General features: G+C 42.0%; 2 protein-coding genes across 2 annotated transcripts; both read left to right on the top strand.

The window, feature by feature from the left end:
- The first annotated feature begins 58,175 nt into the window (after positions 1-58,175).
- Positions 58,176-260,141, top strand: LOC139691829 (proton-coupled amino acid transporter-like protein pathetic). The gene is made up of 10 exons (XM_071589723.1): positions 58,176-60,751; positions 237,940-238,025; positions 238,685-238,837; positions 240,439-240,589; positions 243,632-243,753; positions 243,876-243,960; positions 248,627-248,902; positions 249,150-249,328; positions 256,145-256,311; positions 257,699-260,141. The coding sequence occupies exons 1-10, from the start codon at positions 60,677-60,679 to the stop codon at positions 258,061-258,063; spliced, it is 1,659 nt and encodes a 552-aa protein (XP_071445824.1). The 5' UTR covers positions 58,176-60,676; the 3' UTR covers positions 258,064-260,141.
- A 5,306-nt stretch (positions 260,142-265,447) lies between these two features.
- LOC139692091 (mitochondrial S-adenosylmethionine carrier protein) lies at positions 265,448-271,920 on the top strand. The gene is made up of 6 exons (XM_071590123.1): positions 265,448-265,637; positions 265,719-265,875; positions 266,574-266,683; positions 266,930-267,212; positions 267,321-267,453; positions 271,797-271,920. The coding sequence occupies exons 1-6, from the start codon at positions 265,599-265,601 to the stop codon at positions 271,906-271,908; spliced, it is 834 nt and encodes a 277-aa protein (XP_071446224.1). The 5' UTR covers positions 265,448-265,598; the 3' UTR covers positions 271,909-271,920.
- Positions 271,921-288,358: the final 16,438 nt, after the last annotated feature.

Below are 288,358 nucleotides of genomic sequence, written 5' to 3'. Positions count from 1 at the left end.
CCTGGGAAACCATAACCGGCACAGGGAAAGGAACTGGTCCCCCTACCCTGATGTGTGAATTTCACACGCCGTATAGGGCTTAGTACTGGGTGATCTCTACCATCACCTACTAAACCGACCTGCGGGTTGATTACTGTGTTTATGGTTTATATATATATATATATATATATATATATATATATATATATATATATATATATATATATATATATATATATTGCAGTTCATATAATCGTTGTCCATTTCTCCTTTGGTGGGTGAAACAGCTCTTTAACGACCGTCCACGAAGTTCAGCGTAAATTACGTTTCCTCGAGAGCTCGAGTGGCTAGAGCATCGGCCCCGCAAGTCACAAGATCCGTGGTTCAAGGAAATATTTTTGCACTTCTGATCTGCTCGATTCAGCCTTTAAAACCTCTCCTCTGTTTGTCTTTTATTTGTGTTCCTATCCCCTTTTCCTTACATGTATATCCATGTGAATGAATATATAGATATATACGCATAGTTTTCCCCTGCGCCTCCCCCCCTCGCCCATAGATTCATCAAATTAACACGTAAGACTCGACCTTCCACCCTATATATGTATATATATATATGTATATATATGTATATATATTTGTGTATATATATATATATATATATATATATATATATATATATATATATATATATATATATATATATATATATATATATATGTATATATAAGTGATGGTGTCACGTTAAAAACACTATTGAGGAAGGCACCGGGAAACCACCTCAATTATCATTCCCAAGATTTACATGATGGACTATACAGATATTTTGAGTCCTGGACACTACGGGGCTCGGCCCAATCGGCCGTGTGTCGTGCCCGGCAGCGGGGGAGGCAAGGCTTCCGCGGTCGTCATCCCACGAAACCCTTGCAAGGGAAAACCAGCAGCAGCAGGACAGAAGACGCAGGAGAAGAAGACCAAATTAGTTAGAGTAGGAACGTGGAATGTTAGGACAATGATGAGGACGGGGAAATTGGAGAATGTTAAGCGAGAGATGGAAAGGGGAAATATAGATATTTTAGGTCTATGCGAGGTGAGATGGAAAGATAGCGGGGATTACTGGAGTGATAAGTATAGAATAATATACAGCGGTGGGGACGAGAGCCAACGAGGGGTTGCCATAGTATTAAATGAAGAGGTAGGAAGAAGCGTAGTCAACATAGAGCAGGTAACGGATAGAATACTACTATTGGAGATAAAAGCAGAACCGACGAACTTAGTTATTATTCAGGTATACATGCCACCGAGCAACCATAAGGAAGAAGAGGTCGATAGGATATACGATCAGTTAGAGGACATGATCGCGTGTATCCCTGCAGGGAAACATTTGATAGTGATGAGGGATTGGAATGCGACGTTAGGCGAAGGAAGAGATGGTGATGAGGTGGGGGACTACGGTTTAGGCACGAGGAATGACCGCGGGGAGAAAGCAGTTGAGTTCTGCAGAAGACAGGGGTTAGTCATCACCAACACTTGGTTTAGACACCACAAAAGACGCAGGTATACATGAAAAATGCCAGGTGACTCAGGAAGATATCAGCGAGATTATATCATGGTTAGACACAGGTTTAGGAACAGTGTGATAAATTCCCACAGCTTCCCGGGAGCGGATGCGGACTCAGACCACAATTTAGTTGTTATGAAATGTAGCGTACGTTTCAAAAAGATAAGGCAGGGGCGGCGAGTTAGAAAATGGAATGTAGAAGCATTAAATGGGTTGAAAAGGAAGGAATACAAACAGGCGGTAGAGAAAATCATGGAGGATGGTAAAGGGCTTAGTACTATCGAAGAAAAATGGGAAATGATCAAGAAAGGGTTGTCTAAAGCCGCAAAAGACACTATTGGAACCGTTAACGCTAAAAGGACTAGGAAACCATGGATCACGGATGAGATGATTACAAAGATGGATGAGCGGCGAAAATGGAAGAATATAAATACAGAATTAGGCAAAATGAAGTACAAAGAATTGAACAATAAATTGAGGCGGGCAACAAATAAAGCAAAAGGAGCATGGTGGAAGACGCAGTGCGAGGATATGGAAAGTCTGCAGAGAAAAGGTGAAATCGGTGCGCTGTACAGCAAAGTTAAATCGTTATCGGGAAGTAAGAAAGGAAGAGCTATGCTAACAGTTAGAGATAAGGCGGGTAAGGTAATAGTTGACGCAGGAAAGATCCAAGGAAGATGGAAAGAATATATAGGAGAACTGTATAGTAAAGAACTCAGACCAACAAAGTTAGACATTGAAAAAGAAAATGACGTAGAGGAAGACAGCTTAGGTCCAGGCATACCAGACAATGAGATAGAAAGGGCATTAAGGGAGATGAAACTAAATAAGGCCGTGGGGGTAGATAACATTCCCGTGGAACTTTTAAAATGCTTAGGAAAATGTGGGAGGAAGAGGCTATATGGGCTGATCCGTAGTATTTATGAGGAAGGAATCTGGCCGGAAGACTTTGTGAGATCAGTTTTAGTTCCTATTTCGAAAAAGTTAAAGGCCACGTCATGTGAGGACTATAGGACAATTAGTTTGATATCCCACGCAGCTAAAGTTGTTCTCAGGATCATAAACAAAAGGATAGAGAGTAGGGCAAATGATTACTTAGGGGATGATCAGTTTGGGTTTAGGAAGGGGAGAGGTACGCGTGATGCCATTGCAGTAATGAGATTATTAATCGAGAGGAATATAGAACACAACCAGGAGGTATTTGCCTGTTTCGTAGATTTCGAAAAAGCGTTTGATAGAGTGAATTGGGAAAAACTAATGAGTATATTGCAGAAAATTGGAATAGATTGGAGGGAAAGGAGGCTAATCCGCAACCTGTACATGTTTCAGACTGCTCAGGTGCGGGTGGGAAGCGGGGAGTCGGGATGGGCAGTGTTAGGAAGGGGGTAAGGCAGGGTTGCCCATTATCACCGTTGCTGTTCAACCTATATGCAGAGGAAATGATCAAAGAGGCATGGGAAGAACTCGAGGTAGGAATGAAAGTGGGCGGGGAATTCGTAAAAGCTGCTCCAATGTTTTGGATACGCTAAAAAGTTTATCATAACGATTTCCAAATCTAACTCCTCTACGCTGTACGCGATCCAATTCTGCAATCAATTCAACTTCGTGAGAATCCCATTTATAATAGCAGCAGATTCTATGTGAATGAATCTAACCGGGGATAGCTAACATTTCTCTTTGACCTTTTAATCATATTCACCCAGTACTCTTCTCATAAATCCTAATTTTTAGTCGGCTTGTTCACTGAAGTGTCTTTCTAAAGAGTGGGAGAAACAAAGGGGGTCATACTCGTATAATGTGATCAAATCGTATCGTTTCTACTTTTCATACATCCTCTTTACTCGAACTTTTCGCGCAATAGTTCATCTATTTCCACGGATGAATCGCAGGTCGTTCCGCCCACATATAGAGCCTATTTTTTCAAGGCGCCTCGTATTCTGAGTGAAACTTCTGGACGATGGATCAATAGCGCGAGTTTTGGCGAGGGAGTCTCCCCCTCATGGTGACAGACTGACTCAACACCCTGAGAGGGTAGGGAGTCCCGGACAACGGGTTCCTCGGTGTGATTTTATTTGTGCTCGGTAGGCGATGCAATGGCACCCCCAAGATAATTACTCGCACTCTTACGGACAAATAAGTCCATATTGCTCCTAAACGGGGACTTGCTCGATATGATCTTTGCTGTATTTGGGTCGCAAATGAGATTTCATTTTTCGGCTACACAACATTATTTTATTCATTTAAATTCTGATTGTTGGTTTAAAACCGGCTATAATTGGCACATTCTGCAGAAACCATGTAAAAATGTATGTTCTATGCAAAAAAGCAAAAATTTTATATTGGCACAGGTGTGTTTCAACTTTTTCTCTGGATGCAGCAGAAGTAAATATATATGGCCGTAGGTTATACGCTCCGTTCCTAAATACGTGAATGCGCCTTAGGGAAACAGAACACAGGGTACCTAGTATTTCCGCAACACATGTCAAGGGTCATTGTTGATGTCAAATCGAATAGAAGTAACGTAAAATTTTGGAGGTGTTTCACATTCAGGGATAAATGAAGACTTTCCGTTTCTGCTCAAGATGCGGACACGGATCGCATCGATACATGGACCCTGAGGATTATTATCCCGAAATTGAGAAGGAGAATGGAAGATGACATATTTACCCCCACCCGTGGCTGCCTCTTTCTCTCATTCGGTCAGTGAAAGAAAGAAATACATGATTTGTGTGAAAGGTATCGGGAAAAGTTTTCGAGCAAAATAGATTTATTTCAGATATTACTAAACTGCCTCCGAATTCTTCAAAGTACATCCCTTGGGCGTCTACACAGTTTCACCAGCGGATTTTCCACGACTCGAAGGCTCCCTGGTAAGCAGATACCGGATGGTCCTTAAGTGTACGCGTGCAAGCTTCTTTGACGGCACTTAGGGTCTCACGTTAGTACACCTTAAGGAAGGATTTCCCTTTTGGGAATAGAAAATAGTCTGCTGGTGCCAAGTCGGGACTGTAACGGAGTTGGGGAATCTTTGCAATGACGTTGCAGAAGGTCTTCGCAATCAGACAGACGCTCGACTCTGCTCTGGGTCGTCCGTCGGAAGAGCTTCATGACGAGTTTAGCGCGGATCTTTCGCATCGCCAAATTTTCATTGATTGGCATGCACTGTCATCTTATCTATACCAATACTATCTGCGATCGAGCGTACACTTAACCAACGGTCTGAATACAGCACTTCACGCGCACATTAGGAAACAATTGTCGCCGATAATTTTTACACAAACCTTGTACTAGACCCGAGAGATCGAGGGGACGCAGTTCTGCTGGAGGAAGGGAAACTCGGCGTGATGAGCCCCGAGGAGAGGAACGAATGTGCCGTCCTGGTGCAAGCGTCTCGACCCGCCGGGGGGGGGAGCACGACGGACCCCGGACGGTTTCGGCGGCGCCAGCCATTTATCGGAGCATCGGACAACCGTTTAAGCAAACCCTTGGCCGTCCGAGGATGTGGGCGCGATGTTTGATCGCCAATAAAGAAAGAAATATGGGGGGAAGGGTGATGCGAAGCGGGGGATTTGGCCGTCGTGAGGCGACGAGTGGCACTGGAGGCGGGGGTAGGCATCGGCGCCCTTGGTCATTCGCATTCTTGGTCGAAACGACTCAGGCGCGCTTTGCATCGCTTCTTTGATTAAAGCCTCTCGTCGAGCACACATAAAAAAATGAATATCGGACACCTTTCGGGCACACCGAAAGGAAGAAGGAGAAAACTCAAGGTCGTCGAGATTACTTATTTCTACCGCACGACGGGATAATCAATCAAATGTGAAACAGTTACGACTGTCGAGTTGAAATCGGACCACTTTTTGGTGCTCGGTGGATGTGGTTGGGAGACGGCAAACTACTCCAAACCCGTATCTCATTTCCGTGTGGCCCGCGCACGCATTGCACCTCACATACAACAGGCTAAGCCCTCGGCCCAAGCGCCTTCGGAACGCTCTGCTGTCGTTAATACGTAGGTCGCAGAACTATTTGGAATACGACTCTGAGCACGCCGCCTTCTCTCCGTTATGCGTCGAATGATTTCATGGCCACGACATTGGCACCTATCTCTCGTATTTTTCGTCACGATGTCTCTGCAACACCACAAGTGTTTTTAGTCTGGGTGTTCTTGACATTTCAAAGGTGTTTTGATTTACACGAACGCTATATTAGAATGAAAGCAAAACGGAGCTGCATTCAATGGGAAGTAAGTCCTTTTTATTGGAAACTCTACTAGTTCTGAATCGCTCTCAGATCAAGGATTTGAATTTGCAAATTTTCAAACTTCCACGGTCAACCGCGTGCATAACAATAATAAAATGCCACCAACCGTTTTGGGAAGGCAGGAGCCCTTTAGTCTCTCATTGAATTGGGTCTTAATAAATGACACAGTCTCAGGCATAACATGGTGGAAATCCTTCATGATGAAAGATGTTACGCTGTAACGTAACCTCGGTCTGTTATAAAAAAAGGAAATTGTCTTTCTTTCATCACGAATTGGGTCTTGGACATCACACTTTGAATTCACCGAAGGAGCAGAGCATCTAACTTGCGTTCGTCAACTTTTTTTTTTCCATGACAACTGATGAAAGCGACGATGTATGTCAATCTGTTCAGTTGCTTATTCTGATTATACAATTATTGACAATTTTGAATAAGTGAAGAATTTGCAACATTGAAGAGTTAAAAAGACAATGCAGCCGGAGAAAATATCTTTATTTTTCATTGTATTGGAAAAAGTTGATAGATAAGAACTGAAATGGTAAAATCTTATTTATGTGACTAAAAAAATACGCAAAATGTGGCGACCATTAACGCTGGTTCGATTGAACATGTCAACCACCGTTTTCGATGGTGGTAATTCGGGGAAAATAGAGTTGCAATGTTTAATTCATCATCGGTAATTATGATTGTATGAAATTCCCGGTTTTAAGTAGGTTATACTTCGATTGCCGTATCCACGGTGGCGGTTAATCGGCGCAAATGAATCGAAGTGTATTTTTGAACTCAGATCGAAGTAGACATGCCCCTGAAAGAAAGTCAGGAACACATATGAGAAATGTCTGATTCCGATTTGTTGTGGAAGCTTTGAAGAATTTTCAACTGACTAAGCTGAAGGTCTCACAACAAAATGATACTCTACGATCATATATTTCCTGGTCAATTGGAATTTTTCAAAAAACAGATTTCCAGAAAACAAAAATATTCCGTTTTGCATTTCCCATGCCCTGTGATTACCTATTTGCGCTGAAAAAAATTCTACAACATTTACTTTTTAAGCCTACCTCTAAGCTGACAAATTTATATTGCCAAAAAATGAAGAAAACATGTTTATTGATTTGTACAGGTATACACTCGTTTGTATGTATACACTCGAAAAAATCTTTGCTTTGTTTTCAATTCCGTTGGTGCTGCTGGTGATGCAAGAATGAAAAACACGATTAATTAGACTTGCAAGCTCATATTGCACTAATAACACTGACTCAGAATGCAAGTTTATGTAGCGTCTACTTGGCTACCGATATTTTTTAACAGAAGTATTAAGAATATTAGAGGAAAATGATTTCAATGTTCTTTATTATTTATGAACAAAACCACTCCAGAATCAAGTACTCGTATACTGAATCAAAAATCCGCACAATTTTGACAGATAATCATTCGAAAGACCATTCAAATAATGGTTTTTCAAACTTGGAGCAATAATTTATAGGCCTACAATGAAAGCTTAGCAGAGGTTGTGGCAATAAGATTAAGGGTAGAAGAGATAGTTTTAAGATGCCATTTTTCCCACGAACGATAAGGAATCAGAATAACTGAATCCGACCGAATTTTTGGGGGGCTATTATTTTTCTTTTTTTTGTCGTTACAAGTGCGCCATTATGCGGTTAGTATTTCATCAAACCTTAGTTTATATTGAGAAGACCTGCCCCCCCCCCCTCCCCCTTCCGCGATATTTGAATTGCACACGCCGTCGGGCTTTGTCAACTCTACCGACATCTAACAAACTGACCCCTTCAGATTGACAACTGTTTTATGGTTATCTTTTACCTAAGTTTATTTTCATTCTTATTAGTAGCATCACCTTACACTTCGCTAAGTTGCCTATGAATTTTAATTGGCTTGTGGTTTTTTGACAGTAAAACCTAATCACAGATCGCACTTCATAACTCGCGGGATATTTTATTGCGGCACACATTTTAACAATACGTAATGAACAAAGTAGTGGAACCGCAGTCTGCACACTTACACAGAAGGAAGCCTCCTGAGCGCCGGAACATTTTGACGCCAAGATGGTGGCTCTAGTCTCACCCAACGTCACGCTAGGCCGAAACGTACACGCAAGTTACTTTTTTGACTGACCTCGTACATTCGTTCCTTGGACCAAAATACGTCGCTTTAAATAGTCCCAACCTAAACACTGCCATCTATTCCCCTGCACTCATGAAATCCGTCAGATTTTAAAGAAATGTAACCCTATAATTAAAATAAAAGAGCGCACATTACTTCCTCCTCGTAGCATGCTCCTTTGTCTCCTTCAAACGCCCTGCAAATGTTCGCCACACCCTGATATCCACAAGGCCCCTCAATCCCCCGTACACGCTGCACCTGCCCAAGGTGTTAACGCTGCCCCCACTTCCGCTCCGCACTTTCTTCCTCCAAAAAATCTCAAAGGCCACTTGCTGAGCGGAAAATAAAACAAAACTGTAATTCATGATTTGCATAAAAAGTATCGGGAAAAGCTTCAGGAAAAATAAATTTATTTCAGATATGTCTACCATATCTCAAAATCTTCGAAGTACGAGTAGGAAATAGTCTGCTGGTGCCATGTCGGGCCTGTAAGGGGGTAGGGGAATCGTCGCGATGCCGTTGCAGGAGGTCTTTGCAAGCAGACACTCGACTCTGCTCTTGGTCGTCCCTCTAAAGACCCTTGGGACGAGTTTAGCGCAGATCTTTCGCAACGCCAAATGTTTAGCGATAATGATGTGCAATGTCATCTTATCAATGCCAATACGACCTGCGATTATGCGCACACTTAACCGACGGTCAGAATTCAGCACTTCACGCACACGTCAGGAAAAAATGGTTACCGATACTTTTCATAAACACTTTGTAGACGTTCTCCAGAAACAGCAGACAGTATTGAGTTTGAGAACCCGAGACATGGTACAAGTTTGGCTACAAAGAGCTTTTAAAGGACCCGGTCTATGCTGAGCACACTAATAATCCTTTGCGTCTCCACCAAGCCCTCCAGGGACTCCGCATTGATTGTCGCGAGGCAACTGATAACTTTTCGCGTTGGATTTCGTGGAACCAACCGGACACAATCACATTTCACGTGCAATGTTTCGGCTAACATCGTGTAAACTGCACTTAATATTTCACAGAGGGCTCCGAAAGTCATTCTACTACCTTCTCTCACGTCGGCATCGGCGATGCAAATGTTGACTCACGTCGGAGTGGTGACTGGAGCTCCGGGTCCACCTCCCCTTTAAATTCATCGTCTCCCCTCTTTAAACATTTAAAACCATATTCCAGCTGGGTACTTCAGGGAAAAACTGGCTCTCCATAAGCATACTGCAACATTATAAATAGGCCTCAGCTGAAATTTGTTCAGGTGAGAGCAAAATTTTAATGCTATTTCGCGTGTTACTTCCGCCGTTGTCGTGGGCTGGCTGAGTGATGTTTTTCAACTCGCAACGGATGCCGATGGCGCAATTGGACTGGAGTCAACGGGATGAAACTTGTCAAACACCCACATTACATTTACATTATAACACAGAATTAAGTTTCGCTTAATGAATAAACTATGCGAATTAAGACTCAATCATTGCTCCTGGTTGCACATACCTGCATCATTGGTCACCTCGAGGCTTATTGATTGACTTGTCCCCTCGCGAGATGTCGAGGGACCGAGCGGCGGATATGCCACAGATATATCCACTGCTTGGTTTATTCTCATTCCAGCTTTCATTGAAGTAAAATCACATCCCCCTCGAATTGCTTGGATCTTCTTTTAGCGAAATCAATGGAAATTGCAGCAAAGACTCATTTATAATATATTTTCTGTTAATTTCAAAATTCTAAATTAATATTTATGATAGTCCACTGTAATATATTTTCGAAAGCGATCTGAATACGGACACTCCAGTAGGCACATATTTTTCTGATTCGATTCTGAGAATACATCGAATTACATATAATATGGAAACCTTTAAATGGAAACTGGACTTCATAGCTTAAAATAGAGTAACTTATCTTTAGTGTAATATAGAGTCGTAAATATTTCGCGACCTTCTTACCCTTTAATTCTTGGTAAAGTATTTCCTGAGAATCGCAGGAACCGTGGAAGGACGTGCTCTTCTACTCCAAACCGATTATAAAAGTGTCCCTAGTTTCGTCAAGGATCTTCAGCTAAGAAGAGACGTTCACTTGCGTTTAATGTCACAATGGACAGAAACCAAGGAGTTTTATTGGAAAAAGGATAATAAGCGAATAGTTACTGGATTAGTCAATGATCCCAAACAGGTTTTCGATCGACTTTTTGTTAGTTTTTCCACACGTTCTATGTTAATGTTTCGCCCAGGAGAGGTCGTGAGTGAGGGTAACGCATCAGTGATTCTGATCCCTTATCGTTCGTGGAAAAAAATCACATCTTAAATCTATCTGCTCTACACTTAATCTCTCGAATTTTATTGAAATGATCTCGCCTACCGTTAGTACGATGGGGGTAATAATACATTTTCAACATCACTGCTAAAGCGACCTTCTTCCAATTTACGCAAAAGATTTAATCTGTAATTTAACCTTCTCTCCGTAAGTGGCTCCCAGCCTTGCTCCTCTAATTACTTTGATACGCTACTAAGTTTATCATAACAACGTTTTACAAATCTAACTCCTCTACGCTGCACGCGATCCAATTCGGCAATCAATGTAACTTCATGAGGATCCCATAATATTCTAGCGGCATATTCTAAATCAGGCCATAACCAGCAAAAGATAATATTTATCTTTAACCATTTCATCTCATTTCCCCAACATTATTCTAATAAATCATAATTTTTATTAGCTTGTCTACATTCCTCTGAAATGCTTCACCTAGAAGAGGTCGTGAATGGGGGTAACGCCTAAGTATTTAATTGAGTCAACACATTTCATTTCGTCGCTTGTGATGCAGTAGGCGTTCGGGAGGGCATTGCTCTCTTTCCAAAAGCTTATCCCTACGCACTCTTTTAAGTTTAATTCTAATTTGCCAAGTATCACCTTTAAAAACCTCTGCTACAGCTGCTGTGTAATCGAGATTACGAATATCTCTGTAAACCACTGTATAGTCGGCAAATAAGCTTATCTTACTAATGAGCACGGGGTCTAGCTTTGTTAGTAGTTCACTATGAGGTACTTTTTCGACTGCTTTCTTAAAATCTAGAAAAATCGCGTCCACTGGAACATTGCTCTCTCCCGAACTAAGGATATAATGAGGATACCGTAAGGGTGTCATTTTTCCACGAACGGTAGGAGATCAGAATAATGTTGCCCAAACGCTCAAGGGGAGAAAAGTATTTCGTGTAATAGGTGGTCTAGCGTGTAATCAGCCCCTGACAAACACCTTAGGGTACTTCGAGAGGTAGGCGGACTTGCATGGTACTCTAAAATGTAATCCTCTACTCATAAACAATTAAAAATATCTGATAAGGTTCTGCACTGATAATAGGATTCATCGGATTTCGAAGATAACCACTACCACCAAGAATTCAGAACAAGCATAGGGTGTGGATAGTGACTGCATGCTTGGTCTCAAGTTTCTTAATTTCTTAACGCGCGTTTCAGCACGCTTACCATCAACGTCACACCCAGCATCTATTTATACGTATACAAACGGAGCAAACTGGAAGTATGTTTATTAGATAAGCTCTGATGTAAAGCATCACAGTCATCCAGACGGTGGCTCCAAACTTGCCAACCGTTGCAGTCCTCGACTGTCGTCCTCAAGCGCCAATCCTCCGCTAATTCTGGCGCGCGCCCCCGATCGCGCACATGAAACCGGCTGTTGTCGCTGCTGTTGTCGGGCGCGATGTCGTCGAGCGCAGCGGCGGCGACTGCGAGGGAGTCGCAGCCCGCGCTGCTGCCATTTAAATTTGGCCGCGGCTGGTTCTTGGGGGGGGGGGCGGGGTCGGGAGAAGAGGAGGGGGTTACAATCGAATAAAGAACGACGGGGCGCGAGTATTTCTCTCCCCGGGGCGGGACTTGAGCGCTTCGGAGGGGCCTTCGCCCCGTGGCGAAGTGAAGACAGGCGCGTCCCCGGAGGAGGCCACCCCCGCCCTTACCCTTCGCCTCCGACAAATCTGAACTTGAGCCCTGTTAGCCGGCACTCGTCACGTGCGCTCAACGTGACCTCAGGCAGAAAGATCTATTTTTATGTGGACGACAACGGCCATCGAGTCCGCGGCGGCGTCGCCCCTCGGTGGCCCCGTGAAAGAGGGCTGTCCCCGTCCGTGGGCGCGCTTGGCTCTCTCTCTTCTCCTGTCGCAAGCGAGGCTTCTGGATGACATGTATTCTCCATGCCCCACTAATCTCCATACCCTGCGTCGAATTCAATGGAACCCCCCGAAAATTAAATTACAGAATTGATGCCATAAACAAATCACTATCTTAATGGATACCTTGCTGCTTTCATTGCTGGCGGTGAACGTCCTCGACTGATAAACCGAAGGCCGCGGGTTCCATTCTCGCCTGGGTTGGTTTTCCTCCACCTTGATTTTTTTTTCATTTTACACTTATTCGTACAGTACCCTGAAAGCCACCGCTAAGGTGTGTGGCAGGGGGTGAACACACACCAGACTAATTTTGACCCGAATATGACCCTACCGCGGTCGGACAGTGTTATTCTGGTCCCTCATCGTTGATCTCTATAATTTTATTGACATGACGTCTCTTGTCGTAGTTCGATGGCGGCAATAAAAACATTTTCAACATCATTGCTAAAGAGGCATGCTTCCAATTCATGTAAGAGATTTAATCTGTAATTGGACCTTCGCTCCGTGGGTGATTCCCAGCCCAGCTCCCCTGAAAATTTTGAACCCTTACTCAATTTTTTTGCTATTTATTTTTTTCTGATAGTCTTTGCTGTTATTTTTACGTTTGAAAAAAGCTGTAGTAAATGCCGAAAAGGATGTTATTGGATTAATGCTAGGTAAATAAATCATCTCGGCATGCCCGAAGCTCGCCATACATTCAGATCACTCAGCTCGCTTGAAAGCGATTCGCTGAATATTCGGAGACAGGCAGTTCACCCTTTGATCTGCGCCATAGTATGCCAATGTATTTTATGTTCTTTGTGTATGCCGATTTTTGAAGCAACAAAAAGGCTTCGAGTAACGTGCGGTGTGGTGCTTGAGTTGATTCAGAACGAATCACTTAAAATTAGGCCTTTTTGAATATCTTCCCTATTTCCTCCAAAGAAAGTTAAACACCCTTTCGAGCCTTAAGTGTGTACCCCCTACCACTCACCTCAGTGGTATCCTGCAGGGCACTTAGAAATACATAATTTAAAAACGCAATTCTCATTTTAATTTCCTTACGGTTTTGTCCATTATTTCATAAATGACTTACGAAATACTATATCTTATGGCTTTCAAATGAAATGCTCAACGTCGCTTTCTATTTCTTGAGAAATTCCCCATCGCCTTCTTACGATTGAATCTTATTCAATGCTTATCACACTCTAAATCAATCACTTATCACACATCAAATCAATGCTCTCAGCGTTAATTACAATCTTTTGGCCGACTGGCTAACTCCAGTGTGATTATCCACGCATCCGAGGTCATATCTGCTTCACACTGAGATGTGTGGCTGAAGAAACGAAGTTCTGAGAGGGATATGCCAATGCATTTAAATAATATGGCAATTCTCGAGGTGCCTTCCCTATATTATTTATGGCGGAGTAGTTTTATTTTCGGATTATTTTTAACGGTTCCCAAAATAACAACTGAAATATGCCACGAAATCAAGGTCGGCCTCCATAAGGCTGATCCCATCATTTACACTGATGTAACCATTTGCGACTCAGATAATTCATTTGTTTCCTGAGCTGCAAATAAATAATTTTTAAAATGCAAATATTAAGCAAGTCTCTTATACGATCAAATTTCTTCCGAAGACCACGACATTTTGTGAACTTTTTCAGCCCCTAGTGTAAACCTTCCTCTGATCGCTCGAATATAATAACTTGTGCCTTTGAAATTCACGGAAAATGAAATTGAAAGCTGCACGTTTTGGTACAGGCAATCTCATTGTCTATCCCACCTTGTATATAGATATTCGTCTTTATTTTGGGGCGAGATTGATATTATGGAGTGTCTTCTACCACCTAACCCCTCGTCACACATTTACAATATTAAACTTACAGACAAATTTCACAAATTATACATAAATAGCAATAAAATTAATGCGTACAATATCTTATGATTAGTATTGCCTAGTTTATAGGCAACACAATACATTAGTTGCCTATAAACTAGGCAATTAATAACTATAACACAATGTATACAACATACAAGCATACAATACAAACACATACTATACATACACATATCAACACAGGCAAACAATATTGTACAACAATATTCCTCGTTATATTTACAAACGCCAATGCGAAAGAAAAAGATTTATACTGTTTTAACCGAATAATTTTACTGATAGGGTATATGGGAAAGACTTTCATTCCTACCGCGTCATTTCCATGCAAAAATCTTTAAGTACTCACATTTGTTTAATTGTACTTGTGCATTGCGGAGTGATCGATATAAATTTGATACAAAAGTTTTTCAAAAACAAAAAAATCATACGCCTCCAGTCTCCTTTCCCCGACTGATTAAATAACACCGCATGACAATTTGATTTTCCTCTCATAATGAAAGCCTACAGCAATATGTGCGACTCCCACACACTCCTTTCCAATGTTCTCCGGAGGTCGGGCCTAATTATACCCGCCGTTACACCCACTCCCTCCGACGAACTTCCCTCAACTTGAAGAGTATCCAATTTTTCCGTGACCCAAAATATTTCTCCTCTTCTCCCGGACAACAGAGACCATTGTCTAAATACTGTATTCCCTCTTTTCCCCTTAGAGTTCGAATATGATCGAAAGCGATTAACATCTATCACATTAATTCTTGAAATGTAAGTGTTGAATTTTATAGTTTGTTTCAAACAGTTTAAAGACTGAGGGGAAAGAGAATAGAATATTACTAAAAAATCAAATTTCAAGGAGTCAACAAGAATGAAGATGTCATCAATAGCGTTCATACCGTCATTTTCGGCTCCTTGTGTGCATTGTTGCCAAGTGTATCGAAGGTTTTGTTAAAGACGCGAGCCCCTCCCCACTTAAACTCCTTGCTAACGGCAACACCGAGTTCCCAATCCCTCTGTCCGAGTGATGCAGAATCCCTTCCGTCCCTTCGGGCAATGGATGCACTCGCAGATCTATAAAAGAGTTAATTACAGAGTTATTTGGAATGGCTAATACTTTAAATAGGAAACATACCGAGAAATGCCCATCAAGAGCCATTGCGCATTGGAATTCATACGAATGAATGGAACCATCCAATTCTGCAGATAAGAAAATTCGTTTTTCGAATTTAATAAGAAAAGTATTCTGAAACTTAAGGTATTATTAACATCAGGGAATTAGATCTCGGAATATTTATCTATTCTTTCTCCCGTTAGTTGGCTTTTGGGGACGATTCCCGACGCTACGAGAGTGGTCCCATAAGTACCCGGCCTGACCTAAAGATGGCGGCAGTTGTTTCCAAAATATCACTGTATTAGAAGGTATGTAATCTATAAAGCAAATCTTCAACTTTCAAGGCGCTGCATTGTTTAGGAATTGTTTGGCAGCCATCAATATTGAACGTTTTCAGTGAATTTGTGAAAATAGAGAAAATTGGTCATCGTTATGTGATACAATACTTTTAAAGCTGAACTGGATTCTACTCTGGGTGAGTCTGCTCCTTCGCTTATAATAGTAAAATATTGGGTAGCAGAGTTAAAACGAGGCCGTATGAGCTATCAAGACGAGCATCGCATTGGTCGACCAAATGAGGTGACGACTCCAGAAACGGTGAGGAAAATCCACAAAGTAATACTGGATGATGGTCGACTGAAAGTGGGCGGGCTAGCAGGCATGGTAGGCATTTAAAAAAGTGCGGTACATCGCATATTAACTGTAATTTTGGGCATGAGAAAGCTGAGTGCAAAATGGGTGCCGCGTTTGCTCACACTCGAGCAAAACCAGTGTCGTGAAGATGTTTCAATTGAGTGTTTAGCAAAGTTTCACAGCAACAAAGCAGAATTTTGCGCCACTTCATAACCATAGATGAAACATGGGTCCATTACTTCACACCCGAGGAAAGAGAACAATCAAAACAATGGATTTATAAGGGAAAACCGCCTCCAAAAAAGGCAAAGACAGTTTCATCTGCCGACAAGGTCATGGCATCGGTTTTTTGGGATGCGCGTGGGATAATTTTCATTGACTATCTTGAAAAAGGTAAAACTATCAACGGCGAGTATTATGGCTCGGTGAAAAAAGATTTTCCAACTTTTTTTTGAAGAAGTGATATTGGTAGTTAATGGCTATTTTGAGGAGCAAGACAGTTATTATAAAAAGGGTATCGAACTTATTGAACATCGCTGGAAAAGTGTGCAAAGCTGAAAGGAGATTATGTTGAAAAATAAATACATTTTTTCCAAAATATGTGTGTTTTCTTTGTTGGGTCATGTACTTCTTATACCACCCTAGTAATTGGCCTTTAAGGTGGTTATTGAAGATTTAAATGCGTAATTAATTGACTAGAATATCCTAATTTTACATAAAAATATGAAACACATTTTAGTTTATTTCTAGTTGAAACACATTTTAGCTGCAGACCGCCAATGTATATTTTATATCATCAATCGCAAAAGGGATGGAAAATGACTTGAAGGATGGGTTGAGGAAGAGAAGACGGACATGATGAAGATCTATTCTACGTGATACAAAGATGGCCAAATCGAAGAAAGAAATACTATTCCAAAGCTAAATTTCGATTCATCGCCTATACTTAACCACTAAGTATGAAGCATATTGTATCTTTGGATTATGGAAAGGCTCTTGAAAAGCGTTGAATGGGATAAATAAACGTAGAAAATTACATTTTCATTGCTCCACAAACTGCTACCAGGACTTGAACACTTTGCCTTACATTGCTATGAGAGCAACCTAATAAATAACGTTCATACAATTTCTAGCAGCATAGCTTTTCTTATCTTCCTCATTATGATGCTCCATCACATATTAATCCCCATTGGATGCAATGCACTTCTCCCACCATTCCTTCCAGTCTACAAAGACATACTAGAAATCATTTTGTTGCCAGGTCCTGCAAGGTCGCCTCAGCAGTGTTCAAGACAGCTACTGTCAACGAAAGAAAGTGTTTCTACTGAGTTGTTACTTCACAGAAAAGAACAGGAAAAAGTACGGAAAATAGAAAGATTGTGGAATACACTAGACAAGGATTTTCGTAAGATATTCATGCGATGTGTGACCGTCCTAATTTTGTTTAATTACTCAACCAGCCCCTATATTTTGCAAGATGCTTTGACGAATTTAGAACCTCATATAAGGAAGAAGATGAATTATGTTGAAAATATCTTATAAATAGGTGATTTTATTCTGAAAATGATTGAAGAAATAGAGTGCCTGAAAATGAAATTGACTGAACTATCTTTTTAGTCCAGGCACCACGAGTAGGGCACCGTACCGAGTACACGCAAAGGACACCCTTTTGCTCTGGGGTTTAGGAAACTAACTCTTTCAGGTGGATAAACAATGAACGATGGTAAGCAAAAGGATGAACGGAAAGAAACGGGAACTAGAGTATTCAAGATTGCAAGGAATCCCTAACTGGTGAAATGACGAAATATGGAGATAAAGAATAAATTATGCAGACCACTGAACGCGTTACTCTGTTGCCAGGATCCGGAAGTAGGTGGAACATCTACAAAGCCGCCCATGTCCTCACCCAGATAAACCCTATCAAGGCAAACAAAGACTTATCATTGGGGCAGGGAATGATCGCACATCACTAATTTCAGGCGAAACAGGAGAGGGTAAACACGCTATTTCCCAGATATGACGCAACATCCTAGGAGCATGTGACACAATATTTCGCTGAAATGGTAACTAAATCTCGGAAGATCACAGAAATATTCACTGCGGAAAAAGCAAACAGAGTCCAAACGGGGTTTCATTAATAGAGTAAATTCCGTTTAGACCCTAAGTGTGAAATCGTAGTATACAGAATTATTATTATCTGAAGTCTACCGGTTAAGGTAGGTTTGCGATAGACACAAGTTACGAAACGGTACTGCGACGATTCCCTTGTCTCTCTTAATAAAAAACAATCCGACATCCAGCATTACAATACCACCTTATTCAATTCCGTATACGTACTTCCTCCCACCCTTCATGCTATCCAACATTCCTATCCTATTCCTGCGTTTTCCTCGTTTGCCTAACATTCTCCCCTCTATCACAGTCTTCAACATCCCATCGCCAATCAAAACGCTCTGCATCCAAGTTTCCTGACTCCTTATGATTTCTCCCAACAATACCCTCTCCTCGTCCACCATACCCAGCACCTTCCTCATTTGTTGTCCATTCGGTCCACTTCACCTTCTACATCCTCCACCCCGGCATTTCAAAAGCCTCCAATCTACGTCTATCATCCTGATTCAAAGACCAACGTTCCCATGCCGTACATAACTACGCCCCATTTCAAAGTTTTGACGAGCCTTTTCTAAACATCCTTAATCAAAGTTCGTGTCATCAACTTCCTCCCCCTTGTGAAAACCTCTTGGCCTAGTGCAATTCTAAGATTTCTCTGAGAATTTTTTTAGATAAATAACAGAATATTGATGATTAAGATCAGTGTAAAGCATAATAATTTATATTTTATGCAAATCTAATTCTTCATCTTTAACAGTTAAGATGATGAATTTGAAAGTATGCATGAAAGGATTGACAAAGTCTTAAAAAAATGAAAAAGAGCGGCAACTTAATTGTATTGGAGGACATAATCACGTTGTTTAGCCGTAATAAATATAAATAAGTAACGAATGGACGGTTTTGAGTTATAACAAACGAAAACAAGTAACAAAAGATTCCTAGAATTTTTTATTTACATGGATTCGTTAACATAAATAAATTTTATATTGTCCCTTATAGAAGATATGGAATAATCAAAGATTGCTACAAAGACGGAAGACTTCCTGAATAATTTTAAAGGAGTGTGCCTATCGCGATACCAAAGAAGACGAGACAAAGAAATGTGAGGAACACCAAACCTTGGGTCTAGTGTCACTTGCATCCAAAAGTACGAGGGCTATTCGAAAAGTAAGGCCCCCTATTTTTTTCATGAAAAATCAAATTTATTCTTATCTTTGGTTACATCGTAGAAAAGGCTGAGCATTTAGCTATTTTTCTATATATTCGCCTTGACGATCAATCACTTTTTGCATCCTTGTAAGCAGCTTTTTAATACCGGCGTCGTACCTTTCTCCCGCCGCGTCACTAAGCCAACTGACGACTGCTTCTTGCACTTCCTCGTCTGACATGAATTTCTGTCCTCCAAAGTGTTTTTTGAGGGCGGGAAACAAGAGGTAGTCGCTGGGGGCAACGTCCGGGTTGTAAGGAGGGTGGTCGATGATATCCCAGCCGAATTCACTAAGTAGGGTGGTTGTTTGATGTGACACATGTGGACGTGCATTGTCATGATGCAAACACACTCCTTTGGTGAGACACCTTGTTGTAACCGAGGACCTACGACACAATATTCTGGACGGAGAAGTAGCCCCTCTCTTCATTAAGGCCTTCCCTTATCTCATGAAGGGTAATTCTCCGGTTATTGCGCACCATCTCGTCAATTGGACCCACCGTTGATTCCGACAAACTCGGCCGCCCCGACCGCTGCTCATCGTGGACGTTTTCCCGGTCATCAAAAAACTCCCTGCACCACTTCCGCAAGTTTTTGATATCCATACACTTCTCACCGTACACTTCCTTTACCTGGCGATGAATTTATATCGGAGAAGCAGTCGTCAGTTGGCTTAGTGACGCGGCAGGACAAAGATACGACGCCGGTATTAAAAAGCTACTTACAAGGATGCAAAAAGTGATTCATAGTCAAGGTGACTATGTAGAAAAATAGCTAAATGTTCAGCCTTTCCTACGAGGTACGCAAAGTTAAGAATACATTTGATTTTTCATGAAAAAAAATAGGAGACCTAACTTTTCGAATCGCCCTCGTACTTACGCGAATAATTAGTGGAAGTACGGAAAGGAAAATTGAAGATAACCTATCGAAAAACCAATAAGGCTTTAGAAAGAACAGAGAAACCAGTGAAGCCATACTCTGTCTGAGAATCCCGATAGAGAAAACAATACATGTGAACAAGCAACTGTATGTGGCATTCGTAGACTTGAAGAAAGCCTTCGACAGTGAGGAATGGAACAAGATGTTTGGACTGCTGGAAAAACTCAGAATAGATTACAACGACAGAAGAATAATCTATCAGCTATACAAGAAGCAGGTAGCCACAATGTGAATGAGAAATGGAAGCCATATAGAGGCTAAAATTAACAAAGGAGTTAGACAAGGCTGCAGCCTCTCACCTGCATTGTTCAACATGTATCTGGAGGAGGCAATGAGAGAAGCACAAGGCATTGGATTAAATGGCATTAGGATCAACAGAGAAGAGATAAACATGCTACGCCTCGCCGACGATCTTGCAATGATAGCGGAAAACCAGGAGGGTCTTCAAAGGTCACTAAACGTATTGGATCAAGTTTTACAAAAATACAACATGAACATAAACAAGACGAAGACTAAAATCCTAGTATGTGAAAGAGAGAAGCGGAATACAGTAGCCACACTGAAAGGACAAAAATTCGAGTAAGTGGATTCCTTCACCTATCGCGGAGGTACCATCACATGAGACGGAAGAAGTACTACAGACGTCAAGCGAAGAATAGCTCAAGTTAAGAGAGTATTCACAATGAAAAGACAACTACTGTGTTCAAAGAAGATAAAACTACAGACGAGGAAACAATAGATGAAAATATTCGTATGGAGCGTGGCACTCTATGGATCACAAGCACGGACCATCGGGAAAGTAATTCTGAAAAGACTAGAGGCCTCCGAAACCTGGTGCTGAAGGAGGGTGCTTAAGATCAAATGGACGGATTAAATAAGAAATGAGGAAGTATACAGAAGAATAGACGTAGAACGGCTCTTATGAAACACCATAGAGAAAAGAAGAATCAGATGGATTGGCCACACCCTGAGGCACAATGGATTCGCGAAGAATATAATAGAAGGAAAAATAGAGGGAAAGGTCCCAAGACGAAGGCCAAGGGATAATACATGGGACAAAGAAGAAAGCACATTGCAAAAAATACCAGGGAGTAAGCCAATTAGCATCAGATAGGGTAGGATAAAGAACTGCAGTCAACCAATCTTAGGAACGACCAATGATGATAGAAGGTATAACATGGAAAAATCACCAGAGAGAGTCATAACATTTCAAATTGACTTCATACTGATAAAACAAAGGCGTGAAACCAAGTCAGATTAAGTTACAATTTTCTGGGATTAGATATACAGGGTCTGTCCCAAGAATAAGTAGAATAAATTTGGGAAAAACGTTACTGCAGGTCAAAGTACTTAAATTATTCCAAATACATTAGCACACTTGTGCATTGGCACACCAATGGCTAGCGCCTTATATTGACAAGTCACATGTTATGGCTAAGTTAAAAGTTCATCCAAATAAATTCTGAAGGTCAAGGCCAGAAATAATGGTGTTTTGAAAACCTCGAAGGTGAAGATATAGTTTACATATTCAAGGATGAATCAAATAAATAAAAGGGCAAAAACTATTGTTGTAAAAAAATCAAATCAGTAGTATAGTAACATATTAGGAAAAAAATAGTCTTGCGTGACGCAATAATTACTTCGCCTCTTAGATGAACGAAATAAACTTATGAAGAAATATTTTGGAAAGAACAAAATGACTTTACTTAATAAAGGATAAATTCATGGCTGAAAAACATATGAGTACGCTAAGAATGGAGGGAGGGTTTAGACCAGAGGCAGCGTATCTACCTGTGGAGCCGAAGGTCGCTGGTTACATTCCCGTGACCGACGAAAATTTTTAGCTAAGAAATTTTTCAATGGTTTTTCGCAACTAGACAACCACACATTAACAGAAAAAACACAAAAATTTTATTTCGGAACGAGAAAAATGGACCCCTACCCTCTACCCATGGTGAAAGGCAGCAGTTTCCAGCTGCGGGCGAGAGTGAAGTTCACGATATCGGCCGCAGTACTACGACGTGGAAGGCAACGAGAAATTCCCACATTATTCTCCCTAGAATATGCAGCCTTTCGTTCAAATGCGGAGAGGATGCTTGCAGTAAACCAATCCTAGGATTGAAATGCTGATAATGATGATACCACAAATGAGCCAAGGAATTGAGTAGGATCTAGATGCTGTAAACCTTGGCGGAGCGTACTCAGCGATAAAGCCCCTCATTTCACACCTTAGAATTAAGAGCAATATTGTTAGGGGCTAAATCGGAACACACTTGTTACGCTGGAAGAGGGCGTACAAGGGCATGTTGATGCATCGGAGAAAAGTACGGAGAAAATGAAATAGAACTAGTTGTCAAGATAAGAGTGCCCAGTTAATGAAAACGATATATTACGACATACATACTAAAATGCAAAAGGGCCAACGGTGCAGACAATACTCGTATTTCTAGTGAAATGTTGAAAAAGTTAGGAAATAGGGCAAAGGGTCAAATTTACAGCCTTATCTCAGAATTTTATATCAGAGGAAATATACCGATTGACTGCATAAAAAGCAAAATTATCACATATCCTAAATAGGCAAATGAAAGATACTGTTCCACCTACAGGTTTACATAACTCGATTGTCTCACAGGTTGAAAATTCTGTTCAATATCGTTAAAAAAGGTTTAGAGTGAAAACAGATCAATACATTGACGGAGATTAGTTCGGAATTAGTGAGGGCAGGAGAGCGAGGGAAGAAATTGCAGCACTTAGACAAATACCAGGAAGAAGATGGGAGGAGCGAAGGAATTATGCATCGTATTGATCTAGAGAAAGCCTTTGACAGGTTAGATTGGGAAATACCGTTTCAGCAAATGGAGAAAATACAGGTAGATTGGAGAGAGAGAAAGAGAGAAGGCACAAAAAAGAAGCAAAAATAAGGTAGGGTTGCCCTCTTTCACCCTAATTCTTCAACATGTTCGAACAAAATACCACAAAATGGATGACAAACAAATGCGGAAAAAAATTAAATGAACGGCAAACACATCCAAAGCATCCAATAATGGCCATAGATACGTAAACGAAGCTGTGAAATAATTGTTAACATCAGAATTGAAGGCCCAAAGATAAAATGAGCGGAGGAGGTTTGCTACGTAAGTAGAAAAACATACGTAGCAAAATTTGTACGTAGAAAAATTTGAACTTAGCAAAATTTATGCGTAGCAAAATTTGCACGCAGCAAAACTGCGCGAAGAAAAATTTGTACGCACGTCAAATAACAAGTGAAAAGAAAAGTCTGATCAATATTAAAAGAAGAATAGCCCAGTTAAACCAAGCCGATCAAAAAAAGGAAACTACTGACGCCGAACCACGTCTCCATATGAGTCCCAGGAAGCCGCTCGTAAAAATATTGATATGGAGCGCTCTACCTCGCGAGACACGGACGCAGCGGAAGTAAGCAAAAAGATGAAATGCTAGAAAGATGATGAAAGTGGGATTTAAATAATGAGAAAAATAATGAAAACCAATTGTACCCAAAGAAAACCTAATGAGCACGTATATGAAGGAAGTAAGGAAAAGCAAAACCCTATCAAACGCATTGAAAGCAAGGAAAACAGATCTTATTGGCTATTTAACAAGACACAAGGATATGCATAATTTAGCATTTGAATAACAATAAGCAACACTTTTGGAGGAATATTTTCGGGTAAAAGAGATCGAGATCGGTCATGCTACGGGATATTAAGCAACGGATGAATATCGGATCATTTCATGAAATGGAGGGAGGTAGCGAGAGATAGAGAAAAAATGTGGTAGCAAAATAATTAATAAAATGTACCACGAATTCTTACCGATATACTCGGGTACGAGTATCATGTGCACACATATATACGCTTTAACCAAATTAGCTAGCAAACAAACATTAAATAATGTTCGGCGGGTAAGATCATTCAAATTCACTACGATAACATTATTTCTAGCGGGGTTTCTAATGGAGAATGACGTTGAAGTGGGAAGTGACGTGGGGTGGGATGAGTGAGGATCAAGAGGAGGTATATGAAGATGAACTCATTCGCTCGCTGGAGAATTGATTCCTCGGTACGGCGGTCGGGTGGGGCGGGAGGTCGGTCGGGGACAATTATGGATGCTGGCGGCACTTTCGCTGCGACTGAGAGGGATGAAGAGAAGACGAGTGATCACCAGGGGAGTGGTGCGGAATGGCGGGTTCTTTGTGAGGGACGGAAGGCGTCTAAGGCGAAGGATGAAAGGGAAAGGAGAGGGAAAAAGAGTAAGTGGCACAAATCGATGGCAAGGTCATCTTGTTGACGGATGTTTCGATGGCAAGGCCATCTTCATCGGGCAAATAATGATCACCGAACGACAGCACGGCTGATCGCGGGGAAGCAAGGGGACAATGGGGAAGGTGGGGCTGGGAGGGGAGGAAGGGGTGGTTTAAATCCCTGAGGATGATCGAAAGGGGGGGCAAATAATGGTCCCCGGGTCTGAATGTAATCAATTTTCGAATTTCCCGATAAAAATGCATTCGTAGGGCTGAAGGAGATGGTTGGGGGGACATTTGGAAGATATACGAGGACTTCAAAAAGTATCACGACTTTTGTTTTTTTTCAAAAATTATTTATTTATTCATGAATATATTTTTTGCCCCATCCAAAGTAATCCCCATTAGATATTATAAACTTGTGCCAACGTTTTTTCCAATCCTCGAAGCACTTCAAAAAATCATTTTTTGTGATCTTGTTCAGCTCCTCCTTCGATGCAGTCTTTATCTCGTCAATCGTAGCGTAGCGTCGTCCTTTCATCGACCTCTTCAATTTCGGGAACAAGAAAAAGTCACTGGGGGCCAGGTTTGGGGGATATGGTGGCTGCGGCATCATTGGTGTGTTGTTTTTGACCAAAACTTCGCTCACGTAACCCGCAAAAATTCAAAATACGCGATACTTTTTGAACAGACCTCGTATCATCGGCATTAGTCATTATTAAGGTCTACATGTCGAACTGTTACCGTAGGGAGCAAGAGATAATCAGACTATAAGATCAAATACAGGAAATAATTAGAGGTGGTCCTGGGAGGAAATATTTGTTAGTGATGGGGGATTGAAACACGTCGGTGGGCGAAAGAACAAATGGTAACGAGGTACATTATTACAGTTTAGGACCAAGAAATGCCTGGGGGGAGAAATCAAATGATGTCTCCCGTATAACTGCCGAGGACTTCCAAGGGTGCTCTAAACAATGGAAAAGAGGATGGAATAAGCGCATAGCAATAAACGGAGAGTGCTTACTTTGAAGGGGACAAAATCGATGTAGACCAAATTTGGCAAAACAAAGTTTTTTATGGACTCGCGTTTTTATGGAACGCGTATTTATTGGACAGACCTCGTATGCCTCGAGCTAATTAACTGACATTCGGTCATAGTTTTTTTTTTGGAATTTAACAAAAATGTACACGGTCGTGAGTCATTAGAAAAGTTGAGATCCAGTTTCCATTTCACGTATTGATTCCAAAGGAGGAGGAATAGGCAAATTATCCCCAACATGTACATATCTCAGATTGCTTAGCTGCGAGTGGCGGGATTCGGAAGAGGAGCAAAGCAAGTTTGTCCATTATCTCCTGGGCGGTCCAATAAATATTTGTAGCAAATGGTAAAAGATGCATGGGGAGAATTGAAAATGGGAGAGATAGTCGATTGGAAATTAATATTATCAGTTAGGTTGGCGAATGGTCAAGCGTTAGCTGTTCGGTCAAATAAGGGGTTAGAAATCCTTTGCTAAGTGCATTAAAGGCGTGTGATAGGCATGCGATAAGTAAATATGTAAACAAAAACAAGGTCATGGGGTTTTCAGAAAAGAAGAAAGCTAACGTAAACGTTAAAATAGGAGAGAAAAAACTACATCTGTTGGAACAGTTTAACTATCTTGGCAGTGTCCTGGACCAAAATGGTCGAAGTAGTAGGGACGTAAGAAGAAGAATTGCATTAGATTGAGGAGCTTTCCACGAGGAGGAGGAAACTGATAACAGGGGCGCAAAGTAAGGATGCTACAAAAGGGCTAGTTAAAATTTGATATAGAGGGTGGTTATGTACGGCACAGAAACGAGGTCATTGAAGCAGGATGATATGCGCAAATTGGAGGCTTTTGAGGTAATTTTCTGTCGCCTAATATCGACACATATTCATAGCACAGAATCACACTCGTGCTGAAACTCATTCAAGTGACAGACAGCAATACTGTTCATTCTCCCCTCGCCGGTTAGCATCGCATTGTCGCATTGGCGCTCTTAGAAACGGCTGCCGCTCCTCTTACCCACTCGGCGGTGAGGACCCCTTTCCGGGGCGGGCGCTGAACACATCCGCGGGGAATCGGAGGGAAGGGTGGACCCGAATGCGGAGGCGGGGGTAGTCAGGGACATCGGCCGCTGTGGGAATCCGCAAAAGGTGCGGCCCCCGAAGGGAAAGGCTGACGTCAGCGGCAGGATGCGTCGCCGATTATGTAATTTCATTCGCACCCTTTACCGCCGGATCCCCGCTCACAACACCGGGGACGAACCTACGGCCCCGCCCCGGGTGTGAGTCCTGCCCACTTCACTTACCCCTTCCCCTACACCCCGTCACCACCGACACTTTCGCCGCGGTGACATGGGCGTGACGATGAACTGAAATATCACCTAGTTTGTATTTGTGTGCATGTGCATATATATATATATATATATATATATATATATATATATATATATATATATATATATATATATATAATATATATATATATATAAAATATATATATATATATAAAATATATATATATTATATATATTATATATATATATATATATATATATATATATATTATATATATATATATATATATATATATATATATATATATATATATATATGCACTCACGAGAGTAATATAACCTTTGGACGGCACATTGGAACACAAAAATATACAAGGACCCTTACATTTCAGAAAGTTTAAACTTTCGGCCTTTTCTGAGGCCTTCTTCAGGTCAGACTCTGACCTCTGGTCAGGTATATTATATTATCAGGTTCCCTCGTCACATTTTTGCATTTTAGCAATAGCAAAAAGACGCAGGGGGCGATATCTGGCGAATAACGATGATAATTGAGGATGGTAATTGAATTTTTAGCCAGAAACTGGCAAACAATTATTGCTGAATGTGCAGGTGCCATGTCATGGTGAAGGATCCATCCATCGCCTTGAGTCAAATTTGGTCGTTCACGACGCACACGACCTCTCAAACGCTTGAGAACTGTAGGATGGAACTCAGTATTTACTGTTTGTTCTTCGGGAAGAAATTCATGATGAACAACACCGACATGAAAGAAAACCAGGAGCATGAGGTTCATTTTCGATCGGCTTTTTCTTGATTTTTATGTTTCATTTAATCCACTTAAAAACGGATGTTTTCTTTAGAGCATTATCACCGTAAACAGCTTCAGTAATTTCTTGATAACTTTTACCGCACTTCGCCAAACACTTGATGTTGGTTCGTTGCTCCGCGATTTCTTCAATTTCCATTTCCGACAACCATTAAAAAAAAGGACAACAGAATCTATCATAACGCACCATACGCACAGCTCGACGATCCGCTAAGCATAGACGGCTCATTGGATCTCAGGCAACTGGCGCCGCTAGCGGGCAGGGCTCTAGTCCGTGTCATGGCCGCCAGATTGCACCAGTTCGTATATTTATTGGATAGACCTCGTATACCTGTAGTTAACTTTTTCCAAGCGGAGGCCTGGGGTCGTGAATTGCTCTTTTCTGTTTATGAAAAGGATAACATTTGATGATAATTGTTCAATTGAATACTTTCCCGAATTATTTTTGCAACAAATTGCAATGGGTCCGCAATCCGCCACAAACCCAAGTCTAGCTAATGTGCCCACAACGACCAGAACCCCCCCTTTCTTCTTCGACAGGCTCCACCCCGCGTCCGATTAAGGGGGAGAGTTCTCATGGTGAATGGTCACCCCGCCATTATCTCCTCTCCCATGGCCGCGACAGGTCAACGAGGGCACGGGGTTAAGATTATTGCGACACGGCGCTGGGCTCCTCTGGGCGAGGAATACCTCCTCGGTCATGGGCGGCGGGGGGAAAGGTCGAGGTGAAGGTCCTTGTGGGCGTTTCGTGACCCAGTGAACGGGAGCGCCTGGCTGGAAGAAAAATGCGCGAAGACTGGTGAAGACAGAGACGACTGAGGAGTAACCTAGGTGCCGGTGTGCATGCCGCCTCTGTAAAAGCGAAGAAAATGGCGGGCGGGTGCTGGTTCGAATGAGGTGCGGCTTGCGGGAGCGGGTGCGAGGACGTCCAACGGACGATTAGGGCCTCTGGGGCTTCGGAGGCAACCGTCGCTGAACAACACCCCCGTTCGTTTCTTCCCTCTAGAAGACTCGGAAATTTAAGGAGAGTCATTAGGTCAAATAAGGATGATCGGGGTCCTCTTGGGTAGTACAAATTTCGGGGTCGGAGGGACAAATTTCACGGAGGGACACGGTACTAGAAATGGAGTAACCTAAGAAGATATCAGAGATCCAGTCATGGGCCATTTTAATGCCATCCTGAGGGTATTACGAGGGTCCTTCAATAATTCCTTAGAACATCCAAGCGATGATGCTCTTAGTATCGGAAAATGCTTGCTTTTAGTGGGCCTCATATCTCATTACAATGCTGTTAAAGTCTCAGTTACGATACATATACAAGTACGTCACGTAGTTTCATTGTCATAGTTGATTTAAGCAAAAAACTTTTGTTTGATTAGAATAATGGAAATAAATGAGTTTCGTGCGGTGATTAAACACTTCTATTGAAAAGGCTTAACACCAAACGAACTGAAAGCCGAGTTGGATGAAGCTCGTGACACATCTACTCCTGTGTTTGAGAGTGTTTACAATTGAGGATATGAGTTTAAACGTGGCCGTACATCAACAAATGATGAAAATTGTTCAGGGCGTTCAGTTGAAGTGGATTCCTCCAACATGATTGACGAAATACAAGATATGAATGATTGTCGAATCAAAGTTCGCGGAATAGTTGAGGCCACAGGCATATCGCAGCGTAGTGAGTTATCAATTTTGCAAGACAAATTTGGTGTGAAATGAATATCAGCAAGATGAGTTGCGGGTTTGATCCCAGTGGAAAATAAACGATGTGAAAAATATTTATCCTTCATTTAGCTCCATCTCCAGGAGTCATTCTTCACTATCATCAATACTATTTTGTGAATACCATATTTTCCAATTCAACCATGATACGTTAATTGATTTTAGGAAAAATGGCAACATTCATCGAGAGTATAAACTGAAATGTAATGTATTTGAATGTATTTGATTATCCGAGAGTATTAGTTAATAAGAAGCAGAAAATAACTTATTTCAGTGAAAAACATATTTGTATCTTATAGAATGGCATAACGAATGAACGAATTAAGTTAATGAAAACCCGAAAAATAGAATCGCAGATTAAAAGATCTCGCGCACAACTGGACTGCACGCTGAACACACAACACTAATGATACTGACGTTAAGCTATTCTGCTGCAGGTTATAAAACGTTATACTAATGATGTTGGCAAAAAACACTGCATTTGCCGTTTCTAATCACGAAGATAATTGTGCTTACAACGATAACGCTTTAGGAATTCACCACAAATTCGCGAACGTTTTTCTGGAGATGTAACTATCTTAAATAGTGTTGTGAACGATAAAAAATCTTAGTACTTTTCCAATAAATCTCTATTTGGTTTCCTCGATAGCTCAAAATTACTTTGTACTTTCATTCTTCTATGTAAAATACTTTGCGAGTGCAGGTCAATTAGTGGGTCTTCAAAGTCTTATTTGCCAAAAAAAATAGCTTTAAATGAAGTCAGGTTCAGTGCCAAGTTTAGCAATAGTTCATTGAACACGAATCAGATAAAATCGGACGGAAATTTGCATAAGGGATTCAATATTAATAGAAAGACGATCCTCGATAAAAATTCAAAAAACCGTAAATTCAAGGAAACATTATCTATATTGGTAGTTAATTGCCGAATTTTAATATATGAAGTCGCAGAATATTATCACCTTATTCCAAGCAAAGGTGCAGATATAATTATTGGGACAAAAAGCTGGTTGTCCACTAATTGTGTCGACAGTGAAATTTTCCCAAAATCCTTAAAACTTACAGAAATGACAGAACAAATTGAATCGGGGGTGGTGTCTTTCTTGCCTTAAAAAATTCTTGCGTCAGCAGGGCTGAGGTAATCCCGGGGAATGGTTTGAAAAGAGTTTGGCGCTCAATTAAAAGTACTCAATCCAAAAGGACAGTAAATGCCAAGTTTTAGCTTCATGGGGTCCGAAATAAGAAGCCTAAAAGGAACATTTGCTCGTGTAAAGACGGGGACTACAATGGCCTACAGTGCGCGCTACAGAATCAATCGGCCAGTTTTAAGAAAGATAGTAATCACTGAAATACTGAGGACACGTGGAATCACTTTCTTGAGATCACGCGCTCGACGGTCAACAAGTTCATTCCTAGGAACCTAGATGGTACAAGGCGGATGTTAGAAAAGCATTGGGACGTCAACATGCCAAGATGAAAAATATTAGAGATGTAATCTTTAACGACAAAAGTATTGAGATCACTTATGATTACAAGATATCTAGGACGAATGCCAAGAATGGATTTCGGAAACCGTTAAGTGAATTCAAAAGGAAAAGATTAGCCGAAATTTTAAAGGGAATGCGCACGCATTTTGGTCGTGCGTCAGAGAAGTTGAGGGAAATAAGTCACCTGTCAATTCACTCAAAAATGATAAAGACGAAAGAGTAACCAGCAGTTTGGAAAACGCTAACTTACCAAATTCCTTCTTTCAAAGCGTCTTCACTATTATCACACAGAATACCCCCGATAGCTCACCAAATGCCCAAAATTGAAATCTCATATAATGGAATAGAACGTTTGCTGAAAAATATTAATACTAATAAATCCTCCGAGCCCGACGAGATACCCCCTCGTATATTTAAGGACCTAGCTTCGGAAATTGCGTCGTACTCGTATTTAGAAATAATATTTAAGAAGTCGCTGGTAAATCACAAGGCTGCCCAGAGATTGGAAAACGGCTAACGTAGCACAAATATTTTAAAATAGAGACACGGAGGAATCGAGTAATTTCAGAGCTATTTCCTTCATATTCATTCCATTTAAGGTCATATGGTTGCTAGTTTGATAGTGAGAAACCAGGATGTCCAAGAGTTGCTGATATTTAACCAGCAGGATTTCAGAAAGGGTAAATCCTGCGAGATACAACATTTGTTCATGATATTCTTATCTCGGGTGAGAGCAATGTTCCCGTGGACACGATTTTTATAGATTTTAAGAAAGCCTTCGATTAAGAACCACATAGTAAACTACTCATAAAGCTAGAAGAATATGGCATTGATAAAAATGTCCATGGTTGGATTAAAAACTTTTTGAATGGTCGGGTACATAGCTTCGATGGAGTTAGATGAAATGCTTTAGAAGATGCTTCTGGTATTCCCCAGGGAAGAATTATTCGGCCTCTTTTATTCCTACTTTACGTTAACGATATTGGCAATGTAGTCTCTAGTAATATACGTTTATTTGCCGACGATGCAGTGGTTTATTGTGATATCCATGATCCTGATGACGCAGCAGCTTTATCAGACGACCCCAATGCTATACCACGCTGGTGTGACACTTGGCAATAAGAATTTAACTTAAAAAGGTGCTTAGTGATGAATTTTTGGAAAAAGAGCAATTCCCTTCCGAACGCCTACTGCATCGGGAACACCGAAATGCCAAGTGTAGACTCAATTAAATATTTACCCTCACTCACGATATCTCCTGGGTGAAATACAAACGGGGAATGTGGAAAAGCTAACAAAAGATTCGGATTTATTAGAATTTAATGGGTAAATGTGATTAAAAGGTCAATGAGAAATGTTATCTGTCGCTGGTTAGGCCTCATTTAGAATATGTTGCAAGTATATGGGATCCCAACGAAGTTGGATTGATTTCCGAATCGTATTCCGTGCTGCATAGAGGAGCTAGATTTTTAAAACGTTGTCATTTATTTATTATATAGTCTAACTTAGTAGCGTGTCCAAAATATCAGAGCAGCTAGGCTGGGAATCACTCTCGGAGCGAAGGTTAAATTACAGGTTAAATCTCTTGCATGAAACAGAAGGGCGTCTCTTTAGCAGTGATGTTGAAAGTGTATTATTACCCCATCTTACTATGGTAGGAGAGATAATTTCAATAAACTGAGAGAGATTAAGTGTAGAAGAGATAGATTGAAGATTTATTTTTTCCACGAACGATAAGGGATCAGTATCACATTGTCCTACCACGGTAGGGTAATATTCGAGTCAAAATTAGTCTTTTGTGTATTCAACCCCTGCCACACACCCTAGCGGTGGCTTGCAAGGTTCTAAAATAATAAAATTATAACAATAAACACAAACGGGTTGTCGGAATAGTTAAAGCCATATAAAACCAATTACAAATCATTCTGGCGCGATTCCCGTCTAACGCAGTTGGTCCTGGAGTGCTGATTGACAAAACAAAGCAACCATGCTCCATGAAACACTATTTCCACTCGATATAAGCATTTCAGAATGAGCCAATATTTGTCCAGAAGAGACGCATATCAAGGATGTAAGCTAATAGCCGTTTTGAATAGCAATTCAAATTGACTGAACGTGCTTTCGATATGACAGGCGACTTGATGGTTAGCGAGTTTTTTTCATCGCAACCGTAGTTCGGCACATGATTCACACAGTTTCGGATGTCTAGAGTCATATTCACTCCAATTGGTAAACATTTAAGGTTGAAATTTATAGGCATGATTTTATCATGAACACCTGATTACCGCCTTAATTTTTGCAGAGATCGTGACCTAACTCCAGTAAGTTGTGCATCAGTGACTGAACATCTTCAAAACTTTGCAACATATTTTAGACAAAGGTCAATGTTTTGCCCACAGTAAGTAACGCCACGCCGTTACATTGATCACCGAGCAGAGCCTGATGACGAGCCGAGAACACCCTCGTAACTCCGAGAGACTGATTTTCCTCGCTAAGTTCTGCATTAGGAGTACGAGGTCAGTGCATGCCTTCCAACGGCGTTTCATACAACATGAAACGAAAGACTGTCCACAGAGAAATGACTCCACTCAAGTAAATTGTAATACCACGTTGAAGTCTTTGATTCGTTCAAAACATTTTCTTTTACCGCCGTTCCTTAGACAAGGGAGAACGACGAATATTTAAAAAAATTATTTTGAGCTGATGAATCATTCAAACATCTAAGGGATATATTCAGGAACCTTAGAGAAACCACATTGAGAGGAATTTTTATCGGGCCTCAGATTAGAAACTTTTGGAACGTTGAAGTCAGACTTTCAGTCAAAGAAATCACAGTTTGCAGATCTTTTCACGGGTATTTGTGGATGAAAATCCCCTAAGAAAGCAAACTGAAGAAAACCAACAGCTTTTACTAAAGAACTTATAGCCAAACCTTTCGATTGATTATTGCCGTTACATTTAGGATCCAAGAATCGGAGATTTAAAAAATTCCATCCGCTTCCTCCCACTCTACTTGGATCATGTGCGCGACACCGCGCAAGCCCTCGCCCATCTTATCTGCCCACGGGAAGGATTTCATCCAAACATTCGAGCCGTGGACCTGAACTGAAAAGCCGAACCGGGGAAGGTGAGATCCAGCACTGATAGAAGACTAATCTTAGTTTTGAAAGAAGGGAAACTCTGAGAGCACGAAAAGCAGAGGGAATAATAATAAGTGGCAGTCCTTAAGTACTTTCCTCTCATTTGAGGAAAATTTGACTGCCACTAAATGAATAACACCATAAGTTTTAATTAGCCTTTAAATAGTAACCTCTAAACTTCCACCATTGCGTTTCACCAGTATCTTCAGACAACAGAGATGGAATACATTTAGACAATAAAGTCCACCACATTTACGTTAACAGGAGGTTAAATTTATTTTCAAAATATTTTCTTAAAATTAATTACTACAAAGGTTGGTTTACTCTATTATCTATTGAGCCTAAAAATGCATAACCGCGGGAGAATTAAATCAGCGTCGGCGTCAATTAACATGAAGTGCAGAGTAGAGAGTTGAGGAGGGGAAGGCAGTTGGTAAAAATGACAGCCACTAATAAGACGAGGACGAATGGGAAACCACTCAAGCATTTCTTTAAGAAAGAGTAACGATTGAACTATCGATAGCTGCAAAATAAATGTTATTCAGGAATGAATTTTTAAGAACGTTCCGTATTCTCTCCGATGGGTTAAATGGAAGAACGGACCATTTGGTCTCAATTTCGCCCACATAAAGACCTATATATCTATCTATCTATTCTCGGACTGAACACTCGAAACATTGCTATGAATCTTTCACACCGGTATCACGATCTCTACAGATCATTGTCTTCGTTCAAGGTTTAATGGACGTAGGAAAAATAGTTAAAAGAGTCATTTCAAGAACGTCGCAAGAGAATGTTATATGGGAAAAAAGAACTTCGTAGAATAAAAGCACGCGTGAATCATCACGACAAAGCTCTCGTGCGCGACCGGCTATCGGCCGAGGGGTGAATTAATTGGAAGACCGATTAGTTTCAAGGTCTTCTTCAGCTTATGGTGGTGCGGAATGATATAACTAACATTTGTAAACAAATAAGTATCTGATGGGAGGAGGAACTGCGAATTTAAAATGAAATAACACGACGATACTTATCGTAAATAATAACTAAAAATTCTCTTTTTAAAATGGCGTAGAAGGGAAACAAACGAAGCCTCGAGTGCACAGAAAGACCTCCACGATTAAAAATATATTATACCTTTTGTAACGTTCACATGGCCATCAAAAACGTGTAAAAACATCATAGAAATCGCAATAGCTGAAGTAATGCTGAGCAATTATTTAATCAGCTAGTATCGAGTGCATGGCTCTCGTCGGGCGCGACCCGGTTTCACGGGGGAAGCCGCGAGCGAAAGTAAAAGAATGGATGAATGAAGGGAAGGTCGCTAAGGCAAGGAGAAAAGTTTTTCCGATGCTGCGGCAAAGGTTTGACTTCGTCACCGACCTCGCCGCCGGGGGATAACGCATAGGAGACCGTGAGCGCATTGCCCGCAGAGGTAATTATACTTGAGCGTTTGTGAGAACGTATTCTCCTTCTAATGAAACTACCTAATTCACTAATCCCTGTGAGTAGCGTGGAGCCTTCCTAGAAGTGGGATAATTAATACCTAGTTTCCCTTATCCACAGAACTAGTCTAGATATAACAAAACGTAATGTGGAACTGTGCTAGGGATTTGCTATAGCAGCAAATTAAACTTACCATAATTAACTCCTAATGAACAAAAAATGACTAACCTTAGGAGAATATAAGCAATAAATTATTTCAGCAAGGTTCAATACCGTCGAGTGGTACAAGCTCTGTGTCAGATGAGAAAGGCTGGTGCAAATTTATAGAGCAAGGCCTTAGTTGTTGAAAAAGTGACTCAAATGTGGCATTGCCACAAAAGCCTCTGCAGACTAAAGAAAGATCACATTTTTAAGAACGGATTGTGTCAAGGTCGTATCTCGAGAAACCACGCTAAATGCTCTCCGAAAGGAAGCCCTCACACATGAGCATAATCCGGCCTTCATGCGAGAGACGAGTAACCTGTCGCTGAAAGTGGCAAGTGTATTATACACATATGCGTCGCTGAATTTGCATTCCGAACGCACTAAACATATATTCAAGCAAAGAGCAGCTATGTTCCTCCGAGGGTCCTACAAACACTGCACAGAAGAGTAAACGTTTATTTGCTACCGACCTGTTAAATCGTCAGCTTGAGTTTCCGTTTGCAGCCTTTATACGTGTTTCACATTAGCATCTTCGACTGTAAAAGTGATCTTAATAGAGTTTTCGGTCCCTGGAATAAAAGCCTAATACTTAGCTGAAGGCATTCAATTTGAGACATATTCGTTGCTTTTGACCAAATATAAGCTATGACATGTCGATAGAGACTAACGAATCCTGGCCGCTTCACCCACACTACTTTAAATGAATGACTTTAAGAAAGTCATCAAGCAATACGAAACAAATTTCAAAGAATTATCGCTAAATAATTGTACTTGAAGTTACTATCAAAAATTATCTTGAGAATATTAGAACAGTTGGCGTTACCGTTCCTTCTCTTGGCCAATATTCTAACCGACAACTTCCAGTAGTAGTTTTAGTTTTGAGGGGAGGCGACCGACAGCTAAGGTCATTTGCGTCATAGGGGATGGACAGGAAAGGATAAAGGGTGGAGAGAAACCCGGCGTCGGCATTAGCCTACTCTTTACGAAAGGCGCCAAGGGGTCCGCAGTTTAACGTCCCATCCGACGGACGGCGTACTCACTCAAAGTGCCCTCCACAAAGCACCTCAAGTAGGGATCGAGATACCACTGAAAAATATTCAACACCGCTGGGATTTGAACCCGCGCCCTCAGGGTGGGAAGCCAGTACGTTAGCCCCCTCACCATCTCGATCCCCGACAACTTCCAGCAGGAGGATTTTGCAGCAATGGGTGTATGGTAGATCCAGCGCAAAAGGTCGCATTTTTACTTTCAGTTATATTGTCCAAATCTAGAGATACCTCTCAACGCATTCTGCCACTTAAAAGGTGTGCTTTGGACGGTCTCTTAGCGACTAATGCATATGCCACCCTGTATACCTATGCAAGGCTAAAAACAAACAGCTGACCTGTTTTATCTCATGATGATGCAAAAGGCATTCAAATAATATTTTCCAGGAATAGCTCAGAATGATCTCTTTTGAGTATTTGGAGAAGGGCAGAACAATACAGGCGCACAAATTGCACAGTAATTTGACCGTTTGAAAGCCGATCTGCAAGTAAAACATCCTCGATGGGCCTAACAAAAATCCTTTCCATCACGATAAGGAACCAGAAAACTCCGCCACAGTCATGACCGCAAAACTAATTTGTTTGAGTTATGATTACACCTCGTCTTCATCTCCCCTATTCCACAGATACTAAAATGATCTACTACGTAGTAACATGAAGAAATGATCAAAGTTATCAATAAATAAGAAGAATACTTCCTCCAGTATGAAGAAGTAGCTGAGGGGAGATTTTATTCAAAATGAGTGATGATTGAGAAAGCGATTGCCTATTTTGCAGGTTTGAAATAATCGCATTATTTGGATGGGTTAAGTAAACTGCAGCAAATGCAGGAAACGAAATGCATAAGCATAAAAAAATGCTCAGATAAATAAAAATGGCTTATCCCAAACAATTACGTCGTTTTCGAGTTTACGCGGACTTTTCAAACCACTCACCCAATTCGACATTCCGATAAAACCTATATACATAAACAGCTTGGTACATCAATATATTGCTTGATCTTAAGACTCAGACATTAAATCATACCATTCTCCAAAAAAATGGCAAAAATATCACTCAAATAAAAGAAAAAGCTTAGAAGGTCACTTCAACTCAGCACAATTGATTTCACTGAGCCAGTTTCATCTTCTTCGTAGTTCTAATCTTAACTCCAGTAATTTTAGTACCCTACAATCCACCGCTAGGGTATGTGGGCAGGGAGTGAATACTCAGCAGACTGATTTTGACCCGAATATGACCCAACCGTAGTCGGATAGCATTAGTCTGATGCCTTATCGTTCGTGGAAAAATTACATATTAGATCTATCTGTTCTGCATTTGATCTATCTAATTTTATTGACATAATCTCTCCTGCCGTAGTGCAATGGGGGTAATAATACATTTTCTATCACTGCTAAAGATACGTCTTTCACATTTATGCAAGAGATTCAAACTGTGATTAAACCTTCGCCCCGTGAGTGATTCCCAGCCTAGCTCCTCTAATATTTCGGATACGCTACAATAGAATATCCCGCGAGTTGTGAAGTCCTATTTGTGATTAAGTTTTTACTGGCAAAAGACCATCAGCCAATTGAAATTCATGGGCAACTTACAGAAGTGCACGTAGACGGAGTAATCTAAATCTATATAATACCCCGTAAGCCGCCGCAAGGGCGTGTGGCGGGGGGTGTTAGGTCACCACCCGTAAAAAGGAACAATAGCACATGAAAAATCAACACCTACATGCAAAACTATACCCACAGTGACGTAAACACTCATGCAAAAATCCCTTCGTTCAACACGTATGCGAACACACACTGTCATCCAACAAACAATTGCACCCCAGGATGCAGTATGGAATCCATCCGAAAACGTGCAAGCCAGAATATGAAAAGCAAGAATGCGAAACTCCACCACTACAGGAACATGCATGTAAAACGCTCTTCTCCCCAAGGAAACAGGTAGGGAACCTGACCCAACGCTACAGGCAGCGGGAGCCCCCCCCCCCCACGGAGAGGGACGGAAGAGAATCCTTAAAAAAGTAAAAGACAGTACTAACAATACTGTAAAGAGCAATACATTATTTAAAGAAATTTTTATGAGGTCATGCGGAAAGAGGGTTTTGGCAACAATACACACGAGGTTATTGAGAGTGCATGCAATTGAGTAGACCTAATTATTTCCCAGACGCTGAGGGTGGCAAGTGGAATTTTTGCTATCTGTAACCCTGCAGTTGTTATTCCCTATTGTCCGTGGGAAGAAGGAGTCCTTGAGTCTGCTAGTTCTGGCATATATTTCCCGAATTTTGTGTACATGATCCAAGCGACCAATGTATGTTGGCGTGCGAATAATTTGCGAGACCTCAGTGCTGAAACATGCGGATCTGAATTTATTTAGTAATTTATACCTAGCATTGAATCGTCTTTCTTCTAATGATTCTTACCCCAATTCTGTAATCATTTCATTCATTCTCTTCCTTTTATCGTAGGAGTTTTAACAAAATGGGCTGCCCGGCGTTGAACCTTCTCAAATTCCCGATTGAGGCATTTTTCACTCGGATCCTACACGCTGCATGCGTATTCTAAATGAGGCCTTACAAGAACGTAGTAACAACGTTCCTTGACCTTTGAGTCACTTCTTCCCACAATGCGTCCAATAAATCCCAACTTTTGATATGCTTGCCCGCAGACTTTATGTATGTGGGTCCCCCAAGTTAAGTCTTTTGTGAATGTAACACCTAGGTATTTTACCGTATCAACTACTGCTAGGTCAACTCCAGCGAATTCGTAAAGAAATTCCATTTATCTTTCAAAGAAATTTACCACCGAACATTTATTAAGATTTAATGACAATCCCCATTTAGAAAGCCATTTAATAATGCACTATAGATCCTGTGCACGAAATTAAACGATCCTCATCCCCAGATATCTTCCGATAAATCACCGTGTCATCCGCGAACATCCTAATCTTACTTTTCACTTCGCGATTCAAATTGTTTACAAAAATTAAGAATAGCAGTCAATAATGAGTGAAGGGAGAGTGGGGCAGTGGTGCCTTCAGTTTTAAAATGGCCGCACTAATGTCCACGACAAGGACCGCAGTGGTCGGCCTAGCCTCGTGACAGAGAAACTGACGGACGGCCAGTTCTTGGACATAATGGACATTTGTTCTTTCATTGTTACACCAACAACACCACCGACGCAACAACACTGTCACTCATCACTTAGTCGGTGCACAGCACAAAGTTCCCGATGGATGTCAGCAGCTTTGAAGTTTATTGCCATTGAAAACCTTATCACTGAACGGATTTTAAATTTGGCGGGATTCCCAATTGTTTTGTTCATTTTGACTCGCTACTGTAAACTAACGACAAGCGGCGCAGCCTTCCTAAGCCTGCAGCTCGAGGCGCACTGCCTTTGGTGTGTCAACACAGCAAAAATTCGGTTCCCCCATTGCTTCGCTCGCTGCATGCAAACGGATGTTACTTCCTTATCAGCCCTCGCATGATAAAAAACACCAGGCTCAGGTCTAAAAAAAATCCAGGAATAAGGAAGCTGGGATTTTCACTGAATTTTCAAGGCTATTTTAACTAGGTATGAGCTTCCAAAACTCAACTTCAAGAACCAGCATGGAAAGATAGTGTACAATAATATTGAGATAAATCTGATCCTGGCAGACTACTCTGAGGAGCTCCCTAATTGAGTGCAATCATCTCGGAGATTTCAATATAGGTAAAGAGACGAACACCGACACTCAGAGGCCCCGAAATAGGAAATGTCAAAGAACAATGAACCAGCGGGAGAAGATGATGCTAGATGACCACAGTTATCACCCTGAAAGTTGGTTCAATTAGTTCATCCGCCCTACTAAGCCCGACGGCGTGTGAAATTCACTTAATTGGTTAGGGGAGCCAATTCTTTTCTCTACGCCGGTCATGGTTTCCCAGGAAGATCTGGTACCCGTAAAATCATACAGCTTGGGTGAAGCTAAGGGTGCCCAGAGAATCTGGCCACGTTTGCCTGGCCACGCCCTGAGGCCAATAATTCAGAGGTCTGACCACTGCACTACTGCGTCATCAAGTTGAGAAGAATCCTATTTATTGAACAGTAAGAGAATTATTCGTGAGGAGTGGTATGGAGAAACGACTACAACCACAAATTGATGAGGGCCAGGGAGATTTTAGGAGAGGCAGAGCATCCTCAGAGGAGAAAGGGTCTCGAAGAATCATGCACTTTAGTAGAGAGAGAAACACTAATCCAAGTTCTGGAAGAGATGGGTTTTTGTAGGATAACTAGGGAGCAGGCGAAACAAGGGATGTCTAATACGACACCCGAGATCAAGTTCAGAGGACGACCATCAAAATCCTTCGAGAATAAGACTCGAGTCAGGCAGGGAGGTGGGCTCTCTTCCCTTGTATTTTAATCATGCCCTTGACAAGGTGATCAGAGGTGTGATATCTACATCTACATCTACTTAATACCCCGCAAGCCGCCGCAAGGGCGTGTGGCGAGGGGTGTTGGGACACCACCCGTAATTTAGAAAAGAAAAATAACCGCATGCAATAACCACAAAATCATACATCCACAAAAAAATGGCATACATTCATGCATGAACACTTACACCCCACACACATGCAAACACTCAAACTACATCTTACATACACATGCATCTGAAAGTATACCTAACAGCTTTGCAGTGTTTAACTTTGCTCCGACTTGTAAATTCAATGTTTTCAATATTTCTAAAGTGACTTCGGTTTCTTACTATTATGATTTCTGATTGTTCGGGGAAAGAATGAGTATTTGCATCTATCAGTACTGGAATCTATCTCCCTTAGTTGTACAATATGAATGAGCTTAAAGAGTAAAAGTACACAAATAAATTGAATTATCTTTGCAGACGACATTGTGGTCATGTCAGACTCATAGAAGAACCAGGTAAATAAGTGACCCAACTCCAGAAACATGCGAGTAAAGCAGATTCAAAGATCTCCTTCGGGAAGTCGTGGCGTATGAAAAACCTGCCTAAACCTCTACTGAGCCTGCCTAAGTAAATAGAATAGAAAGGTAATAGAAAGGGAATATTCATCCAAAAAACTTAGGGATTTGAATCTTAATGTAAAGTTAAAATGAACGTACCTACGGTCGTGAAACAATGGAAAACGAAATAACCGAGGGCGTAAACTTGATTGGCACTGGGTTCGTTTGAGGGGGTAGATTAAACCAATGTGACAAGTCAGAGGAAAATGGAAAACGCACTCGGTCACTTGGGCGTGTTTTGAAAACAGTGACTCTCCTACACCTCAATCACACACAAACAATACAAAAATAAATTGGGAAACAGACTCACAACCACTCGATCACTAAGGAGTGTGAAGGAATAAGAGTCACTCTCGTGGATCGCATTCGCACACTCACTCCGGGTTTGCAAGGATATCTTCTATGCCAGGAACCCGTTGTACCCACATAGAAATGAAAAACAAATTAAAATAAAAAATCAAAAGAGAAAAAAGAGAGGCCCAAGTTCACGTTCGCAGTCACTCAATCACTCTTGTCAGATCTTTGTGAATCGCATTCCACTCACTCGTTCAGGGTTTACAAGGATTCCTCCTATGCCAGGGACCCATCAATCATACAGATTAATAAAAAATTATAAACGGAAGAACTTATCGAAGGACCCGCTTATCAGGGTATAGAATATTAGTTGAATAAGGATACAGTCAACTAATCTGCAGGATGAAATACTCACGATGATCAGCTTTTGCATAAGATGGCAAAGGAACGAAGAGAGAACAATGAAACAAGAGCAAAACCATCAAGTAACACTCTTGCACATTTACCATTTAGCTAATCCAGAAAAAATCACAGATAAACATTCACAATTCAATTAATGACCAATTGATTTAATTGCATTCATTAAATATATGAACAGCAATGTTGAATTGAGCAAAAGGGTCCCAAGGGATTTTTTGCGACGTTATGATGCAAGACAAAAGGGTCGGATTCGAAAAGTGAAACAGCCCACACTTTATTTTTACATACAGTGAAAGTAAATTACAATTGGTAATGCAATGTTTTACATTTACAAACAGGCAAACAATTTGAATAATTTTATGCGAACTTTTCTACGTGCCCGGAAGCAGTCAATATTTGGGTAGGAGGGCAAATGCTGATGGCGTTTGCGCCATTAGGGAGGATAGGTGGATAATTAAAAAGGGGTAGTGGTGTTGTCAGCGAATGAGAGAATGAAGGGTGGAGTGAAACCTGGCGGCGGCATGAGTCTACTCTGTACAAGGCAGGCGACAAGTCCATAGTATAACATCCCACAGCCAGTGTACTCCCATTGAAGTGCTCATAGAGGGTAGCACATGTCACCCCAAGTGGGATTTCGACGCCTCTGAAAATCCTACCACCGGTCGGGTCGAACCCTGAACCTCGGGCTGGGAACCTAGTTCAACTATAGCAACCTGGTCACTACAGTATACCGATCGCCTTTCGGAAACTGCATTGATGTAAAATGCGTTACATGGAAATTTTGGCCCGGCCTTCGAGGATCCGTAGGTCACTTCCAGCCCGCCGGCAGCAAATTAGTCACGGTTGTCTCAGCCGTACGGAGGCTGTTATTAAAAAATTATCAAAAATGATTTAACAGAAATATAAGTCATCTACGTAAAAGCAATAGATTGGATATGTTGGCAAACGACCTACTTGCGCTTGCGGTTGGTGCAGTTAATGGTGAAAAAATCTGCTTCGCCTCAATTTACGAGGGCGAGAGGACCAGAGTGGCGACCTCCATGGTGGGGAGGGGCTCCTCTCGGCCGTCGCCAGAGGGCAGGCCGAACGCTGACGGAAATTGATTGATCCCTTCGCCAATTTTCCCAACATAAATTGATATGGATTAATATCGCCATGAAATTCCAGCATGACTCGACTAAAGAAAGGATCCCATTGTGCTGATGCGTTCCGTAATCAAATTATCATCAGGCCTCCATCTTTTGCGATAGGCAGTCGGTGTCTTTCTTGCCTTTCTCATCACCACCCGGGAACGACGCCGTCGGTGCCGACCCCAAGAGGCCCGGGTAGGTGGTCCGTGGCTAATCCATGCGAGACACCAAAAGGAAGCCTCACCAGGAATCCCAATCCTTCATTTATTGTATTAATCAAGAAAAACTCGCTATTTTTATTTTACGAGAAAACTTCCACGAAAGTGGAAGCAGATGACGCACATCAGGGCTGGGACCTGCCGCCTTAGTCACGTGGGTTAAATAACGCTTAATCCCGTTGGAATATAGAGCGCATACCCTGAGCTACGAGTAAAATGGCAGGGATTACTCAGAGACGAGTAATATATCAGGTTGCCGAGGAGGTCTTGTCCTTGGCTATAAAGAGAAATCATTGAAGTAAAAAAGTTATGCGTAAATAATTCTCGGTTGAGACGAGGTATATATATCGATAATGTAAAATCACTCACAAGAAATATAAAATTTGGGTGGCACAATAGAACATATAAATAAAATAGATAACACGTAAAAGGACACTAAAATTTCAGATAGTTTAGGCTTTCGGCCTCCTCTGAGTCCTTCAGATCAGACTCGACTTCTTCAGAGTCTGACTATATATATATATATATATATATATATATATATATATATATATATATATATATATATATATATATATATACATAAAACATCCTTCCGTTCTTCTCTTCCTTGAGGAAGGTGGCTGGGACCACCGAAAATTCGAAACCTCTTTTCATCTTTTTTGTGTTTCTGTCTTTGTTCACTAGTTATATATATATATATATATATATATATGTATATATATATATGTATATATATGTATATATATATGTATATATATATATATAAACCATTAACACAGTAATCAACCCGAAGGTCGGTTTAGTAGGTGATGGTAGAGTTCACCCAGTACTAAGCCCGACGGCGTGTGAAATTCACACATCATGGTAGGGGGGCCAGTTCCTTTCCCTGTGCCGGTTATGGTTTCCCAGGAAGATCTGGTACATGAAAAATCACATAGTTTGGGTGAATATGAGATGAAATGCCTTAATTATTATTGCAAAGTAAAGAACTGATAGCCGTACCCTAAGTTGTACGAACACGTAAAAGATGAAACAGTAATGCAAACATAATTTTTAAACCAAAACAGTCCCTGAATTCATTTCAATGTATTCTATGCATAATTAAAACCGACAACCTTTAGAAGACATAATACCTGTAATTACGAATTAAGGGACATGGAGACAAATCATTCGGATTTGAACAAACAAAGTCCCTGGATCAGAGGATATTCCAGCAAGAGTATTAAGGAGTTCGCCCCATATTTGCCATATCCTGGAATTCATGTTTAACAAATCTATTTAGGAATGCATCTTTCAGTTAAGGGTTCCCTTAACTGAAAAATGGATAGCGGCACACATACCTTCAAAATCGGATATAAACAGGACTGAAATCATTAACGACCAATTTCCTTAATCCCCTTTCCTGTAAAATACTACAACATAACCTTATTAGTAGCGTCATGGAGTTCATAGTCAGTCAACTTTTCATCCCGAAACAACACGGATTAACAAAGGAGAGATCATGCGGAACGCATTTGTGTCTTTTTATACCCGATATCCTAAAATCTCCTCCCCACGGACTACAAGCCTGACGTGGTGGACGGTCTTATGCGTCCCGATGACCCCTGAAGCTCCGCTAGCGGGAGCAATGATAATTGCTCCTGGTAGGGCCACCCATGCCTGAATAGGTGTAAAATTAGGAGACATACGAAAGGTAGTCTGCGCAGCGTCTGTTCCTATATGAGACGGCTGTAAAGGCGTCTGACGCCAGTGGGGCGGCGGTTGAGTAATGGCTTCACGTTAAAAACACTATTGAGGAAGGGAACGGGATACCGGATCCATTTATTAGCCATAAATTTGATTGATGGGTCCTATAAGGAAATTCAGTCTTAGCAACTTCGGGACACGGCCCAATTGGATCTCCCCAAGAAATCCTTGCAATGCAGCAAAGACACCAGAAAGAGAAAACACGCGAGTCATGAACCATTTAGCCACTGTAAATGTTTGAATGATGCTGAAGACAGAAAAATCAGAAAATATATATCGAAAAATGAAAAGAGGAAATTAGATGTTTTAGTATACTTAATAATGATTTCCACATTTTTCGGGCTGCGTCCGCGTATGTCGTTTAAAAGTACAACAGTTTCGCCAGCTATCCTGCTGGCGTCCTCAGGTCAAGGAACTGTTGTACTTTTAAACGACATACGCGGACGCAGCCCGAAAAATGTGGAAATCACCTACTCATCGCCGCGGAAACCTTCGAACGAACATATACTTTATAATTTCCGTATTCTCTTCGTGGAATCATTTATTACTATCCATAGACTTTAAGGTCTGTGGAAAATTAAAAACTTATTTAATATTGATGTTTCAGGCCTATGCGAGGTAATATGGAGGGATAGCGGGGATTACCGGCGTAATGTACAAGGGCCGGAGGGGAAGAGAGCCAACGAGGGGTTGCCATAATATTGAATAAAAAGGTAGGAAGAAGCGTAGTCAACATAAAGCAAGTAGCGGATAGAATATTACCCATAGAGATAAAAGCAGAAGCGACGAACTTGGTCATTGTTCATTGTATACTTGCCACTAAGCAATTATGAGGAGGAAGAAATCGAGACCATATACGATCAGTTAGAGGATAAAATCGCGTGTCCAATTCTACGTTTGGTCGATATAATCCGATTCTACGTTTGTTATGTTGGTTCCCTGTATGGTGCGTTTTCGGGCGAAATGCTTTTCCTCCAAAAATGTATCGAAACGTATAAATTCAAATTTAATTCTAGTTCCCATTACATAATGTTAAAAGGTGAACTGGTAGGAAGCACTCAAGCTGGTGAAAGTAACCTCAGGATAAAATATGCAAACGGCTCCACAAAAATTGTGCATTGACTAAGTAGCAAACTAATTCTAAAGTATCATGACATACAGTCGCCAAAGGATCCCTATTTTCTATGATCGCTCTTTGTGTAAAAGGCTTTTAAATTGAGTAGAATCATGCTCTGACTCGGATGTATATTGACAGCAAAATTTAAAGAACATATTCACAGAATGGGTACTGAAACCTTATAGGATTTTGGGTTTCCTTTATCATACTGTTAAAGATTTTCCGGACATAAGTTGTTTTAGAACTCTGTTTTGCTCACCCACACCTTGAGTATTCTTCCCCAGAGTGGCCGCCATATTATCTTTTACCGTTCAACTTATTAGAAATAGGACAAGATAGATTTTTGCGCATGGTATGATGTAGGTGTGGGTACTCTTCTTTTAATAATAGCTATGATATTACCGGAACCCAACTTGATTTACTCCCGTACCTATCTGCTGGCAAAATGTTCTCACGTCATTTGCTAAAAAACAAATTAAGTGCCCTTCACTTCTGGAAAAACTTGAATTTTGCACACACGTGAAAGTAAAAAAAAACCAATACATTAAATATTCCCAATGTTTCCAAATATTTTAATCTTTTTAAGTGCCATTATTCAAAATAGAGAGACTTATAACCGATTACCACTATATACGTTTATTCACAATTTTGAAATTCAAGAATGCCATAAGCCATTATTCATTCGATTGATCTCATTACAAGAATCAGGTTACAACAATGCAAACGAAAAATGGAAGAAAAATAGAAGCCAAAATAAAGTAGGAGTAAGACAAGGATGCAACCTCTCGCCAGTAATATTCAACGTGTACCTGGAAGAGGAAATAAAAGAAACACAAGAATTGGGTATCAGAGGAGTCAAGGTGAATGGAGAAGAAATCAATATGCTCCGGTTTGCAGATGGCATCGCAGTAGAGGTGGAAACGCGAGAGGACCTGCAAGCAACTCTAAGTGCTATGGATCAAGTACTGAGTGAATATATTATGAACATCAACAAGAAGAAAACTAAAATCCTTGTGTGCGGAAGAGAGAAGCTGAATGCAGATATCACCATTCGAGGGGTGAAACTAGAGCAAGTGGAATCCTTCATATACAGTAGTTGGGCAGCAGCATAACACGGGACGGAAGAAGTTCGACCGGCATCAAGCGAAGAATACCCAAGCTAAGAACGCATTCATGAAGAAGAGGCTATTACTATATTCATAGAACATAACGCTGGAAACAAGGAAGCAATTTGTCAAGACTTTCGTGTGGAGCATGGCGCTCCATGGTTCCGAGACTTAAAGCATTGAAAACGTGGACTAGTGGAGAATAGAAGCCTTGGAAACATGATTATGGAGGACAATGCTGAAGATTAAATGGATATGGTAAGGAAGGAGGAAGTATATACAGAAGTAGAGTAGAAGAGGATAGGACGATATGGAGAACTCTACGGCAAAGAAGAAATAGATGGATTGCACATATATTGAGGCACAATGGATTGATCAGGAATATAATAGAAAGGAAGATTCCACGACGAAAACTAAGAGACATGTTCATAGGACAAATTAAGAAGGACGTAAAACAGAAGAGGTATCAAAGATTGAGGGAAATAACATTAAATAGAGAAGAATGGAGGGCTGCAGTAAACCAATCCTGGGATTGAAATGCTGATGATGACGACAACCATGTATAAAAAGTGCAATGAATTTTATATTGCTATTTTTTTATTTTATTAATTTATTTTGGGCAGGTTTATTGTACTTTTTGTGAGAAATTATAACTACCTTGTATTGCTTATTATTCCTTATATTACTTAATGTTATAAATCGATTGTATTGAAATTTGTAATAGGTATATATATATATATATATATATATATATATATATATATATATATATATATATATATATATATATATATTCCCGTTAAAAAATAATAAACAATTGCGGGAAATAAACGAAGCGAAAGAAGCGTATTGGAAGACACAGTGCTAAGATATGGTTTACAGAGAAAGGGTAGGACCGGTGCACTGTACAGGGAGGTGAAAGCAATTTTAGGATAGAAGAAGAGAAAATCCGTAAATAAATCAAAAACAAGGCAGGAAAATTATGTAATGACCAAGGGAATATTTAATAGAGATGACTGGAGTATATAGATAAACTATATAGTAAAGAAATTAGAAATAGAAAGAGATAGGCATTGATGAAGGTACCCAAAGTCCTGGCTTACTCGACAGTAACATAGAAAGGGTTTTAAGGGAATTGAAATCAGATAAGGCTGTGGAGGTAGACGAAATTCCCGCAGAACTACTAAAGGGTTTGGGAACATGTTAGAGGAAGAGTCTTTATGGCTTAATTCTTAAACATTTCGGAGATAGGACTAAGACCGGAATACTGTCAGATCAGTGTCAGTTCCAATTCCAATAAAAGGAAAAGGCAGCAGCTATATGTGATGACTGCAGGACAAAAAGTTTGAATTCCCATGCAGCTTAAGTCGTTCTAAGGATCATCAACAAAAGGATGGAGAGCAACTCAAATGATTAGTTAGGGGATTATCAGTTTGGGTTTAGGAAGGGGAGATGCACGCGTGATTCCATAGTAGTAATGAGATCACTGATCGAGAGGAACGTAGAATGCGATCTAGACGTATTAGTCTCTTTCGTAAATTAAAAAAAAGACATTTTATAGATTGAATTGGGTGGCATTAATTAATGTATTGTAGAAAATTGGAGGGATAGGAGACTTATCCGCAACCTGTACACTAATGGCAGGTACGTTTTTCCCTCACTATATTCTGAGAGAGATAGACTCCGTCACGATGGATTCATGTACTCGTCTTCCCTTCGCACGATGCGCGAACGCAAAAAAAATCGGAAAATAGCACCAGAATTTATCTACATAAAGGTCAACATTTTAATGATCGGTGATCTGGACAGGGGAGGAGAGAGGAATAATAGCCCTCCTCTTCCCCAAGTCTGCGTAAACGTTCTCGCTTGGCCTTCTCTCATCCACACCCTCGTAATCATCTCTCCCGTGGCCAATGCCTTCGTACAGTGGTGCGGATAAATTAAAACTCTGCGAATCACAACTTCATGATTATATTCCACGACCATGGTATCAGAACTGTGCGTCAGTAGTATTCACTTGAAGATGCCCCAAAATAGTGAAACTATGGTATGGGGAATTGGAAAATAAAAACTAATTCGTGGAATCGAAGTGTTTTCATTTTTTTGTACGTCGGTAATTTAAAAAGTTCTTGGAATTGAACAGGAATAAAAGAATTACCTAAATGAAACTTTTTCATTTTTCAGTTTAGTCTTCCAGTGCACTAACACACTTGGTCCAGCAATGTTCTAACGTTTTGATCCCATCTCGAAAATTAGATTCCTTCAGGTCTACAAAATACCTGTCTACTTCGGCTGTTAGTTCTTTGTTTGAAGAGAATCTCGGTCCACCGAGGAAAATTTTGATCTTGAGGAAGATATGGAAATCTGATGGAGCCAAATTAGGTGGGTGTGGCATCAATTCGCTTCAATTAGCTTAGTTCACGTATTTTTTCCATGGCAACGTCACTTGTGTGTGGGCGTGCATTGTCTTGATGAAAGATGGCTCTCTTCCTCGCCAAACCTGGCCTTTTTTCGTATATCTTTTGCTGTACTTGGTCCAGATGGTTAGCTCAGTATCGTCCAGTTATTGTTTGACAAATAGGAAGATAATATATCTGCAGAATTCATTTCGCATCCAGGAAAACTGAAGTCATCACCTTTCCGGTCAATCATATTACCTTTGCTTTCTTCGGTGGTGGCGAATGAACATGTTTCCACTGCTTTGACTGCTGTTTGGTCCCTGGACTAAAGTAGTGGATCCAAGTTTCATCTGTGCTCACAAACCGGCGCAGAAAATCTCGTTGGCTGCTTTTAAAGTTGGTCAAACATTGTTAGGAAATTTTCATTCTTATGCGTTTGTGATCCTGAGTCAAGAGTCGCGGCACCCAACTAGCAGATAATTTTCTCATATCAATCTCACTTTTAAAATGTGATATGTCCATTCAGATGACATCCCCATAGCTTCAGCGATTTCTCGCACTTTAAGTTGGCGATCCTCTATGACCATTTTAAGCACTTTTGCAATAATTTCTGGGGTAGTGGCATTATTTGGACGACCACTACTCGGGTCATCATCTAAGCTGTCTTGACCAAACTTAAACTCGTTTGTCCACTAAGCAACATTTAAATATGAAGGAGCAGAGTCCTTCGTCTTCGTCTTCTTTTTGCCAAAACGTTCCCTCTTGACGCTTGGCTTGCAGCTGCCCGATGATTTAATCATTCAGCTGCTGTGTTTGCGGCTTCTTAGCCCGTCGATGAAGGAAGGTCCAATCAACTCCTTTTCCTTTTCAATGGTGGTTGGTCGTCGTCCCGTCCCGTTGCTGCTCTTGGGCGTTTGTGCCTTTCCCAGGAGACAGGTTTTAAGCCGCCGATCGACCGCAAGTGCTCTTCTTTTTTGCCTTCAAGCTCCTCGTAAAAGGCCGTCGCGCGAGTCTTGATGACATCTCCAATGGGCGCAGTTTCAGTTAAGGCGTGGAGAATTTCTGCGGCATAGTTCCAGCCAAGCCCAAGTACACTGTTGATTGCCCCTCTTTCCGTCACCTCCAAGTGGTGGAAGGCCGTCTGAGTCATTCTGCCACTCCATGCCGGTGAAGCGTACATCAAGATTGGGCGAATTGCCGCCACGTACAGATACGTCTTTGTCTTGATAGAGAGGGACGGTGAACGCAGCAGCGGCGAGAGTTTTAGTCGTCTTCCTCTTGCCTTCCTGGTGGCAGCGAGGGCGTGACTTTTAAATGTCAGTCTTTTATCCAGTATCACGCCTAGATAGGTCACCTCTTCCTTCCATGGCGCCTCCTCGGTGCCCACGAGGACTTCTCCTGGTTCTCGCAGTCCTCCAGGTGAAAAAAGAATCGTCTGTGTCTTTGCGTTGTTGACGCTGATTCGCCACAGGGCGTACCACTCCAGCAGTTTGTCTACTGCTCGCTGCAGGTATGTTGCCGCCATGTGTGCTCTCCGCGAAGTGGTCACTATTGCTGCGTCATCCGCATACAGGGCAACCATGGTATGTCGTCCAAGGTCTACCGGGAGGTCCGCCGTATATAGATTAAAAAGTATCGGTCCGAGCACCGATCCTTGCGGCACGCCTGCGTGGACCTGTTTCGGCTGTGACAGCGCGCGTCCCCAGGCGACACGGAAAGTCCTTCCTGTCAGGTATGATGTTAGCAAGAGGCGCTGCCAATTTGGAAACCGCTGTTTTGAAAGTTTTCGCCTGAGACCAGCGTGCCATACCCGGTCGAAGGCTTTCCTGATGTCAAAGAACGCCGCCGTTGAGCAGCATCGCCGATTGAATCCGGCCGTCACCTGTTCCACGAGACGGACGAGCTGGTGTGTGGTGGAGTGTTCCTCTCGAAAACCGTACTGTGATGCCGGCAAGATTGAGTAGGCCGCGATGTTCCTCAGGAGATGTGGCAGCAGTACCCTCTCAAGCAGCTTTCCCAGGGTCGCTAGCAGGGCGGTCGGGCGGTAGTTCTCTACGTTCCTTGCGGACTTCGGCGGCTTCGGCAATAGGATGACTTTTGCCGATTTCCAGATGGCCGGAAAATGTCCCATGGAGAAGCAGGCCGTAAAGAGCGTAATCAGGTGAGTTGCGAGCGAGACAGGTATCTGTCGAAGGGCCTCGTTCGGGATGTTGTCCTCTCCTGGTGCTTTCTTGCAGCGTAGTCGTCCAAGGGCTGCTCTCAGGTCGTTTTCGGTAACCTTCGTTACCGTTATGGTGCCCTCCTCCGTTGTTTCATCCTCTTCAGGAAAGTCGCTAGGATCATCTGGTACCAGTGGATCCGGAGTCAACGTGAAAGTGGCCTCCAGCGTAGTTGCTGCAAATTCAGCCTTTTCCTCTTCCGTGATAAGAGGGCCACCAGGTGAGTCGATCGGTGGGTCGATCCGAATGTTGTGGCGAAGAGAAGCTGCCATTCTCCAGATGCTCCCATCTTCGGTTCGGAGGGAAGCAACCTTCCTTTCCCACGTCGTCTGCCTGTGGTCCTGGATGAGCTGCCTCACTTCGGCTCGTTTTCTTCTAAACCGTGCCCCATCCGCGGGACATTTGGTTCTTTGAAATCGTCGTCGAAGCCCATTTCTTTCGCGGATGCGGCGAAGGATGGAATGAGGCAGCGTCAGATGTCCAGACGGGCGGATCACTTTTATTGGCACGGTGTTCTGTAATGCTTGGTCCACGCCAGCTGTACAGAAGCATATTCGTCCAGCATAGCTTGTGACGTCAGTGATGGCGGCTGTTCCGGTAAAATGTCGGACAGGATCTGCCTGTACCCTGTCCAGTCTGTTTTATCCAGGCATCGCACCGGCCGTGGGGGAAGTAACGTTGGGCAGCATCCCAGATAGGCGCAGACTGGGTAGTGGTCGCTGTCCAACGTCGGTGTCGCCACGAGAGAAAGCGAACTCGTGAGCCTACGGTACAGCGCAATATCTAAGACGTCTTCGCTCCTGCCGTGATGCTGATGCGTTGGCCCATGTGGACCCGCGACGCGTACTCCGTTGTTCTGAGCCCATGTGAGCAGCGCTTCACCCCGAGGGTTCGGTGTAATTGAATGCCATGCAGCATTCTTAGCATTTAGATCCCCGAGAAAAAGCGACAGCCGTGACCCGGAGAAGATGACTTCGAAATCCTGTGTGGCTATAGGTCGTTTTGGGGGGAGATAGAGTGACCCCACTGTGAGAGAGCCGAGCGAAGTATCTACTTCAATGGCTGTCGCCTCTAGATGCAGTCGAGCTAGTAGGTCAATTTTTGTCGCAGCCAGGTCAAGCGAAACGAGGACCGCCGTGCCCGTCCTCTTGTTTGCCGGTCATCTCGGTAAACTACATAGCCTGGAACGCCGTATGAAGTTCCAGGACGGAGATGAGTCTCTTGCAGACAGACGATTGAGATTCTTGCCTTCCGTAGAAAGGCAAGCAATTCAGGGGTCTTTCGCTTCAATGCGCCGCCGACATTCCATGTGGCTAGGATGATAGATTTATTTAATTCTCGCCTATGGTCCATTTTGGTTTGGGAAAATAGTGGTAAGGGCAACAGTTAAATCTTGCAGCTGTTGTTGCAATAGCGCAGCAGAGGACGTCAATGCTTCCAGGATGGAAGAGAGGGATGTAGCCAAAGTTGGAGTCGGCATCTGCGAGTCTGCAGCCCGCCTCTTCTGGAGAAGAGGAATTTTTATTTCTTCTGCTGTCTCCCTGGCGACCGGAGCCGGCGTCGAGAGTGGAGGAAAGTCAAGATGCTTGCACATGGTCAGACGTTGGGTTGCGTTGGTTGGGTGTCCCGGCTTCCACGCGTTGAAGGTACCAAGCGTCTTCTGTTGAGGAGAAGGCAGCTCTGTTTCAGCGGCGGTGTTCTTCGCCCCCTGGGTTGGTGCGCCTTTCCTCCGGAGGCTAGCCATCTTCATCTCCTTCTGTTTGGCGTAGACAGGGCAGGTCCTGAAAAATGCAGGATGGTTTCCTCCGCAGTTACAGCAACAAGTCTTCTTCCTTTCCGTATCCGGACATTGGATGCCTTCATGTGCACCAGCACACTTGTAGCATCGCGGGGCTGCCGTGCAGTTGGAAGATGCGTGTCCGAATCGGGTGCACCGGTAACACATTTGTGGCTCCCTGTGCTGATATTTTGCCACCCTGACACGGGAATTGCCGATGTATCTTATGGCAAGCATTTCTTTTGTTTGCCATTCAGGGTTTTCCTTGACAACAACAAGGAAGAAGGTTCCCTGCCGCACCAGATGCACTCGTTCCACCGGAATCTCCATGGCGTCCATATCCTCTTTCAGTAGCTCAACTGGGTAGGTGCACGGAAGTCCACGAACCGCTTAGAAATTGGCTCGTAGGGATTTCGGGCCCCAGGTCGAGAATTGTGCATTTGACTGCACCAACAGCTGCTTTACGGCCGCATAATCAGCCGCAGTCTTTAGTTGAAGTCTCGTCGAGTCGGCTGTGTGGATTGCAGTAAAGGACTTGTCCGTTGCCTTGGATCGGACAAGTTTCAGCAAGGCCGCGTGGTCTACTACATCGTATATGATGAGTGCCGGGGGGCGTGGTTCCTTTTTTCGGCTTGCCGGGGATCCAGATGGTGCAGATGAATTTTCAGCCTCCATCGCCACGGGAGCAGAAGAGATGTCCGTGTCCGGGTCCGTCACGAGCGGTTACAATTTATTACTCGTGCTTACCGGGCGCTTATTAGTTGCTTCTTCAATGGAAAGGAATGGTGCGCTACGCTTCCCGGCTCCTCTGGGATCCTTGACGTGTCGCCAGTCGTCGTTGAATTTCGCGGCAGGGGCAGACGGCCCGTTCTGATGCATGGAAACTTCCATATTTAGAGCGCCGGCAGTATGAACAGGGTTTGAAGAAGTATTTTCCAGCTGCTGGTCGAGAGGAGTCCTTATAGTGTCCGCTGGCAGCGGCACCATCTCCATATTGGGCGCCACCGGCGCCTTGCTTCGCTGTCCCTTGATTATTTAATGATGTCAGCAACCAGGGTTAGAAGTATCCAGTAGTATATTCCAAGGGAGGCGTACGTCGAAATTTCAGTAGGTGTATCCAGGTCTGATGGTCTATCCTCCGTCTCCAACGTTCTCAGGTCAGGTCAGGTCAGGTCAGGTTAGAGCAGAGTCCCCCAGAATGCTCTGAAAGTCGGCATGAATTTTCTTTACTTTCATACCTTTCTTTACGAAGTATTTAATCACTACTCGAATCTAAAATTTTTTCCAGCTTCACAAATCACCACAATGGAATAATAAAAAGAGGCGTCCGCACCACAGATCTCTTCCCTGAGTACTGACGTGTTATGTTTGCTCATAAAGGGTTACTTATTACTACGTGGGTAACTTTTGGCGCTAGCGCCGACATCTGGTGGTGATTCCGAGAACCTTTCAAATTACCTTCACATTAGGGCCAATAATATTACTGAGGATAATGTTATGTATATCTTAAATGCTATCGGTGATTTGAGAAGAACATATTTCGCGATCACAAATTTGACAGCGGCATATTTGTACCGACCGCAAAATCAACGTGAATCTGAAAGCTCAGGCTAGAGTCAATCGTTAGTTTAGCACTATTATTTCATAAACCAGACAATATGTCTACGAGCCACAAAAATAGCAAAAGTTCACGCCACATGTACGAGTTATATCATTTCTGCTATTGTACCTCGCTTCCTTCCGTAAATGACACCGATGCTTGATTTTGAGCCCTTGCCCTGAAAAAAATGATTACCTCAACTGAATTCATGGAACCATTAGAATTGTAGTTTCCCTTTAGCGAAATATTATTTCGAGCTGAAATAATCAAAAAGAAAACTTACTGTCTTCATTTTCATTTTCTAAATAACTCCATGATAAAGCTGAGAAAATACAGTGGGGCAAGTAATACGTGATTTGACGTCAGCGACTAAGTGACAATGGTTATCAATACGCATTTTCCTTTAATTCATTTCTCAATCAGTTTGAGTGCAGTCAATGAAACGCATGTACATTGAATATTGAAATTTGGAGCGGTAGTTGTAAGGGTTTCTCGTGTTGAAGGCGTGTAGCATCAGGTAGGGAAGGCGCCGTTCATCGGTCGCACGCAAGGCCTTTTCGCCCCCACCCCCCGTCCACACTCGTGCATCCGTCACTCTCTCCTACACCACCCCCCTCCCCGAGGAAGGGAAAACAACATCCCCCTCCCCCACGTGACGTAGCCAACGCCCCCCCGCCCCTTGCCCTCCTCTCCCTCCCTCCGCCCCCAAATCCCATTCAGCTTTCCTCCTTTCCCTCCAGACATCACACAAACACACCCTCCGAGAACTTCTCATCGTTGCCGTCTGGCGTTCGCGTCGGTGTTTTTGGACCAAAACTCATTTCAAACGCTTACAGCATCCATTGACAATTGAATCGCGTGGTAAATGGCTCTCACCACGAGTGCCTTCCAAAGGAAAAACAAGCAACAACCGATCGTCTAACCATTGAAACTCGGTCTGTTTACCTTTGTAAGTTATAATCAATCTGTAAGACACAAATGGAGTAATAATATGGAGTGGGGGGGTAGAAGTCATTATTTATGTTTGCAAAATGAAAAGAGTAGAGGCAGTGATGCGATTATCTTCTGCGTTTCTGGACAAGGCAAATGTTTTACACATGGATACCACGAGCAGAGAAATACCAGACCAAGATCAATCAATTGATAGCAAGAGTGACTGGGGCAAAGATTGTGAAGTCTCTCTTGATTTACCCTCTACCGAATTGAGGACCCCCATCCCTTAAGCCCAAGGGGTAACCACGTCACACTGAAAAACGCTTATCCCTTAACCTTGATAGGTGTGCAAGTACCAAGAAATTTCAATTGCAGCTTTTTACTAACACTACTTAAACCTTATCCCTAATAACGGGGGGAAGAAAAAGAAAATTGAATCGTTGAGATAAATAGCCTCCATCTCGATTAAAACCTAAAATTTCCGATACACTGAAAAATCCGCATGAGCTGATTTTGAAAGATGATCAATTAACAAAGGGGGGTGAGGGATGACTGCTTTCAAGAAAATTCTTGGAATATCAACTGATATAACGACACATTCTTGCCATTTTTTCATGTTCATAGAGGCATTGGAATTAGTGACATAGAATCCCATAGGAATGAGTATTAAGTCTCTGTATGACTACGCATGCATGGGAAAATGGGTAGGTTCAACGGGGAAAATTCATAATGTATCTTTGAAGAAGAAAAGGGTTGAAATAGATTCGTGATACGAACTGATACATAATAACGAAAGTTCGTAAAATATTTTTTCACGAAATTAATTAATGTAAGACACAGAGTGTCTTTGACTCTCCACAGAAAGCCATTCTAATGCAGTTACTTGAATTAATACGAATTTTTTTGAAATTATACCGATAGTAAAAAGACGGAAGGGATTCTACTAGTGAATTCCTGCAGCGATATTAGCGAAAATAATGGTTTATGACCAGCTGCACACAATGATTTCGGTTTACTTAGCTTAATGACAAAAAGAGTAGACTCTCCAAGACTTAACAGCTTACAGTGAAGCCCATGTTCAGTCACATTCACACCATGTCGCGTCCAAAAGTTGAAGATAAAACCGAAAAACTTCTGATAAAGCCCTAAAATGTTTATTCTAAAACTCCAACCCCTGCACACTTTACGCGATTTATCATCTCCGGATATTTACACTTATTTGATAGATTCCTAATGACGACATTACAACAGAGTGATTACAACAGTTCATATCATTTAAATCACTAACTATTTGTACCGCACTCTTTGTTTACATTCAAGTTTTTTAAAAATACTTATTTTCAATGCACTTCATTCATTTCCACTAGTGTCGCACGTAGGGGAGGGGAGTGGCACCTTTCCGGATACGAGGATGAAATCAAAGGCGATGGATGACTAGATTCACGCGTGGTTGCGTTACCTCAAGACGCTCTCGGTAGAGAGGAGGAAGGAGTGTTCCTTGCGCACGCAATCGCGGCGGCGCCTGATTTCGCGCGTCCTGCAGGAGGGCGCGTGGAGCGGGTTGGTCGACCGGCGGGGGGTAAAGGGGGAGGGGGCAGCGAGGGCATGGGGTTGAGCAGGGGGGTGAGGGGGGATAGGAGGAGGGGGGTGGAGTTAGGATCGTCGTCGGCAGTGGGGGCGCGGGAGGGGAAGGTGGAGGGAAAGCCGGTGGCGTGCGTAAGGGAAGGGCGGGAGCACGAGGCGGAGGACTCAGTACCGGCGCGAACTCCTGTGAGAGCGGGAAGCCTTTGGAAAGAGCGCTCTCGAGCCAGCTAGACGCCAACCTCACCGCCAAACATTTTGAATAGTCGAGGGAGGGGCTGCTCCGACGTGACCCTAACTGTCGCTGCCAGATATCAGATTTTCATCAGGAGTGTGGGGTGACCACGCGAGGTTGTTTCTGAGAGCGTCCAATCGAATATCAACGATATTGCGGAGCTACCCGCTGCAAACCTTTTATCGTGTGAATCCATTTATTACCCAGTGTGGTTTTCTGGAGACATATTTCGGAAGCGAATTGCAGAGAAATACGAGAAAAAAAGGGACTGTTTTGTTTGTGAATCGTAACTGCCGGAGAAGAAATCTTCGGAGGAGGAGCGGGGTCAACTCGCGCACTGAAGAATTCACGCTCGTCTCGGGTCGCCCTTCGCGGAGGGCGGGAACTCCCCTCAAGTCATTCAGTCCATTGCGCCCGTGCGGCCAGTGCATTCGCCGAGAACACGACGTATTTATTGCCGGCGGAAGTAGTTTCTTCTTTCGGTTGTCGGTCCATCCGTGTCGACGACGAATACCGAACTAAATAACGCTCGAGATCAAGTTTTGTCTCTTCATTAGTTAGTTCATTATATTAACAGTCATACAAACCCCCTCCAATTTACTTCAATAGTTATTTTTCCCGGTGAGGATCGTGGAAATAATTTCCATCTAATTGGAATTCTAAAAGTCTTTGGGCTTGATACGTTTTCTTGCGGCGGGTGTCAGCATCTTTGTTCGAGTCTACTTCAAGAGCTATAAAGAGAAGAACACTGAAAGATACTCTTTCGGTTGCCTTTGGAAATAAACAGCGGCGGCGTTTGGTCCTCTTGCTTTCCGCCGACTGAGCACTTGCTTCCGGCCGGTAGGAGAGGAAGTGGCGGCGCTATCTCCTCGCGGCCACCCAAGTCCATCCCCTCCACTCCCCGAAAAAGGAAATAAAACACGTCCTTCAGTTTGAATTGAAAGCGAAATAAAACACATTTTCGGACGATCAAATCCCTCAAATCTCTTTGGTTAGAAATCTTCGAAGGAGAATTTAAAAGGTCAGGACGGGGTTGGAGTGCTCTTCGACAATCGCAGTATAAGTGGCAACAGCTTGTTCGGTTCACAAGTACAATCATCAAACGCCAAAGTTGTTCCCTTAACGGAAATCCCGAAAATTATAATAAAATAAACAACCAGTTTTTTTTAGCCAATTGAAGATTAGTTTTGTTTCCCTCCGCTGAAGATTGCTCACACTGGTCTTCTGCCTTATTGAAACTCCGGGCTATTTCATTTTTCCGTCCTTCTAAGAGGACGAGAAACATTTCTCGTAGAGGGGTATTTCCCTCACGACATCAAATTTAAACTCTTCCTTATTTTTAACAACCGTTCCCGGGGGTGAAAGGAAAAGGAGGAGAGGAGAAGGAACACTTTTTTCCCGTCTGCCGGTTGTCCTTCCTCCCTCAGTCGAAGTTAGCGTCGCCGAGACCCGCAGACCTGCGCCCACCGAATCGCCACGAGTGTCCGCGGGCCGAGAGGCGAGCAGGGGTGCTAAAAGAGCACAAGGGGGAATTGAGGCGCTCCTTTAAATAGCGGAGGAGGCCGAACTCCCGCCGCCGGTGGCCAAGAGAAGCGGCACCGCTCTTCCCCACTTCTTCTCGGGGAAGTTAGTTCTTCCGAAGACCCTCTTCCTCTACTTTGGAGCGGACTGCGTGGGAGCCCTTCGCCACCAACCCGAGGAGGACAGGAGGAGAGAGAGAACACTTTTGACAGCGGTTTTGCGCACGCCCAGAACACAACGGACGCACGCACACTCTCGAAAAAACGCACGGGAGGGTGCAATAGAATAGAGCAAGAAGAGAGGGAGGGAAAAATAAGAGAGTGAGGGGGAGTCGAAGAGGAAAAGTGGTATTCTCTGTTTTTCGTCCTTCCGAGGGGCCCATTGCGATTTCGTGGAGAGAGCACCCCCCCTCCCCCTCGGGATTTCGCGGCGCGTCCATTGCGGGCACGGAGCATCCACCCCCTCCCCCTTCAACTCCATTCACCCACCCCATATAAGCCAATAAGCGGGCACCACCCTCCTTCCTCCTCGAGGCCGTCGCGTCCGAAGAGAGTTGCTGCGCCTTCTGCGAGGCGGGAAGGGAGTGAGACCTCAGTCCGCGGACGACGCCGCCCCGAGAGGACAGACGGAGAGAGACACCCTCAATAGGACAAAAGGCACGAGAGAGAAACACGCCCGTGCAGATTACCATCCGTGGGACCGACGCCCTTCTGCGAAAGTACCCAAAACCCAGGATCCCTCCACGTGACCTAAGGTCGCTGCGAAAGGGGTCTGCGGGGCAGAGCTAGAGACACATTCTCGCGTTCGGGAAGGCAGACCGCCTGTCGGTGATTCGTCCGGGCCGAGAGGGCAGAGCGACCACCGCCGGCCAATCACCGCCGCGCCCGAGACTAGCAGGTGACGGCCCTGGGAGTCGGCCCACGCAGCAATCATGAGGAAGGGCAGCAGCGGAGGCCGGAGCGACGGCGAGGAGATGAAGCCGGTGCTCGGGGCCGGCAGCACGCAGGTGAGCGCGTCTCCGAAACCCCTGCCCAAAGCACGGCCCTCGCCCCTGGCACCCCCGCGCCGCGCTGAGCGGCTGAGAATCTTGTATTTTTTAGTACCCTGCAAGCCACCGCTGAGGTGCGTGGCAGGGGGTGAAAACACATTGGACAAATTATGACCCGAATATTTTTGCCCTTACCGCGGTCGGACAACGTTGTTAATTTCTCTTATCGTTCGTGGGAAAAATATCATCCGAAGTCTATTTCTTCTAAGCTTAATCTCTCTAATTTTAATTGACATGATCTCTCCTGCCGCAGTACGATGGGGGTATTAATACATTTTCAACAGAATTGCTTAAGAGACGTCCTTCCAATTTACGATAGAGATTGAATATGTAATTTAACCTTGGCTCCATGAGTCATTCCAAGCTTAGTCACTCTATTAATCTATGTAGTAGATACGCCACTAAGTTTATCATAACAACGCTTTGCAAATCTAGTTCCTCTACGCTGCACGCGATTCTATTCGGCAATCAATCCAACTTCGTGAGGATCCCATATACTCGCAGCAAATTTTAAATGAGGCTTAACCAGCGACAGATGACATTTGTCTTTGTGCGGTTCATCCCATTTACCCAGTTCTCTTCTATTAGATCCTAATTTTTTCCAAGCTTGTCCACATATTCCCAGTGTATGTTTCACTCAGAAGAGGTCGTGAAAGAGGCTAACGCCCAAGCATTTAATCGAGCCTACACATTGCATTTTGGTTTTCCCGATGGGAGGGAATTACTCCTTTTGCAAAAATTCATCACTTCGACGTAGAGAAAGACGGGGAGATACATTGAAATTAATGTCATAGAAGTTGGTCCCTGGGTGAATTAAGGGACATATTGATAAGAGAACCAAAAATTCAACTTCTTTTCGATTTCAGAGCGCACGATTCGACTGAAACCAATTAATTATGTTATTCTATTTTAGATCTGATATTTTTACTCATAAAATTTTATAAAAAGCCAAAAACAGCCAATATTTTACCTCGCACTGTAAACGGTAAGGGCAAAAAAAACTCCCGGATCTAAATAGAAGAAAACACACAGGAATCGAACCCGCTACTTAGTAGTTAGCAGGCGAAGATGTTACACCGCTTTCACCGAAGCCTACGAGAGTAGGTATTCATGTTGATATCAGGGTCCAAAATCAACAATAATAAGGTTTCCGTCGATGTAGGTCCGTACTTTATGGGCTGCTTAAAAACATCTCCATGTTTAACAATCCTATTTATATATTACAATTTTCTGGAAAGTAATATTTATCTGTTACAAAAAAATTCCTTGAAACGAGAAAACAATTAATTACGTGAATATTTTTTAAGAGTGGTACCTATGAAAAAATTAATATTCCTCCACATGTGATCATTAATGGTATTTCATTAGAGTATTCTGAGATAAACTCCGGATATTTTCTGGTTTTTTCGCCTTGTTCCCACCTTGATTCCCATGCAGTCCCCCTTAATCGCGGGAATGAAGGCGTCCGGATCTTTCCGACTGGGTCGCGTGGACCGCGCGGATAATCTCGTTAAAGTTTCCAGCAAAGGTATTCTACGATTCGGTTCCAGATTACCATCACACACGCACTGAGTGACTCATCGTACCGTATCCAGCCATGCTGTCGTTTACGAGAGCCAACTGAAATTTCCAAAGCCTTCTGCATCAGCAAAGTCACTGTATTATATCAATGGAAACAAATTATTCCTTACAACATTAACAGCTTTCAAACATCTCTCATAATAATAAAAAAGAGTTATCGGTCGTCGTACTCGGTGATATTTTGTCAATTAAAGAATTTACGGAGAGGTTGATGTCAAATATACTTGCAATGACAATTGTAAGCATCACATTCTTTTCACATTATTAGAAAAATAATGTCTGCCGGCAAATAACCATGTCAAACTTATTTTGGAAGAACTGCGAAAATAGATAGGTATATCGACAAGTGTCGCAGGGGAAAAAACCGGCTTTAGGGAGATGCATTCATTGCTGCCGATAAAAAAACTATGAACGTTCGCATGTTCCTTTTACGCTGAGCTCAATTGGTCCATATTTGCCTGAATAAGCAACAAGAACGATGTTTCATCAGTCGTACCCTAGTGAAAGAGAGAAAAGAATTAGACGCTTGAAATCTACAGACCGGCGCTTTTTGAGTAACTTAATTTGAAATAAAACTTCATGCAATATCTTTTCTCCTTGCCATTAGTGCACATTGTACGTGAATATTGATCGCTGAATTGTAATGGAATTAGTGCAACATGGGAATTCACGAAGGTATCAAAAGCGAGCAGAGTGGAAGGAACGCGAGCGTATGCCATTCGCGTTTCCCTCCACGCCGAGAGCACACGAGTCGTTGGAGAGCGTCCGGAGAAGTGCGGTTGGCTGGAGAGCAACTCCGACCGAAGTTTTGCGAAGGAAGAGTCGTATACAAAAGCCTTGGAGGGGAAATGAATTTAATTCATCACTCGCATCCAAACTAGAATACGCATCAGTAGAAAGCGGCCAAAATTATTTCTAGATGTAACCATGATTCCAATGGCCAAAAAAACAAGCGGCGAAACCTGTGGAACACGTTGAATCGCAAAGTGATGCCAAATACTTTTTTTTTAACTTAAAAGTGGTTAATGAAGTTTACCGTTATTCCTTAACTTTAACATCAACTGCTAGCGAATCTTCAAACACACAAAACTAAAAGCTCTCATACTTGCCTCCAAAATGTTGAAATCATATCAAGATGGATTATAACATATAGATTATAGCCTGGCATACTTCTCCATAAGCTCGGACGACATCCGGGGTGGTACAGGCTATATCGCGATTGCCTCTTCTCCATGCGAAGAAGTCCCTCGTGCATTCCCCAGGCAAGAGATGGTTCAGAAGCGGACGCATAGCTAATTAGCGGTAGTCATGAGCGCCTTCCCTGAATTTTCTTCCCCCCGCCGGAATGATGTCCCCGGACCCCCGTTCCTCCACATCCGCCCTCCACCGCATTCCCTTCGACGCCGCTCTTCTTGCGGGGACCCATCCGTAGTAGTAGTAGTTTTGAGGGGAGGCGACCGACAGCTGAGAGCTGAGGTCATTTGCGCCATAGGGGATGGACAGGAAAGGATGAAGGGTGGAGAGAAACCCGGCGTCGGCATTAGCCTACTCTTTACGAAAGGCGCCAAGGGGTCCGCAGTTTAACGTCCCATCCGACGGACGGCGTACTCACTCAAAGTGCCCTCCACAAAGCACCTCAAGTAGGGATCGAGATACCTCTGAAAAATATTCAACACCGCCGGGATTACCCATCCGTCCCCCCTCTCGGCCTCGTTCTCAGAGAAATACGGCATGAAGCCTGGTTAGCCCGCTGAACTCGGGGAGTCTCGGTGAAATCTCCCGGAAGGGGGTGCTGCATCTGGCTACCGCCCCGGAGTCAAGGACACATTGATTGCCCAGTGGGTACGAGGAAAGTCAACCAGGGGGAGAGGGACGCAAGGCAGACCCTCCGGCGTGGGATGCCCTGAGTCCGCAGTTCGGGAGGGGGTGCGAAAGAGCGCGGGGGAGGTGCTAAGGAGCGGTGCCGACTTGCAACCCCTCCATCCTAGCTCTTCAAAACACTTCCTCCCTTGCTATCGAAACTGGTAACCCTCCAACCGTCGCAATCCTAACGGGCTACTGCGATATAATTGAGAAAAATACAACTTAATTATCGTTTCGAACCACGAGCGTCGCATGCAATAGTATGATCATAATTTAATCTTCAATATCATCTCAGCAGTCATAGAAAAAACATTTTCGCAGCATATTTATGTGAACAAAATAGACCGTGTGCATAAACAGAAGCCTTCGTGTTTCAATTATTAGAAATTCCAATCGGCACGGGACCGAAAACCATATCCAGAACGTGGATAAGACCTCCAATCGCGTCAGTTTCGGCCGAGGGCTGTGCCACCACCGTGGGGGAGGACCATGGGCCAAGTCCACGATGTATTGACGGCGAAACTATCCGAACCGTTCCGTAGTTATGCGGCCTATCTGCACACATCTCTGCAATGCCGAATAGTAATGCAACGGAGGCCATCTTTGTTTCTATCCCCAGAGCAAGGAGAGACTTGGCCGAAAGTGTGACATGTACTTCAAGAAGAAACGGACTTATACATATTCCACACGTTGATTTTGCTTCCATCCTATCGAAATGCAAATCGAAATTTCACGCTAAAATAACTAAAAGTCAATGGAAATAATAAGCATCGTTGATAGACATTTTTACGCACTGATTACAACCGTACTAGCACCGCCAGGAAAAACTGTAGAAATTACGGTATCTAACGATTCTCATTTACAAGAATACGCTATCCATATATATTTTCGTATATACTATCCATTGTTTTGAGTTAATTCGTTGTAGAACTGAGGTTACCCTTCGTTAAAATAACATGATGAAAAACTCTTTCGACTTTGCGATTGTGATTTGGTAAACTTTCCCTATCAACATCGTTTCGCGGATTTTTTTTCACATTATCTCCCGTGCGATCTACAGTTTGTCAGCAGTGGGTCCAAGGGTGTGTGTGTGGAGGGCGGGAGAAAATCTCTCAGCGATTGTGGCAGCACAGACCCCTTGCCCACACCTCCGACTTACCTTAGGAGGTGGGGGGGGGCGCATGAGGGAAGCTAAGGGGGTGGACGCCGACAGAGCGATCTCGGGATACGCGACGCTGGGCCTGGGATATGGGTCACGAAACAGGTTTTTCTAATGAGCGATTCAAGTCTCGCAGTCCTGGAATCATAAAGGAATCTTGTGCTTCCGTTGAGCTTGAAACTTAGGAGAAGTGTTTTCTTGCTAGTGATGACCCTTCAATCCCTCGGAAAAGGGGCGCCCGGGGAGAAGGGTATTTCCGATTCCTCGATTTTTATTACCACTTAAGGTGCAGAGTACGTATAAACTTCCCAACGTCGAGGGCGCGGTGACGCCCCTCACTTTCCTAGGTTCTTCGTAACCTATCGCTCATTATTTACTGCATGCATTGTCCTTGGATAGGGATAGCCAGAAGATGGGAGTTGACGGAGTCTCTTGTACCGGCACTCATCCGTGCGAGCGGTCAGTTAACCCTCTCTCACTCTCTGCAATCCAAATGTGGGGCAGGAGAAGACCCGGGTGCCCGGATGAATTTGAAGAGTGAGAACGTATTTCCTCTGAAATTTCAGCAGTCATCACTTTACGTTTGATCCCACACGACTACTCTTATAAAGAAGACATTGCACAGACCACCAACCTTTTTAAGGAGACATATTTCGTAAAAGAATACGTTTGTTTTACGTTGGGAAGAAAGACTGGTTCGACTCATACACAAAGTAAAAGTTATTTCACCCTCGTATTCCATTCCAATCAACTACGGGAGATGCCGTGACAGTAACTTTTAACGGAGTCATCCGCTAGAATGTGCGTTACAATACTACAATTTCACAGCGTAAAAATCATTCGCATTGACCGAGATTCGAACCCAGATCCCTCAACGCCCAGCGCACAGCCTTAGCCAATTAAGCCAACAAGATGTTGGCCAAAATTTCTGAGGGTAAGATGAACGCTTCCGGTAGCTTAACTAGCTATTTCACTCGGCCGGACATCCAGGAATACGGGTTCGAATCCCGGTCAAGACGAATGCTTTGAACACTACGAAATTATTGCTCGTATTCCATGTTTTACTATACGCCCTATTTCTTTTGGTGGAACGAACCGTTAAATATTTGCGACAAGATTTATTTCTCGGTGAAGGATGACTGTCTACGTGAATTTTAAGGCTCATTTAACTATACACTAAAGCATACAAAAAGGTGTGAAATTGAAATTAAGCAAAAGTGTATTGTGGAAGAATTTTTTTTGGCCGAAAAACGTGGACAAAAGGTTCTTTTGGGCATCAAACTATGCTTTCTATGTACTCTTAAGGGGGGATCGGGAAGATGCAGTGGCTAACGTAATGGCTTCCCACCCAGAGGGTCTTTGTTTGAATCCTAGAAGCGGCAGGTATTTTTCAGTGGTGTCTCGAACCCTACGATGAAGGTGCTTTGTAAAGAGCACTTTGAGTGAGTACGCCATCCGTCGGACGAGACGTTAAACTACAGACCCCTAGGCGCCTTTCGTTAATAGTAGGCTAACGCTGGATTTCTCTCCATCCTTTTTTTTATTGTCCATCCCTGATGGCGCAAATTACCTTAGCTGTCTGTCACCTACCCTAAATACTTCTACTACTCTTGAGTGATATGAGGTAAGCCCCGGGTGACCGAATACTTACGATAGTTTGCCAGGCATCATTATAATTTCACCTGCTTCCTTTAAAGCGTCAGCAATTATTGTAAATTTAGGATTAAATGCTTTGTAATCACGATTACTTATGATATCGATGCTTTAAGATAAATCAGTTCGTTGAAAACACGTTAATTTACGAAAATGCAAATGATATTTTTCTGAGATTTTTGCTCTAGTTAGGTGGCGGAAGAAAAATGTTTACTTCACCAGCGTTAGAAAATAGAGGGATTCTCAGTGATTACCCTTTGCAATGAATCGATTTCTTAGCGCCCATTTTGTCGAGGGCAACGGTTGGAATGAGAGAACGACTTCGCATGGAGTGTTGAACGGCGAGCGGACATGCTTTACGACGAAGGCATTCAGGGGTGACCCCTTGTAAACGCCGCCATTCGTGACCCGACGGCGTGATTTCGCAAGTTGATGCGATTGAGCGGGGGTGGCCAGAGGGGGAGGCGAATGCTGGCAATGTCCTGCCCCCCTCCCCCCCAACGGACCCTCTGTAGGCCGACCGTCGCGTCGCACCTCCTCTTGGTCCGGAAGTGCTGACGGAGGGGTTGGTTGCGACCGAGCGGCTGGGTCTCCCCATCCACCCACGAATAGTCTTTTTCTACCAGTAATACGAAGAGTTGGGTGGAAAAAAAATTTAAAATACAATGTGTACGGTAACATAAAAGGATTTTTTTAAAAATTACCAGAAAAAGTTTCGGAAAAATAATTTCAATTCAGATATTCCTCGAATTTCTTCGAAGTACATCCTTTTGGTGTTGACACACTTTTGCCAGCGGCTTTTACACGACACGAAGGCTCCCTGGTGGTCAGATTCCGGAAAGTCATTAAGGGTAAGCTTGTAAGCTTCTCTGACGGCACTTAGGGTCCCATGGCGTTGTCCTTTGAGGGAGGATGTTACTTTTGAATCTGGTAGTCGGTTACCTTGGAGCAGGTACGGCTGGGAGCCTTTAGGATGAGTTTAGTGCAGATCCTTTGTATCGCCAAATTTTCAGTGATAATGGTGTGCACTGTCATCTCATCAATGTCATTTCGATTTGCAATCAAGCGCACACTTAACCGATGGTCTGAATGGAGCACTCCACGCACACGTTACACGTAGTCGTCGACGGCTATCCAGCGCGGTGCTCGCCCTCCACACTCCCTCGGCCATCTTCGAAGAGCTTGTGCCACTTAATAACTGCATTTTGTGAAATGCTTTCATCTCTCAACACTTTGCTAATCATGTTCAACGTCTCCGTACCCGATTTTCCCAGACAACACATAACATTTGATGGCCTACCGCTGTCCAATCGTTCGCTGAATTTTGCGTTTGCACCGAGTCACTCGACAGGGACAGACACTAAAAACACGATCCATCCTGAACCAATGCCCGCGGGCGATTAGCGCTTGGCGCATATTGAAGATTAGACCATCCGATGCCGGGTCTTTGCGCTACGATTTACAGTCACGTAAGGAAACAATTATTCCCTATACTCTATATCCATACCATGTACGTAAGAGTACTCGGAAAGCATGCTTAAAGTACAGAATGCGAATCACTAACGATGAGCCTGATTTGAAAGGCCCTTAAAGAAGCCAATTGAAGCACCATTTGGTAAATTTGATTAATTCTTGGCTGCATCTGAAAGATTTAACGTTATCGCACTCCGGGTTGCCAAACTGCTGGCGATGAAGGCGAGACTCGTGGCGGTGGCCACATGGGTGCGTGACTCCAAGCGGACGAAGGATCAACTCAATTACGGGCACCAATTAACTCCGCCGGTCTTTCGAGAGAAAGGAAAGAAGCTCGATTATCGCCATTCCGCACTTCTCCCCCGCCCAGGTAATTCGCAACGGACGGGGACGATGTAAACAAAAGGATGGGGGGGTGGGGTCACTAGCCTAGGCTGACGCGTCCCCCCCTGCCACTTCCACCGCGCACACGTCCCGTGTGGGAGGCTGGGAATTGATGGAGACGAGGAGGGGTTTGGCAGTGCTCCATCGACGAAAAAGAAAAGAGACGCGGGGCATCTTCCTCGTTGGGGGCTCTAGAACTGGAAGGAAGTGGTGGTCGACCTTGCAAACGCAAAGAAAATAGAAGGAATCGACCGGAGAGTGGCGAGACTTATCCGTCTCCCCTTCTTCCCTTTAAACGTCTCACAAATCAAAACATCTTTCCCAAGAAACGGGACACGGAGTCCTTCTTGGCCGAGGGGTGGGGCACCGTTCAGACGGTGCCAACTCATAGGTGTCCCACTCGGGTCAGGTAGAAACTGTTTAGGAGAATACTCCGCCTTGATTTCAAGTACCATCGCTCTGCATGTCGAAGGGGAATAAATGCAGATAGTTTAGACTAGATATTCAGAAAATAGTAGTCAAAACTTCATTTTGGAACGCATTATTTTACGGATCGGAAACTTGGTCGCTGAGTCTGAAGGATAAGCAAAGGTTGAAGGCTTTTGGGTTGAGGGTGTGGTTGTGGATGGGAAAAGTAAGAAATAAAAACAAACAAAGAAGTTATAGGGAAGGTAGGAGAGGATAAAAGGTGTGTGGGATGAATTTGACGAAGGTGGAACAAGGGTATATATGAGCGATAGTACAATCTTGAAGACAGTGGTATATACTGGTTATCTCCGAAGCGATTAAGTGTTCAGGAGATATATACGAGGACTGGGAGTGCTATTCAAAACGTTCCCGAACTTTTTTATGACCAAAAAACTATTCCACTAACAAATTATTGGTCAGCATTCCTTTCAAAGTAGTTTCCTCCCCAACTTATACGACTTGTATTATTCCACAAGTGGAAGCATGCCTGTATTAGATATGTGAAATTTTAATATTTATTTCAAATAAAGTCGATGCACCGTACTAGTCAAAAATATAGTTAAAAGGAAATACTGCCTAATGATCGACATTCTGAGATTAACTCATACACTAGACACATACCTCAGGCACAGTATTAGATCACGATCGAGAGCGTAGCTTGGTTGCAAGAGGTCTGTCCGGAAAGGATCCAGCCACTATAGGTATTCGTGATGGACAATCCCTTAACATCGAAAAAAACAGTCGACATCACGTTGCCATTCGAGTGAAATTGTCGAGCTTTTTTTTGGGCGGGGGGATGTTTCATCAATCCATTGTGAAGATTGAACTTTTATTTCGATGTCAAATCAATAAATCTATTACTCACCCCCTATTCGTATTATGATATTAAACAAGAAGGTTTAATCCTCTTCAGCTGAATCAAACAGTTTCTGACAGACTTAAACTCCAATTGATTTCTGGTCTACTATCACCAGGCGAGGCACATATTTGGCGATGACTCGATGCATCCTCAATTTTTCAGTCAGAATTTCATAGCCCGAATCAATCGAGATGCCCCACTCTTCCGCAAGTATTCTGACAGTCAAGCTTTGATTTGCACGAACGAGATCATTCATTTTCTCGATGTAGGAGTCATAAGTCGACGTTGATGATCTTCCAGAACGATCGTCGTCTTCCATTGACTGCCGCACCTTTTTGAACTGGGTAAACCGCTCTTGACACTTAGTACGTTTCATATAATCCTCAACATAAGCCTTGATAATCAGCTCAATGTTTCCGTAAAGGATTTGCTGAGTTTCACGCAGTATTTCACCGAACAACGCTGCTCCTTCAAAGAGCTCATTTCCGCAGATCCGATTCGCAAACACAATGCCTTATAGCGGATTAAAAAATTAACCAACTGGAGGCGCGCTATAAAAAAATTCGGGAACCTTAAAAACAGACCTCATATAAGACGAAAAGTTCAAGTTCACATACGGCAAAGAGAATTCTGATAATTATCAACATTAGTACGGTAGTATAATAATAACGAAGGTAAATAAGCAAAGATTAGGTTCAACTTTGGGGAGGGGAGAGGAACACGAGACGAAATGGCAGTGATGAGACGTACAGGGTTCGTCCGGAAAATAAGTGTACTGACTCCTGGGCTGGGCGCGCCGCTCCAGGCGCGCCCAGCACCGCTCTGACGGGCTGCGATTGGAGGGGGGTATGTTGGCAAGTGACGCTGAAAAAGGCAGTCGGCTCTGAGCTGTGGTGTAGTGAGGAGCTCTGTTAACGCGAACCTCCACGCTCGACCCACGTCACGGAACGCGATTCCGAAGTTTTTGGAGCAGCGTTATTCCATCAAATTTCCGGTAAAGCTTGGGAAATCGTCTACCGAAACTGTCGGTATGATTAACCAGGCTTACGGGGAGTCAGCCATGTCCAGAAACATGATCTTTCGGTGGCACAAGATGTTCGTGGAGGGCAGAGAAGAGGTCGACGACGAGTCTTCGAGAGGTTCCCGATGATGCCTTCGCGGGAGCGTTCCAGGAATGGGAACGCCGCTGGAACAAGTGTATCGACTCACAAGGGTCCTATTTTGAGGAATATTAGCTTAAGATATGTAAAAGGGTAATAATTTTTTTTTCCTGAGCTCAGTACACTTATTTTCCGGACGAACCCTGTATATATTAAGGAATGTACTCGTAGAATATAGTGAGGACGTCTGTGTACGTATAAAATTCCTACATTTTGAAAAGGATGGACAGAATAGAACGAAAATGCTGATAAAAGTATTATAGAGAACATAGGAGTAGACTGGACAAGTGACTTAGTCGGAACTGTACATACACGAATCACAAGACACGGGTAAACTGGTAGCAGAAAGAGAATCGGGATAGGCAGTGATTGGCAGGGAAGTGAGATACGGTTGTCCGTTATCGCCGATGTCTTTCAATATAAATTCTGAGGAAATGTTAAGGATGTAAAGGGAATGTTTGCGATGTGATAAGTCAGTTATGTTTGCAAATAATCAAGCAATAAGTGGGTCAGACAGCGAAGGGATCAAAGTTATAGTCGAGTTCTTTATGGGAACAATGCGAGGGGTTTGCGATGAAAATTAACCGTAATAAAACCTATGTTATGCGATTCCCAAGAAGTAGGAAAGCTAAAGGGTAAACACTAACTTGGGAGAGAATAGCCTAGAGTAGGGGTGTGGTAGCTCACAATCTTGGGAAATATTTTAGAGGGAAATGGGCGCAGTTAGTGGAAGGGTATTAGGAGGAGAATCGCGTAGGCGAAGAAATCATTTGCAGTGAGGGGGCGGATAACAGACGCGCCAAGTAAATGCGTAAAGATATTATTAGTAAGTTCGCTTTTGTTCGATCCAAAACGTGGTCTTGAATGCAAAAGGATGAGCAATAGGTTTTAGTGTTTCAAGATGTGGAAATGGCGAAGAATGGAGAAAACCAATTGAGCGGAGAGGAAGACAAACGTTGTGGTTTTAAATGGATTGGGTGAATTAAAATTTGGAGATTTAAGGCTGATTTCATCAAAATAAAAGTGGGTTTTCGCGGTTTTGTGCATTGGAAATTTATGCTATTAAAAAACAAAAACTTATGAATATGCGGTCTATAATTGTGTGTATAGAAAACATCGATCTTGAAACACGCCATTTTGTTTATTTGGTATTCTATATTTGTTGGCATCGTTTCCATGGATATACGTATAACTGGGAGCAAATATAACCAAGTTTAAAAAAAAGGTTTTATTAACGGAGGAACAGCTCTCTTATTTCATGAATGAAGCAAAGAAACCAATTTTTTTTTAATTTTTCGAAGCTGATTTTCATTATATATCTCGATAATTTAAATATGTACCTTCTGAAAATCCCACTTCTGAAACATGCCGTCTTGTTTTCTGCATTGCATTACACAACGCATAATTCTTCTCTTGGAATGTAAAAACGTTTCCCAGATATTTCTGGTAGGTAGCAAAGACCCTTCACTGAAAAACTGATTACACAAGTTAGGTTTTTAAATGATTTTCCAAATCTTTTCATCTATTCCTATGTGGACCAATATACCGATAATTTCCATTAACACATGCTACCATATTTACCACGCTCAACCAAATTCACCGCCAGCGATTAATAAATGTATGTATGGCAGCGATACTCGAGCGAGGTCTTTTCTCCTTCGTGTTCAAGCGACTTGGAAATCTGCGGAGGCTCGAAACGGCGATTCGGGAACCTCGAGTCACAAATGCTGTTGTAGAGGAGTTATAATTCATCGGAGTGGCCGAGTGCCTCAAATACTAAGGATTGATTGTTTGCGACATAATTTTTGGTATCTACCAGATACCCCTTTTGAACACCGTGCAGTGTTAGGCGCTATCATGTACCTAAAGCATCTATAATAACAGAAACAATGCAAGTACGACAATTGAAAACACGAAACAAGTACAATTCCCGGCAAAGTGTTAGATAAGAAACTGACTCTCCTCAGTCGCCGTAATCAAATCCAGACGAAATTCACGAGCACCGACAACCTGCTTTCGTGAAAAGGGGAGCGCCCGGAGAGGTCGCTCGGGAACCCAGCGTGTTTCCCTCCGAAACACAAACATCCCTGACGACCCCAAGAGAAAATGCGAGCATCCGAATGAATGGTCTTGTATTCCGAAATACGAAGGCAAAACTTGGTTAAGAATTGTATGAATGATTTACGGTCTAAATATACCTTTCTCTCTTGTCTTAGTTCAATACAAGGTTTGTATGAAAAGTATCGAAAGCAATTTTCTCCTGAGGTGACACTACGTCGCAACGTGCTCGCACCGCACAGAATCGGTGATGGGGAGTCCTACCTTTAATAAACTCCGAGCGCCAATCGCCTGCGAACGTTATTTGAGGATGGATCGTGTTTTTAGTGCATCTGTCAAGTGCCTCGGTTCAAGCGCAAAACGTAGCGAACGATTGCAAAACGGTACGCCATTAAACTTTGTGTTAAACTGGGAAAATCGGGTACGGAGACGTTGGGTATGATTTGTCAAGTGTTCAAGGTTGAAATCATGCTACATAATGCAGTTGTTAAGGGGTACATGCTCTTCAAAGATGGCCGAGAGAGTGTTGAGGACGAGCCCCTCGCTGAACGGCCGTTTACATTATGATCCGACGAAAACGTGCAAGGTGTGTATCGGCATGTTCGTAGATCGCATTGGTATTGATAAGATGGCAGAGTACACTATTAACACTGACAATTTGGCAATGCGCAAGACCTGCGCTAACTCGTCCCGAATGTCTTGAGCGCTCGAGGCTCCAAGGTAAACGAATACCAGACGAAAAACGGCATCGAGACAATTCCCCACCACCCTTACCGTCCCGACGTGGCACCAGAAGACTATTTCATATTTCCAAAATTAAATCCTCCCTCCCTCAAAGGACACCACCAAGGGACCCTAAGTGCCGTCAAAGAAGCCTGCACACGTACCCTTAAGGGCCTTCCGGAATCCACCTACCAGGGAGCCTTCGAGTCGCGGAGAAGCCGCTGGCTAAAGTCTGTTGAAGCTCACTATGAAAACGTTTGAGGCATATTTTCAAGCCGATACTTTTTGTATAAACCTTGTACTTCTACCCTTATCAATACATTTTTTGGAAAAAGAATAAGGTAGCCATTAAATACTTCCTTGTAAACATTACCTTTATTATTTAAACAGAAACCATGATTTTCACAATTTCAAGTCCTCTTCAACTCCGTCAGGAATACTTTTAATAATTTACACAATATCGCATATTATTTTTATCGATATGCCATATTATATATCGATCCATTATCGATTATAAACGCTCGGAAATCGCAAATGCGCCGTGGAGGTCGACGAATTAGATATAAATACGGAACCTGAACCTCTTACAACACATCTCGTATTTTTGAAGATTGAAAACTAATCTACAGCGAAATTCAATTCGCGGAAGCAAGCACTGCCGACATCGATATCTTTCCGTCGTCGATCGACTCTTTCGACTTTCAGACTAACGTCGGAAGAGAGTGCGCAGGGGGGGGCGGGAGACGATGCGTGACGCCTCGGTCGCCAAACGAAGGCTGACATCCCAATTATCTCCCCGCGCGCCGGCGAGTGTAATTAACGACTTTATTAACAACAGAGATTCTGGAAGGGGGAGGGAGGGGTGGGTGGTTGGGGAAGGGATTGAGAAAAGGGTGGCATGGAAGGTGGACACATTGTGTACGCATGCGCTGTGATGCGGAATCGGAGGAAGTGCACAAGAACGCACTCGGCCAAGTCATCGCCCGAAGACTCCACCGGGATATTCGCAGATATGGACGACGGGAGGAGGAAATCACGCGCAGAACAGGAGACCACACAAGGTCTGTCCCAAAAGTAGTAGGATTGAGACGATTAAAAAACATTTATTACCAGAATTGATACATTCACTCAAAAGTCTTCGAAGTAGCACCATTGTCCGTCCACAAACTGCTCCGAAGAAGTTTTCCAAGCCTCGTACGTCTTCTAGAAGGTGGCGCCCGGAATGCTGCCAAGCTACCTCGTAACGACCTGTTGTAACGCTTCCACCTAGCCGTTATGACGTCCTTACAGCACGTATTTGAGGCTGGGAAAGAGGAAGAAGTCTGGTGGACACTGTCTAAAACATTTGCCAGATCCGCGTGCGAGTTTCCTTTTGTTCGTCCGAGAGCACTCGCGGCACCAACTTCGCACGCGCCTTTCAAATGCCTATTTTTTCGGTCACAAGTCGATGCACATCACTTTTAGGGATGCCGAGTTCATTAGAAACCATGCAAACACTTAATCTGCGATCCCTGTCCAACAAAGATTTCACTCTTGCAAGATTTTCGTCACTTTTTGTCAACGACGGGCGTGCTGAACGTTCGCAGTCATCATCATCTTCTCTACCCCCCCGAAATAACTTGTGCCGCTTAAAAACACCCGTCCTACCAATGGAGTTATCACCATAAGTTGCCATGGGCATGCCATGAGTCTCTTTCCCAGTTTTTCCCAGTTTCACGCAAAATATGATGTCATAGCGTTGTTCCAATGACCAGTACATGACGGAGCGTGACGAGGTGACGTAATAGAGGTTTCGCAAAATATCTATCCACACTCTTCAAAGGCTAGGGGCCACGTACCACCGGCCTCCATTATTTCCTTAGACTACCCTCCCTCGAATTCAGCCCGAGAAACCGCCGCTCGTCCGTCCTACCGGGAAAAAATAAGTCGTTCTACTTTTGCAACAGACATTGCATTTGTCAATTTCTTGACACTCCAAGGGAGATAGAAGAGAGGGCATATAGTAATCTGTCGTCTTTAAGAGATTCCACCATAGTCATATTTTTATAACGGGTGGGATACACTCACGTCACATATGTAGCTGGTGGCCACGCTTGACAACTGCCTGGCTTCGACTGCACGACGATGGCCCAGTAGCCGCCTATGAAAATAGAACAAGAGCTTAGTGTTCAATCAATAACTCCATTTTTAGACAAACGGATCATTTTACGGAGGAGAACAACTAGAGCCAGCAATTCCTCTTATTTGAAGGCGTAGGATAACACCAGTGATGGCGTACTATGCGTGCCTTCGATGTTTTTCCACCTCGCTTCATTAACTTATGGACGTGGATTGTGCTCCAAAAATCTGATCCCTTTCCTGGATTGACTTTTAATATTCAATTGTGCCATTCATCAATTTTTTAGTTGCTCTATTTTGAACCACCAAATATCTGCAAAGTATTTTTGAAATTCAAAATTTCCAAAAGAATAATTTTTCCGATTAAAATACAAACAACAACTCTGTTTGGCATCGCTGAGGAGAGACGCTCCATAAAGATTTTAGAGATAATTTAACACTCTCCCGCATCATTTACACAAAGTAGGGCGCGCAAAATACTATGTCATTTCAAGCAAAAAATCTAAGTGACGAATGGTATATAACTGATTTGTTTCAATTAATAATGAGATAAAGTCCAATGCTCCTTTTATGGTTTCTTAAACACCCAATTTCTTACAAAAGGCCTTCACATTCTCTTGGGTAGTCACATAACTGAAGTAAGTTAGGTATTTGAATATTATCATTCAAAATTGCAAGTTTTTCCATTTGCCATTTAAACAGAGAGCGGGATCGATAGGGTGAAGATGTCCAGCATGCAAGCGACCAAGAGGTAATATTTTTTGTGGTTTTCTAAAATACTCAATAACATAGCCCCGACAGAAATGGCATTCCTCTTGCTATGCAGGTTTTGCGCTCTGAAAACCTCGTGCCCCCCTCCCCCCCAACAATCGCTCCTTTCCCGCATTTCCCAAAAGTTTCGCCGTTCACGTGAAGTCCATGCGGGGGCGACCAACACTTGGCCCTCCCCACGCTCGATTCCCAACCGATTCCTCTGGGTCAAAAGATGACATGCAGAGGGTGGTACCGGCGGAGAGCGGGTCCCGGAAAGGGGGGGTTGGTGGAGGAGAGGATGCGGGTGTGTTTTTCCTAACAGGGGGAGGATTGTGCTGAAGGGGTTCTCTTCCGGGGGAGGGGGGAGGGTTGTGGGCGCGCCATCGAGGCGCCCCCCCGCCCCCCACGAGAGATCGATAGGAGAGGAGAGAGTCGTCCCATTTGGAGCCGTCCCGCCCGCCAAAGGGAAGGCCCCCACTTTACCCCTCTCCCACTCCACTGCCGCCGACGGGCGCCCCGGACCGGGAGGCCCGAGACAAGAGGCGCCAGGTTGGGATAGATTCCTCCGGTCGTCTCCACCCCCACAATCCCCCCTCCACCCCCGCGGTCTCTTTCTCTGGGCTGTTTTCGAGCCCCGGTGCTGCTCCAGAGGGGAACTTATGACCTACGGACTGCGAAAATGCAACGCTCTCCTCATCGACCGGACACTTGCAAGACCCGTGGGATGAGCCAATGGCCACCGCAACTTTTAAATGTCATCTTCAGTTATAAAAAAATAAATTCTGTAGATATGACTGATATGTGTCGCGTCAATAAATAGTGCTGCGGAACAGAGGGGAAGTAGAACTGGGATCATGAGACTAGCATTTGACTAACACGAAATAAATCAATAACGCAGTAGATAATGTTTTATAATAAAAATTCATTAAATATGCATGCATGCTTACATGTTCCTTTTATAAGTCTAGCAATTATTTTGCTAAATTCCTCTAACAACGTCTTACACTAGGCACAAAATGTTTCCAAGCGACCGAACAAATTAACATATCAAGTATTCACTATAAATGATCACAATAGTAAGAAGAAGAAAAAACACATTTCAATAGTGATGTTGGCAATCATGGAGTTTGCAAATTGTTCCTGATCAAGATTGATAATAAGTTATTTATTCTTTTTGATAGCGGTCATCCGCGAATTGGCAATGGCATCCACGGCATTGAATTCGTTGTAAATCCTAGTGACACCGTATTTTTTTAGAGGAAATCACTCAAAATCGTCGCAGCCTACGCCGGATAGCTTTTCAACGGGAATGAATTCATTTGGTAGCCCACATACCACTGGCACCAAATACCTCCGCAAAATGGCGGATAGGCTCACCCTATTCACCAAGTCATCGGCATCGACCGCCAGTTGACCCTGAGATGGAACAAAAGAAAGGAATCCAAGCTAAACGATAAGGGGCGTGGTGTGTCTTCTTGGGGAGAGAGCGTCACGAAAGTTGATTTCGTGGCTCCCACATCACTTTTGAGATCAGCCTTAGCAATTATTAAAATAAGTGTCCTCTTCTTTCTCGTGTCATATATATTTCTATGACCGAATGTGCCACGAAGAAAGAATCCGATATTAGTAAACTAAAAAAAATACCAATTTCACAGGGATTAAACGCCGATCATCGGTCACAGCTCCATTGACGACTGCGGTGGTCACCTATTGACGTCGTTTGTATTCCTATTGATTTGCGTTCGAATTAGAAAGCGCTTTGCTTAAAAAAGGTAACCTTTGAGGGAAACAGAATGATGCGTTTGAATTGGTTTATTTACCTTTAGTCTATAATTATTGAAAATCCATCACTGGAGGTAAACTCAAATCCAGCAATTTTTCATGTTTTATTTTTTTTTAAAGATCAGCTAATTCCATTTCATTAAAAATCCGTTCCGTCGCCTTCCCGAGTACATTCGTAAGACTGTCGCATTCCAAAAGAGCGAACCGCGAAAATATTTCCGAAGACGGTAATCATGGGAAAAATCCCTCGTACTCATTCTGAACAATGCCATCAACATTCATATCATTATCGTGGTTTTCCTTAACTCTTCATTTAGTTAGAAATTGAGAATGGAAATAAGATAAGAGGCAAATATTTCCTTAATATTAAGAAAAAAATGAATCTTTTGCGCCGAGAGAATTTTTTCGACGCGGAAGAGAGTCCAAAAGTATTATCGATCCCTGCCTCATTTTCCCGTGTCACAGTAATTATGATCCTGATTCTCGACTTTTCTGTCCACGGGTTCCGTGAATCGATCGAGATGATAAATTTTCATCTTGGTCGATTTTGGTTTATTTTCTTTGACGAACGGTTCTCGAATCTCGCGTGGTCGCAATAAAACCGTGACGCGCAAGGATTCGGTGGCCCTCGTTCTATTCCGAGCCCGCTCTGACGTCAGCCCCACCCCCATCTCGAAAATATAGAGGTCAATTTGGGGGTGTAGCCGCGAAAATTTCACGAGGGCCACTTTTTAAGTGCATCGACGTCGGTAATCCAAATCCGTTGTTTGTTGACCTCTGGCTTCCGAGAAAATCTTCCCTGATCAGTGCCCCAGAGCTCTTTAAACTTGACTTGGACTTCCGCCTGGGTATTTATCATTTGATGTACGTCGAAAAAAATAATGAATGAGATGTGTAGCTTTGATCCATGTCATCAAATCCCCTCTAATAAGAATATATGGACACGCAAAAATATTTTCATGAACATCACGAAGCTAACAGTCTCGAAGATATTGATATTCTGTAGCTGTCCAATGTAACATCTTCCCAGCTAGCTTTTGCGTTTCCCCTCAGCTTCTAATATTTGCTTCTCCAATGATCCGTCTCACGCACTCGCAATTCGCACCTCCTCTCCCCTTTGACCGCCCATCCATTTTCCTTTCATCAGAGGAGGCTGTGGCGTGTCCAGCGACTTCTCCGAGGCCTCCTCAATGAATTGCCTCCACCCTCCTGAGCTTGCCTCACCACCTGTTTTTGGGCCTTCCTCCGGACGTGACGTTTCGGCCGACTTCAATCAATCTCTCCCCAAGACTTATAAGGTCTGTCCCAAAAATAAGAGGAATAAATCTGGGGAAAAACATTTTTTGCAGATCACAGCACAAATTGATAAAATTCTTCATAAGAGCACCCTTATGTATCGACGCCGCATCAATGTCAGTGCCCCCACCAGTTGTGTAATGCTTCCTGTAAGGCATCAACAGGATCATCGTTTAGGCTCCTTCGAATGACCTCTTTGGCATAATCCAGTGGTCCAAAATGGTACTCAAAGGGGTTTTTACTTGGGTCGTACTCAAAGACCTATGTCTCGTCACCAGTAACCACCTATTCTAAAAATTCGGATCACTTGCGCCGTGGTCCAAGAGGTCTAAGGCAAGATTGTCACACAAGCAGTCTTCCGACGGCACTTGGGGACCATCTTGGCAGACCTTTCTCATGGCTAAATCTTCTATAAGAATGCAATGCTTTGTGGTTTTATGAGTATGGCACTCTTCTGCTAACATCCTGACCCTTGGGGATCAATCAGAATTGACATGTGTCTCACCTTTTGCACGTTCTCATCACACTGTGTTGTTGATGGATGTCCAGGGCATTCCTCATCGCCAAACTCCTCTTTACCCTCCCAGAAAATCCTGTGCAAGCAGAAAACCATCACTCGGACATTTTTTCATCTCTATAAGCATATTTAAAACCGGCAATCTCCGAACCCGATATCCCGAGTTTAACACAAAATTTTATCGCAAATCATTGCTCCATTGATATTGCCCTCGTCAATTTGTGACGTGGCCGTCGAACAGGGATCCAGTATAGCAGTAATCTGGACACTGTAAATGCCCTCAGTTAACTGACGTGGTTTGCATTGTTTTCCCAAAATCTTTCATTACCTTTCCCACCACAAATCACTCCACTCTAGCCATCTGCATTGGTAGCAATGAATCTTTTTCGAAAGAAAAGTTATAATACATTTTCAATATGATTGCTAAATATTCTTGACTTTTAGCAAAAAAAACCGTAAGCCAAGTAAGCCTGGAAACGGAAGTTTATTTTTCCAGTGTCTCACAATGCTACTGAATTTCTTTTTAATGCTCTTAGGTTGGTTAGGAAAGCATTGGTGCGACGCGTCTCGGAGGAAACCAATCAATAGCACCACCCAGAATAGAAATTACGGACAACCGGGGAAGTCGCCGTTTCAGTCTGAGGAAAAGAAAGGACTGAAAACTGCGACTAAGGAATTTAAGACGTGGAACTTAATTTAGATATGAAAAATCATTTTACAGATTCAGAGAGAAAAAGACAAAAGTATTTCAGAGTGCAACCGTAAAATATATTTCCCTTCGAGACTATTTCCTCGGAGCATCACTCTTACCATTTAGAGATTTCATTTTTACCATTCGTTTCCTCCAATGGCGCGCGAGGATAAATATACCTGCGTCTCCCGTTTGACAGTCAAAGAACACGCGAGGCCCAATTCATGGAGGAAACTCTAAAACCCATCGACAAGGTCGAAGTATCCATCAAAATCACGGGGAAATCAATATCCCCACGGGAAGGAAACGATTTCGTGGCACCCTTATGGAACGCAATGATGGCAAGAATTATGATGGCAGCAAATAGCTTCTGAAACTCATACAATTTATTGAGCACAGAAAACAAGATTAATTGCATATAAAAACATATGCGGTGGAGGATCATCCTGGAAAACTGTCGTGCGTGGTGAAATTCATGGATCAGCGGTTGACTCAGTTAAAGTAACTGTCGTGGTATTTCCCTCAGAACTTTGAATTATTAATGCTACGTTACATATCAGGTACCTGTGAATATAACTTAACATAAGTATATAAGTGTATATATATATATATATATATATATATATATATATATATATATATATATATATATATATATACTTAATACATATATATCTTATGTGAAATTCTCATGGATATTTATATATAATTATATATATATATATATATACATATATATGTATATAAGCTCAAGACGTACTGACCTACTGCGGGCGTCAATACATCGGCCATTCGGCTCCCTCCACTAATTCTCACGCTACACGAAAACGGTGGTTACATTCTGGGTGGTCCACGTGCGTGTATATATTTACATATACTATATATACATAATATGGAATTAGTGAAGGGAGCCGAATGGTCGCTGTGTTGGAGCACGCAGTAGGTCAGTACGTCTCGAACTACAGTGTTTGGAAGGTCGCGCCGCTTGTCGTTTGTTTACGATGGCGAGTCAAAATAAACAAAGCAACTGAAATTCCCACCAAGTGTGAAGTGCGTTCAATCATTCGGTTTTTACTATAAATTACAGATTCAGGCGGTAGATTTATTCCTTAATTACGGAGACTAAAAACTCTTGCAATTTTTAACTCAGTAATATTATGTTATTAATATTATACCATATTCAGTGGAAATTTGCAAGAACTTTCTTCTCTGTTATTAAGATTTTTTCTGATAAAAAAACTTTCAAGCTGCTTACATTAATCAGGAATAATGTTCTTTGTACGGATCAAGTGTAATGAGTGACAAGAGTTGTGCGACAGTGTTGTCATTGGTTTAAGAGTGAACGGACAGATGTCCATTATGATAACAGGAGGTCGCCCGTCTGAGGTGAACAATGAACTTTACCTATTCATTGAAGAAGGATAGTGAAAACCGACGTTTTGCGATATCTGAAATCTTAAGAGAGTAATCCACAGATTTACACAACTCTATTACATGGAAAAATGCCTGAAAAGTATGGCTACTACATGTTTTGCGAGCGTCTCGACGAGGAACTCCAAGATGCCGTCATCGGTTGGCTGCGATCTCAGACGGCAGGATTTTATACTGAAGGAATTTGAAAACTAATTCAGAGATATGAGAAATGTTTAAATCCAATATGTGTATTTTCGGGCACAAAGAAAAGAAGGGTACACCTCTTTGATGTGCGCCCATCGAGTAAGATGAAAATCGCACCCGCGGTGAGTGGCAATTTGTACTCTCAGCTGGTAATGTTCCTTGGCAACGGAAATCGTGGCATTAAATAAATTACGCCGGAATCGAAAGAGCCTTAGTTGGAGACCATCTTCGCTTGATCCACTTCACTTCGGTTGTAATCAAACATAAAAACGAATTGAAATAAAGACGCGAGATGATGGAACCAACATACGGGACTTACTGGATAGAGTCACTTCGCGAGTCTCGAGGAAGCAAGGCGGATCCGACAGAGGAAGGATGGTGAGGACGCAATTTCCGCGGCCTCTCGGCAACTCTTCGCGGGGAGGTCAGCGGTAAGGAACTTGACCTCCCGTTCCCCCCAAAACGGTGCCCTCGTGACAAGGAATCCCCCATTTAATGCGCCACGAGGCCTCCGCGTGATCCTCAATTTCAAGCGGCGCGCCAACTTTTTCATTCGACGCACGTCACGTTAAGAAGAATCAACGATAAAACGACTCCCTTTATGCGTTGACGCATTAAATGCACCCACTCCCAAGAGATGTACGCTCCATCATGGGGAAAAAACAGAGAAAACGAGTGATGACTAGGAGTCAGACTGAACTCTAGGTTCAAGAAGGGAAAGAAACACGAAAGAATATACACGCCTATAAACCGATATGAAACCGACCTGACTTGAGTAATTTAATAGGTGAATGGAGTTCATCATGATGTGAAATTATTTTTTTAGAGCAAGATTAATACAGCGAAAACTTAAAATACTATTCATTCCATCATATTGTTTGTATGTGATGTGAACGGCGTTAGAATTTGTACTGCAAAAGTGAATGATGTGTAAACGGTACGTGATTTTGAACGGTATATGAAATTATTGAAGAGAGCGTGATTATCGATGGAGTGTGGCGATGGACGGTGCGTATTATGTACTCGTATGGTGTGAACCTAGTCCATGGGTGATGGTAAAGATGCGGTCGGTATTCTTTAATTGTCATTGTATATTAGAGTATTTTGTCTGCTATCTGTTTTTAAAGGGTGTGCATGTATGTATATGCATTGTAAGAGTGATCATTGAACAGAATTGACCTTCACCACCAGGAAAATTGCCTAATTGCAACGATAAATTCTTAAATGCAAAAAAATAAATGCCTACCTTAATGAGCCCCCATCTACGTGCAACGGTGCCCATATATGCTATACTTTAACTCAAGACAATGTGTGATCCCTACGTTTCGACTAAATCAATCAGGTTTTTATCGTCATCATATAAGTTATGGAATAAGAATGTTGTTAATGCAATAAGATAATAACCGCGCCAAACGCTGGAATTCACCGACGACGTCTTGCAGAATTGGTAAATACTGTCTGACGTCTGCCGTTCTCTTTGCGCTTGATTTTATCGACACTAAGGTTCAGACCTTGGGGGCACAATCCTTCGATTGTGGTCCACCGTGCATAGAGCCTCGCGCCAGTCAAGATGATTACCTCCGTATTGACCGTGAAGAGCACGTGCAGGACGGAGTGGCTGAACACGAATCCACTTTTGAATCATCGCTAAATGTCGTTTTCACAAGAGCAGGTCATTTCATTCTGACATTTCGTGTCCCCCTCATGGTTCCTTTGCTTCCGGGACGGGACCGGACGTCGTCCATGGGCCTCGCCCTTCCTCCACGCCACCCCCACCCCCGGTATTCCGATGGTTGGGGGTGTGCGAGTGGCCGCTGATCCCCCTCAGGGGGTCCTGTTCGATGGGGTGAAGCAAGAGTGCTCCTCGAGAATTTATTCACCTGCCGGCTCAAACATCGAAATTTACTCGTTCGTATACGCGTACGAAGTCGTCAAAAACAATGTCAATTGAAACTTATATAATTCAAATGACCACGCAAACGATAATTATTACATCGGAATGGCGTCAACCTTTGTTATTAGTTTAATTCACAATCACTCTTCGCACACTTTCAAGTTATTCACAATAGAGTCAAAGCCCCACGCTAACTTTGTCGGTATCCGAACTCATTTTTTGAAGTTGAGTTGTCCCGTCAACGCCAACATACGAGACAAAGCAGGGAGAAATCACCAAAATTCTATCTTTAACTTAAGTTGGGTCTTATAGATCTTACAGCATAACATGATTACATACCGTGAGTTCTGACAGAACTTGTCACCATGTTGTGACTGGCTGACTCTGAACATTGCCCTAATAACTGATATTCCCTCAAAAGTGTATATAAGATCTAGCGGGAATGCAAAAAAATCTACAGATATTATCATAATTTATAATCTATCAGTTAAGGTCGGTTTTGGATGGACACAATCTACCAACGGCACAGCCACAATTCCCTTGTCTCTCTTGCAAAACACAACCTGACATTCAACATTAAAATTAGTCCCTCTTCATCTCCGTATAGTTTCTTCCTCCCTTCATCCCATCCAACATTCCTATCCTATTCTTGCCCTTTCCTCGTCTTACTAACATTCTCCCCTCCATCACAGTCTTCAACTGCCAATCAATATGCTTTTCATCCATTTTTCCTGCTTCCTTATGATTTCTCCTAACAAACCCCTCTCTTCGCCCACCATAGCAAGTACTTCCTCATTTGTTTTTATCTCTTTCCATTTCACCTTCTCCATTCTTCCCCACTTCCACATTTCAAAAGCCTCCAATCTACGTCTATCATCCTACTTCAGCCACCACGTTTCCGCGCCGTTCAACTACGCTCCATATCAAATTTTTAGCGAGCCTCTTCTAAGCATCAACGTCCCTGTCATCAATTCCCTCCTCCTTGTGAAAGCTTCTGTACCTAACGCAATTCTTCTCCTTATGTCCCACTACTTGAACCGTTTTGGTCCAACGCACTTCCTAGATACGTCAACTGTTCCACCTACTCTAGTTTTTGCCCTCCTATTTTGTTATTTTACTTGACTTTCCTCTTTTTCGAAAACCGCTAAACCTTCTTTAGGGATATATAACCTAAAAAGGAATTCACTTAACCTATCAGGAAGGTAAACCAGATGAAAACTACCGCAGGCCGACCAACTCGAGCCGAGCGCTTTGTGTGGCACCAAACTGAAATGGGAATCCACCGCCCATTATTTCCGGCTAGCCGACTCTGAATGCGATGTCTATTCGCCATGGAGCTGTTTTCGATCCACGCCTGGGATACGCCCGCGCTCCATTCGTAACAGTCCCGGATTTATCTCGTTTCTACTCTGCCGTCGTGGAGTCGATATCGTGAATTCATTGCAGCTTCATTGGCATCTTGAAGGATCGCCCTCAAGGCATCTGCGGCCTGTCGAAATTCACCGCAAGTGAAACTCAATACGCTCGGCAACCCAAAGGATTGGGCCGAGACGAAATTTCGCAAATTCAACGGTCAATCATAACTATCAAATTCACCGATGAAGAGCGATCATTCTACCGAGTGAGTTCGTGAGAAATAACGGAGGAGTAATTAATTATTAATCTAATTGCTCAAAAATGATTAGCTGTGACCTTTTCCCCCGTAGCTTCACAAGTAGTACTGAAAGGTAGTGAGCATTACTTCCTGGTTGGTAAACATGGGATACAATGGTATAAAAATGCACACAGTATAAATAGAAAACTCAATAAATAGTGTGTTTCGTATAATTTCCCCATGATAGTTACACCACACTTCTAATACCCTTTCAAATTTCGTTCCCCACGTCTCCATGTTTGTGCTTGGCCTATCTGCTGAGTGGCGAGACCGGACCTTCCCCGATTCCACCCCCTCGTCATCGATGCCGTCCAAGGGGAGGGAGGTTGTCATGGAGGTGGACTTGAGAGAAAATTGTTTTAGTGCACCAAATATGGAGCGACTTCTCTCCCCGAAATACAAACCCCACTGCCCGCAGATTGCCATTCTTTGTGCACACGGAAGAATTTCGGAACGAGAATGTAAGGAACTTACATTCTCGTTCCTTACTCACTCTCACTTCGAAGACGAAAGCAACACCTTCCTTCTAAATATAAAAGTTCTCACCCCAAACCATCGCAGCAATGGCTTTATCCCGTAAACGGAGCCAAAGAGGGACGCCGACGGAATGTTAGGGATACTTTCGAAGAGCAGGTTCACAAGAATGTCTCGTGGCAATTGCGCCCCCCCACCCCTGATAAAATCCCCAACCATTACTCACCCATTTTCTCGCTTCCTCCCCCTCACCACCCCACATTCACCCCCACCTTTTTCCCTCGCCGACCTCTCAATCCTTCTTCGACGTACTTGTACTATGCAAAGGCACTCATGCGTAAACATCGACCGCTTCGCACACTTTCACCCCTCACGAAGTGACCCTATACTGAAAGCGCGGACAAATATGAAATTATGCGTACGTGGATATGCACAGCTCTAATTAACTTTTGTATCGCTTAAAATGCAAATAAATTAATTGAATGTTGAAAAAAAAACTTTGCAAATGCAGTCCTTGCCTCGAATTACTTCTCATTCTAATAACGCAGGCATTAGTGACGTCAGCAAAGACCTAAGGTGTCCTGACAGCCGCCTTTCGATCGCTGATATTTCCCACGATCGGGCACTCGCATACGTATATGGAAGCCCCGAGTACCGAAGGGAACAGAGTTAATACCGACACCTGGAATTATGATCCCGGGGAAAGACAGTAGTACGCTCTGCCTAAAGATATCACTCATCTATGAGTCTTTCCCATGCCTTCTAATTTCAATACTCTTCTTAGTTGTACGCCCTCTTCACTGCCCGACGAGGTCTTTCTCATGACAATTGTTTTTTTTCCTTATGTTTATCGGGAATCGGGGACTGCCACTGTCATCTCTTTGCCTCACTACCACAGCCTTGTCAAAAAGCCAGGACTCCTGGCTATAACAAAAGAATAGTACCGACATAGATTGTCAGGGTTTTTTCAGTTAAATTTAGTTTTAGACGTTTTTTAGCAATAACTTCCCTCTTCTCGTAAACAACACGTACACAACACATATGTTTATTTTTCTTTATATACATGTACAAGGTCTATCCCAAATATAAGTAGAATAAATCTGGGGAAAACATTTATTGCAGATCAAAGTACAAATTGCTAAAATTCTTTATCAGAGTACCCTCATGTCTCCGGACAGCACTTTGGGGATCATCTTGGCACACCTTCCTCTTGGCTAATTATTCTGTAGGAATGCAATGCACTGTGGTTTTCTGAATATCGCACTCTTCTGCTAACATGCTGACACTTGGGGGTCAATCAAAATTGAACACGTGTCTCATTTTTCGCACATTTTCATCCAACAGTGTTGTTGGTATTCCTTATCGTCAACCTCCACGTTACCCTCTCAGAACATCATATGCAAGTAGCAAACCATCACTTGGGACACTGCTGTATCTCCCGAAGAAATTGCAGATTTTCCGATGCTAACACAAAATTTTATCGCGCGTCGTTGCTCCATGAAACGTGGCATTGTGAATTCACGACGCGTCCCTCGAACAGGGGTCCGGTTTTGTAGTGTTCAACACATTGTAACGACCCAGAGACAACTGACGCGGGTCGCGTTGCTTTATCAAGACCTCCCACCACCTATCCCATCACAAATCGCCCCAACCCCAGCCATCCACGTCGGTGGGAAAGCTCATTCTACATTTATTTGGGACAAACCTTATACTTTCAATTATGCAAAATGATCGGTAAAGGTGTGCCTTACCCATCGGGACGGTATATGAATGCCCGAGAGGGCTGTCATTGTCAAGGTAGCCGAAGGGCCCTTAAAACTTACATCTTGCTCGGCGGCGGTAAGGGGGGGCGCGCACACAATCCAACTAGCGGGCCTCCACAGTCTGGTGACCGGCGATGCGAAGGGAGAGAAGCAATCGGAGGAGAAGCCGGGGCCCGGCCGAGACGACGCCGCAGACAGAGAGTCCTTCCAATGACGCATGACCTCCACAGGGCAGAGTAGTGGACCCGAGGCCACACCCTCTGCGGGACGGCGTGGTTATTACTGCGCGCCTCCCTTCCTTCTCAACTCGCATCTAATCGGCAGCACGCTAATTTTGACAAGTTCCTCCCCCACCCCACTCGCCTACTTACCCCTTCCCCTTTGCTACTACACCGTCTCTCTCCCCTTAACTCCACCTGCCCGAAACTTCGCTTCTACTTCTTCCTGGAAGAGGGACGGAGAGGGACACGGGCTTCAGGAAACCAGTCGGCCGCCGGCTCCGCATACTGCACCTGAAGTGCCGAGTACATGTTTGCTAATTTCCATCGGGGCAAGGTGCTCTAAGGTAATGAACAGAGATTGGGGTTGATGGGAACAAGAAATATAGATTGAAGACCTGCGACTAACCAATCCCCAGATTGACAACGTATAACAATCTTCTCCGAGAGTTCCCCTCTTTTTACGCGCGCCCAAAGGAGCAGGGATTTCCGTTATCACATTGGCATAACTGAGTGAGATATGCCATATTGTCATCTTATCAATGCCAATACGATCTGCTAAATGCGCACACTTATCCGACGGTCTGAATTCAAGCCTTAACGCACACGTCAGGAAAAAATTGTTACTGATACTTCTACAAACCTTTCATTTGGCGTTTCTTCGAGCGGGAATCACTCCGGCTAAAAAGATGCGCGCAAAAGAAATTGGAGACGAAATGACATTGGGTTCAGATGCCAACCGTCCTCCGCGCCCGCCGCCTCGCCGGGCTGCGACCAGGCGCCGAGGGAGCGCGGCCCTCGAGGGACCTCAATGGGGCCGCCATGACGAGGCGGAGGGTTCCACGGGCGCCGTTGGAGCAAGCGCCCCTTCTCCTCTTCCCACCCCTCTCCCACAATCCGCACCCTCGCTTTGTCGATTGCGGATACAGTCTCACCCCCTTCAGAGCGGGAGGGTGGGTGGGGGGAGCTCACTCGACCCCCTTGCAATTCTCCTAAATTGGGGGATTTGGCCCGACGCATGGAGGGGAGAAGGAACCCTGGTGGGACGGGAGGGCTTGCTGCGGACGCTCCGAGCAAATGAGATAAATGGGGTGGCCTGGTTGATGAAATATGGGACGCGACGTCAGTCAATCGCGCGCCCTTCCCATACATTAGTACATAGGCGAATGTCATCGTCGGGAGGATCGTTGCATCGTTAGGCGAGAGGCTACCATTTCAAATTACGAAAAGGCATAGCGTCACACAATTAGTACAGAATCTGGGGTGTGACCCTTTAGCTATACGAAGACTCAGGGCTAGATTAAAATTATTACAAATATATAAAGCATGTGGTTTTGCATCCGACATTCAAGATATAATTAGGCCCCCTAATTACATTCGTATGGGTAGCGGTAGTCCAATGGGTCGCGGTAGTCCAGTGGGTAGAGCGTTGGACTGCTGACCGGAGGGTCCCGGGTTCCATTCCCGGGCAAGGCACTCTGGGCACCTGCAGCTCCACCCAAGCTAAAAGTGATTTTTCGGGTACCAGGTCTTCCTGGGAAACCATAACCGGCACAGGGAAAGGAACTGGCCCCCCTACCCTGATGTGTGAATTTCACACGCCGTATAGGGCTTAGTACTGGGTGAACTCTACCATCACCTACTAAACCGACCTTCGGGTTGATTACTGTGTTTATGTGTTTAATTACATTCGCAGGGCCGACAATTGCCACAAAATTAGGAAGCAAGACTGTCGAACTGATTGATTCAAGTATTTGTTTTCCCGCGCACTACTTGCGACAACAATACTAACCGGTAATAAGTGTCTGAATTTAATGTTCCTGCCCTCTTTATACTTATTTTCCTGTCCTCTTCGTGTAGGCATAGGGATAACCGCTAACCATGTAATACTCGTAATATGTGTAGACATTATTGTAGTTGCATGATTGGTGTTCGGTCACCTCCTTTTTGGTGGATCGCGGGGTGCCCGGTGCACGAGGAAGTAGAGGGATTATCCCTCTATGTAGAATGCTTGGTGACCTACCACCCCCTGCCACACGTCCTTGCGAAGGCTTGCGGGGTATTGTGTAGATGTTGATGAACCTTGATTGATCAACCTTCGGATTGATCGTTGCAAACGGATTCTATTAGGCTCTATTTTTTGAAATAGAAATCAAACGTTAATTTTGATCAAGATTTAGAACTTACTTTAATCGAAAATCTCATCGTTTGACAAGATTATTACTGCTCACTACATTGAATGTGGTGGGGCTAGAGTAGGGATTGCCTCTCACTCCGATTGCCTCCATGTCCTGCGCAACAGTGCATGGCTGGCCAATCGGACCGTTTCGGGATCTCTTTCGGGTCACTTAATCTTTAAATTTGGGGATTTTTGAAAGGGGTGGGCATTGATCGCCGGACGCAGGTGCGGCTGCATTTCGACAACCTCGCTACCACTCCGGGTCGGCTCACAAAGGAGCAAGCTCTCTTTAAGCGCCGCTGTCTTGAGATACAGTAGATACCATTCCAAGCGAGATTATGTCGGAATCTTAGGTCGACCCCGAAGTTCAAGCAGCGCGTATTCAAGGAGTGATTGTACCCTTGTGAATAGAGTATTGCAAATAGCGATTATTTAACGAATTTCACACTGCTTTAGTGCTGCACCCTTGTAAATTCTACATCCTTCACGCTGTTGAACTTTGCCAGTTTATAAAGCCCGGATGCGCACTCACCTCCCAGTCATCCCATCCCTCTTATCTCCTTCCGTCGTTTCTTTCGTTAAAAAAAACGAAATACATAGGGATACAAATTTGCAAGAATTCTCTAAAATAAGAAACTCGTGAATTTGATTGGTACAAAGTGATTTTTGTTGGTTCTTCATCGCCACATTTAAAATATTCAATTTCCAAGGTATCAAATGAAAAATCTTATCTTGTATAGGAGTAAGGATTAAATGTTAATTTGCGAATGAGAGCATTTAGTTGAGTAAAACTTTCACCCACTCCGGGATGTAAGCATTGAAATCTGCTCATAACAAAGAAACACAAACGGCTAAAAAACGCATCGCTCATAAATAACCAAAAAGTTGGTTGGTTGTCCCTGGCGCGGAATTTATTCCCGTAAACAGTCACGGATAATGGGTATCTGTTCATAAACCCAGGTATCCTTAACGGAGACCCTTTAGCCCTGTCAAGGATCCCATTTGGGTTGAGTGTGTGGTGCCTGTAGTTGGTCACTGGCGATGAAGTAACACTCCCGCATACTGCTACAGAAGGGTATTCTGGTTGAGAGGTTGTTGTTGGTCACTGTCGTGGAATTTCTTTTCCCACAAGCCATCACAACAAATTCGGTTTTCTTTGAGGGACGCGTGGTGCTAACGGTTATAGAAGTTTTCCTTTAATTTGTTAACCAACAATTTAGTAATTGTCTCTTAAATGTTTCAGCGATGGACGCCTAATTCTTCCATCCCTTCCCGCTTTCCCATGGCATTGACGGAGACCTCCCATTTGTTCCGTTACGTACAAATGGAAACCCCACGCGGGTGTATTTATACATTAGGCAGCATTTTAAAGACTACAAGTTTAGATTTTAGCAGGTCTCATAAAGTAGCCAATGAAGGCACAACGAAGGTGAATTCTCCGTTTTTTTTAATGTAAAATAGGTGCAAGGTATCGGTTATATTCAAGACTAAATCAAAACAATGGACACGACAGTGCCAACGATTGCAGACGTCCAGGAGTGCCTCCTCTGCTGTGTCAGAGGCCATCGTCGCTCGCATTAGTACATACACCTCGCCGAGGGGCGATGCACGCATCCAGTGAGCACCACGCATGGGGACATCCATGGAATGAGTTAGTGGCAATCAACCACTGACCTCCTTAACCTCGAGGCCGGCCCCCCTATTGCCTCCGCCCGACCCCGGGAGAGGCCCCAATTGGCGGGGAGGGAAGGGGCCGCCCCGAACCCGACCCTCCCGTTGAGATTTGTGGGGGCTGAGGGAGTTTGTGCCATTGACGTCATGGCCCTGTGACAATATCTGCCTCCTCTGCGTCTGAAGTTAAATCACTGGAAAATGAGGATGAAATCAGTGGAAATGTGACGGGAGATGTTAACAAGGACTATCCCAAAAATAAGTAGAATTAATTGGGCGAAAAAATGCATTCCAGATTAAAGTAAAAATTGCTAAAATTCTTCATTAGAGCACCCTTATGTATCGACACTCCAGTGCCGCTGCCAGTTGCAGTACGCTTCTTGTAAGGCAGGCATGAACAGGACCCTCGTTCAGGCACCTCGTCATGGTCTCTTTGAGGGGGTTCGAGATGGTGCGATGGCTAACGTACTCGCTTCCCACACAAAGGGCCCGAGTTTGAATCTAGTCGACGGCAGATATTTTTCAGTATATCCCGATTCCAAGGTGCTTTTTGGAGGGCACTTAAAGAGAGTACGCCGTCTGTCGGATGGGACGTTAAACTACGGACTCCTTGACGCCTTTCGTTAAGAGTAGGTTAATGCCAACGTCGGGTTTCTCTCCACCCTTAATCTTTTCCTGCCCATCACTAATGAAGCAAGTGACCTCAGCTGCCAGTCGCTTCCCCTTAACTACTATGGTAATTTTGACATAATCCAGTGGTCCAAAATGGTACTACAAGGGGCTATACTAGGGTCGTACCCATGTCGCGACACCAGTAGCCACCTATTCTAAAAATTTCGGATCACTTTCACCGTGGTCCAAGAGGTCCAAAGTAAGATTATCTAACCACCAGACTTCTGGCAGTACCCTGGAGACCGTCTGGGCACACTTTCTCATGGCTCAATCTCCTGTAATAATGCAATGCACCGTGTTTTTCTGAATATTGCACTCTTCCGCTAACATCCTGACACTTGGGGGGCCACTCAGAATTGAGCATGTGTCCCACTTTTTGCACATTTTTATCACACTGCTTTTTTGATGAATGTCCAGGGTATTCCTCATCGTACATCTCCTCTCTACCCTCCCGGGACATATTGTGTCAACGGAAAACCATTCCTCGGGACATTGCAGAATCTCCCGAACCCGAGTTAACCAGCTTTAAGCAAAATTGTATAGCATATCGTTACTCCATCGAAGGTGGCATCGTGAATTCGTGACGCAACCCTAGAAGAGAAGTCCGGTTTTGTAGGGATCAGCACACTGTAACGACCTACAGACATCTGACGCGGATCGCGTTACTTTCCCAAGACTTCCCACCTCCTATCCCGCCACAAATCGCCCCACTCCATCCATCCACGTTGGCGGAAAAAATCATTCTGCAATTTTTTTTTACAAACCATGTAGATGGATTCCGTCATATTGACGCGTTGTCCAAGACTGCAGATCGCTCGGCAAGGCACAAATAGGCCTCGAGTTCAAATCTCAGGGGATTCTATACATATTTGGCTTCACCCAGACTGTGATACGGATTCTGTTAACAGATCTTCCCAGGAACCGCAGACGGCGCAGAGAGTAAAGAAACGGTCTTTGACACCCTGTTGATGCGCGAATGTCACTCTCGCTGCAGTGGGCTCTTCGTTCTCCGTGAATTCTGCCCATTGAAACAATCTTCGGGTTGAATGAATTTTTTGTAGGTTCCTCGTGCGCGTTTAGTGTAAGCCGTCAATGATAAAACAGAAACATATTCATTTCTTCGTAGAGATTCATTTACTTCCACAATAATAATATTCCACAGAAATCATTTACTTTAGTAGAACGATGAAAATATTAAATATAAATTATTAGTTTGGATCGTATAAGTAAGCTTCCGAACGAATTAAATTTTCACGAAAAAATGAGTTTAGTGATGCTTTAAAATAAAAAAATGTGCCAAACAAGAGAAGATTTGTATCCTATCGGATCGAGTTCGAGCGGTAACCCTGAAGTTATGAGCTTCTCTTATAACTGCAACAAACTTCGAAATGGGAATGGAGAAGTTAGTTACCTGAACAGCAAGAGCACGGTAATATTAGTTTAGAAAATGTATGCAAATTAAATGTGTGATGGATTTTTTTTAAATGGTGCGTATACGTGAACTCCTCTTGCACTGTACATGAAAAATATCGTCTCCTATAAAACTCTTAGAATCTGAATCCCGGTTTTAAATAGTGTACAGGCATTTATATTAGCGGTAATTAAGTTCATAGGCCACTTAATTATTTGATTTTGTGAATATACCAATAGCATTTGAGAATATTACGAGGTCATTCTCTAAAATGTTTTCTTTGTTATATTATTATTCTTAATATTAACTTAAATTCATCTTCTTTTAGAGCTAACGTCAGATGGATAAATGCTCAAGTAGAGTCTCGGCGTCGATTCTAAAAGTGTCAATATTTTCATGCATGTTTTTAGGATGTGGTCTTAATAGTTAACTTAGGTTCTCTCTGCGCATACTTTCCAAATTTTTTCGTCTGCCACTTGGCGACGTGCGCAACTGCTCTTAATTGATTAAATAAATTAATTTCCTCGATTTGCTGCGAATTTTGGTGATTTACTATAATAATAATAAAAACAGTCATTATTCTATAACTAAGAAATGCTTATGAGTAGTACGCAGAAAATGTTAAAGGTATTACGTATTACCGGGGCGTACGTATTAGCGGGGAATTAAGACGGTGATATTCATTTCCTCTCCGAATTAACCGATAAATTTGGAAATAAAATCCTTACTCTTTTTACATGATGTGCGGTAGTTGAAATTTGAAAAAAATGCACCAAAAACAAAGCAAGAATCTAGGCACGCGTTTGAAAATAAAAAATCATTCTTGTTTTCGTAGGTTTACCATATCGTATACAGAGTATTTTGAAGTTACTTAGTGTACCGATGATGCAATTGTCTCGACGTTATTAGAATGAAAAACATGTGACGATAAAAAAGGTCAATATAACTAAATTTTAAATATTAAGCGATTTGAGAAAAATGCTTCTTAAAAAAATGATAACAGCAACATCTACACAACAAGCTTGTGTTCTGGTTCAACCAAAAAAAAATGTCTGCATGTTAATATTACGGCAATATAAATCATAAAATATAGTTCTCATGCTCAAAATATGAAGTTATTAATAAATGTTTTATTTATTTCCAGGTTGGTGTCTCATGACATTGGTGTTCTTTGAAATGAAGGACGTATGAAGGCGGATTTAGTAAGTCAGAGATGATCTCATGATATGTGGGTCGTTCAATAAGTCCTTAGGAAAAAATAGAAAATCAAATTTCGTGTTTTGGGTAGATTTTCTTTATTTTTCAACAGAATTCCCTTTTAGCTCGATTTAGTTTTTACAGTGTTTTTCAAACTTTTTCAAGCCGTCCAAAAAGTAAGATTTCGCAAGGTCCACAAAATATGCGTCTTTGTTACCGATGTCCTCCTAGTTCGACGAGAATCGTTTTTCGCCGAGACATTTTTTCAAGTTGGGAGATAACAAATAAATTACAGGGAGTCAATTCTGGTGAATACGCTGGATGCTGCAATAGTTCAAACTTTAATTCCATCATGCTCACCATCGAAACTGCGCAGGTGTGCACCCGTGTATTGTCTTGGTGGAAGATAATTGTTTATTTTCCAAATGAGGACGTTTTTTTTCTTTATTTCCTCACTCAATCGGTGGAATAACGACTCATAATACCCATTACCATTTGCTTTTCTCGTTTGCCCTTTTTCAAAGTAATCGACGTAGAATATTCCGAGTACCAATTCCAAAAAACTGCGGCCATCATCTTGTCGGCCAATTTCACCAGTTTTCTTTGGCGCCGGTTCGTCTTCAGAAACCCACTGCTTCGACTTTCCCTTGTCTCTGTAATGTAGCATGTGGCGTATTCATTTTACGTCCGCGGTTATGTATCGGCATAGAAAATCGTCAGGATTGCAACAGAAAGGCGTTAGAGCAGCCTCCAAATCGACCAAAAGATTGTATTTATTCTCCGCTGATAGAAAACGCGGTTCCCATCTTGCCGAGATTTTTTCACACCCAATTTTTCTAGTAAAATTGAACACACTCCATATTACGATATACCTATGGCCTACAAATATTTCGCTAACTTTGATTCGTCGATCACTCAAACCCACATCGTGGATCTTGTTAATAATTTCCGAGGGAGTTACTTCCACGTGACGGCCCGTACAATGCTCTTAATTTGTGGGTATATGGCCAAGTTCAAACTAATTTACCTGATTGTTAACAGTTGAAATCACGTAATTTTGACAGTGAAAATCCCTATGAGCCTTTATAATAGTACGTAAAATATTTTCATACATAACAGCCAACCATAAAAGTGACTACGGCAAACGATACTTATTAAACGCTTTCGAAAAGTGGAGATATTATAAATTAAATTAGTAATGAAAAATGATTCCGATAAAAAGGCACGACCACTGTTGGCCATCGGACGTGCACAGTGACTCTGGGAATGTACGTCATACGTCTAATGCCGAAAAACTATTTTCTTTACTCGCAAAAATACAAGGTATCCATGCATAGTTTCTTCAGGTTTCTTGGCGTTAAACTTGTTGAAATGCCTATGGTTATCGCCAATTTTTATCCACCCTTTTTTCCTGGTGTGTTGCAGCACTTATTGTCTACAGGTATTTCCTTCAGCTACTTCTTGCATTTTCCATGTCTAGCTCACTCTTACGTACTATTCCACGCACATTTTAATGAAACGTAAATAGCTTTCTCACTTTCATCTTGGATTGCTAATCTGTAGTTAATTACTCACAGCTTCTAAATGAAAAATTTGTGGCACCTGGCCTTGATGAATTGGGCCTTTGATAAAATTTTAACCATGGCCCCTGATATGTGTATTCAATACGTAGTCAGGTAAAATAAATGACACGCCTGTATGAGAGAAATTACTTTCGCAAAAAGTAGGTGTTATAATTAACGGAAATGATCAGATTACATATATCTAATCATCAGTATTGTTTCAACCACATACCGAAAACTGTCGTCATTTTTTTCTTTCTCTGGTAAATATTCCAGTGCTAATTTATAAAATCGGGAAGCATCTACGGCGAGTTCGCCGCTGCTGAATGTCGGCCGGCTCCGAGGGCAGGGCGCCCCGCGCCTGGTGGCGAGAGAGTCGGGGATGGGACGGCGGGTGCGAGGAGGGTTCGAACTTCCCGGATGGTAGGGTTGCCTGCCCCCGGGGCGAAGTAATGGAGCGGCGGCAGCGTTTATATTCCATTTCTGTGATGCGGGGAATGACGACGAGAAGTAATACGCGAGCAAAGCCAGAAAAATGACGAGAAAAATGCTGCAATTTCAGAGAATACGAATAATTCACCTTCACCAGGATTCGAACCCTCGATGTTCGGCTGAGGACTGTAGCCATACAAGCTACCCAGGATAAGTTACTGACGAGGAATCTCCTGAAGTTCTTTGAACCAAGATGACGGAAGATGATGCATTTTATTTTTGTTTTTGAGCTTCTTTACTGTTAAATTGTTATTCAAGTCATGCGCACTATGATTTCTAAATGGGATCGGCATGGCACGGTGACTGACGTACTGGCTTCCCACACAGAGGGCCTGTGTTCGAATTCTTGAAACGGCAAATGTCTTTCAGTGGAATCCCGATTCCAACTTGAGGTACACTGTTGAAAGCTCTTTGAGTGAGTATGTCGTCCATCGGATGGGACGTTTAACTGCCGGTGTCACAGCTGTCGATCGCCTCCCCTAAAGCTACTCCTACTCAGGTATCATAAGAAGTTACAGGGCTAGTTTGCTGCAATATTCTCGTATTAATTTTTTTAGGAAATGTGCAATGAGAGCAACGCGTGTCGCAACTTTCAAAATTCCAACTGAGGACATTTTCCCATCCCAAAACCACCGAATTATCTGGGAGTGGTGCGACAATCGAGGTGGCCAACACTTTATGCATATTATTTAAAAAAACAAATTTAAAACAAGCACATGCCTCCTCCCCTCCCTTGGGCGTAAGAACAAGCTCAATTGTCGGCGATTCTCATCTCTCAATCCCCACCGTTGCGCACCCAACTCGTCACTCAACTCACCCTCCCCCCTCCCTTTGGGGGGCGGGGGGGGAGAGGGAGCGGGTTCCCCGCGGCGGCGTGGGAACTTACCCGTGAGGCGCATCCCTCCCAATCACGGCTCGACCCCTCCTCTCCCCCCCCCACGCCAATTCCCGCCCGTCCCACGGGGCGACCGATGGCGGTCCCTCGAAGGATGTTGTACCCCTGGGAGTCCGGAGGGGTCGACTTGGCCGCTCTCATGCCACCCAGCAAGCGCGCCTGGAGCTCTGACCCTCGTCTAACGCCCCACTGATGACGGATCGATTCGTGACCCCCCATCAAATCACGCCTCACATGTACCCTAGGGTGTTGTACCCTTGGCCCGATGCTTTTCAATTCCATCGCGGTGTATGCACGCCCTTCACTACCAAACAGTGCAGAAGTCTCCTCGGAGGCAAGCGGAGTTCATTTTTTCGTACCATTTATTTCAAATGGGTACTTTATTTCTAACTTCATCTTAAAATTATGTGAATTAAAATGAAACATTTAATGGTAGCCATAGTTGTGCTAAATTAAAACACTAGGAAGATGAGACAGGTTAGCTTGCAGATAAAATTTAGGTTAACCCAATTTATTGGATGAGAAATTAGGCAATTTGAAACAAATATAGCCAATATTGAACGAGAAATTTCCCAGGCATTTCACATTCAATTTTAACCATCTTCGAGTGTTTGTCACATCACGTTTTAGGATCAAATGTACGCCCCTGTGCAGTATCCTGTGTAAGACTTTGTGTAACGTAGAGTATTATTTGGCATACAACGCATATCCTAGGCCACTGAGCAAAAAGTTCGCAATTTGATTTTTGGGCGCTTGTTTTCCTAATTGGGACCACCACGCAGCGATCCTTTTATTTATTCTAGGTGTCCCATCTTAATCTTCCCCGTCCTTCTCCCCTTCGGCCGTATGCTTCGCGAAGGTCATACTTTTTTTCGTTGTCTTTGATATAAAAGTAAAAAAGGAGTCCACTTCGCTCATCAAATCAGTCTCGAATGTATACGGATGGTTGAATGTGGTCAATTGGCTTAGCCTAATAGTCAGAGGCAAACAATAAAAGGGCGCTGTTTTATATTCAACCTTGAACTTCGCATTCGAAGATTGAGACTGTTAATTATAAATTGTCCTTCCTACTAAATGATCGCCATTGCATCGTCTGTAACTGCGCATCAAGTGGCTCGTATTGAATGGCGAGATTCGACATCCACCGACTGATACAATGCCACCCAATTGTGGCTTCATTTCAAAAGATTATAAAGCACTTACGGCACTAACAGCCGTGTTACCGCAATAAATGGGGACCCCTCCCGAATTCGCGCAGGCAAATAGACGTCTGGTCCCACACTGGCCGTTGGTCCAAATATAACGACCTCTATTGGCGGCCGTAATGTTTGATATCCATTCGGAGGGGTCCCTCGTTCGGAGTCCTCTCTCCCTCACGATGGTCCAGTTCACAATAGAGGCATTCTAGAAATAGGAGGAATATCTCTGATTTGTGATTTCCTTACGTATAATTGGAGCTATCTGCTGGTCAAGGCAAATTTTTAAAGCAATATTTGAGTTCTTTGCTTAGACAAAGAATAGCAGAATCACTAAAACAGATAATGATGCCATTTTATTTTCCTATTTAAATGGATATTTGATAAAGAAAAACTATTGTCCTGATAATAACACTTGGAATTCGTGTTCTCTCATTTCATTCACATTTTTCGACCTTATATTTTCAACGCACAATTTACCCTTTTATTGAAAAAGTGAACCTATACGCACTCGAATCTTCTCCTGAATAAGATATTATGGTATTGAAGTCATGCGTCCCCTGCGAATTCATTTTACCGGTTTAGAGAACTTTGCGTCGACCTAGGGGAAATATATTCGTCGGCGCAATTAAAGTATTATTAATATCAAATATAAATTATAATAATAATACGTTTAATTGGTTTTTTCGAGTTTTATTGCATTATTGTGCCGTAACTTCGGATAATTGAGCCAGCGTTGAAATTAAAATGCCTGGAGATATTGTTTTAAATTAGTAGTCCGAAGTATTATAAATGTCAATCATTTTCCATTTTCTGGCAAATGTGACTGAGAATGTAAAACAACCGTGTTTTTTCATCCACACAGAAACAATTATTTATGATAGATACATAAATCTTCCAAACAGAAGACGGTAGGCAGTTAACGGAAAGTTCATCGCAGGAATTGATTCAAATTTATATCTTTTTAATCCAATGTGTGTGGACTTTAACTTAATTGAATCTGAAGGATGAAAGAATAAAAATTGGCCACATGATCAATTTACACATCAAAGATCACCAATCACCAAAGGACACAACCAACGCCGGAAAAAAGCAACACTGACGCGATATTTTTTTCTCTTCCATTCTTCGGTTTCCCCCATTAGTTCTTCCCTCGACATTTATCGATTCCCAGAACAATAATCGTTCCTTGAATTTCTAAAACCGAAAACGAAATGCAAAGGTGTGATTGACCTTGGGCGTCACTCGTGTGAAATGGGCAATGTCCAATCGTTTTCGGGGAGTAGTCGACGCCGTGGGGCGTGCGATTTCAAATGCGAGCCATTTTTCGGGAATTATGCCGTCGACTCGACTACTGCGATTCGCTGTCGGCGAAAGCTATGTAAGAGAATCAAAAATGATTCGATTTCTGATTTCAAAACCATGTCCTTATCGAATGATCATCAGTAATCCGACAATTATAATTACCACGATACGCATCATCACCGTCACAATCACGTCACAGAGTGTAGGATCCCGTTCTTGGCGGAGATACAAAGGGCTAAAGATTGCACGTAGGGAAGAAACTCTCCTTTGCCCTTGGAAAATGAACACTTCCGAAGGTCAGCAGGCGCTATGAACGCGCTAAGTGGCGGAGGCCTCCCGGTGACGACGGCGTTCGCTGCGCGCCAATCCATCCATGGCTCCCTTCCGGGCCGAACGATTTTACGTCTGCACGGTCCAAGGACATGCGCCGCCCGATCCGCCACTGTTTTCTTTTTTTTATAGTGTTCTTCAGAGCATAAACATTTCATCGAAATAGCCGGAGTCGTAGATTACGCTCATCGAGGGAAATACCGATTGTATTATTGATACAGGTAGCGATGAGAAAAACGTGCGAAAATTTCATACCCTCGGTGCTTTATTGCGAAAAAACCTTTTAAATGCGATTTTTCACAATTTTTTAGATGAGCACCAAAGAGCGCTAAGACAAATCATGGCCATATTATTGATATAACGACGTTAAAATATCTTACTCGAAGAGGAACAGAGACAGATTTTGATTTGGAGAGGAAATACATACTCGAAAATAATTGGGACTTCCTTTTACCTATTTCAACGGAGTCGTTTACACTTCCTTTAAGCAGACACTTGAATAATTCAGCTTACTCAACGATAAATCTCGACGTCGAATTTCTCAAAGTAATAATAAAAACGTTTATCCATAATGCCTCTCCGCGGTTTCTGCGACAGTGAAGAAAGTTTCCAAAGGGGATATACGAGGCATATTTCTCCACGGTAAAGCAACATAAACCTTGACCAGTGCAGTAAAATAACGCAATAATGTGAATTAGACGATCATTACGAGTATAGCAATCACACGACGAAATTGTCTTTAGATCCATTTCTTGAATGGAGTTAAGCCATTCCATGCCGTTAACTTCACGTACGAGGTCGCAACATCCTCGACCTCCACTTCAACTTTAATTTGGTCAATTCTCGTTTGAGGCTGAGATGTAGATTTTCTCAGCAAGGTCGCCATATTTCACGTGCGTCGAAAGCTTACTTCCCTGTCTCGATAAGTCTCAATGGTTTTTAAAATATTTCTCCCGGCTTTTATGTGCGACACAAACCAAATAGATTAGGCTCCTCGAGAAGGCACCAGATACGCACGTACCATAAAACTTCCCATAGTATTTCATCCTACATGCACTTATACCAAGCGAATTCCAGAAACGATATAGAAAACAATCTTTGATTCGCTATCGAATGTCATATCGCAAGTTAATGGAGTTGGTGGAATGAATATCAGAGGCTCATCGCCAGAACGTAGAGCACAGTAACCGCCACAGGGAGCGAAGCCCTAGGTTGATGCCGCCCCCCGACGGGGCTCAAACCCAGGCCCCCATCGCTTCCCTCTCCCCGGTCATCGCCTTAATGCAAGCGACCTCTTTCCCTTCGTGAGTTAAAGTTAAGGCCACCTATGCATGTCCCTGAAGGTGGTGCACTTTGGAAACGTAACTTTATGGACATTCATAACTAATTCATACCTGTAGATAATAAAATACTGGAAATACCTATGTGATTACACGTTTTCACTCTGCAGTACGTCCTCACCAAAGTCAAAAGTTAGATTTCGCTATTACGCATTGCCATATAGTAGTGTGACATCGTGGGCGGGAAGAATTGCGAGTCGGCCAATGGGAAATGACGGCTGAACGCTAGGCGTGTGCATGTTGAATCAAATTAGCGAACACGAAAGCGTGGCTATCTGAAAAACCCCAAACCGTGGAGACGGACTCATGCTCTCGTCATGACAACGGTTCCTAATGACGAAAGCATTTAAATATTTATCTATGAGACTCCATTTTTCCTTCATATTACCTGGATGGCGTAAGGCCTCCTGAAATGTCAGCCTTATCCCTTCGAAAATGAAATGTCCCACGCTCGACTGTTTCCGACTAAATACAATGAAAAATCAGGGGCATTAAAAAGATAAATGTTTTCTATAGCAGCACAGTATTTGACCATGGGATCAATGTGATTTCCTTGGTCTGCTCTCCATTCCCTTAATAAGAAAATTTGCTACGATCGGTCACAAATACATACTAACAGTGTATTTAACTGTTTACCTATTTAAATGTAGGTACTTGGGTGTGCCAAGCTAAATTGGATAACTTTTCTAAGTACTTCTTTATTAAATAAATTCGTTTCATTAAATTATATTTTTTAATAATAATAATTAAGCAGATACAACAGCCCTGGTAGTTTTGGTGAGGAACGATAGGAAGCCATTGCTCCGCCACTTTAAGGTGTTCCAACATTTCTTGCCGACGGCGATATGGAGCTGCAGTGTTCCATATTCTGTGAAAACAGTGGAAAGGCAAACAAACCTCCCAAAGGAGGAAAAGCACCGCGTGCACTGTGAGTGGTGCTTGTGTTGGAAGCTGCGGTTGGCGGTGCTTCTGCCTCTTCTCGTCCTTTTCCCTCCGAGATTTCGTGCGTGGGCCGAATGAGTGTTTTGACTCCTTCTCCGCCCCTGGAAAAGGAGGCGCCACCGGTCGAGAGTCAGTCGGATGCCGTCGTCTATACCAGGGCCCCTTCCCCTTCCATCCCTCCCCCTCCTTCTACTCTCCCCTCCCTCCCACCCATTCCTAACCTCACAACGGCGACGAAAATCCATTATCTGACGACACCATCAAAATGAATAGCATCATAACTCGTTTCCTTTTTTTTTAATTTCACTGGGAAGGCCCGAAGGAAAAACACTGGATGTTTGTTGACGACAGAATTTTATATCGTCCGCTGTTCTATATTTGGTTCATATAGGTTAGTTTTTTTTGGACTCGACAAATGGTATCACCATGCGAGCAATTACCTTGTTGGGCTCGAGGCATAAGAGGATATAATTTCATATGATTAATAGTTTAGCTTAATAGTTAGCGCCGATGGAGCAGTAAAACCGTATGATAGTCCAACCCCAGGGTCGTCCCCCGGTGTGAAGGAAACATCAGGGTGATGGTTAGGGTGAGTCCATCGAGCAAGGTCGAGGGAAAATCCACGCCTTCCGTGCGCTCTTCATCGCAAACAAATATCGCCCATTTAAGAAAGAGAGAGAGAGAGGAGCGTGGGAAGGGCCTCCGAGCCTCGTCACGCTTGACGAGTTCGCCACTGGCCGCCGTTTATGTATACATATATGCATGGGTCCGTCATACGCCGTCTCCAACCCTCCTTCCCCCCCAACCAATCATTAAGATCCTACATAAGGAGGACCATGGCAGGTGAATTGTGAATGTCGTCCTGTGGGCGTGTTGTCAGCGTTAAAATGCGAAACCCAATTTGAAATTAAGATTTATCACTTACTGTGAACTTAATTTCATAATTTTTATAACTTAACTAAGGCTATTACGGAAACTGCATTAACTGTCATTAATGATTACCGTTTAAAAAATAATTGTTTATTCATTTTTGTTGTAAAAATATTTTAACTTTTGTTACGAAAAGATATGGCATTAATAATGTTATGACGGACAAAGAGTGATCCGAAATGTTTGGAAGACTGGAGAATGACGTGCCTGGGGATATTTTGAGAAATAATAGAAGAAGAAAGAGAGAGAGAAAGCGCTTTGAAAAGAGTGTGCATTTGGCTGGCACTAAAATAGAGTCCCTCTCGAGTTGCGCAAAATGACTTTTGGAGTTTATTTTGGCAGGGCCGTCAAGGAAGACCTCCCACGTTCGATTTGCGGGTGACGTCACCCGACTGGACGGAGTGAGACAATGAGTGTATGTAAATATAATAGTATTCGAACACGACTAGACGGACCCCGTGAGAACGAATACGTACTGAATCTTAAACTTCGCCCGAAAACATTACAAAAATCACTAATGCTCTTCGTGTTGTTTTGATGACGGATATCCGCCGCGGAAATGATATCGCGGGCTATTAATCGCATAGCATAAGAGCGAATTTCGGATGATGACGGCGCGCGTGGACATTTGAAGAATAAAATGCGTTTAATTTTGAAAATTTCATCGTGCCTCGCAAATGCCGTCCTCGCATTACAAGGGCCCGCGCTCTGGTTTCTCTCCTGGTCCAGGGCGACGGCAGAAGGCCCGTCGGCATTCTAACCGGAGCCTATCTAACTAATTCTTCGGTCGCCCATCATCACCATTTTCTATTTCAAGAGGTGCTACTGGTAGTCTTCATCCTGACAAACGATTATGAATGTCCGCTCCACCCTCGCTTTTGTTCTCTCACCATTTAATGATTGAATTTTAATTCTTTCCCGATTCCTTCATTTCTTTCTCTATCGAAGGCAGGGCAGGAGCGAAGCAATGAGCGTCATCTTTGGACGTATCCCAGGAAACTCATCTTTTCAGCATAACCTTTTTCCGTGAATATTGAGGGTGCTTCGCTTACTCAAAATTTTTTGAACATTGTGCGACTTTATACGAGGGTGTCCTTCCTATTTATTTTTTTAGAATTCTATATATTTTCACACATGCTACTCAACCTTGATAGCTAAATATTTCTGGGCAATATCGTCATCGATGTGATGTTACGCACAAATTACTAAAAATTTAATCAAATTGAATCTGATCTACAACAAATACTTATTTGCTTAAACGGGTTTTGCCATTTTTTTCATTTTTGTGGCCGAAATTTTCAAGAATAGTTCAATAAGAGAAATTAAAACATTGGATATGAAAGTTCCAATGGCTGACGGGGATGAAATCCAGCATTATGAGACAAAGGATTATTATGTCATTTCAACATAACACCGAACAGGAAAGCTGTCTACTCAACCGCGTACAATCGACTTCCCATTGCGTGATAGGACTGTCCCCCAGGCAGTCACCCGTTCGATTGGTAGAGAGAGAGGCACTCTCGGACTCTATGCCGTCGTGAAGTTGATGCGCCTCTTGAGTGCTAGTCACAGATCCCATCACCGCTTACCTTGGCAAATAAAGCAAAACCCCCAAAAAGGAGCACGTAATCGGACACGATTACATCCCGAATATGAAGGCGGACCCTGCGGATAGGTGCCTACACTTGTACACGCATTATAAAATTCGTAATAATTCAGTAGGAGCAAAATAGAATAATGTGATTTACTTTGAATGCATGCGGCGAAGCGTCAGGATAAAGCATTCCGTAATTTTGAAATGTATCTTAGAATACGAAAATGACATGTTTATCCCGAAAGGCAGGGCTATGTGTGAGATGCTGACCTGTTCTGGAAGGGAAGAGAAGACATTAAGACCGAAAATAATAATGGCATCATCACTGAGTGCTGACGCCAAGTGTCCGCTGAAGGCTTTCTCGGAGTGAGTTTGTGGGTTCTGTGGATTTTACTGCTGTCTACCGGCTCGACCTTCAGCTTACAGTGCAGCGGAAGGCGCCGGACCTTCCAAATACGATAAAAAACGATTTGGCTGAGGAAATTGTCGGCTATGATAATTTTAAATAGATAAAAAAAATAGTTGTAAAAGCTACACATTTTAACTCGCGATAGACTCAAATTTTAACATGACAGAGTGAATTTTTTAAACAATAAAACGCGCCTAATATTATCTATTTATACAATTGAATTCAAGAAATCCGGAGTCTAATCTATCCCTCCACTTTAATTTCTATCTAGTTCCAGAAAGCATATCAACGCTAAAAAAATGAATCCATTTTGCCGGTCCCGTTGGCGGCGAGGTAGCGTCCTCGTCTGCCAACTGCCAGAGGTCGCGGGTTCGATTCCCACCTAGGTGGTTTTTCCTCCACTTAGGGGTTGGTGTGTGTATGTAACTATCAAAGTGCTACATCATTGTTCAATATCCAATGTTTAGGACGAAGTGATGTTTTCAGACTAATGTAAAATAAATGAAATATCGCCGTAAAAAGAGCTCAAAATAGGGAAGCCAAGGCAACTAATTCTGCGTGATCCGTAACGAGGCGATTGTCATATTGAGCCATTTGCAACCAAAGATCCAAAGCCCCCCTCGATCCCTTTTCCCCTCCATTCTCCCGTCCACGGATGTCTCTCGTGCGAGACATCACCGAACGGCTCCCCATCCGACGCGAGAGTTCACCCGAAGACCAGGAAAGGCGACCTTCCGCGTATTCGAATGGGAATAAAGTTGCCATTTGCCTCTTACCTGAGGTTATTCCCGATTTCAGCATAGCAAGCACTCTAACATAATGTCTACCTAAATGTTACGCCTGTTATTGTAGTAAATTGTTCATTTCTCATTTTTCCGAGAGAAATTTTGATGCTACTCTGCAATCACCAAATTTATTTCCACAGAGCGATAGGGAATCACTCATAACATTTCCCCCAGAGAGAGAAGAATGGTGGAAATCAAATTTTAGGTGATTGAATTGGGTAAATATCATTGCATGCGAATATTGTCACTAATACGGCGTAATTTTATCATCATGAGAGTAAGGAAAAGACTATCCAATTGCAAAATTGCAAAGCCTCATTGGTCAGAGGTCGATAACAGCAGAAAAAATTACAATGAAAATTCCATGAATTTCTCTTGATGTATTCCACGATATTTTTTATTTAATTCGCCCATAAATGAGTTGAAATTATCATGATAATTATAAATATATAATATAATATATATAATATATTATATTATATAATATAATAATAATTATTATTAATAATATATTAATAATAATTATATTATATAATATAATTTTATTATATATATAATATATATATTTATATTATTATTATTAATTATCATTATTATTCTTACGCGCAGGCTTAGAGTTTTTCAAATATTTTTCTACCATTTTGGTCATTCGATGAAAATCTGCGAATTAAGACTGAGACTAATATCTTTGAGTAAAGGTCAGCACTCTTTACAAATGCGCCAATAAAAATTTACATTCCGTAGCCTATAATTTCACAGTTTATCACTCTAACGTAAACATACTGAAGTAAGGATTCGTGTTCATGTTGACTTTTATTAACGAGCGAAACGGTAGTTATAAAGCCCAAGGGGTTGAACATTTCATTTCTCTAATACACATTTCTTACGAACATAAGGTAATGAAAGAGACAGGCAGTCCCTCGAAATTTCCCCTGGGCTTCTGGAAATTCACGACATTAAACTGCGTCTGGAAACGACGAGCGGGAACTCCAGACTGAGAGCTCAGCACGGACCACCGCACCCCAATCCAATGGAATGCGCCGTGGTCTCTAAATGCCGTGACGGCCGTTGAGTCACGAGGCTTGCCGCCTGCAGCACAACAGTTTGTCGCCCAAAAGGCAAACAGAAACTGCCTTTTTCCACCGTTCACCAAGGATTGTGCCGAAAATGCTATAATATCCTCTTGAATACTTATTAAAGAACACGTTTTTCGGAAATACCACTGCTCACGACGCACAGTGAATTATTTTTTATATTCCGTGAAAGTGGCGGAAGTGCGACTGAATGAACATCACAACGTTGGGAGGGGGAGGGGTGAAGGAACGAAGAGCGAGTGAGTGGGAAGCGTAGATTGGCCTCTCTCTCTCTGGAGGACAGGACGCTCTGATGGCCTTTGAAGAAGGTGCGAATTCGGCGGCGCACAACCTCTGCTTCGATGCTTAAGTGGGAACAATGTGAAGAATTCAAAATACAGTAATTAAATGCTACACGTTTCAAAAAGATATTGATTCAAATATATTTCGAGTTCTTTTGGAAAGCATCGGTGACCCAACATGTTCCCAAGGATATTTGTTTCCATGGCCATCGTGTTTTCATGTACTCGCTCCGAGCTATCAAATCGAGCTCCGTCCCTCGAATGTTAAGTCCTGTCAAATCCATCACGTGGCTAATTTCATGGGGAACGCCGACTCTTACTTTCAATTTCCAAGGAAAATATTTGATTTAATCCGCACATATTTACGTCTCTGGTTGTGATTTTCATACACACAATCAGACAAAAACTGTGACTAAGCCATTGCCTCCTGATAATAAATCCTCCCCACCGTTACTGTGCCATATTCCTGCTCCCTCCTCTCCCTGGTGGGACGAGTCAAGTTCTAATTCCGTCTCCATCGATTGTGCCAAAGTGCATAAATACATTTAAATCGGATTTTATGCATTATTATATAGCCATACTAAAAATACTTTATACTTTTCCGCAGAATTCTGGGATAAATCTTTGGAAAAGTACAAAGTTTTTGGTATATATAGTATATTAAATACCTCCACAAAAAGAAGCCTGAAACAGTAGAAATTATTATTTTTTAGATTTATTTTCACAAAACATCCACTTAAGCTCTTTGTTTTCCTTTAAAGTACATTGAAAACGTGCCGTAGTACTGGTGGATTACTGGCGCACGGTCTCTTGCCATGGAGTTAAGCAATTCTAAATTTCAGGCAGCGTGTTGTTGACCTCTTTAACTTTGGTGTTTCTCGGCAAGGAAAATGAAGATAAAGCACACCTGCATACGACAGCTTAATTAAAGTCCGAGTACGATTTTAATCCCCAAATAATTACTGGTTTTGAGATAAGAAATGCAAGTTTATCATAAAGTGAGTATTACCACTTACATTAGTGAAAAATCTCGGAAGTAAAATGCTGCAGTTTAACAATTTCGTCATGTGGTTTATCGATTAAAAAGTAGACACCACAGTACAGTGGATACTCTATCGTTTAGGTCATAAGCTCATGTAATCTACCCTTTGATAAAAATGGCAGTAGTCATCCACTCATTATCATCTATGTCCTTTGTTAATCCACGTCACGTACTGGAACATGTGTTGGCTGAGACAGGCGGAGACTTTATATAAGAACTTACGCACTCATTTGAAGGAATATAAGTCGGAGAGCATTGAATTCATGCAAATAATGGTTAAAAAATATGAGGGAAGCTGTGGAAGTCTGCTGGTAGTGTATTTATTACACCCTCTTCGGCGTACACAGGTTCCATCTAAATAATGCTCTAATTAAGCCGGTTACTGGTCGCTCAAGGGTTTTCCTTGGCTCCTCTGCCAGAGGACCATGAGTTTACATTTATAAATCTCACCAAGAACGGTCCTTAATTATATATTCTAAAATATGAATTGCAGCATACCATTCTCAAACTTCACATTCTATCTCTGTTCATCCCGTTCAATATACCTACCTATCCTTTTCCTAGTCCTACCTCGCTTGCCTAATGTATCCCTCACTGTCATAGTTTTCAACATCCAATTTCCAATCAAAATGCGCTGTATTCATCTATCTTGCCTTATTAGTGTTTCTCCCAACAATACCCTCTCCCCCCCCCTTCATGTATAGCACTTTTTCGCTTGGTTTCCTTTCTATCCACGTCAACATCTCAAAACCCTTCAGTTAACGACTATCATCTTTCCACATCTTTCCTAAGTTTCCAAGACGTATAATACTACGCTCTGTATTAAATGGTCACTAATATTATAAGCTCTAGTTTGTCATTCAGCCAAGGGGCTCCCAGTATTGTAAATTGGAAATTCAGTGCAATAGATATGGGATGATAATCAATATAAATAAAACAAAGTTTATGCGATCTCGTAGAAGTGGATTGTAGGCTTTTGAAATGTGGGTGTGGAGAAGAATGGAGAAGGTGAAATGAACCGATTGGAAAACAAATCAGGAAGTGCTGGGTATGGTGGGAGAGGAGAGGGGATTGTTGGGAGAAATCGTAAGGAGACAGAAAAAATGGGCGAAAAGCATATTGATTAACAGTGGGATGTTGAAGACTGATAGATAGGAGAATGTTAGGAATACGAGGAATTGGCAGGAATAGGATAGGGATGTTGGATGTGATGAAGGGAGGAACAAATTATACGGAGATTAAGAAGGACCAATTTTAATGTTGGACGAAGAGGTACTTTTTTTAGAGTAGGATGTTGGATTGTGTTTTCATAAGAGTAACAAAATATTAATTTGGTAGTTGTGTCCATCCAAACCCTAACTTAACTGGTAGGTTACTTAATAATAATAAATTTCCATACGCGTTCACTTAAGATCCCTCTCATCAACTTTCTTTGCCCTCAATGCACTTCAAAGGTTCATTACCAAATACTTTGAACATTTTAATTACTTTGATCCCGATTATGAACTTATGGAATTTGGCACAAGAGTTGCATAAATTGTCAACACGTTCCTCGGACCGAACTCACTAGCGCCATTGCAGTTTCTCGTGAAAAGGACAAAGTGAGTGCGCATCTTCGCTTCTCTCTTATTAATAACACTGCCTCGGCTCCAGCAGTGCCGAAAGTTCAATTCAACGCTGTCCTTTCAAATGAAATGGGAAATGCATCAAGCAGCGACACAGGCTTGGAACAGAGGTCCACTCGTTGGCAGTTTGCGCGTTGCCTTCTTCTCCCAAGCCGAGCTGGCACAGGGGGAAGGCGGGCAAAAGAGCAAGGCCGAGCGGAGGGCAAGCGGGTACCGAGCCGGGGGCGGCGCGGGGGCCGAACTGGAAGGCCAGCAACTTTCGTCCCTGGACGTGTCGTGCCCCATAAGGCACCAGGGGTCGGCATTCTTGAGCACGCCTCATACATTCAGAGTTTTAATACGTACAATAAAGCCCATAAATTAGAAGAAGGATATCATCCGTGTTGTATCGCTGCGTTGAAAATGTATCGTCGGCCACATCGCAATACATGAAGCGAGATCATGTGAATGAAATTAGAGAGATTATGAGTAGAACAGTTGAGATGTCATTTTTGCCACGAACGATAAGGGATCAGAATAAAAAAATCCGACCTTGCCTTGTGGGTAGAGTATTTTGGGTCGAATGTGGTCTGATGTGTCAACCCCTGCCACAAACCCTGGCGGTGGCTTGCAGAGTACTATGCAATAAAATAAATGAAGAAAGTCTCAAAATTTCTTGCCGGATGTGGGCCAACTTCCATCCTACCTCTGAAGACATATTCTGAAACCTTTCCTCCTCATCGTTAACGCGCGTGATTTCTCAAGATTGGTATCCAGTGAGACATGTGCACGGCTAAATGAGGGCGTTTGTGTCCGTTGTTGTAATTTGCGCCCAGAGGATTCTCCGCGCGAACTCAAATTAAAACAAAGTAGAGGCCGAGGGGGCGGGCGGTGGGTCATGAGGCAATCAAAAAATTCGACCAAGATAAAAAGTCCAAGAACAATAGACTCAGAGGTTCAGTTTCAATGAAAACCTTTGAGAAATGTTGCATAAAGTTCCCAGGGAAGGAATTGTGTCACGAAGCAGGAGTAGTAAGGGAGGGAAGGGATCTGGATACCCCTCCGAGTGAGTAGCGGAGCAGCTCCAGGAGGCTGCCGACAATAATGGGAAGGTCACGTGGTTGAGTTCCAAATATACCACAGGAGAACGAAGATCATTCGATGAAATGGACAACGTGGTGAAGGAGAGAGAAAGACAAGAAAAAGGAGGAAGTAGTGGTAGGTAATGAAACGCGGGGAGGGAGAAAAATGAGAAAGAAATGGCGAAATACATGACGAAAGAGGGCAGGAAAGCTCCAAAGAATGGTACACACAACTATAGAGGAAGATACAAGGCGAATGATTTTTGCACTCTGAAATTGTTGCATTGAAATGCACATTAGCGGATGACTACGTTAAAAGTTACTGTTGCGGCATCTCCCGCAGTTTCTTTGGACTATATGTGATGTCATACACACTGTCCTATATTAGAAATGTAAGCGTACAATTGCAGAGGTTTCCATGCAATGTATTTATGCAAGGACCAGAAGTTGAACAACTTTCAAACTGCGTACAAAATTTACATGTCGCCACCCCGTGGATAATAGGGTCAGTTCTTTGCACACCTAAAGTCTCTGGCTCGGCTCCAGATCTTTCATATGAAATTCTATAGAAAAAGCAAGCAAATATTATTTTTATCACCTGGCAGTGTTGAGTTTTTTAGTAAAATAAAATCATAAATATTTATCTTAAGAACTCGATAAAAGTGTCATAAGAAATAAATTTAATGACCAGTCTAAATTCTATTCGAATTTGGTTTTCAGTTTAATATGAGGGCACTTAAACTATGCAACCGTATATCGTATCTTAAAGTTATTAAAATGCAGTGCTATTTGAAAAGCACCCCTTGGCAACCATCATCAACTTTTTTTTTGTTACTTTCATAGTACTTTTGACATCATTTATAAAATTATTTTTTGGCCTTCCTCTTTTTTACCTATCATTTTCCCCTCCATTATATTTTCCAAGAAGTTCTTATATCTGAGAACATGTCCAACAAATTAAATGTACTTTTCCTCCATCTCCTTTATGAAATTCCTTTTCTCTTTGATTTCTCTCAATACTTCTGTGTTGCTTTTCTTTTTCAACCATCTTGTTCTTGTTATTCTTCTCCAAATCAACATTTCCATTGCTTCCAACCGAGCCTTTTCATCTTTCCCGTAGTCCAAGTTTCGCATCCATACAATAATGGACAGAGAAGAAAACAAATGAGGAAGTACTTGGTATGGTGGGCGAAGAGAGGGGTTTGTTGGGAGAAATCCTGTGGAGGCAGGAAAAGTGGATGAAGGGGGTATTGACCGGCAGCGGGATGTTGAAGACTGTGATAGAGGGGAGAATGTTGGGCCAACGAGGAAAGGGAAGGAACAGGATAGGGATGTTGGACGGAATGAAGGGAGGAAGAAAGTACTCAGAGATGAAGAGGGACCTGATATAGATGTTTTGCTAGGAGTCACAAAATATTTATTTAGGAGCTGTATCCATCCAAAAATCTACCTTAACCGGTAGATTACCTAATAATAATAATGTACTCCAAATAAATGTTTTAACAAAGGATTTTCTACTTTCCAATTGTATGTGTTTGCTTCCTAAAAGATTCTTTTTGTTTTCATATGCCTTCTTCGCCAGGGTTATCCTTCTTTTTACTGCAGAGGTCCATCTGTTGTCTCTTTTAACTACACTCCCAAGGTAGCAGAACTCTTCTACTTGACTTACCATTGATTCCCCTATCATTAAATTTACAGGGAGTTCTGTCCTTTTCCTATAAACTATCATAGCTTTGCTTTTCTTCAAATTTATTTTTAGTTTCTGTTTATTTAAAACTGTGGACAGAGTTTTGAGCATTCTATTCATATCTTTGGCTGATTCTATCAGGGTAAAAATATCATCTGAAAAATCTGCACCCATATGGCATTAATTCATTATTTCTATTTTAAAATTTTATTTTCTGTTGTGCTTTAACCATTTTAATCATACTTTTGGTATGAATTGCTGCGTGAAAGATGATTTTTAAAGTTAAAATTAAGTAGAAAATTCTCTCCAAATAGTGAAGTTAGTTTATCTATGGATAGAACACGACGAAATATAAGATTAGAGGTTAGTTAAAGCATAGGATCTGAACAAAGTTCTCCAAAATACACAGCGGCATCACGCATGGCTCTCCCCTTCCCGAGCCCAAGCTGATCGGTCCCTCAGTATTCATTTACCCTGATCTCCATCCTATTGTTGATGATCCTCAGGACCACTTAAGCTTTATGCGAAATTAAACTTATTGTACCGTAGTCCTTTAACATGGCTGCCTTTCCTTTATTTTTGGCATATGAAGTAACAGTGACCTGAAAAAATCTTCCGGCCAATTTCCCCCCTCATAAATGCTACGAATTAGTCCATGAAATCTCGTTCCTTCTGCATTACACTTTTGTTTAAAGTAGCTTCGCGGGAATGTTGTCTACCCTTACGCAATAATTTGATTTCATTTACCCACTTTTTTGTGACATCTTCCTTGCCATTCCAATAAAAGGGAGTGTTTGCGTGAGTGCGTGTACATACAACTACTTGTAAACGTAAGAACGCACACAATCGCAAGATCTCCAATGCGTGTAAATACGAGTGGGTGAATGAATGCGGTCCCGCCCCTCTCTCTAGCCACGCAACATAAGTTCCGCCATCCCCCCACCCCGGATCCTCCTTGGCGCCTTCTCTGTCTCTGCTCCCCCCACCCCTTGCTCTCTTACACTGCGCCCAACCCCTTCCCTTCCCCCCTCCCGCCGTCCATTCGGCGTCGCAACGCAACCCACGTCTGATCTAAGAGAGGGGTGAGCCCTCCTCCCTTTCCCGCCTCTACTCTCGCTCGCTCGCCCGTTCGAGAGTAAACACGCGCGTACTAAAACGGGCGGCATGGAGCGGGCCAGTAGCCGTGCGTGCTTGCGGTAGTAGTGGTACCCATTTTTGACGGACGTGGTCATAGACTTTCCAGAGGCATTTTCGGGTGATTTCAGGGGACGAGTACAACACAGCTGCTCCACTGTAGGGAAGGCCCACAGAAAAAACATTCATTCACCACAGTACATGCATCTCACACCTGCATTTTCTGAAAAATTCATATTTCTGAAAAAGGTGACCGAAATTTGAAAATGTATATGAACATTTTTTCTTCGTGCTATGGACACGCTCTTTCAGTAATGCCTCCTATTTGAATTTATTAAAGTTCAGCATTGACGAAATGAGGAAAGACTTATCCCCTCCACGAATATTTTTCCATTTTTAATTCATTACTTTTATGTTAAGGAGTGATAATTTTCGAATAATTCAGCGAGAAGGATTCTTTTCAAAGCAACAGAATTTTTCGTCTCCTGCATCTCCGGGACCCAAAGAGGATTGGATCGGATCGCTCAGCTATGATATACCGCGGGCTCAGACTGCAGTCATCGAAAATCCACGTAATTGAAGCCACCTTTGATATGAAGTACGCGGGGCTCCTGTCTTTTCGTGGCAAACGGTCCTCTCCTCCCCCACCCCCTCCCCCACCCCCTCCCCCACCACTCCCCCATCGTACCCCCGCGAACTACCCGTCGCCCCGCCTCCCCCACCCACCCCCGCGGATCTTCGTACGGATTCAAAATTAGAACTGGACCTCGACACGTGACATATCCCCATTGTTGATCATCGCCTACCTCCCCTCCTGACTGCCCTGCCTCCCCCGCCATTATCTATGGCTGTCAGCGAGGGGAGTGAAGGAAACGCGGCTCGCGAATAATAGAGTGGAGGAGGCGGACGGGGGTTGCTCGCGAGGGGGCGGGTGGGGCAGTTTCGCCGGTCGGGAGGGAGAGCGGATAATTGCGATCCTCCGAGCAACTCCGCCATGGACTCTCCAGCGTCAATCAGACAGCCAGTGGACGCTCCGAGTCGACGGGCGAGCAATGCGATGTGCCATCGCATCATCCCCCTGCGGTAGCCCCATTCCTCGGCATATCAATCAAATTACAAGTGCGGAATACGAGGAAAAATAAAATGACAATATTGATGAATAAAATTGTAAGGTTCTGGATAAAAACTTGGTTTGTATTAAAAATATCGGGAAAATTTTCGGAAAAATAGATTTATTTCTGATATTTCTACAGTGCCTCTGAATTCTCCAAAGTACATCTCTTAAGAGTCGACACACTTTTGCAAGCGGCTTTTCCACGACTTGAAGGCTCCTAGGTGAGCGGAAGGTCATTAAAAGTACGCGTGCAAGCTTCTTTGGTGGCACTTAGGGTCCTACTGTGAAGTCCTTTGAGGGAGGATTTCACTTGTGGGAATGGGAAATAGTCTGCCGGTGTTAACTTGGACTGTAAGGGGGATGCCATGTTTTGTTTGTGGATGGTATAAATTTGTAGCTTTTGCATGGGGTTTTACTTTTCTCTCTTAATTACGGGTGGTGTCCTAAAACCCGCACCACACGCCCTTGCGGCGGCTTGCGTGGTATTAAGTAGATGTACAAGGAATGAAGCAATAAATGCCCAAAGTGAGAAGGGTGTGGTGAGATATGCAGAGACGAATGTCAATCTGTATTTATGTTCTTTAAAATGGATATTCTTCCTGATCAAAAATGAACAGACAAAATAGAATAGAATAGAGAGAACTCCGACGCTTTCGCTATAGCAAATGCAAAGAAATTAGACCGTCTCCACATTTTGCATCGCCGCAGTCGTAACACCTCATCACTCTGAGTCACCACCCTTCAATTATTGGCATCATTTAATAATTATTTGTATTTATTGAAATTTTACGTTTCTCTGCCTTCGCTGTACCCTGCAAGCCGTCCAGAAGGCGTGTGGTATTGGGTCACCTGCCTTCAGTAACTAAATGGATAAGTTTTTGTAAGTAGCGAATTACAGCTAGCTTCATCGGCCGTAGTTTTTTATTGTTTAGCTTCGTTTTTTGTGGTCGCGCATTGTACAAGGAAATAAAAAGTCCCATTATCTATTAGTTCTGTAGTCAACTATCTTATCTTAATCAAATGATCCAATCAGTCTGTTGTATTTGTGAATTCTCTGTCCGGAATATGTAGAATAGTAACCAGTAATAAGGGTCTGAGTGGCACGTGTGCCTGGCCTCTTTTAATGTATTTTCTTGTACTCCTTGTGTAGGCATAGGCATAGCGGCTCACCATGTAATACTCGTTATTTGTGTGGGCATGGTGCATGATTGGTGTTCGGTCGCCCCCTTTCCACACGGTTTTTGGATGGATCATGGGGTGCCGTGCGCACGGGGAAATTGAGGGAATGTATGTAGAATGGCTGGTGACCTTCCACTCCCCGCCATACGTCCTTGCGACGGCTTGCGGGGTATTATGTAGATGTATATCAGATGTAGATAGGGAATCGTCGCGATGACGATTCAGAAAATCTTTGCAAGCAGAAAGGTGCTCGGCTGTGCTTTTGATCATCCGTCAAGATCTTCGGAACATGTTTAGCGCAGATATTTCGCATCGTCAAATTTTCAGTGATAATGGTGTTCACTGTCATCTTATCAATGCCAATACGATATCTGCGATCATGTTCACACATAACCGACGATCTGAATTCAGCACACACTGGCACACGTCAGGAAAAAAGATGTTACCAATACTTTTTATACAAACCTTGCATATGAAATACTAAATGGCCCAGACGAAGTAAAAAAGCATTGCCATTAAAACTTCAATTGATAACAAACGTGGAATTATTACGCATCAATCAGACTTAATTTTAGTAATGGAAATTCAAGAAGTAGATGACCAAGAAGAGTGAAATACCTCTTCTGTGATAGCTACCAAGTTCCTCGTCCCTGGGGACTCGTATTTCGGAGTATCCCAAATCAATTATGCATTATGATCACATTGAGATGAGGTGCACGCCTATAACCTCACGTCCACATTTCTCGATGCAAACTGAAAACATGTCAACGCATCAGATCCCAAACAAACGGCAATCGTCGATGTCAGAAGACATCGAAGATTTGTTTCAAAGACCTGTACTCCATCGAGGCATGACCTCATTTGACCTCTCAGTCGCTGGAAACAGTGGGCCAATTGCCTTTTGAGTCCCGTTCTTCACCGCCGTCCTAATCTCCTCCACCATTCTCCAACTCGGATGTCGGCACTGTAAATTCTGAGCAGCACCTCTCAGCCTCACGCTAAAGAAGCCACTCAGAAGTTGCCTCTGCAGAAACGAAGAAAAAAGAAAGAGTTGAAAACGGCTCGCGCAAACAGAGAAACGCATTAGAGCCTTATCTAGTAGCAAGAGGAAGGAGGAAGAAATCGGTCGGATTTCTCTAACAGGCAATGTGTCGCAATGTTTACCCCGGAGATTGGTGCAGGGCGTGCGGGTTGACGGAGGAACAACCTGTAGGAACAGATAGCCGCCGGAGAGTGCAAACGAGAGGCTCCAGGTGGGAAGAGATTGGATTGCTGATTTGAGTTACGGTCCACCCATCCTCAAATTCCCTGGCACCCGCCAGTTCGCCGATCCTCCGGCGATGCGATGCCAAGAGAATTTGGCGTAGCCATCGCAAAAATAGACACAGCCAGTGTTAAAGAAAAGCTTTGGAGGGCCGCTGCTTCTAATCGCTACTTTTCGTCGCTCTCTCTCTCTTCTCCTTTCCTGCTGTCATATCCCATCGGCGGAGGCGCCAATGTGGTTAATGAGCAAAAAACGATCGCTCTGAGATCCCGGGAAGTGAAACGGTATTGTGACTCCTTCGGACGTTCGGAAGAGTCACGTGAGATCAGAAGTTACTCCTCAACCGTCGGATTGAATCTGATTTCAGTCTTAAGGTAGTGGAAGATATAGTGAGGCATTCATTTGTATTTTTATATTTCCGAAGTCGTGCGCTGAAATTGATCTAAAAGAAATGCGAGTTGCTTCAAAACCTTTTCACAAACACGCAGAAAAAAACTCCTTATGCGATACCGGAGGGATTAATCGAAACATTTATTCCGAAATTACGAAAACGACCTTTAATAACATTACGTTTACTTTCACGGAAGAACATGTTTTGTTCTGTAGATGGGAATGAATGAATGAGTCGAAAACACGGATTGATTAATAATTATAATTACATTTTCCTTCTACGTAATATGCAACTATTGAATCAATTTCAAAAAGTTTTGGTGTCATCCATTCGATAAGAACCGTGAAAACCGTGAAAAACAACCTGGGCTGCAACCTGCCGAATTGCGTAAATAAAAATTTAAACTTAAATTCCACAATGTGTTTGTTCCAACCACCGCCATACTGGCGAAACAAGCGTCCCAGTGACCATTCTCATCACTCATACGCACGTTCATCACTTTCACCATGGACTATTTCTGGACAAAGACATCAATATGACGGACCTAACATCATTTCATTTGAAGGAATTGTTGCACAATGAAAATAGATTTGCGAAAGGTTAGCATGGTGGGGCAAAAATGGCTCTGCAAATGTAAATGTTGCTCAGTAAATGAGGTTACTCTTTCCAAGCAATACCCTCCCTCTTGCTGCGAACCTTTCGTGCACTGGCATTAAGACAGTGGGGTCCTTTTTATTGTCATTCTAAGCTCCCGCGGTGACTCATCATCTGCGTTTTAATGCGTATTCATGAAGGTTACTTCTATCCGCAAAATATTCTAAGATCGCGCTTTAGAAAGGGAACATTGCTGACAAGAATAACCAGTCAATTTATAAATTCAAATTTAGCGTTTAGAGCTAACATAAAATGCCACGGAGGAAAGGTGAGAAACTGTCTCCGTGACGCATCGACGACAGCTGGCAACTTCCGACGGGCGCAAAATCAAATCATCCCGCATTTTGATGAGGCCTTTAAGGAGCTGGCTTCTTTAAAAACTGAGAATGATAGAAAGGCTTACCTTCGTATGACTGTCGTAGTTTTGAACGGAACATGCCGAACTACTGCATCAGGTTTCCTTCTATAAACCACTGATTTAATCATGTACAAATATTCATTCCCCCCTCCAAAACTCCGTTCTGTCGACGCCTCCTCACTTCACCCATTCTGTCTTTTGCCCACAACAACTCCACTAGGGCCCCCTTCGTAGTAACCAGATCACGTTTTCCTCATCCAACCATATCACACCCTTCCTACACCATAGTAACTCTCTCACAATTAGCGCGACCTGATTACCTTAAGAACCAGACAGACGTATTTTTATGTATTGTATGCGATGTTTAGATGAAATAATAATGCTTTGGAAAAGAAGAATCTGCAGGGCTTGGGAAAGCTGCGCCACTTGCCGTTTGTTTACAGTATTGAGTCAAAATGAGCAATATAATTGGAAATTCCGCCAAACTTAACATCTGTTATTGATGAGGTTTTTACTGGCAATAAACTTCAATGCTGCTGACATACATCGGGAAATTTGTGTTGTACACCGATTGAGTGATGGATAATTGTGTTGAGCGTCAGTGGTGTTGTTGTTAGTTTAGGAGATAACAGACAAATGCCCATGATGTCCAAGAACTGGTCATTCGTCAGTTGATCCGTCACAAGGCTAGGCCGACCACTGCGGTCTTCGACGTGAACATTAGTGCGGCCATTATTAAACTGAATGCACCACTGCCTCACTCCGCCTTCACTCATTATACCGTCTCCGTACACTTCACGAAGTTGCCTGTGAATTACAATTGGCTTGTGGTTTTTTGCCAGTCAAAACCTAATCAAAGATCGAACTTCACAACTCGCGCGATTTTCTATTGCAGCACATATTTTAACAGTTAGCAGCGAGCAAAGTAGAAGAACCACAGCCTGCACACTACCGCAGCAGGATGCCTACTGAGTGTAAGGCCGTTTAGACCCAAAGATGGTGGCTCTAGCCGAAACATAAGTTACTTTCTTGATAATCCTCGTAGTTATAAAATCGCAAAAGTAAATAGGAACTTCGGTGGCATGAAATGTAAAAATAGAGTCGAATTTTACAAGGCTGACGACAACCTTTAGCTAGTTTGTGACATAGTTGAGAACGATATTTTGTGAAATTCTATTGCGATGCAACAAGGTAGAAAAAAAGCCTTTCCGCGGAATAGAAGTTTTACTGTCAACTAGTTTCGCCTCACTGTGGCATAATCTGGACTAGATGGACTCGTCTTGACTAGATACGACTTATTATCCAGGTGATGCTACTGTGTATCGAAACTAGTTGACAGTTAAAATTCCATTCTGTGAAAATATAAAGCCATTTGTTGCTAAATATGTAATATTACATTGATTCGTACTGAACAAATGTTCATTTTACGGTCCCTTAAATTTATTTTTCATTTGGTTTACCTGATAATACCGGCCCTAAGGTGGTTGACTAGATGAAGGGCAATATGAAATTCAGTTACGGTTGTATGAAAGTAAAATTCGAATTTCGGGGAAGTTGTGGGCAGTAGAGTGGAGGAGGTCAAAAAGTAGAATAGACAGGAAGATGGAGAATGTGTTAAAAAAACCATAAACACAGAAATCAATCCGGAGGTCGATTTGGTAGGTCATAGTAGAGGTCACCCAGTACCAAGTACTATACGGCGTGTGAAATTCACGCATCAGGGTAGGGAGGCCAGTTAGTTCCTTTACCTGGGCCGGTTATGGTTTCCCAGAAAGAATTGGTGCCCGAAAAATCACATAGTTTGGGTGGAGCTGCAGGTTCCCAGAGAGGCTTGCCCGGGGATCGAATCCGGGCCCTCCGATCAGCAGTCCAACGCTCTACCCGTAGACCAACGCGACCCACGGAGAATATGTAGCGTTCATATAAATCTACATACAAAACAATAGATACCCAACTAAAAACGCGATTCACTTAAGGTGTAGCCTGAAAAATGGTCGCGAGAGCTGACATAAACTTAGGCAGCCGGAAGATAGCGAGTAAAGGCAGAGGAATGGCCAGAAATGGGAGGCGATGAGAGTGGGTGCGTGAGGAGTGGAGAGAGAGAGAGCGAGCGAGAGACTGAGCGGAGGTGATTAACACTCGAATGAGGAAGAGGGCGACTGGAGGAAAAGTGCGAGGACTCCGGATGAAAGGTGCGCTTTGCCGTGGGACAGGGGTCGACAACGTGAACAGGAGAGGTGGTGGGGCGACGTCCAACTTGAGGGTAATGCTTCGAGGTCAACGGTAAATAAGGGAAGAAGAAAGCACGGTCACTTCTTTGTTCTTTCCCGGTATCCACTTTTTATCCCTTATCCAGGAAACTTTCACATAGTGAGGGACCCATTGCTCCTTAGAGAAAGCAATCCTCAAAAATGGATGAGGAGGAGCTTCAACTCAGGAAAAGTACTAACGGAGATTAAGCGAAACCAAAAATTGCGACGATTCCTTTTAGAAATTAATTCCATGTTGTCCATCAACAAGCAACCCCCGCAAGTAATCTCGGCACTAGCAAAAGAGATAAAAAAAGAAGTGCACGGCAGGACTTAAGGAGGTCAACAACCAATTCAAATCTGAGGAGGGAAAATCTTGGCAGTAGAAAAGCACGCCATGAAGATGGCAATGGCAAAATGTACAATACTTAACACTTACGAAAAATTCGGTATTATTATTGATTTTTTGATCATTCTGCGGGATGAATGTACATGATTTGTGTAAAAGGTACCGGGAAAAGTTTCGGAAAAATAGATTTATTTCAGATACAGCTATATTCCCTCAAAACTCTTCAATCAGTACATCCCTTGAGCGTCGACACACACTGTTGCCAGCGGCTTTTCCACGACTCGCTGTCTCCCTGGCAGGAGGATGCCGGAAGGCCCTAAAGTATACGCGTGCAAGATTCTTTGACGGCAATTAGGGTTCCATGGTGGTGTCCTTTGAGAGATAATATCACTTTGGGGAGAAAGAAAGAGTCTCCTGGTGCCTAGTCGGGACTGTAAGGGGGTTGGGGAATTGTCGCGATGCCGTTTTTGACAGGTAGTCGTTTACCTTGGAGCCTCAAGCGCTCAAGACATTCGGGACGAGTTTAGCGCAGATCTTTAGTATCGCCAAATTTCCAGTGATATAATGGTGTGTGCACTATCACTGTTCTATCAATTCCAATATACGATATGCGGTCATGGAGTCACACTTAACCGTCGGTCTGAATGCAGGACTTCACGCAAACGTTGTAGGTTGCCGTCGGTTCTTGACGTTGACGGCCGCCCAGAGCGGGGCTCGTCCTCCACACTTTCCCAGCCATCTTTGAAGAGCATGAACCCCTTAAAAACTGCAGTTTGTAACATGTTTTCACCGTTGAACACTTGGCGAATAATGCCCAACATCTTCGAACCCGATTTTACCAGTGCAACGCAAAGACTATTGGCGCACCGCTGTTCAGTTGTTCACTGTTACATTTTGCGCTTACTCCGAGTCACTCGACAGGGATCCACTAATAACAAGATCTAGCCTGAACGAACGCTCATAGGCGATTGGCGCATTTTAAAGATAAGACCTACCACCACCCAGCCTCCCGGGTCGTGCTTCATGCGACGTACAGTCAAGTTAGCAAAACATTTCACCGGATACTTTTTATTCAAATCTTGTATGCCTGGGGGCGCTTGAGTCATCATTTTGCTTTTATATAAATCACCTCCCTCGACGTATCTCCAGTTTCAGAATGAATAGAGCAGCATGTAATTTTTAAGGGACCAATGTTTCTCAAATGTTTGCGTTTACATGTACCCTGAGAGAAATTTAAAAAAAAGAGACAGTTACAAGGGGGTGTCATTTCTTGGAAATCAGGTGACCGACAAAAGTTGAAGTAGAATCACAGGGATATTAATTTGTAGTCTACCGTTCTAAGGCACGTTCTTTTGGATGGACACCATCCTAATATTGCTACATTCTCAAGCGTCGTATAACAAGACTCAACCTGGCACCCCACATTAGAGTATACAATTCTTCGGTTCCGCAAAATTTCCACCTTCAAGGTTTTGGCAAAAGTCTGAAATGCCAGCGTATAAATTTAAGACCATTTGGAAGTGAAAATAACCGTAGTAATGTCAGATAACAATATTTTGTGTGCCAACAAGACCAAACAGACAAGTGCTAACCTCAATCAGTATTTTTAAAACGAGACGAGAGCGAAAACAAGACATCACCGGCTGCGGTTTGGGCATCTCCGCGGCTCTGAGATGAGGCGCAGAGGCGGGAGGCGACCCACTCTCCCTCCCCCAGTCAACCCAGGTGCCCCATCCCCTCACTCGGAATAGAGAGCCCGTGAAATAATGCTACACATAGTTCGCAACTTCCCCGGCGATCTCTCGCTCTTCGCGTCCACCTCGACGACCTTCAGGGGTCCTTGAAAGGCAAAGGGGACGGGCGAGAGGCGGTGCGAGTGGAGGCGGAGAATTAAATCGGATGCCGTCGGAGATTGGGTAGGGGCTCCGATGGGGTGGCAGAGGGGAAACGGTGTTTGGGGGAGGGGGAGACAACGTGAGAGACATTGACGAGGTTTTCTAGAAGTGTGTCGTGGTACATCTACATAAATGAAATTTTACAACCACTTCACTATGTTCAATGATAGCTTACAGGTAATATACTCGTACACGTAATATATAGGTAATACAGCTGTATAATGATAAATTCTTGACAGAAGCGGATAACGATCAGTGTTTACCGTGAAATGTACATGGTTTGTCCAAAAAACAAGTAAAATAAATCGGGGAAAAATTTATTGCAGTTCAAAGTACATATTAATATAACCCTTCAACAATCACCCTTGTGTATCAACACGCTAATGTCGGCACCTCTGTCACGCTTCCTAGAAGGCGTCGACGGGAATCCCGCACAGGCACCTCGTTACGGCCTCTTTGGCATAATCCAGTGGTCCAAAATGGTACGCAAAGGGGTTATACTTGGGTCGTACTCAAAGACCCATGTCTCGTCACCAGTAACCACCTATTCTAAAAAATTCAGGTTCCTTTCAGCGAGGTCCAAGAGGTTCAAGGCAATTTTTTCACACAAGTCCCATCTTGGCACACCTTTCTCATGGCTAAATCATCTGTGGGAATGCGATGCACAGTGGTTTTCAGAAAATTGCGCTCTTCTGCTAACTTCCTGACCCGTGGAGGTCAATTTGAATTGAGCATGTGTCTCACTTTTTGCACGTTTTCATCACACTTAGTTATTTATGGATTTCCAGGGCATTCCGTATCGTCAACCTCCTCGTTTCCCTCCCAGAAAATCATGTGCAAGCAGAGAACCATCACTTGGGACATTTTTCCATCTCCATAGGCATCCTTAACCTTTGTCACGTTCTCCGAACCCTATTTTCCTAGTCTAATGAAAAATTTCATTGCTCTATGGAAAACGGCATCGTGAATTCGTGACGTGACCGTCGAACAGGGGTCCAGTCTAGCTGCGATTCGGGCGCTATAAACGCCCAGAGTTAACTGACGTGTTATTTTTCGAAAATATTCCATGACTTTTCCCATCGCAAATCACCCTACTTTCGCCATCTGCATTGGTGGCAAGAAGTCATTTTCGAGAGAGTGGTAATCTCGTGCCTGGTTTGAATTAAAGTTTCGGGAAAAGTTTCTGAAAAATAGATTTCTTTCAGATATATCTTCAATGCCTCAAAACTCTTCGAAGTACATCCCCAGGGTGTCGACACACTTTTTCATGCGGCTTTTCCCGCGATTCAAAAGCTCCCTGGTAGGTGGAAGGTCCTGCAAGGTACGCGTGCAAGCATCTTTGAGGGCACTTAGGGTCCCACGATGGTGTCTTTGAGGAAGGATTTCACTTTTGGGAATAGGAAAGAGTCTCCCGGTGCCCAGTCCGGATTGTAAGGGGGTTGGGGAATCGTCGCGATGGCATTTTACGTCAGGTAGTCGGTTACCTTGGAGCCTCAAGCGCTCATGACCTTCTGGACGAGTTTAGCGGAGATCTTTCAAATTGCTAAATTTTCAGTGATACTGGTGTGCATTCTCATCTTTTTATCAATGTCAATACGATTTGAGATTATGCGCAGACTTAACCGACGGTCTGAATTCAGCACTTTACGCACAAATCAGGAAAGAATTGATACCGATATTTTTACACAAAACTTGTACGCGCGCACACTTGAGTCAGCCGATCACACTTCCGAACGGAGTTACTCTATGCATGGATAGTCGCCTCCATCTGAAAATTCCTCCCGAAAAATCAGGAAATGAGTTGACGTCCTGATTGCAGCGAACCAAGTTAAACGAACCCATACATATACACTCAGGATTCGCCAACAAAAACAATGATTAAGCGAATTTGCGCCTTCGAGTATCTTTTTTTAGATTTTCATCGTCCTCACTTCGCTTCGTATCCACCGCATCCATCGCCCATGATTCACTCTCCTCTTACCCACTAAATAATTAAATAACATATCATCGAGCAACTATTGCCAAGATAGTAATGTTACCATTAAGAGACGGACGCAAAAGTGTATCAAGTACTTCATATCAGGTGACGTCACAGTCTCCGGCTCATACACTGAATTTAGAAGTGATTTCAATGACCAGGGTCGTTTTGATAAAGTCGGCACCCTTCCTCTGCAGTCCGCTCGCACCCTTGGCTATTTCATGTACGGACCTTTTTTTGCGAAGTCCTCCCTCATGCACTAGACAGTGCCGTCTTGCAGAGACTCCTCCTCCCCCCTCTTTGCCCCGGCTTGCTTCTTGGCCGAGAGGAAAAAGAAATATGGGCTTGAGCAAGCAATTGAAGTTATGCAGGGGGGTGGCGGAAGGGGTAAGGGGCACGAGGGGGGCTCACGGAGGGGGAAAGGAGGAAGGACGTTGGATAAAAAGTCTTGATGAAAAGAGCACCCCCTCCCTTTACCGCTGGGGGGAAGGGACCCGGGTGGCGTGGACCTAACAGCGTCACGCGTTCGCTGAGGGTCGGGCATTATTTCCAGTTCACACTGATCGTCAAGCCATTAATGACTTTATTCGCGTTCCCAAGAGATCCTTTTACATCCTAGCTTCGCAATTCAAGAAGATGGCATGAGTTATCATTGTTTTATCACGGCGATCTGAGTAGATATTGACTTCACACATCGACACCCCAGGTTCGAATGCTCTCCTAGTGAAATAATTCTTTTTGGAACTTCCTTAAGGATTATGCTAACGTCAACATATCTTGAAGATGATTATAGCCTATTCAAATTAATGTATTTGGGATAGTGTTTAGACCCCTCGAGGTGTGTGACCACGGTTGCTGCAAAATTAGCCATTTCCTATTAATGAATGCTGCCCAGATAAGGAGAACAAAGGAGGGTTGCCTTTTTTCTCGCCATCTGTCCGAAGGGAGTGGGTAGGTCAGCGCCAACCGTCGCTCCAAGCATAAACAGAGAGCTGAAGGTCGAATATCAATAAATGGAAGAGTGAATTCTCGTTTAAGCCTCAGAAGACCTCATAGTAGTGGTCAATTCTTCCCCCTAATGGAATCTTACTTTTGACGACTTAAACTTACGTCTATTGCCTGACCCTGGAGAAATTAATACCAAGGCGTGCTTCAGATGTATTCCCGAATGTGATTAGCATCTATCGCTCTCATGTCTTGTGTTATGGAATGTGGTGTGTGTGCCGTGAATAATGATGTGTAACGCATTGAATTCTTCATTTAGATAAATATTTGAGTCACGCTTTCTTTCAACTGTATATGATTTGCACATTGGAAATTTTCCATTTGTTCCTTTTGATATTTTAGTTTTTTTCACTCTGGCCGTCCAACGCGAAGGGTAGATATTAGATGGACATACGAAATAATCTTCGCCTAACGCGACAAGTAACGTGGCAACCTGACCACACATTAACCCATCTTCAATTCTGCATACTTTCTGTTTCCCTTCACTCCGTCCAACATGCCGTTTTTCCATTCTTTCCCCCCTCCTTTTCACCTGCCTCATCTTTCATCTTTCCTGACTCTTCTGCATTTCTCCAAACAACCCTCTCTCTCCTCCCGTCACTACGCCTACTCATTCTTTTGTTTTCTTTCCGTGGGACACAAATATCAGGCAACACACATCTCAATGATTTTTCCATGTCCGATCGACGATTTCACATCCTGGAACCAAAGATTATCCTCGGTCAGGGATTGGAGAAGGTCGGAGAGCGGCGGTAAACGCCAACTTTTCCCTGAGTCGCTCAACGCACGAGGCGCCACAGGTTGACGACCACTTCATTTCGTCTCATCAATTGAGCTTTGTTTACATGGATTCGATCCAAAGGTTTCACTGCCAAAAAAATGAGCAACACCGGAAAATAAGTGCTTGCTTACCACCGCATTCATCAGCATGCGAATCGAATGCTCGTATTTCTAGACGGCTACAGCCGAGATGTGACCGAAGGGAAACAGCCTTCTCCTCTCCCGCCCGATGACGATGGCTGACACACACACGGTCACTCTCGAGAGACGGGATAAACGAGGGGAGCCACTAAAGTACAGCATCCAAATTTTTACTAGGCACGACGGCAATAACCACGAAGAAATTCTTCAACTGTGCATCGGTAAAAGATGAAATCTGGTTTTTATATGCGTTACCAATATTTATTAAACCTTTCAAGGATATATATGACCCAGCATCAAATCATCCTCCATCAAGCTTCTTTTAGAATGTACGCAGAGAAATATGAAACATTGAGAAAATGTGTACAAAAGTTCACCTTTATAATCTTGCCAAAAATTCGTATAATTGTCTCATTATGACGCGAATTTTTTATGTGTAACAGTAGTTCTATTATTCCAACTTATGGCAGCGAAAATTAAATTTTAGAATCGTCCGTCTCGACGCTCAGTAATTAAGTTTATACATGAAGCTATTTTTCCTAAAAATAATATTGTCACCGCCGATCCTGCGCCCTCGTGTCTCGGAAGAAATGAGAATTCAGGAGAGAGATGGCACTGCGGTAGACTCGGAAACAAACGGGGAAAATCTGAGGAGGAGATGTCAACTGTGAATGAAAATTGAAAGAGTTAAGGCCTGACGAAATTTCCTTCTCGATGAGCATTCAATTTCCCCTTACTCCGAAAAAAGCATTCACTCAAACCTCAGGGGTTTTTTTTCATCGCCAAAGTTCAAGGTTTCTTCCAGTCTCCACTAAAATATTCTAATAAATGATAAAATATGTAAATTTTAGTCTTCCTCTTCGGCTTAACGACTGTCATCCGTGGTGAAGTCGTAAAAAGGCGACGCACCTCTCCGCGAAGTGTCCTCCAGCCCTCCGACGTGTCCGCCAAATGCCCGAGATGCAACGGCCGACGCCGTTCCATCTCACTTTTATTACGGCTCCGTGTTGCGAATCCTTAAAAAAAACACTCCTCTCCCCTAACTATGTAGCTCATGGGATATTGAACGGATGAGTAGTGCAGGCAAACATGGATGTTAATTCCAAAGAAACTGCGGGAGATGCCGCAACAGTAACTTTTAACGGAGTCATCTGCTAATGTGCATTTCAATGCAACAATTTCAGAGCGTAAAAATCATTCGCCTTGACTGGGACTCGAACCCAGATCCCTCAATATCCGGTCGAGTGCTTTGGCCACTTAAGCTACCGAGGCGTCCTCTAAAACTCTGAAATTTTGGGGCTTTTAAAGGAACTAGATGTTATGACGAAATACCGTACATACAATGTCACATGTATTCGTAGTCGTGCGCGAGGCGCCACTGTCCACGAGGTTAAAGCCAACTTTAAACACGTATGGTGTTTTCCCTTTGACAAATTCCAAAGAAACTGCGGGAGATGCCGCAACAGTAACTTTTAACGGAGTCATCCGCTAATGTGCATTTCAATGCAACAATTTCAGAGCGTAAAAATCATTCGCCTTGACTGGGACTCGAACCCAGATCCCTCAATATCCGGTCGAGTGCTTTGGCCACTTAAGCTACCGAGGCGTCCTCTTAAACTCTGAAATTTTGGGGCTTTTAAAAGAACTAGATGTTATGACGAAATACCGTACATACAATGTCACATGTATTCGTAGTCGTGCGCGAGGCGCCACTGTTCGCGCTCGCGCACGACTACGAATACATGTGACATTGTATGTACGGTATTTCGTCATAACATCTAGTTCCTTTAAAAGCCCCAAAATTTCAGAGTTTAAGAGGACGCCTCGGTAGCTTAAGTGGCCAAAGCACTCGACCGGATATTGAGGGATCTGGGTTCGAGTCCCAGTCAAGGCGAATGATTTTTACGCTCTGAAATTGTTGCATTGAAATGCACATTAGCGGATGACTCCGTTAAAAGTTACTGTTGCGGCATCTCCCGCAGTTTCTTTGGAATTTGTCAAAGGGAAAACACCATACGTGTTTAAAGTTGGCTTTAACCTCGTGGACATAGGCGCCTCGCGCACGACTACGAATACATGTGACATTGTATGTACGGTATTTCGTCATAACATCTAGTTCCTTTAAAAGCCCCAAAATTTCAGAGTTTAAGAGGACGCCTCGGTAGCTTAAGTGGCAAAAGCACTCGACCGGATATTGAGGGATCTGGGTTCGAGTCCCAGTCAAGGCGAATGATTTTTACGCTCTGAAATTGTTGCAATGGATGTTAATGATAACTGACAAATTTCCTCCGAAAGAGAGTACATGAAATAGATCCCTCGATTCATTGAGTGGGAGCAAAAGACGCGATTTGAAGAGCAGTTGGAGGATACGTTGTGAAAAGGGTGCGCTCAGCAGAGAGTCGAAGGAACCTCAAAAATATCGTACACTCTACACGAGAGATACGACAGAGAACATACGTAGACATTCGAGTCAGAGGATATTCAGGCGAGGTGGAGAAAAGCAGGTGAAATAACTATGCTGTGAATACATTACGCCAGTAAGTTTAGACGTAAAGAATATGATGCCGATGAAAATCTTAGGCTCAAGGATACGTTATTGTGAGATATGAACACCATTTAAAGAAATAAAAACGAAAATAGTTGTGGGAGTAGATAGGGGAATGGTTCTTGCTGTATTATTCCAGGAATTAGGGAAGAGTGGAAGAAAGAGCACCCATGTTTGCATACATTTGCACCTCATTCGAGGGAGGTATTTGGTGCAAACGACCTCAGGCACCTTAAAAATAAATCACTACCACTACTGGAGGAATTTGTGGAATGACTTTTTTCCATTCCCTTCCCAGAAAAGAAAAAAAACAGTAATACGTGAGGAAGGAACAATTTTAACTGCACACGCAGTAAAAATGACGCCTAGGTTCATCAATAAAATATGAGAAAGAGGTAAAAGGCTAATTAAGGGATAATTAATTTGGTCTTGCCAAGGGCAAGTGTGACGTATTATATTTGCAATACTGTAATGGGATGACAACAAGGAATATAGGGATATAGGGTGCAAAAAGAATGTATCCCGTCTTCTCGAAACACACGTAGAAAACAAATGCAGAGTTAATTGGACAGAAAAAGTGGATGGCAGCGGGCGCTGGGAGTAACTTGGAAGGATAGGCGACATGTCCACAGCCTGTCTGAGCATGCCTCAGGGTGCACAGGTGAGGGCGGTGAATGGGCGGTGCTAGGGAGAGGGGGGTAAGGCAGGGCTGTCCGTTATCAGCCGTCTTCCTTTTCGTTTTTCCGAATCTTGTTTCGAGGGTTTGGAATCACCCGCCGAGCATCGAATTGCATTCCGTTCCTGCATCCTAGATTCGAAGCGTACATTTATTGTGTGCGCATCGACCGCCGCAGCCTTTGCAATTGAGTGATTAGTGTAGTTAATCATTATTAGTATTATAGGTCATCTACTGGTTAAGTTAGATTTTGAATTGACACAACCACCAAATAAATATCTTGTAACACAACAAAACACAACCCAAAATCCTACTTTGTAACAAGTCCCTCTTCACCTCTATGAACTTCCTTCCCCCTTCATTCCGTCCAACATCCCTATCCTATTCCTGACCCTTCCTCGTCTGCCTAACATTCCCCCCTCTATCACAGTCTTCAGCATCCTATTGCCAATCGGTACGCCCTCTATCCTCATTCCTGTCTTCTTGTGATTTCTCCCAACAATCCCCTCTCATGCCCTTTCACCATACCAAGCACTTCCTCATTTACTTTCCTTTTGGTTATTTTCACCTTCTCCACACTCACATTTCAGAAGCCTATAATCTGCTTCTATCATCTTGCTTCAGTTACCGTGTTTCCGCGCCGTATATATCTACACTCCATGTCAAAATTTTCAATGAGCCTTTTCTTAACATCTTTACTGTGCATCCGTGTCATCAACTCCATCCTCCTTGTTAAAGGCTCTTTGCCTTGCGCAATTATTCTTCTTACCTCCCTACTACTTTGACCCTCTTGGTGCAAAACACTTTCGAAATACGTAAACTTCCACCCGCTCTAGTTTTTACCCTCCTATGATAACGTGTAACTTAGCATTCCTCTTTCTGGAAAAGGTGTAGTTAATGCGAAGGGGTGTACTTCTGCTGCCGGGGCAAGTTTGAAAAGTTTTGACGCACGTTGACACGAGAATCGGAAAGGCAGCGTGGTTGGTTAACTCGATCGAATTAAATTTAATCTTCCAGCCTTCGTTTCGGATGTTCAGCTGATGTTTCGACTTCACTCGCTGGTTCAGGATCAAAGCAAGCGGAGTACCCTCCAGTGGAAGATTTGGCATTGGATATTTCAGTTTCGAGAAAACCTTTCTCAGTGTACTCATCCAATGAGTTAAAATACACCAGCTGTGTGTTGTATGCCGACCTTCTGCAATACCTTAAGCGTTGAGAAATTCCCACCGTATCTAACAGGGCATTTATTTTCGCCCTTCATAACAGCTCCACAGAGTTAAAGCCTATTTTATGAGTCCTAAACCACACAAGGGCCCAGCTGATTTAGAAGCATATCCCCCTTAACTTTGATTACTTTCCTCGAAATGTTTATGGCTGTTGATCTACGTTCTGCAGTGGCGAAGTCATCGCGGGTGTTCCACCGGGTGGTCAGGCTGTCAGCTGCCGACGTTCCGACGAGTAACTCTGCTATCTTCCTCAGGGAGTCGATACCGGGACTTCGATTTTATAGGTTTTTATTTCCGTAATGACTATGCAGAGCGAAAGAACGAATAATCTCTGAATGAAATGAGAATAACATATCAGAAACCCCGCATTACGATGAACTCCTCTTCGGCGTGGGACAATAAAAATAGGGATATAGAAAAAGAGGAAGCGATCATTTTAGCCGTCTTCATTCATCCTCCGCTTAGACTCCAGTCACTACTCCTGATTGGCTGTACCTCAGATCATCTCTCCTTCTCCTTCCTGTCCATATTTTCTGGTCCTCCACGCTTGGCTGAGGGCGCATCCCGCATCTCAGCTGCCAAGGTTTTCCATCCAGAAGGATTTCCATCTCCTCATTTGTCAAACAGCCCCAGAAGCCGTTTTCTCTGCTAAAGGTATCGTCGAAGTGAATCCGATGGTCCTGGGTGAGAATGTGTGAGGTCCTGTGAGTCTCCACCATCACTGAATTTTCAGGGTAGCTCAGTGAAATGTATAATTTGTGCTTCTTGTGATCAGGAGTGACCTCAGCGCAAACAGAAGGATACCGAGAGTGAGTCGAACGTCACAATATCAAATAACAGGGAGCTGAAATGGGTAGAAAACGATTAATAGAGGGGATGGACTCCTCTGTGTGAACAAGGGGTGTTTAATTTCAATGGTCCCATTGACAGTGTCTCAATGTACCCTAATAAGGCGCCATTGAAGGGGTCATTAAAAGATATTCCAACGAAAAAACTGATGCAATGCTGTCATTAATTTTACTTCAACAAAATGTTTTATAAAAATTCGCAGTATGCCACCTCCACAGACATGTGAAGACAGCCCCGTCCATGAATGAAGCTTGTTTTAAGAAGTCCTTAATTTCAGGTCAGATTAGTACGCGATGATGTCATGTTTTCCCCAATGCAAAAGTCCTCTCAAGAGACGGAATGAAAAATGAAACCTAAATCTCATATTGTCTCAATTCAAATCAAATGGAAATACCTCTCCAAATTCTTTTTAGTAAAATATACCAGAAGAAATTAATGTTTATCGTCACGCACTTTGAACTCTCTGAATGGAATCCAATTAAAAACGCCGAAGTGCTCTCTGAATAGGTCTGTACCTATTCAGTCTCTCTTGAAGGCCCCACCTTCTGGTAGAGAATAACGCGAGATAGCTCTGCAGCTCTTTTTTGATTTGAGCGCGAAATTACGTCGATTTCCCTTCGAACAGAGTCGACTCAGTAAAATTGAAGAGCGTTTAACCGGCTTTGAATGAATGCAGGTTTCACTCGCCCAGTCCATTCCATCCCCGAAAAGCAATGGGGAAATGTGGCAAGAGTGGACAGATGATCAATGAGCTAAATAATGGTAATGGAAACTCAATGTTTTTTGCTTAAAATAAGAAGGCAAAAAAACCGCAATGAAAGTGGTCAAAGTAACTAAAGTTAAGAGTAATAAAGAACAAAATTAATATACATAATATGTCTCACCGACTTATTTATTTTTGAAAGATTTAAAGCAACTGAAGTTTCTCATACTTTAACAGGATTTTACAAGACCTTATTTCGTCGTACGATTTGGGCATGTGCCTTCCGACAAACGTCTCTGATTATTCCATAGTATGAGCGAACATTCGTATTGTCGGGTCATACTAATTCACTTGCTCGTGAGAGTTAGATTCATGTAAGTACCCAAGTCTCACAAGGCAATCGGAGCGAGATGAACAAGTATCAGTTCAGACGACCTTAAAATTATGTTTGGGCGCATCGTCTTTCATTAAATCAACATTGATTCGAAAGCACATTCAACAATGCTAAGAAATCATCTCTCGGTAACAAATGTCTCAACTCAATCTCCAACATTTCGTCCTTTTCTTCAAGGGGTCAGTTTTTCGATAAATTTTTCCCGTTCACCGGGCGTGTCTGGGAAGAGTACGCATGAGTCACGCACGCCTTTCCCCCACAACGGGAGTGGGTTTGTGACTGGTGCGTGCGTGGGAGTGATGACTTTGGGGGGACACCAGGGGACATTCGAAGCGGGCGTCCGTCAAAGGGGGGTGGGGACGATTGGTTGGCGTTCCGAACATGCTAGTCGGCGTGATTCACCTGGGTTTAGTGAGGGGAAACAAATGGCATGCAAGTTGTTTGTCCCGCGATAGTTGTTCCATGACTTTAGCGTGTTCTGAACCCGCTAACTCAACCTTAGACCTTGGTAACAATATTCTTAGACGAGCAAAACCCGCCAGGTTGGCAGCAATGCCCAGAAACGACTGAGAAGTAAACCTCCCGTCTCGCGGTGTTTCATAACGAAGCAACCGGTACGGGGAGTTCTCACTTTCCAAACCTCACTACCTTGTTCTGGCGCTTCCTTCTTCGCTAACGGTTGCCGCCCGCCCCCCTCGGGTGCGGCCCACCACGCTGCTCACGGTCGTCTACGGCAGAGAAGGCGTGGCGATTCTATTGACCTCAAGCTACGATGGTAGTTTGAACAGTTCGTGTAGAGACAAAGAGATGGCGCATTGAGGTTATTTCCTGTTTAGCAGCATCTCTTGAAGGAACCCACACCAATTTGCAGCCTTGATTGGTGCATTACTCGTGTAGTGTGTTGTTTGGCTTTCTTCTGAATCCAGCAAGTCGAGTTATTTCCAGGAAAATAGGTGGGAGAGATACTTCGTATATTGATTGAACAACCATCATATTATGTAAGGCAAATCCCTTCTGGAGAATAAGAAGACACTCGATAAGCAATATCTGTGTGCTATCGACTAATGTGGTTCGGAAATATTCCGAGGGAAACATGCATGTGAGCACAAGTGATACTGAACTTTCTGGATTCACCCTAGTTGAGGTCACTACTCCAGAAATCATTGATAAAATCCATGATACGGTGATGGATTATCTAAGAGATCTCGAAGGTGTGTGAGATTGCTATTGCTCAAGGCATTTCGAGTGAACGCGGACATTATATTCTGCAAAAACATTTGAACATGGGAAAGCCATCAGCAAGATGGGTGCCACGACTGTTCACAGTTGACCAAAAACGGAATTATGTGGCATGTTCCAAGGCCAGACTGCAGTTTAGGCTCCGAGTCTTCGCTGCGGAAAAAAACATGGATACACCATTTAGCACCTGAAACCAAGGAACAGTCCAAGCAACGGGTTACAAGCAGGGAGTCTGAACCAAAGAAAGCGAAGGCCTTCAGTTGGGAAGGTAATGGCTTATTTTTGGGAATCGCATGGAATGGATCTACTTTGACTATTTGGAGAGGAGCCAAACTATTTAAGTTGAGAGAGACTGCATCTCAATGCGACCATTTGAAACCACCTGAGCTGCAAGAAAAATATTGTCACTTGACCCACATTGGAGTCATTTTCCATCGCGACAATGAACCAGCTTACTCCTCTGCAGTTACGGGAGTAAAATTGATGGATTTGTGATTCCACCTCGTTCCCCATCCCTGTTCTCCAGATTTGGATACCTTGGACCACCACCTGTCCTCTAATATGAAGAAATGGCTTGTTGAGAAGGGTATTTTACTCAAAAAAATAAGTGATTTCTGAAACAAATGCGTATTTTGCAGAGGTGGAATAATAACATTATTAGGAAGCATTGACACTTATTCGCAAGATTTTAATCGCATTATTATAAATAGAAATAATTGAGAGGAATTTATGATGTAATGCAGAAAATGGAAGTGTACTGGCGAGATAGAGGGCTTATCCCCAACCTGCACATCTCAGACAACTCAGGTGCGATGGAAAGAGTCCGGATGGGCAATGTTAGGAAGAGGAGTTACGCAGGGTGTCCATTATCACCGGTGCTGTTCAAAGTACACATGGAAGTAATGGTTAAAGAGGCACGGGAAGAACTGGAGGTAGGAATGAAATTCGGAGTGTAATACTTTAAATAAGTTAGGTATACGGATGATCAAGCTTCCATTTGCCGGTTAACAAGGGGTTACAAGAATAGCTGAGTGCATTGGAAATTCAGGACGATAGGTATGAGACGATAATAAAGGTAAACTAAGTAAAGTGTGCGTAGTTTTCGAAGAAGACAAAGGACAAAGTGAAATGTTGAAAAACAGTTCATAAAGTAGAGCAGGTGGAACAGTTTACCTATCTTGGAAGTGCTTTGGATCAAAATGGTCAAAATAGTGGGGACAAAAGACAAAGAGTTGCATTAGTCAAGGAATATTTAAAAAGACGGTGGGAATTGATAGAGACGGATGTTGAGTAAGGATGTTTAGAAGAGGCTCGTCAAAACATTGATATGGAGCGTTATTACGAGCGTATATACGGCGCGGAAAAATGGTCATTGAAGCCGGAGAATAGACGTAGATTGGAGGCTTTTGGAATGTGGGTGTGGAGAAGAATGGAGAAGGTGAAATGAACCGAGAAGAAAACTAATGAGCAAGTACTAGGTATAAGGGGGGTAAGGGGGTTGTTGGGAGAAATCATAAGGAGACAGGAACAATGTATGAAGGCCGTATTGATCGGCAGTGGGATTTTTAAGACTGTGATAGAGGGGAGAATGTTAGGCAAACGAGGAAAGGGCAAGAATAGAAGAGGGATATTGGACAAAATGATGAGAGGATAGACATACGCGAGATCGAATGGCTTAATTTACTGACGGATGTCAGGGTGTGTTTTCTTGGTAAGGAGAGACAAGTAAATACGTTGTGTACCACTGTATAGGATGAGCCCATCCGAAACCTACCTTAACTCGTAGAATACCAAATAATAATTATTAATAGGATCAATAATCTATGGCATCAACAGAGAGCATGTATTAGCCTAAAAGGAGAGAGTAAAAATGATAGGATTTGTCAATACAATTTTTATCCTTATTATTTTGTGTTATCTCTCCTTAGCAGATTTTTTCTACTAATCGAAATGGTCCCATTCCAATAAGGTGGATGCACCGCCTGCCACAAAACATTCCGGGGGATTGCAGAGCGTGATGAAGTTTTAGACGTGGTACCGAAAGTAATTCAGCTGATGCTCAAGCGCTGCAGTATATGCGTACACGCGGACAAACGAATTTCCCTCAGACCTTCCTTTTGTAAAGTACGTATAGTATTTCTGGGCTCACCGTCGTTCGCGGGTGCAGCCTGGCGTCCCTAGGCGAGGCGCCACCGACCTCCCTCCTCCGCCACCCCCACGGCAGCGAGCCCTCCCTCCCTGAAAGGAGGGGGGGCCGCGACAGACACTCGCCAGACGGGGTTGCAGCATGCAGCTGCTGACTTAGTTTCTCGCCGTCCGCCCCCCTCCTCCCGGGTACGTCGCCCGCGCCTCCACCGGCCCCTCCTCCACGGCCACCCCCATCGGTACCAGCACCCCCCGCCAGCCCTCCCCCGGGGGAAACACTCCCTCGACTCAACTTCCACCGGCTCGAGAGCGCCCTCTCGCGTACATCACGGCGCGGAGGCAAGAACTTACTTGGTCGGCTTAGAACGGCGACGCGCGTGTGAAGCAGTGACGGCTTATGACATAGAGAACTTAGAGGATGACTGCCATATCAATAAAGAGGAAGTCAAATGGCTATGGGGGGTAATAGTTCCTGACTAAATCCCTCAGAGGGAGGGTGATCGTATTCGATCTTAGCGGAGGGCTGAGATCTACAAGATATGTCAAAAAGGTAGTGCCACTGCGTTGATCATATAAATTTATTGCCAGAATTGACACATTCACTCAAAAGTCTTCGATGTAGCACCCTCGTGCATCCACACACCACTGCCAGCGGGTTTTCCACGCATCGTACGCCTTCTAGAAGGTGGTGCCCCGAATGGTGCTAAGTTCCCTCGTCACGATCTTTTGCAACGTTTCCACCGAGCCGTGGTGACGTCCTTTCCTCACGGATTTGAGGCGGAGGAAGATGCAGAAGTATCGTGGGGCACTGTCTAAAATATTTGACAGATCCGCGTGCGAGTTTCTTTTGTTCGTCCGAGAGCACCCGTGGCAACAACATCGCACACACCTTTCTAATGCTCATGTTTTGCTCACAAGTCGATGTACACCACTCTTAGGGATGCCGAATTTATCAGAACTTATGCGAACACTTAATTTGCGATCCATGTCTAACAAAGCCTTCTCTCTTGCAAGATTTTCGTCACTTTTTGAGGTCTACATCTACATCTACTCAATACCCCGCAAGCCGCCGCAAGGGCGTGTGGCGGGGGGTGTTAGGACACCACCCGTAATTTAGAAAAGAAAAAAAACCGCATGCAAAAACCACAAATTCATACCTCCACAAAAAAACATGGCATACATTCATGCAAGAACACATACACCCCACACACATGCAAACACTCAAACTACCAACTAACATACACATGCACCTGAAAGTATACCTAACATTTTTGCAATGCTTAATTTTGTTCCGACTTGTAAATTCAATGGTTTTAATATTTCTAAAGTGGCTTCGGTTTCTTACTTTTATGATTTCTGATTGTTCGGGGAAATAATGAGTATTTGTATCTATCTGTACTGGAATCTATCTCCCTTATTTTATCTTTGTGGTCTGATCTACTTAAGTAGTGTGGGGCCATTATAATTCCTTCAGTGTCATGGTTAAACTCGTTTGTTCTGAACCTTTCTAAAAGTCTAAGCCTCGCTTGTTCTCTCCGCACTTCAAGTGGTTCCCAGCCTAAATCCCCTAAGAGACCTGTCACACTTTTGCTCTTATCATAACAATTTTTAACGAATCTAGCGGATTTTCTCTGGACTTAAATTCTTTTTGCCAAATTTTCTCCCAAGGATCCTAAATACTTGCGGCATATTCCAAATGAGGTCTAACTAGAGCAAAATAACACATCTCTTTAACTTTTTCATTACATTTCCCCACCACCCGTTTTATAAAGCCAAGTTTCTTTAAAGCTGATCCGCATATTGTCCTGATATGTGCTCCCCATGAGAGGCGTGGTGTTATAACAACCCCCAAATATTTAACTTGATTGGACGTAGTCAGTACTGAACCCTCTATTTCGTATTTTATATCCTTTTCGTCGCTTCCTTTGTTCCAAAATTTCAAAACTGCGAATTTATCTATATTAAGTGTTAATCCCCATTCATTGCACCATTCTGAGATATTGTCTAATCTCTAGAGAGTAGCTCGCGATCTAGTTGGCACCTTATTTCCCTGTATACCACCGTGTCGTCAGCAAATAACCTCAGATTGCTACCAGCGTGTGTGCTTGAGTCATTAATGTACATTAAGAACAGAAGAGGCCCTATTACACTTCCCTGGGGGACGCCCGAAGTTACATCTCTATCCGTTGAGCACAACCCATCCATGACTACTATTTGTTTGCGATTTGACAAGAAGTCTCTAATCCAGTTAATAATTTTCTTATTGATTCCATAGTATTTAAGTTTATGTAACAGTTTATTGTGTGGGACTTTGTCGAAGGCTTTTTTGAAATCCAGGAATACTGCATCGACTTGTGTGTTGTTTTCTCCCGATCTAAGTATATCGTGAATGAAGAGACCAAATTGTGCTTCGCAAGATCTGCTTTTCCTAAATCCGTGCTGGTTGTGGATTAGTATTTTCCTACTATCAAGAAATCTCATAATGTTAGTGACAATAATGTGTTCCAATATTTTACAAGAGACCGATGTTAAGGAAATGGGTCGGTAATTGGTTGGCTTATCCCTATCGCCGCCTTTATACATGGGAGGTCTAAGTGCATCCTGAACGTTCGGCATCTTCGACATCTTCTCCACCCTCCCAAAACAACTTGTGCCACTCAAAAACACCCGATCTACCCATTGCGTTAAAACCATAAGCTGCCTTGAGCTTGTCATAAGTCTCTCTCCCGGTTTTGCCCAGTTTCACGCAAAAATGGATGACGTAGCGCGGTTCCAATAACCGGTTCGTGACGGAGCGTATCGAGGTCACATTGTAGAGATTTCGCAAACGAACGATCTGCAATCCGCAAAGGCTGGGAGCCAACTGCCACCGGTCTCCAGCCTTCCCTGAGAATATCCTACCTCGAACCCATCCTGAGAAACCGCCGCCCGTCTATCCGGGAAAAAATAAGCCCTACCACTTTTTGTGACAGGCCTTGCATTTCAGATAGGGATCAGCTCTGGTGCACAGCTGGGATACCAAACTGGCAACACCGCAGACATAGAGAAAGCTGGTGGTCTTCGTCGCCCAATTTGAATTGGGCATCAAAGGAGTCAAAGAAATGGCGAAGAAATTAACATGCTCCGGTTCGCCAATGGCATCGCAACAGTAGTAGAAACGCGAGAGCACCTGCTAAAAATGTTTAAATACCATGGACCAAGCACTTCCGGAATATAACATGAGCCTCAACAAGTGGAAAATTGAAATCCTTGTATGTGAAAAAAATTAGACAGAAAAAAGAGAGAAGACACATATCACGATTTGTGGAGAGAAACAAGAGCAAGTGGAAGTCTTCTACTTGAGCAACAGTATAACTTGGAATGGAGCAGATGCGACCGAGATCAAGCGAAGAATTGTCACTACAAAAGAAAAAATTACAGTAAAGGTAGAGAAATATTAGTATATAAATAAATATATGTATGCACAAGCCGCATCGCTATGGGAAGCAATAGTTTTATTCAAATTGTACAAAGGAATTGCCTAGCAAATTATTTTCAAAATTTTATTATAAGATTATAGGAAAAAAATATTTCCATAAAAATTTATACCCTTCCTTTATTCTAATATCACTCCAATAATTATTAACAGAAAAAAATTCCAATGTAATTCTTTTAGTCAGTTACTTCTCCCAAGTTTTCGCTTCAATGACTTTGATTTCTCCGCCTCGAATTGAAGTCTTGATTCTTTAATGCAATGCGGGTTTTAAAGCCATTGAGCTCAAATGGCAAGGATCAAATATTTCAAGCAGCATGCAAATTTAAATAAAAATTTTCCAGCTTTGGAAACAATTATTGCTCCCAAAACCTATGCTTACTCTAAATGTTTTTGATTTTCATTCCCCTTGGTGTTCATGCGAGGGGGCGACACACGTTATATCTACTGCGTTATATAAAGTTGACTCTGGATTTGGAAATTATGTCTTGGTTCAATATTGAGAGATATGCCATTCCCGTCTGTTTCTCAAATTGGGATCCTGTTGAGCTATTGCTTAGCTGAGGAAGGTCCCTTGATTTCTAGAAGGCTGTCATCTCCAATTAACCCATCAGGAGTAGCGGCAAGACATTGTATCTCTCTATCAACAAATAACCCCCCGCAAGGCAGGTGGATCCTTCGATATCTTTTGGAGCACATTGGCTTCCTACGGCACGCGATAAGGCATGAATGGCCTGGCGCTATGCGGTACCCGCGCCCAGACTCGTCAATTTAGGCGCCTAAATCGCTCAAGATTTACGGAGGAAGCCATCATTGAAGGGTGTCCAAACTCATTAAGCAGTGAGAGAGCGCTAATTTAGTCACCTATTTCGGACCTCGGATTTAGGACACAAGAATTGCATGTCCTAAATACGTCAATTTGCAACCCCATAATTCATAGTGCTAGAAGCGAGACAACTAGCAGAAGAATACCCGCCATGGCATCGAACCTCAATCTCAATCAGACCCACTTTTCTCGTGACGGATGCTCCAAATGCTGCAGATGCTCCCAATATACACGACCATCTGGATGGATTTTCCTTTTTTAGTAGCCTACCCTATTCACAAATGAAACGACTTTGCGATATTCCACCCATTTGTTAACTTCTACGACCCGTTTCGATAATTTCGTCATTCCTCTCCTTTCGTCTTCCGATAGTTTGCGATTGATATCAAGCGACTCGAAGATGACGCCACCGTCGAAACCGGTCGTAGCAGTTATCAAATTGGAAGGATATCAAACAGTCGTTTCGTTTATGAAAATAAGCGATTTCTTCAAAGGTGATTCACTCGGCGGATTCCTACCAGTCGAAGCAGGAGGTCTATACTCGGCGTTCCTCTGGCCGCATTCAAGCACCGCGTCAGTTCTGCTGGTCGCGCGGAGACAATAGGGAAGAGCCGTTACTCCGAGAGTACTCCGAGAGAAGCGACACGTCCCCCCTCTCCCCCCCTTAGAGAGCGGGATTCTTTCGCGTCTTCTCTCATTTCCATTGCATTTCTCGCGACCCCTTGCCCCACCCTCACCCCATCCCGGGTGCGCTGCTTCCTCTTCCCTCGACCTTCCGCGCCTCCCCGAGTTGCCGCAAAAGCAAACGAGCGGCCGTCCCCCAAGGCCGCCTCCCTCCCGGGAGAGGGGGGGGGGGGCTCCAGCCACCCACTTCGAGCGCGGTTGCGCGTGGACGGTGACCGCAGCGTGGCCTCCCCGTTGCAGCGAAGCAAGCGTCGGAGGAGAGAATGTGAGGGAATGTGTTTGAGTGAGTTTGCACTACTTACGAATTAGTTTGCGCACGCTATGCGGTTGTTTTCAAATCATTAATTGTCGGCTTACTTTGAAAAATCATTGCCAACCCCGTTGTGGATGGGTGACGTCCTTGCCTGCCAACCCAGAAGTCGCGGGTTCGATTCACGTCTAAATGGCTAGAGCTTGAGTGTTTGTCATTGTTCATGTTGTTTTATAGGTGTGTGTATGTATATATATATATATATACACGAGGGTCATCCGGAAAGTAGTACCCGTTCGTGCCGCATGAAGTGCTGACGACGCGAGTAGCCGCTGGACGAGGTCAGATAGCTTCAGTGGCTTGTCTGCCTTCTCTGAGCCAAGTTGCGTGACGCTAGCATTGCCTGTGTTGTTTCTGTGATTGTTTACAATGTTTAAAAAAATTGAGAACGCCGCCAGTTGTGAAGTGAGGGCAGTGATTAAATTCCTCAATGCAAGAAACGTTCGCCCATGTGATATTCATCGCCAATTAAAGGAGGTGTATGGAGACAATGTAATGGACGAGTCGTCTGTTCGGCGGTGGTGTCGCAACTTCAACATGGGGAGGGGGAACACACACGACGATGAGCGTTCGGGGAGACCGTCTGTCATTACAGACCAACTGGTGAGCTCAGTTGACGAATTCGTGAGGAACGATCGGCGCGTCACAATTGATGACATCTGTGAGCATTTTCCCAATGTTTCTCGAACAATTGTTCATGAAATTGTTAAACACCATCTGCATTATGCAAAAATTTGTGCAAGATGGGTCCCTCGCGTATCTCAATGAGCTGGCGGCGAAGGACTATGCAGCAGGAATACAGAAACTTGTCACACGTTATGACAAATGCCTTAATTTGCTTGGAGATTATGTTGAGAAGTAGTTTAAAGTATCCTCTTTCAAATAAAATTTTTTATGTTTGTTAATATTTACTTTTGTGTCTTTATTTCACGAACGGGTACTACTTTCCGGATGACCCTCGTGTATATATATATATATATACACAGGTGTATATATAATTATGCCTATGTATATGAAGTTAGCACAAGCGAACAAAGACAAAAACATGCCCTGCCAACTATGCCCTGCCTTTTATATTGGAGAGTGTACCACACCCCTCAATTTTAGAATCAATAACCACCTGGCCTCATGCACAAAAATTCTTTCCTCATCTTGAGATGCTTCCAATCCCAAAACACGCCTCCGAACAAAACACTCCCTTTGATGAATGATATACTGTATCCATTTTAGCATCCCTACCACCCTCTAACCCTCCACTCAAACTCAAAACAACAGAGCAGGCGTTTATCTGGCTCCTTGATATCCGGAATTACCCAGGTATTAATATTAGACATTAATTACCCCGATCTTCACAAATTTTCATCTCCACTCCGCTCTCAACACCTTCCATATTATCCCCACACTTCTAAAAATCCCCCTCCCAACTCTTTCCCTCGCAAAGCTTTCCCCACCTTCCCCTTCTATCCAGCGTTTCCAGCTCCTTTTTTCCTTAGTTCTTTCCTTCCTTGGGAAAGTTGGCTTGTTCCACCGAAAATTCGAAAATTAGTGAGTTTATTTTCTTTTTTGTTTTTCTATGTTTTTGTCCTTTCGTGTGTTTCTGTGTTTTTGTCTTTGTTCGCTAGTACTAACTTCATATACATTATTATTCACATCTGTGAGACTTTCACATAAGTCATATATGCGCATCCAATACTTTTGTCCACTTGACGTAGAGTAATGGATTGCGTTTTGCTAGGAGTAACAATATATTTATTTGCTTGTTGTACCCATCCAAAACCTACCTTAACCGGTATATATGTATATAATTGTTAAAAATCCGATGTAAAGGCCAAAGTGCTGCTTTCGATGTTGGCTACTTGCATGTCAGGACTTCCACTTAGGCTGATTGAGGAAGCTGAAGATAAATGATGCTCATCCGAGCACATTTTCCTTAAGCATACGGAAATCTATATTTCATAGTAATTACTCAACGATCTGGTTAACGTAGGAATAGGTAAAAAAATATGGTAAACGTTGCAAATGATCGTCTCTACGCTATGCCCGAAATGAACCGCAGTGGGGGTGTGTGGCAGCAGGTGCCAGCCCGGGAATCGCTCTCCACGTATTCTACTCGCATGCAGGTGACTCAAAATTTTTATGATTTCAGATAATATTCGATCTTCTTAGAATTGACGATGGGGTACTTAACCTTGACCCTGTTGCGAACGCGAATCCACCAGGAGATAGCACAGGTATCTGAACCCATCGTAGCCACTGTCCGTATCCCCTTTTCATTGTAAATTGCCCTCTTCCGAGGGAAATATTTCCACAAGTCCCCCATCGCGTGTTGCCATTCGGAATAAACAGGTACAGGTCTGCCCTGTCAATCACCCTTCATTCCCTCCCGGCGCTCACTGACGCCTTATATCGCCCACCGCTCGTGACTCATCCGATCGCCTTCCTTCATGCAGCCATTCCCCTCGCTGCGTTTCCTCCAATCATGGTCTTCAATACGAAACCTATCTAAACTATCGTGCCTCAGAATGTGTGTTCAATTACTCCACTTCTTCCTACTCTTCTTGTAAGTGTCATCCATAGACTGGCCTCTTTACTCCCTCTTTGAAGTACTTAATCACTTGTCACTTGGTCGATCCATTTTATTTTCATCTTTAAAATCACATTTCTGTCGCCAACAACCTTAATGACGCAGGACGACGTCCAACGATGCAGGCTCTCTCACGGCCGATCGCCTGCGACGAAAATAGGTTCCAATTGCATTCTCATATCGCGAAAACTACCTCCTGCTGAGTGATTGCTTTAGCACAATCATAGACGACCTGGAGTTCAATTCGCGAATTGCACAATACGCCGTGCAAGCGACGCTCTCCTCCCACGGTATGTTCAAGATCGCTCGGGCATGCAGCCGAGTTTCACTAGCGAGTCGATCAAACATGAGCGAAACACACTGTATGCAGTGCCATTTTAAATTTATCGACAAGATCTAATCATACGCATAAAAAACCATTCATGAACGGATTTAACCAAAGTTTTTAGATGTTTTTTGTGAAAATGTAAACGACAATTTTTGCAAATGAAATGTGACTAACACACAAGTTTTTATGATGCCTAAAAACAAGATAAAAATTCCCAGTCACTGTACCCATTTCTAGAGACTGTGTAGTAATTTCACGAGAGAAATTTGAGTGTTGTAGTCTTGCAAGGCAAAATTCCTCGGTTCCACAATATTTCCATCGTTGTAGAGACAATTTGTGAAGTCAATCAAGGCATTCGCTTGGAATATCAAGTAAAACATTAATATTCAGTACTTTAAAGGGCAACCGTACGAAGCATAAAATATGCCGGGGAGATGCAGTTCCTCTCTTGCCATTCCCATTATTAGCAATTCCCCCCTCCACCCCCACCAACCCCGTGCGCTCTGACACCATACCGGGCGAGCTTACAGCATCTGTGATGAGTCGTAGGCCAACGTGACGCTCTATCACAACTGAGTGTCTACCCCAAATTCTATTCTACGGCCAAACAGGTCTCATTATCGTAGAGAATTAAAATCAATGTATGGCTTTCAAAAATTCCTTCCAGCACTAAGTCATTAGCAATTATTCCTTCTGATAGAACGCATTTTTCGCTGCTTCCTTTAATCCATATACACCCGTGTATACATACAGGTACATACATCTTTTTATTTATTTTTATATAATACAGAAACACACTGCCAGATCCATGTACAACATGCATTCACGGGTTTGATCTAACTTGAAATTTTCTTTTTTAAATTAAAGTTAAGAGTGATTACGTTTATTCGGTTACGATTGCATATCGCGTCTTTATCGCGAGGGAAATAGCCGTGAGACTGGATATTGTCAATGCCACTCCCATTTATGAAACCAGAACTGAACAAGTCCCCAAAAAACTGACCAGTAACATGCCGTTAAGATACGTTTATTTATTTTCAAGAATTGACCTAAAAATTATACAATCTCCGAACTACCGACCACTCGCTGTCAGTTCCGATAGTGACATCAGAAATCACACTCCTGAGTGAGGTGGTAGAATTTAGCCATATTTCAATGTTCAAAACTAAGGCAGTCATCCGCCAAATACCTCTTTACCGCTTGTCGAGCAACGGTTCTCGTGATTTCTTGCGTGCAGCAGTATGTCTGTTCATTTTGTTATACTCGCAGTCTTTGGGATGTAAGGGTCGGCATCTAAACTGAAATTTCAAAAAATTCCTGGGTCCAACTTCCTGCTCCCCTCTCGTAAGTTTTTACCTACAATTCTCCATTACTAATAAGCATAAAAGTCAGAACGTGTTCTTCTGCCCCACGCGCCATCATCTGTAATGCTTTGAGAGGGAAACGAACCCAGTAACACGATTGGAAGACTACCTGCACGATGATGGGCCAATCGAGTCCACTTTAAAATCCCGACATAAACCGCCGGGTCTACTGTTAACCCATTGTGTATTGGTACGACTACAAACAATTCTTGGACGTTCAACTCGTGGGACGATACCGTAGACACCAAATGGGGCAATTAACTGCATTTCAGTTTTGGTACTAGGTGTCAGGATTGGGATTTTCAGTCAAATTTGAAAATACATAGTCATGCATTTCTGGGAAAACAAATCCATTAGCCGTTAGACCCGCAGACCTAGAAGGGCAGACCTAAGAATCGCGGACCATTTGAAATAAATCTGCATAATACCCCTCAAGCCGCCGCAAGGACCTGTGGCGGCTGTGTAGTGTTAGGTCACTGCCCGTAAAAGAGAATCAAACCACATGCAAAACCGGCCAACATATTTATGCACACCAACACCCACAGTGGCATATACGTATATTCTTGCAAAAACCTTTTTAACTTTCGCGCATGCAAATTCATAAAACTATCAACTAACATACACATGCACCCTAGAATGTAGCAATCATCCATCCAACAACGTGAAAATTAGAATTGAAAAGTAAGAAGGGGAAATTCCACTACCACATGGACATGTAACTTATGGTCTCCGCCCCCGAGGACACAGGTAGGGAATATGACACAACTTAGCAGGCAGGCAGTGGAAGAGTCCCCCGTCCCCCCTGACAGAGAGAGAGAGAGATGAGGGACAAAAGGATAAACTCAAAAACAAACAAAGCAGGGCAAGCATTACTGTAAAGAGCATTACTTATATACTTTGACAGCAGTCCCATGCAAAATACTTACGGGTCATAATAATAATGAGCCTAACATTAGGAATACAAATTATGAATGCGTTCGAAGCCGGATTAAAGAAACGGTTTCATCCACTTCATGAAAGATAAGTTCTTAACTTTTCCCTGCTTTATACTTATGTCACGGTCGCGAATTTAACCAAGGAAAAGGGATACTTTTTTTCCCAAAGGGTTTGACCAGTTACCATAGTTTCAGCGCTGATCCCACACCACCACCATCACATTAATAGCATGGGGCAATAGCGAGTGTCATAAAAAATTTAGACAAATTTAAATGAGGCTGCTCATATTTTTTAAACTTATGAATCACAAATTTTTATCAAAACAGAGTTCCATTATGTCTCTGCGTTCAAAAAACTGATTTTTTTGGAGTACTCGGCCTGATTGAAGTAGTTTTCTGAAAAACCCTGATACCACACACTACTGTGAACCTAAAGACTAACTGACATGGCACTAGGCTTTGAACCCTATACATTGCCCTGAACCCTGAACATTACGTTAACTCGTTCTTCAGCTCTGCATATCTTCCACCTCCTTCAATTCCATCCTAAATGCAAATAGACTCCGACTGCGTCTCCCTCCATTCTACCTCACTTTATCCTCTTCATCTTCAGCATCCCATTGACTTTCTCAGTACTACATCCACTTGTTCTGCGTTCTTCGAATTTCCTCAACTCCCGCCTCTCTTCCCCTAAAGTACCCAGAAATCCATCGCTTGTTTTCCTTTCCGTCCATTTCATTATTTCCATTTTTCTCCGCACCTGCATCTCAAAAGCATCCAATCTTACCTCTTACCTCAACGACCATACTCCACGGGCATATTACACCGCCTTTTACTTTAAACTTTTCGCGTCCTTTCTTAAGGTGTATACTTAAGATGCCGCGCATCAGCTCCCGCGCCTTTGTAAAAGTTTGTTTACATAAAGTGACATCTCTTTTAATGTCCCTCTTATGTGGCCACTACTCACCGCCCTCATCGGAAACATTTTCCAACTCGGTGAACTGCTCAACCGGTTCTAGATTATGCCCCCAATAACAATGTTTATCTCAAGCCTTTTGTGCCAATTGATAATATTGAGATCGCCAGAGGTGAAAGTTTTCAAATATCATTTTCCGTTAACAAAGGTGACAGAGTACGTGGGTAGACCCATACGTACCCGGCCGGACCTAGAGAAGGCGATAGTTGTTTGAAAAACATCACTCTATTAGAAAGTACGCCATCTATTAAGCATATGCTTCAAGTTTGAATACAATACGTGGTTTAGTATATGTTTGCGAGCCATCAATAATGAACGTTTTCAGTCAATTTGTGAAAATGGAGAAAATTGGTCATCGTTATGTGTTACAAAACTTCTAGTTGAAAGGCCTCAGCCCAACCAATATAAAAGCTGAACTGGATTCTACTCTGGTTGAGTCTGCTCCTTCGTTTACGACAGTAAAATATTGGGAAGCAGAGTTTAAACGAGGTCGTACGAGCTGTCAAGACGAGCATCGCATTGGTCGACCAAATGAGGGGACGATTCCAGAAACGGTGAAGAAATGCCACTAAGTGATATTGAATGATGGTTAACTGAAAATGCGCGAGTTAGCAGGCATAGCAGGCATTTCAAAAAGTACGGTACATCGCATATTAACAGAAAATTTGGACATGAGAAAGCTGTCTGCAAGATGAGCTCACATTCGAGCAATACCAGTGTCGTGAAGACCTTTCAATTGAGTGTTTAGCAAAGTTCCACAGCAAAAAAGCAGAATTTTATAACCATGGATGAAACATGGGTCCATTACTTCACACTCGAGACAAAATAGCGATCAAAACAATTAATTCAAAAGGGAGAAACACCTTCAAAGAAGGCGAAGACCGTTTCATCTGCAGGCAAGGTCATGGCGTCTGTAGTAGTATTTAGAGGAGGCGACCGACTGCTGAGGTCATTTGCAATGGCGTGGGTTTTTTGGGATGCGCGTGGGATAATATTAATTGACTATCTTGAAAAAGGAAAAACTATCAACGGCGAGAATTATGCGAACTTATTGCAATGTTTCAGCGAAGATATCAAGCAAAAGCGGCCGCATTTGGCTAAGAAGAAAGTGTTGTTTCGTTTAGACGATGCACCAGCTCACAAATCCGTTATTGCAATTGCCAAAACTCATAAATTAAAGTTTGAATTGCTACCTCATGCACCCTATTCAACAGATTCAGCCCCTTGGATTATTTCCTGTTCGCAAACTTGAAAAAATGGCTCGGTGGTAAAAGATATTCCAACCATGAAGCAGTGATGTCGGCAGTTAATGGCTATTTGGAGGAGCAAGGCAATTCTTATTATAAATATGGAACATCTCTGGGCATCTTATTGAACGTCTCTGGGAAAAGTGTATAGAGCTGAAAGGAGATTATGTTGAAAAATTAATACATTTTTTTCCGAAAGATTTGTGTTTTCTTTGTTGGGTGGGGTACTTCTGGGATTACCCTCGTATATAGAATTGGGACCGTTTTCTTTATTTTAGTTTAAAACTCTTGCGTCAGCAGGGTTCAGATAATTCCAGATAGCGGTTTGGAAAGTAATTGCTGTTCAATTAAAAGTTATGAATCTAAAAGAATCTCTGCATATGAATTTTACAGGCAGCCGGTGTCCTATCTGTTGAATTGAGCACATATAGGTTAGTTTTAAAACGGGGGATAAAGACAAAGATATCTGTGAGTCGCTATTGAATTCTTGTACGTTGAACTCCTTGCGTCAACTTGTCACTTCACCGACTAGGGACGATAATATTCTTAAGCAATTAACCTACCCAAAATCTTAAAAAATAGAAACTATTGACGGAATTAGTGGCTACACAGCAGTAAATGCTAAGTTTTCCCTATAAGGGGTCCGAAATAAGAAGCTCAAATGAAAAATTTACTTGTTTTATAAAGGGTCCTATCATCAATATAAGTGCCTATACACAGTTCATTTGCAAATTTTATGAAATGTAAAAATCTCCGGAATACTGCGAATACGCGCTTAGTAGTCAACAGGCTCATTTCAGGGATACTATAAAGGATCTCGCGAAACCTTGATAAAAAATAAAAGGAACGATATCTTTAGCAACAAAAGGAATGGGATCAGTTATGATTATAAAATATCTGGGGCGAATGACAAGAAGGAATTTCGAAAAGCATTAAGCGAATTCAAAAGGAAAAGATTAGCAGAAAATTCAAACGAGTTTTTTTATAAAAAAACCTATTTGGTCCTTCGTCAGGGAGATTAAGGGAAATGAGTCTACAGTTACTTCTTTCAAAAACTACGAAGGCGAGAGAGTACCGAGCAGTTTGGAAAACGGCAACTAATTCAATCTCTTCTTTCAAAGCGTCTTCACCAATTTGCGGTGCGCCTCCGATAGCTTACCAAATAATTTCCGACAACCGATGTCAATAAAGCGGTGAAAATCACTTTAGCTCTTCCTCATGAAACTGTTATCGGACTTCTTTTATGCTAACGACATTAACTCCGTTATTAATAGTAATATACGCTTATTTTCCGACGATGCAGTGATTTACAATAATATTTGTAGTACTGAGGGTAATGTAGCTTTAGCAGATGACCTTAATGCTACACACCATTAGTGCGACAGTTGACAATTAGAATTTTGCTCAAAAAAGTTCTTGGTGATGCATTGTTAGAATAGGAGTACTTCCCTCCGGAATAACTACTGCATCAGTAATAGTGACATGGAAGGAGCGGACTCGACTTAATACTTAAGCAATACCCTCACTCATGACCTCTCCTGGGTGCAACATATACGGGGAATATGCAAGAAATATAACTAAAAATCAGGATTGATTGGAAGATTATTGGGGAAATGTAACGACAAGGTTGAAGAGAAATGTTGTCCTTCGCTGGTTAGGCCTCATATAGTAGAATACTATATGCTGCTAGTATATGGGATCTTCATGAACATGGATTGATTGCCGAATTCAATCGCGTGCAGCTATCAAATGGCCGATATAAATCTATTGCATAAATTGGAAGATCATTTGAACGATAAAATTGAAAATGCATTGTACTGTAAAAGTATTGCAATAATTGATAAGAGAGATCATGTCAATATAAATAGAGATATTAAAAGTGAGACAGATTTATAAGACATCAATTTTCTCTCGTTTGATAAGGGTTCAGAGAAACATTGTCCGACCACGCTAGCGAGAAAAAGAATTTTTATTTTTTCATTCTTATTAGTAGCCCAGTGTTGTCTCTATCTCATTTAGCTTTCGTTATTGCCCCTCTTTCATTTAAAGCTCCTCTCGTGTGTGTACATAAATGTACCTCAGTTAGGTATATGATCTTATTTAATTGATTTATATTACAGAAATATATCGTGCCTAAAAATAAAGAAAAACTTAATTTTGCGTCTTGCATGCCTGGTGTGTAATCGCCCGCTGTCACACACCCTAGCGGTGGCTCTCAGGCTGCCAAGTAGAATCTCATTACATTTGCTTTTTATGATTGACTTTCATCACATACCTAAGGCACGTTGCTATCCGATAAGTAACGATTTAAACCCTCTGCCTACTGGCTCTAACTGATTTGAAGAGTTACTCACCTACTCCAGGCTCGAGTTCTTCCCATTAACTACCCAGAAGTAGTTTCAGGGGAGGCGACCGACAGATAGATAGATAGATAGATAGTGGTCTTTATTTGGGCGAAATTGAGACCAAATTGTCCCTTCTTCCATTTAACCCATAGGATACAGATAAGGTCATTAGTGCCATTTGTGGTGGACAGGAAAGGATGAAGGGATGGGAGCGTCGGCATTATCCTACTCTTAACGAAAGGCGCCAAGGGGTCCGCAGCTTAACGTCCCATCCGACGGACGGTGTGCTTACTCAAAGTGCCCTCCATAAGCACCTAAAGTAGGGATCAGGGGAGGCAAGTACGTTAGCCACTGCACCATCCCGATTCCCGACCATGCCTCACCATTCCCATTCCCCTCACATACCAGTACATGGATGAGATGTGCATGAACAGATGATAAGGGGCATCCCTGTCTATATATAAGCTTTACTCAATATTCAACTAAGGGCAGATAAAAAAAATGAACTAAGCCGTGTTTTTGATCTCACAAACGAAAATATCAGAGATGGAGGAAAATCAGGTGTTTCATCAATAGACGCTGGCATGTACGCATTACTGCAAGTTTTGAAGCTCCCAAAAGTTGCTTTTACTCTGTTCCAAATCACATTTAAAAAAAAGAGTCTGATTTGTGCGTCATTGGCTGCTTTGGCCCTGATGAAGAAGTAGGGAAAGCGACACAGGGAACAAAAAGTCTCAATGCTTAACGGACTCGTGCGTTTTTCCCTTCCATTTATGCCATTCATACGAACTATCCCGTTCGAAACTCTCATGAATAGAGTTGAAAAACCTGCAACTGCGGTCGGGAAGCAAAACATTCTGGGCCTGAGCTTTTATGGCCATTTCAGTCTCTAACGAAAGTGAGACTGAGAGATTCGAGATGAAGACCAGGAGAATGTTGACCCTGAGTGGTGCACTTCCACCTTCGAGCGTCTACGGAGCTTCGCTTGCCACGGTTGGTGTCGCGAGGAGCAGGTCGAATGAAAACAAACGCGCGCATTCCGAATGCAAGAAAGCAAACCAGTTCCCCGAAAAACTCCAGACGACCGCACATTGCACGGTATACTATATATCCTCTCTCCCGCTCCTTGGGGTCGGAAACCGCCGGCAATTGGCCACGAATGAGGTTTCAAGTTTCTCCTTTCATCCCGCGTATCTCTCTGTTGGGGGGGGGGGGCGGGGGACGCCTCCGCTGCCTGCCTGCTGCGGTGCGTCACATTCCCTACCTGTGTCCTCGGGGGCGGAGACCATGAGTTTCATGTCCATGTGGTGGCAGAATTTCCACTTCTTCCTTTTCAATTCTTATTTGCCACGTTATTGTATAGATTTTCACTAAATTTGTATGTGCCGGTGTATATTGGTTGATGGTATATGTATTATGATGCGTGTGGTTTGAGAAGGTTTTCGCATGAATATATATGCTTCTTTGGGCGTAGGTTTGCAAGAATAAATTGGTTTTGCAAGTAGTTTTGTTCTCTTTTACGGGTGATGACCTAACACCCCCCCCCCCCCGCCATACGTCCTTGCGGCGGCTTGCGGGATATTTATATACAAATATACGAAGGCATGTGAATGTGTGTATATGCGTACGTATTTAATGGGTAAATATGTATGTTTGAATCTGTGCGAGTATAAATGACGATGTTTACGCATGAGTGCGTACGTATTGCATTTTCAAAGTAGTTGAGACTATATTTACGAGTTTCAAGAAACACATCACTATTGTTGCATGACTTAACTAGAAGTGGTGGTGATACATATTTTTCTGTAGTAAGGATTATGAATGGCGCGTGAATTTGTCTGCTCGTGTGTTCTGCAATCCTGATGTGGATACACTCCCTGTCATACACCTTTCCGGTGGCTTGCAGGGTATTTTTTAGATGGAGGATTTTGTAGGGGAGAAGAAGTCTCATCACCCCAAACCTCATCAGCATGGACGAGTCGACTCGATTGGGATTCCGTGCAGAATTCGCGGGAAACGCTTTCGCAGAAACATTCCAGAGAATAAGACCTTTACGGAACGCATTCAGGCCGCCAGGAAAATGGGAGCTTGCGTACTTTGTGTACACGAATGCGCCTTAATGCATACTTATTGTAGTAGTTTGGTTTATACTGCCTATTTCATTGTTTTTTCACGACTAGTGAAAAGAAGATATCATTATTCGCATAAGCATGAAGAAAATGTTGCAGATACGTGCATATGAGGTGAACATTATTTGACGAATTATTTTCCCCACATTATCTCAATCTTATAGTACCTTTTCTTCCCAACGTCGAATCACCACAAAGAAGATCGAGAGACTCGTGTGCTCCTCATTGAATCGAATATTGTTCATTTATCTTTTTAAGTTTCCCTAAATGCAGAATTGCGCCGAGTAATTTTCTTTTTAGCAAGCAATAACACTATTAATATTACAATAACCCGATTAAGACCGCGACCTATTCCTAAGTAGTCCGAAGGCTCGAGGAGTGTCCACGCGAGATGCTGCCCCCCCCCACTCCTCATTAGTCTGCATTCCACTCTCCCTACGGCTCCACTGCAGACAAACTACACTTTGCCCTCCTCAATCCATTGGTTTATTATGTATCATTTAAATTTACTGCGGAATTCGATTTCAATGGTAGACTTAAAACGGCAAACTTGAATATGTTTCATCTCTTGCATATGTTCCAACTCCTGATATGTATTCTTATGCATGTTTTAACTTTTATAAACATCTTCGTTACATAATACCTTGAATAAGTCATCAGAGGGTGCGTGGCAATAGCTTTTAGGACGCCATCTTCCATCATTTAAAGTCGAATGATTATGATGAGCTCGTAATAAGGATTTCACGCTACAATTAGGTTCTTTGAGTACTGCCGTTGTTGGGGTCCTTATCTTGGTTTCCCAGTTCCTGATCGCCGATTGTGAAGAAATATTGATTTAATTGTCCTTTGTATTGTAATAAGTGCCTAACCAACAGACTGCGACTACGTGGAATTAATGACAGAGAAGTAAAATGGATTCGCGCTTTTTTCTGATAGAAAGCATATATAAAAATTGCTGAAAATTGTTCTGATTTTACGAAGGTAACCTCTGGCGTGCCTAATTAATTAATATGATTCTCTTAATTAGCACTTTCTCTAGGATAATTGAACATGTCAAACATGGCCCAACCAAAATAAAATTAAATCTCTCATTTCACTTAATGTCGCATTGCTCTTGCAGAATACATGGCGTCGGAAATAAATGGCTGTCAGTTGCCTCTTACGCGGTAACCCATGAAGTTAATGTACCCGCACATACATAAGAAAGACTAGGGGCTCTACTTACGCCTTCTTACATCACAGGAATACGGGAGATGCCACGAGAGTAACATTTAATGGAGTTATTCGCTCATATCCATTAAAATACAGAAATTTCAAAGAGTAAAAATAATTGGCCTTGGCCAGGAAAATTTAGAAATACGAGAACGCCTTTCTCGTTTAGGATAACGCCTCGTTAGCTTACCTAGATAAATCATCCGACCGGACAACTAGGGAACTGGGTTCCTATCCCAGTCAAGCCGAATGATTTCTACGTTTGAAATATCTGCATTTTAATGGCTCTTCATACTCGCAGAATTGTACACAACGGTGATACTACAGACGCCTTTTGACATGCCATTTATCACTATTTTATATTAGAAGTGAGATAAAAATTCACTGATCTTATCTTTTTGTTAAAACGATTAAGTTTTGTACATCGGTCAGATTTGTCGAAGACTTCTCTGGAGACATCTTTTCAGTCCCTCCTAAGTGTTAAGGAATATTTTATTCACTGAAATAAGTATTTTTTGCAAGCGTCTGGAGAAAATACAATGGTATGATCTCAAATCCTATTAATTCCACAGCAAGCGCTAGCCAAAGCATAGCAACCACCAAGAAAATATTGATTCGTTATTTACGTACGTAATGCGCTGTTAATTTTTTTTAAAAAGACAAAATAATTTTTAATAATGCCCCTAGATACCTCTTTTGCTACCAAAAGTGTCAATTCAATTGATTGTCAAAGTAAAAGCTAAAAATGTGAAAATATATGCCATATAACCCAATGAAGTAGAAGCATAAAAAGTTTAAGCATTTCCGAAATAAAAGAGTTAAAAGGACAACAACTGACCCATTTAGAAGTGGAAATGTTCTAGCTAACTCAAGTTTACCCCATAGCTGATTTTACAAACTGTAAGTAATGGCTTTGGTGAAAGTTTATTGATATCAGGGTCACATTTAAACCTCTTGGTGAAAATGATCACGGTGTGAATATTATTTTAATTCGACGATGATTAGTCCAAATCTCATTCTACAGACGCAAGGCGAGTCAAATGAAGAAACGCAATGCGATGATGCGGATCGTCACCGAGTGGACACGCACTGCCAGGATGAGATAGTCAAAAACCCAAGTTTCAAGCTCTTTGCGACACGTGCGCCTTGTTTACCGCGCGGGAGGTTCGTGAATGAGAGGCTTCGGAAACAATGGAGCACGCACGCCCACGAGTTCCTTTCGCAAGAAGAAGAGCTAGGTGGGCGGGAGGGAAGAAAACTGGCATTCTCTTTGCTCAGGTGGCCAAAACGGAGGTTGGCCCCTTGGCATTCGTGCGCCGCGGAAACGTGACTCGACTCCGGGAGTGGGGAGGAGCGAGGGTTGTGGGAGGGAAAACAAGAGACGATCAAAAAACACACAAAAACGAAAGTCTTGAGGACACAACTCGTGCACCCCGCCGTCTTCTTCTGTTTGAGTCCAGGGATGGGAGGATCCATTTGAACCCCATGATTCCTCGAGGCTCGTAATCGCTTTTCGGGGATATAGTTCCTATGCAACGACAAGGTGGGAGTTAACTAAACAAAAAGGTACTCCGGGAAGAATATTTCGTAAATACTTTGAGCGAGCTTGATGATCAAACGAGTCAATTTTAGGCATGATATATCAGATTCATAACCAATATTGTATTAATCAAACATATCTTGCATTTGGCCTAAGTTATATGGTTCATATTGGACAGGAGATTATTCTTGTGCTAAAACATGCCGAAGAAAATCCAATTTTTCCTGCTTCTCTGTCCTGAAGGATATACATAGGGCCACTTTCGGTAGGTAGCAGGGTGTTATGTGTAAGTGGAAGTAGAATTGCTGGTGACCTAACACCCTCTGCTACACGCCCTTGCGATGGCTTTCAGGGTAGTATGAATGTGTGTATGTATGTATATGTGTGTGTATATATATATATATATATATATATATATATATATATATATTAATGACGAACATAGTAGAGGTGGGGAAGGCGGAATCGAACGGATCACAAGAGTAAAAATATTTCCTTAGCCCTTGCGACGGTTTGCGGAGCATTGAGTAGAATATCCTTGGTTATCGATAGATAATCCCTAACTCTGAGTCTCAGATTGCCGTTCCATTTCTCCGTTAAAAATAGAGATAGAGCATTTCAGTAGAAAGAAAATCAAATAAAATATAACATCTCTTTAACATATCTTTCGCATCAGTGGAATTATAAAAGCTATATGTACTTAAAATTAGTTTATGATGAGAGAAAAAACGTGATTTTAGGCAGACATCTTGAAAATAGGGAATGGTAGATAAAATACATTGATATAGTAATAAACATATATAATTTTTGAAAGGAAAAAAGTAAATCTCTCAACCTCCAAGAATTTTTTTTCCACAATGAGTGGAAATCTCCATGAATTTTTTTTCAGGAAATCACCCAATGTGCTTAAAGAAATGTTCGCGTTACCATAGTTCCGTGACTACGTGTTTACAAGCAAATGTCCACGTGAAAAAAAGTTCCTATCGCCCGAATATTGCATGAATAAAAGGATGATTAGATAATTGCAAAAAAATGTTCTGCGAAAACGAAACGGAATGTTTGGATTAACCAAGGTAAATATGATTCTTTGCAACCAATTCTCCATCCCACTTGTCCCCACCCCACCGTCAAGTTCGCTAAACGATCTTCGTCATTCGTCTTCGCCATGTGTGTCACCGTGAGAGCGGAGGGCGCCGGGGAGGGAGAGAGAGAGGAATAACTTTCATTTTTGATCGGGGGTGAGAGCAGAAGTCGGCCCCTCTGCCCCAAATGGGGGCACGGCTGAAGGGAAGGGTCGACGACCCCACCTGGACCACGCGGCCCCTTCCAAGGACCTTCCCAACCCACCCCACTCCCCCAACCCTTCTTCACCCGGCCTCACGCACTTTTTCCGCGCGGCTATTTTCGTCCGAACACACCCTCCCTCCACCCGGAGGCCAGTTCTCAAGTTCTGCCCTCTCCCCCCCCCTCACGACACGCGTGTCTTTTCGGTCTCAGGCGTGGCTCGCGCGAGGACTGCAGGAGAGATATCCACGCGGAGAAAGACACTTGAAGCCATTATGCGTGCTACTGCACACACTGTGCTGCTTATTTTCCAACCCACGCGTGCTCTTTTTGTGGGAACGCATCGCGCGTTTCGTTGCGATATCTATTCACCAAAAATCTGCGCAGTTATCGTGTTCATACCGAAGTGGTTTCAATGTGCCTTGATAGAGGTTTCTCCCAAAATATCTATCTACCTACACAATCTAGTTCAACTCCTTGTGTGCGCGTGGGAGAGAGAAGCTGAAGGCGGAATTCAAGGAATTAAACTGGAGCGAGTGGAATGCTTCATAGTAACTGGGTGATAGGAGATAGGAGAGAGAATGACTTGGGATGGAAGAAGTTAGGTCGACATCAAGTGAAAAAAAGCTCAAGCTAAGAACTCATTCATGAAGAAGAAGAAACTAGATGATGAAAAAAGCCAACTGTCTTCTTTCATCATGAACGATTTCCGCCATCTTACGTTTGAAACTGTTATTTATTTAAGAGGAAACTACAACGTGCGAAGAATCCGAGGTTGGAAACAGGAAAGCAGTTCATCATAATGTTCGTATGGACCAAGGCACTCTTAAGGATCAGAGACATGAAGCATTGGAAAAGTGGAGTAGTGAACAATAGAAGGAGCCTTTGAAACACGTTGCTGAAGTTTAAAAATGGAAAGACAAAGGGATGAATGAGGAAGCATAGAGAAGAGCAAAAAGGGAAGGACGGAGTGGAGAACTCTACGGCTAATAAAAACAGGATGGATTGGATCGACACACCTTGAGGCACAATCTATTGGTTAGAAACAAAATAGAAGGGAAAATTGAAGTTCCCATTTAGGATGACGAAGAGACAAGTAACTGAGACAAATTAATGAAGGGCGCAAAACAAGAGACTCTCACAGGGGGTGAGAGGGAATTAACAATGAATAGAGAAGAATGGATTAATGCAGCAGTAAACCAGTCACAGAATTCAAATTATGACTATTTATACGTTCGATTCAACATGCATATTTGCAGAACAGAGAGGAAGATATAAGTGATCGTCTGTTTGCTAATGCTAACATCGCATATGCGCCAAAGAGGTCGCGTTTTTTAAGTGGATGACAGTCAGGGACGCAGATGGTCGGAAGGCCAGTTTAGAAGTTGATAAACTGTTAGAGGTCTTGATGTAATTGAATAACTTCGCCAAAGTACCATTCATTCCCAGAATGTTCGCAAATGGCTACCACAACCCAAATAAGTAATTAGGAGACCAATTGCGATTGTAATCACACGGAGTTGGGTGTTCACACAATTGATGACCAAGTCGGTGTCATCGTGCGCGAGAATACTAGATCATATGAATTATAACCTCCAAATTCATTCGTACTAACCAATATTATTATTGTTATTACAATCACGAAGCTTTCTCTGATATCTATGGGTTGTAGCCAATGATCGATCACAACGAATATTAATCAGTACGTATTTAGTATGAGCATTCAGAATCTGGTGCTAGTATATGATCTTCACGAAGTTGAATTTATCATCGAATTAGATCGCGTGCAGCGTAGAGGAGATAGATTTGTAAAACGTTTTTATGATAAACTTAGTAGCATATCAAAAATATTATATTAGAGGTCCTAGGCTGGGAATCACTCCCGGAGCGAAGGTTAGATTACAGATTGAAGCTCTTGTATAAATTCGAAGGAGGTCTCTTTAGCAGTGATATTGCAAAAGCATTATACTTCCAACTTACTACGGAAGGAGAGATTATGCCAATGAAATTAGAGAGATTAAGTGTAAAATAGATAGATTTAAGATGTCATTCTTTCCATGAACGATAAGGGATCAGACAAGCATTATCCGACCACGGTTGGGGTAAAAATATCCGGGTCAAAATTAGTCTGCTGTATATTCACCTCCTGCCACATACCCTAGCGGTGGCTTGCAGGGTACTAAAAATACTGAAATTAGTAGTGTGGGCACTTCCAACCTGCCGAGGTGGTGCTAGTGTCGCTGCGTGGCCTAAGGCTTACGTTGATTATTTGTATTAAAAAGAGCTCCCATGTTCTAACTGGAGCTTGAAATAAAAATTCATTCGTCATGCGTGTATTTCCTTATGGGACTGTTTATTGTAAAATAAATGGTATAATAATGGTAATAATAAATGGTGCTGGAGTGGAATTTCTGAGGGTCGCTATTTTATTTCACAACTAACTAGTAGTGGAGAGCAACGGTCGTCGTTGGCGTGCTCTATCTTTTTGCCGCTGAAACGAGTACGATGGCACGTGCTTTTCACTCGAGGCGCCACCTGTGGCGCCAAATGACTTCAGCTCGGTTCCCATTGAATGTAAAGACATAGGAAAGAGAAAACCCAACTTGAGTCTTAACGTGAGTACATGATAATCGGTGCATCGCTCACATTGCCGCAAGTGGAAGAACTTCAGCCATTAAGAGAACAGGTTCTGACTTTCCTAAGTTCACCAATAGGAACAAGCCGTCTCTCTGTGAGGTCAACTGTAGGCACAATTGATCGTAATTACGACAATAAGGCGAGGGTTCATACGTAAACATGGATGTCGACGAGTTTAGTGGAATTTCTATCGTTGCTCGTAGCTTAATTTAACTAAATCGTCATGAAGAAATGGCTTTTTCCTCGCGAATTCAATTGACTTCGCCTTCAAGTAATTCGTATTTTTCTACATATTATTGTTGTAAGTTTTGTTCAATTGTGGTGCTGGGGTGCCAGCCATTATCGTGCGTGATTAGAGAACTAAATAACTCATTCTGGTCCGTGACTGACTAACAGAGCGACTTGGATTTTTAAAAGATGAACATAGGCCATATCTCTCGTTATGTCGAGTTCTCGAGGCGTATCATGAACGATACAGTCCTCATCCATGTACTCAACTCTAAATTTCTTGAAGTTAAGACCTTACGTTAACATCACACATTCAACGTGAACCGGCCTTTGAGCTGTGACAGGTAATTTGCAGCCGCGTTCGGTGATGCGCTACAAAAGCGGATGGCAGGAGTAGGGTATACATAACTAACGGCTTGAGCTATCCCTTGGGAGGGCCTCTGGGTCAAAAGGAAGAGTCCTAAGCAACACCCCCGTAGTGGCATTTAGGGTTGCATGGTATCGTGGTGTATACTTCAAGTTGTGGATGATTTTCGTGTCAGAGTGGTCAAAGGAACACAGAGAGGATATTTTGGAGGGACCCCGTTTAGGATTAACGCCAACGTCTGGACGTCAACAGACGTATTGTTTTACGGGGAAACAAATCCTCACCGAGGCACCAACTTGTCAAATTCACACTTGGAGTAGCTTGCGAGGAACACGTTTAGTAACTATCCCATCAGCATGCAAGCCGCCGCGAGGTCGTGTGACAAGGGGTCTCCAGCAATTAGAGTAATTGGTGACGACGACTCCATCAACATGACACATTGACATGATGTGTGGCATGGGGTGCCTTCACACCAGGCATACCCAACACGTAAAGAGTTGCGGCCACGTCCCAGATCCGCGTTAAGAACAAAACAAAGCCACTTAAATCCTCCGTCAATTCAAGAAATGAAAAAATTACGTGTGCCAGATCTTGGAGAAAGGGCAATCTATTGGCAGTCGACATAATTTCTTTTCGCCTAGTTTCATCTACCGCCCGTTGTATTGACAACTGCTATGGTCAGGAACTGAGGAGCATCATCATGAAACCAAGCGCACAATTCTCCACGCAGAAGATTCCTAACCTTGAACCACTCGTACCCTGACATGAGAGACAAGCGGTTGCCGCGATCTGTTGGTCCAGCCACGCGATCCCCGGGGATCGCCTTGAGGGAGTCCCGCGATTTCCTCATTGCATCGGCATTACTACTGGGATCTCGAAAGCACGGCAGGTATTTGTGAGAACACGTTTATTATGAAATCACACTGAGTATAAAGACGGTCTTCTAGATCTGTGGAAAATAGTGTCGAACAGAAAGCAAGTGTGACGGAGTTGCTGACAACATAAGGAGAGATTCTCCTCCGAAACGAAGGGGGAGCAAGCGGATCACTAACACTTGGAGAGAGAGAGCACCTTTAGAGGACACTGTCACTAAAATGGGGATGTTGGCAGGGGCTGTACCCTAGATCGGAACATCAGAGAACCCGGATGGAGCAAATAAGAGGCGTATACCGCGAAGAGGTAATATTTACGAACCCAATAAAATGGATAGCGGACAAATAGCTGCTATTCCCTCGCCATTAGCCCTCGCGGGGCTCCGGTAAGGTGTGTTAGGGCAGCTGATTGCGGTGAGGTGTGTACATGTGGATTCTGAGGCTTTTTCTGTCGCACAAATCGTGTTCACAAACCAAAATCGCAAGCAAACATTAGAAGGTTAAGCACTCCTACCCAATATGCCATTCCTTCTACGGACAAACGCCGTGTACTTCATCGCATTACGCATCTGACATGATAATGTAATAATGTCAGGGTAAAGGAGTGTTGTTCCACGAGTCTGAGTTGCTTAAAACGTACATCAAAGTGATGAAGAGCTTGTCATATTCAATGTCGTGGTGGTACGTTCCTTCCCAGCTGAATCCGGTCGATCGTCCTTCAAGGACCGTCCTGTCTCCCTTTGCTACTTTGGCCGGCTATTAGACGAAGTCGGACTCAGAGTAGGGCGACATCGATATTATAATTTGCTTGGTTGGACAGCCGATCGATTTATTGAGAGCTAGTGGGGTTTGGTAATATATAAAAAGAAGATCAGGGGTCCTACAACACTTCCCTGCGGCACTCCTGACGTTACGTCTGCCTCTAATTAGCACAGCCCAGCAACGGATAATTTTGGTTTACGATTAGATAAGAAGTCCATAATCCAGTTGGTAACTTCCTCGTTACTGCCGTAATATCTTAGTTTGTATTTCAACTTTTCGAGAGAGACCTTGTCGAAGACTTTCTTGAACTCTAAGAATACATTATTCACCTGCGTATTCCCTTCCAACAATTTCAAGGTACCATGCATCAAAAGATCCATTGAATTTCGTAATATATGATTGTCCTTAACCTGTGCTGGTTGCCTTGCTCCTGCCGTAGAGAAGGGATATAATATTGTCCCCTTCCTCAACCAATAACTGCTTACTTCTTTCTAAAGGACAAAATATGGTCGGCATAAGCATATCCGTAACGATGTTGATTTTTTAGTGGCTCTAAAGAATACTTTAATGAACATTTCGAACGCTAAGTTCTATTACTTATAATATTCACGACTCGATTGAACGCCATAATATTCCCAAAATTTCGGGGTGCAATTTCGTGCCCAATCACTGAATATCTTTTTCACTTTGTTCATTCACATTGGAATATTTCCGTGTGCTCGAGAATAAAATCTTGACTCTGTCGGTCACTCAAAAACTCGCGCCCTGTGAAGCCCTCTGTTGCGAAGATAAGTCTGGCTGGTTGAAGCCAATAATGTCTTTCATTGAAACAAACTCAAAATCGTGAGTGCACTACTTTTCGAAAGTGAAGGTTGACACAGCAATCCTCGCTGTCGCCTCACTCTTCCTGAAACGAGTGGGGCGGGGGAAGTGGGGGATTGGACCCCCCCCCCAACCCCTGCACCGTGGGAGAGGGCGGCGGAGGGTGGGCGGGGTGAAGAAGGGTGGGCGAGTGATGCGTGTCTGCGCGCTGAGCGAAAAAGGGCGATGATTCCCACTTTGCGGAGGCTGTTCTGGTCGAGGAGATAGAGGGAGGGGGCGCACCTCGCCTCCGGCCGAGCGAAAAGTAGGCCCCGAAACAGGTGAGAGGGTCTGTAAGTCCTCCCGCGCCGTCACCCTCTAGACACAGTTGCCCTCTGGGGGAGGGAGGGAAGGTGGGGAATGGCGGTAGTCGCGGGGGGGGGGACCGTAGGGGTCGGGGACTGCGACATATCATTTATTATATCCAATTGTATCCACGGAGGTCACAAGAATTTGGGCACCAAACCGCTCAAAATCGGAAGTTATCGCTTTTTCAGCTGCAAATTGGAGTTTTGCTAGGAAACGAGGCATTACTTTATTTTCAGACATATTTCATGGCCCTCTTAGTTGATCTGGTAGTTTTTATGGGAGGCGACCGACAGCTGAGGTCATTTGCGTCGTTAAGGATGCACAGGAAAGGATGAAGAGTAGGGAGAAACCCGGCGTCGACATAAGTGCTCCTTATGAAAGGCGCCAATGGGTCCGCAGCTTGACGTCCCATCTGACGGACAGCGTACTCACTCAAAGTGCCCTTCTCAAAGCACTTCAAGTAGGGCTCGGGACAACACTGAAAAATATAACATGGCGTCGCCCGGATTCGAACCCGGGCTATCAGGTTGGGAAGCCAGTACGTTAGCCACCGCACCATCCCGATCCCCCTCTTAATAGATCTTTTGATTTTCAAACCTCCTGATCAATATGAAATATATAATATGTATGTCCTGTCCCGTGTGGCACCGATTGGGCATGTGGAAGCATAAGGGGCACATATCGATTATGCAATAGCGAGTATGTATGCGAAGTTTTCGTAACAGGGATCTTTTCACCAAATAAATGCTGTAACCAGAATCGCCATGTTTCATGACGGGGAAGGAAGGCGGAGAAATTTGGAGATTTCAACGATCTAATAAAAGACAGCTGAAGATGAGGCTTCCAGTTATTCCTTACAAACTTCAAACATGAATCGTACTCATCCCTACCATACCCTCGACTACATCATTGTACTTTAACAAGAAATTCTGTACTGTCGTATCATTTATGGTTAACTTACTCAGAGAGGATATGAGGAAGTGCCCATTTGTGCCTGCAAGTTGGCTATCCTTAGACTGTAGGGGCGTAATAGGATCATCGAGGGATCTTCATGTTCTTTCAAACGAAAATATTGGAAATCAAAAGTTATTTGCGTATTAGTTCATTTAACGTAAAAGGAACAATTATGGAGACTGCTCAGACCTTTGCTGGCCCTTGTGGAGGCGGAGTGACCTTCTCGCCTCCTACCCCAGAGGTCGCGGGCTCAATTCCCGTCGAGATGTGTTTTCTTTAACTTGGGTCTTTTGTATTTTGGATTTTCCTTCAGGTTCATGCTCCATCATTGAAGGCCAAAATACGTTTTTCGGGTCAGTTATAGATAAATAAATGAATTACGAGATTATAAAATGGGCACATAGGTGCCTTTGAGGGGGCAATGAATTAGATAATTGAAATAATACCAAAAAGTAATGAATAAGAATGGATTGATAGCATTGTCTACTTCGCTAACTATGACGCAGTGGTATTGAATAACATATCGTCGTTTAATCAACAGAAATAAATAAACCCACACATCTTTATCACACAATTATCTCTACATATATAAAAAAGTGTAAAATGAGCGTTCCATTAATATCCCTGTCTTCTCAATTGCAGCCTATCAAGTGTTCGTTTTCGCACGCGTCAAAATCCATTTCATTTTATTCAACCCGCAGGTGCGTCTATTCTCTTTGTGCTGCATCAATGGCGACACCGAACAAAGTTGGATGGGAATGTTATCGGGGTTCAAAATAATCTTTTCCTTAGAGTGCACAAATGGCCTTCCCTTTTAAAGCCTCTCCGATTGAATGATTGATGGGATCGTTCACCCACCCGCCGCTATTATCGGAGACGGATCTGATTCTGGCTTTCAATGCTCTGCAAGTGAAAGCAGGGATTTTCCATCGCCGCCGTCTACAGCGCCATAGAAAGTTGAATATTTACAAAAAAAAGTGCGCTGCCTTGGATGGTGGGTCGGATGGCGTTGGGAGGAGATGGATGTCTGGCAGTTTGTTTAGACGGGGGAGGGATCAATATGCAGACATTGCGTAACGCTGGCTGCGTATGTCTGATCGGTCTTGACGTACGCGTGAACTCAGGCGGCCAGGGGCCACGCCATGGCGGAGCAAGCTGCGTGTATGGCGGGAGGGGTCGGCGCCACCACTCTGTCCCTCACTACCCCCCCCCCAGGCTCATTGAACGCGAGTGATCTGCCTGCTCCGCGAATGAAATCGAAGGATGTGTCACTGATTGAGCCTTGCAAAAGTCCGAGGCTGTGACTCCGACAAAAGCGGTTCGGGAAATGCGGCACAGCATCTGATAACATCACTTAAAAAGTGATAGTGAAATCAGTCCTAGGCCGCGCCCGATCCGAGGTCATGCGAGAATAAATACGATGAAACGAGTCTGTTGCTCTCTCTCAATCAGAATCGCCGTTTCTCTGTTCCAATAGCAGACACAGAAATAATAAATAATTCACAATCTTCAGTATAGAATGCTGTAAGGCAATGAAGGCATCCTCAGTGAAAATAAGGTTTTCCAATTGCTACCGTGTTGCTCCCTCCAGCTGGAGAAGCTATAAAAATTCCTGTTGGCGTCCTCCAGTCCGGGAGCTTCAGACCTGAAGATGCGCGAACACCTGGAACTCTTAAAAAGCCGAAAATTCTAGCTGGGATGCAAAGGCGAAACTATCATAGGAAGGATGAGCGCGGAAGTACATCTACACAATACCCCGCAAGCCGCCGCAATGACGTGTGGAGGGGGCTGTTAGGTGACCACCCGTAAAAGAGAATTAAATCACATGCAGAACCCACAAAGTCATGCCAATCTACACCTACACAGTCGTATATATTCATACAAAAATCTTTATAACTTACATACATGCAAATAAATACACTATTAACCAACATACACATGCACCTACGAATTTACCATATGTCTATGCAACGTTTAATCTTTCCCTGACTTATTATACATGAAATATATTTAATATTTCTATGGTAACTTTGGTTTCTTGTTACGTTAAATGGAAGAAGGGACCATTTGGTCTCAATTTCGCCCAAATAAAGACCACTATCTATCTATCTATCTATTAACATTCCTGATTGTCCGCGGAGATAATGAGTATTTGTATCTATCTGTACTGGATTCTATATCGTTGGTATCTAGGAAACCATGGAGTAATGCTGGCTTCTTTTGTTCTAAATATTATAAATCTTAACGTTGAAGAACGAATAACACTTTTGACCGTTATGCACTTTTTTAGCTAACAAACCTATGAAAATGGTAGTGGATTAAATTTTTCGGGGGACAGGATGATTTCCCACGGGACTTTTGTTAACTTCAAGTAATTACCTCTCGATTTACCAGCAAGTAAAAATCAAGAGTGTTTCATGACTAGGTAGATTTTGGTGAAAAAATCATGTCATATGATAGTTCCTGGCCAAACATTTCGGGGTAACAAGAGGCACGAATTAGACAATTGAATTGTGAATTCAGCGCCTTACTCGTGGGTTCATTCGCTGCAGAACGTATTTCTTTCCATTCCTCCAGTCGTTGTTTTGACAACCAACTGGTTGCTATCAAGTCATACTCTACCTTGCCACAAATTAGCTGCGAGGAGCCAAATTTGGAAACTTCTTCCTCTCGTCTTGCCACCTCTTTGTTTCTCCCATTTTTGCAGCCGACACACAGAAGTTGGGAGTGGAGAAAACAAAGTGGTGGTTCCAGCCTGATTACATCTCAACATCCCTGAGAATTAGCGCATTTAAGCCACTGACTGGCCTGGCGAACGCAATCTTTCAAGTGCCCTTACCAAGTTAAATCTCTAACGCGAGGTAGACCTTTATACGACAGTAGCACATGTTTCCACTCCGGTCAGTTGATAGATCGAACGCCTTTCAAACTACCAGTCAAATCGCGATTTGGTTATGCTGTCAGCGTCTGCAAGTAGTCACTCCTAATTTAGTCACTCACGCTTGGGGTTCGGCATTTCATACAGAGTGGCGATCGATCGTTAGCACCATCACAGTAATCAACCATATGGCTGATTTTTAATCGATGAGTGGGTCGGGCTCAGAGAGGGTACTAAAGTTCTTATGGCGAGCGCGAAACCCACACGGGGTAATAGGGGAGGCGTCTGTTCGTTCCTTCGTCCCTAGGTTCCACTCCCTAAATGTCTACTCATCGGAAAATTGCGCCTCTTGGAATCGCCACGGAGGGTCAGTGGGTGAACGTCTCCCCCCGGGCCCTCGCCCCCTCTCCTATCCCCTACCCTCTCCCCTCGCCACTGGGTCACCACGCTCACGCGATTAACATCCGAGCTAAACGCCCGTCGTCGAAGGTGACTCCGTTGAATGTGATAGAAGTTAAATGCAGTGTTAACAGCGTCAGTAAATTTCGTCAATTTAAGAAACGTAAACCAGAAGTAAAGAAAAATGCGTGCGCCTAATTAATTGGTAAACGCCGTCTTATGAAAATAGTTGTGTACCAGATGGATGCGGTTAAAAAAGCCATGGCCTTCTCGAAAACAGATTACAGACAACACCAAAAAGTTCATAATGGGCTCTGAGGGATATTTTCCTTCCTTGGAACTGGTTGGGCCTTCCTAAAACAGAAAATCCATCTGAGCACAATTGTTGGACACAAAACACGACGTGATAGCCTTGGCAAAGAAAATCAGCCCTGGTAACTTGCAGTGCTGTGTCCTCCACAACGTATACAATAAACGCGATTCCATTGAGGAAACAAGGAGAGGCAGAAAAAGAGTAGCCTGGTCATGTCCAAGGCACTTCCCGGTTTCGGATGGCGGCTTTATAAAGAAGCAAAGTCAAATCCAAAATAGACAACATAGGGCCACGTGGTGCCTGGGCATCGAATGTAGGACGTTCACCCCTCTCACTCCCCTCCCAGATTGCCCGCCCCTCCACCTGCGCTTTGCCTCCCTCTTCCCCTCCCTCCCCCCCTGCAGCGACCACATTCCCCAACACTCCCCCCCCTCGAACCCCTTTCCCTCTCGGCATGCCTCGCGCCGCCGAACCCGCTTTCTCCCTACCACTGTTTCGGCAGGTTTCCCTTGAACAGTTGCCCCTAATATTTCCGTTGTTTCGGTTATGGATCAACGGAGAAAAATGAATTCCCCACAATGAGCGGTTCAACAGTCTCTTCTGACATGAGATCTTGCCTCACCTCTTTCCTGTAACGTATGGTTGGAATTATTCCCTGGGCGTCGGTTTAAATGCCTCCAATCCAAACGTTTCTCGAAAGCAGGCTTCGTACTTCGTGGGAGTCATTCTTATTTATCTCTACCTCTCCAAGTCTACAAGGTTTGTATAAAAAGTATCGGTAATAATTATTTCCTGACGTGTTCGCGGAGTGCTGAATTCAGACTCTCGGTTAACTGTGCGCATTATTGTAGATCATATATTGGCATTGATAAGATGACATTGCACACACCATTATCACTGAAAATGTGGCGATGCGAAAGATCTGCGCTAAACTCGTCCCGTAGGTCTTTGGACGGACTACCAAGAACAGGGTTGAGTGTCTGCTTGCGAAGACCTTCTGCAATGGCGTCGTGACGATTCCCCAACTCCTTTACAGTCCCGATTTGGCACCAGCAGACTATTTCCTATTCCCAAAAGTGTAATCCTCCCTCAAAGGACACCACGATTGAACCCCAAGGGCCGTCAAAGAGGCCTGCACGCGTGCTCATAAGGACCTTCCAGAATCCGTCTTCGAGTCGTGAAAAAGCCGCTGGGAAAAGCGTGTCGACGATCAAGGGATGTACTGATTGAAGAATTTTGTGGCATTGCCGACATATCTGAAATAAATCTATTTTTCCGAAACTTTTATCGACACTTTTTATACGAACCATGTATAGGAGTGTAATGTTGAAGAGAAGAGATTTTCTTTCCCAGAAATTCATTTAAAAAAAAGCAGAAGCAGCTTTCAAAAGAACTGGGAGACTCTAATCCCGACCCAAAGAATTACGATAAATGAGATCACTTGAAAGATCCTCCGATCGGACTTGAAGATTCCGATTTTTTACTCGTTGTGTCGCATTATTCGCAACAGCAACTCAAAGGGAAAACACTAAGACGGAAGTGGGTGGGCGCTGGCCAAAAGGCGTAGTTGGGGACATGCCAAATACATTCCCGCTCACCTCACCTAATGGCTGACTGCATAATACCCCCTTCCCCTCCACCTATTGTAAATAATAAATTTGTAGATCTTATTCATTCGTAAATTGTCCGTCCTACATGAGTGGAATGCTACCTGGTAATTAGTGACTGCGTCGCATGTGAGCCCGCCCTTTTTAAGGAGTTGAATTATTTGTGTTCTTCGTTCAGTCAGTGGAGTGGTTACTAGTAGTACAGCAGGTGTAATGTGGGTAATGAATGGTGCATGAACGATGTCCATTCACCCCCTAATAAGTGTCCTTAAACTGGATCACGGGGTGCAATGTGTTTGTGGATGTATTGAATTATAGGAAATATGGCTGGTGACATAACACCCCGTGCGACACACGTCCGTTCGACGGCTTGCGGGATAGTCTCTTGATGTAGGTCTTTTTAGAGTTCAGTAATATTGCCGAATAATTCGATTCTCTCATTTCATTAAAGGTACATATGTATAAAAGGCAGGTTTAGGACAGTCTCGAACGCCTGTTATCTTCTACATTTTGCGATAACTTCCTCTTGTTTGTCCAATACTATTTCTTCATTTCTTCATAGCTTCTACTTGGCTCCAAGCTGTCTAACAAATTCAATCTCTTCCTTCCTATCCCCTGCTTATCCAACCAACCCTCCCTTCTTTAATGGCCTTCAACATCCCGCTCTTTCTTTCGATTTATATACTCCACCCACTTTCTCCGCCTTCTTCGAATTTCCCCAACATATGTTTCGCATGTTTTCCTCTGTCCAACTTATTTTCTCCATTCTTCGCCACACCCATGCCACTGGCCGTATTAGAGTTAATTCCATTCATCTTAATCAGAAGTGTGGGTGTGATTAGAATCTTATGGAAGTTATGTACAGCATTGAGAGGAACACTAATCAGACGCACCCTGAGAGACGTCAATTTATCAAAGACTAAAACTAATAGATAGACAGTAGAGGTCTTTATTTGGGCGAAATTGAGACCAAATGGTCCCTCCTTCCATTTAACCCATCATCATAAACATATCATAATAGCCATAAAATTTCTTAGTACATGCATACAAAAACCCTTCATGCACTTAAATACATATACGAAGACAGACTTAAATACGAGTAGAAAAGGTAGAAGAGGCGACCTGTATAGCAGCCGAGTGAAAGGAGGAACAGGTATACTGGTTTCAGTTTTGTACCGGTGGAAAATGAACTTGTGAAGTGCTCTCTTGAATGTTGTTGTGGACGGAGATTTTTTGATGCCATATGAAAGAGAAATAAAAGAGTGGATGAATAGGAATTAAGCCAAGGCTGAAACAGAAAAAGGAGGCTGTCAAAGACGTCAGCGTTCTTTCCTTCTTCCAAGTATGAGTTAATGAAAATTATTCGCGGGCAATAATAGATTTCAGAGCTTTTAATGTAAACCTTAGATGATGATAAGCGAATGTAGACAGGCACTCTAATTGCTTGCGAAATAACTTCATGCATTCGTCATTATAAAGTGGCCCAATGCAGCCTGTGCTTGTAGTGAATTCAGTACGTATTCCTTGTTGATCGGCTAACTTCCGCGCGTGGCAATGATGCTCAGTCCGCAGCCGCGCCTTTGTCCGTCCGGAAGTCAATGGAGCCACGGTCGCTCGACGGGGAGGGTGGGGGGCAGGGGCTCGCGAGAGCCAGCAGACACTAGGGCCATTCTTTGGCCCCACCGAAGCCATAAGTCTACCGGAGAAAAAAAATATTGCTAAAAAATTTCTTTCCCCTACACGGGTGTGAGTAAACTCGAAAATCTTCTCTATAGCTTTGAGAAAATCGGCCGCATCGATGAGATGCACGTAATTTAGAATGACCGGATCCAAGGTTGTGAGGTGGAGTGAGGAGGCAACGGTGGTTTTGAACGAGAGGAGGCGTTTTGAACGAGAGGAAAGAGATATTTCGGAACATGCCCAACCGTCCTTGTCAAATGTAAATGAACCGGACAGATGCCCTCGGATGGCAAAACTATAAGTCTGACCCCTAATATAACCCGAGAAACCCGTAATATAACCAGAGCCCGAGAAACTTAGCGCTCGAGGGTATATGAGCACCCAACTAGAGATCAAATAGTGTTATAATGCCAACACTAGGTACAAGTCTCGTCGGAAACAGAAGCTTAAAAACTACTCTATTCGTCGCGTAAAGATTGTATTCATCTACGCACAAATATGGGTACGTGCTTTGCGACTAATGTCTTATTCGACTCCCTAGTATTATTATTATGTAAATATCGTTACAATTAGGCAATTGTCCTGGTGGCAATGATCAAGCCTGGTCAACGGTCACTCTTACAATGCACATACTTACATACACAAGAAGAACATATATGAGACAAAGTACTCTTATATACAATGACACTTTAAGATTACCAACCGCACCTTTAACATCGCACAAGAGCTAGGTTCACACCATACCTACAACGCTCCGTCCATCACCGCACTCCGTCCATAATCACGCACTCTTCAATTTTATACACCGTTAACACATCATTCACTTTTTAATAAAAATTCTCACGCCATCCACATCACATACAAACAATATTTTAATAAGGTATCGACTCCAGCGCTCACTATTAGGATAGAGTGATCACCTTCGCGCAAGCACTTACGGAGTCCCACACCTGGAAATTCTCTCGTGAATTATGGGATATCTCAAAGCAATTTCACGATTGTTGAAACGTGCTGTCTTATAGGAAATAAAATGCACACAAAAATTACCTCTACCGAAAAATTATTTATGTTTCTCTTAACCAATAATATCGAAAAGGAATCCAGTGAAAACACAAAGAATGCGATTGGAAGATAATGACGGGAGAAGTAGCGCGGTTATCACTTCTCAATGCTCTACTTAATTCGATTGACGCAAGAATCAGTCATTTTTTTCCGGACATGTGATTGTTTGATCAACTTTAACAGCATAAGTGATCCGAAGGAATGTTTACTTACCCCTCCGTCCCATCCCGGCAACTACGCTCTCCACCTTTCAGCCAGCGGCGAGCGGGCATGTATGCATATACGATATGTATATATATAACCTTTTCGACTGGGGTCCCTTTATTTACCGTCGATAGTCCAACCCAAAAGAAGTGCCCGTTTAAAGCGCGACTAAAATTTGGAAGAAGGAAGGATCGGCTAAGCGACGAAGTTGTTTAAGGTGCCCCTATAGTCAGTGCATTGGATAGTACCTGCGCCTAATAGTAAGTATAATTGCTGATTACATTTCTGTACTGGTGGCTTCTTTCTTTACAAGTGTAAGATGTTAAAGTAAGATGCTAAGTACTGGATTAAAATAACTACACGAGCGCCCAGGTGTTAAACGTCGTGGATGTTGTTAAGGATAGCCTTACTGCTCTCTTTACTATCAGCTCACAGGAACGTAACATTTCTTTCTCATTTTCAAATTGAAACATATCCACAACAAATTATAATTATTCCATCGCAACAAGCATACACTAATTTTAACTTAGCGGAGTAAATAATGATTAATAGGGTTTATATTATGAAAATCATCCCAGTTTTTTTAATCGATTTAGTCTACACAAAAGTGGATAAGTTAGAAACATAATAGAAGGAGAAATTCAAGGGAACCTTATACCTGTTAGTCCCTTAAAGTACTGCAAGGAAGACCAAGAGACAAGTACACAGGATATATTAAGAAGGACGTAAAACTATCATTACGTGAGGAGTACACTGAATAGAGAAGAATGAAGGGCTGTAGTACACCAATCTTAAGATTGAAATACTGATGATGGTGAGACTGAAAGTCTCCAAATTTCATCGATTCGAAATATCTTCTTGATAAATTGGCAAATAAACTAATATCCAGGACTGCTTTTACGTAAGTTTGTAACCTTGGCGCGTTTTATTTCGTTTCAGAAAATATGCCTCTAGAGGCTGGACATGTGGGTTGACACTCGTCCCTAGTGTATTCTGCTCATAACACAGCCCACGATGATCCTATATTGGATATTTATTTAATCGCTTGGATATTTATTTGATATGCTTCTCTTTTAACTTAAGCTAAGCGTCCTGATGCGGATCATTGACGTGTTTGTGCTGGGGCACGAAGTAGAGAGACATATGAGGGGCGTGTGAAAGGTTGCCAATGGCGCCCTTATCTTTCGGAGAAGGCGCACGAAAGTGTTAATCGAAGGAAGTTGTGAATGGTTCGACGACAATATGATGTTTATGATCAATTGTCGAAAGCTATAAAACCATTGTATGGAACGCTTTACAAGATTACTAACGCAAAGTTAGTAATTGTCGAAAGCTATAATACCATTGTATAACATGCTTTACAAGCAAAGTTAGCAATTGCCGGAAGCTATAAAACCACTGTATGGAACAGTAATGCGAGTTTAAGAGTGAAAGGAAACTTAATTTATGGTTTTAGTTCAAAATAAGACACGCTGTGAAGCAGGGATAGGCCTCCACGTCACCATGGCTGCTCAGTGTTGTTGTGAATGAATGGTTGAGAGATGGATGAATGGATGAGGCAGGGTTAAAAGATTGGATACGTGACTTTACACGTTCTTCTGTACGAAGACGATAAAACAATGAATGTCCATAAGATCTGCAGGAGGCCCTAGATAACTTCACTGAAGTAACAGAGAAAATGAAGTCGAAGGCAAATGAGTTGCTAACGAAAGTAGTGTTTGATAAGAGAATGACAACAATGATTGCTTATTGCATTCAGTAGAATAACTAAACAACATGGACGACTGGGTATATTTAGACAGAACGATTGCGAAAGATATTGGGAAAGATAGAGAGATCGAAATGTTTGGGAATCCTGGGAGAAAGGTAGTGCAAGTGGAGGGCATAAAAAAATAAATGATTGCCTAAGATGGCGAATGTGAATTAAGTACTCCCATCTCCTAAAGGCATCTCTCCTCCCCACGGGCCATTCTAAGGAAGCGAAATTTCGGGGTTAAGCACAAATGTCAAGTGAATGCAAGGCTGGCATGGGGTACTTGAGAAGTACAGACCTCGTGGAGTGGTCAAGTACTAAAAAGCAGCCAAAGGAGACCGAAATCCAGCAAAAGAGACTACAATTGAGACTAGCGGTCGTTTTCATATAGTAAATTCACAAATATCAGTTTTGCATTATTTTCAAATATAATATAACTTAAATTTGTTTGGCATAGCATAGCAAAGCCATTAGATACAGTAATGCAGGCATACAATTGCAATGAGGCCCTTAAGAATTGCACACCTTTCAGGATTGCTGCTGTGTGGAAGATAAATGCATACAAATGTATTTCTACATTTGTGTTAGTGCCATCGTCGTGTGTCCGTCCATTTGCTTTCACTTCTCCAGCAGGACCAACTCCCAAATTCGTGTTGGACCATGCTCTTACTTCTCCTTCGAACACTTTCTCGTAAGTTCTCTTTTAGATTCCCATCTCTTATTTTTTCTTAATTCCTTCGAAATGTAATCGATAGTGCCTGTACCTACGCATACACTTCTTGCCAAAGAGATGTCACACGGTTACGATGCCTACTGGAGTGCGTTAAAGCATGTTTTGTCATTTAACACCATTTGATAACCTCTCCGAAAGAATGCCTTATCTTTTGCCCATCTATAAAGAGAAATGATTCTAGCTCACTTTCGCAACATTCAAGTATTGTAATAACCAAATAATATTGTCCTTTAACGATCAATAGCTCCAACAGGTATTCTTTTTGGGTTGGGTTTACCTTTTAGCCGCAAGTATTCCTAGATAAGTCTTCTGCAAATCTCATTCGAACTGAAATAATATCTGTTTGTGGTAGCTTTAATAGGCAGGAAGACAGGCTGAAGCAATTATCGATCGACGCCTTTTTTTTCAAATTTCGAATTGTAATATAATATTTAAGTCTAAATGATACTCTTCAAGCCCCTCACAGGGCGAATGGCAGGGGGTATCCCTCACATCAGGCATGTGCAGTACGCGAAGATTTACGGTCAAGTATCGTTCGCAAGACTGCTACTTTGACCCTAGCCGTGATCAAAGACACATTTCATCTAAACTTCAACATGGATATGTGAAACTCAAGGGAAAAAATCAAATTGTATTAGATGCTCGTAAATACCCTGGATAAACATGCAGTTAAAAACCAAATGTCTAAACGCAATTGCCGTCTATTTTAGCCTTCTCGAGTGCGGATAAAAATGGAGAATACTAACTACTTGCCCCATGGCTGTGCCAAATGCTGTGGCCAGGAAATGCGAGCTGCAACTTCTACGAAGCTAGCTTCCGTTCTGAAAACAAGGTGAACCCGGTCGGAAGAGTTAGTGGCAGGGCGAGAGGGAGACCGAGAGGCGCCTCGAAGCGGCGTCAGCGGCACAGGGCACTTGGCGCCGTCTCCCGGAGGCGTGCGAGCGTGGGGGGCGAATTCCCGGGGGGAGGGGAGCTCTCCCATCCCCGCAGCGACTTCCCACCCGTGTTCGAAAGTCGGCGCGCGGAGGACCGCCTCACCCGGAAATTCGGTCGACGTGTAAACGATCGGAAGAGGAGAGGGGCGGGCTGCCAAAGGTGGAGAGTAACAGGCAACAAGTGGCGGGTGGGTGCTAGGTCAAGTCGCGAGTGGCGGCAAGACATCGAAGCGCTGGAATCACATCGACATAGGGTGGCGGGAGCAACGCGCCCCTGTACGCTCCATGAAGTTCACGATCTCCTCTCCAAATATTTCACGGCGCTTCTTCGGCACGACATGAGGGAGATTTTCTGGGTTGGGTAAGATAGAAATTTGTTTCGCGATAGTTAAAGAAATTGTGAAATTGAATGACAAAGAAAAGTTATTACTTGAAAATCTTATCCAAAGCTTTATACACTAAATATACCCCGAAGGTCGGTTTGGTAGGTGATGGCAGAGTTCACCCAGTACTAAGCCCGACGGCGTGTGAAATTCACACATCAGGAAAGAGGGGCCAGTTCCTTTCCCTGCGCCGGTAATGGTTTCCCAGGAAGATCTGGTACCCGAAAAATCACATAGCTTGGGTGGAGCTGCAGGTGCCCAGAGTGCCTCGATTCCCGGGACCCTCAGGTCACACAAGTCAAACGCTCTCTCTGCCCCCTGGACTACCGCGACCCATATATATATATTTTTTTAAGGTAATCTACCGGTTAAGGTAGGTTTTTGGATGGACACAACTACCAAACAAATATTTTATTACTCCGGGATGAGAATCAATATTAATAAAACAAAGATTATGCGATTTTCTAAAAAGAAAAAGGCCAAGCTTAACATTAAAATAGGAGGGCAAAAACTAGAGCAGGTAGAACAGTTTACGTATCTCGGTAGTGTTTTGGACCAACACGGTCAAAGTAGTAGGGACGTAAGGAGAAGAATTGCGCTAGGCAAAGAGGCTTTCACAAGGAGGAGGGAGTTGATGACAGGAACTTTGAGTAAGGATGTTAAGAAAAGACTCGTAAAAACTTTGATATGGAGCGTAGCTATGTACGGCGCGGAAACGTGGTCATTGAAGCAGGAGGATAGACGTAGACTGGATGCTTTTGAAATGTGGGTGTGGAGAAGAATGGAGAAGGTGATATGGACAGAGAAGAAAACAAATGAGGGAGTACTTGGTATGGTGGGCGAAGAGAGGGGCTTGTTGGGAGCAATCCTATGGAGGCAGGAAAAGTGGATGAAGGGGGTATTGACCGGCAGCGGGATGTTGAAGACTGTAATTGAGGGGAGAATGTTAGGCAAACGAGGAAAGGGAAGGAACAGGATAGGGATGTTGGACGGGATGAAGGGAGGAAGAAAGTACTCAGAGATGAAAAGGGGTCTGATGTAGAGTAGGATACTGGATTTTGTGTTTTGTTAGGAGTCACAAAATATTTTATTTAGTAAATGTGTCCATCCATAAACCTACCTTAACCGGTAGATTACCTAATAATAATATGGAGGTTAATGTACAATCTGCCGAATAAAGAGACAGATTTAAAACTAATTTTAATGAATGACTCTAAATAAATGTTGTAAATTACGATGCATGAACAATGGTGAACTTTAACCTAGGGTGGCATCTAAGGTGCAACTGAGATCCAAGCAAAAAATAGAAATTAAAAACATTTTGCATATTATTTGCTTTTTAATGCGCCATAAAAATGGAACAAGTCGTTGCATTGTACCCTGGACAGTACATATTGCAAAATGCCTTAGTCAAGGGTCTGTTTTTGACGATACGAGCGGTTAGAAGCTCTGACACAGCAGTTACCAAAAGGAAGACTTATTTTCGTTAATTTAAAAAAACTGAATAACTCATTTATATTTTTACCGATTAATTGGATCATAAACGATGCATCAGACCCTTATCGTATATCCTCAATATGATGATACTAAGCACCTTTGAGGATTAAGGATTCCAGAGTAGCCCATTCTTACCACGAATTGTGGAATTGGAAAGAGATTATAAATCACCCTCATCATCATGAGTAGGAATGCTTGGCTGTGAAATATAAATGCCTTAAAGGAATGAAATCGAAGACAGATTGAAGGTTAAAATAAAGTTTAAATCTCTTGCATAAAATGGATGGACGTCTCTTTAGCAGTGATGTTGAAAATGCGTTATAAGCCCCATCGTACTACGGAGGGAGGGATCATGTCCATAAAATTTAAGATTAAGTGTAGAACAGATATATTTAACATGCCATTTTTTCCACGAACAATAAGGGAACGGAATAAAATTGTTCAACCGCGGTAGGGGTAAAAATATTCGGGTCAAAATTAGTCTGATGTGTATTCACCCCCTGCCACGCACCCTAGCGGTGGCTTTCAGGGTACTAAAATATCCAATATAAGGGTACTAATATATCATATTTAAGGGTAATAAAATATCAAATATAACGATCGTAGCATGTGACGACGCTATCTCTCTGTCCAACACTGACCACGCCACGTGGTGACAGGATATAGCCACTGGCTGTCGTTACAACCGGCGTTGAATAAGTGTGGACCTTTAACTGGAAAGAGTTAAGAAGGAAAGCAAACGAAAAATATCGCTAACACGCCTCAAGAGTGGCAGAGTGGCGCTACAAGAGTGCCGAGAGAACGCCCTCCCATTTTATTTGATGCTCTCTTCTTTATTCGATATTCTCTCACCATCCCTTTCTTGCGATGGATTGCATACATTAATCTCGTTTCTAATTTATTTTCAGGTGAGTGCCGGAATTTCTCGGCTCAAAGGTGCCATAAAACCCAACCTTGGTGGTGCGAAGGGGCGGTAAGTTGTATCATCTAAGTTTTTAATCTTACAGTAAGGGGGAATTTAATTTCGTTTGCGTCCTACTTTATTGCGAATGTAACCAAAACCAGGTTACCATTCATAATATATGCACACAAAATAATATATTTTCCTGGGCGGCAAATGTGTCCGACGTAATCGTCAAAATGGCCACTACGCCAGCCTGAAGCTCTTACGTTAAACTTGCCCGACTTATTCTCCGCGCAACACGACATACGCAGATGTCGTGCACAGGAAAGGGCATTGAGTCTCTCCAGGCAGAGTGGGTGGGTGGGAGAGAGGGTGCACGCGCGTCAAATCGAATTAGTGAAGAGGAGAGTGGCATTCAATTGCTGCTCCAGCGTAAGTTTAGCAATCGTTCCGCTAGTATCTTATTGTCGTTAGTGATCACTCATTTTTTTCAAACTTGTGTTCAGACATTGTGATTCTTTTTGTGCAGAGTTTAATAATATTTTGTGCAAGTTTTTAAAAATGTTCTCCGAAGAAAAAACCGCAGGAAGACACTCTAAAGAGAGTGAAAATAACACGTTCAGTGTAAAGTAGAATTATTGCAAAGTAAGAATGAGATGTGTGCGTGGCTGATGTGGCATGCAAATACAATCGGTCGACATCAACTATTTGCACTATCCTCCAGAGCAAGGATAAAATTAAGGAGATGGATGCTTGGATGGATGGATGGATGGATGAGACTAAAACGAGAATATCATTTGTGAGGAGACGAAAGCTGCTAGGATCATCGACGCCCTAAGAAGCAGTATTTGAGGGAAGACTATCACGCTGCTATTTTGTGTCATTGCAAGCGGCGTTTTGAAAGTTTAACCCCTGCTTGCTTACCATTCAGAAATTCCACAAGCCTTTCATTAGTGCCAAGACCATATTATCTGGCTAAATGTTATGTAGAGATCATGAGAAAATTAAGATATTTATCAGCATCATTCTAATAAGGTAATGGCTATGTGAGTCAAAATTTATTTAATCATATGGCTTTGTCGCATTTCCACAAAATTTTGAAGCGTCGAAAAAAACAAATGTCTCAAGGCAGCTTATTAATGAAAAAGAATTAGGAACGTACCATAAATAATAAACTAATCATTTCGAATCTCTTTCTGTTTTCAACAAATCAAATCCGTATTCCAGGTCGGTTCATTCCTCGGAAGAAAATAAGATGAAGATGATTCTGTGGTCCTGAACGATATATACATAATTTTCTTTGCATAAACCTTGCACATAATTAATTTTTGCGGCATGGAACGCATAATCGTATTTCACTCTAATTTATAGGGGACATATTTTTTTGCTTTAATTAAGTGTTTCGCTTTACGAGAAAGATTCCGAAACGAATTATGCTCGTTGTGCGAGGTTCCACTGCATATTACTAAATCGAGAGATGAGAGCCCTTCACTTGTTACCGCGCTATGATCAGGCTTACCATACTCGTATTTACGAGCAGGGCGAGATATCGTTTGAGTGCTTCGCGTGGGACTTGAGTAGAGGCATTTTCCGGGGTAGAAAGAGGCCTTCCGGGACGGCACATCCCACGGAGCGCCAACCGTCGTCAGGGGTCACCGTCTTCAAGGGCCGGCCCACCCGACTTGAACGTGACTGTCCTCCCTCTGGGCCCTTCCCGAAAAGGGGCCAAGGCTGTTGGAGTGCTGTAGCGAATGAGCAGGCACCGGCACCTCGGCTCTCTGAACAACTCAACTCCTTAATGCTATACAACGCTGGGGCGAAATTTGGCAATTAGAATTAACCTTTAAAAAGTGCGTATTTATGGACTGTTGTAAAAAGGAAAATTCCCTCCAGAACACCGTAATGGAATGTGTAGGCTCGATTAAATACCTAGGCGTTACCATCACTCATGACCTCAACTGTGTTAAACACATACCAGGAATATGTGGGCAAGCTAAAAATATTAGGGTTAAATGGAAGAGTACTAGGTAAATGTGATGAAAAGGTTAAAGAGAAATGTTATCTTTCGTTGCTTAGGCTTCATTTAGAATATACTGCTAGTATATGGGATCCTAACGAAGTTGATTTCCTAATTGGATCGCGTTCGGCGTAGAGGAGCTAGACTCGTAAAAAGTTGTCATGATAACCTTAGTAGCGTACCCAAAATATTAGAACATCTAGGCTTGGAATCACTCACAGATTAAATCTCTTGCGTAAATTGGATGGATGTCTGTTTAGCGATGATGTTGAAAATGTGTTATTAACCCCATCGCACTACGGTGGGAGAGGGCATGTCAAAAAAATTATAGAGATAACGTGTAGAATAGATAGATTTAAGATGCCATTTTTTCTACGAAAGATAAGTGATCAAAATAACATAGCCCGACCTTGGTAGGGTCATATTCAGGTCAAAATTAGTCTGGTTTGTATTCACCTTCTGCCACACACCCTAGGGCTAGTAGGGTACAAAAATATCAAATACCAATAACTCAAAACAAATGGCCTTCGACTATTCAATCCCTCTCGAGATGGAAGTGATAGACCTCAACTCGTGCCTCTGAAGTCGCAGTCGCGAAATGATGTAGGAGCCGGAAAATTCTCACTTGATGACGCCCTCTCTCTTTTTCCCTCCCTTTTAATTTTGCCATTCGGACGTGTTAATAGGAAAAATGCATATATGATGAGTTTTGACAAAGAAAGTTTTGTCACTTAAATGTGTCCAGTCCTTTTATTAGCGCTGACTCACCCATAACTGTACTGTGCACGATTTAAAAAATCGGAGTGGTGGATAGAAATCTAAGTCCAGACAAGTCATTCGGTGTCAGGCATATCTCCGCAAAATGACACTGAGCTTGAGGTCGGATGAGAATCCGCTCGAAGAAATCTGAAAATGACGGAATAGGGCGTGCAACCCCATGAAGCGGCGGCAACATCCACTTCCCAAAATCTCCAGTTCCTCTTAACCGCGAGGGCGCGCGATTTCCCTGGGCTCTGCCCATCCTGGAGCGCATGCAACCGCCAACGCGAACGGCACGAACGCCTGCGTATCCCGAGAGGACGTCACGCAACCAATCCTTTCGACGCTTACATACACTCATTTGCTGATGCGGAAACACTTGAGAAATTGCAACCGGCTGATGTAAAATTCCTTAGGTTGGTTCATGAAGAAACTGACAAACCGGGGCTGAGGCTCAGACAATTCCATTTTCTCATTTATGAATATTTGCAATATGAAAAAGAACACGCGCTGAATCTTGAGTTGCACGTAAGACTCTTAACACAAAATCTTACTTGTCAAACGCAAGAAAACAGTGATTTTGAGATGTTTCTCTGAAAAATAAGTCCATTCAATCCGCAACAAAGAATTTGAATGTCATAAAAATAAATCAAGAAACTCGCGCAAATTTCGTTGGCTTGTCCTATTTTGCCGGCGAGTTATCTTTCAATGTCCATTCTCGAATTTATTTATCAATAAAATTATATATATATTTAGGCAATAAACAATTGAAGAGCACAAACCGTTGATGAGCAGAGTGCAAGCATTGTTGGTCAGTAAGAGAGGACTGGCACATGGTTGTAGGGATGATCACCCATCTACTCGGGCTCCTTCGGGCTAGTCTTCATCGATGCTCCTACATCTTATGCCTCATGGTGACGTCTCACGGCGAATTGTCATGGATTCCATATTTCCATGGATGGCCATTTACTACACGATATGGTGTGTGACAATCGACGAACACTATGCATCATCGAAGGCTGCTTTCAAACGAAGTTCTGGAAAAGAATGGTTAGGTCTCAAGCTCTGTGAAGATGGCAATGAGGAAAACTAGAAATCGAATGAATGAATATCAGTGTATTTTTTCTGCAATATCCTTTAAAGAACACTCAAGTATTTTATCGAGTTTTGTAATGCAACGACAAAGTTTTCCTTTCTGATATTGCAAGGATACGAGGAAGAATCGAAAAGGAAGATATCTTTGCGAACAACTCTCATTTCGGACCACGACTTCTTTAATTATGGATGAATTGTAGGATTTATGTTTAGCTCTATACAAACAGATGATAAGAAAATTCTTTCCTCGCAGAAAAAGAAACACAGCTGCAGCCTCAGAAACGAATGCGCTGCTCCGGCAAAGAAAGAGAAATGGAAAGAAGTGTGTGACTACTTCAGATCTAAAAAAAAGACGAACAACTCTTGGACCAAGAGAGCTCCAAACTTTTATTATTATTAGATATTTTGGAAACTTTTAATTCCACACTTAAGTTGCTCATTAGTTATTCTAAATACAATGATGAAATGTCCGCAGGCTTGCCAACTCTCAGTGTCAGGTACAGGGAGGAGAAATCAAAGGGAATTTAAACAGTTCACTCTTCGTGTAAAATTTTCAGCGGTCGGTTTTGACCGTGGCGAATATGGGTCAATGCACTCGTAGAGTTCCGTAGGGTTGCCCTCGCCAAATGCTTGGCCGTTGCCTTCTCTGGCGAAAGAGATCAATGTTAGCCTTTCTGCAAAAACGAACGCTAACTTAACAAAAATTCTGTTTATATAAAAAAACTGAATGTTCTCTTGTTTCATTATGAATCACTCTCACACAAATAAGCCCAAGAAATAACCTACATTACGTGTGCTACATAATTGCAACAATTTGCAAGCTAAAAAGTCAAGGATTGATTACAAGGACATTGTTTCAGGCGTAACTTCGTGTGACTGCTTCATTATTAAAAGGAACTCATAAACGTTGTATATTCCGCATAAAAATCTCAATTAAACATTAATATCAGTGTATTTAAGATCTTGATGAGGAAATAAACCAAGTTTTTGAGTTTTAAATATCGTTTTCAACCTTGCTCGTCGCTTAAACTGCTCTGAAGTTATAAGGAACGTATATGGTGTTTTGCAATTTATTGTCAGACGATCTGAATATACTGTCAGATGAATACAAAACTTAAAAAAAATATATAATATCTGCGAGTCATCCTGGGTATCAATCGTTTAAATAGTGATTAGTTGGCAGGCAGTCAATAAATCCGTAATTGCTCCACCAAATGGAATAATCGAGAAAGGACGTTGGTATGTTCGTATTATGCACTGACGTTTAAGCTGCGCGAAAGGCAATGAAAGACAATACAGGGACGCATCTCATTAGATGGCTGCCCCCGTTGAGGTCCGAGGGAAAGGATGGAAAAGTTGGGTGGAAGGCCTTCGTTTGTGACATCACGGTGAGATTCATTGCGATAAATTTTCCGGTCGAAAGGACGCGGGGGAGGAGGAAAGACGACGACCAAAGGAAGGAGACTAATGCGTCGAGCACCGCGAGAAACAAGGTCATTCAAGGATCCCCGAGCCATCAAAATGTGTCGTAACAATAACCGCTTCGAGAGCGCATTTTCCTCACCGTTCCGACCTCTCTCGGCTTGGGAAAGGAGACCCTGAAAGCAAACATCCAACCTATCTAAACATCCTCCTAAGTTGTGTGAGGGTGATATTTTCCCTAAATCCTCCCAGGCACCGGGGACGTGATGAATTTTCTTTCACTCTTTTGCGATATTGGTACTACTAGGAAAATAATAGCCTTTCGAAAAAAAATGTCACCTCAAAACGATAAGGCAGCGAAAGTTTGATCGAATGGGACACGGAATACTATAGATTCCTGGATTTTATCTTCGTCGGTGGCCTTCGCCTTTACTCACAACACTGCTGTTGCACTTAAAAAAAATCAAAGTTATTCAACCAGGGTGCATAGTACGTTATTTTCCTAACAGACCTTATGGAAACATTTTATTGAACTTTATTCGGTTACAATTGAGATGAAATAATTGAATGAGAGACTAATTTTCCTTGAGAATCAGTAATAATAAATACAAAAAAAACATTGAAATTTCTCTCTTGAAAATCATTTAACTCAACAGTAAACCTGAAATTTATTCGGATATCTAAAAAAGATACGACCGAATTAATACACTGTAATCAATAAAATATCTGTGGTGTCCTCAAAGTGCGCGGTGGAGAAGATCCATTGCATGCGAAATGTAGCAAGAGGTGGATTGGCGGTGGTCGGCGGTTCCGGCGGACGGACGACCTTAAGTGTCCTAATCCGTGAATTAATATTAACCCGCGACTATGTAAGATGGTCAGGAGGACACAGTTTTTCGTAAACTTCGTTGCCAAAAGTTAAAAATAGTATTATCTTCTGTGAAGTAGTATTCAAAGGGGGATTCGACAAGAAAGAGGTTTTGAAAACCGTTTAGCGGTAAATATAATCGTTCCATATTGTCCTTAACGCCATAACAATTACTCTCATGACGTCAGAGCCAAATCAGCGGTTTTTAACACATAACTTCGGTCCAAAAATCGTGCCACCACGCGAGAGATCGCGGGCAACCAAGGATTATTAATTAGTGAACCCGTGGCAATATTAACAGCAAAAACAAGGACCACACGCTTTACAAAAACCGAAAACAATGCAAATATCATGCTTATTCTCTGGGTCAGTCGAAGAAGACATTTGGATGCAGGTAGCACCAAGAAATAAAACACCGTTTCCTTCGCTACGATTTATTTGCCCTTCGAAAGAAAAAGAGTCTCATTTGTGCGAATACCTCGGCAAAATCGTTACCCCCCCTCCCTTCCTAACGGTATTGCGAAGGTCAGACATAAAAGGAACAGGACTGCATTAAATTTTTACTGGAGAATCGCAAAGGCATGCCATTAATTTCACTTTCGGTAAGTCAAGAGGAAAAAACTTTCAAACGACCAGTAACATTGGGGTATTTAAAAAACCTAGCCCTGATATCTCGTAAACAATGAAGTAGTGCAAGGTTAAGTGAGAAAAGTCTGTGTGAATCATTCTGCTAAAAACGAAACGCAGAATTCGACCGCCCACCCATTCTTCCGTGGACCAAAAATTGCCAGGAGGCGAGGAGTGAGAGAGCGGAAGGGAGGGGTTGACGTTGAGAAGTCGCCCCAGTCGTCACAATGAGGATATGTACGTATAAAAAAGGGTCACGGCTCTTGGTTCGCCTCACCTTGAAGCGAATTGGCGGCGGCTTAACGGTGAGCGCGCGCTCGCAGCCGCCGGGAGAGGGAGGGGGCGGTGGGGAGGAAGGGGGGCGTCGTGTGCACCCGTCGTCCCCTCCTCTCCTACCACCTTGCCCTCTCTGCGCACTTCAACTCACGCACCCACGCTTACGCCCGCTGATACGTTGTTTTCCTCCCGCGACTCACCTCCGACCGCTGGATCCCAGGACGGATATGAGTCGACGCCCGTGCGCGGTCCCGAAAAATCAAGTATTGAAAATGACTCCAATCACATCTTGCCCTCACGAATTACGAAACCTTTGACGAGCATTTTCATGCTGCGAAAATTTGGTATTTTTATTATTTTTGGAATTTTAGGGCCTGTGGCAGGGAATGAATACAAACCAGACTAATTTTGACCCGAATATTTTAACGCCTACCGCGGTCGGACTTTTTTATTCTGATCCCTTATCGTTCGTGGAAAAAATGACTGTAATTCTATCTGCTGTACACTTTTCTCTCTTATTTTACTGACATGATCTCTCCTACATGGTACGATGGGGGTAATAATAAAATTTCAACACCACTACTTAAGAGACATCCTTCAAATTTACGCAAGAAATAAATCTGTAATATAACCGTCTCTCCGAGGGGAATCACTCCCTAACTAGCTCCTCTAATGTTTTGGATAGGCTACTGTTTATCACAACAATATTTTACAAGTCTAGCTCCTCTACGCTGCACGCGATCCAATTCGGCAATCAATCCAAATTCGTGAGTATCCCAAATACTTACCGCATATTCTAAATGAGGCATAACCATGGAAAGATAACAATTCTCTTTCAGCTTTTCGACACATTTGCTCAGTGCTCATCTAATGAGTCTTAATTGAATTAAAACACTGGGTTAATAAAAAGCTGAGCGCGCACACGCACACTCCGGCGGTGCGGTCACAGCATAACGGGACTTGCCATTTTGCCGCTCGGCAGCCGAAGCCATTGGTTTTCGAAGGCGGGAGAGGGGGGGACAGACAGACGGACACCGGGGCGACAACGCTGTCGCGGCGGCATGGGAGCGAGGGCACGGCTGGGGTGGCCGATCCACTTCCCCGCCGCCGGGGCGCATGTGGACGCTGGATTGTCCATTTTGGCGCAAATGATGACACGGAATCTGCCGGCCACACTATCGTTCGTGTAAATTACAATTTCTCTTATCAATAATTTGCGTGGATTATCGACATTTATTTTTGTCCAATATTTTGCATACACCTATGCACTGATATCCATCGATGTAATTAGACGGTAAGTCGAAATCCGAGATAAGAATTTTTCCATGTAAATTAAAAATAGTGTCGCTGGTTAAAAAAATAGGCCATTTGAAGAGTATTTACTCGACTCATAAGTGATATTTTCACCATCGTTATGAAAGCCATGGTAACATTTTCACATGCCTGCTTTCTTGAATAGTTTTAGTTGAGAATTGAAATTATTTTTTTGCTTCAGTCACCAAAAGTCGTTTATCAATTGTGTGTCAATCACAAAAGACTAATTTTGACCCGAATATTACCCCACCGCGGTCGGACAGTGTTATTCTGATCCCTTATCGTTCTTGGAAAAAACGACATCTTAAATCTATTTGCTCTACACTTAATATTTCTTATTTTATTAACATAATTTATCCTACCGCAGTACGATATAATACACCTTCAGCATCATCGCTAAAGAGAAGTCCTTCTAATTTATGCAATAAATTTAATCTGTAATTTCGCTCCGTGAGTGATTCCCAGCCTAGTTCCTAAAATACTTTTGACACGCTACTCAGTTTATCATAACACCGTTTTATAAGTCTAGCTCATCTACGCTGCACGCGATCCAATTCGGAAATCAAGCCAATATCGTGAGGATCCCATACACTAGCAGCATATTCTAAATGAGGGCTAACCAGCGAAATATAACAAACTGATAATCTTCACGGGATTTACATATTTTTGTAAAAATAAGAATTGATTAATAACCACACGGATGAAGCAAAAATAATATCCTGTTGTGTAATCACACCTTGCCACACACCCTAGCAGCGGCTTGAAGGGTACTAAAATATGAAATATTGTTTTAATTCAGTAATGAATAAAACTTTTGTTTCACGCATTCCAGCACTACTGTTAGAAACAAGAATTCGCAGTTCAACGGCAAGACTCGTTCTGATAGTCCTATCGTTATCGCTGTGTGCGCCAGGCCACCCTGCGTGGCGGTCCCCAATGCCCTCGACTTACTTCATTCAATTCTTTTTATCAATTATTCTTCAGTAATTGATTAAGATTTTATTCAGGATTACAAAAGGTGACTTTAATCATAAATATTACGCCTCCCGCTATAATGTAGGCTTATACTCTCATGCGGCTGTTTTGAACGATAGTCGTCGCAGAAATCGGACGACTTTGATCATTGTCCATGATCAACTGATTTAGAGTACATTTTCGCGAGCCGAAGTCGTGGGGAGGGGAAAGGGAGAAACTCGGTTATCTTGAACCGTCATCCGGCTTAGAAGGCGATAAAAGACCCGGAAAGCGGAGAGGAAGCCATGGAATAGAGGATGTGCTGTAAAAGTTAGCAAGCAAGCCATGATGCCATAACCTCCAAAAATTGTAATTATGTTTTATAATCTTCAATGCATTCTTCTTTATCACACTGATCATTTTACGGAACTGATTTTTCTACCCATATACTCTTGTAGTCAAACTACACGAGAAATACGAGTATTGGGCCAAATTCAATACCAAAACAGTCCGAGTGTTTTGGAATTTATTTTTGAAGCAAAATGTAATTAATTATGATGATCCCCGACTACTATAGTGCATACTCAATGAAAAGATTTATTGCTTGAGAGAAAGGAATGATTTAAATACATTGCGTTGGGCAAACAAAAGCAAATATGACGCGTTCCAATTCGGCAAGGTATACACAGGCCCAGAGTTACTTTTAATATCATTAAGTGGAAAAGGAATCACAGTAAACTAGATAACCTAATAGGAAACTACGTACAATTTTAGAGTACAAAATAACAATATCGGCAATGCATATGTTCATTGTTTTCAATGGAACTGTTGCAGGAGAGTCCAGTGAGCAAAGTGATTACGGCATAATTCCAAGATGTCGACTTGTTAATTTCATTGTGTTTCTGAAAGTGGGTCGACATTCCGAATATACCACAAATGTCGGATCAATCCCAATCACCAAAGAGTTGCCTTGAAACTGTGCAAGAGCACACTCTCCTGCGCAGGCAAGGTCGAGTGGACCCTCCCCAAGTACATTATACCTCCATCTCTTGGAAACGTATGAATTTAATACTGGTGTCCACACAAAAGAATTCTTTTGTTCACAACGGAATATATTTCAATTCAAAACGAGACTTGAATTTTCGTCCGGAGTCAATAATATTCCAATCATTTCCTAGCAGCGAAGTAAATACGTGGAAAATAGAGAAGTCTCGAATCGATTTATTTTTAGCTAATGCAAATGAATGACTTCCGAAAAAAATGGGGCTTGGTTCCAAAGAAAAGTGATTCTCCGAAACAAATCCCTTTTCACGAGCCTCGCCGGAAATACTTACGTTTCCTTGGGAAACAATTGTACGCCAACTTCGCAGGAGTCTCACGAATAGGGAAATGAAACGAATCATGGGACATACGAGGGTCATCCGGAAAGTAGTACCCGTTCGTGCCGCATGAAGTGCTGACGACGCGAGTAGCCGCTGGACGAGGTCAGATAGCTTCAGTGGCTTGTCTGCCTTCTCTGAGCCAAGTTGCGTGACGCTAGCATTGCCTGTGTTGTTTCTGTGATTGTTTACAATGTTTAAAAAAATTGAGAACGCCGCCAGTTGTGAAGTGAGGGCAGTGATTAAATTCCTCAATGCAAGAAACGTTCGCCCATGTGATGTTCATCGCCAATTAAAGGAGGTGTATGGAGACAATGTAATGGGCGAGTCGTCTGTTCGGCGGTGGTGTCGCAACTTCAACATGGGGAGGGGGAACACACACGACGATGAGCGTTCGGAGAGACCGTCTGTCATTACAGACCAACTGGTGAGCTCAGTTGACGAATTCGTGAGGAACGATCGGCCATCCACCGTATAGCCCGGACTTGGCCCCTTCAGATTTTCATCTCTTTACAAAGCTTAAAGACTTTTTGGCAGGAAAAAGATTTGACAGCGATGAAGAACTTAAAGAAGGAGTGACCCTGTATCTCAATGAGCTGGCGGCGAAGGACTATGCAGCAGGAATACAGAAACTTGTCACACGTTATGACAAATGCCTTAATTTGCTTGGAGATTATGTTGAGAAGTAGTTTAAAGTATCCTCTTTCAAATAAAATTTTTTATGTTTGTTAATATTTACTTTTGTGTCTTTTTTTCACGAACGGGTACTACTTTCCGGATGACCCTCGTACTTTTGTTTCATTCCCTTGCCTTGACTGACGGCGAAACAAGAAGGCCCAGGGCGATGAGGCCATTGAGGCGGAAGCAGTTGGTGTCGTTTGCACTTGAAGCAAGGCATCCTCATCAGAAAGTCCTCTTGAGACTTAGGGACATGAGGGGTGGGACCGAGACGGTGAAGAAGCTGGTTACACTAGCGGGACAGTTAACGTGTTGAAGATACCGAGGAGTGGCTGCATGCAATAATGCCTTCTCAAATTAAGAAATGATGAATGCAAGTCAGGTATTACTATTAATTGGGTACTACCATTGATATAATTATTAGTATTCTATGCTAGGTTTTGGAAGGACACAGCTCATCCAGCGATGTATGTCTTTGCCTCTCCTATCAAAAAACACAACCTCACATCAGACACAACAGAATGTCTCTCCAATTCAATTCAGTACATGCACTTTCTTCCTCCCTTCATCCCACCTTTCCCGCTCCTGCCCCTTCCTCGTTTGCCCACCGTTCTCCCATCCATAACAGTCCTCAACATCCCAATCTTGATGAAAAAGATCTGCATCCATCTCTCTGCCCCCTTTTGGTATCTGGGGATCGAGATGTTTCTGAGGATAATATGTTGGATTCCCAACCCGGAGTAACGAGTTCGCATCCTAGAGGGGGCAGGTATCCTTCAGTGTTATCCCGACCCCTCAGGTGATTTGGGGAGAGCGCCTTTAATGAATGCGCCATCAGAAAGTTAGGAAGTTATACTCTGGACCCCTTGACCCATTTCATTACACTAATATCCATGACGGGTTCCTCTCAACCCTTCCTCTCATCCCTGAATTTACTCTCCTAGCCGAATCACCCCCTAACCCCACTGGCGCGAATATCCTTAGCTGCTCCCCATTTAACGACGAGTATCAGCCACAAAACTAATTGATTTAATGAATACCCCGCGAACTTACATTCCTATCTCCAGTTCATCCCATGCCTCTTTAATCATTTGCCCTTTTGCCTCCATACATGCGTTAAACAGTACAGGTGACACAGCACAACCCTGCCTTACATCTCTTCCTAACACTGGCCATCCGGACTCTCCATCCCCCACTCATACTTGAGCTGTCTGAGGTATGTAGAGGTTGCGGATAAGTGTCCTATCCCTCCAATCTACTATTATTTTCTGTAATACATTAGTTTATTCCACCTAATTTACTTTATCAAACAATTTTTCGAAATCTACGAAATAGGTAAATAAGTCCTGATTGTATTCTATGTTCCTCCCTATTGTTATTCTCATTACTGCAGTGGCATCGCGCGTATCTCTCCATTTCCTGACCACAAACTGATTATCCCCTAAGTAATCATTCGTCCTGCTCTCCATCCTTTTGGTGATGATCCTGAGAACCACTTAAGCTGCGTACGAAATCAAACTTATTGTTTTGTAGTCCTCACATACGTATAGCTGCTACCTTTCCAATTTTTGGGTTAGGAGTTAACACGGATTTGATGAAATCTTCCGACCAAATGGCTCTCTCATAAATGCTATAAATTAGTCCACAAAGACTCTTCCTCCCATGTTTTCCTAAATATATAAGTAGTTCTGCGGGAATTTCGTCGTTCTACTGTCCTCTCATATGACTGCCTGCGATACCCCATATTTTGACACGTAATTTTTCATCTATTGCACCAGTCTCTCTTTCCCCACTCATAATTTTGTCTATAGCCTGCTCATACGTATTCCTATTTTATCGTTCCCATCAACGCTTTTAAATTCCATTTCCTAAACCGTCTTCCCTGTTTTATACTTTTTAATCGGACTTATCACTTCATTGCAACTAAATTATGCTCTGAATCCGCATTCGTCCCCGGAAAAATTTACGAGACCATTCACTTGAATGAGCCCACTGAAGAGCATTTTGAAGTTCTCGACAAGCGTCTCTAAGCATCTGTGTAAGAGTACGTATTCGTAAATGTATTTCTTTTCGAACTTTTTCAGGTTGGGGAGCCTCGGTGTCCACAAATCTAACCACCACCACTTGTTCACCTCCTTTTCGCAAGCCTCTTCGGCAAATAAACAAACCACCAGCATTTGCGTCATCTATTCCTCATTCCAATTGCTATTTTAATGTATAAAATAATCATCATTACCTTTGTCCATTAGTCTGTGCTACAAATTCCTTATTCTTAGCGCGAAACAAATCAAATATTCAAGTGAACTACCCCGTCCACTCGTGCAGAAACTGCCCTTACGCTGCCGGATCCTCCTCACGCTCCCACCCACCCAGCCCCGCACCATTCCCAACCCACTCAGGTCAAGATCCCACTCCACTGCGATTCACCGAATATCCTATGGTGATCCCTGGGGGTAAGGGTGGTCACCCAGACCCCCCGAGGGTAAGCTCACCGCGGGCGAGCTCACCATTACACTCGAATTAAGCTCACTCGCTCAAGCATGGACATGAAAACGCTCGAGCGAGTCGAAAATATTCCAACGCCACTAAAATAACGAGCATTGATGCAATCAGGAATCGAATTACATATAGAGAGGATCCTCCTGACGAAACATACTGTTCATTGAAACAAGCGAGGCCTCACGTGAAATGAACCGAGAACATCGAATGAAATTCAAATAATCTCGCTCATTTAAAAGGAGAAAAACTAGAGAGTGTGAAATACTTTAGTTAATGGATAATATCTGATAAAGCACTAAATATTCCCTTTTTCATTTTCGGCACATAAAAATAATAGTATAGCAGCTTTTATTCTATTACGTTCGTATGAAAATTCACTCTGCAACCGGTGAATTTATGTCGTTACGGATCATGACATGCATTCGTATTTTAATGCGTATTGGCATTCATAATATCGTCTTATTATAATATACAAGCAATGAACTGAGAGCGGCTAAACAACAGTCCAATAAGTTCGACCACTACCAATAGTAATCTTAAACGAAACGGGTTATCAATCCGAGGTTTGGTTTGAAGCATGCGGCTCTCCAATCGATTATCCTTTTCCAATCCTCACTCCCACTCCAATTCTTCTTTCTTATTCATCTGTCTTCATTCCTTCACAGCTTCTTGAACCGATATCTTCGAACAAACATTATAACCCAGTTTTATCAAGCCTCCAGAATGTTGACACCACGTAGAGGAATAAAAAACCACACATCCTTACTATTATTATTATAAGAATGTTAGGTTTTCAAAAAATAAAAGAGCAGGACCACTTCTGGGGGAGGGAATGTCGAGGAGGGAGGAATGCGGACCGCGTCTCGATCTGAGGCCCTTCCCAAGGGAAAGGTCGCGGAGGAGTGCCTCCCGGTTTTTCCGATATTCTCAAAGCAAGGCCACGCGAGAATACTCGAAGACAGGTTCCGGGGGAGAGGGAGCGGGGGCGGCGAAGAGGAAGAGGGAGGAAGGCGGGAGGGACGCAAGTACTTTTAGCCTCGCAATCGTCCGCGGACGGGCGTGGCAGAATTAGGGCTCTCTGCGACCAGAGGGTGCGGGAGGTGTCGATGGGGTGCGCGTTGGACAGAAAACGTGCAAACTTAATTCACACTGCGTCGGGGGAGAGTTGCTCTCTGAGGTCAAGGGGGCGAGTATCGGTCTCAGAGGACGATTCGGGCACTTATGACCTCTTCTAGATGAAATGCATCCGGGGAATATGTGGATAAGCTAACAAAAAATTAGGATTAATTAGAGGAGTACTGGGTAAATGTGATGAAAAGGTCAAAGAGAATTGTTAACTGTCGCTGGTTAAGCCTCATTTTGAATATGCAGCAAGTATATGGGATTAGATTAAGTAGACGCAGCGTAGAGAAGCTAGATTTGTAAAACTTTGTTATGATAAACTTGGTAGCGTATCCAAAATATTAGAGCAGCTTGGCTGGGAATCGTTCGCGGAGCGAAGGTTACATTACAGATTAAATTTCTTGCATATATTTGATGGACGTCTCTTTAGCAATGATATTGTAAATACATTACTACCCCCATCGTACTACGGTAAGAGAGATCATGTCAATAAAATTAGAGGTATTAAGTGTAGAACAAATAGATTTAAGATGTCGTTTTTTCCACGAACGATAAGGGAACGGTATAACATTGTCCGACCGCTCTAGGGTAGAAAAGTATTTTGGATTACCAGCAGTTCGGTGTGTATTCATCCCATGCCACATACACTAGCTATGGCTTGCAGGATAGTCAAAATACAGAAATAAATACTCCCACCCTACGTCGAATTCGCCCAATGGTCGACCCCCACCCCACGCGATTCCATGCGCTTAGCGGTATGTAAAACATTCTTTATCGACAGGAAGAAAATAATGCGAAATTCGAATGGGCGCATGACCACTAATTGCTTCGACAATATGAATCAGTAAACGGTCGACTCCGGCATGAAAATAACGCTGAAAATATGGCGGGGAATTTGGCTCAAAAATATAAAATTTCTGAGAGTTTCAAAACTCGCGGTTTTCGCGGTTTTAAGACTTAGGCCGTAGTCTGTAGACTTTAGAGCTTGTAACAAGTGAAAATGATATGCACTTAATGGTAAGCGTCTCCTTAAAACTCTCCACACAGACATCAATGAAATTACTAATTCATGACTAGCCTTCCTAAACTGATTTCTTGAGGCTACGCGCGAAAGACTCTCACTCGCTTCAACACGTTCTTCAATCAGTCTTGTTCGTCGCGTACTCTTTCCTTTGCAAAGACAGCCACCGCCATCAGGATGTTATTACCACTTGGAGGTTTCCATTGGAACTGCGTACGGAACGCAAGTTGAACTCTCACTACAGATTCAGTCCTTACAAATTGTAAAGCACAAAACGCTTTCTGTTCCCTAGTCGTCATCTTCGCTACTAGCGCTTTCTAACGGATGACAGAGGAAACAGTGCATGCGCAAGTGTAACAATAAAACCGTTTGAGTTGCTCGTTTACATGGTGTATACTTTATTATTGTATGTTAGACGTAATAAATACTAAAAAGTTTAAACACCCCGATATTCATTTTGAAACACCGTGTATCATTGGAATGCAGGAGGCGAAATACTTATGAGCACTCCCACGCTGGAGGAAGGCCCCTTACACCCCATGGACGAAGCGTGTGCTATCTCTTTCGCTCGCTCTCTCTCTCTCTACGGCATGTTGTCCCAGTCTGTCGGATTTTAACTTCGTCTCAAAGCCCTCCGAAGTATGAATGGAGCGGCTTTGAGTAACCAGAAGGCATTACCCCGGCGGTAGATGCGGAGGAAAGGCCGTCGATGCATCATCCCTTGATAAAAGTGAGAAGGACCCCGGAGCGACGAGCGCGCGTGCGTGCCTATCCAAGAGGACTCTTATCAGTAACTCCGTCCGCTCTTGAAGCGAAGGGAGGCAGGGGCCCTGCGAGGCGCAGGCGGGGGCCCTGCAAGGCGCAGGCGAGGGCACCAACCCCACCGACCAGTCGCCTACAATAACACACGCACAACACTCGTTCATATTCCTCGAAAACCGTTTCGTCAACGTTCAAGACTACATTTCATGCTTTATTTCCCTCAATGAATCATTAAGTCCCAGCGCAGTCATACAAATAAGGAATACACAAATGAAACTTTCCATACCACATACATTTTATCGATGATCTGCCGGTTCAGGTTGATTTTTGATGAACAAAAGCTACCAAATGGTAAAGTGTCGCCCTTTCCCTTGCCTATCTCAGAAAAAAAACCAACATCCTATATTACATATTGAAATGAAATAAGTAACTTTGTCATGTAAGTAACTTTATAGTATGTGTTTACACACACTATAAAGTTACTTACTCAATTTCAAAAGTTGTGAGGATTCCATAAAACTACGTCGGAGACAACAAATCCTATACCACAACAAGCCCCTCTCCTTCCCCTCTACTTCCTTTCACCCTTCATTCCGTCCAACATGCCTATCCTATTCCTGCCCCTTCCTCGTCTGCCTAGCATTCTCCCACCTAGCACATACTTCAACATCTCATCACCAATCAAAATGCTCTGAATCCATTTTTCCTGCCTCCTTATGATTTCTCCCAACAATTCCCTCTCCTCGCCCAGCATGCCAATAACTGCCTCGTTTGTTATACTTTCTGTCCACATAACCTTCTCCACACCCACATTTCAGAAGCCTCCGATTTTCGCATACGTGAATATCCTACTGCCATGTGTGATTCTAAGTTTTATATTCCATCGTTCCGCTTGTGAATTAACTTATATGACCATATATACACAAATATGGGCGCTTAAATCGTTCAAAACCTAACGAACTAAATATCGCCCGCTAAAACGATTAACTAACCGCCAATCTCCTCTCATCGCCTTGACCGCTCATCCTTCATACCCTTTCCCCGAGAACTGCATTCTGAAGATGGCGGCTATGCCGTCAAAACGTCAAATATATGCTCGTACGTGAGTGACCTTTCTTCATACTCGTATTTCGGAGTTTACATAAGTTTCCAATCAAATAATACCAAATATCAATAGATATATATACATGTGTATACATATATATACATATATGTATATATATGTATATATATATATATGTCTATAGATGCATATATATACATATATGTATACATATATATATATATATATATATATATATATATATATATCATTACTAATTGTGTATAATATATGTATATATATGAAGTAGGATATATATATATATATATATATATATATATATATATATATATATATATGTATATATATATATATATATATATATATATATATATATATATATATCCTACTTCATATATATACATATATTATACACAATTAGTAATGATATATATATATATATATATATATATATATATATGTATACATATATGTATATATATGCATCTATAGACATATATGTATATTATACATATATAAACCATAAACACAGTAATCAACCCGAAGGACGGTTTAGTAGGTGATGGTAGAGATCACCCAGTACTAAGCCCTATACGGCGTGTGAAAATTCACACATCAGGGTAGGGGGGCCAGTTCCTTTCCCTGTGCCGGTTATGGTTTCCCAGGAAGACCTGGTACCCGAAAAATCACACAGCTTGGGTGGAGCTGCAGATGCCCAGAGTGCCTTGCCCGGGAATTGAACCCGGGACCCTCCGGTCAGCAGTCCAACGCTCAACCCACTGGACTACCGCGACCCACTTATACATATACATATATATATATATATATATATATATATATATATATATATATATATATATATATATATATATATATATATATATATACTACCTTTATCAAAAAGTTCCCGGAATAACCACCGTGTGGCGCTCCCATCGTTCCGATTTGAGTTCTGTTTTTTTTGTTAAATTGGTACATCTGTTGTTGATATTCCCTTTAAATCTTAGTGTCATAACTTGACATTTGCAATAGTTACGTAGCCAAGAGTACATCTATCTCTGTGTGTGTTGGCGATTTTTTACAATTGCAGAAATGGATTTAAATTTGCAACAACGAACTTGTATTAAATTTTGCGTAAAAAACGGATTTAGTGGCGCACGGACGTTGGAAATGTTGGAAAAGTGTTTCGGCAACGATTCTCTAAAAAAAACGGTCGTTTACCAGTGGCACGAGCGGTTCAGAAGTGGTCGTGAGTCAATCGAAGATGATGAACGCAGTGGCAGACCATCGACATCGAAAGTCGGTGAAAAAATTGATAAAGTAAAAGAAATGTTGGTCAATAACCGCAAATTAACCATCAGAGAAATAGCGGAGGACTTGAACATTGCCTATGGATCCGCCCAAGACATTGTGGTTAATGATTTGGGTTTCCGTCGTGTAGCAGCAAAGTTGGTGCCAAAAGACCTCAATTTCATGCAAAAAAGAGACCGTGTTGACGTCGCAAAAGACATGATTTGCGAGGCTGAATCCGATCCCACATTCATCAAAAGGATCATTACTGGAGACGAGACGTGGGTTTATGAGTACGACACGCAATCCAGACATCAGGCAAGTGAATGGCGTTCACCAAATGAGCCGAGACCAAAAAAACCACGTCGTTTTCAGTCAAAAAAGAAGGCAATGCTGACGGTTTTCATGGATTACAACGGTGTAGTGCATCATGAATTTTTGCCAGAAGGCCAGACAGTAAACAAAGAGTATTATTTGGGCGTTATGAGACGTTTGCGTGAAGCAATTCGCCGAAAGAGACCAGAAATGTGGGCAGAAAACTCGTGGATTTTGCACCATGATAACGCACCGTCGCACAGTGCTATCATTATTCGTAATTTTTTGACGAAAAATGCAACAAATACCATCCAACAGCCACCGAATTCACCTGATTTGGCTCCCTGTGACTTCTTTCTGTTCAATCGAGTTAAAAAACCATTACGGGGAACGCGTTTTAGCAGCCGAGAGGAAGTAATGGAAAAATCGCAGGAAGCACTGATGGACATACCGAAAACCGACCGTAACTTTTGCAAATGTCAAGTTATGACACTGAGATTTAAAGGGAATATCAACAACAGATGTACCAATTTAACAAAAAAAACAGAACTCAAATCGGAACGATGGGAGCGCCACACGGTGGTTATTCCGGGAACTTTTTGATCAAGGTAGTATATATATATATACACATATATATATATATATATATATCATTCCTAATTAATCGAAATTCATCAAGATTTAAAAGACTTCTCAGCTCAACTTTGCCATATTTCTTCATTACAGAGCCGACGACACTCTCGGCAACATCTGCCTTACCGTCATACGGAGGATTCACCGATTATGTGCACAGCATTAAGACTGGAAATCATACTAATAATTTTTTATTGGTCACACCGCCATTCAACTCGAGGCTCTTTTCCACGTGAATAAGTTTCCGCGATCATGGGTCGCCCTCTCCTTGAGGAAGAAGCGGTTTTTGTAGCTAGCAGTTTATGAATTGCAAGAGATGAAAATAAATTTATCGTACATTGATTTAACGTCGCTACTTCATAAGAAATACTTTACCTTTTGCCTGCTTCGCATTTCAAATAACTCTTAAGCTTTACCATTCCGCGAATTCCTTAATATCCATAAAATATGCACTATGAGTCGGAAGCCATTACCGTGAAATGAATGCAGTGACAAGCGCAAATTATAACTTGTGAAAAAATTCATTGTTTTCCTAACATTGGATGATTGTGCAAGAGGGTGGACTTCAGCATCAGGAAAACACGACGACGGATATCGAGTACACGAGCGCGTCTGCAGCCAGAGAGACAGCAGGCGCGGGGGTTGCAGTCACCGCCGCCCCCAGCGTCCCCCAGCAGGTGACCGGCGGGTGGGGGACGGGGAGGTTGGAGGGGGCGCGTGAGAACAGTGGGCCAGGACAGTTTTCGGCAGTGGTCAGTTGAGGCGCTCGAAGGCCAGCCGGCGCCACCGCCTCGGCCCGAAGGAAGGGGGGAGGAGGATGAAGTATTCTGCCTCGGAGTCACACAGCCCACACACAAGCCGCGAAAGGGAAGGACGAAAGCGTAATTATTCCCTTATTCGTTGGCACAGCGCCAGATGGCTCAGGGAATTAACGACCCGCGTGGTAAGAGGAAAAGAGCGCGCTCCGATCGGAAGATCACTTGTTCTTTGTCTCGAAAGCTCTTGCGTAATGCATCCCATCATCCTCCTACGTCCAAGCATTTGAGAAGCCGGCAAAAATTGAACAGCGACGTCAAAGGAGAGGAGGGTTATTTTGTATTTTTTAGTACACAGCAAGCCACCGCTAGGGTGTTTAGCAGGAAGTGAATACGCCCACCAGGCTAATTTTGACCCTTACCGCAGTCGGATAATGTTATCAGGGTCCGTTGAAGAGAGTCCTTCTCGCCTCCAACTATTCGCAATGCCGAAACACCCTTCGAAGAACCAACTTCAAATCTAAAGTCACGTATTTGTTTCAATGTTGATTTATTTCTCTATGGCACCCAGTAGGTACATAACAGGCCAGTACTTGAATGAGAATGGTGCGTGACAGCACTCGGTCACCTCATCGTTCAAGTTTCATCGCTCCCTGACGGAGTCCCTGAAAAAAATGCTTGGGTTGACCGTGGGTGGCTTTATCTACCCCATACCCAACGAGGAGCCAAATGAGTTTGACTCAGTGAAGGAAAGAGATACGCATAAGCCGTGATTCGCGGCCGAATCTCTCCAGTTTTGGATCGAGGAGCGGGGATGAGGAAAGTGTAGACCCAAATACCAACTGTTAGCCCACTCTAAGCCCCGAGCCATCAAATTCAGGTGGCCATTTATCCCGCAATACACAAACTCATATTGAATAAGTAATATAATAACATGCCAGTATATGCAACACAAATGAATACGATGGCATTTATAAAAGCGAGGAATAAAAATAAATAAATAAAATTTTCCTTCGATAATTATATAATGAGTTGATTATTTACATCTACATAAATCCCTGCATGGGTCGCGGTAGTCCAGTGGGTAGAGCGTTGGGCTGCTGATCAGAGGGTCCCGGGTTCGATTCCCGGGCAAGGCACTCTGGGCACCTGCAGCTCCACCCAAGCTGTGTGATTTTTCGGGTACCAGGTCTTTCTGGGAAACCATAACCGGCACAGGGAAAGGAACTGGCCCCCCTACCCTTATATGTGAATTTTCACACGCCGTATAGGGCTTAGTACTGGGTGAACTCTACCATCACCTACTAAACCGACCTTCGGTTTGATTACTGTGTTTATGGTGTTTTTAATTCCCTGCAAACCGTCGCGGTCACCATCCGTTAAATAGAATAAAACCACATGCAAAACTAACTCTTCTTACCTCTACACAAGCATTAATTTGATCATGCACTCGATTAATTTGAATCACAATCAAAGAAAGTATTTACATGCAACAATATTCTATTACAGTGGCGTATATTCAAATCATGCGGTAGAACTGTTGAAAAGATAGCTCTAATGAATAAAAATATAAAATGCAGGAAGAAACTTGCAGGAAATCGACAAATATATAAACTACAATTCTAATTACCTCCAACGTAATTGCTGTCATATCCATTCTGATCTCGAATGGTTCGAGGAAAAAACGACATTTTAAATATATCCGTTCTACAATAAATCTTCCTCATTTTACGCTGGTGATCTAATCTACCAGAGTAAGTCAGGGCCTATAATATGTCTTGAACATCCTCAGATAAGTAACCTGCCTCAAATTTAAGCAGTAAATTTAACTTGTATATAAACCTACGGTCAACCAGCGACTCCCATCCTAATACCTCCATTAGTGTCGTGGCACTGCTACCTTGTACATAACAACTTTTCACAAACTTAGCTGCTCCACGTTGCACTCGATCTATGTAGTTCCAAAATTAAGTCTATTTCATGAGGATCCCATACACTCGCAGCATACTCAAGGTGAGGCCTAACTAACGGGAAATTGCAAAGCTCCTTGACTCTTTCATTAAAATTCCCAAGTATTCTTTTTATGAATCCTAACTTTTTATTTGCTATTCCGCAAATTTTACGAATGTGTTTTCCCAGGACATATCCTTAGTTATCGTTCAACCCTAGTATTTTACCGAGTCCGCGTGTGTTATGTTGGTTCCCTGCATTACAGCCTTGTCTCACTCCTTCCGACTCCAACCGCCACATTCACCTCAGTAGTCTTAGACATGTACTGGTTCCAGATAAGTCAGTCGTATCCATTCTACTCCTATCTTATAAAAATAAGCCCACTTCCTAATTTATCTAACTACTGAAACTATCAATGTGAACGGTTCTAATCTGGGCAAATTCATGTTGGAAAAGTATGAATTTTACACGGCGATTTCTTCATATCATACCACGCGTTTTGATGTAAGCACAACTAATAATGAGGCACAAAATATGATATTATAGGAAGTCGGCATCACGCGATCATTTGACGCACACGATTGCGAGTACTTAATTGTGTGTGAGCTATTAATTGATGGTGTGATGCGATCATTTTGAGGGATGACCACAGTGACAGGGATTCAATCTGAGCGGTCTTTCCACCCGTGGCTCAACACGTCCAAGAAACCTCCAAATCAAATCGTCCCGCGCCTAGTTAGTGACTAATGCCACCATGTAACGCAGTCAAACCAATTCAGCCGTGAGACTTATCTTTATAAATTTTAGTAATATTATTTCGGGGTCTAAATTATGGAATGCTGTTTTGATATGCCAAAAAACACTCCTGGCATTAGCGACGCTAATGTCAAATTACGTATTTCTGTGTCGTCAACCTCAACACCATGTACTTCTGGTCTGGTAAACCAGATTCAACCTATTTTTTTAACTGACTTGAAATGACATGGTTAGAGACTGTGAGGGCGTAAAAATGACAGGCGGAGCTTTTTTCAATCACCCTGGAATTGTACGAGAAAAATAGTATCTTACAATTGATAAAATGTAGTAATCTGATGATGATGTGTGTTGCACTCGAGACGCGTTCGATCATGATCTTTCACATATTTTAAATCTATGATTTGGACGGTCCCTACGACTATCTATTCCTAAGTTTAGCGAGACTTTCTTACTTCATTTCTTCGTTTCCACCTTCTATCTGGATTATTGATGTCTAAAAATCCCACTCTCTTCCTTCGTCCACCCCAATTCCCAACTTATTCCCTTCTACCTATCATGGCCGTCAAAATAGGCACGTCTACCTATCAATAGTTCTTCCATCCACTCTCACTGCCTTTTTCGGATTCCTCACAGCAACTTCCTCTCTTCGCTCACCTAATTTAGAACCTCAACGTTTCTCTTCCTCTCGGTCCAACTTATTTTCTCATTCTCCGGCACGTTCACATCTCAAATACTTCCGATCTACACTCAAACTCTTGGCTCAAAGATCAAATCTAACATCATTAAAAAACTACTCTCCAAATTCTTTTCTTCATGCAAATGACTCTTTTGCTTACGCAATTCTACCTCCCAATGACCCCACCACAATGTCCTTCTTCCGCTGAAATACTGTTCAAATACGTGAAATGCTCCATATTCTCAAGCTTATTCCTTTCTTCTTAAGGTTTAACTTAGCTTTACTTCTTCTCAATAATCTCATTACTTATGTTTCCTAGTGGTTATCCTTATCCCTTACCTCTTCCATTTAATCATTAGTCATCACATCGTACCCTACAAGCTACCGCTAGGGTGTGTGGCAGGGGGTGATTACATATCGGACAACCCTTGAACCAAAACACCTTTCCCCCCTTCCGCGGTCGGACGTTATTCTGATCCCTTATCGTTCGTGGAAAAAATGACATCTTAACTCCATCTGTTCTACTTAATCTCTCAAATTTTATTTACAAAATTTCGCTTACCGTAATGCGATTAGACTAATAAAAACATTTTCAACATCATTACTAAAGAGACATCCTTCTAGTTTGTGCAAGAAATTTAATCTGTAATTTAAACCTCTCTCCGTGAGTGATTCTTAACCTAACTCCTCGAACAATTTTGATACGCTACTCATTTTGCCATAATAACGTTTGGCGTCACGAAACACCGTTCCAGATCAAGGACATTCACTGAGTAGGATTACTTTTCTTTAGGATAGAGACTACTTTTCATATTCTCTAATCCTAAATCATGCGGACCCTTGGCACATGCTACCAAATGCCCTCACGACTAGCCCTAATTTCCCTGGCATTCAAAAAACGCCTCCACCGACCATTCCGTAACATGCTAATTACACGAATAAAGTCGAACTTTTTCCAATGAACTATTATTCCTTGCTATCTTATTTGGCAATTCATTAATTTTTCAACTACCACAATCGGAATGGAAAGAACAAAGGTTTAATTTTCATTAATTGTGAGAAAGTGACAGTTCCAATTATTTGGAGTTTCATGCACAGCAGATCGAAAACTTAAGGAGTTGAATCAGTAGCGGAGAGACGGTGAGCTTCATCGAAGGACGGCGCAAAAGGAACAACATATTAGTCTCTTAGAAAAAGACAGGTCAAAATACTCGGGTTACGTGATACCGGCCATTGAAACAGCATCCGGAGCATTACGTAATTTCTTTAAGAAGGTCGAACAGAAACTTAATCTCAGGCGGCCCTGGGATGTGATAGAACTGCAATACGAGAACTCGTATTATGAAGAAAGAATGGTTCTATGAGTGCTTTGGAGAAAAAATAAATAAAACCACTCTGGCAGCTTGTTTTCCTCTTACATACCAATGAATGACGACTATAGCATATCACCAAAGACTTGGTGGCACTAAGAAGAGATGTAGCATTTTTTTTCGGCGATATAGCACAGCCATCAGATAGGTTCCAGATTTTTCCGATAGTTAACACAGGTTTGAGGCTTTCGTTAACGCTTTTATTGTATCCTAAATTCACTTCTAAACAGAATTAATCGCATTTCTTTATCTTTAAACAACGTTTTTCACCAAATCCCTAACTCATATCTCCGTTTAGTAATTAGGAACTTCTATTTCAAAATTTTGTTTATTAATATTTTTTTTATTCTATTGATTAGGATAGGCTTGTGATGGACACGGCATATACAACGATAAACAATTAATTTCTTTGCCTCTACTAACGAAACGTAACCTGACATTGATTCCTCCAGACTACTTTATTCCTTCTTCAACTACTTATACTTCCTTCCTCCCTTCACTTCGTCCAACATCCCTATCCAATTCCTGCCCCTTCATCGTTATCCTAACATTCTCCCCTCTATCATTGTCTTCAACATCCCACCGCCGATCAATATGCTTTTCAACCATCTTTCCTGTCTCCTAAAGATTTATCCCAACAGTCCCCTCTCCTCCCCACCATGACTAGCACTTCCTCCTTTTGGGAAAAACAAATTTGCACTTTTCCACAGGTTTCTTGGTAACTTACAACGCGTTTCAGCTCACAGAACCATCCTCGGGTAGAAGACATGTCAAATAGTGAATACATCGCATTTATACATGTTTGAGAAAGGAGGGAGTAAAGGAGTGAGGAGTAAGGTAGGCGGGACATAGAGGGGAGAGATAGAAAAAACGCAAAGACAACAGAGAACACACTTCCACATTTGTTTTCCTTTCTGTTCACTTCACCTTCTCCATATGTCTCCACACCCACATTTCAAAAGACTCCAATCTACGTCTATCATCCTGCTTCAGTGACCATGCTTCCGCAACATACATAATTACGCTCCATGTCAAAGTTTTAACGAGCCTTTTCTTAACATTCTTACCCAACGTCCCTGTCATCAATTCCCTCCTCCTTGTGAAAAGTTTCTTTGCCTAACGCAATTCCTCATTTTATATCCGTACTTTTTTCACCATTTTGATCAATTATATTTATCTCATTTTTTCATTTACATATATTTGTTTAATTTATCCTCTCTCTTTCTGCAACACCGCATAACATTCGTTTTGTTTGCATTTATTCTCATCCCATACCTATCGCACTGTCTTCCCAATGCGCTCAGCAATACTTGGAACTCTCTACATCTACACAATCCCCACAAGCCGTCGCAAGGGCGCGTGGCGGAGGGTGTTAAGTCACCAGCCATACATGCACAATCGCAATCATGTTACCTGCTGATTGGCTAACTTAAGCTTGAATATCCGCAAACCGGACTGATTTAAGTAATGGTCCACCAATTTTCACTCCACTACTTCCCATGCGTCTTTGAACATTTTTTCCACACACACGAGAACGTTAAAAATCCTGGATGATAATGGGCGTAGGCCAGCCGGGACGCAACCGAGCCTGACTCTTCATCCTTCGGTCGTCTTTCGCTATGTTAATTTCCCGCCTCAGTTTATCATTCAATTTTTATACAATATATGAATATTATAGATGTGTTTGTATATATATATATATATTGCTATAGTTCCGCTAGCTGTTTTCGATATCTCTTTTTTGATATGCTCCTAATTTTGTTCTATTATACCGAGTTCTATTTCCCCACTCGTGATTTTATCAAAAATACAAGTATGCTGACCCTCATTTCTTATCGTTCTATTTGATGACTTCTGATTCCATTTTTGTATCCATTTTCCTTGTTTTATCTCCTTGAATCTGACGTTGCACTTCATTGGTTCTAAATTATTTTGTGGATCCGTATCCGTTTTCGGGAAAGTAAGCAAATAAATAATGCTGTTCCTAAATCTTTACCTGATCACAGTACAGAGACGCTAACTGATATATTCCTGAATCCCCGGGCATTTTCCAAATGTGCCTACGACTTTTGTGGTGTCTAAATCATAATTTCATAATGATTAAACCCCGTCTCCTGCAGAACTGGCTTGCTTTCTTCCCGTGGTGATTTCTTGTTCCTAAACCATAGTTTCCTTCACCACTATCAATCTTCCTTCGCCTACTGTAGCGTTCCAATAGCCCATCATTATAAAATCTTTCCTTCCAGGAACGCTCACAATACGTTTTACTAATTGATCGTAAATCTTGTCGATTTCTTCCTCCTTATGATTTCTTAGGTTCAAGGAGCCATTAGCAATGACCAAGTTCTTTGTTTCAGCTTTTAGTTCCACTAATAATATTCTATCACTCAGTTGCTCTTCGTTTACCGCACTTATTCTAACCTTCTCGTTAAAAATTATTGCCACCCCTAATTGGCTCTTTTTCTCCGCTGCATATTTTTGTATATCTATCGCTCCAGTAATTCCCGCCATCATTTTATCTCGACTCACCATCATGGGGGCCTAACATGCGTGAAATCTGTGGGCGAACGTATAAAAAATTGGGATTCGTTACACGTATTTTGGCAGGAGTGAAGGCAGGAGGTTGAGGTTCGTAGCTACCATACTCTGGGGAGGCCCCATTTAGAATAAGCATGTAGTGTGAGATCCGACAGAAAAGGGCTCCATTCGAGATTCTGAGAAGTTTCTACGCAGAGCAGCCCGTTTCTTTCAAATCTATTATGATAAAACGAAAAGTGTCACAGAAATGCTCATGGAGTTGAGCTGAGGAATATTAGAACCAAGGCGATTTAAAGCTAGGTTGAATTTATTAAACAAATTCAGAGCCGCTAGTTTCAGCGCCGAGGTTTCGTTAATTAACCTTCATCCAACATACATTGATCGTTTGGGACATCAATATTAAGTTCGAGAAATAGACGCCAGATCTGGCAGACTCAAGGACTCCCTCGAACCTTCCCACTAGCAAAGAGGACGAACGATAAATAAAGTGTATTATGCGTCGTTATTGCACAAGTTGAGCGAAGAAATCAAGAAAAACCGTAATTTGACAAAGAAAAAAATCTATTGCATCAAGACATTGCAAGACATCTTTGTTTTGAGACATTGTATTTCAGCCTAAAAATATGATTCAATTTGCCCGGTAAATGTTACTACATACGTTGAACAATCACATAATAGTCAAACATTTTATCATATTGCCTAGTTTAGAATACATTCATGTTCAATTGCGAGACCATGTTGGTCGAATCGGACGGATGTTGCCGGCAAGGCATGCTCTTAATGATGTCGCTAAGCACATTTTCGGGATGGAACATCAGGTCTCGATGAAACGGGGACGTCGGTCCTGGAAAGTCGGGGACTTCTGATATGTTTCACAGAACGACGAGGGGAACGATAGAGGAAAAACTCAGACGCACTTATTCCTCCTACATGCTGACGCCATAAGTGAGCCAGAATCTCTGAGCTAACTATTGAGGGCTAGATTAGAGAGGATCATCTGAGATATGAACTACGAGAAGCGAGCAGGTAGTGTCGGTTTAGGAGGTATGAGGGAACGAAGGGATTGGCAGATTAGGACAGGAGGTGGAATGGAGAGCTGCTGCAGACCAACCCTCAGACTGATGGCATTGAAGAAGATAGCACACGGCATTGGTATATGTAATTTATCATTCGGCTGCAGAGAAAGAACCGCATGGTGACGGCAGAATCCTGGGGGATTGTTTAAATCACCTACCGAGTCACCGCGGGCATTGAACTGATTGAATAGGAGCATACTCATCATAGCAAATGGTCACTTGCTCAGCGGGGTACACCGTGAGTGAATCTTGATACTAACTGGTCAGGGTTATTAGGTAAATGGTTAATAAAACCATTTATTACATCAATAAAATAATTCGCTGCTCATTAACACCAACAAACTGAGGTAAAATATTGGTATTTCACATGACCTTATAAGTTGCCACGATTATATCACCTGCTACGGTTACCTACGATTACATCGCCTGCTCCGGTTACCTTCACCTGCTTTCCTGAGCCACTGATCCATTTCATATGGTGTGTAGTAGCATTTAATTATTATTAAATCTATGAGTGTCAATGATTAATAAATTCTTGCCTTGCGAACGGCTCTATCGCACGTGTTCCCTTGGGATAAACCACATCTGGCTAATCGTCAAGTTAACTGACTGAAGCCATAATGTGCGGACTGGGCGTTTGGTTTGGGTTTTATTCGGAAGAGTATATGCGAAAAAAATTACATTGTGAAAATGTCCGTGAATTTAATGTATTCGTAAGTGGAATTTAATTTCCAATTAGGCTATCCGATCGTCCCCCCGGCAGTCTCGTTGTTGGCACATTATGCATCATTTCATTGTTTATTTTCTCATTCGGGTATTACCTGTATGCATTTCTTCAAGCTGCATGAGTCTCGTCTACTCGTACAGCGTGCAGTCTAAAAATTTCCTCACTGGTTTCACAAGTAAACTCAAATAGTGTCTCTTGTACACCTTACTAAAATTCTTCTGGTTGGCTCTCTTCGAGTCTCTACCTCCTGACTTCATAGTTTTACACCGGTTTACTTTTCTTCGGAAACGTTTCAGACGAATCAATAGGCACCTCAATGTACGAAGTATCTCGTAACACTTTCCTAATTCTCTCATTGACGCTTTCTTTGATGGGAATACCTGCTGTACGTTCCCTCTTTTAACACTTGTGTCAAGAACTTACATTCTCATAATTGGGAATGCCATTTCCACCCAAAATCCCCCCCCCCACCCACCCGATACGGTTCCTCCACACAATTCACGGGATGTAGGAGTCGTGGGCTGCGTCTCTCCCGACTCCTTGTTGGGAATGTGAAAGAATGATTACCACAAACCAAAAATGATTACCGCGTCAATCACAAGCGATGACTTCCTCGGCGATCTCTCCAAATCAAATGAACTAATTTCTACGTCTTTTGCAAGAAGAGCGGCATTTTGCCGCTGGTTTTTGTATAAGTTCTCTCTGAATCTACATCTACACAAATACACTACGATTCACCAAAAAGGTGTGTGGTAGAGGGTGCAATAACCAGGCGGAAAGGCCAATAGATGAGCGAGAGGGTGGGGAAGAAAGACATCCACCTAAAGTCCCTGAAAAGGACGTGGATGGCGGTGCTTATTTCCCATGTTCTACATGACCCCTCTTAGTCTGATGGCGATCTCTCATGTAAGTGGTTGATGTTCATTTCTATTCCTTCCTATTTTATGTGACTAAAACGTTATGTAGAGGGTGGAAGCCAGTGCAGTGGTTTTTTCTTAGTATCCTGCAAGCCACCGCTAGGGTTTGTGGCAGGGTATGATTACACACCAGGCTACTTCTGACACAAAATACTTTTTCCCCTTACCGCAGTCGGACAACGTTATTCTGATCCCTTATCGTTCGTGAGAAAAATAACACCTTAAATATTATCTATTCTGTGCACTTGATCTCTATATTTTTATTGACATGATCCCCCCGGCCGATGGGGATAACAATACATTTTCGAACATCACTGCTAAAGAGACGGCCTTCCCATTTATGCAAGAGATTTAATCTGTAATTTAGCCTTCGCTCCGTGACTGGTTCCCAGCCTAAATCCTCTAATAATTCTAATACGCTAATCAGTTTATCATACTTACAGTACATATATGCGAAATATTCGTAATTTACGAATAACGGATGTTCCCTGAATGGCGCGTTTAGTCGCCCCCCTTCCAGATACCCTATCTTTGGATCACAGGGTGTTATGTATAAATGGAAGTATTGGTTTAGATGCAGTATGGTTGGTGATCTAACACCCCCTTCTGCACATCCATGCGGCGGCTTGCGAGGTAGTGTTTAGATTTACGTAGATGTCAGTCTGGAGATTTTTCCTCCTTTTTTCTCGCCGAATGCTGCTTCCACGTCTCCTCATGTTAATCCTTATTCCACTGCCACCTGTCCCCTTACCCCCGTCACTGCTCTTTGTCAGAGCATCCTTTTGTCTCCAGCAGATTCATAAGGTACGCTTTCCATATCCCTTTGAGTAGCTCCTTTTATCCTAGCCATATTTACCTAACCCTCTGGAATCCTCTTTCCTACCTTTCCTCTTCCCCGTCCACAATTCCACACACAACTCTCTCGGTTAGGTCAAACTGGTCCACGCTCTCCTCCCTGGCCACTCCCTTTTTCGCCACCCCCTTCGGTGACTTGTACACCGCTTCCGTCCCCACTCTCTTCTCTTGAAAGCGCACCCAGAAGACCTTGTACTTCTTCCCTGCTGACTCTTTCACTCTCTCTCTCCCATTCCACCACGTGTATTTTAATTTCCTATTTATGGTACTCGCAACTACCTTCATCACCAAATGCCCTCCCGAAAACCTCCCATTCCTCGTCTCCTCTTCTTGTTTCTCTCGACGTTTCTACTCTTCCAAGGCCTCCTCCTCTTCTTTGCCTCCCTCCTCTTTCCGTTTCCATGCTTCTACAGAAGCCTACAAAAATAATTTTTCCATTTTCGTTCTCCAAACACTGCCCCACATGAATTGCTGTTCATTGACAACGCAGCATGTGAAATTTATCCACCACAGTTGTTTCTTGGATTTCTTCGGCGTTCATCAGAGAAATTGTATCCACCACTCACACATTATACTAAAAATCATGCATTGAAGTTTCCGTCGTTTACATATGCTTCCCATATCTTAAAAATGATCATTCGCTTCATCCGCTTTGAGCGAAAGTGTGAAAGTGGCCCTTTGACGGCGAAATGGTGAAGGGGTAGATTTCACCCTCCCCTTCCCACCCCTGCTCCTCCACCGACCAACTCCCCTTCCTCCCGCCGATAATCACCGGGCATGTCCGCCTAACTCCCCCCACCGCTTGTATTTCCAATCCACGCCCTTGGCCTCCCGTAATACCGTAAATGAGCCTGGGGCCACACGCACTCCCCTTCGCCCGCTTCCTAAAAATAGCCTCTCGCCTCCTTGAGGAAGAGGATGAGGAGAAGGCGGGGTGGGGGGAAGGAACCGAGATGGAGGCGACGGTGGAGGAGAGAGTGAAGGGGTGAGGTTCTGGGCGGAAACACCATGGAAGTCAAACAACCAGTTCTTTCCGAGGGGTCGCCACGATCCCCCCCCCACGCACCTACCTGTCCACGCATCGCCTCCCCTTTCATTTACTCCTCCCCCCAGTTCTGAGTCCAGTACGGGCCAAGGGAGCAACCCACTTCGGTTCGCCCCCGTGCACCACTCCGTCCATCCCCGCATCCTCCCCCTCCCCTGCCCGTCCCACGCGAAATAAACGCGTTTCAGCGGCGCGAAGGGTGTCGCGCGGCCTCTGCTGTATTTAAAAAAAATGGCGCGGCGTTCGCGACGGACAGGTGCGTGCATCATTATTTCTTCAGTCGCACTCCGTTTTATTATTATTTTTGTAAAATTAATGCCTGAGCATAATCAAACTACAACAGTATATGGGATCCTCACGAAGCTGGATTGATTGCCGAACTAGTTCGCGTGCGGCGTAGAGGAGCCAGATTTGTAAAACGTTTCAATTATACTACACTGAGCAGCGTATCCAAAATATTAGAGGAGCTACGCTGGGAATCACTCACGGAGCGAAGGTTAAATAACAGATTAAATTTCTTGCATATATTTGATGGACGTTTCTTTAGCAATGATATTGTAAATGCATTACTACCCCCATCGCACTACGGTAGAGATCATGTAAATAAAATTAGAGATTAAGTGTTGAACAGATAAAATTTAAGATTTCCTTTTTCCACGAACAATAAGGGATCAGAATAACAATGTTCGACCGCGGTAGATGGAAAAACTTTCGGGTCAAAATTAGTCTGGTGCAATTCACCCCCTGCCACACACCCCAGCGGTGTCATGCAAGGTACTAAAAAATACAAAATATTTTTCAAACGCAAAGCGATTTCAAAAAAGGAAGTTATGTTGCCGCACCCTGAACAACTCTCATTCATTCCTTGCATTTCGCTCACTCCCCATCAAGGCATTCATGTTGAAAAGAGTGTCGAAACTTTCAGTTTAAAAAAAAAAGAGGGAACTCGGAGAGCCACCAACCGAATGGAGGAGAATAATGTGGTATGACTAATTAATAGTGCCGTAAAGAAAGAGTGGCCGATTGTCTTCTCCAGTACAATTAGTACCATGCAGCGTGGTTTGGCTGTTGGGTCGTCACTCGCCATCACCAAATCGCGTATCCTCTGTCCGTACTATTGCATTGGCGCGGCGGCGTCTCTTGCGTCGTAGCCCGGCGTCGAGGCCTCTCATAGGCCTCCGCACAGAGCTTTCGCCCGGGAATCGTAACGCGCCGCCCACTTCCCCGTTTGCGATGCCTCCTATCCTCACCACTCCTCGACCACTTCGAGTCCCTCCCTCCGAAATATGAAATCCCGAAACCCGAAGTAACTCCATCTATTACTCTGGAAAAAACCGGTTTCCCCGTTTCCGAGGCCGGATTTCTCGCATTGGACTCTCCAAACCGGATCCGACCCCCGTGCAGACTTTTTGAGCTGGGAAAGGGGAGCGACAACACGGGGGAAGGAACTGGCGCCACCCCCTCACTGCGCCCCCCTTTGCTCCCTCAGGATGATTGCATGAACGACTGCGGGGGGGTGAGTGTGTCACGGGGGGGAGAAGAATGGGGGCGGGTGGGGTGTGTGTGCTGCATTCGGGGGATGTTTGGCGCTCCATCTTGAACGGGGTAGTCCACGAGACCCTCCCCCCGCGGGTTTGGCGCCGGTATGGATTGATTGTTTTGGCGAGGCGCGATGGAGTGGTGGTGTTGGGGGTGGGGTGTTATTGCCTTCCTGAATCAGTGGTGGCGCCCTCTGTTAAAGTGGGGTTAATCGGTGCCGCTGTCCTCTTGGATTGTGACGATCTGAGGCCGACGATTTGATTGGTCATAAGTGCTTAATTTGCATGCCACTTATCCACTTCGCGTGTATTCCTGGAATTTTCGTAATTTAATTGCGCACATGTGTGTAGGATTCGAGTGTTATAGTCAGCTATTATTACCCGGCCTCGAACGATTGGCCCTCGAGTTTGGTTTTATATTGTATACTGTTAGGGGAAGAACTTGAGTTGGAAGGCCAGGAGAGCGGAAATGTAGATTTTATTGCGTCCATCTATTCTACACTCGGGGTCGTGACTATTCGGCGTTATTGAAATGTGACACTTTCTAGGACAGACTAGAATTCTCATGGAAATGACAGCCGGCCAAGATCCGGATGGAAAATCTGGCAATTGACAATCCCCCCCCCCCCCCATTGTAGGCTTCGGAAACGCGTGCCCTTTAAGGCGTTCTTGAATGGCTGAGGAAGCTAAATGAATGAAAGATTTGTAGTATTATTATTTAGTATTTTCTAATATCCTAAAAGCCACCACAAGGGTGTGTGGTAGGGTGTGAATACACCTCAGACTAACTTTGCCCCGAATATATTCACTCCTACCGCCGTCGGACGTTATTCTGATTCCTCATCGTTCTGGAAAAATGACTTCTGAAATCTATCTGTTCTACACTTAATCTCTCACAATTTATTGACTTCATATCGTCTACCGTAGTGCGATGGTACGATAATACTACCTTTAAGATTACCTATTTCTATTGCAGTTCGATTCGAGAAATTGTTTGAATTATATAATTTATTTATAAAAGTAACAATTTTTTCAGCAGGGAATACCGTTTACCTTCCGTCCAGAATGTATATGCGTATGTGACAGTAAAAGCACTGCACTTTCCTTCTTCTTCGCCTGATGAAGGAACTGTCTCCTGACCCCGAAAGGTCCGGGAGTTTCAACCACAATCTTTTTATAGTTGTTTTAGTGGCTTCAAGCGTCGTAATGAAAGGTTCGAAGCGCAGCAGCGGACAAAACGGGCTTAGTCATCTGTAATTATATTTGGTGGAGTACTTTTCTCTATTATGTTTCGAAAATGTTCAATACCGCCATGTTTCATAGCAGTTCAAATTATATGCCACAGAGGCGTATTAAACTCGTCAAATCTGTTGGGTTGGGCCACCATGGCTTTCGTTACTTCGCGAAGTATTGGCTGAAAAAATCTTGCGCAAGCATTATTGCAGAATTGTTTTAGTGATAAACTTAGTAGCATATTCAAAATATTAGAGAAGCTTGGTTGAGGATCACTCGCATAGTGAAGGTTAAATTACAGATTAAATCTCTCGCATCATTTTGAAAGATGGATCTCTTTAGCAGTGATGTTGAAAATGCATTATTACCCCATCGTACTACGGTAGGCGAGATCATGTCAATAAAACTAGAGAGATTAGGTGTAGAACAAACAGATTTAAGATGTCATTTTTACCACGAACGATAAGGGATCAGAATAACATTGTCCGACCGCGGTAGGGGTAAAAATATTCGGGTCAAAATTAGTCTGGTGTGTATTCATTCACCCCTTGCCAAACACCCTAGCGGTGGCTTGGAGGGTACTAAATATCTATCTATCATAGTATTATTATTATTACAAGTGCGACAGGGTGTCGAGGAGAGGTGAGTGGAGGTGCAGCGGGAATCCAAGGAATCGAACTCACGCCGCTCACATTCGGCCAAGACGATCCTCCAGGTGCCACACCCCTCCCTCCCCCCCGCGGGGCCAGGGTGGGAGGGGAGTAGGGGGGCGGGTGGTCCCGGGTCTCCTCTCCCAACCCGCCGCGGCTCCCCACACCACGTCGCTTCAGCCTCTGTTGCACATTTATTCCGACAGATGGCGGTGTCGGGAGGAAAACTACCGGCAGAGTTCCTTGGCTGCCGCCCCTCCAATCCGCGCCCGCCCCCTCCTCCCGACCCTCGCCTGCCTCTCTGGGGCTCCCTTTTGTCTCCTCTCCGTCGCGGGGCGGGGCGGCGCCGCGCCACGATCGCAGATGAAGGACCCCCGCCGGGCCCTCGGGGGTCGAGTAGTCCGTCCGCCCGCGTGGCGCTCTCCTCCTACCCTCCGTCGCCTCATCCTTGCGACGAGAGGACAGACACCACGTGCGGTGCTCGGCGTCCGTTTCGTTGCGCGCACACACGCCTGAAACGGCGTCGCACCTTCTTAGGCAGTGGATGACCAAATAAATGGTCATCGCGGTTCCCCGCATTCAACGTCTGGAGAAAGTCATCTCTGGAAGCGGTTGCGCTCAGTTCCATCACAACGTGCCTAATGCGGTCGAATATCCATTAAATGAAAAACATTGTGTATGCACTATTGAAAGAATAAAGGAAAACGAGTTTTCGCACCGTTACCGGCAAACTGGAGATTACATGGCTCAACTGGTTGCCGAATCTTCGTTTTGTCCGTTAAGTACGGTATGCGTGCAGCGTAGAGTAGCTAGATTGGTAAAATGTTGTTATCATAAACCTAGCCGCGTATCCAAAATATAATTTTAAAATATTAGAGGAGCTGGGCTGGGAATCACTTATGGAGCGAAGGTTAAATTACAGATTTTTTTATTTATACATACCCTGCAAACCACCCCCTGTGGCAGAGGGTATGACAAGGGGGTGGTCAGATGAAATCCCTTGAATGAATTGGAAGGACGTCTCCCTAGCAATGATGTTGGCATTGTATTATTAGCCCCATCGCACTACGGTAGGAGAGATCACGTAAATAAAATTAAGAGAGATTAAGTGTATAACAGATAGATTTAAGATATCATTTTTTCCACGAACGTTGAGGGATCATGATAACTTGGTCCGACTGACTATTAAAAGCTTAATGAATTAAGCCTTTAATTTGGTATCAATATGGATGTGACGTGGTTCTCTCTTCCATTTCAATCAAAAATCTCGTTATTTTATTTAATATACTTTAGAAAATAGTCCACCTACAGCAATATTGCCAATTTATAGTGGCGCATACAAGAAAATACGGAATCAGAGTCGTATCAATTCAAGCAAGAATAATGGTACCAAATATCGAGGTAAACAGGCAATTAAAAGGGTTTTAATATCTTTCCCGAGATATGAGATAGAGCTTGGGTGGTGAGCGTGCTTGAGGCTAGAGAAACCGGATGAATGTTGCCAGGAAGTGCATTGAGGAGGGAAGAGAGGCGGATAGAAGGCGAGCGTCTGAAGAGTGATATCGGAGCGTATACATTAAGGAGTGGCTGCGGGTGAGTCGAGGTGGTATTCTGTACCTAAACAGAGGAAACCATTTAGGGCTGTAAGTGGCAGTGTTAATAGTGTTATGAATGAACTTCAAATCTGTTTTAAGCTTGTGTTTGGAAGATGGCCAATGTAGAGTTTCCAATAGAAGAGTAGCAATTAAGTGGCAGAATTAAGATAATGAGCGGGAGGAAGCACAGGTACGTAGGTACATACATAGAAATAATAACATCGGGGCCAGGAGAGCGATGGAGGGGTATTTTACAGAGATATTCATTAACCTGCCGCGAAATGGTCTGCACTAGTTATAGGCAGTGGTTACAATTAGGAAAAAGGTAGTGATCACAGGAGTTGGAAATTGTTTGGAGACGTAAGAAATTCCGGAAAGAAATTGAGAAATATTAAAAAAAAAAGTGATGACAATACACCCTTCGTATACACGTGTAATACGGATACACTACCTCAGTGTACAGGTAGGGTGTTAACTTTTTTTCTTTCGGAACGGAAAAAATGTATAATTCTGAAACAATATGGACCATTAATTTAGGTAACATGCATTTCAAAATAATGATTTTCTCTTACCGTGTACCTATTAACCGTGAATGACATACAGGTATTTATTAAGTATGGCGTAAATGGCATACCTGTATTTCATAAGATGCATCACAAATCCATCATATTTTAAGCAAATGAAAATAATCAATGAAATTAGTCCTGGGGAAATAAAACGATATAACCTAAGTTAAGCATGAACATTCATTTAGTATTTTTAGTGCCTTGCCAGCCACCACTTGGGTGTGTGCTAGGGATTAAATTACGATTATAAATCCTGATTAACATTTAAATAAAAAATGAAATATTAGGGGTAGGAGGAAATTCTATCTTCGGAATATCGCTATTAATATTTACTTCGATTTCTTTGAATGCCTCCTCATTTATCATATAATCATATTCTATAATCAATTCTATATGCCTAAATGCCCAAAATAATTCCAAAATATACATTTCGATATAAGCTCCTAAATGAAATACCGTGGCAAAAGTGAAACAAATAACCGCAATAATCAATGGCACATAAACTTAAATTGCTACTTGAAATGTACTTATTAAACTAGATAAAATCGTTTCATCCAGGAGATGGGTATATGTATGAAGTTTATGGGATCCTCACGAAGTTGGATTAATTGCCGCATTGGATCACGTGCAGAGTAGAGGAGCTGAATTTGTATGACGTAGTTATGATAAACATGGCCGCGTATCCAAAATATTAGAGCAGCTAGGCTGGGAATCACTCACGGAGCGAAGGTTAAATTACAGATTGAAGCTCTTGAATAAATTGGAAGGAGGTCTCTTTAGCAGTGATGTTGAAAATGTATTATTACCCCCATTGTACGAGTACCACGGTAGAAGAGCTCATACTAGTAAAATTAGATGGATCAAGTGTAGAACAGATAGATTTAAGATGTCATTTTTTCCACGAACGATAGGGGATCATTATAACATTGTTCGACCGCGGTAGGGTCATGCTCGGGTAAAACTATTCTGGTGTGTATCCACATCCTGTCACGCACCCTGGTGGTGGCTTTCAGGGTATATATAAATAAATAGATAAATATTTGCCTTTCTGAGAATATCTGATCAATGATGCTTCATCCAGATCGAAAGCCACATTTATATTCTTCAGGAATGTCTTAAGCATAAAAGTAGAGAAATTTATTCGTTTCAGGAGAATACTGGTGAAACATTTGTATGCTACATTCAATAGAGTAGTTTGTAGTTTTTACGGTCCCTTTTCTTAAATATTGGGCCATTCAAAACTGTCTTCCATTCGCCCTAACGCACCCTGTACTTTACGGGAGAGATTCCACTGTGGGAGGGGATATACAAACATATTGAAAGTTTGATGATGGAAGGGTGTGTGTGATGAGAAGTGATAACCGGTGAAGGCATGGGATATGCTGGAATGACGATGGCTGTTAATGCAAACACAGGGAGAGGATTTGTTTGTTCGCCTACACAGGAGGCCGATTAGAAGTTGCAGGAAAAGCGGTAAATTTTCAGAATTTAATTCGATTATTACTTTCCCTGGTACCCTTAAAATTAGATTAATGGTAAAAGAACTCTACTCATTCATTAAAATTGATACATTGACGTCAGACCTCCTAAAGTGTCCATAAATGCCTTTCCCGCCACCCCCGAACCGAAGCAACATTGCGAAATCAACGACGCCTTTAATTGCTACCACCCCCTTCCTCTTTCTCCGGGAACTTGCCATCAACCAACTGCAACCATCCACGATGCAAACGCCGACTCATCCTTCTCCCAGAGATCCCTTCTTCCACAAAGAATCCTCATCCCAACCACATCTACACCCTATGCATATAAAAAGGATGCTATTCACCAGCGTAAGATCTAGAAAACTTGTGCGTGGAGCCTTATAAGATTTACGAGCACTATTTTGCAGTTGATGCTGTCTCTTCTTCGCGAGACAGAGAGTGGCTTTGGCCATCGCCCTCCCTCTCCCATGGCCCTCACAAAAGAGAAGCACTTCCGCCTCGATTCAACCCTCGGCGACCGAGTGGATTGGAGCGGACGGCGAGAAGTGGACCACCGCGCGCCCGTCGAGCGGAGAAAGGGGGGGGGGGGGGTGGCAATGTTTCGCAAAATGTCCCCCCCGGCGACCTCTCTCCTTTGTAGCCCACTCATCGAGCGACCCTTCGCATTCCTCTCCATGTGTCGGTGTGCGACGACCGGCAATCCGGTTCCCAAAGGGGGATGGGGGGGGCCTCCTTCTCCCTTCCTTCGTCGGTTGCGCAACGAGGATCTCCGCTCAATCACCCGCAATCAAAACGCCACCGGGGGTGCATCACACGCGTCGGCCAAGTACATGAGAGAGAGGGAAGGAGAGGGAGGGGAGAGCGGCTCCCACTCACGTCCACTGTCACCGTTCTCTCGCGGGGAAGAGAGATCCGAATGCTCGCATTTCGACGACCCTTCAGTCGGAAAATCTCTCCGTTGCTGTCTCTCTCGACCGGTCGATTGATGAACCCCCATCTTCGCATTTCATGAAAGGAACGACATTTTCATTGAGAATTGTGAAGCCGGGAAAGTTTTCGCCTAGAATGAAGTGACAAGCACGAAGCAACGCCAAACGACGATTTGAAAGGGGATTCATGACTGTGGTGGATCTCTGTGTGTAGATCGGTCGATGGCATTAAGGGGGGGATTTTTCAGAAGGGCATTACCGCCTAGACTTTGAAAACCCCTCGGATATCCTCACTCTACACTGCATAATTTTTACCATAAAAAATAATAATAATAATAATAAAATAAAACAAAACATTACCTCAATTATCCAACAACGTTGCTTCCAAAGAAAATATATTCCGGCGGAATAGTTATAGGAATAATAAATTAGTCTTGGAGATTAGGTTTTCTTACAAGGTATGTCCCAAAAGTATGAGGATTGAGTCGATTAAAAAAATTTATCGCTAAAATTTATATATTCACTCAAAAACTTTGAAGTAGAATCCTTGAGCGTCAACAAACACCGCTGCCAGCGGGTTTCCACGCCTTCTAGAAGGCAACGTCCGGAATGCTGCTGAGCTCCCACGTCACGACCTGTTGTAACGCTTCCACCGAGTTGTGTTAACGTCCTTTTAGCTCGGATTTAAGGCGGGGGAAGTGAAATAAGACTATTGCGGCGTTGTCTAAAAAATTTGGATCCTCACTCACATGGTCGAGAAGTTCTTCACAGATTCACGTGCGAGATTCCTTTGGGTTATTCAAGAGCATTAGCTGTACCAACTTCACACACACCTTTCTCATGCCCATGTTTTTGGTCACAAGTCGATGCACATCACTTTTAGGGATGCCAAGCTCATCAGAAACTATGCGAACACTTAATCTGCGATCTCTGTCCAAGAAAGCCTTAAACTCTTACAAGATTTTCGTCACTTTTTGAGGTCGAAGTTCATCTTGAACATTTGGCGTATTCAATATCTTCTCTATCCTCCTAAAACAACTTATTCCGCTCGAAAACGCTCGATTTATACATTGCGTTATCACCATAATCCGCCTTGAGCATGTAAGGAGCCTCTTTTTGCCCAGGTTCACGCAAAAATTGATGGCGTAGCGCTGTTCCAATAACCGGTTCGTGACGGAGCGTAACGAAGTCACGTTACAAAGGTTTCGCAAGCGAATGAGATCGACACTTCTCAAAGGCTGGGAGCCAACTGCCACCGGCCTCCAGCTTTCCTAAAATTCCCCTCCCTCGGACCCAGCCAGAGAAATCGCTGTCCGTCCGTCCGTCTAGGCGGGGAAAAAATAAGTCATTCTACTTTTGGGACAGACCTAATACAAATATGTTTGAGAATCTGGTTTAAGGCAATTCTCAGAGAATGAAACGTTGTGATTAAAAATAGGATGATGAAGCGACGGAGCTCTTAGAGAATACGGAAACCGCTAAAAGGTTTAGAAATTATAAAGCCGGAAAAAAGATAGAAAATGGTTATTTTTTATACAGGAATTGTTGAACATTAGACGATTATAGAGGTCTAAATTAACGAATAAGGGATCTACATTTTTCGCCACGGAATTAAACGAAATATTAGTCAATATTTCACTCCGAAGCACTCAATAAGATCAGTGCAACAGTACGACATTTTTGTGATCAACTCATCCACACGCGGGCAATATTACTGCACACGTTAAAAACACCGAACACAATATAAATAAAATAACAATAAAACATCAATTTCATCTTGCTTTAATAACGACAATATCGAATCGATATATTTTAACCCCCAAAAAAATCGATTTTTGATAAGGGAATTCAAACGGTCGATTTTTAAATTCCCATCAAACCGTAACTCTGAGAGAGGAAAAAATATTTTAAGTTTATTCTACGTTAACACAAAAAATATTGCGATCCTAAGGGGTTAGGGGTATATCTGTGATCCTTGACCTACCTTTGAACGAAATATCTAATAAGGTACTCGTGTTCTCAATTAAGTATTTTATTATTTCGACATCTATTAACATACGTCATAAATAACCTTGATTTTAGAGAGCAGATGACTGGAACTTGTACTAAAATTTTCTTGCCCATTTAATAATATTTCCACATTTCTCCAACCTATACTGAATTCACCAGGCTAAGGTTATAAAATGGATGATGCACCTGATGTCACCTATGCTTTGAAACTAACTTTTAACTAACATTTAACCGAAATAACTTTACTATGAAATTCAATGTATTTCCCACGTTTTACGGATAAGCGACCACCGTTTTATTGCAACTTGTAACTGCTGATTATTTGCATCCCTTTGCGAGAAGCACTCAATGTAGGGTAACTAGAATTGTTGGAGAGCTTCAGTTTTGGAAAAATTCTTCCAGTCCGGTCTTACAATATTGCTCTCCTCAGGACAGTCGCATTTTTATCTCGATAATAGAGACACCTTCGTCAAATTTTCCGCCGTTTAATTTAACCGCGGCTACCATACACCCAACAATATGATGGCGTGGAATAAAACCAGTTCCGTACATAATTTCCGCTCGTATCACGCAAAAATTAAAAAGATCGTTCCGACAATCATTCTCCTTAAGCCGAGTGACCTTAGCGGCATTGTTGCTCGATCCGTTGCATAGCAATCAGGAAAGCTCCAGGCAAACCGCTCCACTCACTCTCGAAGTTTGGGCTCTGTCTCCGGTACGCAAATGGACACCGCGCTGACCCACGTCGCCTTCTTCTGTCCACTCACATCACTGTCCCTTTCCTTAATTGGGGGGGGGGGAGTTCGGCCTATTTTTTGGCGGTCTTCTCTATTTGACTCGATCCTTCCGCTTTGTCTTTGGTCTGCTTCGGCACTTTTCCCTCGAGTCCGCCCTCCTCAACCCTCGCGACGCTCCACGTGACCAAAGGAAGGCAAGACTCTCTCTCTTACCCTCTCTCTCACTCATTGGTGGTGCGTTTTCGGCGAAGTATTCCACGAAGCCTTCCGTCTTTCTCTCTCCTCCTGTCAATTCTCGGAATCCCACACATCAATCCATACGTTTTCATTTTACGTGTTTCTTTGGGTGACGGACCTTTTGATTAAAAAAAAGGAAGAACTTGAAAAGAAGCATTGCCTCCTCCTTCAAAACCTTCCTTGTTTATTCCTTGTTACAGACGTAAAGGGTACATGTTATAAGAAGGTTTCTGCTTTCGCTTTAGTTCCCCTGCATTATTTATAATACAATAAAAATTTACAGATGGATGCGTTATATTAAAATACAAAATAAAGTAATATAGTATGAAATATACAAGTTATGGTGGGTTATTCAGATTATAGACTATTGCCTTGCTTACAATATTTGCACTCATATATTTAGCAAAATATATGGTTACCAATTAAAGAGTAACCTGTTTGATTCCTGAGATATACTAGATATGTTAGTTTTAATTGGCATCATTAACACACATTGAAAACTAACTGAAATTATATTTTCTACAGCATGCAATCGTGGCGTTATAAATAATGGTAGCTGAATTATCCAACTTTTGAGATTTAAAATATTATTCATATATGTTAACTTAAAATAAAAATAATATGCAATTTTATCTGTGCAATAAACAAGCTCTAAATTTTATTTAACAATTCGTGTATACAAATGCAATAAGATCATCTGTAATCAAGGCAACTGAATGAATGTCATTTATCAGCAAGCAGTTGGTATATTTATACTGCAATTACCTAAATGTGTTGCACCATTGGTTGCAGTTCTGCTCAAGGCTATTCTTTGTCACCAAACATTCAGTATCTGAACGATAGGACCAGTGTTTAAACTCCCATTGATTTTAATTTTTAGTTTCAAGGCCACCTTCTTTCACAGATACTCTTTGACTTGTCGCCATTCCAGTCAATCAAAATCTACTAAAATACTCTCGTCCATTATTCTTCCATCCTTTTGGACGGCTGACCCCATGTATTTTAACTACTCTCGGTACATTAGGCGAGGATTGAGCCTCGATATTTTAGTGTCGCTCCGCTATTATTTCTTCCCATAAAAAAATTGCAATGCAGCGTGCGCAATTTACTCTCAGCTCATTATTTAGCGATCTCTCATCGTTGTCATGGTGAGTTGTTTTTCGGCCTATTCGACCAGTCATTGACTTAGGCTGTCTACTAACAGCAACTAGGGCCTCACCGTGAATAAAGTCCATGAGGACGTCTTTCAACAGGCTGAAAAGCTGAGACCGCGGAGCCTTAATAGGACTCGAGACTTATCGCATAGTTTCGCGAATTGCTTTTCGGTTTGATCTTTCCTTCCCTTCGCTGCAATTTTCCGTCAGAATTCTCAAGGTGAAGATTGAATCCATAGCACTTAGATTTGGTACTAGTCCAAATTGTTTTTTTGTCTATTTGGGTCCTCTGGTCCGTTCCCTTTATCTCCTTTCTAATACCCTTTCCGAAGGTTTCGTGCATTCGTCATCCCTTTAATCACTCGATATATTTTTATTTATGCGTTGAATTATCTCCTTTTGATTTGAATGCATGAATTATAATAATTTTCCTCCAGCCACTGGGTACTTAGCACTCTTTCTTAATCATATTACTTCAATTATTGAACCATTCTATCACTCCTCCAAAATAAATGTAAGCCCACAGTTCTATAGACATTCGATCAGATCCAATCGCTTTTTCCTGATCACCTAAATGTGAATTTTATTTATTTAGATGCACTTTCCCTACCTACATTTGATTCTCTGTTTAAGTTGCCTTTTTAGAGTTTTCAAACTTCAAGAGTTCTTCGAAATGTTTTTCCTGTATACTTCTTATATCATCTTTACTTGGATGTGTATAAATACCGCTCAGACCCGCGTTTCCTTCTCATCCATCAAGGCAGATATCAATCCGTCTGGCCTTGAGGAATAAGGAAAAACTTTGTATATTTCACCAATCTTTTAAGGCGGCACGACCGGTTTCATTACGTATGACAGGCACCCCCAGGCACATGCTTATGTCACAAATGTGATGAAACCGATGGTGCGACATTACATTAAAGTAAAATGTACGGATGTTTTTTTTATAATTCCTTTGGACGGTATTTCGCAAGGTTTTTGAGCCTAATGCCACTGAATTGATTCTCGTTTTGCAATTAGGCTATTTTTTTTAGACTTTCATTGTATCTAATTGAGGAATTGCTTTCTCAACTGTTTCCTCGGGCTATTAAGTCGCAAACTAGGACAATGCATTAACAAAGGACGTCGATGACACTCAATGGGATACTAATGCACTGAACCGAAATCTAATTTCTTATCAAGCATAAGGAAAAGTTTCCTATCGGGTAACGGGGAAAGATTTAGCTAAAGGATAATGAAATGGGAGGTTCAAAAAGAACTCCATATTCATTCCGTATATAACCTCATATTAAAAGCATTACATAGTGATAGAAGATTTCTCCCTCATTCCAAAAATCCCCTAATTTCCTCCCTATGGCCCTCCACCCTTCCAATGGGAAAAACTAGATATCCCCAACAGTTCCTTAAATCAGCTCCCTTCCAAAAAAAAAGCTCCTAAACTTCCTCAACCTACCACTTCACCTTATTCCAACAAACCCTACCTGATCCGCTGACCCTTTTAACCTCATCCAATACACACGCATCGCCCGTTAACTACCTTCCTTACTCCCAACTTGTTTATAAATGAAAAAAAAAAATATATATATATATTAATAAGGATTATATTATTTAATATTTTAAACAACAATTAAAAAAAAACAAAAATAACAGAAGTTGTAAAAAATAAATAAATAATAAAAGCTAAAAAGGAAAACCATTACATAATAAAATAATAATAATATATAAAATAAAGAATTACAAAAATTAAAAAAAGCACTCCTACTAAAAAAGTTAATAAAACACGACCACCAAACCCATCTATTAACACTTCTCAATGCACTCCATGGCTCCAGTGGAACCTGGTTCCGAGGGAGTAGCAAAGGAATACTAACATCGCATTGACATGGGCGTCCGTTACTCAGCGAAAGTCAACGTGCTCAGTAAAAAAGAGAAGACTGCCGAATGAGACAAAGTCCAAATAATTGGAAGCAGGTGATTACGGCGGGATCGCAAGCTATAAAATTAGCCCCTCTGGCGAAATCGGACGGGGGCTGGGGGATGCACGATGAATGGAGCGAACAATGCACTCGACCGTCTTCGTAAGAGGCACGAGAAGACGGGAGTGGTAATGATGACTCCGTTCCTATCGCATCTTCTTGGGTCGGACCCACAATAGCGCACGACGTCCACGAAAAGGGGCAAACAATAAAGCATAGAACAAAGAAGAAACAGACATTGAAATCTCGTAGAAATTTTGGCATTCAAGTTATGCGGACTGAAAAGGTAATAAGGTTACTGAAAATGAGGTTAAAAGACCCCTGAACGCATTCATCCATACATACATGGCGCCCTGCAAGTCTAGGGTGTGTGGCAGGGAATGATTACGCACCAGACTACTTTTGACACAAAATATTATCCCCGCCTAGCGCTTTCGAATTACGTCATTCTGATTCTTTATCGTTGGTGGGAAAAATGACATCTAAAATCCATCTCTTCTACACTTGATCTCTCATAATTTTACTAACGTGATCTCTCCTACCGTAGTACGACGGGGATAATAATACATTTTCAACATCGTCGATAAAGAGACATCCTTCCAATTTATGCAATCTGTAATTTAACCTTCGCTCCGTGAGTGATTCCCAGCCTAGCTCCTCTTAATAATTTTAATACGCTACTCAGTTTATCATATCAACGTTGTACAAATCTGGCTCCTCTAGCTCCGCAATGGTTTTATTTTCATCGTTAGCAGATGGGATATTTTTCAACTGTTGGGTCATTCGAGCGTCATTGGCCTGTGAAAGTACTTTTTGCATTCACTGCGAGATCTAGAATGTAATTGAAATTAATGGCAACAGAAGTTTTTTCAAACAAAATGAGCAGTAACATCTTTAATTTTCACGGCCTCTTCATTTTTACCGGAGAAGGTAACCGTGATATTGATGCGTACATACATCGAGGAAGTGGGAGAGAAAGGAATCGAGCTGGAGTACTTGGCGAGACGGTACTGTGATCAGTAATAGACGCGCCAGGGGCATATTTGAGAGAAGAAAGACCATATAATAAAACAATAAAATTTATTTTCATCGTTTTTGGAACCGGAATTCACCGTTATTTCCCTTCTGTAAATGTTATATCTCTCTCTCTCAATGTTAAGTTGGGCACCAAATGAAATTCTGAGAAGGAAAGACTTCCTCAGATGAGACGTCGTTCTTGGTGCTGGGTTTTTTGACCCCTCGCTCAAAATGTCTCTCGGCGATCATTGAAATTACCTGTCTGAGATGCAATGGCTCGTGAGGATTCAGTTGGTGAGCACGCTTCAGTTCATTCGTGGTCTTGTTGCAAATCGCACGGATCACGTTCGTCGGGCGGGCATCAAAGTGTTATCCAACGGCATCGCCATGGAGACAGACGTCCCGCCTGCATCCCATCTGTGTTGGTAACGCATGTCCATTTTCAGCGGGTCGTTGTCCTATCGAATAGACTTGAAATGTAGTCGCTAGGGCCTCGTACTATTTACGTTTACAGCAGATACTACCAAGAGAAAAGAGAGACAGTTTGATAAGGCCGATATGCATATAAAGTTACACTTGGACGGAAGAAAAATGATTTTATTGACCCATAACAATGCTAAATGATCTAGTCATATCTAAGGAGGAAATTAGTCCTGAAAGCATGCAAGGTATTAAAGGAATATGAATTAGCTTCTGCTGCCAGAAGTTCACTTAAAACGTCAGTTAAAACTTATGCAAGCAGAGGCCTCGACCTTGCCAGTTAACCAGGCAAGATTCTCACGATGATTCCTTAAATTTTTGTCATTAGGCCTCGAAATGCTTGGAGTATGAAACGTCAGCTGCTTAAATAATATATTCTTTGGCGTCATAATACTGCCATTCACAATATGAGTAATTACCTATTATCATTACCACGAGGGGGATGAGGAGAATTGGGAAAATGTGACCAATTCAGAGCACTAGGCAAAAGTGACGTAAAGTTTAAAGAGCAATGTTATATTTCCCTCGTTAGGCCTCATTCAGAATATTCTGTCAGCATATGGAATCCTCATGAAGTTGGATTGATTGGTAGATTAGATCGTGTGAGGCGTGGAGGAGCTAGATTTGTAAAACGTTGTCATGATAAACTTAGCAGCGTATCCAAAATATTAGAGCAGCTAGCCTGGGAATCACTCACTGTAGAAAAGATAGATTTAATGTCATTCTTTCCACGAACGATAAGGGATAAGAATAACAATGTCCGACTGGGGTAGTAGGAAAAATATTCGCGTCAAAATTAGTCTGGTGTGCATTCACCACCTGCCACACACCACCGCGGTGGCTTGTAGGGTACAAAAGAAGTATATAAAAACACAAAAAAAATACAAAATGTTTTCGTATATCAATGAAGCACACGCCAAAAGGAGGCGACAGCCTCGGGATCTTTCGAGAGCTCTTCCCACTGCAAGAGGAGTCAGTTTTAGACAATTAATGCCCACCCGACGAGGAAATCCAAGGCCCAGGGGGAGGGCGGGGTCGCGGCTTCCATTAATTCTTCCGTCCCATCGCCCGCACGCCGCTCACCTCATTCCCCGCGGGGGGAGTCGCCGGCCGGGAGTAATCCATTCACGGCGATCGCCCGGGGGGCCGGGATTTGCACGTGGCTCCCCCTCCGAACCCCCCCTCCCCAATCCGAATGTGGGCGTTGCACTGAGATCGGGGATGAATGGCTGGAAGGGAGAACAAAGGCGATGCGGGGCGCGTGCATGAAAGAGTTGAGCCACACATACCAGAGGCAAGTAACGCAGCATTAGAGTCCTCCCTCGCGACAATCCTGAAAAGTGACCGCGGAAGCGAGTATCAATCAACAATTTACGAGACATTATTGATAGTACTGATCAATACAATATGCCTCAAATTACTGATATTGGTATATAGTGATGCAGAGTTATGATTGCTCTTAATACTGATAATCCATCGGTAAAGGTAGGTTTTTGGATGGACACAGCCTAGATAACGGTACAATGATATATTTACATGCCTCTTCTACCAAAACAATCTGACATCCGACACTACAATAAGCCCCTCTCCAATACTTCATGCTTCTTTCATTTTCATCCAACATCCCAGTCCTATTCCTTCACCTTCATCGCTTGCTTAACTTTTCCCCATCTATCAAATTCTTCAATATTCATGAAGAACTCAAAAACAATGGACAAAATCTTCGTCGAAATGGTTTAATTGAACCCGTAGCCTTCTCTTTAAAATCATTACAATTCGTATTTTTACAGCCTACTGATGACCCCCACATCGAAAAAGTAAACGATCTCATTCGTGAGTACTCTCGAGTACTCCTAAGGATTACTTCTATTCATTCGTTATCTTTCAACCCGAGTATTCGTCGACAACTGCACTCAGCTCTTCCCAAAAATCCGATCTTCACTTCCTGGTGCGTCCTGATAGCCTTTCCCCCTGCGCCTTTCTTGAACTAGGTAAGCACCTGCTCCTCGGGGCGTCCACGAGGAAAACTCTCCATTGCACGCCTCTATTGCATTCCCGATACATCCATTGCCTCTCAAGGAGCACTCGAGTCGTTTGGTTCTCCAATTGGTTAGTAAGATGCCATCCGAGAAACAAATTATCTTAATCTCTTCATATTTTCAGGAGAGAAATGCAGACCAATAGTGATAGAAATATGCCCATGCGGAAGAGCAGTGAAAATAAAATCGATGAGACTAAATTGCAAATTAAGGACTTCGAAGAGTGAGTGAAGGGAGATTATGAGAAAAAGGTATCTGTGGAGGGCACAAAGAAGGAGGTTAACTGGACCAGTCCTGAGGCAAGAGGGTTAATTGAAGACCGTTGTCATCCAGGGAACCTATTAGAGAAAGCACACAGTGGAAGGCCAAGAAAGAATCACGAGAGGGGACGTTGGAAGATTTCGGTGCAAGGAACTGCGAAGAAATAAAGAGGCTGGCAGGATGTAGATCGGAGAGTTGCTGTGATTACCATTCTTGGAGTGATAACCCATTGTGACGATGATGACGACAGCGCTCTCCGTGATTCATTTGGCGACCCCGTTCCTGGTGATTATTTTATTGCCTCGCCTAAATATGTTGAATAGGGATGACGAGAGGTCGCATCCTTGTCCCATATCTTGTTCAACGCTCGCTTCTTTATTAGTGGTGAAGATTTGGTTTAGGTGAGGTTTTTCGATTATTTTTTCCCGCTACGATCAATTTCCAGTGTTTCAAGTCATTCTAACGTTTTTTTCCACTCCAAAACCTGTCGTAAAAGGCTTCATCCAATTCCACGAATGCCACATCCAAAGGTTTGGTTGGGCGTATCTACGTTAATCACGATTCTTAAACGCAATCCTACATGGGATCGATCCTTGACCTCCTCTCCCTTGCTCATACTGAACCCGAATCGGCCGCTCTGCCGGATGTCTTCCATTTTCCTGCCCTTCCCTCCATTATTTGCTCATCTTTGTGGATGGGATGGGCATTGCGGGCCACATTCGCTATGAAATCAACTTCTAATTTTCAATCGTCGTAAAATCCAATTCACATATTATTATACTTTCTCCAACAACTATATAAAAACATAGTTATCAAGCCGACGGTTGGTTTGATAGGTTAGGGTAGCTTGGTACTGCGCGGAAACATGGTCGTTGAAGCAAGATGATAGGCGTAAGATGATTGGAGACTTATGTGGGTGTGGAGAAGGATGGAGAAGGTGAAATAAAACAAAAAGGAAAACAAACGAGAAAGTGCTGGATATGGTGGGGGAGGAGGGAGGATTTATAAGAGAAATTCTAAGGAAGAGAAAACGTTGTGCAGAATGAAGGGCGATGGAACTTGTACAGAATTGAATAAGTTTCTTGTTGTCAGATTTTGCCTTGTCAGGAGAGGCTAAGAAATGTACCCATGTACTCGTACAGCTTGTGTCCATCAAGAATATCAATAACAATAATAATTATCAGGCGTACACATGCGAGGGTTCCGTTTCTGCATTTATTCATTAAAAGGTGAATTTCAATATGCGTGGAATACTTTAGAAATATCAGACCGGCAAACTCATACTTTCCGAATCCATTATTCCAAAAACAGGAACCTTCATTCAATCCAAAAGTATTTAAACTTATATCAGTTTTAAATATTTCCCATTAAATGAAGAAACTAACTTATTTTTTTTCAAAACAAAAGTGTTGAAACTACGGTCGACAATACTTCTAATTAAATTTTACGAGGAAAAGAATGCAATCATTTGTGTATGTATATATACAGCAACGGCAATGTTGCTGCACCGAAGCAGCATTGAAAATGAAGGGCAACTGCCCAAACAATAAGGAGTCTGGTCTGGTCGGCAACCATTAGACTCCCTCCGCTTATTCTCACGCTACACGAAAAGGAAGTTTAATTTCTGGACAGCACCCGAATTTAAGCTTTGAATTTCATGAAAATTTCTAAGCCGTCGTCAACATGGTAATTGTAGTATTCCTGGGAGCGATGGACACGCGGGAGACGCAGAAAGTTTCCTCGGCAAAAAGACGAGTTGAAATGGGGATCCCCGACCGTCCAGATTGAAACGCAAGGGAAATTTTGATGACTTTCTCCGTCAAATTCATTGAAGGGATATTTTAGTGGAGTCAAGAAATATGTACAATCGACACAGGAGCGATTAAACGGCGTATTAACTTCCGATTGGGAGAGAATTTTGAAGTGACGTATCCAATGACGAAGGGGATCGGGATGTTGCCGCGGCCAGCGTACTGGCTACCCACCCAGAGGGCCCGGGTTCGAATTCCAGAAGTGGCGGATATGTTTCAGTGGTATCCCGATCCCTATCTGAGGCCCTTTGTGGTGGGCACTTTGAGTGAGTGCGCCGTCCGTCGGATGGAACGTTAAACTGCGGACCCCTTGGCGAATTTCGTTAAGAGTAGGCTAATGCCGACGCCGGGTTTCTCTCCAACTTTCCTGTCCATCCCTAATGGCGCAAACGACCTCCGCTCATGCTCCGCACTGACCGCCGTCAGGTGGTCGAACGATAGCAGAGAATTGGAATCAGGTGTCGAAGGATGTCTATATGGGGGCTATTGCTACAAAACCTATCGGAAAACTGTCAGCCATTCAGAGCGCTGAGACTGAGTGTGTTGTTCTTTCTCAGGAAGGCTAATGCAGAGGCGAGAACGAAACCACGCCCCTCAACATGTTGAATATCGAAGTCGTACCGCAGAAAGGCAGTTTCCGCACGCATGCTTCCACCCCGCCAGTGCTTAGGAAAAAATTCAAATCATTCGGAAATCTGTCGATCTTATTAATTAACTCAATTTAACGGGGTGATAGCAAACGTTTTAATTGCTCAATCTTGCCTAATTTATTCAGATTAATTTATTTCCCAAAGCACAAATAATCCAAGTCATTTGTTTTCAGATGAAGGAGGTATTACTGCTTGTTTGTCCGTCCAATAATTTTGCGCGAATTTTGATGCTAATTTTTCGACAAATCTGTTGATTATCTTTGAACACTCTCTTTCTCTAGACTCGTCGATTAAATTCAAAACGTGAAGTGCCATATTATTGAAATCACGGCGTGAGCAAAAGAGATAGCCACCTCCTCATCCGAGCGACTCCGATTCCCAATCGAAATCCGGACCCCTCTCCCGTGTACCTCCAAAGTCACACAGAGAGAGGGTTCGGAGGAAAGTCTGCGTGTTCATCGAGGCGAACGGATTGAATTAGCAAAGTCATAGAGAGCAGCAGCAAATCGACCCCGAGACGCCGAAGCACGTCTCTTTCAATTGACTTTGAAGGCTGAGTCAATAGAGGGAGTTAGTCGGGAGGGATTGGGATCCAGGCGGATGGGGAGTGGGGGGAAGAGGGAGGTGGGGAGGAGGTGTGGGGGAGTGGGGAAGGGGGGTGGGAGGGGGGCGCGAAACATCTGCGAAGAATCGTCGAGTCGTGCGTTGGATGAGAAAGTGAAATTGATTAGCAAATCATAAGTTAACGAGGGACGTTACGAATTGGTGGGCGGTAAGTGAAAGAGATTGGGGAGGGAGTGTGGGTGGGAGAGGACACTAGGCGAGCCGAATGCTGTCTCGCAGCCGAGATTGCTGCCATGTCCATTGCGGAACTAAGTGTACCGCGCCGAGCTCCGGGAGCGCGCTTCCGCCGAAACTCAATCCTTGGCGTCGTCTTCATTTTCAACTAGCAGCCCAACTTCATAACTCGAAGGCAATGTGTCTCCACCTGCGTCATCAAGAAATATGTAAAACATCCAAAATAAAAACCTATTTTTCCCCCCGGAGGAATGAACAGTTTTCCGTTCACATTCATTGTAGTATGTCAGAAATCCATACCCCGTTGCAGATAATTATAAAATACGAAGGTATTTTGAACAATTCTCGGCATGGAATAGAAATAAACGACTTACCGCAGTGAAACGTTTTTAGTTTTCAATGTAGTCTACCTCTACACCAATGCATTCGGTCCAGCGATATTCCTATGTCTTGATCCCATCTCAAAAATTAGATTCCTTCAGGTCTGAAACTACCCGTCTACTTCGGCTGTTAGTTCTTTGTTTGAAAAGAATCTCCATCCACCGAAGAAAATTTTGAACTTGGAGAAGACAATCTAACTGAGCCAAATCAGGCGAATAAGGCGGGTGCAGCAACAATTCGTATCTTGGTTCACCTATTTTTGCCATGGCAACGACACTTGGGTGTGAGCATGCATTCATTGTCTCGATGAGAGATAATCCTTTTTCCTCGTCAAACCTGGTCTTTTTTCGCGCATCTGTTGCTGTAATTGGTCGAGGAGGTTAGCGTAATATTATCAAGTATTTGTTTGACCAGTGGTAAGAAATTCTATCAGAAGAATCCCTTTCGCATCCCAGAGAACTGAAGCCATCACCTTTCAGGTCGACTGTATTGCCCTTGCTTTCTTTGGTGGTTGTGAATCAACATGTTTCCGCTACTTTGTATGTTGTTTTATCCCTGGGGTATAGTATTCGACCCAAGTTTCATCTGTGCTCACAAACCGGCGCAGAAAATATTGTTGGTTGCTTTTAAAACGGGTCAAACATTGTCCGGAAATTTCCATTCTGATGCATTTGTGATCCTGTGTCAAGAGTCGCGGCAAGCATCCAGCTGATAATTTTCTCTATTCAATTCCACTGTCGACATGTGATAGGCCCACTCAGTTACATCCCTACACCTTCGGTCATTTGTCGCCCTTTCAGTCGGCGATCGTACTCATTAAGGTACCGAATTCAACGGATGATTATAATTTGGGGTTTTCCATGAGGTACCACCACGGAGTGCTTCTCTATTTGCTTGCTATGATGGGCGCTTACGTGAGAAAGACGGTGGTCAGTTTCAATAGACGTAGCACATACAATATATCACTCAGCGAAGAAACAAATATCCAATCTCGAAAATCAGATGAGTAATGCAAATTCGAAGATTAGGATCGATCCAAAGAAAAATCTAATGGATACTGCGGTAAAATTTGTTAATGCAAAAGGTTTATGAAGCCTCAAATTTAAAAAAGGCACGAAGATCTATCGCCGGCCCTCCGGTCAGAGGGCCGCATGCGAGTGTGGTGGCACAGCCACCTCAGGCGTATGTTCCCTTCGGGCGCCGCGTCACCCAAATGAGCAACGGCACTTGCTTGTTTTTTTGGGAAACCGTCTCACGTGGTACTGCAGTACTGGGTAAATGTAATGAAAAGGTTAAAGTGCAAAGTTATCTTTCGCTGGTTAGGCCTCATTTAGAATATACTGCTGGAATATTATGAGATCCTCGCGAAGTTGGATTGATTGCCGCGTTGGATCGCGTGCAGCGTAGAGGACCTAGATTTGTATAACGTTATTATGATAAACTTAGTAGCGTATCCAAAATATTACAGCAACTAGCCTGGGAATCACTCACGGAGCGAAGGTTAAATTACAGCTTAAATCTCTTGAATAAATTGGAGCAATGTCTCTTAAACAGTGATGTCGAATCTGAATTATTATTTCCATCGCACTACGGTTGGATAGATCATTTCTATAAAATTAGAGATTTTAAGTGCATAGCAGATAGATTTAAGATGGCGTTTTTTCCACGAACGATAAGGGATCAGGAAACGTTGTCCGACCACGGTAAGGGTAAAATTATTCAGGTCAGTTAGTCTTATGTGTATTCGCCCCTTGCCACAAACCCTGGTGGTGGCTTGCAGGGTACTAAAACCGCAAAAATACTAGGGCATCGTTGGGGTTAAGGCAGCGTTTTTAAGGTGCCAACTCGGACATTTTGCGTGCCGAAGGCCGAACCAAACCGAGGGCAATTCCTTCTAGCGGCCGGGAAAGATTTCAGTAGTGCTGGGGAAATCCAAAGGCCCCAGGAGGTCCTGCATTACGGGAGCGGCGATCCGAGTGGCGACATAATGTGCGCATGCGTGCGGCAGAGGAGCCGTCGTCCCCGTTGCCAAAACACGAGTGCACGCAGTCGGCGGAAATATCTTGCAACCGATTGTTTTTTTTAATTACAGATTTTTAAGAAAACACTGCCGCATATTAACGAATACTTTCGTACTTTCACAGGATGCTCCCGTTTTGAGGCCGATAATAGCTGAATACGACCCACGACGAGGAGTGAAAACAGATTTGGCAGATGTTGTATTGGTCAAGTAAGTTTTGTACATATTCTCACTATTTAAGTATGTGTCTCTCTGATAATTAAAAGGTGGCTTAAAAAATGACTCAGTTCTTCCATTGACAATTTGCATGGTTTAGAATATTAAAAAATAAATTTGCCACATGGCTTTCACTTAAGTCGGTAACCATACCCTACTCTGCAGCCAGGGAGATCCTGATTTCCTAAGCCAAGTGGCTTCATCTTTACTGAATTCCATGCATAAATTGGCTTAGGATGAGGTGAGCTCTAGTCTCACCTATCAAACTGATTACTATGAGAGTTGAATCTGGTAGTCTGCATTTTTTCATCCTTATCATTCACTATGTTATTTAATGATTGACATAAGACAGAAGGTTATTTATTAAATGGTTACCACAACATTTATTATATGGTGAAACTCAAGGTTGTCAAGATTCTCAAATGGAATATTATCAACCTCAGCTCATCAATAGAGGTCATTAGAAAGTTTGCATCACAAATTATCCCCTCTAAATATACTCATGCCAGCTGAAAAACATTGGCAGAAGTTGGGTTTGATCTTCCTATGGTCTATTACAATTATGACTCTGTGAAAAAAGGCTATATAATATTTGAAATCTAAACTTATATATGTACCCATCTGATAAATAGTTTCTCGAAATATAATTTCAGATTCCAAGGTGGCAGAAATACAAGTGGAATTCCTGAATATGATAATGGTGTAGTTAAACCACTAGTTGATGCAGAGATGGGTTCTAATGATCCAGGTGTTCCAGGAGAACCGTACAATCCTTTCAAGCATCGCAAATTGGACCATCCAACTAAGTATGAATTCAATTATTTTCACCTAAAAATCATAACCGAATAAGTGAAATAGTGCTAGCGAACCAAAACAACAACACAAAAAAACACAGAAATGAAACTCACACATATGTGTATTCTGATTTTTTGGTGAACAAACCACATTCCTCCAGAAAAAGAAGGGCTTATATATGTGTCAGCATATAGTATACGAGACAAAGAAAGGACACTTTCTTTGGGTCTCGCAGAATGGTCACTTTCGCACTGTTTCTTTTCTTTTTTGTGTGTTTCTGTGTTTTTATTTTTGTTCACTAGTGCTAACTTGATTTACATTATACATATAAATGTATATTATATATTTATACCAAAATAATTATGTACTTTAAAAAAAATAATCCGAGACTATCAAATTTTGTGGCAGCTGTACAAAAAATATGCTCATTTTTCGGCATAAATCATAAAATACGTTTTCGTACATAAGTAATAGTAGTTTTAGGGGAGGCGACTGACCAGGATGTACAGGAAAGAATAAAGTTTTGTAAATTGTAAAAGGAAATTTGTGGTAAGGGACTTTAATGAGTGGGACGTTTGGAAAGGAAATGTTGGAGAGAAGAAATACCTCCTTCATGGAGAAGGGACATATAAAGAGGTCACATTAATAATGGCCATAATAATGCAACAGGCTTTCTGGGGAAAGGAGATAGAATTAAGTTTTTCTATGAAATGGTGTACCTTGTGTATGACAACATGGATCAGAGATGACAGTAAAGGGGAAGATGCGTTGGGAAATAACGGGACAAAACAATGGGTTGGCCAAGAATTTTAGGTCATGAATTTTTTGAAGAATGTAGAAATGAGAATTTTTTTGTCATGTTCCTTAATTTTTATCCTGGATATTTTAGCAACAGTTCACCAATATTGTATACTAATGACACCTTCCATAATGTCCACAAGTAAAAATTATGATTAAATGTTCATGTGATTACAACATACAATGAGATATAGAATTGAAATTACTCCAGTAGCATTATTTATATAAGATTAGATATATTGTACTCAAATTCAAACTAAGTGAGCCTCTGCTTTAGATGACATAACAACTAATATACCTCTGGGAAATCAGGTTTAATAACAATTCTTACATAAACATGAAAAATTGGACTAGCCTATTTACATATCAGAATCAGCTAAGAAACTCACAATCAACTTTTTTATGATGAGAACACCAGCCCCTTTATTGACTATACCGCACTTATTGCACACTATTACACTTAAGTGCATGCTCACCTAGCATAAGGCAATACGTTTTGGGGGAATCTATTTATTCTCGAGTATTTTCATCGCATAAGGAACCTATAAAAGCTGTGAGTGGAGTATCTATTTGTACTTCCATTAAAAACACTGTTTTTATCTCATATAATGTTAACTCTTCCTTCAGTGTATCTCATATAATGTTAACTCTTCCTTCCTTTCATGTGCCCTGTTTGTAAAAATATATCCTCATGCACGCACAGCAAAACCTAACAAATATAAAACATAGAACCCATAAGAAAAGAATATCAAGAGAAAGATAGAACTATTAGGTGGTGGAATATTTCTCCTAACATTGAATTGTCTCTCCCCAGTGATGTGGACACGCTCATCCACTTGCTCAAGGGAAGCCTCGGCACTGGAATCCTTGCCATGCCCCTGGCCTTCAAGAATTCAGGTCTAGCCTTTGGCATGGTGGCCACCTTCTTGATCGGTTTCATCTGCACGTACTGCGTCCATATCCTGGTTAGTACAAATTGGCATGAATCCCAATATTTATTGTGATCCATATTTGGCAAAAGAATGTATACGTCTCAAATTGTGGTTTTTAAAACTGCATCTAGTATTTTAATTCCATTAATCTTTGTAAAATTTTAAAATAATTGCAAAACTTAATTTCTGAATTCATAAATCAATTTTTTTTAAATCTGAAAACCCATTGTGTCATCTAATGACCAGTTATACAATAATGATAAATTACATCCACTTACACATTCTATTTTCAACTAGTCTGTCTCCTGAAATGAAATTCTAAGTATGTATGTGATTGATTAATAGGATCCAACCCATTTAGAAATGTGACAAGAAGGGGAAGAAAAAGCATACAGTGTGAAAGTAAAATGCACATGCAGAATGCAAGTATGATACCAAATGTACATATTTGTTCATTTCTTAGATTTCAAGAAGGCATTTAATAGTGTATATATGGTAGGATTAATGAATGTCATACAGAAAATAAAAAAGGATTGGATGTGACTTATCTAAAACCTGCAGGTATCTCATTCTACTGAGGTGCATTTGGTGGAGGATGGGCAGTGTTAGAGTGAGGAGTAAGATGGAGGCGTCCATTATGACCTGTGCTTTTCAATGTATATGCAGAGGGAATGCTAAAAAGGCCATGGGAGAAACTGGATCTAGAAATGAAAGTCACAGGTGATTTCATAAAATGATATTTGCAGATGACCAAGCTTTATATAGCCTTTTAGCCAAAGAAATAAAATCTTTCTTGAGTGAATTACAAAATCAGTGAGACAGGGATGGGATGCATATCAATGTAAACAAGGGTTATGGGGGTTTCGAGAGGAAAGAAGGCCAAGTTAAATGTTTAAATTGGAGGACATAAACTAGATTTAATCTAACTGGAAAGTTTTTGGATCAATATGGTCAAAGTAGTTGGGACATAAGACAAAGAATTGCATAAAGCAAAGCAGCTTTCACCAGGAGGAGAGAATTGATGACAGGGTTGCTGAGTAAGGATGTTAAAAAAAAGACTAGTAAAAACTTCCTTATGGCGTATGGTTTTCTGTGGCACGGAGACATGGTCATTGAATTAGGATGATAGGCATAGATTGGAAGCTTTTGGTATTTAGAGGATGGAAAAGGTGAAATGGAAAGGAAATCAAACAAAGAAGAACTAGGGAGGAGGGGAGGAGAGGGAGTTGTTGGAAAATATCCAATGGAGGCAGGAAAGGTGAATGTAGAGTATTTTGATAGCTGATGGAATGCGGAAGACTGATGGAGAGGGGATAGGTATGCTGGATAGAATGAGAGGAGGAAAGAAGTACGTGGAATTCAAGATGGTTTTGTTTGAGCACGGGATGTCATATGGTCGTTTTTTTGTTAGAAGAGCCTACGATATGAGCATGTATTTAGTCTGCATCCTTTCAGGGTAACCTCTTCCTGGGAAAACATTTTGAATGTTTTTGCTTAAAGAGCAGATTGATGATCTTGCAAATGCATAGTTTAAAAAATTCTAATCTGTTTTTGGGGAAAGCTCACAGCTGACCTTTCCCTCCCATTCTCTATCCCAATTTCACCACTCTGACCACCCACAGAGCAAGTGCTTCATGGTGCTCACTGCTGGAGAGATGCATTGTACTAACATATGGTAGTTTGAAAAGTCCAAAAAAAATTAAAAGTATGTCCCCAAGGGTTTTAAGGGAAACACTTTTAGTTTTAAACTTAGAATTCTCTAAGCTTAAACATTTCATCCAATACTGCTCCAGTCTACTGATCCCCTCCAAAGAATGCCATTGTTCTACCGCTCCAAAATAAGCATTTGTTTCAGCAATCACTTATTTATTTTAGTAAAATGCCCTTCCCGACAAGCCATTTCTTCATATTGTAGGACAGGTCTGAGGGATCCAAATCTGCAGAATAGGGACGGGAATGAGGTGGAATCACAATTCCAACAATTTTGCCCCCACAACTGCAGAAGAGTCAGCTGGTTCCTTGTTGCTATGGAAAATGACTCCATTGTTGGCAAATTGACAACGTTTTTCTTACAGCTTGGGTGGTTTCAAATGGTTGCATTGAGATGCAGTTTCTTCCACCTGTAATAGGTTGGCTCTTCTCCAAAGAGTCAAAGAAGATCCATTATGTGCGATTCCCAAAAAAAAAAACAGTCGCCATTACCTTCTTAGATGAAGGTCTTCACTTTCTTTGGTGTGCAGACTCCCTTCTGGTAACTCATTGCTTGGAGTATTCCTTGGTTTCAGTCACATGGTTTCCTATTCATGTTACTTCCACAGTTAAGAAATGATGCCATAAGTCCTGTGGAATTTGCTGAAACAGCTGCAAACCAGTCTTAGGACAAGTCACACAATGTTGATTTTAGCGAACTGTGAGCAATCGTGGGTGCTCATATGGCCAGCTAATCCAAAAATTTTGAAACTACTTCTAAACTATTCTAATTGATGGTGCACATTCATTATATTGTTTATCAGCTATACCTTTCAAAAAATAATGTTTGATCAGCACATGAAATTCTCTTTCATCCCACTTTTAAAAATTACTCGACTTGCTTGATTCAAACAAAGACTAAACACTATGTAATAGATCCATTTGACGGAAGTGTATGCATGTTCCATCAAGTAAATCTGCTCACTAAAAATGGTTTCGACATGCACCTTTGGTGCCATCTCTCTGAATTTGAATTGACTTTTCAAACTACCCTCGATTGGAGATTGCAAGGTGCACACTGGATGTTATTGGAGGACATGTGCAGTACTGTCTTTCTCTACATGCCCCAATTATGTGTATCATTCTTCTTTCCCATTAGTTTATATATCATAGGATCCTGTAGATAATGAAGTACGACACCTTCAGCAAAAGTCATATTTTATTTTGTTGAATTAGAATGCCAACTGAGAGCAGTACTACTTCCGAGTATAATTGTAAGAAATCGATATTCTAAATTCAAGGGAAACCATCTCTACTGTAAAGAATACTCCTTAATATAAATGTGAATCGCAAAAGAAGGAAATATTTCATTCTTTTAAAAACTAGGTGAAATGTGCCCACAACCTATGCCACCGAACGAGAACACCAGCACTGGGGTATGCAGAGGTTGCAGAGACTGCCTTCCTCTGTGGTCCAAGGAAATTGCAAAAATTCTCAGGGGTTGCCAAGTAAGCTAAAGGATGATGATTATGTGTTTTTGAATTTTCAATTCTTCCTGAACTCAGCTGAGGAATTATTGCACTAAGGATAATGTATATGCAACCAATAAAATATATATTTCTGTTTTCAGGGCTACAATTAACTTGTTTCTTGTGGTTGACTTGCTTGGTTGCTGCTGTGTTTATGTGGTCTTCGTGGCAGAAAACATTAAACAAGTGAGTACCGCCTTAGTATCAACCCTTGAGGTCTCTGCATATATAATACCAAGATAGTTGGCGATTCATCATCTCTACTTCACACCAATGCATCCGTTGGAAAAGAAAATATCTCCTCTTATTTCAAAATTTTTTCCAATTACATTATTTGTTAACAAACCATGAGAGAACAAGATTTTTCATTTCAAAATGCCCCTGACAAATAATGTATGATTTGGACAATATATGAAGGATGATAGCAATATCAATGCAACGTAGTGGTCATTGCCTGGATTTCTTTCAGGAGATTTTTCAAATCACTATTTACCTTAAGAGGAATGTCTCAACTTAGGGCCATGTTTCATGCCAGCTTTTTTAAAATTATATAGCTACCCCGGCATGATGCCCTGTTTTACACTCATATAAACTGAGGCATGAAATACTATATAGCATGCACACGCACACACACACACATATATTATTCACATGGATATGGATATAAGTAAAAGGGGTAGCAACACCTATAAAAGGCAAACACAGATATGGTGGGGAAAATGGAATCTAGCAGATTATAGGCGTAAAAATGTGAGTAATTTCATATTAATTAATCTTTTTTAAAAACAATTTTTGTAACTACATACAATGTGTGTGCATCAAACATACATATATGTGTGTGATCTACAGGTAAATAGTATTTCATGCACCTCTGCAGATTAGAACAATTCCAGTGCAAAATGCAGGGGTAATTATATAATTTAAAAAGATCATGAATATATTTACGTGAAAATTGAAAATGAACACACTTCAGTGAAAACACAATTATATTTATGAGCTTTAATTCAAAACTTGACTGAGCACAGATGCACGGAAGAAGGTCACTCATGAATATGTTTGACATGTCGGTTGTCAGTCATTTCATGCAGTATTCAGAATGTCATTCTCGGGAAGAGTGGAGAAAATATGTATGAGCAGGGTGCAGGGATGGAAAGAGGTAGGACGAAGGTTGAATGGAGATGTATGTATACATACATATAAACACTTATATATATAACACTTTTATGGGGGGGGGATCGAGATGGTGCGGGGACTAACGTACTGGCTTCTCACCCAGAGGGCCTGGGTTCAAATCCCGGCGGTGTTGAATATTTTTCAGAGGCATCTTGATCCCTACTTGAGGTGCTTAGTGGAGGGCACTTTGAGTGAGTACGTCGTCCGTCGGATGGGACGTTAACCTGCAGACCCCTTGGTGCCTTTCGACAAGAGTAGGCTAATGCCGACGCCGGGTTTCTCTCCACCCTTCATCCTTTCCTGTCCATCCCCTATGGATCAAGTGATCTCAGCTGTCGGTTGCCTCCCCTAAATACTAATACTACTAACACTTTTATGAAAGTCTCACAGACATGAATAATAATGTAAATGAAGTTAGCACTAGTGGACAAAGACAAAAACAAAACAAGAAACAAAACACAGAAACACACAAAAAAAGAAAAGAAACTCAATAGATTTCAAATTTTCGGTGGCTCATGCCACCTTTCTCAAGGAAGAGAAGGACAGAACTCAAGAGTTCATTCAGCCTCTGTTCCTCAGTGAGGTGACTGCAAAGGCGTCTGACCTCAGGCCATTGAGTTATGGTGTCACATAAAAAACACTACAGAGGAAGGCAAAAGGAAACCAGCTCAGTTATTCATCCCAAGAATTCCATGATGAACAAAATAATGGAAATGAGTCCTGGCAACTAGGCTTTGGCTGAATCGGCCATGTGCCATGCCTGGCAGCAAGACTTCCGCAGTCTTCATATCACAAAATCCTTGCAAAGCAAAAGTAGCTGTAGCAGCACAGAAGACAAAGAAGAGGACCAAAGTAGTTACAATAGGGAATGTTAGGATGATGCCGAGGGAAGGAAAATTAGAAAATATAAAGTGAGGGATGGAAAGAGGAAATATAGATGTTTTTGCCTATGTGAGGTGAGATGGAAGGATAGCTGAGATTACTGGAGCGCTAGTTACAGAGTAATATATAATGGAGAAGACAAGAGCCAGCAAGGGGTTGCAATAATATTGAATAAAAATGTACGAAGAAGCATCATTAACATAGAGCAAGCAACAGATATAATATTACTAGTAGAATTGAATACAGAACTGACAAACTAGGTCTTGTTTAGGTATACTTGCCACCAAGCAATCATAGGAAGGAGGAATAATAGGGTATATGATCATTTAGAGGATATAATCGTGGGTGATCATGGTAGGAAACATTTTATTGTGATGAGGGATTGGAATGTAATGGTGGGGAAGGAAGAGATGGGGTGGATAACAGTTTAGGCACAAGGAATGACCGTGGGGAGAAAACAATAGCTTTCTGCAGGAGACGGGGGTTAATCATAACGAATACATGGTTTTAGACACCACATAAGGCATTGGTACACTTGGAAAATGTCCGGGGATTCAGAAAGACATCAGTTAAGACTATATTATGGCTAGGCATAGATTTAGGAACAGCATGATTAATTCACACAGTTTCCCAGCAGCCCATGTGAGCTCGGTCCATAATATAGTAATAATGAAGTTTAGTGTCCCATTCAAAACGATGAAACATGGAAGACAGTTTAAAAATTTTTATCTTTGTTGAATAGTCACACACGGCATGGAAACATGGTCTTAAAAGCAGGATGATAGGTGTGCCTTTGAGGCTTTTGGATGATTGTAGGATTTGGACATGTGGTCTTGGATAAAGATAGAATGGGTATAATAGATGGTTAAGAAATTAAGCAATAAAGTACTAGACATGTTTGAGGAGAATAGAGCATTGTTGGGAATAATCTACTACCTTGATCAAAAAGTTCCCGGAATAACCACCGTGTGGCGCTCCCATCGTTCCAATTTGAGTTCTGTTTTTTTTGTTATATTGGTACATCTGTTGTTGATATTCCCTTTAAATCTTAGTGTCATAACTTGACATTTGCAAAAGTTACGTAGCCAAGAGTACATCTATCTCTGTGTGTGTTGGCGATTTTTTACAATTGCAGAAATGGATTTAAATTTGCAACAACGAACTTGTATTAAATTTTGCGTAAAAAACGGATTTAGTGGCGCACGGACGTTGGAAATGTTGGAAAAGTGTTTCGGCAACGATTCTCTAAAAAAAACGGTCGTTTACCAGTGGCACGAGCGGTTCAGAAGTGGTCGTGAGTCAATCGAAGATGATGAACGCAGTGCAGTGGCAGACCATCGACATCGAAAGTCGGTGAAAAAATTGATAAAGTAAAAGAAATGTTGGTCAATAACCGCAAATTAACCATCAGAGAAATAGCGGAGGACTTGAACATTGCCTATGGATCCGCCCAAGACATTGTGGTTAATGATTTGGGTTTCCGTCGTGTAGCAGCAAAGTTGGTGCCAAAAGACCTCAATTTCATGCAAAAAAGAGACGTCGCAAAAGACATGATTTGCGAGGCTGAATCCGATCCCACATTCATCAAAAGGATCATTACTGGAGACGAGACGTGGGTTTATGAGTACGACACGCAATCCAGACGTCAGGCAAGTGAATGGCGTTCACCAAATGAGCCGAGACCAAAAAAACCACGTCGTTTTCAGTCAAAAAAGAAGGCAATGCTGACGGTTTTCATGGATTACAACGGTGTAGTGCATCATGAATTTTTGCCAGAAGGCCAGACAGTAAACAAAGAGTATTATTTGGGCGTTATGAGACGTTTGCGTGAAGCAATTCGCCGAAAGAGACCAGAAATGTGGGCAGAAAACTCGTGGATTTTGCACCATGATAACGCACCGTCGCACAGTGCTATCATTATTCGTAATTTTTTGACGAAAAATGCAACAAATACCATCCAACAGCCACCGAATTCACCTGATTTGGCTCCCTGTGACTTCTTTCTGTTCAATCGAGTTAAAAAACCATTACGGGGAACGCGTTTTAGCAGCCGAGAGGAAGTAATGGAAAAATCGCAGGAAGCACTGATGGACATACCGAAAACCGAATATAAAAAATGTTTCGAGGATTGGATCAAGCGCTGGCATAAGTGTGTTGCAGTCGATGGGGATTACTTTGAAGGGGACAATATAGATTTAGATGAATAAACTTGTATTTTTAATTTTCTGAATAAATTCCGGGAAATTTTTAATCAAGGTAGTATGTAAAGCAGAAAGATGGATGAAGAGCTTTTTAATTGGCTAAGGGATTTTGAAGACTGTGATAGAGGAGAGAATGTTAGGCAAGCGAGGAAGGGGAAGGAATAGGATAGGGATGTTGGATAGGATAAAGGGTGGAAGTATGCAGAGTTGCAGAGGGGCTTATAGTGTGGGATATGTTGTATTTTGCTATTAGTGGTAAGGAGATGTATCTATACTGCTGAATTATTGTACCATACATATACACATGTACATAGATATGTGTGTTCGTGTGTACGACAAAGGACAAGTATTAAGACTCCCGTACGAGACAACCAAATTGAGTAGTTCAGCAACCCTTAGGAATTAAGTCCGCCAGTGCATCATACAAAGAAATGAATTTAAAGTATTTAGTTTTTAATGCCTTAAACCAACATTCTTAAGTTATTTCAGAAGGGCAGTTATTCTTTAGCAATCGTCAGAATGGAGGTAAAGTTTTTCATATGATTCTCAATTAAGATTAAAGCAAAATTTATCATAAATTTCTTTTTCTACTCTAGGTAGTGGATTTCAACACCTCCCACAATTACGACGTGAGAATCTACATGGCAATGCTGCTGGTGCCATGCATCTTCCTTTCATGGGTGCGAAATCTAAAACACCTCGCTCCTTTTTCCATGCTTGCCAACCTTCTCATAGCCACAGGAATGGCAATCAGTTTTTACTATATCTTCACGGAACTGCCGTCTCCCTCTGATCGACCACAGTTTTCCAGTCTTCACCAACTACCCTTGTTCTTTGGGACAGCTATCTTTGCATTGGAAGGCATTGGTGTGGTAAGTGTAAAATTTTGCAAATTTTTGAGTGATTTGCATTCCTCTGGGAATGTAAATGATAAGTCCCATATTCAGTAAAGAGCTACTTATATGCTCAAGAAATGATTCTATTCATGAAATATTATGCGATTTATTTCTACTACCGGATTAAAAAATTAAAATCAATCAAATGACCATCCATTACCATAATTCTGGTATAGTTTTGCCGTTCACCAAAAGATGGAACTCTACTTACATCCTTATTCAGGTGATGCCACTAGAGAACAACATGAAAACACCAAGCCACTTCATTGGCTGCCCGGGAGTGCTTAACATTGGCATGTTCATCGTCGTCACTCTATACTCAGGCTTTGGATTCTTTGGATATCTGAAATATGGAGATGATACTTTAGGCTCCATTACTCTCAACTTGCCGACTGTGGATATGTAAGTACCTGCTTAACACGTGTTGTACACAGTAAGTCTTCTATCATTCATACACATACCGTGAAATTTGTGATCTGTTCCAGCTACTTTAACCCTTACAAGCAAATTTTCATGCCTTGAAAATATTTCATTATAACCCCTCAGTGACCCCCTCATATCCTGTAGGTAAAGAATTAATAAATTACAGTTACTTATTACCTCTACTCGTAATCACCCTTTTCCTGTGAGATGAATAAAAATTTTCACCCTGTGAGATGAATGGAAAAATTTTCCATTGAACATCATCATTATTTGGTAATAAACCTGTTAAGATGATTTTGGACCAACAGAACTACCAAATAAATATTTTGTATCTTCTAACGAAACAGAACCCAAAATCCTACTCTACAAGTCCCTCTTTATCTCTGTGTACTTCCATCCTCCCTTCATCCCATCCAGCATCCCTATCCCATTCCTCCGCCTATGTCGCTCACCTTACATTCTCCCTGCTATCACAACCTTCAACATCCCATCCACAATCAAATTGCTTGGCATCCATATTTCACCCCTCATTTGCATTTCTCCGATCAATCCCCTTTCTTCCCCTTTCACCATGCCCAGCCTTTCCTCATATGTTTTCATTTCTGTCCACTTCACCTTCTCCATCCTTCTCCAAACCCACTTTCCAAAACCCTCCTGATATACGCCTATCCTCCTACTTCAACAACCATGTTTCCACGCTGTACAAAATTACGCTCCATATCAAAGTTTTGATGGGCATTTTCTTAACATGGCACGTATATAGCTAACTTAGGGTTTCATGGCACACATAGCAAGATGTAAACGAGCCATGTTGGCCATACACACATTCAAAGACGAAAAACTGCCACTGGCATTCATTCACATGGTATGTTTTTATTCAACTCCTGGTCAAGAAAAATTTTTGTGCTCATGATCTGCTCAGTTCTGCCTTTCACACCATTTACTCCTCTTTTACGTGTGTTCCTATACCTTTTCCTTATATCTACTTCCATGTGAATGAACGTATTTGCCACTTTGCGGTTTTTCATGCCTGAATATGTGTACAAGCCAGGCAGCATTCCAACATTGGCCCATTAGTACATAATATTTTGCAGATATTAGCAAAAATACTGGGCCTTAGAGATTTGTCATTACTCAATTGACTAGAATTTTCCCTATGGAAGGCCCACATCAGAGTATATAACCTCAGCATTTCATATCTATTTTCCACCAATATTTATAGTTTGTCTATGAATATGTTCATAATAAGATACTCCATCTTCATCCACAATGACTATTTATTTTATAACCTCAGCATTTCATATCTATTTTCCACCAATATTTATAGTTTGTCTATGAATATGTTCATAATAAGATACTCCATCTTCATCCACAATGACTATTTATCAGAAGTCTGAAAAATTGAGAATATATTATCCTAATTCCTATGAGGCTTGTAATATTTTTTCTCAGTGCACTAGGAGGATCATCTTTAGCATGAAAAAGGATTTTCTTTGCTGTGGAAGTTAATTAGCCATAGCTTTTATTAGCAATCGATAATAGGTACTTAATGAAAAAAAAACTTTACCTAAGTCAACTATATTTGCTGTCAACTTCAATTTTTTCACCCTTTGTGAATATCATTTTGAGAACTATGTTCCTCACAGACAAATGTTTTAAACTCTAGTATTTGTGTACAAGCATCTCTATTTAAATGGATTGTATGCTTAATACATATTCAATGTAAATTAACATAGAAATAACTTAAATGACCAATCGAATAGCAGGATGATGAGTGAAATCTGTGATCAAGAGTTCATTATACATCATAAGGAAAACACACCAAAAATAAGTAAATGAAGTCTACTTTTTCTTGATGCATTAAATTTGTAAAATATCTAATATTTCGAATTCTATAATGAAAACAATTTCTTTTACCAGAAAATTTCTAATCGAATTGGACGCAACTGGGTGAACATATTCATCTATTAAAACTTTGTATTATAAGAAAGCGATGAGAATGAATATGAATGACATTTATCAGAAGCAAAAGAGAAATTTTCACGTCTTTGACTAAATAGGAAGACATTATCTAACTATGTACTTATTAATTTTAAGATTAAAAAGTATCCTAACAAAATTGTCTGTCGCATTCGGGGATGAGAACCAGCTAATTTTGCTCGATTCTATATTGGAATTAGGATGAATAACACCAAAATAGTTAAAAGATGTATACTCACTTTTTCCATGTCCGCGATGACCGCTGCTTTCCATCTTCGGTATCATCCAAGTATGACTTTGAGTGTCATGACTCCCTATTACTAGATTAACCATTGGGTAAAACATTCCTTTCTTATTGAGGCTTGGACTTTTAATAGTGGCTAAAATAAGAGAACATATAAAACGCCCAAAGGATAAATTTGAAATTTCAGGAATGCATCCTACGAGACATTTCCGAAGTATGCCATCTGAATAACATTATTGTATTCGTATTGTTTATAAAATTTCAGAAAAAACAAAAGTTTGCAAACAAAAAGAATATTCATAGTAAATTTCAGAGGCAAACGTCAATATCGTTTATTGGCATCAGCAGATTAACATCGAACAATTCTTCTAAAGAACTAGTGCTCTTCATTCTGCTACAACTGAAAATCAATCTCGTCCATAAACATAGAAACTAAAAACACCTCAGTCAATACATTAAGCGCAAACACGATAAACATTAAATTTCGAACTCTGAAACTGACCTGTCTCTACTGGCTGATATTTAATTGGTCATTCCGTCCTTGCCCATGATTGGTCGAGAAGAAGAGATAGTCCTGCAGTTTGGAATTCAAATTTTTAGAAATATTCCACATTATAATTTACAAAAATATTTAAAGTTTCAAAAGTTCTGAACAATTCACATATCTGCAATAAATGAAATATCGCCGTAAGTGTGCTCCGATTTTGGCACGTATTATGTAGAACTTACTGAACACCAGAAGTCACGCTCGTAATAAGTATTTATTTAAAAAAATGCATAGTTCCTTCCTTTATATATGCCTTTAAATTATTGAATAAATTATGGTATTATCAACTGTACCCAGTGATGGCTGGAGGGGTTTCGTAGGGGGAGATGGAAAAATCTTTACTAGTCTACTACAATATTACGTACACGAGCGTACTTTCACTTATTACGACCATCCCAAGTACAGCGGAGAAGATGTACGTAAAATCCTAAATTGAAAAATATTGACCTCTAGCTAAACTCGGGAATGCGTGTGCTCATACAGCTTCAGCTACATGGCAGCCGAACATTTTTTTCATTTTCACTATTGTTACTTTTTTGATGATTCTACTTAACAGTTACGTACGCAAATAAAGTAGACTCACTGTGAACTTCAGAAATCTAGGAAAAATAATGCTCATGAGCAGGGGTAACGACAAAAGTTTTTTCATCATATATTCGATAGGCATAACAGTATCTCGTACTTAAATACAGTTAATTTTCTTAATTTAGACGTGAATACGAGAATTGAAAATTTCAAATAAGTTATCGAGAAAATTGACAATCGGGTGCGATTCAATCTCAAAGTAGAGGTCCGCAATCTTGATATTATCTTTCAGCCAACTTATTGCTCACTCCAAGTCGATTCATCATTTCGCAGCCTGATCTTTTCACGGTTTTAATTGCTCAACCGAAAGTGCGCCCAGATAGGATTATCGCGCCACGAACTTCCTGACCGAGTAGCTTTACCATTGGCTGCAAAGCCTAAGCTAATATTAGTATATCGAAACACTTCCACACCCGGGGCAGTGAGGAGTCACCACTAAGTTTATTTGTACAGGATAAATATAAAATATGTATATAATAATACAATCTTCATGGTGTAAATCTGCTGTTGTCAGCCATGTGTTATCGAAACGCTTTTCAGAAATAATAGCAGAACAATATTTTTAGCTTGAAATATTTAAATACGAGGGTAGGCTGAAGAGCAGTGCACACATGCTTGTAGACCTAAACCAAAAACAACTAGCAAGATCGGGTAAAGAGTACATTAAAGTATAATTATTAAGTTTCAAAATCATATATTTATTTTTCAACATAGTCACGGTTGATGCTGACCCATTTCTTCCACCGTGTAACAAGTTTTTTCATTCCGTCAGTGAAAAATTCTCTCGACTTTTCTCGGATCCCAGACTTGACAGCTGCCTTCACCTCATCGTCCGAGGTGTAATGATTACCCTTGAGGTTTTTCTTGGGTTGAGGAAAAATATAAAAATCGCGAGACGCAAGATCGGGGGAACAAGGAGGGAGTGGAATTAGTTCCAATTTCAGGTTTCGCAGAGCCTCTCCAATTGGGCGCGAGGTGTGTGGACGACCGTTGTCATGTTGCAAGATTAGTGGCGCCAGGCTGCCTTGGATATTCCAATATGGTTTGCGATACGCTTTTGAGTAGATCGCCGGTCATTTTGACTCAAATCTGCAACGAGTTTGCGATGTTTATCGCCTGTTGCAGTAATCGGACATCCGATGCGTGTTTCATTCAACAATTGTGGCTTTTCCAGGCTCGCAACCACGAAATTTTACTACCCATCGATTTACAGTAGACCTATCAACAGCATCGTCACCATGAACAGCCTTTAAACGACGATGGATCTCAGTATGGGTAACTTTTTCAGCAGTTAAAAATTCAATAAAAGCACGCTGTTTAACTCACGTTGACATAGCACTAGAACACTTCTCCAAACTTCTGCTTCCCAAAATACACTGGATGAATGTAACGACCTCAAATCTGCGCATGCGTGTTAAGGGGAAATGCTACTTCCACATGCCACCAGGAGTGCTTCTGGAGGTCATTTTGTTTGTGGTCTACAAGTATGTGTGCATTAGTTTTCAGCCTACGGTCGTAGTTAAGAGGAATGTTAATGTGAGGGCTTCCTGTTCACTCTTCAGTAAACAGGAGGTGGGAAACAGAAAAGCTAAAAACATATATTTTGTGCAATGGGAAAGTAACAGAAATCACTGTTGTACTTGAAAAAATCATTTAAACATTTATATATCCATATTTAGATTTCATCACAATGTATTATCAGGGAAAGTACAAACATTAAATTGATAGAAGTTTCATTCAAAAATCTGCTACAGAAAATGTACTACATAAAAATGAGGAAATATGTGACAAGTTGAATGACAGAAGTGTTGAAAAAATTAAGTTGTGAAGACTCCTGAAATAATGAAGCTAATATGCAAGGGAATCGAAATAAAACAAAAAATGCAATAAAAGTTGTTACATAAAATTCTTCGTGAATTTCAAAATCATGATTCAATAGCTCTCACTATACAGATTAATTTCATGTTCCTATGAAACATAATTCATCAGAAAGAAATAAAGTCGTGGACATTTCACAAAACAGTGATTCCTATCATAGCTTTGAAAGATGTTGTACTGAATTATATTTCTTTGCACCACTTCTCCGCAACGACCCACCTGAAATAAGGTTCAAAGAGCCTGTTAAGTAAATTTCCAAAGGAAATAATTGGCTTTTACTTTGAAGAGATTGATATCAGTAATGTCTATTAAGTCCAATATTATTTAGAGTATTGAAAATCGGTCAACTGAATTTTGGCTTTACCATAGTATGATAAAATGACGTAGTATGTAAGAGAAAAATGCATGAAAATGGAGTGATCGAGGTAAACAATATTACTCTTTGGAGTTAATACAAAGAGCATAAATAGATTGATTTGATACTTTCCAGAAAGTAAAAATTGTTATATCAATACTTTTAATAGACCATTTGCCAATTTCACAAAATAGGTCCACTCAATATTTCACATGAACTATATCTATAATGCTGGGAGATGATGAAATAAATAAGTAAGTTCTTCTCTAAGAGTGGAATAGCGAGCAGAGGAAATTGTTATCACCAAAAATGAAAAAATAATACTGTTCAAAAAGTAAAGCCTTACTTTGCCCTATTCAAATGGAACTACTGCATTAATAAATTAAATGTATATATCTATAGTTTCCTTAAGGTCACCTTAGTACACGAGCAACCTTTTTAAATTAAGGAACACAGTTATGAAAATTGCACAGACAAATTTGTCACGATATCTTCCAAGTCTTTCACTTGCCTCAAAATTTTATTTGGGCAATTTATTTTCTATCCAAGGGCTCTCTGAAACACTATGAAATGGCAGAACTGAGGAAGAGGCTAAATTGCCTACCCTTAATTGTTTTTTAAAAACATTTTGGTCTTAAATATGATATTGAAGGCATTGCTAAATCAAACATACGGCACAGGTTTCACATCAAGAACATAAAAAAATAATTAAACATTTCCTTTTAAATTAACTGATCCCCTGCTTTTTTAGCACATCAAAAGTCCTTGTGGTTCTTGATGAGTTTTGAATCCAGCCATTCCTGCATAACATTTTCCTGCCTGCAAAAAAGTTTAGCTCTTCCTTCCTCTGAAAACCCAATGTCTTCACATTCCATAATCAAGACGATGCACACTTTGAAAGCATATGAGTATTTGGAGATTGATCAGCTAGATTGTTTGGAGAGAGAACATTAATACTCAAGTTACAGACCACATTAAGCATGAGGCAAAGCCTAAATGCTCTATTAATATAATTTCAAATGGAATTCTTTCATAATATCATAATCAGTGAAAATGGTATCAACAAAATAATGACATTTCTGTATATGCATGAGGAAATATAGTTTTATTGTGGTCCAGAAAGTAAAACCTTTTGGTACTGCTGATTAATTTTTAAAAACTAGTGTAATGCCATTTCGTTACTGATCTAATTTTTTTCCCCTAAAGCCTGGCGCAGTCTGTGAAAGTGATGATTGCTGTGGCCATTTTCCTGACCTATGGCCTACAATTCTACGTCCCCATGGAGATCATCTGGAAGAGCGTTGCACCCAGGTTCCCTAATCGGCCGCTAGTTGCTGAGTATATTATTCGCACCATTTTGGTTGTGACTACCAGTAAGTTACGCATCCTTTCAAACTCACCTCTCTCCACTGGTTGCACGAAAATGATTACGATTGATGAATATCTTCATACTAATATTCTTGTATGCACTTGCTAAATCACATTAATATTTTGCCATACCGGGACCTTAAAAAGCCAAATTAAAGATTGAACAAGAATGGTATAGAAAGGAAGGTCCAGTTGAGAAATGGGTATTTCTGTTTGTGGGCGATTAAAATTCAGCCTGAAGAAAAATTAGTTTTTATGTCACAGTATCATGCATTCAAATAACTTAATGTGCTGCAAGACAAGTAATGTGCCATGTGTATTTTAAGTGAACAAATTTATACATGCTTAAAAATAGACAGATATCCAACTTACATATATATTTGATCATCAATGTTTTCATTAGCATTGGTTGTACATATTGATAGGTGAGTTTGGTTCTTTGGTTCCTGGTTTCACTGAAATCAAAACAAAAGGCACTGGTTCAAGAATCATTTTTACTAAGGTTTTTATCATATACATAAACCTTATATAAGATCATTACTACATTTGTAGGTATTATCTTCGATATGCACATAATATGGGTCATCAGTTTGTTTGCAGGTTGAAAAATTACCAAGCTCTTAACTCAATGAGCCCTGCATGCCATATAATAATTTAACATTCCTGGCATATAGGCTTTCTGAGGTCATGCCTTTTCATGGCTAACAATGTGAGTGATATATGATGACATTAATATGTCCCAAGTGCAATATGTAGGCTGTTTAAAATTCCAAGTACCCCTAGCATTTTTCCGCTGAATAATGTCTTATCTTGAATTTGATGGAAACATTTTGTTCTACCAAGTACAAAAATAATCATTGAATACAGCGTTCAATGCCTACATTTTTCAAGTAGAGAGTGGTACATTTGATGGTAAAAACCAGGATTTTTATTACCTAGGATAATTATTTCACTTACATCCCAAATAATCCAGAGCCTGCTGTACTTATTTCCATAGTGTCACAACAGTTAATCTGTTATACAGATGGATGGCCTAAAATTGTTCGTGCTTGGTCATATGAGAGATCAAGTTTATTGATGATTTTTTTATAATATTTAGGAATAATAGCACAGCTTATGCTGATGTTGTAGTTATATTGGTGGCTTCTCATGATTTCTGTATTTCTTTAATACACAAGCACCTCATGAGATTCACAATTTTAAGATAAATGATAAATTATTCTCAGAAAGGCAGCACCATAATTATTTTCAATAATGGACATATTTAATATTGAAAATATTCCATAATCTCCTAAATATGGATTAGCTATATCAGAGCCTTACTGCATTAAATGTGAATGTGTTCTAAAAACTCATTTGGACAACTCATCATTCTAATCATTTCTGCCACAGTTGCAACCGCTGCAGCCTTACCAAACCTTGGGCCTTTCATCTCCTTGGTTGGAGCAGTGTGCCTTTCAACACTTGGGCTCATGTTCCCTGCCATAATTGAAGTTGTCACTTTCTGGGAGGAAGATGAGGACAAAAGTATTGCTTGCTGCTCAGGAGACAATGAAGAATCAGGCAGTGGAACTGTCATTCCAAAGGCCAAGGATGTGAAAACTGAGATCCCTGTTACACCCAGCTGCAGAGTATTCTCAGTCAGAGCATGCCGGCTGGTGAAGAACACACTTATTGTGCTCTTTGGCATCCTTGGCTTTGTCACTGGCACCATTACCAGCATAGAGGAAATTGTGCAGTCACTTGGCAAAAAATGATGTGGACAGGATAGGGAATAGTGGGTGGGGTGTTTGGAGGTAGAACGGGTGTGTTGGCACAGAGGAGGAGAATGAGAATAGTTCTGTATGGAAAGGTAGAAGAAAATAAAAGTCCCATCACCTCTGAGATAAATTCTGTCAAATTGTATAGGTATGTTTATCTCCTTGAGTGATGATGGAAGATCGTTACAGAAGTCCTACCTAATGCAGCTTTCTCTGGTTGCTGTTCTGTTCATTTTTTTAATGTATTGTTTCTTTGGTTAGTAGCAATACAAAGGCAGGAGATCTTCCCTGAATTCATCTTCATGGAGAAAGGTAACATTCATAGCTGCTGTTAGTCAAGACACTGCCCATAGTCATTTACCTATCAAAGAAGTTTCAAAATTCTGGAAAAACCATTAGATATGGCTTTGAGCAGAATTATTTTCATCAAAAATTATTTCTCATGTAGCAGAATATCTATATATTCTGATAAACAGCTCTTCCATGATACATTGTGTTTTTATCTCAAAATCATTATCCTTAATAAAGTTCATATTGATGAGTTGGATACTCAACGTTTTAAGTATTCTGCTCTAATCTTCAAATCTTTAAGTGTTGCTAAAACAACGTTTAAAAAAGAAATCTTTCCAAGACTCCACCTCATTCCAATGACTTGAAATATGAGAATTTTAAAGTAAACACACATGACATTATTTTTGCGAATACCTATTGATGTATCAGCCACGCTTCAGTGGAGTGTTTAGAGAGATCTTTTATATTGCCAAACGAGGTTGTAGTTGAAATATCATGTACTACTAATGTTGGTTCCAAGAACTTGCATTCAGTGTGCTGAATACAAAACTGTTGCACCTGTGAGAAAACATGTATAAATTATATTTTGGAATTAAGACTGCTGGGCAGCCTGTTGTGTTGTTATTGTTGCATTGACTTGTTAATGTATTCCACAAAGTTATTATTTCCATAATACATACATACTTTATTACATAAATGTATTGATATTTTATAATTAAATCAAATTTAGAATATTTTGAAGTCCGAACAAAATATTTTACACTATGCCAATAATTTGTTCTTTCTTTGAGAGTACAAGATGAAAAACGATTGGGGGTGCACACACATAAGTGATTAGATAAAAAAAATGACAAAAATCCCAACTTGATTTCAAAATGAATTCCCCGAAAGTAAAGCAAAAAGAGCTGAAACTAGTCGTTCAGCAGTGTCCATTAGATTAAGTAACTGCAATGTGACACTTTTAGAGCATATTAGCAAATGGATATTTTACTGTTATGCATAATTCATAGATTAAAGTTTTATCAACCGTCCACAGTCAAAACAACCACTTTGAAAGGATAAGAGTATTTTGGATTAAAAATGAAATATTGTAAGATGAGTGGTGCTAGTTGAGGCATAAGACAAACTTTGTGATATGTTATGTCAATAGATGCTCAAGCTACATAAAATGTGAAAAGATATAAATATTGCATTATTAATGTGCTTATATATTTTTAAGCATTCTGATATTTCATGTGATATGTATGTACATGTATTCGTCAGTATTTCTGATGCCTACAACATCTTACATCACAGTTAATGATTCTTTATTACTTGGATTTGTTTTGCTAACCACTTCAATACCACATTGGTAAATCAAATTTTCTTCGCTGGTAGCTCATTGTATTATTACATTTACTTTTATTAAGACAAACATAATTTTTTAGTTTAGTGATAATTATAAGTTAAAACGTTTATATTGCTTTTTACACTTCCTGGTAGAAAGCTCTACTTAATTGAGGTCATATCTTTTCTTGATATACATAAAATGCTAGGCTACTATGCAGCCGAATCTATGATACATGATTTAATGTTTCACACATTATTCTTTTATATACTACTTATTAATTATTTTGTTCAGTCTTTCCTCAGAGAAAGGTGATGTTTTCAACTAAAATACTTGTGTAAATAGAATTTTATGCTCCCATTAGATGGTATTGTTATGTGGAATATTTAAATATTATTATATAGTTTTGTGTACAACAAATAGTATTTTATGACAACAAATATACTGTATAAAGTTATTCTTCTTTTATTTTAAATCCTTTGCTATCCATCAGCCATATCTTGACTACAATATCAGGTAGGTATAAGACCATATGAGTAAATGGTGGGTCTTTAGGTAAAAACTAATTAATATCCTTGAGTCATATTTCTTTCCTGATTGCCATCTCGGGCATAGTTTCAGGGGACAACAGTTTCATTCCCTCACTCTCCCCTGGAAGAATCTGGTCAAAGTGATTGGCAGACACTCTTCAACCATACACCCAGTGAATTAAATCGTTTTTGCATTACTCAATGAATTTCAAGAATATCATTAAGGGATTTCAGGTCAAAGATGAAGACCTTGTGAGCTTTGATGTCGTGTCTCTGCTAACTAATATTTCCATAGGTCATCCATCTCATCCAGAGCCTCACCGACAAAGGAATCCGTAAGGATTTTCCTCACCTTGCAGGATTTTACCAAAAGAATTCTTCCTTCGTTTTAAACAGAAAATTCTTCCAAAAAACAAAGCTGCTGCTGCCATAAGATCATCACTAATACATCGAGGAGATAGAACAAATGTCTGTTTATGGCCTTTTGTCCAAAATTGACAGACAATGTTGCCCACGAATTGAGGACTTGGTAATTTTAGGCCATCATTCATCCAATTTCAGCAAAATATCCAGTTGTCACTCATTACTGTCAGGTAATCCACAACATTGTTAAATGATAGTATGCCAATGAAAGAAAATTCACCAGTCCTACCTTCTGATGGATGTTTTTAATAATTATTTTGGCACCAATGTAAATTTTCCACTGTGCAAAAGCATTTTCATTGTTAAAATTACCCAGTTACCAATTTGTGAAACCTTGGTACAATTACAAATCCATATGATTCACAAAATTGCACCTCAAAAAATTAAAGTAAATCGCAGTCAGCCTAATCTATAAGCAAAGTGTGAAAGATGACAAAAGAAAATGGCACAGAATTCTACACATTGGCCAGATATCTTACAGAACAGAAATACTCTTGCCAAAAGGCAAAGTAAAAGCTGCTCTTCACAATAGAAGGACCTTAGGACATCAGGTCATGCAAAAGACAAAGTCAGCAAGGAAAAACACAGCGAACTATACAAGCTCCATTGCAGTAACTGCAACTAGAGCTACATTGGAAAAATAGGATGGAACCTCCTAACAAGACTGCAAGAACCCCATTCCTGTTTCATGAAAAACAACTCTTCCAAAAACTTTGCCAAGTACTTCCTAGATCACAATCATAATATTGATTTTAACCAATTCTCCTGCACAAAGAAAAGAACCGCCCAAGACTTGATGCATTTGAACAGCTCAAAATTCTATGAGGTCAAACCTCACCACTTAAAAACATAGTGAATGAGCGAGTGTACTCTTTGTGGTCACCCCTTCTTAAAGCATGTTCTCTTCTAAATTCTATCCAGATGCACAACACCGACCTTAGTTAACTCCATGCAGAAGCAGCCCATTCCCTGCTCTCCATCTCAAAATTAAGCTTCCCCCCTTCCCCTCTCCTTCCCGATTTTCCCCACCTACCCTCTCCCTTCCCCAACCCTCCAGTACCAATTAAATACTTTGAAAACTGCCAGATGATGATAGTCTGTAGCAAAGCCGGCTACATATAATATTATATTGGTGGGACAGCAAAGTATTTTCTTTCTTACTCATTGTTGAATTGTTGGGTATGAGAAAACCTATCCAAAAATATTGGTTGGCTATATTCACTGAAAATAAGTCAAGGAAGTACAAGATGGGAGGGTACTCATTCTTTGCAAGAGCATAACTAGGGTAGATGCTACAAAAGAACTCAGAGCTGCAGATGCCATGCACACACAGTAGTAGGATGAAACTTGAAAATCCGGTGGCGCTGAGTGTAAAATTCCAATGCAACAAGCTGAAGTTTATCATAGTTGCTTCAGTTGATGTGGATCTTGCTTTTTCTGATTTAAAAACGACACTAACTGAAAAACACCATAGTTTTGTGGTAGAATTCATGAAAAAATTGCTCATTGCATATTGTGAGGCCAACTCTGGGAGACTTGGGAAACACATAAACACATAAAACTTTCTGTATGCGACTGAAACCTATTATTCCTTCAAAAGCAATTTCCTTCATTATCACTGTTCATATTTATTGGTATTCTACCGATTAAGGTAAATAGGTTTTGCATTGACATGATCAACCTTGCATTTCTCTGCTTATCATTACAAAACACAACCTGAAATCTGACTCTACGAGAAGCCCCTCTTCAATTCCGCATACTACCTTTCTCCTTTCATTCCACCCAACATACCTACTTATACTCTTCCTGCCCTTTCCTTGCTTGCCCAATATTCTCCCCTCTAAGAAAGTCTTCAACATCCCATTCCCAAATTCCAAATAAACTACGGGAGATGCCACAGCAGTAACTTTTAACGGAGTCATCTGCTAATATGCTATTCAATGCAACAATTTCAGAGTGTAAAAATCATTCGCCTTGACTATGACATTGTATGTACGGTATTTCATCACAGCATATTGTTCCTTTAAAGCCGCCAAAATTTCAGAGTTTAAGAGGATGCCTTGATAGCTTAACTGGCTGAAGCACTCGACAGGACATTCCAGCCAAGGCGAATGATTTTTACACACTGAAATTGTTGCATTGATCGCATTCCCAATCAAAATGCTCTGTATCCACCTTTCCTGCCTCCTTTGGATTTCTCCCAATAATCCCCTCTCCTGCTTCACCATGCCTAGCACTCACTGTAGCCTTTCTTCAAACGAAACAACCATGATGGTTGGATGGCCTTGATTTCTTTGGAGTCAGCTTACTTCATTGTGACCCCCTGCTGTAGGAGAGACAAATATCTCTACATGATATTCAGGCCATCATAAAAAAGATGAACTAAATGAGCAAATCCCTGGGCAGATGACTGCAATACAAGTCTACCATGAATTCCACTCCACGATTTTTAATTTTTGTTGATGGTTTTCTGATCTTAAGCAACTAAAAGCACCAATGGCCAAAATTTCATAGCTACCCGCGAGATAAATGATGTCACGAACATAGTATGAGACAAAGACAAAAAGGTGCATGTAATACAGCATTCCACTTATTTGATTCAAAAAGGACCCCTTTATGTTGGCATGAAAATATACGTTAAAATTAACCAGGAAGTATAAAAGATAGCAACTCATATCAGATGTTTAACTCTGGGCGAAAATCTTTTTTAATCAAAAGTTGTTTTATGACCTAAATGAGTATTTTCCATCAAGGTATGACAAGTTGTAACCATTCTTTTTTAATTATAACCAAGGATTTATGCCTTTTTTGTTGTTATATGACATCATATATTTTACCATTGTAAAATAATGAGATGAAATAATAAAAACATGCATAAGGAATTGTACACACCTCAGAGTTATGGAAAGGTAGACAGCAGGTAAAGTTTCCTAATTGAACCCCAATGAAACCAAACCTCTTCCTCCTTTACATACATGTATTACAGTAAATTACTTAATCTACCTGCTTTTCATTACAAATATATTTCTGGAAAAATCAGTAGAAAATACTGCTTTAATTGGAACATGATACATTATTATAGAAATATTAGTTTTCATGAACTATACTGGGTGTAACCTTTTTAAAGGTGGAATCAACATTACCCTGGGGAATAAATAATTGACGAAAGCTGAGAAAAACTAAATTGTGAAATTTTTAATAGAGAAATGTGATATATTGTCTAACTTAGACAATTAAGTTCCACTGAGATCTTACAAACAACTTTTCCCTTGCCACATACATAAGCTTGGTACAATTTAGATAATTGGTGGTAAAGAAACTTACAAAAATAAATTGCTTCACTTGGTTAATGTGGATATTCTTCCTTCAGAACTAAACTGACTTAGCTTCACTATCTATGGGAAAGATCATAGTATTTGTGCTTGTGATGAAGTGTTAATGGTCATTATATTCAACTTCAATTCTAATGAAATAAGTATACCTGACAATAATATTGAACAATTGTTTTGTAATTGTAACAATTGCTTTGGAGAACGTTCTACATAGGTCAGTATACATTCCTCTTGGCTCACCTGTAAGCATCTATGAAACCCATTATTCTTACATTGGCATCTTCTATCCATTTTCTTACAATCAAATTCTCCAGCTATGGGATTACATCTTACCAGGTGCCATCTGGAAACATAAATGAAGATGTGGCTACGGTTGGTTTTACTCCACAGACCAGAGTTATTATTGAATGCTTTTTCTTCCTAGGACTAAAACAAATTGATGAAATCCAAATTTGTTTTGGTGCACAACTTACCCTTCTCAAATTGTGAAGAGGCATATGTCTATGGATTCTGACCCTTCTATCAAACGCGACTTGTGTTATCTGCCTATTAATACTGATTGATACATGATATTCAAAAACAGAAGTGCATATATTGCTGCTAAGCCCATTACTCTCAATGATTTTAAAAAGTGTGATTTTGATGACCTGAAGAGATCTTTATACGATGTACAATGCCAACAGGCCCAATTTAGTGACTGATATCCTATATGCAGATGATTTTTAAAAAATGTCATCCAATTACCTGCTGCAATGGTATCAAAGAATTCAGCACAGTGTTGCTGATCTAAATGAATGGTGAGATGCAAATCATATGCAGGTCAACGTAATAAAAATTTATCATAGACACCTATTATAATAATAAGGCTCCCATCTTAAGGGTTTGGAAAATCTGAGTCAAAATCGAAACCTTCCATCGCTTTCGACATGTAGCAAGCATCTTGGAATATTCTTCTTGCGTCATGTACTTGTTTATATAGTGAGATTTTCTAACTTACTGTCTCTGATAACCTTTAGGGTTACTTCAGCCAAAACTAGAAGTTGGGCAGTTTTTGAAGTTCCTTTCCCTTTCGTAATTATCAAAAGTATATTATTATATAAAGTATTATATTTGGCCAATTCGTGATAACAACGAGCATTTTATTAGCTACTATTTCTTTGATTCATATTTAAGTACTTTCAAAAAACTGCTATGTAATAATGAATATTAGATCTAAACCAAAAGGTTTGATTTTGTATTAGTTTTTAGTATATTTTTGTTAGTTCAGCAGAAGGTTTATTGAAACTCGTACGATATTTCAAACAGCAGGTTTTTCCTGCAAAAAAAATAAAATATCCGGAGGGTTTCGTCTTTGCGTAACGTCTGAGTGATTAAAGGTACCCACCAACATTCAAAAGTGCTTATAGCGTTTAAATATCGCTGGTTAAAATAAACGAAAGCCGAAATAAAGTTTTTTTTTAACATGTGACATACGAAAGTGTCGGCAAAGTCAGTTCTCTGAATGTTTTCAAAAGTGGGAATTGTGTAAGGAAAGTTAATCTTTCAAAATGTATCCGAATAAGTTACCGAAATGGTTGCAACTTTAGCATATGAATGGGCCTTTGTGGTTGTTAAGTTTTTGTTTCTGTGATGAATAATTCTAGCTCAGAGTTATTAATATCCTTCATTGTAAGTTGGTTATGTGGTGAATTTAATTAAACATTTGATCATTGATAAGCAGTCCTACAAAACCATTTTTTACTCATTAAGGCCGGAGGTGCTGCTGGAACAGCAGTTGATGTATCGTTATTTCCTTTGGATACCTTGAAAACGAGACTTCAGTCGAAACAAGGATTTCTGAAATCTGGAGGATTCCGAGGAATTTATGCAGGGCTAGGGCCTGCTGCTGCTGGTTCTGCTCCAAATGGTATCTACGATCTACTTGGGCCATTCGTTTATTTTAATTTCCACCAATTTTTAGAATATTGGGCTGAGTACACGACTTTCAAATCAAAATGGTTTCTACAGATTATTGAAGAAAGTGTTGCCGCATTAATTTCAATGTGTAATTGTTTGCTTTGAATGCGAAATTCATGATTTAAATAAGTAATTCCCAGTCATTACAAGTTTTTTCGTTGTTAGTTGTTCCTTCCACTGCTTTGGTTGTAACCGCGATAGTTTTTCGTCGTGATTGCTCATTGAAATTGGCAATTACAATGATATCAATGTACAATTTTACAACTCCCGACTTGGCCATTTCATGATTCCAATGTTGTAATTATTAGGTAAAAAATAAAGAGATAAAATATTGGATACAGAGCATGTTATGCGAAGGAATGGTAAAGACGGCGAAAAAGGGGAGAGCGCTAGAGAAGCGAGGAAAGGATTAGAATAAGGCTATATGATGGGCATGTTGAACGGTCTGAAGGGAGGAAGGAAGTATGCAGAATTGAAGAGGGGCTTATTGAAGTACCTGAGGTCAGGTTGTGTTTTACTATGAGAGGTCAGGAAATCTATCATTGTACCCTTTTATAGCCTGTGTCCATCCAAATCCTATCCGGTAGATTCCAATAATAAAAAGATGGAAATATGGAGTGCAGATATGTCTTTTTCTTCCTTTCCTAGCTGCTGTTTTCTTTTGTACTTACGATTTCATAAAGCGGAATACTTGCCCTTTGGTTCAGGAAAGCTGGAAACCTGTTGTGCACATGTTTGCTGCTTGTTGTGGTGAAGTGGTAAGGATAAATGTCTTTTATGTTATATATTCTCATTTAAACATCAAAGTGATTTTGAATTACCATGTTTTAGTATCCTTTAGCTCTCTTTTCAGTGGTCTTTAAATTCTTATTTAATGAACTTGTGATATAATTCATGGAAGTATTTTTCTCTGAGTAATACTTTGTGTCATGATCGATAACTAAAATTATTAATGTTATGCAGTAATGCATCAAGTATAATTAGACTGATTTATCGATTTCCAGTCTGCTTGTGTGGTACGTGTTCCTGTGGAGATTATAAAACAGCGATGTCAAGTGGCTGCAACCACATCTGTTTCTGTTGTAATTCGCAGCATAATTGAAAAGAATGGCTTTCGAGGATTCTACCAAGGATACTTCTCCACTCTCCTGCGTGAAATACCATTCTCCCTAATACAATTCCCACTCTGGGAAGCTCTAAAATCCTACTGGATTTCTCACCGAAAGGCTCGTGGTTTTCATGATGAGTTGGGTGCAAGTCAGGTGGCAGTCTGTGGAGCAATTGCAGGTTAGATTATTTAATGGCTGCATGTTTTATGAGTTGTTGGTAGTGTGATTAACTGCCTAATCAGTGAATCTGCTATCATTTTCATTAACTCTGGTTTTATATCATCAGGAGGAATATCTGCTGGGCTTACAACACCAATGGATGTTGCCAAAACAAGAATTATGCTCGATTCTAGTCCAGGCAGAGTTAATAGTGTCATTTCTGTTTTAAAAGAAGTCTATGCCAGTCAAGGGATCAAAGGGTAAAAAAAAATATTTTTTGGATTAGTCTGTAGTAGACATATCCTCATGTGATTCATAGGTAATGAAACACTCTGCTATTCCACGAAATATAGCTTTGCTGTGACAAGTTTCGAAACAACTTGTCACCATCTGGCAATTATGCAAAGTTTTCACTCTGTGCTATAGCGCTGGATGCATGGGGAAGGGATCACTGGCAAGGATGAGGAGGGAGGGGTTTGTTTTGGTTTGGATTTAGGAGAGAGCAAATTAAGTAGGGGTGACTGAAAAGAGTGCTATTACTCATCTACTATGTTTTCAAGAGTAGAAGTTTGACCTTTACGAATTTCAAGCTACTCAAGTGTGTCAAATCTAGGAACATTTGCCTCTCTGTGTAGGATAATTGGTTTGAAATCACTAATGTGTTTGTGATCTATGAGTCGTTTGGAAAAGTTGGAGGTAGAATGGTTGTTAGCCAAGCAAGAATTGTGTTCCTTGGCTCTTGTTTGAAAAGTCCAATCAGGTTTTCCCATGTAGCTCAGATTGCAGTCACTGGTAAACAAGTGATTGTACTCTTTCATCCAGTGATATATAACCATGTGAAAACTTTGTCAAATCGCCAGATGATGATACACTGTTTCAAAACCAGTTGCAGTGAAGTTATATTTTGTGGAATAGCTGTGCGCTTCATTCCCTATGTATCATAAAGGAATTCCACCAAGTTATACCGTCCAGCATTGCATATCCTGATGTATTTGCAATTTCATGAGATTCATGCAAATAGGCTTAAAACAGAAGACAGTTGTGGATTGTCCCTTTCCCAAGGGTTGTATGTAGAGCATAAGACACTTTCTGACTTCACACTTGATGCAGTATTTTGATTATGAAGACCGGGAGAAAAATAATAACACTTCACTTCTGCATTGGCAATTTATTAAATGACCATGGTTACACCAACATTCAGAATCGTCAGGTGAAATATAGCCATTGAGAGAGAGCAATATGTGTACATACCCAAGTGGTGGAACAGTAGAAGGGATGAGGAGGAATTGGCTTGGCCATTGCAAATTACATTGGGGGGGAGGGGTTGAATTCCTTTCATTTTTAAGTTAATCTCCTTTGACACATTGAACAGCCGAGGTGGCGTAAAATAAAGAATCTTTTTTTCACACCTTCATGCTTCAGTCTTTCAGCAAAATTGGACTTATTGTTTACTTTGGGCAGGAGGTCCCCAGTTAATCAAAATCTGAAAAAATTATTTTTTTTCTATCTGATAATCAGAAAAGGGGGTAGTTCGGGGGTAGAGCTTTGGACGACTGGAGGGCCCAGGTATGACCCCTGGGCACCCTCAGCTCCACCCAAGCTGTTTGTTTTTTCAAGTACCAGATCTTCCTGGGAAACCATATCCGGCACAGGGAAAGGAACTGGCCACCCTACCCTGATTTGTAAATTTCACATGCCATTGGACTAAGTACTGGGTGAACTCTACCATCACCTTCATGGTTTTTAAATCAGAAAAAAAGAGCAAATTATATGTGAAAATGTCCAAACATCTTACATTTTTGTTAAAGTCATGATTTTTCTGTAAATATCGTATTTTCTCATCGATAATGCATGCGTTATCTGTACAAAAATGTTCAGATGATTGAAAAAATGATGATGCGCATCATGTAATGAAAATTGAACAAATCCAAACATGAGGTATTTTCACTCACACACATCTGTTGTAGACATATTTATACACACTATATGTTATTTTTACACGCATATATATGTATATACAGATGCACGGCATCTATACACGTTCTAGATAACTATGAAGCCTTGGGTGCACGGTATCTATACAAATTCATGATAACTACAAAGTTCTGGGTGCGCGTTATTGATGGGAAAATACAGTAAATTAAATCACTTCTATGCACTGAAGTCAATTAAGCTTCCAGCCTTACATGGGACAAACTTCAAATTCAGGGAACTAACCATTGGAAAATTTGAAACTCTTAAACTGTGCCATATTAGGTTATCATTTATTGTAATCTGTGATATTTTGTCAAAGTTTGCTTAGTTTCATTTTATCTTTGAATGCACTTTGATCGTTCACTAGGTTAGCAATTTAAGCCTAAAATTTTTTATCTAAAGCTACATTTTTATATAATGGTAACGTTTCATGTTATCAAGAGTTGATCGGTTATGATCTTCACATGAATTTTTAAAGAAGGTGCAAATCTATTGTTGGCATTAATGTGAAAAGTATGGCAGCAATACCTTGGTGATTATCGTTCATTATTGAAGTAATGTTATTGGTTCCAAGGAATTGTAGGAGATGCCGCAGCAGTAACTTTTAACGGATTCATCCGCTGATATGCATTTCAATGCAACAATTTCAGAGCGTAAAAATCATTCGCCTTGAGTGGGATACAAACCCGGATCCCTCGATGTCTGGCCGAGTGGTTTAGCCAATTAAGCTATCGAGACATCCTCTTAAACTCTGAAATTTTGGGGGCTTAGAAGGAACAAGATGTTGTGATGAAATACCACACATCCAATGTCACAGATAATTGTAGTCATGCACGACGCACCACAGTTCACAAGGTTAAAGCCAACTTTAAATGCTTAGGTTGTTTTAGGTTTTTGTTAAATGCTTAGGTTGACAAATTCCAAGAAACTTTGGGAGTTGCTGCAGAAGTAACTTTTGATGGAGTCATCCCCTAATGTGCATTTCAATGCAGCAATTTCAGAGTGTGAAAATCATCAGAATGTAAAAATCATTTGCCTAGACCAGAATCCCAGTCAAGGCGAATGATTTTTACTTTATGAAGTTGCTGCATTTTAATGTAATTAGTTTCAACAATTCTTCATTGCCAATTCAAAATCACTCTTTATTTTATCGGTGAAGATCTTTAGTTTCTTACCCTGAGAGACATTTGAATAAATAGATAAAGAACGTACTACGGCCGAGTGAATGGAATGAATATAAAACCCAAAGCCGTACACTTAAGGGCACTTATAGGTGGAATAAAAAAGGGGGTTTACAGGGAGCGAGAAAGTTATAGCAATCACTCAATCACTCCGGTATATGTAGGCACATTGACCGTCGTGAATCGCAAACACACAACACTCAGGGTTTACGGGGCGGGAAGCCCGACGCCAGTGACCCGTCACTCAGACAAATGAAATATAAAATAAATAGTTCTAACAATTACTCCCTTGATCAGGTATTTGCACAACAAATTGACCTTCACAAGTCGCAACCACACACACACTCAGGGTTTACGGGGTGGAAACCCGACGCCAGTGACCCGTCACTCAAATGATTGAAATTTAAAACAATTGGAAAAACTACTTACTCCCTCGCTCCGGTATTTGCAGAACAAATTGACCATCACAAGTCGCAAACACTAAACACATTTGAATGTTTTCATAATTCAAGATCCGCCATGTATCTCAGAATTTGACTTAGTGATGTGCTCCAATGCAATAGTTAACAGTATGCCAATCTTTCCTCCCAGCTCAGATACATGTTCCATGCATGAGCCTTCAAGTAATGATGACATGTTTAGCTTTCACATTAGTTTGGGCATGAACAATGATTTTATTCTGGTAATGCAATACTTGTTCTTGCAATTTTGTTTGTTGGAATGTTAAGATGTATGGTGGGTGCCCAGAGTAGGTCATGGCCTTGTGCTGGTTGCTCTTTCTCATCAAAAGATATCCTATAGGGACTCAATTTGGGGCCAGCAAAATGGAGAATATGTATTTCGTAAGGGGAATGACACTCAGTTAATTTAGTCTTCTCAGGCATTTCTCTTATTGACACTTCCATCACAAGGAAGAGTATCTATGGTATGAAATTTGCACCATGTAACACCAACTCAACATTTAATTTAATTATAAGCACATGTCTTAAGTTTATCTACCAGTAGACATGTTCCGCTGTCATCCAATGCTGACTTTGATGAAGGCATCAACCAGTCAGTCAAATTTAACCAAATTTTTGGAAATACGTACATATCTCCATACTATGTCTTTTTTTATGGGAAGTCGATTTTTGAGAATTGATATTTCTCTTGGATATTCTTCGTTTCATACTCAGGCTGTTGAAAGTGTCGTGTCTTTAAAAAAATAAATGAATACTTTTTTGGCCGATTGCTGTTGTTTTTTAACACATGGCTGGGGATTGACTGTTGACTAAAATGCCTACCAGCCAAAATGACAACTACAAGCTGTAAAATACAGAGAACTTACCCTCAAATTTGTAATGATAAAGCAAAATGATCAAAGCAATGCTAAAGCAGGGTTGTTATTGGTGCCTGCCTCCTTGGTACACCATGTTGAATGTAATTTTGTATGTTTCCCCCCCGCACAGGTTATTTGCTGGTGTTCTTCCAAGAATCCTCTGGATCTCCTTGGGGGGTGCCATTTTTTTCGGAGTGAATGAGAAGACAAAGCTGTTCTTGTTTCCTTATGTAGTTATATGACAGTAAAGGTTTTAGAAATATGTCCTAATTAATTTATTTATCCTTAAGTTTTTTTTATAATATCTAATGCTATATAAAGATTCTCGAGTATCCATTAAGATATCTGTTAATTTTAGATAGTGATATTTTTGGTAATAGCCAATGAACATTGAAAATAGGTAATTGCAAGACACAATTGAGTTTGAGATGATAAATTTTATTTTATCAATATTGGTGAGATAATTTTTATGCTTATAAGCCTATTTTCATCATCTTCTAAAGGTGGATACCTGTTGTTGCAACCATTTGTCTCTCTCAATTGCCATTCTTCTGAGTTCATTATAGGTTGTTGCTCTCACAGTACTTTTTATATCATCTGTTCTTTCTTGGCCTTGCTTTTTTCCTAATATTTTCCTCTCCATTATATTTCCAGGAAGTTTTTATGTCTCAGAACATACAACAATTTTAATTTGCCTTTCCTCTCATCTCTATAATAAATTCCTTTCCTCTTTAATTTCTCTCAGTACTTCCTTGTTCCCTCCCCGGATTACAACCTTGACGTGGTGGAAGGCCTTGGGCGTTCTGATGACCCCTAGAGCTGTGCTGGTGGGAGTAATAAGAATTGCTCCTGGTAGGGTCACCCATGCCAGATAGGTCAAAGGTTAGGAGCCAGACGAAAGGTAGTCCACGAAGCATCTGTTCCTCAGTGAGGCAGCTGCAATGGCGTCTGACCCCAGTGGGGCGGCCAGTAAGTGATGGTGTCACGTTAAAAACTATTGAGGAAGGCAAAACCCTTGCAAGGGAAAACCGGCAGCAGCAGGACAGAAGACGCAGGAGAAGAAGACCAAATTAGTTAGAATAGGAACGTGGAATGACAATGATTAGGGCAGGGAAGGGGAAAATATTAGGCGAGGATGGAAAGGGGAAAAATAGATATTTTAGGTCTATACAAGGTGAGACGATGGGGGCGAGAGCCAACGAGGGGTTGCCGTAGTCTTAAATAACGACATAGGGAGAAGGGTAGTCAACATAGAACAGACAACGGATAGAATACTACTAGTAGAGATAAAAGCAGAACTGACGAACTTGGTTATTATTAAAGTGTACATGCCACCGAGCAACCATACGGGGAAGAGGTCGATAAGATATACGATTAATTAAGAGGACATAATTGCGTGTGTTCCTACAGGAAAACATTTGATAGCGATGGGGGATTGGAATGTGGCGGTAGGTGAAGGGAGAGATGGTGATGAGGTTGGGGACTACAGTTTAAGCACGTGGAATGACCGCAGGGAGAAAGAAGTTGAGTTCTGTAGGAGACATTGGTTAGTCATCACCAACACTTGGTTTAGACCCCACAAAAGACCCAGGTATGCATGGAAATTGTCAGGTGGCTCAGCAAGGTATCAGTTACATTATATTCTGGTTAGACACATGTTTATGAACAGTGTGATAAATTCGCACCGCTTCCCGGGAACGGATGCGTACTCTGACCACAATTTAGTTGTTATGAAATGTAGTGTCCATTACAAAAAGATAAGGCAGGAGAGGCGGGTCAGAAAATGGATGTAGAAACATTAAATGGGTTGAAAAGGAAGGATTACAAACAGGCGGTAGAGGAACTCATGGAGGATGGTAAAGAGCTAAGTACTATCGAAAAAAAATGGGAAAGGATCAAGAAAGGGTTATCGAAAGCTGGTAAAGATACTATTGGAACCGTTAACGCTAAAAGAACGAGGAACTATGGATCACGGATGAGATGATTACAAAGATGGATGAGTGGAGAAAATGGAAGAATGTAAATACAGAGTTAGGCAAAATAAAGTACAAATAATTAAACAATAAATTGAGGCGGGCAACAAATGAAGCAAAAAAAGCATGGTGGAAGACGCATTGTGAGGATATGGAAAGTCTGTAGAGGAAGGGTGAAATCAGTGCGCTGTACAGCAAAGTTAAATCGTTATCGGGAAGTAAGAAAGGGAGATCTATGCTAACAGTTAGAGATAAGGTGGGTAAGGTAATAGTTGACACAGGAAAGATCCAAGAGAGATGGAAGGAGTATATAGAAGAACTATGTAGTAAAGAACTTCGACCAACAAAGTTAGACATTGAAAAAGAATATGACGTAGAGGAAGATAGCTTAGGTCCAGGCATCCTAGACAATGAGATAGAAAGGGCATTAAGGGAGATGAAACTAAATAAGGCGGTGGGGGTGGATAGTATTCCCACAGAACTTTTGAAATGTTTAGGAAAATGTGGGAGGAAGAGGCTATATGGGCTGATTCTTAGTATTTATGAGGAAGGAATCTGGCCGGAAGACTTTGTGAGATAAGTGTTAGTTCCAATTCCGAAAAAGGTAAAGGCAACATCATGTGAGGACTACAGGACAATAAGTTTGATATCCCACGCAGCTAAAGTTGTTCTCAGAATCATAAACAAAAGGATAGAGAGTAGGGCAAATGATTACCTAGGGGATGATCAGTTTGGGTTTAGGAAGGGGAGAGGTAAGCATGATGCCATTGCAGTAATGAGATTATTAATCGAGAGGAATATAGAACACAACCAGGAGGTATTTGCCTGCTTTGTAGATTCCAAAAAAGCGTTTGATAGAGTGAATTGGGTAAAACTAATGAGTATATTGCAGAAAATAGGAATAGATTGGAGGGAAAGGAGGCTAATCCGCAACCTGTACATGTCTCAGACTGCTCAGGTGCTGGTGGGGAATGGGGAGTCCGGATGGGCAGTGTTAGGAAGAGGTGTAAGGCAGGGTTACCCATTATCACCGTTGCTGTTCAACCTGTATGCAGAGGAAATGATTAAAGAAACATGGGAAGAACTGGGGGTAGGAATGAAGGTGGGCGGGGAATTCGTAAAATCAGTGAGGTTTGCTGATGACCAAGCTTTAGTTTGTCAGTCAGCCAAGGGGTTGCAGGCATTGCTTAGTGAATTGGAAATTCAGTGCGACAGGTATGGGATGAGAATCAATATTAATGAAACAAAGGTTATGCGATTTTCTAGAAAGAAAAAGGCTAAGCTAAACATTAAAATAGGAGGGCAAAAACTAGAGCAGGTAGAACAGTTTACGTACAGGTATCTCTGTAGTGTTTTGGACCAACACGGTCAAAGTAGTAGGGACGTAGGAGAAGAATTGCGCTAGACAAAGAGGCTTTCACAAGGAGGAGGGAGTTGATGAGAGGAACATCGTGTAAGGATGTTAAGAAAAGACTCGTAAAAACTTTGATATGCAGCATAGCTATGTACGGTGCGGAAACATGGTCATTGAAGCAGGAGGATAGAGGTAGACTGGAGGCTTTTGAAATGTGGGTGTGGAGAAGAATGGAGAAGGTGAGATGGACAGAAAATAAAACAAATGAGGAAGTACTTGGTATGGTGGGCGAAGAGAGGGGTTTGTTGGGAGCAATCCTATGGAGGCAGGAAAAGTGGATGAAGGGGGTGTTGACTGGCAGCGGGATGTTGAAGACTAATTGAGAGGAGAATGTTAGGGAAACGAGGAAAGGGAAGGAACAGGATAGGGATGTTGGACGGGATGAAGGGAGGAAAAAAGTACTTAAAGCTAAAGAGGGACCTGATGTAAAGTAGGATGTTATGTTTTGCTAGGAGTCACAAATTATGTAATTATTAATTATGTCCATCCAAAAACCTACCTTAACTGGTAGATTACCTAATAATAATAACTTCCATGTTGCTTCTCTTGTCCATCCATCTTGTTATCCTTCTCCAAATCCACATTTCCATTGCTTCCAGCCGAACCTTTTCCCAATGTCCACGTTTCGCATCTATATAATAATGTACTCCAAAGAAACATTTTTGCAAAGGATTGTTTGCTTTATATTTCCATGATGATGATGAAGCCAATTTTATGCCAAGTGTTGTAACCACTTGAAAGAGAGCATTTACATAGAACTCTTCAGAGGATAATATTTTGACTGAAAGGTAAAGAAAAGCTTGAAGATTTCCCTGTAAAATGAAACAGTTCATTTGGGAATACAGTTCACCAATGAAATTAAAAAAGATAGTGCATTACCATTCGTTAATGTCTGAAGAGAAAAAATATGGAATTATTAGCCATTATGTCCATGGTCTCATACCATCATACAGTAAGAAAAATGTTCAGTCATCAAAACTTAATCATGCCTGGCTAAAGTAGTTCTAATGAAGCATCGTGAGGAACTGAGGTGAAATGCTTAGGCCAGTTTTTCGAAAATAATAGTTATGCTAAAATAGGGATAGCTACTGTGAGTTTTAAAAAAATATCTAGTTATTGTCCTAAGAAGGATTATTCCTTGAGCCAGATGAATATTAGAATGGGAACCCTCAAAAAGGAGATATTATGGTTACATATAAAATAGTTATGAAAATTAAATAAAATCTCCTGAGAGTAAAATGTCCATTGGGCCCTTTAACATTTGAAAAAGTGTGAAGAAATAGATTGGAGGTTTTGAAATGTGGAGAAGGATAGAGAAGGTGAAATGAACCAAAAGGAAAACAAATGAAGTGCTTGGTATGGTGAGAGGGGATTGTTGGGGGAAATCATAAGAAGGTAAGAAAAATGGATGAAGGGCATATTGATAGGCAGTGGGATGTGAAAACTAAAACGGGAAAATGTTAAACAAACAAGGGAGGGGTAGAAATAAAATAAGGATGCTGGAAGAAAGTATACAGAGATGAAGAGGGATTTGATGTTGAGTAGGTAGCTAGATTGCTTTTTGTTAGGAGTAACAAAATATTTATTTGGTAGTTGTGCCCATCCAAAACCTACCTTAACCAGTAGATAACTTAATAATAAGCATGGATTGCCTGTAATGCAGTCTGATATGAAATCGTGAAATAAGGAATCATTGATACAATTTGTAATGTATTATCATTTGCCATTCATATCCATTTGCCTCTGAAAACATCACTGATGTCACAAGGCATTAAAGAAATCTGATAAGAATATGGAAATGCATCAAAAAGTAAAAGAAACTTGAGGCAAACTTTTAAGTTAAGTAATTTTCTTTCCTATGGAAAATCAAGAATCTCCTTCTAATGAAGTGTTATTATTCATTGAATGAATTTTTAAATGACAAGCAATTGTATTATTTTCATTACATACTCTCTTGTATTTGTTTTTTCTAGCATGTTCATTGTGACAAAATGCCCCTCTATTTTTGTGCTTGATGACTGCCTTACCTACATGATATTTATGATCAGTGGACAAAAATGTTATTATTATTACAATTTTAAAAGTTAACAGCTAGATTCCTGGCATGGGAAGAATTTGCTGGCAGCTATTGTCTGCCATAAATTTCAGGGTAAGCAAAACTAACTTTTGGGCAAAATGCTATTTTGTTAAATTTTTTGAACAATAATTGAATTCAAAATTGATTCTGCAAAAAATACAAAATTTTGGAGTGTAATAGGATGCCTTGGTAGCTTAACTGGATTAAGAATTCAGCTGGACATCGAGGAATCAGGATTCGAATCCAGGTCTTGGCAAATGATTTTTACAATTTGAAATTTATGCATATGAGCAGGTGACTACTAGAAAAGAGTCTGTCATGATATCTCCCTCAGTTCTTTGGACTTTTTAAATAAAGAGGATCCTAAATTTTTGACAGTTTCAATGATTGTAGCTGTTTATTTAACCTTTTAATGAATATTCTGAAATGCTTAAATAGAAGTAATTTTCAAACTGAAGTTTAATGGGGTTGATGTGAGCAAGAAAGCCCATGTTACGGTTCGGTCAACTTCTTAAAAAAAGAGTAGGTATTCCATGTCAATTGCTACTCATATCATTTGAAAATTATATTAAATCATTTCCCTTTCATGAGCAAATGTTTTTCCTTATTGCAGTCATAAGCTTGTCCTATAGCTTTTCTGGAAAAAGTGATGGAAGGGTTTGAGAGCATATTATGTTGGTGGGACAAATTTGGATGCCATGGAATTCCCTCACGATTTGTGTTCCACCGATTTGTGCTGTTGGACCACGCGTAAGGGAAAGAACTCTGCTGCAGACAGTGGCAACCGTCTTCCATATCTCAGCCCAGGCATTCACAGGGTAGACAGGATCTTGCTCTGATTTGAACAAGAACACTGGAGTATTCCTCAAATCAGATCAGCCTCTTGTGCAGATGAAGGATGGATTATCTTTATTAAAATCTGAAATTTATTTTTAGGTAACTGAAATTTACATAAATCATCCAATTTTTAATTTTAATAGTTTCCTACCACCTAAAATTTTCCTCTGCAAAATAGTGATAGTGGGATGGTGCTACTTCCATACTGGAGAGATACTTTGGTGCACATACCTGATCTTCTCCAGAAATATTGTGAGGTGCCATACTATGTGTTGGTTAGATTTTCAGTTTGCCTGAGATGGCAGAGCATGATGATTAGGTTTTCTGCACCAAGTTTCATCAGAAGCTTGGTAATTCCTTAACCAAAACAGTAAGATTTGGCAGGTATTTGGAGATGACAACATGTGAAAAACTCAAATAAAAAGGTGTTTGGACTGACTCAGAAATAGCCACACATCTGTGAACAGTATTCTGGGAGGCCAGGAACAGCACGGAATGTAGCAGTCATTGAGAAAGATTGAAATTTTTAAATGGAAAATATTGTTTGACAGTATGGGAAATGCAATGAGGCTGGGTTTATCAAATATTCCACGCATGTAATTTTACAAAACCTGGTTCTGTGCAAAGTGGATGTAAAATTTTTGCCCTAGCTCCTTTGCAGGAACTAAAACAATTCTCGCTTGACTTAGCCTTGGTCATGTTGGATACTGCTAATATCATTTGTATCTCAACACCGTGATAACTGCAAATACAAAGGCAGGCTTAAAACTAATGCGCACATGCTTGTAGACCACAAACAAAATGACCTTAAGAAGCACTCCTGGTGGAATGTGGAAGTAACATTTCCCCTTAACACACATGCTCAGATTTGAGGTCGTGACATTCATCCAGTGTATTTTGAGAAGCGGAAGTATGGAGACATGTTCTAGTGCTATGACAACACGAGTTTGAACAGTGTACTGTTATCGAATTTTTAAATGCTGAAAAAGTGACTCCAACTGAGAGTCATCGTCATTTAAAGGCTCTTTATGGTGACGATGCTGACGTTGATAGGTCTACTGTAAATCGATGGGTAGTAAAATTTCGTGGTTGCAGGCCTGGAAAATCCATATTTGTTGATAAAATACGCAGCGGACGTCTGATCACCGCCACAGGCGATAAACAACGCAATCTCGTCGAAGATGTGATTCAAAATGACCGGCGCGTCACTTAAAAGCGTATCGCAAACCATATTGGAATATCCAAGGAACGTGTAGGCTTCATTATTGAACATTTGGTATACCGTGAAATTCTGTGCACGATGGGTACCACGCCGTCTCACAGACGAGAACAAACAGAATTGGAATGCCTCCTTAGTCCCCCGATCTTGAGATTTTTATTTTTTTCCTCGACCCAAGAGACACCTCAAGAGTAATCATTGTACCTCGGATGATAGTGGGTTTTAAATTGACGTCACTGAGCCAGGAATGGCTTCAGCGTCGTGAAGAGTTGGTACTTAATCACTTGGAGCCAAGTCCGAACTGCAACTTGGATATGTTATAGAACTTCCCATTTGAATCCTCAGAGCAGTCTTTTTGTCGGCTGAGCCACGCAAGGATTGGCACTCTGGTGGGGGGGACCCTTGGTCACCATCACCCCGGTCCATAGTTCCGGATGGCCACAGGTACCTCTTTTGTTTTGTCCACAGGACAAGTTTGCGCCGAGGCGTTAAGTGAACCTGGAAGAGGCTTCTTCGCGCGGGCCCAGAATACTGTAGATACGACTTCACTTGTCGTAAGTTTTCGCTTGCACTTGTTGTTGTGCTGTTTGGCGGAGAATTAGCGAATGACGCCATATTCTCGCCGTGGCGGGCGTGTAAACAAGATGTTGTTGCTGGAGAAACAAACCAATACCACTCCATCATGATGCGAGTTTTAAATTTGGATGAGCATTATTTTCCATTTGAAACGGTCGACCTAGGGATGAGCCCGGGGAAGCATTCCTGTCACCGGAAATAAATATCTTCCGTCAAAGAGTGTCGCCAAAACGGCAAAGAGTTCCGTCAGCATGTGGTGGTAAGACAACGAGGCCACCCTGGCCATCTATCTGTAAGTTGGACCAGAGTCCACCCCATTTTCATCACTCGGAGGGGGAGCCGTGGAAATTCCCTAAAGCCTCCATTCCCACACTGCTACACTATGATTCATAGAAGTACGTAAACCCACGAAAATCTCACTCAGGAGAGAAGACCGGAGGACACCACTGTGAATTCTTTCTCTCTCTCTCTCCTGTTAATTAGCATTACTAGCAGAATGTGGTGCCCCAACCCTTCGGGTTGGACCACTTCGTCGAGAAAGATCCCTGCCGCGTCTCCAACCACACCAGGGAACGACGTGGTCGATTTGCTGGGCTAAGCGATTGCTTGGTTCGATTCCGCCGTCGCGCATAAAGAGATTCTGAAAGACGAACGCCGTCCAAGGGCGTGACCACCAGAGGCGGCCGGGAGTGTCAAAGAGGATAGGCGCTGCTGCAGATGGTTTGGAGGTGCAGAGCGGGTGGTTCGAGAGGGCGACAGCACGAGTCGAAGAGGCTGCTGGGGGCGAGGTCTACCCAAGAGGCGGAGATCGAGAGAAAAAAGGTAGCGAACCCATAAAGGAGGGAGGCAGCAAATGTATTCATTTATTTATTTAAGTTCATGATGGGCGCAAGTCACACAAATTCCCTATCACAGAGGGAAGCACTGTTCGGCAACAAACGAACCGGCGATCGGGTTAGCCAACACACAAGGCGGGTAACGAAACCAAACTAACCTCGGCAATTTAATGTAGAATGATGGAAGCAATGAAACTTATTTCGAACCCATTTGATTAAGGCAAAGGAAAGCTGAGAAAATTCCTTGGCAACGTTGGTGTGGCTCTAGAATTAGTTGACCCGAATAATCAAAGCCAATAGTGACAATGTGTCAAAGCTGAGATAACGGGGAAGCCAGATTAAAATCGATGGTTACGGAGTTAAGTGATACTGGTAGCGAGAAAAAGGAATTCTTGAGAAAAAAATCGTATCTAAAATAAGATTGGATTTTTATGCTTATGTTAAGATGTGTAGTTCTAAAAAGGGTAATTAGGAAGCCGTTGTATCTCGGGGAAGTCTTACCGATGCGGTGCAGTCCGATCTGAGGGGAGACGGATTTTCAATCCTGGCGGCCTCCTCGGTGCAATCTAAATTAATTGATCATTTATCTTAATCTTGTTTTGTGCAGGTGTTTCTAATGACGGAATACAGACGATAGTGCGAAGCAGAAAGGAAGAAATCTTGCCCTCCACTGAAATAGATATTAGTTTGGAAGAAAACGGCGCAATTTTTCCAAGAAGTAACGAGAAAAAACATGCCACCAACGAGTAAAAAATAAAATGTGACGATTACGGGAAATTGGGTCAGATAACTGCTAAATGATTACTAAAAAAAGGGCAGAGAGGAACCCCAGATACTAATGAAAGCAATGAGCAACGGCTAAAATGTTTCCCACGCGAAAGGTCTGCTCTAAATAGAAAGACCAGGTATTCCACGGTGGAAGAATAACTCCAAAAGGGGTTACCAAGTGCATGAGGTAGCAATTCAAACTTAAATAAATGACTTTTGGCCATTGCAATAATGGATTTGTGAGGTGGTGCATCGTCTTGATGAAATAACACTTTTTTCTTAGCCAAATTCGGCCGCTTTTGCTTGGTTTCTTGGCTCAAACGTTGCAATAAGTTCACATAATACTCGCCGTTGATAGTTTTTTCTTTTTCAAGATAGTCGAAGAAAATTATCCCACGCGCATCCCAAAAAACCGATGCCATGACCTTGCCTGAAGATGAAACAGTCTTCGCCTCAGTCTACCGTTTAGGTTTGGTTTTGGATGGGCACATATTGCATGCTCTCATATTTCTTAGCCTCGCCTAATAAGACACAATGCAGCATCCAACACTACAATGAGCCCCTCTTCAATTCCGCATACTTGATTCCTCTTAATTCCGTCCAACATGCATATCTTATTCCTCGCCATTCCTCGCTTGCCTAGCATTCTCCCCTCTATCGCAGCCTTCAACAACACATTGCCTATCAATATGCTCTGCATCTATCTTTCCTGCCTCTTTTGGATTTCTCCCAACAATCCCTCTCCTTCCCCAGCATATTTAGCACTTCCTCATTTGTTTTCCTTTCTATCCACTTCACCTTCTCCATATTTCTCCACACCCACGTTCCAAAAGCCTCCAATACGTATATGCCTATCATCCTGCTTCAATGACAATGCTTCCGCGCCTTGCATTACTATGCCCTACGTCAAAGTTTTTACGAGCCTTTTCTAAGCATCCATACCCACCGTCCCTGTCATCAATTCTCTCCTTGTCTAAGCGTCTTTGCCTAACGCAATTCTTCTTAGTTTTCTGCTACTCTGACCATTTTGGTCCAAAACACTTCTGAGATACCTGAACTGTTTCACATGCTCTATTTTTTTGTCGCTTAGCCTAGTCCTTCTCTTTCTGGAAAATCGCATGACCTTTGTTTTATTTGCATTGATTCTCATCCCATATCTATTGCATTGAATTTCCAATTCACTCAGCGATGCTTGCAGCCCCTTGGCGGCCTGACAAACTAGAGCTTGGTCATCAGCAAACCTAACCGATTTAACGTATTCCCCGCCGATTTTCATTGCCACCTTCGGTTCTTCCCATTTCTCTTTAACCATTTGCTCCGCATATGCGTTAAAAAGAAAGGGGGATAAGGAACAACCCAGCTTTACTCCTTTTCCAAACCTGCCCATCTGGTCTCTCCGTCCCCCACAGACACCTGAGCAGTCTTAGGCAGGTTGCGGATAAATTGCCTTTCCCTCCACTCTACTCCTATTTTCTGGAACACATTAATTAATTCTATCGATCGCCTTCTCGGAAGCTACGAAGCATATAAATACATTTTGATTTTATTCCATGCTCCTCTCTATTAGTATGACCTCATTATTGTTACGGCATTCTCCACTTCCTGAACCCAAAATGATCGTCCCCTACGTAATCATTTGCTCTCCTCTTCGTCATCTTATTGATGATCCTATTCAAAACCTTAGTACCACTGAACAGCTAACCACCACGTTTGCTGCATGGAAAATGAAATTTATTTTTCTGTAGTCCTCACATACGAATGCCTAACCATTATTTTGGAACAAACACTGATCTGACGAAATCTTCTTGCCAAATTCCCCTCTCGTAAATTAGGATTATACGAATTATTCCATAAAAACACTTCCTTCCCTTTTCCTGAGCCTTTAAGTAGGCTGTTCAGCGGAAATACTGTCTACCCTCATTGCTTTTTCAATTGCAATTCCTTTGATGCCTTTCCTATCTCGCCATCAAGTAAGCCTGGTCCGAAAGTATCTTCATCTACGTCATATTTTCTTTCTATCTTTAAGGTATCTGGCCTAATATATTTATCATATATTAGGCCAGCTTCCATAGTCTCACCAACTTTCTTGAGTATTCCCTGGTTCATCAAATACTTTTCCTGATTTATCTTTGATTTTGATTGCAGATTTACCCCACTTACTTCCTGAGAGTGTTGTACCTTTCCTGTATACCTGTATCTCAAGAGTTTCACCCTTCCTCTGTGAACTATCCATATCTTTGTACATCTTCCACTACGCTTCTATAGCTTTTTTTCTGGCCCTCTATATTCTTCCATTTCCTTCTCTCACCTATATTTCTAATCATCTCGTGTTGATGGCAGCTTGTTGGCATGCAGATCTGGATGATGGCCAAGGTGGTTGGTCCAGATTTTGCTTCTAGTAATAATATTTAAGTAGTTGCTTTCTCTATGTTTACTATGCCCCTTCCCACTTTTTGGTTCAATATTATTTCCATCTCTCGATATCTCTCTTCCCCTTTGCTGTTGTTGCTTCAAAATTATCGCTCCGGCAATCCCCGCTATCCTTTCACCTCACCTCTCACAACCCTAAATTATCTACATTTCCTCTCTCCAACATTTGGTTAATATGTTCTTTTCTCTTGTATTCAACATCGTTCGAACATTCCAAGTCCCTATTCAAATTAAATCTCTCCTCTAGAGTGTATTAGGTGCTACTGCTGTCATTTTATTTTACACTTAGCAAGGAATTCGTGAGATAGCCACCGTGAAATCCTTGCATCCCCCACTGCCACGCACGACCCACAGCCAAGTCCCGTAGTTGCCAAGAATCACTTTCTCTATAGTTCCCACATATTTTCCATGTATATATGTATACCTTGCGTTGAAGTATTTTTAAAATATATTTTCTGATCTTTAGCAGCAAATCTAAGCCTCGACAAGTTTTCAATTCTTTCTCACTTTATTCTTGACGTTGTCGTCATCACGTTACCGTCAAACTTCACTCTTTCATTCATTTCATTCCATCTCTTGGATACATGCTGCAACGGGAAGGAGAACTCTCCTCGCCCCTCTTTCGAGTTCGTTTGATAAAAGGTTCGAAACCAGCGAGTTGATCTACATTCCCTAAAACAATAGTTCATGGCTCCTCCCAAGAAATATCCATAAAAATACTAAAATTAACTAAAAGACTAACAGTGAAATGATAGGTGGCTCTTTTTGTTACTTTTAGTGAAAATGCTGAATTTTTGCCATCACAATATGGATACATCAAGAGAAAATGGCTTCCTCACCGTACCAAATTTTATTCGCCAACAAATTAGTCTCTCGCTGCCTAAGTGATGTCGCATGAGCAAACGGATTGAAAGAGATAGCTGGCGTAAAAGGAAACAGTCTTCAAAAGGGATAACACTTCTCTCCCTTCCTTCGCAGACGATTCGTGATCATAAATTTGAGCCCGAATTAGGGAATACGTACGTCAAGAGACGTAAGGAGTGCAGGCGGGGAAAATGTGGTAAGGGACAAATTCAGTATTCCGGCGGTCATGCCGTCTTCATCAGTCGGAGAAAAGACTTCTTCGACTCTCGAAGAAGAAGGCAATTACAGTGGCCGTGATTTTGAGCCCGGAATGATTAATGCAACCAAATCTTCCATCTCCGATGATAGGTCTAACTTTAAAAAATGACGGATGTATTCAACTCCCTACCGTCGATAAGCAACTGAATGAGGAAGATTATCTAATATATATCTTAATGCAGCTGCAGGTTTAATAGATACAATCGCTCTGCAAGGGTGTGTGGCAGGGGAGGATTACACATCAAACTACCCTTAAATCAGAATAATTTCCTCCCCTAGCGCGGTCTGATGTTATTCTGATCCCTTATCGTTCTTGGGATAAAGGACGTCTCAAATATATCTGTTCTGCACTTAATCTCTTTTATTTAATTGACATGATCTCTCATGCCGTAGTACGATGGGGGTAATAATACATTTTCAACATCATCGCTAAGGAGATATCCTTCCAATTTATGCAAAAGGTTGAAATCTGTAATTTAACCTTCGCTCCTCGAGTGATTCCCAGCCTAGTTCTTTTAATATTTTGGATACGCTCCTAAGTTTATCATGACAACGTTTTACAAATCTACATTCTCTACGCTGCACGCGATCTATTTCGACAATCCCCTGGCAATCACCATACACGTGGGTCGTTCAATACGTCCTTAGGAAAATAACAAAAAAACAAATTACTTTGGGTATTTTTTATTTTTTTTTCAAAACAATCTACTTTTAGCTCGATATACTTTTCCCAGCATGTCTCCAACTTTTTCAAGCCGTCGTAAAAGTAGGATTTTGGAAGATCCTCAAAATAGGCATCTGCGTTGGTGATGACCTCTTCGTTCGACGTGAATCGTTTTCTGCCGAGCTATTTTTTTCAAGTTTGGAATTCCCTAAAAAGTAAAAAAAAATTCGCTGGGGGGCTGGGGGAAATCTCGTGAATACGGTGGATGTTGTAATAATAATTCGGACTTTAATTCCATAATTTTTGTCATCGAAACTGTGCAGGTGTGCACCCGTACAATGTCTTGATGGAAGAGAATTTTTTTCGTTGCCAAATGAGGACGTTTTTTCTTGATTTCTTTGCTTAATCGGTGAAATAACTACGACGCATAATACTTCCAATTTATCGTCTGACCTTGGTACAAGTAATCGACGAGCATTATTCCACGGGAATCCCAAAAAACTCTTGCCATCACCTTGACGGGCGAGTTCCCTGTCTTCACCTTCTTTACAACCAGATCGCCTTTAGAAACCTCGACTGTTTCATTTTCTGTGGAGAGTAACTCCTAGAGTATTAATGTATCATCCACAGTTATGTAACGACGCAGGAACTCGTCATTTTTGCGACGGAACATAACCAAAGCAGTCTCAATCGACCACACGATTGCGTTTATTCTTCACTGACAGTAAACGCGACCCTCATCTTGCCAAGATTTTTTTCAAACCCAATTTACATGCAAAATTGAAAATACAGCACCTCGTGATATGCCTGTGGCCACAATTATTTCGCTAACATTGATTCGTCGATGACTCAAAACCAAATCTTGAATTTTGTCTTGCTAAGAATTGCGAGAAAATGATGCAAAACCATAATGCATGTAATTCATGCGTTAATAAATTGTGAATTGTGTAATGGCAGAATTTTTTTAATCATTCCTAGCAATATGGAGAAATTCCTCATATTTAAACTCGAGGATGTGTCCCACGTGAATTTTGTCTATCATTTCGGAGGATGTCAATTCCACTGGACGTCCCGGGCGATGTTCATCATTTATGGATGTAAGGTCACGTTTTAACTCATTAACCCAATTGTAAACAATCGCAAACACAGGCGTGGATGTGTCATTAAACTCTCCCAACTCGGCTTTGATTTCCTCAGGGCTATGGGTGCATCTCTAAGCCACTGCATCGTCGACAAATAAAATTATCTTTCTATCAACCACGAGTTAATGTCGTTAACACAAAGAAGGAATAAAAGAGGGCCGATGACACCTCTCTGGGGAAGATATGAAGTGATTTCCACTGCATTAGAGCTAACACCATCTTAGATTACTTTATATAACCGACCATTCAAAAAGTCTTTAATTCAGCCTGGGATATTTTTATCTGTGTCACAGGCTTCTAGCTTTGTGTGTATTTTACTATGAGGTACATCGCCTGAAGCTTTTTGAAAATCTAGAAAAACTGCGTCCTCTGGGACATTGTTGTAGACAGATTGTACATTTCTCTAGATATAGACAATGAGGAGGACATATTCAGTGGACTAATTTGAAAATTAGGGGAGTGAGAAGGAACATTATACCGATTTTACTGCAAAGATACCCTAGAAGTTTTCACCTGGTAAGTTTCATTTTAAAAATGTTGTTGAAAGAAAACATTTAATCCGAGAGATATGAGGGATGGGTTTGGTTTCCAGGGAATGGGAGCAGAAGAGTGCGTTTGCACTGTCCCGTGCGCTCAATTTTTAGTGAGACAAAGCTACTAGGATGAATCAGTCCCGTACTCCCAACAGACAATCCATTCCTCCGATCTGTAGCTGGGACAGTGACAGAATACCGTAAAATAGATTACGTCAATTCTTTTACTTTTACAAACTTTTCGCCTGACAATGAAAATAGACGAAATTATAATGTAGCTTGCAAAAGTGAAAGAGTTGGCATATTCTATTGTAGGGCATTCTTGCAAATATGGTATTGATCGGCTGTGGGATTTTGAAGACTGTGATAGAGAGGAGAACGTTAAGCAAACGAGGAAAGGGTAGGAATTAGAAAGAGAGGCTAGACGGGATGAAGGGAGGAACGAAGTATACGGAGATGAAGAGGGGCTTGATGTATAGTAGGATGTTGGGTTGTGTTTCGTTAGGAGAGACAAGGTATTTATTTGGTCGCTGTGTTAATACAAAACCTACCTAAACAGGTAGATTACCTATTATTATTTTTATTATTAATACAAATAGTGTAGCTGCATGTGCATTGTAAGCCCTTTAAAATCTATGAGGCCGAAGCACGACAACGCATAAGGCTGCCTCATCGCGACGATGATACAACCGTCATCGAAATATGGGTCACGAGCTCGAATGGGGCCATCGCTGTTGCCTCATGTTTCGAAGAGCTCACTCGAAACAACGGGCGAGGATGCCACCGCACTGGTCCAGTGCTCGCGACCGCCCGAAATCGCATTGCGCGTTACATTGCGATGTTATCTACAAGATGGGAGGCCGCAGTGCGCGTTAGAGGCAATGACACGTCTACTCGCTTGTGCCCGACGAAAATAGAATGAATGATATTCACAAAATCACAATAATGGGCATGCCATCGACAGTTCTCTCATACGAGGAGATGAACTTCTTACGCGATTCTCTTGCATGAGTGCATTTTTTAGAATAATTTGGGACCCTCCCGCGGAGTCCATAGCGCCAGCGAATCGTTTACCATGCCTTGAAATGGACCGACTGTCCT

The sequence above is a fragment of the Hetaerina americana genome, unplaced genomic scaffold (genome assembly GCF_022747635.1).
Source record: "Hetaerina americana unplaced genomic scaffold, ioHetAmer1.1.p SCAF_4, whole genome shotgun sequence".
NCBI classification, from domain to species: domain Eukaryota; kingdom Metazoa; phylum Arthropoda; class Insecta; order Odonata; family Calopterygidae; genus Hetaerina; species Hetaerina americana.
Note: the sequence above shows the minus strand (reverse complement) of the source record. Positions and strands in the feature narration are given on the sequence as shown.

What these genes read in the sequence shown, in the direction of transcription:
- LOC139691829 (XM_071589723.1), top strand. Translation starts at nt 60,677, where the DNA reads ATGAGGAAGGGCAGCAGCGGAGGCCGGAGCGACGGCGAGGAGATGAAG. An exon ending in TCGGGGCCGGCAGCACGCAG is followed by an intron (nt 60,752 to 237,939) that starts GTGAGCGCGTCT and finishes GTACTTTCACAG; the next exon opens with GATGCTCCCGTTTTGAGGCC. An exon ending in AAATTCTCAGGGGTTGCCAA is followed by an intron (nt 243,754 to 243,875) that starts GTAAGCTAAAGG and finishes TTCTGTTTTCAG; the next exon opens with GGCTACAATTAACTTGTTTC.
- LOC139692091 (XM_071590123.1), top strand. Translation starts at nt 265,599, where the DNA reads ATGAATAATTCTAGCTCAGAGTTATTAATATCCTTCATT. An exon ending in CTGCTTGTTGTGGTGAAGTG is followed by an intron (nt 266,684 to 266,929) that starts GTAAGGATAAAT and finishes ATCGATTTCCAG; the next exon opens with TCTGCTTGTGTGGTACGTGT. An exon ending in GCCAGTCAAGGGATCAAAGG is followed by an intron (nt 267,454 to 271,796) that starts GTAAAAAAAAAT and finishes CCCCCCGCACAG; the next exon opens with GTTATTTGCTGGTGTTCTTC.